Raw genomic sequence first — 243,793 nt, forward strand, 5'->3', positions numbered from 1 at the left:
ATACTCCCCTCTACCAATCAAATAACACACATCCGTCTTTGCCTCTGAACTGTTCCACACACACACACACCCCGCCGCTTCCCGCTACTATTGTTCCACTTTTTACTGTCCTCAGAACTACCCAGAGATTAGTATCCTCACTCCTGGGTCTGCATAATCCATCTTTGCCACAGAAACTAATTACTGTGTTAGCCATACAAGCAGCAAGAGGAGAGCTAATGAGGTGCTGCAGGCGGCACCTTTTGTTCGTCTTGCCTGCGAGGAAAGATGTGGCGTTAAACAGGAGGAAGAGAAAAACACGATTCCCCTTTTTTCCTTTTTCCTGCTTTGTTTCGCCAGCTGTAATACCAGCGATGTAGATGAGAATAGCTTTGCATTCCATTCCAAAGAGCTTTAAATGCCACGTGTCCATCACACCTGTTTCCTCATGCAAAGACGAGGGAAACCAGGGTTAATGGGTGGGAATGGGATGAATCTCTCCTCCAGCACCAGTTTGCAGAATGAAAGACTGTCCTTAGCTGAGCAGGGTGGTCTAAGGATGGAGGCAGGGAGGGATGGCTCTGCAGTACAAATGCAAATACAACCAATATTTATATATCACTTTAGATATCACCACAAGCTCCCAAAGCGGGTTACATAGACATAAAGAAAGAAATAAAATGGCTCTTTGTCCCCAAAGGACTCACAATCTAAAAAAGAAACATAAGACAGAGACCAGCAACAGCCACTGGAGGGATGCTGTGCTGGGGGTAGATAATGCCGGTTGTTCTCTCTCTGCTTTATAGAAAGAATCACTGCTTTTAAAAGGTGCATCTTTGCTCATTTAGCAGGAGACATTCCACTCCAAAACAAGAACATCACACCAGATGCAATTTCCTGGATCCAGGATTCCAGAAATATGCACCCGTTTATCTGATGTTATTTTTTTCCCCATTCAATGCTGCATTTCTTCTATTAAAATAGCAGCCAAAAACAGCAAACTGATTAAAACAATCTGAACAAAAACGATGAGAGCAGTAATCAAAACAAAAATAAAAATAAATAGTGCTACAGCAATAATAAAATAGCAGCCAGCAAAAAGAAGGAAATCTCCCCCAACATCCTGGAAGCAGGCAAAAAGCAGTACCAGCTCATATTCTGAATATTTATTATTTTTCTCCATTTTTGTATATGTGAGTAGTCTGCTGTGAATGTCCAATGTATGACCTCTTCCTTCTCCTCATTTCCCCTTATTTCCTGTTATATCCCTGCCCATTACCTTCACTACTTTAATTCCGTCACTCTCAACTGCCTGACGAACTGCTCCCTTACCCAATTCATAAGAACATAAGAACAGCCCTGCTGGATCAAGCCCAAGGCCCATCTAGTCCAGCATCCTGTTTCACACAGTGGCCCACCAGATGCCACTGGAAGCCACAGACAGGAGTTGAGGGCATGCCCTCTCTCCAGCTGTTACTCCCCTGCAACAGGTATTCAGAGGCATCCTGCCTCTGGGGCTCGAGGTGGCCTATACTAGCCTTCCCACTAGTAGCCCTTGATAGAACTCTCCTCTATGAAGTTATCCAAACCCCTCTTAAAGCCATCCAGGTTGTTGGCTGTCACCGCATCTATTCCACTCTCCCTATCCCTTAACTTCTTCAAATGCCATTGGAGGCATTTAAAATGGTGCCACCACTGACAGGTGTGCTCACTGTGGCTCAAGATCACCTGGTGAGCCAGGTGTCATGCTCCCTGCCCTGGTGTCATGGCTCAGACTTCGGAATCAGAAGACTCAGAGCAGGAAGACTCACCTGCTAGTGAGCCACAGCAGCAAGATTTGGCAGAGAAACCAGATTCGGAACCTGAGGATTCTCAACAGCTGCCAGACTTGAATTCTGATTCTCAACAGCTGCCAGACTTGAATTCTTCCACAAGAGCCTGGGATTCCACCTGTAGTAAGACGAAGTATCAAGAGCAGGCCTGTTCAACTTAGGCCCCCCAGATGTTTTTGGACTACAGCTCCCATAATCCCCAAACACAGTGGCCAATAGCCAGGGATTATGGGAGTTGTAGGCCAACATCTGCAGGAGGGCCAGAGTTGAGCAGCGCTGATCAAGAGGCAGGCTTAGAGGGACTCACGCAGGTGCAGGAGATAACAGGGAAGAAAGCCAAACCACTGACTCAGGGAAGCCTGATTGGTTCCTGGTTCTGTTGAGTCATATATATTCAACAGTCTCTCATGGCTGAGTTGCTGTTTGCAACTTCGCTGGCAGCAGATACTGTGCTCTTGGAATTATATCTTTTCCATGTTCCAGTTTGTCTTGTCTGTACTTCACTGTATTGTTCCCTTAATTCCTTGTTCTGTGTCCTTTGCTTGTTTCATTCCTTGTTTTGTCTTTTCTTCCACTTATTACTCAGTTATTGTTAGAGGCGGATACCTAATTTCAGTTCAGAGGACTTTATTCATTTACTGTTTTCTTTGCAAGCCTTTTATTTTCCTTCATCCAGTTTCGTTACTGCTTTCTGTTTACTCTCTCTCCGGGGGTGGTAAATCCTGTAGGGATAGCCGGGATAGCAGTTCACAACACCTGGGTAGAAGCTTTGAGTCTGATCCTGAAGGGGTGGACCAGTCCCAGTTCCTGGCACCAGGCCAGAGGCTCAAAGAACCCCAGGAGTCTTCCAAAACGGCATCACCAGAGCTTCAGCCACTAAAGAATCACCCCGCCCACACTCACCCCTTTGCGTTCTCCAGCACACCAGTGTTTGCAACAGGATAGCCAGAATCAGTTGGAGAGAAGGAGGAGTTCCAGATTCCAGAAGATTGCCCTTTTAAGACTCCCACTCTCCAGGCAGGCAGGTGCATCCCAGGAGGGGTAAACTGAGCTCAGTGCTATTGAAGGCCTCTTTCTGCCTCTGACTGGTGTTGGAGCAACTTGTCCCTCTGAGCTATCCATGGTGCTGCAACCCTATTTTGCCACACTGACAATGGCTTCTCCTGTGCAGGACAGGACAGGACAGGACACCAGGGCACTTTCCATATTAACCCTTACCACAATGTCACTCCAGATCTGCAAAGTGTGCTTCCGTATTGCATGTGTATCGACATCACAGTCCTGCGCTGTCAGCAAGGTGCCGTTCACATTTCTGATGCCTTCTTTGGGGTTTTATTGCTGCATTACAGTCCTACAATTTTGAAAAAAGAAAAAAAATAGCTGTATTTTCCCATTGTAGGGAGTTGCACGCAAACTAGAAAAGACTGCTCCCCCTGCTGGTGGCTTTGCACGACACCCTTTAATTACGTTGTCAGTTCGATCCCACCAAGCCGAAGCATTTTATGGTGGATGTAGTCTGTAATCTGGAAAACGCCCAGGGCTCAGAGGGGAAGCTTCCAAGTGAAGTGAGCAGCAGCAGAGGAGTCAGCCTGGTGGGTTGCCCAATGGGCATTGGCCCTCGCCAACCCCGGTTGCTGCCCCTATCCTGGACCTACTCTCTCTCAAGCACTGACACTATGCCACTCCTCCCTCTCTCTCTTCCTTCAAATCCCTCCTCAGCTCTCACCTTTCATGTAAATTCGATGGCTCATCCTCTCATTCCATTGAGGTGCAGTCTAAATGCAAATAATTGCATTTGTTTAAACGGCATCAGAAGAGCCCTGCTGGGTCAGAACAAAAGCCCATCTGTTCCACGCTCCTGTTCCTAGCAATGGCCCACCAGATGCCTCCAGGAAGCTCACAAGCAGGGAAGGCAGGCAAGAGCCCTCCCTGGTTTTGCCACACATTCATCTCTCATTAGCCTTGCTGCTCCCTTCCCTCCCTTTTTGCCTCCTCCTCTGTTACATTTTAGATTTGTGTACTTCTCAGGGCAGAGACCTGTTGCCTTTACTAACATTGCTCAGGAAAGCACCATACGCAGTGGTGATTGTTTCCCCCCACAAAAAGAAGCTATGTTCAGAGGCAGAGTGATTTCAAGCAGCAAGCAACCACAAGAGAAGATTTTCATACTCGCCTTGTAAACTTTGAGAGGCATCTGGACCATCGTTTCTTGGTTTGTGGCATGTGTACTCCTGAGGGTACATGAGGCGCAGGCAGGAGGGGCAGGAGGAGGACAGGAGAAAGAAGTCCAGTGAAGAGGGTGGAGGGAAGGATACCTGTTTGCCTTTGCTGCTGGTTGGTTGGTTGTTACATTTATACCACCTTTAGTTATGAAACTTTATCTATCAAAAGGCATAATGAAATAAGAGTATCTTGAGCATTCTTTTAATTGAGCATTCTTTTAAGAGTTGGGGAACCACAATAACAGGGAGTTCATTACAGCGCATCGGAGCAGCTATAGAAAAGGCCTGGGCCTGGATCACCACTGGAAGATATGGGAGCACCTGCAAGCAGACCTACTTCTCTCCCTCTCTCTCCCTCCCTCTCTCTCTTTCCCTCCTTCCCTCTCCCCTGCACCTCCCCCATCTCTCTATCTTGCCGCATTCCTCTCTGACAATGATGGCAAAAGATGTGGTGGCACTCTCCCCCTCCCTCCCTCTCTCTCCCTCTCCCTTCCTCCCTCCCTCTTCCTCTCTCTCACCCCCCTCTCTCTCTCCCCCCCTCTCTCCCTCTCCCTCTCCCCCTCTCCCTCTCCCCTGCCTCTCCCCCTATCTCTCTATCTTGCCCCATTCCTCTCTGACAATGATGGCAAAAGATGTGGTGGCACTCTCCCCCTCCCTCCCTCTCTCTCCCTCTCCCTTCCTCCCTCCCTCTTCCTCTCTCTCCCCTCCCCCTCTCCCCTCCCTCTCTCTCCCCTCCCTCTCTCTCCCCCCCTCTCTCCCCCGCTCTCTCCCCCTCTCCCTCTCCCCCTCTCCCTCTCCCCTGCCTCTCCCCCCATCTCTCTATCTTGCCCCATTCCTCTCTGACAATGATGGCAAAAGATGTGGTGGCCCTTGATATTTCCCAGCAATAATCTGGTGGGCCACTTTTGTACAGCACTGGATCAACTCTCCTAGCGCTGGCCAGGAGCACCTCACCATATACCCGAGTTGTGCACCCCCGTTGTGAGCGGTAGCAACCCTACCCTCTGGGACATCTGTCACACCCCAGCCCTATTTACACAGCCCTTCTTCCAACATATGACACTCAGGACTGTAAATATAAAATCCACTAGAAAATGGAGGCACTTTTTCAGAACTTAGGCAAGTCTGGCTACTTAAAAGGTCGAGAAACCTTGATCTGGAAGACAACTGCAGGAAACAGGGTGCTACATTAGATGTCTGATCCTGGAAGGCTGCAGCCGCGGATTGCTCTCTCATGGGGCAACATGAGTTAGTTGCCTCAGGTGGCAAATTATTCGGGCACTAGCAGGGTGGTCAGATGCCCCCCATTTCTGCCATCAGAGCAGCTCTTTGAGACCAATGTGACCTGTGAAAGCTTGCAAGAAGCACAAGGAGAGAAGAGGAGGCTGCTAGCAACCTTCCCTCCCCCCCATGCACTTTCAAAGCTTGCAGGGATCAGTTTTGAAAGGGGGCTGGCCCCCACCAAGATGTGGGGCAGAGCAACACAATACCATAAGCTGCACCTCTAAGCAGAGTTACGAGGGAGTACTCAAAACCAACCAATCAATATTTATTTTGGCCCAATGACCATCAAAATTTTACTAGGAAGGAACCCCAATGAACACGGTGGGACTTACTTACCAGTAAAAAGGCAGATGATTGCGCTGCTAATTGACGTAATGGTTTAAGAGGGAATATTGCTCCTAAACTGAACACAGGCATTTCCAACCCTGCATTCAACCAGCCATAACGTTTGAGTATAAATGCGGAGAAAACTGCGTGGAAGCAGTTACTTTGCTGCTGACCCCAGTGCACAAACTTTTGACACCACGTTCACCTCTGTGGCAGCAGATGTCCTCCAAAGGAGCAGATGTTCATAATGGCTCCTGGGGGGCGGGGGAGGAAAACATTGTGCCAAGGAATTGTGGGTCTGCCCAGAGTTTCAACAACACACTCCACACCAGCAGTGGTCCTCTGAGATAAAGAATATTGAAGTTTTCATCTTTGCCAATCAAAAGGTAAGTTTCCCTCCTTTGAGATCTTGTCCCTAAATGGAGCATTTCCATGTCCTCTCCATTCCACCCCTTTTTCTATCCCAATCTGTGCCTTGAAATTAATTTGTGTGATAATCACCATGCAGGAAAACCATGCAAGGCAGCATACATCAGAAGTGTTTTCCCCCTGATTTCTATTAAGCAGGGGGAGAATGATTGGCCCTGTTCAACCCCATCACAGTATCCAGGGGTGTAATTGAGCAGACGGGCTCAAAGAATCCGGACCCTTGAGCTCCTGAGGGCCCCCCAGCTCCACCCCTCCCTATCTTCTTCATTATCTCCTTCACTCCGAGGGGCTGCCGGAGAGAGGGATGAACATAGGACACTTCTCCCGTAGCTATGCCCTTGACAGCATCCCTCTGGGGGCTGTTGCTGGTGTCTACGTTTGTGTTTCTTTTTAGACGTGGAGGCCTTTTGAGGACAGGGAACTATTTTCTCATTATTTTCCTTTTTCTGTGTAAACTGCTTTGAGAAAGAGCCAAGATGGGTGAGTTGTAGTGCTTGGTTGCTATTTAAAACATAGATATAGTGGGCGTAAAAGAAACCTGGTAAAACAGTGAGAACCAGTGGGACACTGATATCCATGGATGCGAACTCTACAGAAAGGACAGGGAGGGGTGGATTGGTGGTGGAGTAGCACTGTATGTTAAAGAAGGTATAGAATCCAACAAGCTAGAAAACCTAGGAGGACCGGACTCCTCCACAAAACCATTCTGGGTGACAATACCAGTAGGGAAGTGTGAACAGGCTCGAATCTGAACCTGTTCGACATTGAACCGGCTTGATTCAAAAGTTCAGGGTCGAACCAAACCACCACTTGTTTGGCATTGCCAAGGAAGTCCAACACGGATGTGTTGGACTTCAGAAGAGGAAACTTCTCCAAAATGTTGGGATTGGTAAAAAGGAAGCTGAAAGGGAAAGTTGGGAGGGTCAAATCACTCCAGAAAGCATGGAACTTATTTAAAACCACAATAATAGAAATGCAGTTGGAATGGATATCAGGAAAGGTTCCACCAGTAGAGGGCAGCAAGAGGCACCTTTAAGAGTAAAGCAATCAGCTTACCTCCACTCTTGCTGCACCTGAATGCTGCTCAGAGAAGCAATGCACCACCCAGCGCCCCCTGTAGTGGCGGATCGCCTCCACCACTCACCTGGCCTCCATGGAGCTGATCCCCTGCCAGAGGCCAGGTGAGTGGTGGAGGCGATCCCCCACTGCTGCTGGGTGCTGAGTGGTGTGCTGCTGCCAAACTGGCACAACTGGTTTTGTGCACATCCCTACCAGAGAGGCAGTTGGACCCTTAGATGATGAGCATGTGAAAGGGATTATTAAGGAGGATAAGGAGATTGCAGAGAAGCCGAATGAGTTCTTTGCATCTGTCTTCATGGCGGAGGATACTGATCATATATACCCACTCTGGAAATGAGCTTCTCAGGCTTGGAAGCTGAAGAATTGGGTCAGTTTGAGGTGATGAGAGAGGATGTTCTAAACTGTCTGGAAAAATTAAAAATTAACAAATTGCCAGGGTGAATTTGGCAATTCAAGTGAAATTGCTGATCTCCACCCAAGTGAAATTGCTGATCTCCTAGCAAAAATATGTAACTTGTCCCTATAATCGGGCTCTGTACCAGTCCAGAGGACTGGAAAGTTGCTAATGTAACTCCACTTTTCAAAAAGGGATCTGGAGGGATCCAGGAAACTACAGGCCAGTTATCTTAACTTCTGTGTCGGGTAAATTGATGGAAAACATACTTAAGGACAAAACTGTTAAACACATAGAACAACAGGCCTTGCTGAAGGAGAACCAGCATGGCTTCTGCAAGGGCACGTCTTGCTTCACTAACCTGTTGGCATCCTTTGAGATTGTCAACAGGCCTGTGGATAAAGGTGATCTGGTTGACGTAGTATACTTGGACTTCCAAAAAGCTTTTGACAAAGTTCCCCACCAAAAGCTCTTGAGTAAACTTAGCAATCATGGGATAAGGGGACAGATTCATGTGTGGATTGATAACTGGTTGAAGGGCAGGAAACAGAGAGTAGGAATAAATGAACAGTTTTCACAAAGAACGGAAGTAAGAAGTGGGGTCCCCCAGGGATCTGTATTGGGACCAGTGCTCTTTAACTTGCTCATAAATCATCTAGAAGTTGGGGTAACCAGCGAAGTAGCCAAATTTGCAGATGACACCAAACTATTTAGGGTTGTGAAATCCACAACTGATTGTGAGGAGCTCCAAACGGATCTCTCCAAACTGGGGGAGTGGATGACAAAATGGCAAATGTGGTTCATTGTAAGGAAGTGTAAAGTGATGCATATTGGGGCAACCCCCCCCCCACTTCACATATACACTGATGGGGTCTGAGCTGTCGGTGACTAACCAGGAGGATGATCTTGGGGTAGTGGTGGACAACTCATTGCAAGTGTCAACTCAGTGTGCAGCAGCTGTGAAAAAGGCCAATTCCATGCTAGGGATCATTAGGAAGGGGATTGAAAATAAAAAATGCTAATATTATAATGCCCTCATACAAATCTATGGTGCGGCCACATTTGGAGTAGTGTGTACAGTTCTGGTCACCATATCTTAAGAAGTACATTGTAGAACTGGACAAGGTGCAGAAGAGGGCAACCAAGGGGATCTGGAACACCTTCCTCATGAGGCAAGGGAAAGCTACAGCATCTGGGGCGTTTTAGTTTGGAATAGAAGCGACTATGGGAACACATCATAGAGGTCTATAAAATTATGCATGGAGTAGAGAGAGCGGACAGAGAGAATTTTTTCTCCCTCTCTCACAAGCGCAACAGCAAGAGAGAGGGCATGCCCTCGCCTCTTGCCTGTGGGCTTCCCAGAGGCATCTGTTGGGTCAGTGCGTACGAAACAGCAGGCTGGTCTAGACAGGCTTTGGGCCTGATCTAGCAGGGCTGTTCTTATGTTCTTAACTTTTGTGTTGTTGAAAAGCAGTATATAAATAATAATAGTAATACAAATATTAGTAATAATAAAGTAGTAGTAATAATAAGTGGTGCATACATTTCACCACAAGTATGTGATTTGGATAGCTCATCTGCGCTGGTGATGTGCTTTGCCTGTGTGAGCTGAGTTGAGAATACTGCCACTATTTCAAGTATGTGGATACCGCTTTGCAACGGAAGTAGTCAAAGCAGTTCACACAGAAAAATAAATATGTAATAATAAATAATAACAAGACGGCCCCCTGTCCCAAAAGGGCTCACAATGTGAAAAGAAACATGACACTAGCAACAGCCACTGGAGGGATGCTTTGCTGGGGTTGGAGTGCTCTCTCCCTGCTAAACAGAAGAGAATCACCACTTTAAAAGTGTTGTCATCTTCCCAGTAAGGAAGAGGACTCCTTTAATCCTCATTTCTGCCAGGCCCGAGTGCGAAAACCCACTTCTGGGATGTCCTGTGTTACACCTACCAGTGATATAGATTTCTATTCTTTTGGCTCATTTGGAGGCCTTGCATTCTGTTTGCTTTCACTTCCATGCTTACTGGACTGAATTGCTTTTAATCTTAACTGGTCACAATTCCAAACCCAATTATTTGGATGCAGAATCATTGGCTCTGATTTAGCAAATATTGATTAGACTAAGTGCTGGGTGAAATACCTTTATGGTTTACTGAATTCTTTGCAAACTTCAAATTAATAGATTAATGAGCTTTCCGTGTCATGATGTGATTGAACACTGGCTGGCTGCATTGCTTCTATGCCTTACTGAATTTGCTACAAACATTGTATTAATTATTTTTTTTCTTAAAACGAGTGGTCATCGCCACTTTTTGTGGAAGTGAATTCCAGAGCTGGGTTCCAGGACATAAGACTTTGCTAACCTCTGTCATCCCTGTGAGCATGTGATCCCAGAGAACCAAGAAGCAAGGCACTTAGGAACATAGGAAGCTGCCATATACTGAGTCAGACCATTGGTCTATCTAGTTCAGTGTTGTCTTCACAAACTGGCAGTGGCTTCTCCAAGGTTGCAGGCAAGAATCTCTCTCAGCCCTATCTTGGAGATGCTGCCAGGGAGGGAACTTGGAACCTTCTGCTCTTCCCAGAGCAGCTCCAGCCCCTGAGGGGAATCTCTTCCAGTGCTCACACTTCTAGTCTCCCTTTCATATGCAACCAGGGCAGACCCTGCTTAGCTAAGGGGACAAGTCGTGCTTGCTACCTCAAGACCATCTCTCCTCTCCACTTATCCCATCAGCCCTCCAAAAGAAAATAAAACTAGTCTGGACCTGAAAATTAAAGTACCAGGCACTGGAGTCCCACACTTCAGCACAGAAAAACTATTGGGTAAAAGGATATCTATCCCTGAAATATGTTACAAGACTGCAGAAGGCAGGAGTTCTGTAAAGCCAATCTAGGAATCCCTACTTCGAAAATGGATCATAACTCCATTTCCATTTTTGTTGGCCAGTTAGAGTTGACTTGAGCTAGCCTTGAGAACAACATACTGAGGCTACTCGCACAAGTGAAAACTGGTTTGGGAGCTGTGCATACTCCCAATTTTCAGTTGTGTGGGTGTAAACAACTAGGTAGGAGGAGGGAGAAGTGATTGTGCGGAAGCAAGTTAGGAGGAAAAGCTGGGTAGGACAGCTTTCCCTCCTACCTTGGTCAAATGCTGGGTAAGAAAGTTGGTAGGATGCTGCTGTCCAATGCAGTTCCTATCTCCCATGCAATCACTTCTCTCCATTCCTACCTAGTTGTTTGCTCTCACACAACTGAAAATTGGGAGTGCACACTGCTCCCAAACCTGAGTAGGACACTTGTCCTACCCATTTTTTGCTTGTGTAAACAACATCACTGGCTGGTACCCAGGCTAGTGTTCTGCTAGCACAACAAGAGAAGTTGCACATGCTTAAGAAGTTTGCAAAGACGTGCAAAGTTGTGGTGCTCTGCAATGTTGTTCTCTGGGACACATGACACGTTGGTTGCACGACACATTGTACAAGCTGTGCAATGTGCTCATCATCTTCTGCTAGAGCAAGAACTAGTCTGGAACAGACATTCCTTTCTTTGCACAACATCATTGTGCTATCTCCTTGCGCTGGTACAACAACATTATGCTAACACAATATTACTCTGGATGGATGGATGGATGGATGGGTTTGTTTGTTTGATCATATTTGTACACCACTTGACATGTGTACATATCAGGTGGTATACATGTTAAAATATAACAAATATAAAAACAGGATAAAGTGATTAGAACAATTATGATATAAAACCAATTAAAATTAATTAAAAGCCTGAGAAAACAGGTGCATCTTAAAGGGCTTTTAAAAAACAGCCAGAGATGGAGAAACTCAGATTGTAACAGCGAGTGCATTCCAGAGCCCTGGGGCAGCCACAGAGAAGGCCCAGCCCCATGTAGCCCCCAAATGAACCAGTGGCAACTGTAGCTGGACTTCCCCAGATGATCTTAACAGGCTGCAGGGTTCATGACAAAGAAGGCTAAATACCCTGGTCCCAATCCATTAAGGGCTTTATAGGTAATAATCAGCACTTTGTATTTCACTTGGAAACATATTGGCAGCCAGTACAGTTCTTTTAAGCTCGATGTTATATGGACTCTTCGGGTTATCCCGGAGACCAGTCTAGATGTAGACCATTATCTCTTATCCTTTATCAGAAAATTGATAACTCCCCCAAAGGGGGTGATTCTGTTGATCTCCAGTAGCATTCTCTTTTATCCAAAACTCTCATTGTTCAAGTTTCCATCATCTCACTGAGGAATATTTCTCCCAAAGCAGAGGCCATTAAACTGGCATCGCCCTAAAGATATTGGCTAACATTCCACACAGGGTTATGCCAGCCCAGTAATGTTGCATGCATGCAAATTGTGCGAATTGTGCAAATGCAAACACTGAACAAATGTTACACAAGGGTAAGCCCATTATTCCCAATGGGCTGGGAAATATCCATCTGGACTGTGGAGAGCCACTGGCAGTCAATGGTTAACATGATGCCCAGCTGATTTCTAACTTGAAGTATTTGAAACTTTTTAAGAGTTTTTATTTTTTTAGTTAACATTTTAAAATGCTACAGTGTATTTATCTGTTCTGCCGTTTTACTACTTTTAGGAGCTGCCCAGAGCAGAATTGTCCTGGAGGGGCAGGATATAAATATTGTAAATAAATAAATGCTTAAGCGGTGCTTCATTTGCATGCAGAGTGACTCAGTCAATGTATCAACTCAGATTTATTTGATCCAATGAGAGCCCTACCCTGGTCCGATCTTCATGACAGGGGCTGTTTTGCAGAGGGAAGCCAGGCTCATCTTGTGTGGTGCAAAGCACACCCCACCACCCCTACTGGCGGGGCCTTTGCCCAGCTGCAAATGGAGAGGCTGTTATTTATTAATCTAAAGGTTAGTACTATGACCTGAGTCGCCGATGCATTTCCAAAAGTTTCACCTCTGGTCTCTGGTCTCGCTCTGCCCAAGAAGAAAAGGCTTGCGTGAGCAAATCGGAAATTAATTGCCATCACATCCTCCATCTCTGCAGGTACGAAGGGCATTCAGAAATAGACTGTTCTTCAAAGAAACAGCATGGTGATGGGATTCCAAAGAGGATCTGCATCCTTGCTCATTCTTTCTCCACATTCTGTTTGCCTTTTCCTGTGGTTTTCGTACATAGAACTCCTTCCAAGCGCCTCCTCAAAGGCCTGAAAGCTAGAGAGTTCCCCACTTTCAACAATAAATGAATTGTCTGGAGTGTACAATAAATGTGATTTATCCTCCAGGGCCCTATTGGAGAGAGTCACTTTCTTCCTAGCTCCTTGCCCTCCTCGCTTTCTCTTTCTGCCCACCCCCTTCATTTTCGTCCATGTTGCCACTCCGTCGCAATTATAGGCTCAATTTCCTGAATACCTTAACAAGCACTGCCAAAGGAACCTGGAGCCAAAACAAAGATGAATGGGGAGAGAGCGCAAAGGAAGCTTTTAAAGATTCCCGTCGGGATTACAAGCGTCGTCAGTTCTGTTAACTGGCTAAAAGGTTTGAAAATGATGGACTTGGCTTTTAAGGGGCCTCTACAGAAACTGGGCTGAGAGCACTGAGGAAATGCTAATGATACGCACACGAGGCAAATGTGGGATGAGGGAGGGAGAGAGTCTCGGAGCTGTGAAAGAAGAGCCAAGCAGGATTCCTCTGGCAGCTCATGCGCCATGCACGGCTCCCAAAGAGGACAAGCAATTGGCTCTGGAGAAGACAGTGGTTTTGTCTCTGAAATTTGTCTCCTTTCTGCAAGTATCCTAGAAGACAGGCATTTATTTTCAAGGCCTCTGTTCCGCAGAGGCAGAACAAATAGGGAATGGGGAAGAACAGTGCTCAGATTTGAATGTGTGTATGTGTGTGTGTGTGTGTGTGCGCGCGCGCTCACGCATGCGCATGCATGCATGTGCACACACAATACCGCTTTTCAACAAAAGTTTCCAAAGTGCTTTACATTGAGAAATAATAAATAAGTAAGATGGCTCTCTATCCCCAAAGGGCTCACAATCTAAAAAGAAACACAAGATAGACACCAGCAACGGTCACTGGAGATACTGTGTTGGAGGTGGATAGGGCCAGTTACTCTCCCCCTGCTAAATAAAGAGAATCACCACGTTCAAAGGTGCCTCTTTGCCAAGTTAACAATGTGCGCATGCACATACACACACACACACTTGCATTATATCGGGGTTCTCCATCTTGGATCCTCAGGTGTTGTTGGACTACACTTTATTTATATCTCTGTAAACCATTTTGGGATCTTTTTTGTTGAAAAACGGTATAGATCTTCGTATTCATCATATACTTCCCATCATCCCCAGCCATAATAGCTTTGGATGGGGCTGTCGTTCATTGGTTTGAGGCATGCAGAAGGTTCAATCCCTGGTATCTTGAGGTAGGACTGGGAGAAACTCCTGCCTGAAAGCTTGGAGAAGCCGCGGCCAATCAGTGTAAACAATCCTGAGCTAGATGGACCAATAGTTAGGGATATGCACGGAACCAGTTCGATCGGCCGGCAGAGGCTGGGGGGCATAGCTTTAAGGGCGGGGGAGGGTGCCCTTACCCCTCCTGCCGCAGTCCCCCTGCCGCCGCTCCATTTTAAAAGTCCCCATCAGGGCAGCAGCGTACCTCCCTGCGGCCCTGGTGTCCTCTTTGGCCGGAAGTTAATGGAAGTATCCGACCCGCGTGCACACACGTACCGCGCTCACTCACGCCTGACATGAACCAGGTACACCGGGTACTTCCGTTAATTTCCAGCCAAGGAGGACACCAGGGCAGCAGGGAGGTCTGCTGCTGCCCTGAAGGGGAATTTTAAAATGGAGCGCCGGTGGGGGGAATGTGGTGGGAGGGGTAGGGGGACCCTTCCCCACCCTTAAAGGTATGCCCCCCTGCCTTCAAACCACCACCACCCCCGCCGGGTTCCAATAGTTTGACTCAGGATAAGGCCACTTCCTATGTTCCTAGGAGGCTCTCCAGCTGTTCTTGGACTACAATTCCCACCATCCCCCACTGAAATCCATTGCTGCAGGAGATGATGGGAGCTGTAGTCCAACAATAGCTGGGGAGCCTCAGGTTAGCTACCCCGCTATACAGCAAGTCGTGGGCAAACAGCAGATGAGGCTCTCTAGTGATATGCAGAAGACTGGCAAGAATTTCATTCTGACCCAACCTGGTTTAAAATAGCAGCACAACAAGAGGAATTCTTCCCCCTAAGTTAGGCTGCTGGAACAAATAAAGTTGGAGGGGAGATCAGGAGCAGATTTCTGGATGAGGACTGAAAATTCCATACTAGTGGTGAAAACAAATTCCTAGTCTAAACATGTGTGTGGAGAGTAGAGTGTCCACATTCGTCAAAGAGAATTTACTGGGCACAACCATCAAAAGGGGAGGTGCACATTTTAAAACTGGACTTTTTTTTGCCTGGGATTGGAAAGAGTGCTAGACAGTGGAGCTTGGAGGCTATTTCGTGCATTTTTCCCTATAGTGTTCTACAGGGGAGCATTAGGAGGGGTTTAGTGAGTCATACTGTATAGAGAAGCCCAGCCTAACCAACTGGCAATACTGATACTAGAGAAAGGGTAAGAATACGGGGCTTTTAAACATTGACACCATGTGACTACAGTGCCTGGAGAGAAGCGCCAGAAAAATGACTAAAATTCATGAAAGCAATCTTTGAACTCACATTCCAGGAGATCCAGACTGACACTTTTCTACATCCTTGGACGTCCCGTTCCTGGACTGCCCAGACCAGTTCTGGACACATGGTGACCCTGGCTCAGAAACAGGGGCAGAGCCACCATTGAGTGAATGGGTTCAAAGAACCCAGGCCGCCACCCCTCAGGGGTTGCGCCACGCACCCAAGATACGCCCCGGGGAGTGGTTTAGCTCCCAAACAGGGCCGTGCGAAGCTAAATTGTCCAGCGCTGCACTTGCAGTTCAGCCGGAGTGGCTCTCCTTGCCTTTAAAAGGGAGGCCACTATGCGGCCCCATTTGGGAGTTAAACCACGCCCCACATCTGATGTCAGATGCAAGGGGGTGTGGCTAACCGCTCCCTGCATCTGACGTCAGACACTGGTTCAGGGGGAGGGGCTGGGGGCAGTGGTGACGGGCTGAGCCCTGGCCACTGCTGGCCTCCCTCCACACGTGCTCAGAAGCACCCTGTTCTTTCCTTCTAAGACCTCATCGTTATGCTCTTTGAGATGCCAGATGGAGACCTTTCTGTTCACCCAGGCTTTTAAAAATGTTTTAAATGTTAAGTGCTTCTGTTATATTTGTTGGTAGTTTTGCTTGCCTTTATTTTTATTTTGTTTATTTGTTTATTTAATTTATATACCACCTGACACTGGGCAGTTTATGTATTTTTATTGTACTTTTTATCTATGGTTTTATTGCGGGGTTTTGTGAGACACACAAAGAACGATTTATTATGGGGCGGCCATATAAATAATATTATTATTATTATTATTATTATTATTATTATTATTATTATTATTATTATTATTTTATTTATTTACACAGTCAGACAGGTGTTATTGACTGGTTTGTTTTATCCAGATATCGAGTCCTTCCCAAGGACCTGGGATGCCAGAATTTTATTATCAATGTTGTTGCTGTTATAGATATCGTCACAGAATATAGGCTGTTCCCAGTAAAGTTGCTTTTTGTAATTGGCTGATGGTGATTTCTGTGGCCCCTATGATGTTGAGGTGCTCTTCAAGTTGTTTTGGAACTGCACCCAGGGTGCCAATTACCACTGGGATTATTTGGGTCTTTTTCTGCCACAGCCTTTCAATTTCAATTTGTAGATCTTTGTATTTGGTGATTTTTTCTATTTCTTTTCCTCCTATTCTGCTATCCCCTGGTATTGCTATGTCGATTATTTTCACTTGTTTTTCTTTCTTCTCGACTACAGTTATATCTGGTATATTGTGTGGCAGATGTTTGTCTGTTTGTAGTTGGAAGTCCCATAATATTTTTACATCTTCATTTTCTACAACTTTTTCAATTTTAACCAATTTTTGGCTACAGGTAGCTTGTATTTTTTGCAGATGTTCCAGTGTATCATCCCTGCTACCTTGTCATGCCTTTGTTTGTAGTCAGTCTGTGCGATCTTCTTACAACAGCTGATTAGGTGGTCCACGGTTTCATCTGCTTCTTTACAAAGGCGGCACTTGCTGTTTGTTGTGGACTTTTCTACTTTTGCTCTTATTGCATTTGTTCTTAGTGCCTGTTCTTGTGCAGCCAGTATTAAACCCTCTGTTTCTTTCTTCAAGTTGCCATTCTTAAGCCATTGCCAGGTCTTGGTGATGTCTGATTTTCCACTTATATTGTGCAAATATTGACCATGCAGTGGCTTCTTTTTCCATTTTTCTGCTCGGTCCTTGACTTGTTCTTTCTTGTAGGCCTGCTTTCTTTCATTGGTGATGAATAGTTTCGCGTTATTGACTGTTTGAAGTGCATCTTCTTCACTGTCCTTGATATATTCTTCAAGGCCTCTTTTCTCCTCCTCTACTGTTTGATGGACTTGCAGCATTCCTCTTCCACCTGAGCTGCGAGGGAGGTATAGCCTATCTACATCACTGCGGGGTGCATAGCATGATTGATGGTCATGATTTTCCTGGTCTTACGATCTAGCGTCTCTAGCTCTGCCTGGGTCCAGTCTATTATCCCTGCAGTGTATCTGATAAGAGGTATAGCCCAGGTGTTTATGGCTTGTATGGTGTTCCCGCCATTGAGTCTGGACTTGAGGATTTTTCTAACTCTCCTGATGTATTCACTTCCAATTTTTCTTTTAACTTCAGTGTATGCAATGTTATCAGCCTGGAGAATGCCCAAGTATTTGTAATGTTCTTTCTCTTTCAGGTTCTTGATGTTGCTTCCATTGGGCAGTTCTGTTTTTCTTATTTTCCCTCTGTTCATTATTAATGCAGTACACTTATCTAGTCCAAACTCCATTGCTATATCACTTACTGAATATATGGACAGTGTTTAGCAGTGTTTAGAAAGACTGGGACTTTCCATACAACTTCAGATCATCCATGTACAGCAGATGGTTGATTTTACTTGATGTTTTAGATGTTTGGTATCCAAGGCCTGTTTTGTTTAGTACTTATGAAAGTGAGGTCATGGCGATTACAAACAACAGAGGGGATAGTGAATCCCCTTGCAAAATGCCTCTTCTAATGCTAACCTGTCCAAGTGTCTCACCATTGATTGTTAACTGTGTACTCCACATGCTCATTGCTTTTTTAATAAATATCTGAATGTTTTTGCTGGCACCAGTTGTTTCTAAACATTTTAGTATCCATGTGTGAGGCAATGAATCAAAGGCTTTCTTGTAGTCAATCCATGCAACACTTAGATTTGTTTTTCTTCTCTTGCAGTTTTCTAAAATCATTTTGTCAATCAGCAGCTGTTCTTTTGTTCCTCTGGTGTTTGGGCAATTTCCTTTCTGTTCAACTGGGAGCTGTTTGTTAGTTAATAAGTGTTGCATCACTTCATCTGCTATTATTCCAGTTAATAATTTGAACATGATTGGCAGGTAGGTTATGGGTCTCTAATTACTTCGAACTGCACCTTTTGCTGGGTCTTTCATGATGAGATGAGTTTCCCCAATTGTTAGCCATTGTTCAATATCACCTCCTTGAAAAATGTGATTGAACTATTTTGATAGTTGTTTATGAAGGCTTGTTAGGCTCTGCTCTCTCACTTATTAATTCTGGAGTTATTATTAGATCTTGCATTTTTTGGTTACATTTTTTGACCTCTTTCATCCATCCTGCTTTTTTATTATAATCTATTGGCTTGTCCCATAATTTCCCCCAGAATTGCACTGTTTCTTCTTTATTTGGTGTTTCTAAGTTTCTTGCAGTTTCTCCTTCTATGCTTTGGTAGAAACGTCTCTGATTCGACTGGAATTGGAGATTCTGCCCGTGTTGTGTAATTCTGGCTTCGTATCTGCTAATCTTCTTTGACACTGCTGCTATTTGCTGCTTTATTATTTCCAGGACTTCTCTAATTTTCCTTAAATCTAGGTGGTATTTTTGGATCAGATACTGTTGGGTGTTTTCATTCTTCAGCTTCTTGTCTTTCATATCTTTCAATTTACTAGCATCTGATCTAAGCCTGGAGATTTTATTTTCTAGTCTAATCTTCCATTTAGGTGATGTACTACTTTCCTTTTTTTACAGGTCCCCTGATCTTACAGTATATCCGAGCTCTTGTGTTGTTATTGTTGCTGCACTGTACATTAGTTGGTTTGTTTCTTGCAAATTATTGGTTGTTGTTTCTGCAAGTACAGCATTGACATCTTTTAATGCCTGAGCAAGTTGTTTTTCGGCAACTGTTTTTAGAGCTGGAAGTCAAACCCTGGTGGTTGTTTGGTTCATGTGCTCCATTATTTTTTGCTTTAGTTCTTGTTGCTTTTCTGTTAAATGGCATTCAGGTTTTTGAGGTGAAGACAAAGGGGAGGTTGCCTGGTTTTGATTTTGAAACAGTTCAGCAACAGTGGCATCCTCGATTTCCAACTCCTCCTCCACCTGTGCCTGAGCAAATTCTTCAGTTGGTGGTGATTCTTCTTCCATATCTTGAGCCTGTGTTGCTCTTTGCAGTTCTTCCAGCTCAACTCCTGTGAATACTTTATTTCTTATTATGAATCTTCTCTGGTCTGCTAGCCTTTGTTCTGTGATTTCTGTATCTGGATGCTTCTCTTTCCAAATTTGGTATATTCTTTTTAAATAACCTCTTCTAGTTGGACTAGACTTGGAATAGCAGATCATTATTTCCTTGTTGGCATTTTTCATATTTGGGCAGGGGGGGTTAAGTGACGTTTCTTCCAGTAACCCTGCAGTCTCTAGCTCTGGTTGCTCAACTGAAGATCCTGAGTCCTGTTGCCCACTTGCCACCAGATATCCAGGGACTCCAGCACCTGGCACAGTCCTTGTTGACCCGGGTGACGACCGATCCGGTATAGATTTATTAAAGTTATGTCTCACCATATTGTTGATGGGAGAGGCACTCTTTGTCTGGCTCCTCTGGTGAGACCTGTCCAGTATGGTTCAACCGCTGGCATAGCTCTGCTCTCACCTTCCTCAGAGCACGCAAGCCCCACAACCACGCCAAGGTAGTGCCTCACTGGGGGTTGTTGTTATTGTTGTTGTTTCCACTCCCTCTGAGCCACTGCAGGCCACCAGTCTGCCCACCTCTGGGATAATATAGGGCATTTTGTCTCCTAAAGCACAGCTGCAAAAGTCAAAAGATGCACAATCCTCTCGGTCAGGAGAGGCGAGATTTCAGTGCATAATCTGCTGGCTGTGTACATTTCATGCAAAGACAGTGAATGACACTAGGAACAAACAACTGACATCAAGCTTCTTGCTTGCAAATGTGCTAACCTCTCACCTGAATCTTCTCTCTCCATATGCCCTCCTCTGCTTGACAGAGATAAATAAGTGTGGAATTATGTTTGAAATATTAACTGCAAAGTATATATTTATAACCAGAAAGCCAGGTTTTTTTCCTAAACCTAGGAGTCATAAATTGCATGCCGTTGTCACACAACTCACTTCTCCAATGATAAAACGCTCGGGATTTTGGTCCTCATCAGCAAATTGTACGATCCAGTTCCCATTTAAGAGAGATGATGCTATGCCGTCCAAGACAGCCAATAAACTCCAGAACTGGGGCTTATCCAGGTTATGCTTTTTAAGCAGCGCAGAATGTGCATCAGTTCAGGGCACTGTTGCAGTTGCAGGTCGGAGAGGAGAGCTGGTCTTGTGGTAGCAAGCATGACCTGTCCCCTTAGCTAAGCAGGGTCCACCCTGGTTGCATATGAATGGGAGACGAGAAATATGAGCACTGTAAGATATTCCCCTCAGGGGATGGAGCCGCTCTGGGAAGAGCATCTAGGTTCCTAGTTCCCTTTCTGGATTCTCCAAGATAGGGCTGAGAGGAATTCTTGTCTGCAACCTTGTAGATGCTGCTGCCAGTCTGTGAAGACAACACTGAGTTAGATAGACCAATGGTCTGACTCAGTATATGGCAACTTCCTATGTTCCGGGTTGCTGCAGTCCCAGAGCATCACAAAATGTCCCGGCTGGGTAGGACCATGATTCCTCCTCCCTCAGGGGCGTAGCTAGGGGAGAGGGGGCCCGTGTTCATCCCTCTCTGTGGCGGCCCCCCAGAGTGAGGGAGATAATGAAAAAAATAGGGAGGGGTGGAGCTGGAGGGCCCTCAGGAGCTGGGGGCCCGTGTTCTTTGAACCCTTTCACTCAATTATAGCTATGCCCCTGTCCCCCCTCATTCCAAAGCTAGGAACAGAATCTGGACAGGGGGTCCCTGATCTAGTCAGTGGGGTCTTAGCACATGAGCAAGTTCCCTGCCTCCAACCTTGTTTTACACTCACAGGTGATCACAAAAGAGGAGCACACACAGATCCTGAACGTGGATTTTTTTTTTTTTTTTTTTTAAGCACTGGGATACGTTTGGGGACAAGCAAAGCCTGGGGCGGGCTCCAACAGGCGCGGGCTCTACTTGAACCAAGATTTCTGGCAAGATTGCACACCTTCATTCCCTCTCTCGCTGCCCGCCACCACCACTGCCACCCCTTCACAGGAGCCAGGGTCCCCCACTCCTTTACTTGTAAAGGGGAACCCTCACTGGATTCCCCTTTACAAGTAGTAACAGGCAGACTGGCAAAGGAGGGAGGACCATGTGTGCAGAGGCGCTCTTACCCCCGGACCTTGGGGCCCTGGCCTGGGCCTCCAAGGCCCCGGAGGCCTCCAAAGGCCACGGGGGGGGCTCCTACCCCCCTGGGACTTTGGACATGACATCATGGGCTTGTGACACTCTATTCTAACTGTGCAGGTGCACCAAAGCGCCTCGCAGTTCTCAGAGGCCACTAAGCCAGAGAGTCAGGCTCAGTGGCTGCTCCTGCTCTGCTCACCACTGCCACAGTGGGGAGGTCTGGTCACCTCACACACACCCCTCTGGCCGTACACATGGCATCTAGATTGTCGGCAGTTCAGCCTTGTGGAGGCGAGAGCTCATGGCGTGGGGGGGTCTCACAGCAGGGTGGTCCAGGCACCCAGAATGCCTAGGTGTGCCACTGTGTGTGCATTTTAGCAATGGGCTGTGCAGGAGGGGGGATGAACAACAACAACAACAACAAATTTTTATATACTGCTTTTCAACAAAAGTTTCCAAAGCAGTTTACATTGAGAAATAATTAATTAAACAAATAAGATGACTCGCTGTCCCCAAGGGCTCACAATCTAAAAAGAAACATAAGATAGACACCAGCAACAGTCACTGGAGGTACTGTGCTGGGGAGGGGGGGTGGAACGGGCCAGTTACTCTCCCCCCTGCTAAATAAAGAGAACCACCATGTTATAAAGCTGCCTCTTTGCCCAGTTAGCAGGGGTCTAACTGACCAGTGAATGCCGGCAAGCGGCGGTGTGGGCAGGTATAACCTGTATTTAGCCTCTATCTTTAAGACATTGTCCTAAATTCAGAGTCACCTTCTATTCGGGTAAATGCAGAAGTGCCATCAAGGGACATGGAGGCAGAGCTACATTTCTCTAGAGCAGTGCTGGGCCTCAGGTCTGGGTGGGGAACCACGCAGTATGCCCCATAAAGAGGTCCTCCTCTTTAAATCTAAGTGTGTGGGGGCAGGATGTGGAGGCATTCTACGTTTGCTCAGGGAAACGTCTCTTTATGATATAATATCGCTTCATCTCTGTTCTCATAAAGCAAGGTGTGGCCAAGGGTGGGACAAGGGGCGTGGCTAAAGGAAGAAGGGTGTGGCTATAAACCCACACAGAGTGCCCTTTTTCTTAATCTTTTATTGCTCCTCTTCCCTCACTTGCTGAGCTACGGAAAAGCTGCAGAATGCCGAAGCGGCCACGTTCCTATAGCCTGAGGCTCCAACCCACAAAATCCATCCACAGTTCTTGCTAGCCTTTGATAAATCTGATCGAGAGTAAGAGGATTGTACATGCCAGCCTAAAGCAATACCAGACATTTTTAGAAAGAGGGGGTGAGGGGTGGGGGAGAGAGGTCGCTTTTTTATTATTATTATTACCATGGCACAGCAAATATGTATGTAAACCTTTCAGATCAAACCCTGCAGCCGAGCCAGTTCCAGCAAGGGCAGAGTTAAACTAGGAGGCTAGGAAGAGTCCTCAGGAGAGAACTTCTGTCAAGGATGCTAAAAGGAATATTTAAAGGTGGGCCCCATAGGACAGGATAATTGGAGTTCTGATGTTTCTAATCTAAATTAATAATCCAGCCTGAGACAGCAAATGAAGGCTGGCAAAACTCGCTGAAGAGAAGAACCAAGATTTATCTGTTTTTAAAGCATTTCTGGTGGGGCTGAATTTAATTTTAAGTGATGTCGAGCAGCAAGCGAAGCAGACAGTGGTGAAAGGAAGACACACAGAGGGCTTTCATGGAGGGTATGAATTACAGGTGGCATCAGAGGGGGGCCACCTACCCTTCCTTTTGGGGACATCCCCTTAGCTTTTAGAGGCTTCAGCGAGCTCAGTTTAGCTAAAAAGAGGGGAACACAGAAACATAGGAAGCTGCCATGTACTGAGTTACACCATTGGTCCATCCAGCTCAGTACTGTCTACACAGACTGGCATCAGCTTATCCCAGGTTGCAGGCAGGAATCTCTCTCAGCCCTATCTTGGAGATGCTGTCAGGGAGGGAACTTGGAACCTTCTGCATGCAAGCACACTGGTGCTCTTCCCAGAGCGGCCATCCCCTAGGGTGGAAATCTTACAGTGCTCACATGTAATCTCCCATTCAAATGTGAAACCAGGGTGGTCCCTGCTTAGCAAAGGGGACATTTCATGCTTGCTACCACAAGACCAGCTCTTCCAGGGGGGAGTTATGTGGCAGGCTTGTGGAATTCCTTAAACCACCCCACCCCCTGAGTTCGTCTGGAGTCTCTAGGAATCCACATCCATCTCCAAGTGATGACTGAAAGCAATTATGGAGATTTTAATATTGTGAAAAATATTGGGGGGAAATAAATCTCCAGGAATAACTTCTGCAAGTGCTGGCAACCCTTCATAGCAACCACCAGAAATGGCTGTCTCATGTCAAGATCTACCCTGTCCTGGGGAACATTTAAGTCAACTTTCCTTGTGTTCTGATGTCCTAAAACAGTGCAAGGTAAGGTCTGGACTTATGCATATGACACAGCCACATTGCCGAAGCTGAGCAGATCGGGGTCTGGTCAGAGCCTGGACGGGAGACTCTAGGAATTCACAGCCCCTGATAAGTCATTCTTCTCCTTATCAGGCACCTGGAAGGGAAAATGCAACCATACCTGCAAGCCACATCCACACACAAATATTGCTCTGATAGCAAACTGGCTGCATATCCAGACATGCCTTTCCTTCGCCTTCATTCTTTTGTCTTTGTCTAAAGCAGGATTTCCAGCTGTGGGTCCCCAGTGTTGTTGGGACTACAATTCCCATCATCCCCAGGGGTTGTAGTCCAACATCTGGGGAAACAAGGTTAGGACTCTCCGCTCTAAAATGATATGAAAGTTCTGTCCGTGGTATCAGATCCGTGATGGCACATAACATCGCATCCAGTGATGAATATGCAGCCCTTGGGCAGCCCTTGAACTGTACATGTTTGATAGCTGAATACACAGTTGGAAATATACCTGTATGGAATAATCACACCTGGAATTGTTAATTGTCTCTTTCCACCAAAGGATCTGAACACCCTTACGCACAGAGAGAGTACTTGCAAATAGTAATGATTCTTGGAATTCTTAAATGGAGCAAATATTTATAAATCTCCCCCTCCCTTCTCCCCCACTCCAATTATTTTCTCAGTTTCACAAGCTGTTCATCTAAAACAAAAGGGCCATTGTCATTTCAACACATCCCTACAGCCAGAGAAAGAGTAATGGGCGAAAGACAATTAAAAACCTGTCAATTCAAACAGATTTTCTTCTTTAAACAAAACTTCATTTTCTATATATACATACAAACGCACACAGAGGTAGATAAAAGTTGCTGGCGGACTCATTTGGCAGCTTTGTTGATTATGCATTGTAATGAGCCCCATTACATAATTAAAAGAGGCTTCTCCTTATTGCATTTTATAACTAATTAACATTTTATGCAGTCTGCAATGGACACTTTGGACTGCAGAAATGAGCTATAATTATGCAGCTTTCTCCTCCAAGCTGTTTATGCATTATTAATTAATATTAAATCTGTTGATTAAAAGCTAATTTGTAAACTGTCCCTCCATATCTCTCACATAAGGATTCCCCCAAAGCATTCCGGACCCTTTCCATAATAATAAGGGTGAAATAAAAAGGACAGACTTGGACGGCTGGATCCTGAGGCTTTGGGATTGCGCCTCCTTATGAGCACAGCAGATGTTATTCCAGAAATTCCAGTTGTCAACACTTTAATTAGACGGATCCATCTCAGAGATTCTCTGGCAAGCCCCAGCAGGCATTCACAGCTTGGGAAGAGCAATCTCTCCCTCTCCCTCTCTCTCCCTCTCTCTCTCTCTCTTCTTCCCTCCATGACTTAAAAGAGCTAATGAAATCCACTCATTTATCACAACATAGGAAGCCCAGGTCAGAATACAGCAGGAGGGTCCAAAGTAATTTAAGCAAAGCAAAGCAGCTCCCGCCCACCCCCAGCTGACAGACAGTTGCAATTCAATGGTGATAAATGAGATGGATAGAGAAAGATGAGCCGTTTGTGTCTGGGAAGGCTTCTCTTGCTTCCAAGCATTCCATAGGGGCATCTCAGAAGCCTTTTTGTCTGAGCACTGGGAGGGAATTTATGGGGTGTGACACCCCCAGGGTTCAAAACAAACTAAACAAACATTTGCAAAGGAGGACAAAAGCTGCCCCTCCAGTTTTACTTGGGAGATTTATGGCCCAACGGAAGAGCCAGAAGAACTCCTGGTGGGGCTATCCTGGAAAGAAGCAGTGGAAGGTTCAAATTGAGTTAGAAGGAAATGGCACCAAGCCAGATTGGTGATCCTCCTATTGACCCTCGGTATTGTGTCAGGAACCCACTCAGTTCTGTTCTGGCAAAGCCCAACTGTAAATTGTATCCCATCGGCAAGCCTGGCAGACAGCACCTAGTGCTTTGAGGGCACCCCGTGGCCTACAGTGCTGGCCAGCCTGAACACTAGTCAGCTCACACACACACATGGGCCAATCCCTGTCCAACAAGCCCTATAGAGCTCTGGACTCAGAGCTTGCTCCTCAGTCTAAGCAACTTGGGTGAGATGCTGTCTAAATCCCTGCTCTCTTCAACCTTGGCACCTGCCTGCTTCCTGCACAATAACTTATATAAGATAAGTAATTTCTCTGCAACACTGGGTTCTGGGTCCAGTTGTAAAGCAATAAATTGTGAGATAAAACAGTTTGTAGGCAAGCTAGCTGGACAAGATGACTATTTTTGCATCTGTGGGGAGGCATCCCACTGTTGAATTGCTCAATGAAACAAACTACAGAAAACAGTCCTTAAGAGTGAAGATGTTGCTGAATACACTTGGACTATCTTATGTTCTGGAGGAACAAAGATCAACAGAGAATGAAGAGAAACAGCGTGAGAATGGGATTCTGCAAACAACCAAGTCATAACTCTGACTATGAGTGGACAGCTAATTTATCATATAGAAGCTAAAATACAGCAAAAGAGATGTGGGAAAGATTAAAGGGGGTCTTTCAACAAAGGACCATGAATACTCAAGTTTCTCTTATGCTGCAGTTGTGTAACAAAAGATTCAAAGAGGGAGAGAGTCTGCAGGAGCTCGTATGCTCATTTTTTGGAACACTGAGAGAGTTGGAACTGCAAGAGATAAATATGCCAGAACCAGCAAAAAATGGACTTTTGCTTTATATCTTGCCTAAAGAATATGAGAATATTATCAATTTTCTGCAAATTAAAGAAAATGTGACTTTAAGTTTTGTGCAGGAATGTTTGCAATATTGTTTAATTTGAAAAAGGAGAGGGAGAGGAGAGAGAGAGAGAGAGAGAGAGATGCTTATTCTAATAAAGAGCACAGGAATCATTCTCAACAGAGAAAGGTGAATAAGACTATATTCCAGAAAAACAGACTTTCTAACAAACAAACCTGCCTATGAAAAAGTGAAAGCAATGAAAATAATGCCGAGAAAGATGAAAAATTGTGTGCTGCAAAAAAAAAAAAAATCATATGCAGGGTTGATGAAAGTCAAAGTAGAAACAAAATATATTTGGATATTGGTTCTATTTCGCATTTCTTCATTAATTTGCAAGATTTCACTGAGATAAGCATAGAACATAAAAGTCTTATATTCCTTACTAATGGGCAGTAAATTTTTGCAAAAGGAAAAGGGACAGTTTATCTGAAGTGTAATCTTGGTGTCAATAGAAGGAATGGTATGTATTCCAAGGGTATACAATGTTCCAAGTTTGCCAAACAGTTTAATAAGTGTAAAAACATGGTTGTAGAATTCTTTTCAGAAGGGACCATTGCTTTATTTTCAAAGGAGGAAAGCTTCTGATGAAAGGCATGTTGAAAGATGGTGAACTGTATGAAATAAATTGCAAAAGAAAGCTAATGTTGCGAGTGAGTGTGCACACAAAGATTGTATTAGTCTTTGGCATTGCCAATTTGGGCATCCAAGCAAGGAATGCATTTCAAAGTTAGTAAAAGAACAAGTGGCAAGAAACCTACAGGTTAAACCTATGAGCTAAAAATCAAGAAGGTCTCAGAGCAGCTTTTTAAATGACGCCTGGGGGATTGCCGGCGGGAACAGGGTGGTATCTGCTTCGGAGGATATTAAGGAGGATAAGGAGATTGTAGAGAAATTGAATGAGTTCTTTGCATCTGTCTTCACAGCAGAGGATACTGGCTATATACCCTCTCCAGAATTGAGTTTTTCAGGTTTAGCGGCTGAAGGACTGGATGAATTTGAGGACTAATTTTAGTTTAGATGTTCTAAACTGTCTTGAAAAGCTAAAAAATAAAAAAAAATGCCAGGGCCAGATGGCATCCACACAAGAGTTCTGTAGGAACTCAAATGTGAAATTGCCGAACTCCTAGCAAAAATATATAACTTATCCCTACAATCAGGCTCTGTACTAGAGGACTGGAAAGCAGCCAATGTGACTCCAATTTTCAAGAAGGGATCCAGGAAATTACAGGCTAGTCAGCTTAACTTCGGTGCCAGTTAAATTGATGGAAAGCATACTTAAGGACAAAATTGTTAAGCATATAGAAGAACAGGCCTTGTTGAAGGAGAACCAGCATGGCTTCTGCAAGGGAAAGTCTTGCCTCACTAACCTTTTGGAGTTCTTTGAGAGTGTCAACAGGCATGTGGATAAAGGTGATCCAGTTGACATAGTATACTTGGACTTCCAAAAAGCTTTTGACAAAGTTCCCCACCAAAGGCTCTTAAGTAAACTTAGCAGTCATGGCATAAGGGGACAGATTCATGTGTGGATTGGTAACTGGTTGAAGGACAGGAAACAGAGAGTAGGAATAAATGGATAGTTTTCACAATGGAGGGAGGTAGGAAGTGGGGTCCCTCTTTAAGTTATCTAGAAGTTGGGGTGACCAGCGAAGCGGCCAAATTTACAGATGACACCAAACTATTTAGGGTAGTGAAATCCACAACAGATTGTGAGGAATTCCAAAAGGAGCTCTCCAAAATGGGTGAGTGGGCGACAAAATGTCAAATGTGGTTCAGTGTTGGCAAGTGTAAAGTGATGCACATTGGGGGGGAAACACCAGCTTCACATATACACTGATGAGATCTGAGCTGTCGACCAGGAGAGAGATCATGGAGTCATGGTGGATAGCTCATTGAAAGTGTAGACTCAGTGCACGGCAGCTGTGAAAAAAGCTAATTCTATGCTAGGAATCATTAGGAAGGGGATTGAAAATAAAAATTCTAATATTATAATGCCCTTATAAAATCTATGTTGTGGCCACATCTGGAGTACTGCGTACAGCTTTGATCACCATATCTTAAGAGGATATTGATATTTCCAAAGGCCCTTGAGTAAACTTAGCAGTCATGGCATAAGGGGACAGGTTCATGTGTGGATCGGTAACTGGAAAAGGTGCAGAAGAGGGTAACCAAAATGATCAGGGGCCTGGAGCACCTTCCTTATGAGACTAGGCTACAGCATCTTGGGCTCTTTACCATGGAAAAGAGGCAACTAAGAGGAGACATGATTAAGTTGTATAAAAGTATGCCTGGAGTAGAGAGGGCAGACAGAGAGAAAATTTTCTCCCTCTCTCACAACACTAGAACCAGGGGTCAACACATTAAACTGAGTTTGGAAAATTTAGGAGTGACTAGAGGAAGTACTTTTTCACACGGCACATAATTAACCTATGGAATTCCTTGCCATGGGATGTGGTGATGGCCACCAGCTTGGATGGCTTTAAAAGGGACTTAGACAGATTCATGGTGGACAGGTCTATCAATGGCTACTAGTCTGATGGCTGTGGGCCATCTCCAGCCTCAGAGGCACGATGCCTCTCAATACCAGTTGCAGGGGAGCATGTACATGCCTGGAGAGGGCATGTACATACCTCTTGCCTATGGGCTCCCCAGAGGCATCTGGTGGGCCACTGTGGGAAACAGGATGCTGGACTAGATGGGCCTTGGGCCTGATCCAGCAGGGCTGTTCTTATGTTCTTAAACCATGCAAATCTGCAGTCAAATGCATTGAATGTGTTAAAGAAAAAGCAACAAGGGGCACGTATTCATCAACTACAGAAATACAATCCAATGAGGTTTTGGATTTGATTAACAGTTATTAATTTGTGGGCCCTTCCCAGTAAAGCCACCAGGAAAGAATCTCTGTTTCCTGAATTTCATAGATGATTGTTCTCACATTTACCTAGTCAAAGAGAAAAATGAGGTGTTGCCAAAACGTAAAAAATATGTGGCTGGAGTATTATTATTATTATTATTATTATTATTATTATTATTTACATTTATATCCCGCTCTTCCTCCAAGGAGCCTAGAGCGGTGTACTACATACTTGAGTTTCTCTTTCACAACAACCCTGTGAAGTAGGTTAGGCTGAGAGAGAAGTGACTGGCCCAGAGTCACCCAGCTAGTTTTATGGCTGAATGGGGATTTGAACTCGGGTCTCATAGTGGGGAATATACTGGAAAAGGTTTTGAGCAATACTTAAAAGAACAAGGAATTAAACATGAGAGAACAATACCTTATACTCCAGGACAAAATATCAAGAAGTATGCTTCTTGACTCAGGTCTGGAAAACAAATACTGGAGAGAAGCTATAATGACTGCAATTTAATTGCAGAACAGACCTCAAACTAAAACTAAAGGAGTAACAGCCTTTAAACTGTGGAATGGGACAAAACGTAACTTAAAGCATGAGCATATATTTGGATGTACAGTTAACGAAACCGGAAGTGAAGAGACCTCCATTTTTGTGTTACATGCAAATGTGGCCTTAGTTTGTTTTCTTAGCCTATGTTTAATTAGTAATAAATATCAAACTGTTGTTTCTCAATTAAAGTAAGCTTCGTGTGTAATCACTTATACAAGATAAGTGATTGCTCTGCAACGAAGAGCAGATCCTGAAGCTATGTAGCAGGAAGTGGCACAGGATTGGGTGTTTTTGTGAGCATCTGATTTTCTAGACCAGGAGGATTCTGAATGGTGGTGTCAGCATCCCATCTTGAGCTGCCTGCCATTTCTCCTCTAACCAGCAGCCCTAGTGGTGCAGGAGGTAAGGAGTTAGTACCTGAACCCACAGGACTCCTGATTCAAGCTATCACCAGTATGAAGATGGCATGTGCCCACTGTGTATCACTGGATATGGAAGGATCCAGCCACAGGCTTGTGCCATTAATTGGGAAACAATGAGAGAGGGATCCTCAGAGGTTCACTGCTCTACCATGCAGCAAGGTAAAGCAAGTCTTTTCAGGGAGCAGATCTGGGGGAGTAGCAGGTTTGAAGCCATCTCCACCCCCACCCACTCACCTCTGCTCTGGCTGGCAGCATCACAGAACTGGCAGCACTGCTGTAGACAGCCCCCAACTCCATGGGCAGTACCACCCTAGCCCAACTCTATAGAGTAGTTGTAGACCAACAACATCTGGGGACCCAAGTTTGAGAACCCGCTGGACTAATTCCCTTTGAAAGCATCTAAGTGAGTGGCCATAATTGCATCTTGGGGTAGTAATTTCCATGAATTAATTCAGCACGACATTAACTAATTCTTCCTTTCATCCATTTTCAATGTACCGCCAATCAGACTCCTTGAGGACTTCTAAGTTCTAAGGATATGAAATAGGTTAAACCCCTGCATTAGTTCCTAGGAGAATTTTGTGGGGAGTTTTTGGATAAATATTTTCCCCAGTCACAGGGGTAAGTAACCTTTGGCACTTCAGCTGTTGCTGAATTACAACTCCCATCTTCTCCAGCCACAATACATTGTGCCTGGGGATAATGGGAGTTGTAGGTAAACCACAACTGGAGTGCCAACAGTTGCCTGGAGTGCCAATAACTTAACTGGGGCTGGGTGCTTTGATCATATCACGCCACTGTTTTGTCAGCTGCATCGACTCCCAGGCTGTTTCCGGGCCCAATTCAAAGGGCTGTTTTTAACCTTTAGAGTCCTAAACGGCTTGGGATCGGATTACCTGAGAGAATGCCTTGCCCCAAATGTCCCAACTCGAACCTTAAGATCTTCTTGGGAGGCCCTGCTCCAAGGTGCCCCTGCCAAATGAGGTGAGGCAGGTGACTACTAGGGAAAGGGCTTTTTTTGTTGTTGGTGGCACCCCATTTATGGAATAGCCTCCCCAGTGAGGTCCGCCTGGTGCCGTCACTTTATTCTTTTACATGACAGGTGAAGACCTTTCTATTTGCTCAGGCTTTTTAAAATCAGATTTTAAAAAAGTTTTAAAATGTTTTGTATTGTATTTTGTATATTTTTGTGGGTGTGTTGTGATTTGTTTTCCTTTTATATGCAGAGGAGCACCTAAGTAATTTTGGAGCCTGGACCTAAAGGCCTTTGGAAGCCCCCCTCCCCTGTAAATTAAGCATCATTATGCTCTGCTGGGCGACCACACTACCCAGGACAGACTAAAAAGGATTTGGGGGGGGGCAGCAGCTGTGGAGGCCCTGGATTTCGGCCCTGAAGTCCAGGGGTAAGAACGCCTCTGATTGTATGTGTTTTTATTGGACGTTCTTTAATGTTGTATTGTGGGCTGCCCAGAGAACAATTTGTTATGAGGTGAATAACAAAGTTGTTTGTTTATTATTGTTGTCATTGCTATTGCCTACCCCGAACTGGGACGGTTATTTCACTGTCTTTGCTCGTTTTGTCAAGACCTTGCATTTGAAAAGGAAGCAGGTTTGAAAAGGCTTCTTTGTGCTTTCTCATCACACAGGGCCTGTGAGATGAGAAAGCTTCCTGAAGTTTTAATAACACAACAGGCCACGACTTTCTCTCTCCCTTGACTCTATCAAACCTCCTCGCCGCTGCCTCTGTGTTGTGTCTCCGTGTGTGCATCTGGGGTCAAGACAGCTGCTTCAATGCACCGTGAAGGATGTTTCAATATAACCTCCCCTTGGGATGTAAAACAATCATCCTTTCTGATCCCTTGCCAAACAGATCCAGCCTGCACACTGCAACCAAGTGACTTTATCCCCAGCTTAACCAGGCAGTAATTTTGTCAGGGACCACTCTGCCCCTTGCTGGTCCTTTCATGCTCGTGTGGGGAACTGGCTTGCTGATCTCTTGGCTCCTGTATCATTTCCTATCATGTGTCTCAGTCTGCCTCTCTGCAATCCAGGAGGACTCTCCAGGGACACTGTATGTGTGTGTACTGAAACTAGAGATCTGTGCCCTTGCAAAGCTACAGGACAACTAAGGGCAAAGTAAAAGGGACTTGGGCAAAACAAAACACCACCACAATCTGGGGAGGAGGAGAACTGGTTTTGTGGTAGCAAGCACGAATGGTCCCCTTTGCTAAGCAGCATCCACCTTGGTTTGCATTTGAATGAGAGGCTATAAATGAGCACGCAGATTTTCCCCTTAGATGGTGGGGCTGTAGCTCAGTGGTGGAGAAGCAGCTTTGCATGGAGAAGGCCCGTTTCAATCCCTGGCCGCATCTCCAGGTAGGTCTGGGAGAGAATGCTGCCTGCCTGAAACCTTGGAGAGCCACTGCCAGTCTGTGTAGACAGTACTGAGCTAGATGGAGAAATGGTCCAATTCGGTATAGATGGAGAAATGAATCGGGAGAAATGATTCAGGAGAAATGGTCTGATTCTGTATATGGCAGCTTCCCAAGTTCCACAAGACTCAGCAACTAGCTATATCACTATTATATGCCTGGATATGCAGTGTCGCTCAGGTGCAGAGCCCATGCTGTGCATGCAGAAGGTCCTGGGTTCAGACGCCAGCACCTCCAGGAAAGATCTCCTCTCCAAGCACCTGGAGAGCTGCTGCCAGCCAGTGTAGACAATACTGAGCGAGTGGGTCCAGCTCAGTAGAAGGCAGCTTCATATGTTTGGTTCACTAAACGTTGATTCCCCACTGTGATATCCAGCTCAAAAAGCCACTGGCCAACATGAGGCACAGGCTTGTAACATCAGTGTTTCAGGGCTGCCATGTGCAAGGAAGCCAGACCTGGTGGTGTTGCGCAAGAGTGCTGTTGCGCAGGTGTGTAGCTATAATTGAGCAGATGGGCTCAATGAACTGAGCCAGCACCAACTCGAGCTCCCAGCCCTGAAGAGGCAGGACCCAGCCCCTGGCCCCAGCAATGGTCCATAGCCTGTGGGAGTCCCAGAGGTTAGCTCTGAGGAGGCAGGACCAAAACCCAGTCTGGTCTCAGGTCCTGACACCAGATTGGAACTGGTGGGAGCTCCAGAGATGGAGGCCCTGCCTTGTGAGAGGACCTGAGGAGTCCGGAAACCCTGAGATGGCTGCCTCAGAGCCTGAGCCCCCAGAATAGCAATAGCAATAGCACTTACTTTTATATACCGCTCTATAGCTGGAAGCTCTCTAAGCGGTTTACAATGATTTAGCATATTGCCCCCCAACATTCTGGGTACGCATTTTACCGACCTCGGAAGGATGGAAGACTGAGTCAACCTTGAGCCCCTTGGTCAGGATTGAACTTGCAACCTTCTGGTTACAGGGCGGCAGTTTTACCACTGCGCCACCAGGGGCAGGCCTCCTCATAGAAGAAGCAGGCTTCCTCATAGGAACAAAGGAAGCTGCCATATACTGAGTCAGACCATCGGTCTATCCAGCTCAGTATTGTCTTCACAGACTGGCAGCAGCTTCTCCAAGGTTGCAGGCAGGAATCTCTCTCAGCCCTATCTTGGAGATGCTGCCAGAGAAGGAACTTGGAACCTTCTGCTCTTCCCAGAGTGGCTCCATCCCCTGAAGGGAATCTCCTCCAGTGCTCACACATCAAGCCTCCCATCTATATGCAACCAGGGCAGATCCTGCTTAGCTAAGGGGATAAGTCATGCTTGCTACCACAAGACCAGCTCCTCCATCGCCCCTCTGATATCGGTGCATCAGCACCAGCAGCAGGCAAGGCAGGAGCAATAGGAGAGGAGGAGTGAGAGGCATCAGGGGCAGAGCCACCATTGGGCAAACGGGTTCAAAGAACCCGGGCCGCCAATGGAAAAGGCCGCCAAAGCTGCATGGCTCGGGCTCCAGAGGAGCCCAGAGCGAACTCCTCCCTCCCATGCCGGGGCTGCCAAGAGCCCAGGCAAACTATCTGCTAGTTATTTCAGGCAGCACAAACTGCTCGATAGAACGTTTTTCCCTTCCTCTACCTGGAGGGAGAGAAAGGGGAAAACGTCCTATCAGGCAGCCGACGCTGCCTGAAAGGACGAACTGACATCACATGCAAAGGGTGGCATGGCCTGGGCTGCCGAGAGCCCGAAGAGCTCTCGGCAAGTCATTTCAGGCAGCGTCGGCTACCTAATAGGATGTTTTCCCCTTTCTCTCCCTCCAGAGTGGGAGAGGAAGGGGAAAACGTTCTATTGGGCAGTCTGCGCTGCCTGATACGACTAGCAGATATTTCATCCAGGCTCTCAGCGGTCTGGGTGTTGGAAGGGGGAGTTCACTCTGGGCTCCTCCAGAGCCCGAGCCACGCGCATGGGCAAACGCGGAGGAGGCCACTCAGCGGGGCTGGACTCAGGGCGCTGCTTGGCTGGCTCCGCCCCGAGAGGCATCCAGCCCAGAAGATACCCCTTTAAGCAAGTTGCTCTCTCTCTCTCTCTCAGCAGGGAGGTGGTGCCTAGCAGGGGCAGACTGGGCTCAGGCGTATTTCAGGGCTCAGCCCACCTTGCCTACCATTGGCTCAATGTGTCCCTCCCATGGCTCTGTGGATGGTGTGCCTTGCGGCCTGAAATGGGTTGTGTGCGGCTGTGCTTGGCTGCCTCCACTGACCACCAGCCCCTGAGAGCTCTGGCAGAAGACAGGACAGGACACCATGTGGCTTGAGCTAACGACGGGGCACCTGTTGCATAGCAGGGGTTATAGGGCCTCAGGAATCGCTTTCCAGGTGTACAGGGGGCGGAGGTGTAGAGAGGACATGGATGGCCTGTGTTCTTGTGGGCAGCCCTCTGGCGGTGGTGGCGGTGGCAGACTCTCTACCTGGGAGGTGAGCATGGCACTAGGAGCCCACTCTCCAGCTGGGACACCCTCCCTCCCTCCCTCCCTCCCTCCCTCCCTCCCTCCCAGCCGCCTTAGGACTGTCAGGACCTCAGGCAGCTGGGAAGCAACAATAGCCTGCAGGAGTTAGCTGTGTGCTGCCGTGGAGAGGAGCACAGCAGTGCACAGTGTTGAGGGCAGGGGCGTAACTATAATAGGGCAAGGGGAGACAGTTGTCTGGGGGCCCACTGCCTTAGGTCTCCCCCCGCCCAAGGCAAGTCACAGGACTGACTCCCCCAGCCGCACACCCGCCTGGGCTTCCTTCTGTTGTATTTATCCTCCGAAATTGATGTGAGTGTTAAGAGATGGAGCTACCAGAACAGCACGTCTTTCTCTAGTACCATTAAATGACTTGCATCCTCCACAATTTACAAAACCTTAAAAAAAGGGGGGGGGATGATCTATTGTTTCAGCTTCATTTAAGATTTCTTTACTTCATGAGCTGAGCTTCAGTGATGGGGGCCCATTTAAAATCTTGTCTCTGGGCTCACTCCAACCTTGCTACGCCCCTGGTTGGGGGGGCGGGGCTGTCGAGCTGGCCAGTGGGGGAGACAAGCAAGGTGGTCCCTGTGGCAGGGTGGCAGGGTGAGGCAGCTCTGGAGACAGGGGGTGCGGGTTCTTTGGGCCCATCTGCCCTATGGCGGCTCCTCTGCACCAGACAGGGGCTGCTGTGGGGAGGAACGATGGGTGGAATAAAAGCTTCTGCTGCACAAGGCCTGGATCCAGCCCTGTACCTAGGAACATAGGGAGCTGCCATATACTGAGTCAGACCCTTGGTCTATCCAGCTAAGTATTGTCTTCACAGACTGGCAGTGGCTTCTCCAAGGTTGCAGGCAGGAATCTCTCTCAGCCCAATCTTGGAAATGCTGCCAGGGAGGGAACTTGAAGCCTTCTGCTCTTCCCAGAGCAGCTCCATCCCCTGAAGGGAATAATCTCTTGCAGTGCTCACACTTCTAGTCTCCCATTCAAATGCAACCAGGGTGGACCCTGCTTAGCTAAAGGGACAAGTCATGCTTGCAACCACAAGACCAGCCCTCCTCCCTTTGTTTTTGCTGTGTCTGTGCTCTGATCCTACTATGATTGTTGTCACTCTGGGTTCCCCTCAAAAGAAAAAGGTGGGTTCCAAATGTTAGGTCTAACAATCTAACCTATGAAAGCCCCTTTCTGTGCCAATAGCACAGCTCCAAGGGATGGTGTGGTTACTAATAACTGTAACATGTTAAAAATAAAAAAGAGGTCCTGCTCTTTGACCCAGTGGGTCCTCCAGGATGCTCCCAGCAATCACAAAAGAAGGCAATACTTAAAAATCAGCACAGTAAATGAAGCTGCTGCCACCACCACTGCTGCGCAATTGATGACACAGTCAGAGCCAGAATCACTCTCCAAAGGCCATTCTGAAAAATGAAGAACGATGTTGAATTTCTAAATGGCACAAGGGAGCTTGTCGGGGAAAGCTCCCAAAGGATGGTCTTCCACCATATGACAGGAGCCATGGCTGTGAAAAGTGCAGGATTTAAGGAACCCATACAACACCCACGATCCTATACTTTTGATAGCACTAGCCTATGCATGTCCACTCTGCTGCAGCAAGTCCCACTGAGCTCAATTGGACTTACTCCCAAGTAAATGTGCATAGGATTGCAGCCCATGGCTGCCTGCACCAGCAGTTCCTTATATGGCTTTTGGAGAAGAGAACAGGTGACAGTATGACAGGTGTGTTCCCCACTGTGTCTTTTGCATAGGAGAGGAACTTGCCATCTTGCTTTGACCTGCCGATTCTATACATGCCCTCTTCCTCATCAGAGGGCTCCGTTTCCCTCTCTGGTGTCTGCAATCACGGCTTCCACTCCGCCTTCTGCAAAACATTTGGAGTGTAATATCTGACGCTGCAGTTCTCTGCTGTTCCCTTTGACACCCATCTCTGACCTTTACATTCAAGATCTGGTTGGTGAGACTCACCGCCTCCTTACATTTCTCCATTTCTTTATTAGCACAAATCACTTTTGCCCTGGGAATCCTTCTCGCTGCTCCTTTTCGCCCTCTTCAATGCTTAGATTGTTAAATGTTCATTTGCATAAGCTCTAATATGGAAGATGAAGCAGATCCATGCTGCAGACTTAATTAGATTTAGACTAGCCTTTCTTTCTTTCCCAAGATGCCTGGTGATTGTCCTGTGAGAAGGTCTAGGGATTTTTAACTGAGAGCTTCCAGCACTCTTACTGAACTACAATTCCCAGAGTTCTTTGCAGGAGGTCATGACAGTTACACTCAGATAAAAGTTTGCAATGTAGATGGGTGTTTTTTTTTAAGCTTCTATTTTTCTTACCATGGAAACCAAAGCAGCTGATAACCATATCCAAAATGCAAGAATTAAAACAGAATAAAAAGCATAAGAAAATAGCAGCCAAGATCATATCTTCATAATTAACTAATTTAAGAGCATCTATAAACTGTACTGAGAGTAGCAGACCGTGGCTCCAATACCATGCAGGGAACTGGGACATCGAAGAGAGTGGGCTGCTGTGTGAAAATGCCGTTCTGATAGTACTCCCATCATGCCCAATGGAAGGTCCTTTGGAACTGTGTTTTCACCAGGCTTAGGCACAGCCTCGTTTCCAAAAGCTGCATGGGCGTGCTTTCCAGGAGCTTTCCAGGAGTGCGCATGGCTCCCTCTTAGATGCCTGAATGGGAGCCACTATCATCCTGGTCCTGGTCCAAACGCCATCCTAAACAGTCAGGGTTTCGCTTGGTACCTGAAGATGCAGAGATGGGGCCAAGTGAACCCCCCACATTTCACAACATTGGTGCCACTGCCACCACCAGAAAGGCCCTGCTCCTAGTTGATGCTTGCTCATCCTAATTCAGCAAAGGCCTTTGGAGCAAAACCACAGCTGTTGAGCGGAGAACATGAGGAGGTATATACTGGAGGAAGTGGTCCTTGAGATATTTGGGAGCCTTCTCAGGCTATATGGAAGAGGGGGCTATGCCAAGGGCAGGATTTGCCAAGGCTGGCACCTTGCCAGACTTAGAGTTCCCTATAAAAAGGATGAAGGCAATAATGGTCCCTTCTCACAGCTGTTCTCTCAAACCTGGTTCTCCCATTGCCTGAGCAGAGTCGACACTCTCTGCTTCCACACACTCACATCGTGGTATAGTGGCTAGAGTGCTGGACTAGGACTGGGGAGACCCGAGTTCAAATCCCCATTCAGCCATGAGACTAGCTGGGTGACTCCGGGCCAGTCATGTCTCTCTCAGCCTAACCTACTTCACAGGGTTGTTGTGAGGAGAAACTCAAGTATGTAGTACACCGCTCTGGGCTCCTTGGAGGAAGAGAGGGATATAAAATGTTAAATGAATGAATGAATGAATCTCATCCTGCTCCAGTAACTTTTCAGACAAGAAGATGACACGAAAGGGGTGAATGGAACAACATCATCTACCCCTCCCGTGAGGACTTGTTCTACTAGATGTGGAGATACAATCACATGGATGCTGCAAGCACACAACTCATGTGATGTAAGAAGCATCCTTCCTTTTCACTCTGAATAGTTCCAAGGGCATCACAGGACATAGGAAGCTGCCTTCTATCGAGTCAGACCCTTGCTCCGTCTAACCCAGTATTGTTTGCACAGACTGGCAGCAGCTTCTCCAAGGTTGCAGGCAGGAGTCTCTCTCAGCCCTACCCGGAGATGCTGTCAGGGAGGGAACTTGGAGCCTTCTCCATGCAAGCAGGCAGGTGCTTTGCAGCCCCATCCCCTACCTTAGAGTGCCCATTCAAATACAAACCAGGGCAGAACCTGCTTAGCAACGTGGTAATTCATGTTTGCTAGGCGCCACCTAGAAGAGCATCTAGGTTCCAAGTTCCCTCCCTGGCAGCATCTCCAAGATAGGGCTGAGAGAGATTCCTGCCTGCAACCTTGGAGAAGCAGCTGCCAGTCTGGGTAGACGATCCTGAGCTAGGTGGACCTATGGTCTGACTCAGTATATGGCAGCTTCCTATGTTCCAGGCAGAAGGAGCTATTCCTGGTCTTTGTGGTTGCTGACCACGCACATGGCCATCGCGCATGCACGGAGGCCATGTGTGTGCTGGCATCGTGCTCAGGGGCAGCTGAGAGATGCTCTCCTGGCATGCCAATATATCCTGGAGGAGCGCTGGGATTATGGAAGTGGTGGCGAGTAGAAGCAGGAGGTATGGAGCTGCTCTCCTCCTCCTTGTTAAAGGGGCTGTGGATGCCCTCATTTTGAAAGGGATTTTGCCCACGGTTGGGACACCCAATCACATTTTGGCACATCCCTATCCCACACTGTTCATTGCCAGAGTATTCAAACTGCCCTGCCCTGCCTCATCCTGACTTTCCTTTCCATATTCAGTATACATTTCTTTGTTTTGTGGCCTTTCTTTTTCTTTTTCTTTCTTTCCTACCTGTTGCTGATAAGAGTTGTAAGCCTTTGTCCTGAGAGTCAACTGAGAGAAAAAGAGGTAGTCCCTTCCAGGAGAGCTATTTTAAACTCTGTTCTAAACTTCAGTCAGCTCAGGGTGGTGGCAGTTTTTCTTGTAGGAAAACTATTTCTAGCTTTCACATCACTCCTTCTCTCCTCAGTCTTTCGGAGGAGATTGAAGACTGCCCTTTTGATCCAAACTTTTGGCCAGTGAGTTGCCTCTGGCTGTCTTTTTAGTGGCTGTAGCTGCCCCTGTTTCATTTTGAGGACACTTTTATTGAAATCGTATGATTGTTTGCCTTTAAGTTGTTGTTCACCTCCCTTCTTAGGATAAAGGGCAGTATAAAAATATAACAAACAAATAAATATTTGTAATTGTTTGGCTAAGGTAAAATAAAGGCTAGCAAGTAAAAGGGGGGCACTACAATAATTTTGTAAGTAAGCAGGTAAAACTTTATTTCGGTCGTAGACCAGCAATACAACAGCAATAATTTTGTAGTCACTTTAAGTGGCACAGTGGAGAAATGCTTGACTAACCAGCAGAAGATTGCCGGTTCAAATCCCCGCTGGTACTATATTGGGCAGCAGCGATATAGGAAGATACTGAAAGGTCATCATCTCAGACTGTGCGGAAGGAGGCAATGGTAAACCCCTCCTGTATTCTACCAAAGAAAACCACAGGGCTCTGTGGGCACCAGGAGTCGAAATCGACTTGACAGCACACGTTACCTTTACAATATTTTTGCCATTCACACAGGCACACCTAAGAACATACGAACAGACCTGCTGGATCAGGCCCAAGGCCCATCTCGTCCAGCATCCTGTTTCGCACAGTGGCCCAACAGATGCCGCTGGAAGCCACAGACAGGAGTTGAGGGCGTGCCCTCTCACCTGCCATTACTCCCCTGCAACTGGTACTCAGAGGCATCCTGCCTTGGAGGCTGGAGGTGGCCCACAGCCCTCCAACTAGTAGCCATTGATAGACCTCTCCAATACACCTGGTCAGATGTATTGTTAACCATTGCTAGGTTCTGCTCACTCCTACTTTCTTAAGCTGCTTGATATGTATGGACTGTCTTTCTGAAAACTGGAACTGTGCAAAAGATTCCCAAGAACTGATGTCTTCCTAATTGGTGACCTGCGAGAAGTCCTGTATCCTCTGAACTGACACCCAGTGGAGAGGATTGATTCAAGTACTGAGATTTCAGTCTTGCAAGAATAGCTGTATTCCTTACTGCTGATTCTGAAAATCTGAAGGAGAAAGGGCAAAGCAGGAGGGTCTATCTCCCCAGCGGCCTCTTGGAGTGAGGGAAATAATGAAGAAAATAGGGAGGGGTAAAACTGGTGGGCCCTCAGGAGCTGGGCCCCCCGGGTTCTTTGAACCAATCCACTCAATTACAGCTGCACCCCTGCTATCACCATTCCTTTCATAAACCTGAGTATGGATCATTTGTTAAAGGTTGCCACTGAATCTACTTTTCTATTCATCCCTAACTTAATCCTGGCAGAATCGGGGGCAGGGGGGAGATGGAGTAAGGTGTTAATACTTGGTTACAAAAAAAAATAAAAATAAAAATAGTTGCACAGCCAAGTTGTACAATCCAAGAACAGTTATGCTACTAGATTCTGCTAAATGTGTAAACTGGCTCTGTCTGAACGTCCCTCTGCATACCTCAGTATGTCAATTTGCCTTGTTCTTCCCTTATTACCAGCCAGGGAATCTGTACAGGGAGGATGCAAGAAAAAGAAAGACTAGTTATTTAACAGATGGCACAAAATAAAAATTAAAAACCAACAAAAACCCAATCTGGCTCAAGTTCAAATGATTGTCACCATGGGATGAGCAGCCATTTCCTTATAATTCAATAAAGCCAGTGAAATTAAAAAACAAACAAACTGGTACAGCAAGAGACTAAGCCTGTCTGTGTAATATTAGCAAAGCAAATTTTGGGCATTCTGGACAAAATGTATTTTGTTTGCTTAGGCCCATCTTAGGCCCAGGGTATTTAAGAGAACGTCTTCTTCACTATGAGCCCCACCGCCCATCGTGATCATCCGGAAAGGTCGGTCTGCATTTGCCACCGGCTCATCTGGTGGCTACACAGCACAGGGACGGGCCTTCTCTAATGCTATCCCGAGATTCTAGAATGCACTCCCTGCTGAAATAAAAGCCTCCCCATCTCGGACAGCTTTTAAAAAGTCACTCAAAACACATTGATTCACCAGGCTTTTTAACTAGACTTGTGGTTTTAAGTTATTTTAAGGTTTTAATTTCTGTTTACATTTGTTTTGGGTTGCCATAAATGGCCCAGAGATGGAATTTTAGGGCAGTGTATAGATAGATAGATAGATAGATAGATAATTTTTCTAAAGGGTGAGGGGGACAAGACATGGAGTCTATGTTGGGGCGCTTTCGAGACTAGACCCTACAATGGGGTCAGACAAATCTCGGAAGTGTGCTTCCACACTTCCTGTGTTGTGACACCGCAGTTGCTATGTGGACAGCAGGGTGTCATTCACATTTCCAATGCCTTGTTGCAAATTTAATCGCTGTGACATAGAGCAAGGACATTGTATATCCGGCGTGAAGAAGTTGCTGTTTTTTCGGGTTGTTCGTTCCTGCGAGACTGCTCCCACTGTTGTTTACGGCCCGAATGCAACTTGCCAGAATGGAGGCATTTTGCTGCTGATGAGCAGCTAGCATGGAAAGCACCAAGATGCTGCCCATTATTATAACCTTTATTTTTCATACATGTAAAAAGGGACATGTTTGTGTTTTTCACAGAGCAAGGACTGTAGTCTTAACTCCATCCTTCTCATTACCAGAAATGTAGAATTTCTGGAAATTTTAAGACATGAAAAAATCCAATTTTTCTTCTTCTTTCCAGAATAAATTTGAAATTTTTGGGGGAAATTTGAAATATATGCAGTACTTATTAACACTTCTTATCATGACATACCCAGGGTCCATGAGCACGTGTAGGGGCAGGGAGATGTATGTATTTTCCCTTGCATCAATCCTACCAGACTAATTTTATCTCCTTGGTTTGACTGGGTTGCTAGTTTAGTAGATTGTGGGAATGTCATGGCAGCAATTTATCTTGATCTGCAAGTGCCCCTTTGCTCTGGATGTCAGCCCCTGTCTTTTCCTCACTGGAAACATGTAGGCTCTATCCAAACTTTTTGGATGAACCCACAGAGGTTATGATCCTGCTCCCCCTTCCATGTATGCATTATTCACAGATTCCAAAATTCTTATTTATTTTATGATTTATGTATTCAGTTTCTATACCACCCTTCCAAAAATGGCTCAGGGAGTTCACAGAGAAATAATAAATAAATAAGATGGCTCCCTGTCCCCAAAGGGCTCACAATCTAAAAAGAAACATGAGATAGACACCAGCAACAGTCACTGGAGGTACTGTGCTGGGGGTGGAAAGGGCCAGTTACTCTCCCCCTGCTAAATAAAGAGAATCACCACGTTAAAAGGTGCCTCTTTGCCAAGTTAGCAGGGGTACACAGAGCGCTTGACAATTTAGCTCAGAAGTGAGTTCAGAAGGCTGTACTGGGAAATGTATCCTGGGCTCACTTCCTAAAGATTCCTTGTATATTCTTGAGATTTCTCTGGAATTTTCAGACATTTTGTTGTGTCAGACTTTGCTCAGGTTTGTTGTTGACATTTATCAATGGGCTTTGGTAAATGTCAACATTTACCAATAATTGACGGAAATGAGTATGAAATTTGGCCTTTATCCCTAAACACTTGGTGTCATTCTTCCTTTTCAAAATAATGGCAAAATACTCCCTGAAGCAGCAAATTAGAACAATCAGGATGTGTCTCAATGGAACACTTCCAGAAGATGATTAAACAGTTTATCTCTCCATTAGATCCCCCACCAACCCAAATTCCAAATGAGGTTGATCATGACATCCACCATCTTTAATTAGCTTTACCTCAACAGAAGGCTAATGTATTATTACCAGCCAGACAAATCTTCCCTAGACAAAGCTTTTATCTTGAGCTCTAATCTCCATCCCGGCTTCTCCAGAGGGAGATTTCGGTCCCTGCAGGTGGATCCAGCACCTGCTAATGTTCTGGTGGCATTAGCTGCTAATCTGCACATTTTCCCTAATTGTTTCCTTGAAGCTTAATTACATCACACCTGCAAGTACCCATTTGCTGCCTATCTGGTTACAGTGAAGATGAAATGAGTCCTTTCAGAAAGTATAATGATGGGCTTTTAGGGACAGCAGCTGGCCCAGGTGGAAACCCAGGTGAACATACCTGTGTGGACCACAACCGCTTGGTCATAGAAACCTGCATTCACGGCCTACAGTAATTGTCAGCCTATTGCTAATAATTACAGCAGCAATTCCACATGGAAATATTCCCAGCAGTGCTGTTAAAATAAACAGTGGAGCTTATGAGACCCCGATCGGAATATAATAGCCTTAGATCCTGCCCAGGGGATTAAGCAGGAGCATCACACTTGGGGAAGATTTGTTTGCTTGTGTGGAGGCAGGAGATTATTAATTATTATTAACTATTTATTGTTGTTGTTGTTGTTGTTTACACAGTCAGACAGGTGCTATTGACTGGTTTGTTTTATCCAGACATCGAGTCCTTCCCAAGGACCTGGGATGGCTGAATTTTATTATCAATAAAATTATTTAAATTGTTATTATTATAGATATCATCGCAGAATATAGGTTGTTCCCAATAATGTTGCTTTTTGTAATTGGCTGATGGTGATTTCTGTGGCCCCTATGGTGTTGAGGTGCTCTTCAAGATGTTTTGGAACTGCACCTAGGGCGCCAGTTACTACTGGGATTATTTTGGTCTTCTTCTGCCACAGCCTTTCAATTTCAATTTGTATATCATTGTATTTTGTTTTTTTTTTCTATTTATTTTTCTTCTATTCTGCTATCCCCTGGTATTGCTATGTCGATTATTTTGACTTGTTTTTCTTTCTTCTCGACTACAGTTATATCTGGTGTATTGTGTGACAGATGTTTGTCTGTTTGTAGTCGGAAGTCCCATAATATTTTTGCATCTTCATTTTCTACCACTTTTTCAATTTTATGGTCCCACCAATTTTTGGCTACAGGTAGCTTGTATTTTTTGCTTATTATTTCTTGTTTACACAGTCAGACAGATGTTATTGACTGGTTTGTTTTATCCAGACATTGAGTCCTTCCCAAGAACCTGGGATGGCTGAATTTTATTATTTATCAATGTTGTTGCTGTTATTATAGATATGTCGCAGAATATAGGCTGTTCCCAGTAAAGCTGCTTTTTTTAACTGGCTGATGGTGATTTCTGTGGCCCCTATGGTGTTGAGGTGCTCTTCAAGTTGTTTTGGAATTGCACCTAGGGTGCCAATTACCACTGGGATAATTTTGGTCTTTTTCTGCCACAGCCTTTCAATTTAAGTTTGTAGATCTTTGTATTTTGTGATTTTTTCTATTTCTTTTTCTTCTATTCTGCTATCCCCTGGTATTGCTATGTTGATTATTTTGACTTGTTTTTCTTTCTTCTCAACTACAGTGATATCTGGTGTATTGTGTGGCAGATGTTTGTCTGTTTGTAGTCGGAAGTCCCATAATATTTTTACACCTTCATTTTCTACAACTTTTTCAATTTTATGGTCCCACCAATTTTTGGCTACAAGTAGCTTGTATTTTTTGCAGATGTTCCAGTGTATCATCCCTGCTACCTTGTCATGCCTTTGTTCGTAGTCAGTCTGTGCACTCTTCTTACAACAGCTGATTAGGTGGTCCACAGTTTCATCTGATTCTTTACAAAGGCGGCACTTGCTGTTTGTTGTTGACTTTTCGACTTTTGCTCGTATTGCATTTGTTCTTAGTGCCTGTTCTTGTGCAGCCAGTATTAAACCCTCTGTTTCTTTCTTCAAGTTGCCATTCTTAAGCCATTGCCAGGTCTTGGTGATGTCTGATTTTCCACTTATATTATGCAAATATTAACCATGCAGTGGCTCATTTTTCTGCTCGGTTCTTGACTTGTTCTTTCTTGTAGGCCTGCTTTCTTTCATTGGTGTTGAATAGTTTCTCGTTATTGACCATTTGAAGTGCATCTTCTTCACTGTCCTTGATATATTCTTCAAGGCCTCTTTTCTCCTCCTCTACTGTTTGATGGACTTGCAGCATTCCTCTTCCACCTGAGCTGCGAGGGAGGTATAGCCTATCTACATCACTGCGGGGTGCAGAGCATGATTGATGGTCATTATTTTCCTGATCTTACGATCTAGCATCTCTAGCTCTGCCTAGGTCCAGTCTTTTAAACACCTAGGTATAGCCAGGTGTTTATGGTGTGTATGGTGTTCCTGTCATTGAGTTTGGACTTTAGGATTTTTCTAACTCTCCTGATGTAATGTGATTGAACTGTTTTGATAGTTGTTTATGAAGGCTTGTTAGGTGTTTAAGCCAAAAGCCATGCAGTTCATCGTCGCCTGGCACAGTCAAATTTTTAATTTTCTTTGCTCTTTCACTTATTAATTCTGGTGTTATTATTACATCTTGCATTTGTTGGTTACATTTTTTGACCTCTTTCATCCAGCCTGCTTTTTTATTATAATCTATTGGATTGTCCCATAATTTCCCCCAGAATTGCACTGTTTCTTCTTTATGTGGTGTTTCTAGGTTTCTTGCAGTTTCTCCTTCTATGCTTTAGTAGAAACGTCTCTGATTCAACTGGAATTGGAGATTCTGCCTGTGTTGTGTAATTCTGGCTTCATACCTGTTAATCTTTGACACTGCTGTTATTTGCTGCTTTGCTATTTCCAGGACTTCTCTAATTTTCCCTGAATCTAGGTGGTATTTTTGGATCAGATACTGTTTGGTGTTTTCATTCTTCAGCTTCTTGTCTTTCATAGCTTTCAATTTACTAGCATCTGATCTAAGCCTGGAGATTTTATTTTCTAATCTAATTTTCCATTTAGGTGATGTTCTACTTTCTTTTTTTACAGGTCCACTGATCTTATATCTGAGCTCTTGTGTTGTTATTGTTGCTGCACAGTACATTAGTTGGTCTGTTTCTTGCAAATTATTGGTTGTTATTTCTGCAAGTGCAGCATCGACATCTTTTAATGCCTGAGCAAGTTGGTTTTTGGCATATTATTATTATTATTATTATATTTACAGTCTACCAGATGTTATTGAGTGGATTTTATACTTTAATTACTGAGCCCTTTTCAAAGGTCTGGAATAATTAAAGAAGAATTAAAGATAGCATCGTAGTATTTGTGCTGTCCCTAGTAGTGTGGCCCTCATTTAGGTTCCAAGTTCCCTCCCTGGAAGCATTTCCAAGATAGAGCTGAGAGACATTCCTGCCTGCAATCTAGGAAAAGCCACTGCCAGTCTGTGAAGACAATACTGAGCTAGATAAACCAAGGGTCTGACTCAGTATATGGCAGCTTCTAATCTTTCTATGTTCCTTTTGTAGGTGATGTGTTGTAATGTTATTACAACATTGCCCAAGGTGTTGAGATGGTGTTCAAGTTATTTTGTTACTGCACCAAGGCCACGAACAACTATTGGCACCACTATTGTTTTATTGTTCCAGAGCCACTAAATTTCTATCTGAAAGTCCTTGTAGTTATTTTTTCCAATTGTTTTTCAACTTCAGCCCTCCTGCAGATGTTGGCCTACAACTCCCATAATCCCTGGCTATTAGGTGTTAGTTATAATCTATAAAGCCCTAAACAGCTTGGGTCCTGGGTATTTAAGAGAATGTCTTCTTTGTTATGAACCCCACCGCCCATTGATACCATCAGGAGAGGTCCGTCTGCATTTGCCACTGGCTTGTCTGGTGGTCACTCAGGGACGGGCCTTCTCCATTGCTGCCCTGAGGCTTTGGAATGCATTCCCTAGTGAAATAAGAGCCTCCCCATCTCTGACCATTTTTAAAAAGTCTTTAAAGATGCATCTGTTCACCCAGGCTTTTAACTGATACTGTTTTCATTTTTTAATGTTGTTTTAGAATATTGTTTTTAAAAATTTAAATTGTTGTGTTTTAAATTTTTTGTTTTTAACTGATGTTTTACTTTTGTTTTTATCTTGTTGTACACCTCCCAGAGACATAGGTTTTGGGAGGTATAAAAATATGTTAAATAAATAAATAAATATTGGCCACTGTGGCTGGGGATTATGGGAGTTGTAGTCCAAAAAGAGCTGGGGGGCCAAAGGTGAACAGTCTTGCCTTAGAGGAATAACTTACAGCAGGCACATGTAATAACCCATCCAAATGCAAACTAAGGGCAACCCTGCTTAGAAAGGGGAACAATTCATGCTCACTATTGCAAGACCTACTCTCCATCCCACCGATAAAATATCCAGTCCAGCATTTCTTATACACTGCTTGAATGGGGACCCTACCTAGCAAAGGGGACAATTGCTGCAAGATCGGGCAGCAGCAATATAGGAAGGTGCTGAAAGGCATCATCTTATACTATGTGGGAGAAAACAATGGTAAACCACTCCTGTATTCTACCAAGAAAACCACATGGCTCTGAGGTTGCCAGGAGTCGACACCGACTCCACAACACAACCTTTCCTTTCCTACTGCAAGAGCAGCCCCCCCCCCGGCTTCTGCCCCAGGCATCCATCCCTTTGGCTATTGTGACTGGGGATGTTGGGAGCTGTACTCTAACAATATCTGGGGACCCAAGATTGGAAACCCCTTGCCAAGGCATGGGAGCAGGTCAGGCCAGGTTTTTCTGATCAGATGGCAAACCTCTCTCTGTCCTGACCACCATTTCTTTTCCATCCATATTGTTAACCCATTGGCCTCTTCCTTATCAGCCATCAGCATCCCCAAGTAAACAACAAATGAGACCCCGGATTGTAAATTAACCTAATGAACCTGTGGCACCTGCTTTCTGGCCATGCCAGGGAGCTGAATGAAGACATTGATGCTGCACTGTTTTGGAAGGCAAATCTGCTTAGACTTTGTGTGTCAAGGCAATTAACACTTCCATACTAATATCAAGCCAGACCTAGTTACACACATTTTATTCATTAGATGGAGTCCCTTTCCCCCCCAACTGTGTCTTATCAGTATGTAAATTAGATGTGGACTCCCTGGAGTTGCCAGCTCCCAAAGCAAGGCCCAAATGAATTCAATTAATGTGATTTGCACTCCTTCATGATGTCTGGGGATCTGCTAGGCTTGATAAGGTAGCCCAGATGAGGACCAGACAGACTCCTAATTCAAGACATGCTCCATCTTCTTTCACTTCCAGGGATGGCCTTCACAGGCTGTTGGCTTGGGAAACAAAAGGTGCCCGGGGGGGGGGCAGACTGGGGAGGGGCCATTGCTCACACCCTTTGCATGCAAAATGTCCCAGGTTCACTCCCAGGGATCTCCAAACAAGCCTCTCAAGGGCCAAACTGCACAAGGCATGGGGTGGAAATGTCATGTTTGCAACACCTGGTATATTCTTCTTTTATTTAAAAAGGCAGCCAAGGGTGGATTTCAATCTGGATCAAGACCACAGCTCAACGGGGGATGACTGTGCCCATCAGTTTCTTCCACTTGGGGCAAATTGTGACTGACATCTAGACTAACGCCACACTGGGGCAAACATGTTGCACCCATGCAGGGATGTGGTGCTAGCTAAGGCCCGCCTAGTGTGGCGATGGTGTAGCCGGGTGCACTTGCACAACCTGTGGCACGTGCCTCCTGCTGTGAAGCTTCTTCATCAATCCATATGCATTGCTGTGACTGATGTAAAAACGAACCGCTATCTTTGTTGCACAGGCGCAATACTTGTGTGCAAGCAGACCGAAAGCACACGAGATTGAGCATCTGGTCAATTGGACAGAGAGAAACTTCTCTCTCTTTCTGACAACACTAGAACCAGGGGTCATCTCATGAAACTGAAGGCCGGGGAATTTATGACCAACAAAAGGAAGTACTTTTTCACACGGCGCATAATTAATCTATGGAATTCTCTGCCACAGGAAGTGGTGATGGCCACTAGCTTGGATGGCCCTATGAGGGGCTTAGACAAATTCACAAAGGAGATGTCTATCGATGGCTGGCTACTAGTCTGGTGGCTATAGGCCACCTCCAGCCTCAAAGGCAAGATGGCCCTAAATGCCAATTGCAGGAGAGCAGCACCAGGAGAGAGGGCATGCCCTCATCTCTTGCCTGTGGGCTTCACAGAGGCATTTGGTGGGCCACTGTGTGAAACAGGATGCTGGACCAGATAGGCTTTGGTCCTGATTCGGCAGGGTTGTTCTTAACTACATGACCTATTTGTGTGGATGCAACTTTGTTTCTTGAACTAGTGCATCATTAGTCTGGCTATCAGCCAGGATCTAGGGGAAGGTGGTGCTGTAACCTAGTGGCTGAGCATCTGCTTTGCATGCAGAAGGTCCCAGATCCCTGGTGTCACCCAGGAAGGCTGGGAACACTCCTGGTTTCTTTTCTTGGAGAAACTGCTGCCAGTCAGTGCAGACAATACTGAGGTAGATGGACCAAATGCCACGGAATGCAATGAATTTTGGAACGGCCAATGATCATTTGGAAATTCCATGCATTCCTATGGCCATTGGGGAGAAACCAGTGCATTTCAGTCAGAGGTGCAACTAGATAATTCTGGACCCTGGACCTAATGAGCTTACGTTGTGGAGGGTCTGCAAAATAAGAATCCTTTCTGTAGATATACATTTCACCACAAACCCACATGTCTGGACCAGAGTACATTGGGCGGGGTGTGGGGGATAGGAGAACTACATAACCCCCAAAGGATCCATATATCTTCTTGCTCATTCACCACAAACCCACAGATCTGGGCTAGAGTGCATTTGTCCAAAAAAGAAATCTTTAAAAAAAAAAAAAAAAACCAAAAGAAAGAAAAACAGCAGGTCCCAATGGATTCACATAGCTTCTTGACCATTCACAAGTTAAATGAGTGACAACATGTCTCCCTTCCTCCACAGTTCAAACACAAAACCAACTTGGACATATACTGCATTCGTAAGGGGGGCGGGGGCGGATTAAAGCCACAACACATGCTCCTTGCTTCACAATTCTCATGCAGACATTTTGGACCACAAACTAATTTGAACATCGTGCTTTTGTTTTAAAATGGTGTTTGTTTATTCAGATGTAACAGTTAGTTCCACTTTCACTAGAAGTAAAGTACTCTGTGGATAGAGATTACTCCTTCTGGCAGCTTTGCTACCAGCAAGGAAAAAACATTGAAAATTACAAGATTGACCAATTTCCTTTAAATAAAAATACAGAGACCTGCCATCAGGAACTACATGTGTGTCCAAATTCAGAACTCTAAGCCCAGCCATTCTGGAAATGTAAAAGATAGAGTTGGGGTGGGGAATGGGACATCTTGCACTTTTTAATGAAGTTATAGGATAAATTCCTTCACGTGGGAGTGGAATGATGGTCCAAGGGGCTGGGGGGGGGGGGACTGCAGTTCCAGAAATGTTTGTAATTTTCTGCCATGAAACAAGCCACTTATAGGACTTTGACTTATTTGAAGTTTTTTTTCAAGATTAAACAATCATTAAAAATCAACATATTGACCAATCCACTTTAAAACCAATACACAGAGTCCTGCTAAGCTGTCCTACATCTGAGCCCAATTTCAGAATGCTAGGCCAAGCCATTCCAGAAACATAAAAGGGAGTGAAAAGGGGGGGGGGGTGATGTTTACACTTTTTAATTAAGGCGATTGGCAGATTCTCCCAAATGTGGGTGGAATGATGGTCCGGGGGTTGGGGGGCTTCAGATCCAGAAGGCTTTGTGATTTTCTGCCATGAAACAAGCCACTTATAGGACATTTTTGAAATTTTGAATTTAAAAATTCAATTTTTTTTTACAAATCAACAGATTGACTAATCTGCTTCAAAATCAATGCACAGCATCCTGATAACTTGTCCTACATCTTTGCCAAATTTCAGAACTCTAGGACAAGCCATTCTAGAAACAGAAAAGGGACCATCTTTCCCCTTGGGGGAAATCATGGGGCCCTCTAAGAACCTGGGCCCCCAGGAACGTGCCTAAAGGCTCCACTGATTTAAGTGGTCATGCCTGTCATTCATTTTAGGATGGGGCCATTTGCTCAGTTTTTAGAGCATCTGTTTGCATGCAGAAGGTCCCAGGTTCAATCCCTGGCAACATCTCCAGGAAGGGCTGGCAACAGTGGTGTGGCTAGGTCAGGGCTGGGTAAACCTGGCCCTCCAGCCATTGTTGAACTACAACTCGCATCATCTTCAGCCACAGTTTATTGGAGGACCAAGTTTGCCCAGCACTGTGCTAGGTACTTAAAAGATCTGGGCTCTGGGCCCACAGAGTAGGAATCACGCACACACACACACACACACACACACTTTGGGATGGGGCCATTTGTTCAGTGGCAGAGCATCTGCTTTGCAAGCAGAAGATCCCAGGTTCAATCCCTGGAAGCATTTCCAGGTAGGCTTGGAAAGACCCTCGCCTGAAATCTTGGAGAGCTCCTGCCAGTCAGTGTAAACACAACTGAGCAAGATGCACAACATTTGGCTCAGTATAAGGCAGCTTCTGATGTTCTTAGGATTTTCAGTGGGGAAATGGCACCAGGGAAAGAGAGATCCCACCACACACACCCTGTGGCTTTGATCAGGATTCCCACCCCCACCCACCCCATGGCTGTAAAGAAAAAAGCATCTCAGGGGCTCTGAACGTAGAGCTCTCATGTCACATCTCTGGCGCTGAGGCAGCTAGGCTTACATAGGGCTCTAGCTGAGGCCTGCTAGCCAGAGAAGACAGAGGTGAGCTTGATAGATCTATGATCTACTCCACTGAGGCAGGTTTGGCTGTTCAGGGGTCAGTCACTGAGGAAGCAGCCCAGTGGAAATTGAGTTGGGGTATGCCTGAGGGATCTGTGTTCAGGTTTCACTTCAGTCTACACCAGAGGTTCTCAGACTTGGGTCTACAGATATTACTGGACTACAACTCCCATCATCTCCAGCCCCAATGGCCATGGATAATGGGAGTTGTAGACCAACATTAGAGACCCAAGGTTAAAAACGACTGCCCTAGAGGGGTGGGGTTTTTTGGGGTGTGTGTGTCTTTTTTTAGCCTACTTTCCAGTAAGCTTATGAGATCACCCAGCATTGTGAGTGTGTGTGTGTCCGTCAACTTCGCAAGTCTGAACCAATATGAACCAAATTGGGTACAATTGTAGGGACACACAGGGACACCTCAATGGCATAGTTTGTGATGATGCCATCCACACCAATTCAAGGTGGCGGACACATAAACCTTTGAGACACAAGTGGGCTAACCGCTTAACCAATTAGAACCAAATTTGCTACAGCTGTAAGGACACATAGGGATGTCCTAATGGCATGGTGTATGATGATGTCATCCACTCCAATTCAATATGGCATCCATGTGAACATCTGAACATTTGAAGTGCAAGAGATCTAACTTGTGGCCCTTGATTTGAACCAAATTTAGTCCAGTTGTAGAGACAGTGAAAGGAAAGTAGGCTAGTTAGTAGTTTACCTTTAGAACAACTTGTTTAATGTCCAACGTGTTCCACGATCCTCATGGAACAAACATATGAGCCTTGCCAGAACAAAACCTTCACATGACTTTCAGTTCAAAATCTAGAGCTCTTGCAGAATCCTGCAGAGCATCTTCCACCATGCTTTTCAAGGTGCTAACAATGCTTGAAGGCAGACCTGGACCCTGCTCGCTCATAATTGAAAACACCTCGAGCCCAAACAAAGACGTGGGATTGGACGGAATCAATACCAAAAAGGCCAACCTGTCAGCCTCAGATCGGGCTGGTTTCATTTAATTTCCTCTTTAGCAGCAGCTCACGCGCTCGCCTGTCACAGAGGGCTGATGTACGTTTTGCACGGGTCACATTTAGCAGTTCTGACACCTGAGGCCCAGGGGAGAGAAAGAATAATTAAAGAATTATTTGTGCCCATCAGAACAAGTGGCTAGGCTGCTTTCAGAGCAATGGGACAGGCAGCCGACGTGCAGCGGGCGCGGGGGTGCGGGGCTTCGTAAAGGAAGACCTTTTTTAAGGCAGTGCTTCTCAAGTGTTATGAAATGGTCACCCACTTCTGAACTTACTCCATTGTCTATGCCCCTGCTAAGGCTGCAAGTTTCAATATGGAGGTTATGCCTTGATTAAATCTGTTTTTGAACTAGGAGACAAGATAGTTGCAGGCGGCATCTCCTGCCTCTTCTCCTCGCTCATCCTGCATGGGTCCTTTCAACCTCTCCTCCCCCTATCTAGGGCAGCAAACAGGGGAAATGCCTCTCCTTTTCCTCCCCAGGAGCTCCAAATACCACAACCAGGCTCCTATTCCAGACCTCAGATGCACTGCTCAGTGTCTTGCGGCAGGTTCCATCTATAAACATACTAGTCAATAAGGGATACAAACTGCACCCTGGGAGGAGAGCTGGTCCTGTGGTAGCAAGCATGAATTCTCCCCTTTGCTAAGCAGGGTCCATGCTGGTTTGCATTTGATTGGGAGACTACATGTGTGAGCACTGGGAGTTATTCCCCTCAGGGGATGGGGCCACTCTGGGAAAAGCCTTTCCATGTTCACATGCAGAAGGTTCCAAGTTCCCTCCCTGGCGGCATCTCCAGATAGGGCTGAGAGAGACTCCTGCCTGCAGCCTTGGAGAAGCCTCTGCCAGCCTGTGTAGACAATACTGAGCTAGATGGACCAATGGACTCAGTATACGGCAGCTTCCTATGTTCACTCTGGTACAGCTCCCAATCATTTCAATGGGGCTTGTGCAGGAAATTCCCCAGGGGATTGTGCCCCACCATCAACTCTCTTGAGCTCTCTTGCATTAAATGGCACAGAAAATTGGCCCACCTGAGGTGGATGCCACGCAGTAAGGTAGACTTTGATCAATGCAAGGAAGGCCCCTCTGTTGAGGTGGCCTGAAGCATTTTGATGCTTGAGGCAGAAAATCCAAATGGCACCCCCCCACACACACACACACAATGTGGTGGCAAAAACCGACAGTCTACTGACCTTTAATGGTTTTTTAAAACCTGAGGCAAGTACCTCACCTGGCCCAGCACTAATCCCAAATGGCCTCTTTTTCTATTGGTGTCCACAGAGGTGCAGTGACAGCTCTCCAAACTGGGGTAGTTGGCAACAAAATGACAGAAGCAGTTCAATGTAAACAAGTGTACGGTGGTGCATATTGGGGCAAAAACACCCCAACTTCAAATAAGAACAGCCCTGCTGGATCAGGCACCAAAAGGCCCATCTAGTCCAGCACCCTGTTTCACACAGTGGCCCACCAGATGCCCCTGGGAGCCCACAAGCAGGAGTTGACAGCATGCCCTCTCTCCTGCTTTTACTCCCCTGCAACTGGTACTCAGAGGCGGCCTATAGCCCTCCGACTAGTAGCCACTGATAGACCTCTCCTCCATGAAGTTATCCAAACCCCTCTTCAAGCCATCCAGGTTGTTGGCTGACACCACATCCTGTGGCAGAGAGTTCCACAAATGGATCACGTGTTATGTGAAGAAGTACTTCCGTTTGTTGGTCCTAGATTTCCTGGCAATCAATTTCATGGGATGACGTCTGGTTCTAGTGTTATGTGAGAGGGAGAAGAATTTCTCTCTAACCACTTTCTCCATACTATGCATGATTTTATAGACCTCTATCATATATTCACATATATGCTGATCAGTGTTCTCTCTAATAGAGATTCCCAGATGTTGACTACAATTCCCAGCATCCCTAGCTACAATAGCCTTTGATTGGGTAGTATGGGATCTGTTGTCAACAAAATCTGGGAATCCCTGTTAAAGGGAACATTGATGCTCATTGGGTCTGAGATATTGGTGACTCACCAGGAGAGGGATCTTGGGGTTGTGGTGGACAGCTCGTTGAAAGTGTCGACTCAATGTGTGGCAGCTGTGAAAAAGGCCAATTCCATGCTAGGGATCATTAGGAAGGGGATTGAAAATATCATCAATTTTTTTATTACAGCCGTTGGCCAGCCAAGAGATAAAAATCAGAATAACAAATATAACTAATATACATAAATATAAATAGTAACTGATAATAACACACAATAAAACAGTATACAAGCATCCAGGATAGATTGCTTTAAAAACAGTAAAACAGCTCCTAAAATTGAGACCTTAATCTCATAGCAATATAAAAAAATTTGGCCACCACTTTTGTGATCTCAAAGCTTGTATCCGCAAGGCAATATTATGTATAAAAAAGCTCACACCTTCCAGGAAATCTAACTAACAGGGGGGAGATAAGTTCTTCTCTGACACCTCGATGCAGAGAACAATATAACAGAACATGGGTAACAGTTTCCAGGAGGCTAGAGCCACAGGGGCAGGAAACCATAGCTGAAGAATCCTTAGCGAACCTCCTTTCCAAAAGAGAGGAGGGCAGCACATTTAGGCGAGCCCGAGCAAACTCAACCCGAAACTTAGAAAAGTGAAGCATTGTTAGTTAATTTGCACCTCAATCTCCCGTAAGGTGGGGGGGATCCCAAAATATAGGGGAGAGCAGGTCCTGTTAGCCGAAGACATTCGTTCTTGACGTTCAGTGTCATGCAACTGTAGAAATAGTATTTGGGATTTAAAATAAAACGGCTAATATTATAATGCCCTTATACAAAACTATGGTGTGGCCACACTTGGAGTACTGCATACAATTCTGGTCATCACATCTAAAGAAGGACATTGTAGAGCTGGAAAAGCTGCAGAAGAGGGCAACCAAGATGATCAGGGGCCTGGAGCACCTTCCTTATGAGGCAGGGCTACAACACCTGGGGCTGTTTAGTATAGAAAAAAGACGACTGCGGGGAGACATGATAGAAGTCTATAAAATCATGCGTGGAGTAGAGAGAGTGGACGAAGAGAAAATTTCTAACTTCTCACACAACACTAGAACCCAGGGTCATCCCATGAAACTGCAGGCCAGGAGATTTAGAACCAACAAAAGGAAGTACTTTTTCACACAGTGCATAACTAAACTATGGAATTCTCTGCCACGGGATGTGGTGATGGCCACTAGCTTGGACAACTTTAAAAGGGGCTTAGACAAATTCATGGAGGACAGGACTATCAATGGCTACTAGTTGGTGGCTGTAGACCACCTCCAGCCTCAGAGGGAAGATGCTTGTAAATACCAGTTGCAGAAAAGAAACAGAAGGAGAGAGGGCATGCCCTCAACTCCTGCCTGTGGACTTCTCAGAGGCATCTGGTGGGCCATTGTGTGAAACAGGATGCTGGACTAGATAGGCCCTGGGCCAGATCCTGCAAGGTTGTTCTTATGACACTGGCGATGGATAGAAAATATTTTGGCAAGCTGATGCCACCACAGCCACTGTTGCCACAGCCACCGCCTCCCACTCAGCTGCTGATGCCGCTAGCCTCCACTGGCCTCTGCGGGCCTCCACTGCCAGAGCCCGCTTGCTTCCTTTTGCCAGTCACGGTGCAGTATGATGACATCACCACACCGTGGCATAATTTATACTGTGCCTTGGCTGGCAAAGGGAATGGTGAATGCGGGATTAGTGGGGCTGTGAAATATGGTAGGAGGGCACACACCAGGAGGTGTGTGGCGTGGCCCCATCACGGGCCCCCTTCCCTGAACATGTCTTCCCAGTTATGGCTGCCTCTGGATTAGGGGTGTGCAAGGACCAATTTTAGCAGTTCAGTTCGAATTCGGACTGAATTCATACCAAACCGTTAGTCCATGAACCGGTTCAGTCAAACAGACCAGCCCGTCTGGTCCGTTTAATGGAACCGGTTCAATCGCGAACCAGACCGGCCACCAGGACAGAGATGGGCTTGTCCACAATCAAACCGAACTGATGTCTAAATGTCTGAGAAAACTCATGATACACAGATATTCAAAAGATTTTGTGGAAATTAAGCTGGTGTATCACATTTAAATCCTCCACTGGTAACAAATATGTATTTATTTTCTAAGCTGTTTAATATGCATAACAATATTCATAGTTGGAGGTTACACACCATAATTTCCTTTGTATTACATTATATAATGGGGAGTGTGTGTGTGTGTGTGTGTGTGTGTGTGTGTGTGTGTGTGTGGCTTTTCGGTTTTTCTGCGGTCGACCACTTCAAACCGGTTTGGCAGTTCAAGAGTTTAGGCTTGTAAAGGGGAAACCAGTGAGGATTCCCCTTTACAAGCAAAGAGGGATCCTGGCTTTAAAAGGCTTCTAAGGGGCAGCCGGCGGGTGGTGGCAAGAGGAACTAACTTTAAAAGTAGTTGTAAGGTGCTTAATAGCCCGGCACTCCCCCAAGCAGTCCATCCGTGTGGCCACGGTACGGTTCCTGAACTGACCTACCCTCCGCAGGTGTGCGGCCATTTGCTACTTTTAAAGGTACCCTCTCGCCGCCCCCTGCCCCTGCCCTGGCCAACCCTTAGAAATCTTTAGCCAGGATTCTGCCTCTTCTGGCAGCCCGTCCAGTGTGCGACTGAGCTATTGAACCGGCCCGGTTCGTGGCAGACCGGTTCGCAGTTGGACGCTTCGTGCTCACTTCTACCCTGGATGTCCGTTTTAAGGTACACGATGCTTTTCTTTTACACATTCTTTTAATGTTCCTTCCTATTGTTTCTCTAAAACCTTTCTTCACAACAAATTGAAGCGATATATAAGATAACAGTTGAGGGCAGAATTTTAATAAGCCACTACATATGGTTTCTCAAATACTTCAGATGGCCCTTGAGGGATTTTCTTTCTGACAAGTTACTACTCTGACCAAAGCACCAGGCCTTTGGGAATAACTAAGGGTTTCTTTCATGCAAGTATGCTAGTTTGCTTGGGTGTGTGTGTGTGTGTGTGTGGTTTTTTTAAAACTATTAACACTCAGGGTCAGTTTTCTGCCTTCCTCGGGTGTTGACCACAGTAAACCAAAAGCAATATCAATTATTTATTTTATATCCCACTCTTAATTTATATCCCACTCTTCCTCTAAGGAGCCCAGAGCAGTGTACTACATACTTAAGTTTCTCTTCACAACAACCCTGTGAAGAAGGTTAGGCTAAGAGAGAAGTGACTGGCCCAGAGTCACCCAGCAAGTATCATGGCTGAATGGGGATTTGAACTCGGGTCTCCCCGGTCCTAGTCCAGCACTCTAACCACTACACCACACTGATATCAATTATGGTTGATGGGTCTTCATAAGTCTCTCAGGCTAAGGATAGGCCAAATCACACACATTCCTTGAGCTATCTCCAACTCAAGGGTCTGTTCTAGGCTCTTTGCTCAAGAGACCACAACTATTTGAATGATCTATCTAGTGTTTCAACCTTGGGTCCCCATGTGCTGATGAACTTCAGCTCCTATAATTCCCATCCACAACAGCCTGGGAGTTGCATGACTTGTCCTCTTTGATAAACAGGGCCCACCCTGGTTTACATTTGAATGGGAGGCTATCTGTGTGAACACTGTAAGATATTCTCCTTAGGGAATGGGGCCGCTCTGGGAAGAGCGTCTTCATGCTTGCATGCAGAATGTTCCAATTTTGCTCTCTGGCTGGCAGCATCTCCAAGATAGGGCTGAGAGAGACTCCTGCCTGCAGCCTTGGAGAAGCCTCTGCCAGCCTGTGTAGACAATACTGAGCTAAATGGACCAAGGCAGGGTCTGACTCAGTAGAAGGCAGCTTCCTATGTTCCTTTGTTCTATACAAATTTTAACTAGTCATATTTTGCAGCTTCAAGACTGTTTCTGACCTTGTCGTCTCTAGGACTAGCTTCAGCAGGGGTTGGGAGCTAAGGGTCATTGTGGCTGGGGATGATGGAAGTTGTAGTCCAACAACATCTGGGAATTCTACTATTAGAACCCCGACCTTCAGGATTTCTTAACAGCGTGGAAAGGTGACCACCTTCATGTCCCACTTATGAGCGTCTCAGAGGCTTCTGGGTAGCTGCTGCTGGAAAGGGACTGCAGCATCAGATGGATTTTGGTCCAGACTTCAACAATGCCCCACCAGAAGTCTTCTCTTCCAGGGTTTCCATGTGGCCCCGGACAGGAGCAGTTCATCCTACTGTGTCGGGTGGGGCACCAAAGGAGGCACAGCTGCCTCTCCTTTCCGGAGCTCCATTTGTTCCTCTCACTCCCATCTCACCCTGTCCCAGTATTAATGAGAACCGCACTGCCTGCAGGCTGACCATTCATCAGGTAGAACTGCTTGGGCCTGCACACTCTACCTGATGAATGGCCAGCCTGCAGACAACATAGCTCTAATTAATGCTGGGGTGGGGCAGGATGGAAGAGAGAGGACCAAACAGAACTCCGGGAAGGAGAGCCAGCCATGCCTCCTGGGACACCGGCCCCCTCCGCCAACTCATTCGGACAAGCCACTCTTGGGCCCTGGACTGGATGCCTGTCATAGCAGGGTCTCCATCCTACCACAGGTTCACGGTGTTGTATGCTGCCTCTTTAAGAGCAGGCCTTGAAAGTCTCTGGATGAGAAGACCATGTCAGAGAATACGGGAAGTTTTGGTCTTGTAGCAAAAGACTGTGTGGATTGCTGTGACTTTCTGTATGATCTCATCATAGGCCTGAACAAGCCCTGGGCATGGAACAACTTATTTAGTTATTTAGACAAGGAACAACTTATTTAGTTTAGTTACTAATCCAAACGTTTATGCACTAGGCTTTTCCAATGGGTTGTTAGTTTTTAATAGTTGATTCATTTGTCTGGTGTGTGGTGTTCTCACAATTGTTTGTACCACAGATGAGTGGGGCACTTTTGAGTTATCAATTCCAGGGTCTCTGACTCTCTAACACAGGGTGGTTGTTCATTTGGGGAGGGAGAAAAGAAGGGCTGCCAACTTTTCGCTTCTGGCCCTGTACCTTTAGCAGGTGCCTGTGTGGTAGGCAGAAATGTAGGCAGGTGAAGTTTTCCTGAGTACTTTATCTCTGTGCCAGCAAAACCATAATTTTGTAGGAGAGCCTGTAAAGGAACAAGTTGTTCTGTTAAGAACTAATCTGCCTACTTTCCTTTCACTATAATCTTAATTGATAACTACCATCCTCACAAGTTAGCCCACTTCAGTCTCAAACGTCCACGCGTCTGCTCACTCCTTGAACTGGGGTGGATGGCATCATCACAAACTATGCTGTTGAGCTTTCCCTTTGTGTCCCTACAACTGTACCCTATTTGGTGACAGACACACAGAGCCAGGTGATCTCATTGTTGGAGATGGAGTTCCAGTGCATCGACCTTTTGCACCAACTATCCTAATGAACACTAGAGGCATTGGGAGTAGAAGTAGGTAGTGAGGATCTCCTACCTGTCTTGCTTTCCTCTGCTTTATGACTCCTTCTTTGACTCCTCAGGTACTTCCTGTAGTGAGTCAGTCCTTTTCCTTTCCTCCTAGAGAGAAGATGGAAACATCTCCGTCCCTCCCTACCTAGTCATTATGTAGCTGATAGATAGGATAGGTCCTTCCTATCCCAAATGTATTTCACTAATAAACCTATTTAGTGTCTCCAGTAATCTCCATGCATGTTAACTTAAATAGCTGCAACTACTAAACCCTGCACTCTGTAACTGGAGTGATCACTTCCTTGGTGCTTTGCTAAATAATCACAAACCCCAACACTCATAAGCTTACTTTCCTTAAGGGAAAGTAGGCTAAAAACAGGCAACCTTCAAAAGCAGAAACACTAGATTCCAGAAAGGCTTCTTGATCCAAAATTTTCTGTTTTGATCTTATAACTGGTCCCTTGCTTGGAATACTTCTTATTAAACTCTGCTTTGATCTCGGTGTGTCTCTGTTCGGATCCGTTCTCCTTTCAAACGCAAACACTTTCCCTGCCTCTCCGTGTAGACTGAAGTGTTTCTCCGAGGCTGCCTGTGCTGAACGTGTCCAATTAAGCCAGTTGAGCTCTTACTAGACAGGGTTAAGTTCTCCCAGATGGCAGAGCGATCATTAATTCATTGCATGCTGAGATAAGACCGCTCAGCTGCTAGCTATCTCACCTGCGAGCCGTGTTAACCTTTCTGTGCAAATACTGATTTTCTAAAAAAATGTAATTACTCCCTATCATTGGTATAGGTTGTTCACTGGGTGAAAACATAAAAGGGTGTGTGCTGGAGGGGAGCGGGGAGAAGCCTCATTATAAAGCATTAGAATGGAAATGGTGCCAGGCAAGTGCCCTTGGAGCCAGATAGCCAGTGTGGTAGCTAAAGTTCTGAGTTCAAATCACTCTATGATTTGAATTGGCATGTACCAGCTGCTGAAGAAGACAGATAGTCAAAGCATGTTTAGTTGCTGAATAAATTGTCCAATGCACAGGCAGGCAACTTTGGCTTTCTAGTTGTTGCTGAACTACCATAATGTATTGTGACTGAGGATGATGGGAGTTATAGTTCAACAACAGCTGGAGAACCAAGGTCGCCTACCTGGGCATGGGTTCTCAAACTTGGGTCGCCAGATGTTGTTGTATTACAACTCCCATCTTCCCCAGCCACAATGGGGAAGCTTCAGAACCCCTAGGAACATAGGAAACGGCCTTAAATTGAGTCAGACCCTTGGTCCATCTAGTTCAGTATTGTCTGCACTGACTGGCATCAGCTCTCCAAGGTTTCAGGCAGGCTTTTCCTCCACTGTTACCTGGAGATGCTGCCAGGGATTGAAACTGGGGCCTTTCCCATGCAAAGCTGCTCCCCTGCACTGAGCTACGACCCCATCCCCATATTAAGCTGCATATCATGCTGATGTGAAAAGCACAGGTGCAGAAACCAGGTGAAAAGCTGGCAACTCTGTGCACAGGGCCGACACCCAGAAAGATGCTTGATCATTACGCTGCACCTGCCCCCGGTTTTGCATATTTATTTTATTAATAATTTTATTTATTTAACACATTTATATACCACCCACTACCAAAGTAGGTAGCAGCTGATCACAGCCAGCGCCTCCACCATTTAATCAGGGGCCTTGGCTGGAGAGCATCTGGGGCCACAGCTGGATGCAGCTGTGATTTAAACTGTATGCAATTTCCAGGAGAGAGAACTGTGCAATGTTATCACCACTGGCAGGAGGGGAAATTATGCTCCCTCGAAAAACAATTGTCATGCTGCTGCTTCAGAAAAGACAAATGGGATTGTGTTTCCCCCCATTTGTTATTTTCCCCTTCAACTAAACAGCAAAACGCTTCTCCCCCTCCCCCCGCCTTATCAGTAGAAGAGCTGGAAAACAGCACATATTTTGCCTGTGGGTTTCTCCTGTTAACCTCTTGCTGCAAGCAGCAAACAGGCGGATTTCTCTGTACAAAAAACGATACAAGCAACTCAAGAAGTTCAAAAGCATGTAATGTTTTCTTGGACAGTGGAGGTAGCGGGTGCATGACTGGAGTAGGCTGTTTACATGGTCCCAAGAGAGTGCAAGGCTGCGTTTCCAAAAGGCTGGCTGACATTTTGCCCAGAGGAATGACTTAGAAACAGTTATGGACCGTTGTGTGGTGCTACTCTCATCGTTTCTAGTGGGAGTAGAGTTGCACAACTGCCTGGACAACTGCCTCTGAGTCATTGCACAATTGCCCTGTCACACAACACCATCGATCGGCTGCCTTTTGCATTGCACAGCAACCCCAGCAGGTCCCTAATACCAGTACAGAGTCTGGTATGTGGAATGTTGACTGCACCGAGTTCTGGTCACTGCATGCAGTTCTGGTCACCGTATCTTAAGGAGGGCATTATAGAACTGGGAAAGGTGCAGAAGAGGGCAACCAAAATGACCAGGCGCCTGGAGCACCTTCCTTATGAGGCTAGGCTGCAGCATTTGGGGCTCTTTACCTTGGAAAAGAGGCGACTAATGGGAGACATGATCGAGGTGTATAAAGTTATGCATGGAGTGGGGAGGGTAAAAAGGTAAAGTTGTGCTGTCGAGTTGGTGTCGACTCCTTGCGACCACAGAGCCCTCTGGTTTTCTTTGGTAGAATACAGGAGGGGTTTACCATTGCCTCCTCCTGCGCAGTGTGAGATGATGCCTTCCAGCATCTTCCTATAGCACTGCTGCCCAATATATCTGGGAAACATACCAGCAGAGATTCAAACCGGCAACCTTCTGCTTGTTAGTCAAGCATTTCCTGGCTTCGCCACTTAAGTGAACAGGATGGACAGAGATTTTTAAAAAATTCCCTCTCTCACAACACTAGAACCAGGGGTCATCTCATGAAACTGAAGGCTGAGACATTTAGGACCAACAAAAGGAAGTGCTTTCCCACAGAGCACATAATTAATCTATGAAATAATCTATATGGGATGTCGTGATGGCCACTAGCTCGGATGGCTTTAAAAGGGGCTTAGACAAATACATGGAGGACAAGTCTATGAATGGCTGCTAGTCTGGTGGCTGTGGGTCATCTCCAGCCTCAGAGGCAGGATTCCTCTCAATGCCAGTTGCAGGGGAGTGACCCCAAGAGAGAGAGCATGCCCTCAGCTCTTGCCTGTGGGCTTCTCAGAGGCATCTGGTGAGCCACTGTATGAAACAGGATGCTGGACTATATGGGCCTTGGGCCTGACCCAGCAGGGCTGTTCTTATTCATGCAAGCAGTAATTTGCTAAGTAGGGTCCACCCTGATTTGCTTTGGAATGGGATACTACATTTGAGCACTCTAAGGCATTCCCCCTAGGGGATGGAGCTGCTCTGGGAAGAGTAGAAGGTTCAGATTCCCTCCCTGGCATCTCCAAGATAGGGCTGAGAGAGACTCCTGCCTATAACTTTGGAGAAGCCGCTGCCAGTTGAGTAGACAATACTGAGCTAGATGGACCCATGGTCTGACTCAGTAGAAGGCAGCTTCCTATGTTCCTAAGCCACCAGGAAGGCAATCGGTGGGGCAGGTGGGCAAACTGCCCTCTGCTGCTTTTGTTTCTAGCTGTTGGTAGCTAGAGGCCTATGCATCGCCCTGACTGAACCTGGCAGGAGCCATTCTCTGGGTTGCATTCTTCCAGTCCACAGTGTTGCACACCCTCTCCCACTGCACATAGAGCCCCGTCATAGGAGAATGCATCAAGCTGACTGTCCCATTGCTACATGGCCCCTTCCCTCATGCACGTCCAACCCATCCATATAGGTGACCTAGGCAGTTGCTTAGAGACCCACATTTTAAGGGGCATCCGATTTTAAATGAATAATCCTCCCTCAGCTCTGGTTCTGTGGGGCCCAAATGCAGTGCCAGTGTTTGGACGTAACTCTGGTGCTTTAGAAATGGAGTTTGCGGTGCCAAAGTCTACTCTCTGACCAAAGGTTCAGAGTGGAGTTTAGGGAGGAAAACAGCAGGTCCCTGTCTGCCACAAACTCCAAACTCCATTTCCTCCAATTCGGACATGTGGGTGAGGAAACCGGAGGCGAAGGAACCTTGGGTTTCCTGTTATGTCTGAATTCGGCCCCGGCATTTTGTGGACGCTTCCTGGCCTTTTTGTGCTTTCTACTTTGTGTAGTTAATTAGTTTAATAACAGGAAGAAGCTGTGCTATTTCTTTTTCATGGGCTTGCACAGGAGAACTTGTGAGTGGATTCTGCCTTCTTTGTCGCAGCACAGTGAAGAGACGGAGAACTGAAATCAGCCTCTCTCTTCTGCCAGCCTTAAGTCCTGCACAAGGCAAGCGGGGAGCACTCCCAGGCACTGGGGAAAGGGTCCCGGGAGGAAATCTTCACAGCTGGGTGCAAAGTCAGGCTCCTCAAGCAAAGAGAACAATTCAGCCACAAAATGCACATTAGCGCAGGAAAGTCACATCTAATTAATCCTCTTCCTGGGAAAGTGCATTCTAATTACAGCTTAGCCTTTCCAACTGCCTGTGACTCAGCACCACCAACAGTCAAAGCGGTTGTCGGTGCTATTCCCTGACAAGGCTTGTGCAGCACCTCCTCAGTGCTAGGTGCTGTACAACAGCTTGAAGTGACACTGTCCTTGCACAGAGAGTCTATTCGGCACCATAGTGCAGGGCGACTAAGGATGACAAGACTTTGGGGGCCGACAGGGGAAATGGGCCAGAGGAGTCGGTGAATCAAAGCTACTTTGGATAAGGTTTTGCTAGAGGGTAAAAGCAGAAGGAAAAACCGCCCTGAGCCCTTTTTGGAAGGGCGGTATAGAAATCGAACAAACAAACAAACAAACAAACAAACATTTTAACAGCAATCCAAAGAGTTCATGACTTTGCAGCTGGCCTAACAGACATGCAGGTCAGCAAGCTGAACATAGGTTCAGCACTCTGTCTCCACCTCTCCTCATATTTCAGACACCCTGTCTGCCTTTAAAAATGCATTTAAAAGATGCTGTTAACCCATATGTGGTGATGTTCACCCATCACCATAGTAAAAAATAATTTTGCAAAAGCAGCTGCAACATGATGTCATGGGCAGTAGCCAATAGGTGCTCACCACAGGCAGGTTGTCCTTGATTCAAGCTGAACCATGCTGAAAACTTGCAGGACTGGTTTTTTTCAGAGCTTGAATCAGCAGAGAGAGAAAAGGTATGTTTGGACTGAAGACTTAGAGGACACTTTCCAACTCATCTTAAGATGTTGCAGCTGTGTTCACCCAAATATGGGCCCATAGGGCACCAAGGTGGTGGTAGGGGCTTGAACCCAGGCTCCAGAACTTTCCCTCCTGTGCCATGTTTCTGTCACAAGCCTTGCCTTCAGGGGTGGTACTTGCTTGGCTGCAGTACTACCATTGACACCTGAGAGCAGTCAGTCAGCTGACCCCCAAGGGCCAATCCCTGCCCAGCAGGCTCTATAAAAGCCACAGCCTCACTGCTTGCCTCTCGGTCTGAACAGGTTGCTTCATGATGTGGGGACGCTGCCATATTAAGTACCTGGTCCCTTCCTCCCTGCACCCACCACTGCTTACAGAGTGTGACCTCCCTACATGTCTGCCTTGGATTACATTTCCTGCTTCTGGCCCTTCTGATCTTTGGTGGATTCTGTTGGAGATGGAGAGAGATGAAGTTCTAATGCATCGACCTTTTGCACCTACTAGCCTAATGACCACTAGGGCATTGGGAGTAGAGGTAGTGAGTGAGGGTCTCCGTACCTGTCTCTACTCTATGACCCCAGGACTGACTCTTCAGCATTTTCTGTGTTGAGTCACAATCCTTCCCTTCCTCCTGAAGAGCAGATGGAAACATCTCTCTCTCTCCTCACCTATTCATTATGTAGTCCTTTAGATTAGGTTCAGGTCTTTCCTATACACCTGTACTTAACCAATAAATACTTAGTATTTAGTTCTACAAGAATCTCCATGTGTTTTTTCTAAATAGCTGCAATAACTATACCATCTTCTGCTACCCACTCTGTAACTGGAGCGTGTGTCCATTCCTTAGTGCTCTGCGGTTTTACCCACTGGGGTAAAAATTAACAACCTCTAACAGATTCAGCACAGTGCCCTGCCAGTCCAAGAGCCGGCATGCCTGTCTTTGCCAGGGCCTGTCCTTGACAGGGCCAGCCTGTCCTTGCCAGGGCCAGCAAAGGTGGAGAGTCTCTGTGGCTACTACGGATTGTGACCTCATGGTAGCAACAATCCTCCCACCATTCCCAATGAGAGAAGCATCGCTACAGCAATGCCACAATCCTTAGTAGCCACAGAGACTCCTCACCTTTGCTAGCAGCAAGGATGGGCTGTTGGGTTGCAGGCAGGGTTGCCAACATTATGTTGCCTGAATACAGGACACAAGTGGGGGGGGAGTCTTGGGGGGGGGGCTTAGCCCCATGTGGGAAACTCCATATAGAGGAGTCCTGCCTCTGTGGAGCAAGGAGGAACATAGGAAGCTGCCATATACTGAGTCAGACCATTGGTCTATCTAGCTCAGTATGGTCTTCACAGACTGGCAGCGGCTTCTCCAAGGGTGCAGGCAGGAACCTCTCTCAGCCCTGCCTTGGAGATGCTGCCAGGGAGGGAACTTGGAACCTAGATGCTCTTCCCAGAGCGGCTCCATCCTATGAGGGGAATAATCTCTTCCAGGGCTCACACTTCTAGTCTCCCTTTCATCTGCAGCCAGGGCAGACCCTGCTTAGCTAAGGGGACAAGTCATGCTTGCGACCACAAGACCAGCTCTCCTCTCCTAGGGTTTTAGGCTGGTCTGGGGAGGGGATGGAGAACGGTGGGGCCAAAGCAGCTCAATAATCCCAGAGCTCCATGGTGGGAAGAAAGGCAGAAGGGAGCATGCGAGACAAACTTGGGGCGCTCCTCGGCCAACCTTCCCACCTCTGGGGCTGGCTGTGGCAGCTGCTGGGGGGAAGAGAGGAGCCATGGGCTAGGCTGGGGACACTCTGATCTTGCTCCACGCTCAGCACAATCTCCTCTTTACCTTGGGAAGCTCCTACTTCCCGCTGTGAACAGTTTAGTCCTGCTCCGATCCTGAATTGCAGCACAGAAAGCACGACATCCTGGGCAGCAGAACCCCTCAGTGGGGTCCTTGTAATGAATTGCGTGGGCATCGGGAGCAAACTCTTTCCCTGACACGCTGCCTGCCAGCCAGCCCCGCTTCCCATGACAATATCCCCAAGTTCGCTGCTGCTGCTACTCTCCCAGACAAACCAGAGAAGTGAGGATGCTTTTTAAAAGCACGCTGCTGACCCACAGCCTCTCCTTGCCTCCTGACCCCCCCTCGCTTTCACTCCCACGGCATGGCCCCGCCTGCTATTCCTGCCTCCCCTCAGCTCGCCTCCTTTGTACCTGGGCGAAAGGTGAGGGAGGAGAGTGTATGCACGCCCTCATCCACAGTGATTTCCAGATGTTGTTCACTACAACTCCTAGCATCCCCAGCTGCAATGGCCTTTGGCTGAGGATTATGGGAGTTGCAGTCAAACATCTAGGCATCTCTGTTTGCGGGAACACTGCCCTCATCCCTCAAAGCCCAGGCCAAGCTTCCATAGAGCCAGGCGGAAGGAGCACCTTGCAGCATGGAACTCTCTCAATGCACCATGCTCCTTGCACAATGCATTGTGGGATACCGGAGGACTTCCTCCTCCAGATCCCAGCTCTGCCAATCACTGCCACATTGGTCATCTGGGCACGCAATAGGCACAACAAACAAGAGCCTTCGATCATCTGGGAGGAGAAAGGTAGAAGCCTGCCTCTCCCCTCCCTCCGGCCCGCAGCCTACCCCAGTATGATCATGTGAATGATCTTTGGGTCTGTGAGACCTTTCTTTCTAGGTGAAGTCCACCACAGAAAAGACCAGCACCACTGTATAAGTCTGAAGCTCTAGCTGTCAATAAAATATTCACGATTAAAACAGACATGGTTATCTAACACAGTGATGGGTGTTCCAAGCAGTGCATTTTTGCCCTACAGGGAAATAATCCCAAGGAATTATTTTTCCTTGGGATCACACTATTTTCCCTTGGAAATCACTTTTCCTTGTGATCTCACTTTCCTTGGGATCACACACCAAGGAAAAAAATATTTTTCCTTGGGATCACACTCTTTGCTGGTGTGCAGGGAGAGAGTACCTCTTATTGTACTGGAGTTTAAAGAGTTGAAACATTGCCCGAAGATGACCCCAAATGTGGTTGACCTAAGGTCTGCTCAGCTCAACCGCCATTAATCTTGAAACAAGGGCTGCTATTGAGCAATTACTCCTGACTGATTGTCAGATGGAGGCCCGCTCAGATTTCCAAGGCAGGAAACCCAGAAACCGATTTAAATGTCACTTCTGTAAACAACCTCAGAATTGGTTTCCCTCCATAAGTCCAGGCTCAGATGCAAAAACAAGCCTCGTTCTCTTCAGAAGAGAAATGAGCTGTTAAATTAGAAGACTGCCTCTCAGAACCTGCAGTTTCCAGACAGCTCCTGAACAACCCCATGTCTCCAGTGAAATGCTCTTTTATTACCACTATTACTCTTCATTGGAAATCACAGCACTAACATTACATTCTGGCTACAATTTAGAGGGGAAATATCTCTGCATTTACCAAGGTACTTTACTATTAACATTAGATCGCTTTTAAGGTACTTTCCATCCCATTTTTTCTCCCTCATAGGAATCAGAATCTATTGCTGTACATCCACCCAAATGCAGTTGATTTTAACCCATGTCTGTGTGAACAGAAATGCAAGAGATATTCCACATCTTCATTGTTTGCCATGCAGAAACCAACGTGGAAGCAATGACAGAGCACCCTTCTCAGAGGAACAGCCTGCTGATTGACTGCATTGCCATATGTGGCTGCACATTTGTTTACATTTCCACTGTGGAGAGAGTAAAATATTTGTATTATGTTTTAATCCCACTCTTCCTCCAAGGTGTATCAGGACAGCCTACCTGGTCCCCTCCATTAACCCTCACAACAAACTGAGATACAGTGATTTGCTGGACCCTGTAGTCACTTGAAGAAAAGTCACTTTTCACATGCTCAGGAGTGGCTTTCTTTATCACCCTCAACTCCACTATTAATTATTAATTATTACTATTAATTTGGGGTAAAACACACTTCTGCCTGTACCTGTAAATGATAACTGAATCATAAACTAGACACTGCAGTTCTAAGCATGCGTTACTTGAAAGTGAATTCCATAAACATCAAAAGGGCTTGCGTCGGAGAAAAATGTGTTTAGGGTGGTATAAATGTGAAGCATAGTGGGTTGATTTGCGTGATACAGTTAGGAAGAGGATGCATTGAGAGCGTGGATGTTCCACCCACACCCCCACTTGTCTTTTTCTACTGTTCTCAGTCATCTTTTACATAATATACCATCAAACAACATTTACATGACTTGAATTTTTTAACTGCCATTTCATTTTTATTTTTCTTTAGAACGGCACGGTTTGTGTCTGGTTGCACATTTTAAAAAGCCCTGCTTAAAATAATCTGTTACCTACCTTTTTCACACTCAAGGCAGCCAACCGCTTTAGAGGCAAAGAGAGTTTGGCGGGGTTTGTGTGCAAAATTCCACAAAAAGTAGACATATGTTATGCAAATTTTGACACGGGTGTTTTATCCTCCAACTCTGGAATATGGAGATCAACATCAATTTTTTACTTGGTTTTTAAAAAATTTGCTTTGTACTATTTGAGGATAACTGAATTCAGCAAACTAGAATTCTGTGTCCGCTGCCTATGACAGTCAACCGCCACATATCCCCATGTTAGTGGAAACTCCTGGCGTTCTCCTCTGGAACAGGGCCAGCATAAACACAGGCAACCCTATTGCATGCACATATATACTCACCTCTGCTAACTGAGCAGAGGCACCTTTTTAGAGCGACAATTCTCTTTATTGAGCAGAGGGAGAGTATCTGGCCCTATCCACCACCAGGACAGCATCCCTCCAGTGGCTATTGCTGGTGTTGATCTTATGTTTGTTTTTTAGATTGTGAACCCTTTGGGGACAGGGAGCCATTGTCTTTATTTTTATTTTTCTATGTAAACCGCTTTGGGAAATTTTGTTGAAAAGCGATATATAAATTACTGTAACGCGCTCTACGTGGGGCTGCCCTTGAAGAATATCCGGAAACTGCAGCTACTGCAAAACACGGCAGCGAGGGTTTTATCCGGAGCTGCCTGTTTGGAACACATCACCCCCATTTTGAAAGAGCTGCACTGGCTGCCGGTTTGTTTCCGGGTCCAATTCAAGGTGCTGGTTTTGACCTTTAAAGTCCTAAACGGTTTGGGCCCGGGGTATTTGAGGGACCGCCTGCTCCCAAGGGTTGCTGCCCGCTTGACAAGGACATCTGGGGGGGCCCTGCTCCGGGTGCCGACAATGAGGGAGGCCCGGCTGTCGTGCACTCGGGACAGGGCCTTCTCTGTTGCTGCTCCTAGACTCTGGAATGCTCTCCCAGTGGCCATTCGTTCCTCGGACTCCATCACGGCTTTTAGAAAACTTTTAAAGACTTGGCTTTTTACCCAGGCTTTTACATAATCGTTTTTTACTGCTGCTTCTGTGTGTTTTTATCTGTTGTCTTGTTTTTATGCTTGTTTTTACTGCTTTTTATTGTATGTTTTAATTTTTGTAAACCGCCTTGGGGTTTTCTTTTAACGAAAGGCGGTATAGAAATGTAAGAATAAAATAAATGAATATTCGTCTTCGTCATCATATCGTATCCACATCTACTGCCCCATAACTGAGCAATGCTTTGTGTGTGTTCATTTACAGTCAGGCTTTTGCACAAAACCCTCCCAAGTGTAAAATGCTGATTTCTGTTAAATCAAGCAATAACAGTGATTAGACAAGGGCCTTCTTACAACATAAACAGCTTCCCCTGCTGGTACAGAAGCGCCAGAGAAAAGACCTCAGTGCTTCTTTCTTTCAGGGCAAGAGGAATTAACCCTCAGCCGGCTTCCTATCACAGCAGTCTTGGGGGCGATCCATTTTAATGAGAGGAGTCTACAGCGCCGCAGGGGACTGTACCCATTGTTCCTGTGACATCGCCTGGGGCAGGATGTCAGCTTCACCGTTCCTGGTGATGGATGTACGTGGACGGTGTCATTTGTGATCCTGACCTAATGGCTTTGTGCCGAACGGGGGGGGGGGGGGCGTGGGCGTGTTTCTTTGCCACAGCCTAGCGCAGACGGCAACACTGTCTTGGCTATAAACACCCATATTGGAGCACCGCTCAGGGCTTTTGTGAACCACCTGCTTTCCCATTGGACAAAGGGGTGATTTTGCCACTGAATGAAATGCCCCACTGACCCAATTGGTTGGCACGGAGCCTGCTTGTGATAATGAGTGCGGGGGCACAATCCAGCCCCCACCCACCCCCGAAAGGGCATGCAGCGGCCACAGGAATCGTAAGCGAGTTTATCGATATTGGCGCTCTCACAATGAAAATCAAATTAATGCAGAACAATGGGGTGTCTCAAAGGAAGCCAGCTGCTGCTGTCCCATTGAATTGCAATGTAATTTGTCCAAGGGAGAATTGGACACAGAGCCATTACGATGCAGACAGTCTCCTTTAGGACAAGACTGAGAATGAATTCAGGGGGAGGGGAAGAAGCTGTTACTGTGCATTGCATTTTGGGTGTGTATTCTAGCTGTGGGCGGTGGGGGGGGGGGAGGCAGACTTCCTAAGGACTCTATTACCAATGTGCAGTGCCTAGTTTCTGAATTGAGAGTTGTGGGGGCAAATGTAATTGGCCAACATGGTGTGCAGTGGTTGAACCACATCAGGAACCACAACAGCTACTAGTCAGAGGGCTGTGGGCCACCTCCAGCCTCAAAGGCAGGATGCCTCTGAATACCAGTTGCAGGGGAGTAACAGCAGGAGAGAGGGCATGCCCTCAACTCCTGCCTGTGGCATCCAATGGCATCTGGTGGGCCACTGTGCAAAACAGGATGCTGGACTAGATGGGCTTCCTTAGGCCTGATCCAGCAGGGCTGTTCTTATGTTCTTAGGGCTGCTGTGGACCCATCAGACAACCCTGACTCTGTAGAGAACATACAGTTGTGCAAGCCGTTGCTGGGTGTGGTGATGGCCACCAATCTAGATGGTTATACAAGGGGATTCAACAAATTCATGGATTTGTCTAGTTTGCTTTTAAAACCACAGACAAGATGGTGTCTTACTGTATTTCCCTGATTCAAATAACATTTAAATGACTTGAATTTTTTAACTGCCCTTTTATTTTTATTTAGAACGGTACGGTTTGTGTCTGGCTGCACATTTTAAAAAGCCCTGCTTAAAATAATCTGTTACCTGCCTTTCTCACTCTCAAGGCAGCCAACCACTTTAGAGGCAAAGGGAGTTAAGGGGGGGGGGGGGAGGGAGTGCAAAATTCCACAAAAAGTAGACATTTGTTATGCAGTTTTGGGCATAACTCTGAATTGAAGATGCACTCCTTAAAAAGCAGAGGTTAAATACAGGTTATACTTGCACTTACTCAAAAGGAAGAGGACTGAATTTAAGACAACCTCCTGATTTCTAATATCAAAAAACATGGGGCAGGGATATAGTTCCATCAGGATCAGAGATGGCATGCCCCTGAACAGCAGGTGCTAGGGAGCACCAAGGGAATGGGCGGTTTTCTTCTTTCCCCCATTTGCGGACTTCCCAAGTACACCTGATTGTCCCCTGAGTGAGGCAGGAATGCTGGACTGGAAGGACCTTGGCCTAATCCAGCAGCACCCTTCTTAAGTTCTTATGTTCATAAGCTTCTGCGGTCAGTCCCATTGTCCTAAATGGGAGTCACTGGGGCAGCGTTGATTGCGTACCCACACATTTTGTACAGCATGGGGGCTCCTTATGGATCCACAGTGGCCCCAACATGGCACAGAGTGGCACTGTACCGCTGCGCACTATGTAAGCCACTATTTATTACTGTGGAAATGCCCATCAATATGACATGGGGACTGTCACCTTCTTCCTCATATTGTACATTGCACTTAACATTGTTAGGAACATAGGCAGCTGCCATATACTGAGTCAGACCACTGGTCCATCTAACTCACTATTGTCTACACAGACTGGCAGTGGCTTCTCCAAAGTTGCAGGCAGGCAGGAGTCTCTCTCGGCCCTATCTGGAGATGCTGCCAGGGAGTGAACTTGGAACGTTCTGTATGCAAGCAGGCAGGTGCGCTTCCCAGAGTGGCCCCGTCCCCTAAGGGGAATATCTTACAGTACTCACACATGTAGTCTCCCATTCAAATACAAACTGGGACAGAGCCTGCTTAGCATAGGGGACAAGTCATGCTTGCTACCACAAGACCAGCTCACCTCAGATTTTGCATACACTGCAACATCCCCCCACCCTCAGTAGATTTCATGTTCCCCTGTAGGAGTGCATATCGCAACCATTCACTCAGTGCTAGCACCAAGTATGTGGGGCCCTGGGCCAAGAGCCTTTGTGGGCCCTTTTTGCAACACATTTAGTGCAGTCATGCCGGAAGCTGCCATCTTTTGGCTCCCATAATGCAATGCCCCCCCCCCATTGCTGTGTCCAGTGATGCAATGATAAGGGCATTGCATTATAGGTAAAGAAACATGGCAGCCACCAGTGTGGTTGCTGAAGAGTACTCTAGGCCACTGTCACCATTATTAAGGTAGCCCCCTCAAAAGGGTTTTGGGGAGGCTTACTTCGGTGTAGTGGCAGCATCTTAGAGCACTTCTTGGCAACTCGTTGGCTATGGGCCTTTGATGGCCTTGGGCCTTGGACAATGCCTGAGCTGACCAATCTCTGATGCTGGCCCTGCGTTCACTTAGATGATGTAATAGATAAATGTAATAAATAAAAAATAAAAAGGAAGGAAGGGATAGCCTCCATTGGGGTAAGACCAGGAACTTCTGATTGGCCATTTAGTGCCTGTTGGTTGATGCAATTCTTATCACGAATGCTGGAATAGGGGGGCATGGTCTGAACCAGCAAAGCACTGATTATATATTCATCCTGTAGTGTTTGGCCGTTTTTTCTTCTGCAATAAAGAAATATTGGGCTACATGATGCACTGTCGCCCATCAATGCGAAGGAGGCGCGGGGCTGCTATGCAACCTCAAAGGCAGTCCCGACGATGTTGTGATTTGCAGGGCTGCGGCAGAATGTCTTTAGGGTGTTCCTGGGCAGCAGCGGAGCACAGTTTTCCACTGGAAACAACCCGGTGGGGGGGGGTGAAGAGGAGTGACTACGCCATCTTGGAATTAATGAGATCAAGGAGAGGGAAAACTGAAGGAAATTGGACGTGTAGCGTGGATTTCACTGTAGGAGTGAAATTTTGCCTTCACTGAAGGCAAAATCGCAAACCATTCCCCTGAAAAGGAAACACGGGGGAGAAACAAGTATGTATGCACCACGCGGAGCCTGAAAGAGTAATCAAGGTTCAACAGAGAACACAATGTGAAGTCTGGAAAAGAAAAAGGGGAGCGGGACCCCAGACCACACAAAGCAATCTTTGTGGCACTTTCTGCGGCAGTCGAAAGAAGACTGAGGAAATTGGACAGGTAACACAGTCAATAACATTTAGGGGTGGGGTCACTACCAAACCTCTTAGGGCAGTTCCCTGGAAGGTTCCAAGATGAGTCCTGCGCATGTGCAAAAAACCACTAGTCTGAAATGACAGCTTGACCACATAGAAGAACCGACATGGATGCACCATGTGGAGGTTGAAAGAGTAATCAAGTTTCAACAGAGAACTTAATGTGGATTTTGGAAAGAGGAGAGGAGGAGGCCATACAAAGCCATTATAACCTACTGGTTCTCAAATTGTTAGGTCAGGATAGTCCCCAGGGTAGCCACCTATTGATGCAGTGGGGAAATGGCTTGACTACCAAGCCAGAGGTTGTCGGTTCGAATCCCCACCTACCGGTATATCAGGAAACAGCGAAATAGAAAGATGCTGAAATGAATCAGCTCATACTCCGTGGGAAAAGGCAATGGTAAACCCCTCCAGTATTCTACCAAAGACAACCACAGGGCTCTGTGGTCGCCAGGAGTCGACACCGACTCGGTGGCACACTTTACTTTAGTCCCCAGGGTAGTCCCCCAAAATAAGGGGCCTGTTTGCTGCTTCCCAATCTGATCTAGAACATAAGAACATAAGAACAGCCCTGCTGGGTCAGGCCCAAGAAGGCCCATCTAGTCCAGCATCCTGTTTCACACACTGGCCCACCAGCTGCCGCTGGAAACCTACAGGCAGGAGTTGAGGGCATGCCCTCTCTCCTGCCGTTACTCCCCTGCAACTGGTACTCAGAGGTATCCTGCCTTTGAGGCTGGAGGTGGCCTATAGCCCTCCAACCAGTAGCCATCAATAGACCTCTCCTCCATGAAGTTCTCCAAACCCCTCTTCAAGCCATCCAGGTTGTTGGCTGTCACCACATCTTGTGGCAGAGAATTTCACAAGTTGATTATGCGTTGTGTGAAAAAGTACTTCCGTTTGTTGGTCCTAAACTTCCTGGCAATCAATTTCATGGGATGACCCCTGGTTCTACTGTTATGTGAGAGGGAGAAGAATTTCTCTCTCTCCACTTTCTCCACGCCATGCATGATTTTATAGACCTCTATCGTGTCTCCCCGCAGTCGTCTTTTTTCTAAACTAAACAGCCCCAGGTGTTGTAGCCTTGCCTCGTAAGAAAGGTGCTCTAGGCCCCTGATCATCTTGGTTGCCCTCTTCTGCACCTTTTCCAGTTCTACCCAGTAGAAATCTTCGATATAATTATGCTCCTTCCAACAGTTCCTGATTTGTCCAGAAATCTATTCGGGAGCTCATTTTGTGTAATAGTTATTCCAGCCCTGACAAGTATTATTAGAAGTCACTGAAAAGCACAAAAATGAGTTCTGTTACTAAGAGAGAAAGGACAGCATGATGCACTTGAGCGAAACCATCTGTGCACTTCTAATAAACAATGAGGAAAAGTGAGGGGGGGAAACCCGTACAGATGGTTGGCGTAACAACCTGTGTGTCTGAAATGGGAACTTCATTTCCTCTGAAAATGGAGCGCTTTAAGAGGGAGTGAGGTGTTCTTTCTGCCTCCTGATGGAGAAAGCCAGAGCGCCTAACTCCTTGCATAGGCCTACAACATTCCGTGGATTTCACAGTTCACGAGGCGGCCAGAGAAATACAAAATGCCGCAATTACGACTTATGGAACGTAGTTAATGATTACGCTGCCATCGACACGTTAACAATCAGGCCTATTGAGGAAGATTACAAGGGCTTTTGAAGGCAGGTCTCTTACAGGCCTTGTGACTGAGAATGGTGCCAAGTCAGCTGCTGGGCCATCAAATGCACATTGCCATGGTGATGGGATAACACCCCTCTTCCTGCCGGGGGCCCACAAAAAAGGCCTGCTCTTTGGCTCAGTTGAGTAGTTTCGTCCAGTAAGTATATACACACACATATGTACATATTGATTACACAAATACTGTCCTCTGGAAAGAAATATCTCAGCTGAACTTATGGGGCACCACCATGAGGCTGGATTACTGCAATGTGCTCTTCTTGGGCAGACTTTGAAGATGGTTCAGAAACTGAAATGACACTGCGTCTGCAAGCATCCTGACTGGGCTTGGGTTTGGGAAGCATCATGTGATTCACTGGCTGCCGTATCCCGAGGGCCAAACTGGATGTGACATTTAAAGCATGCTTTCTAAATAGCATTTGCCCCTGGTCACGCCATGGGTGGCTACTGTGGTAAAGGGCATCAGTGTGACTCCTGGCTGACCCTGGTTTATATTCAAAATAGTCATCATAAGCTGATAATGTCCGAGCCCATTTTTGGATCCTGGAAGCCAATGAAGGCACCAACCTATCTTCTTCAAATAGATCCAGCAGTGGTTTGTGGACCAAGCGAAGGACAAAATGTCTTCCAAACAGATATGAATGGGATTTTAAAAAAAACAACAACCCCAAAAACCCCTGCTGCTAGCCCTTCATGCCCCATGAGTAGTTATTTTCTGCTGGAGCCAATCAGTGTTCCCTCTAACAGGGATTCTCAGATGGTACTAACTACAACTCCCAGAATCCCCAGCTGCAATGGCTTTTGCTTGGGGATTCTGAGAGTTGTAGCCAACGACATCTGAGTATCATTGTTAGAGGGAACACTGGAACCAATGATCTAGAACCAGGGCTGCTCAACATTGGGTCCTCAGATGTTATTGGACTTCAACTCCCATAATTCCCAGCCCCAGTGGCCTTTGGTTGGGGATTATGGGAGTTGAAGCCCAATAACATCTGGGGACCCAACGTTGAGAATCTCTGATCTAGAGTCAGGGCTGCTCAACGTTGGCCCTCCTGCAGATGTTCACCTACAACTCCCATGACCCCTGACTATTGGCCACTGTGGTTGGGGATGATGGGAGTTGTATTAGTCCAAAAGCAGTTGGAGGGCCAAAGTTGAGCAGCCCTGATCTAGACACATAACAAATGGGAAGCTCCAAACCATCTGGCATCTTATGGGCCAACACTGCCCCCACAACATAGGGTGAAGCATCACAAGACAAGACCTTTTTTTGCATCATAATGAATGAGGGTGGAAGACGTTAGCAACTTCTTGGCTTCTGAGAAGGCAGCAGCTGCCTGTGCTGGCCCCCCCCTGGAATTTCACACCCTTATGCAAAAGGACCTGCAACAGAGGTAGTCATCCCAATGTCAAATTTGGCAGGAATTTACTGTCATAATTCAGTAAGCCTAGTAATGACTTCAGTTCAGACACGGAACGTGGGGGTGGTGTCCCAGTTATGGACCTTACTTTTTCCTCAAATGGGTGAAACCCCATTGCATCAATTCTATGGCCCATGTAGATGACTTCCAGGGACTGGAAAATGCATTTGTCCCTCTTGAGGCACATCCCAGCCAACAAGGTCAGCACCTTGTCTAGGTTTTGCAAATGTTCCACCTCTGTCTCGCCTGTTACCAAAATTTTATCCAGGTATTCACAAATGTGAGACATGCCCTGAAATAAAATATCCATAGTCCTCTGGAAAATGCCTGGGGCCAAATGGCAAGCGATTGTAGCGAAACAGTCCTTTAGGAGTAGTACTGATTGTCACATAGGGTTTGGAACTGTCATCCAAAGGGATCCAGAGAGATGCACCACTTAAGTCAATCTCCGTGAAAGTTTTTCCGCCAGCTCGGGTAGCATAGAGATCTTCAGTCCTGTGAACTGGATAAGTATCACGCTTGGCCACTTGATTCACGGCCATCCAAATTCAAAACTGAAACAATGGCCACCCCCAGCTGCTGGAGCGGCACCCACGCCTCGGCCTCGGCCTCCTCCAACCCCCAACCGACGTTTTCTGGTGCTCTTTTGGCCAAAGGCTGATACTCGCACGTGATCTTGTGAGAGTTCCACCAGGCATCCCTACGCATCCTGGCTTAGAGAATTAATTATATAGATAGCAGGTTCAGCTAACAAGTGCCTCTGGATCCTTTCTTCATTAATGCCACACACAAGCCAATCTCGTAGCACAGAATTCAAAGTATCCCCAAAATTGCAGTTCTCAGAGGAGTGATGTAGTTCAGCTGCAAAGTCAGCCACAGACATCCCTGGCTGGTGCACACAGCTATTGAACTTAGAATGCTGAACCATTTCAGAAGGCCCGGGAAGAAAACGATCAGTTGAAACAGCAATCAAGTCTTCAAAAGATTTGTCTGTAGGTTTTTAAGGGGCTACCAGACTTCAGATCAGGTCATAAGACTTTGCTCCACAAACACTCAGCAGGATTGCCTATTTCTTGCTGGCCTCAATAACATCATTAGCAAGAACATGCCTCTCATTTTACTGCACCCAATCTTCTTGGAACTCTTCAAACTCTCTCATAACCCCCAAAGTGTTGGTCCCTATGTTGGCCCCTTAGGCTTCCGTACTTCCACTTTGTCGCCAGTGTATTTTATAGGCACCACGTCTGGTCCAAACAATTTTTTAAAAAAATTAACGAAGGAGTTCACAAGAGCACACACATCTTGTGGCTCACAGCTCAGAAACGGAAGCTAAGAACAGCCCTGCTAGATCAGGCCAAAGGCCTATTTTAGTCCAGCAACCTGTTTCACCAGATGCCCCACCAGATGCCTCTGAGAAGCCCACAGGCAAGAGGGGAGGGCATGACCTCTCTCCTGCTATTGCTCCCCTACAACTGGTATTAGAGGCATCAGGCATGCTCAGCCCACCAGACAGAAAGAACCCCACTGAGCATGCTCAACAACCCAAGTAAGTTAGGCTACTAATGGTCTAGAGGTAAGGCCCCTAAACTACAAAAACACTACAGTAATGGCTATTGGTGGTGGTTTGTTCCTGGGTTTAAAACACTTCCCTGTTGTTCTCAGCAACCTTGTGTCCTTCCTTTACATAACTGGAAAGGCAGGCTATGCTTTCTCTAATGAAGGGGCTCTCAGACATGGGTCCCCAGATGTTAGACTACAGCTCCCATCACCCCCAGCCACAAGGACTGATGGGAGTTGTAGTCCAACAACCTGAGGATCCAGGTTTGAGAACTCCTGGTCCAAAGAATATGTACATAAGGTTGTGCCAATCCCTGGCGAACAAGGAAAGATGGGATATATGTCATAACCCACCCATGCCTGAGTGTATTTTTGCACAACGGTGAAACTCTTATTGCCAACACCAACTTCATTATGGAGCCTGGTCCCTAATGGACCCATAAAGGACCCCTGTGCCAAAATACAACCCTGGTCCGCAAGCAGCTGTCTGTATAATAGAGAAACCCCTAAGAATACACATCAGCTGTGGTGACGCAGTGGGGAAGCAACTTTCCTAGGGAGCAAGAGGCTGTTAGTTCGAATCCCAGCCGGTGTGCTTCCCAGACTGTGCCTGGTAAATATATATTTGTAGTCACCTATATCGGGCAGTAGCGATATAGGAAGGTGCTGGAGGCGGATGCTCACTTCATGCTGGAGGCAAAGGCATCATCTCATACTGCGCGGGAGGAAGGAAATGGTAAACCACTCCTGTATTCTACCAAGAAAACCACATGACTCTGTGGTTGCCAAGAAGGGGGATTTGAACTCAGGTCTCCCCAGTCATAGGAACATAGGAAGCTGCCATATACTGAGTCAGACCATAGTTCCATCTAGCTCAGTATTGTCTGCACAGACTGGCAGCGGCTTCTCCAAGGCTGCAGGCAGGAAACTCTCTCAGCCCTCTCTTGGAGATGCTGCCAGGGAGGAAACTTGAAACCTTCTGCTCTTCCCAGAGCGGCTCCATCCCTTGAGGGGAATATCTCACAGTGCTCACCTATTTAGTCTCTCATTCATATGCAACCAGAGTGGACCCTGCTTAGCTAAGGGGACAAGGCATGCTTGCTACCCCGAGACCAGCTCTCCTCTCCCTTTATTGACCTTCAGGAGAGCCCTGTTTGGCCTGGCCTTCCAGGGTTTTTAATTAGTTTTAATTGGTTTAATGGTATAATCTGGTTTCCAGGGTTTTTAAATTGTTCTGGTTGTTTAATAGTTTTTAATGATGTTTTGTTAATTGATGTTTTATATTGTTTACATTTCTGTTTTAACTGTTATTGGTTTTAATGGGTTTGTTTTAATTGTAAACCGCCCTGAGCCACTTTGGAAGGGTGGTATAAAAATCGAATGAATGAATGAATGAATGGATAGTCCAGCCTTCTAACCACTGCATCATGCTGGCTTTTATTATATGAGAACCTAGCTAGAGTGATGTAGTGGTTAGTGTTGGACTAGGACTGGGGTGGCCTGAGTTCAAATCCCCATTCAGCCACGAAAATAACTGGGTAACTCTGGGCCAGTCACTTATCACTCAGCCTAACCTACCTCACAGGGTTGTTGTGAGGATAAAACATAACTGTGTACACTGCTCTGAGCCCCTTGAAAGAAGAGAGGGATGTAGATGTCAATGTAAATGCAAAAGGTAAATGTCTTCAGCTGGCAGCCACCTTCTCTCCAGTTAGTACCGTCTACTGACTAGCAATAACTCTCCAGAGTTTGGGAAGAGGGATTCCCACCCACCCGCAGCCCTACTTGGGGATGCGAAGGACTGAACTGGGGAACTTCACACAAAGCAGGTGCAGCGGCCATTATATTACAACCCCTTCTTGAATTTATGAAGCACAAAATTGGATGAAGGGGGGGGCAGTGGGGGACACAGCAGAACAAATGTTGCTGCTTGGATCTGTCATCACATACGCCGCTGGGTAAGACACATCAGTAGTCTTTGTGGAAACCAATCTGGCGCTTTCCAAATGTTAATGAATGGCTCTCCTAATGCCTAAGTACAGCGTTTAACGCAGGCCCAGAGCAGAAAAGTGTAGATGGCATCTCTGATTCTGCTGCAACATGCAAGGGCAGACGATATCGCTAGGCACCATCTATCAGCTGAACGAGTGTGTGCAGACAGGAGCCCTTCTCATTTCATCCAGTGGGCGTCTGCTCCGCCAGCTCCTGGCTACAGTTACTGAATTAATGAGGTTCTGCGAGAAGCAGCACAAGATGGCCAGTTCACCCAGCCTAGTTTCACAGCTAAATGGGGCTATCTTGGTACCAGGTGTCAGCCCCAGAATCTGTCACACGTGCAGGGACTCAGCTCTGATCTATGATGATAAAGGAGTATATCTGAACGTGTTCAAATTGTATTTTCAGAACTAAAGGTGAAGTGTGCCGTCAAGTTGACTTCGGCTGCTGGCATCCACAGAGCCCTGTGGTTTTCTTTGGCAGAATACAGGAAGGGTTTGCCACTGCCTCCTCCTGCGCAGTATGAGATGATGCCTTTCAGCATCTTCCTATATCACTGCTGCCCGATACAGGTGTTCCCCATAGTCTGGGAAAACATACCAGTGGGGATTCGAACCGGCAACCTTCTGCTTGTTAGTCAAGCATTTCCCTGCTACTGAGGAATTAAAAACATTTATTATTTACAGATGGGGAAACGGCATATTATGTTCCTTAATGACACACTTAATGCAGGTATTAAACAAGAAGCACCATGGTAAAAAACAGTAGCAGCAGCAGGAAAGGTGCTTTATTCTCCATGGAAAATCACCCCCCTCCCATCCAATGCATATTTGCTCCCCAAGCAGTGCTGCTTCTGGGCCATTAACCACTTCAGGAGATCATTTTCAGTTGGAAAATAAGGAGAATTTTCAACAGGAGAAATACCACCTACCCGCCTGCATGCATTGCAGCCCTATTGGGATTGCCCTTCTTGGTGTGGATGCTTTTTTCTTTTTCTTTTAAACAGCAAACAAGAGACTTTCCTGGTTTACTTCCTGCATTGAGCTCATCTATTTGGAATAGCCTTTCTTTTTTTAAACATTTCTGTCCTTCGCTTCCTCCAAAGAAGGAGCCCAGAGCTGTGCATATTTGTGTGCATCCTCCTCACAAGAAGTTGTGAGGCAAGTTAGGCTGAGAGATAAGTGAATGGCCCACGGTCACCCAGTGAGTTTCTCGGCTGAACGGGGACTTAAAACAGCCTTTATGTAACACGTCCTTTGGCCAAAAGGTGCTTGAGAACAAGGATTCTGCGGCCCCTTGAAAACTAACAGGTTTATTGGAGTGGAAGCTTTCAAGCGGGCTTCAGTCCATGGTCTGCAATAAATCTGCTGGTCTTTGAAATGTCACAAGGCGCTTTTGCTGCACCAGGGGCAGTGGCCCCTCTGGAAACGTCCCATCTGCTCTCATCCTACATAGCTGGAATCAGGGAAAAGGCCCTCGTCCAGTATTGTCTTCACAGTCTGGGCTGATGGAACTACAAATCCCATCATTAAACGTCCATTGGAGCCAAGAGGGGTGGGAGCTGTAGGCCAACAAACTCTTTGGACCCAAGTTGGAGAACCACTGATTGTATACATATAGGGGCAACTTTGAAATATAGGAGCATAAGGACAGCAGTGTTCTAATTTTTTCGTCTGTGTGCGGAATTTGTTCTGGGTGGCAGTATCAAGGCAGTGTGTGCACACATGCATTCAGAGTGAGACCTTCCTGATCCAACCAGAGTGGGATCTAAAACTGACTGAGTGGACATTAAAACACATGTGAGCATGCACATGCATGCACGCCTTAGAGGGAACACTGAAGGACAGGCCTGCTGGATCAGGCCGAAAGCCCATCTAGTCCAACAAGCGGCTTTGTGGAGTGGGCAACCAGGTGCACCTAGGAAGCCTGCAGGGGTGGGGTGGGGATAAATATTTATTGATAGATCAGTTAGGGATGGAAAGTAGCTGATCATGACTAACCTGTTTATGTTTATGTTAAGTGTATTATACTAATACTAAACTAGTTGCTTAGGTACTGGGGATTGTCAGGTAGAGTTGGCTTCCATTCACAAACTTTATGGATTGTTTGTATTTTCTTTCCAGAGCTCTTTCCATCATTAGGAGGAAAGTTAATAAAAAGTTTGTTCTCTGTGCACATGTGTGGGGGGAGGCATTGTGTCCTGCTTTTAACTTAAAACACCACCATGTTTTACCACACAGTTACACCCCTCCCATCACAATTGCAACCATGGACTTTTGTAAGCTGGACTCTCCCCTTCACTCTTGGGCCTTTTTCTTCCTCTCTCATTATCATCACACCTTTCTGTGCTATGATGTTTAAATAAATTTAGGTCACCCCCAGCGTACCTTCCCTTTTAGCAGGGGGAGGCCTAAAAGGCCCACTTTGAGTGAGGCAGGGGGTCCAAGAGGCAGGAAGTGCACCACTCTTGCATTTCCTGTCCATTGTGTAAGGGTCATTTTACAGAGGGCCAGCAGTGAATACCAGAAAACGGAGCATTGGTTTCATTTACCGTGAAGGCTTCTTCTGGTTGCTGGGGCCAGGGACATCTCATGGGTTATCCTCTCTCAAGAGCTCCAGGCAGGACAGAAAGTAAATAGTTAAAAAACTAAGCCACACCCACTAGAGCCTGAGGGGGATAACCCTGCCCCAGTTCTTTCGGGCCCGAGACATAAGAGGACAAAGGCAATACAAAACAGTAGAAAACAGCAGGTCAGAATAAACAGGTTTAAACATTCCAGAATAACAGAGTGTAGCAACCAACTGTAGAACTAAATGTCAGTCTCCACCATTTCAACAGAAGTAGACCAGAACGCAAAATCACAACTGGGTGGGCCGAGATGTCCCTGGCCCCAGCAACCAGAAGAAGCCTTCACGGTAAGTGAAACCAATGCTCCGTTCTCAGTTGCTGAGGCCAGGGACATCTCATGGGACATACCACAGCTGTCCAACTCGGGTGGGAGCACTCTGGTCTACTAGCGAGGAAGAACTTGTTGCAAGACCCATCTGCCAGAGGATGCCCAGGCAGACACGAAATCCTCGATCTTGTAATGTTTGGTGAAAGTGGAAGGCGACGCCCAGGTGGCCGCCTTGCAGATCTCTTCAACTGGTGCATTAGTGGAAAACGCCATTGACGCTGCTGCTGCTCTAGTAGAATGTGCAGAGAGATGCGTTGGTGGCCTCAACTTCTGAACCTTGTAGACCATCGATATACACGCTATAATCCACGTTGCAATAGTGGTCGAGGAACCTGGGACCCCCATGGAATGCAAACAGAGCGTCTGACAATCTGAATGAGGCTGAGCGTCTAATATAGACCTTAAGACATCGCTTAACGTCCAACTTGTGCCATTTCCGCTCCACAGGATGGACGGGTTTGGGGCAGAATGAAGGTAGAAACCCATCTTGCGATGGGTGGAAGGGGGACGCCACCTTTGGCCTCATAAAGGGTTCCGGAATGAGCCTGACGGCCTCTTTCTGAAATATACAATATGACTTGTTCTACAGACAGCGCCTGCAGCTCCGAGATGAGCCTTGCAGAAGTGACGGCCACCAAAAAAGGCCAATTTAAATGATAAGACCCTGATCAGAATAGCTGCCAAAGGTTCAAAAGAGTAAGCGTGCAGTGCCTTGAGGACAGTATGTAGTTCCCAAGAGGGTAACCTATGCACTGTTGGAGGTGACATCAGCGAGGCACCTCATAAGAACCTACGCTGGTGAGGATGTGACTGAGACATTTTGCCCTTTTCTGCCGAGAGCAACTCCACCAACGGCAACGCCTGCCGTTTCAGGGTATTCGGACATAATCCCTTCTTGAACCCTTCTTGTAAGAAGAGGAGATGACATAACTTAGCCGTGCCCTTCGGAACGGAGTAGCATGACATCCAGCAAAGGAGTGCTCGCCATGTATATTGATAAATTCTCTCTGTCAATGGACTTCGTGACGCCAGCATAGTGCTGAGAACTCCCTCCAAGCAGCCATGTTGGCTGAGGACTCGCCGCTCAGTTTCCAAATGGTGAGCCGAAACCAACATGGATCTGGGTGTAAAACTGGACCCTGATGGAGCAGGTCTGGGGTCTGAGGCAACTCCCAAGGTGGCTCCACCGCCAAATGGAGCAGCTCTGGAAACCAGGGTCTCCTGGGCCAGAATGGTGCCACTAAGAGTACTCTTGCTCGAAGAAGACACATCCATTGCAGGACTCTGGCCAACAGAGGTGTCGGAGGATACGTATAAAGGAGAGCGTCTGGCCATGGACTGGATAGGGCATCCACTGCCATCGCCTCCCTGCGTGTCTGAAAGGCTGTTTATCAGTCTTTTTATTGGTTGAAGGCATCGTGTCTTTCACTTATCAGATGACTCTACAAGAATGTCTTGTAGGGCAGACTCACCAAAAGGCTCTTGCCGTCGTAAGAGACGGTGGTGAGGTTAAGCTTAGAGGTAGAACCAACTGTCCAACTTTGAGCCACAAGTGGCGTCTGCCAACAAATGATGAAGCCGCCACTTGCGCTGAGAATCTAATTGTATCAAGATTGGCATCGGCCATAAGGGCCTGCGCTTTCTGGATCTTTAATAGTTGCTGTCACATCTTAACTGGGTCCCCTGGAGGATCACTCAGAAGATTGACCACCCATAATAAGGAGGCATGGGCTGCCCTGGATGCTGCCGCCGTTGACAGCTCGGCCTTCTTGTCAGCTATGTCTTTTAGGGAAACCTCACCCTCTCGAGATACCAGGGAATCCGACACCAATTGCAAAATCTGGGCATCCGCATCTGGTGTCCTCAACATATCTGTAGTGGTTTTCTGAAAAGAATAAAGTTTGTTAGCCACGGACGTAGCCTTGCAGTTGGAAGCTGGTGTCAACCATTCCTGTTTGACTACATCCACAAACAACTCCGGCATGGGCATCAGCCTGTCCTTGGGGCGTGCTCTAGGAAAGACCAAGTCCCCTTTGGCGCAAGAGTCAGAACTCTGCCCAGCCTCTGATTTCAGTCCAATTGTATTAATAATTCTGGACATGAGTGGGCTCAAGTCCTCTGCCACAAAGAGGCGCTGTGACATCGAGGCATCACCAGTGTCCTCCCCTCCAGACCACTCCCCATCATACTTGTCTAATGGAGTCTCTGGGTCCGGATCAAAACCTCCCCCTGCATTAATTGGGTCTTCAGAGTCAGAAGGCAGATTAGGCCTCTCTGAATTTGCAATGACTTTTTTCTTTTGGAGGTGCAAGTAAACCCCTAGGGCCCCCAGAGTCTGATCGGAAGCATCAGAGGAATGGTCCCGTGCCACCTTGCCAGCCAACTTGCCCAGCTCACTATGCTTAAGCTTGCTTTTGGCCTTCTTGGGAGAAGGACTGACAGACTCGCTAGGTGAGGAGCTGACACTGGGTGATCGATGCCTTCTCCCCTTTGTGGATCTCCTACTCCTCTTAGGGGGCCTAACCTGGTAGATGGTGCCAATGATTGCATTGCGAAACCATGCTTGCTACTCAGGTGGCAGCACAGACTTAGGTAAAACAGCAGAGTTAGAACTGGATGCTTTAGGCCCAGTCTCTGCAGCAGACTCCCACTGCTGGCCAAACACCATAGTCACAGTCTTAGGTTTTTCCTGCCCTTTTAGAGACTGTCTCCCTTTTACATTACCAGCTCCTTTAGGTAAAATGGAGGAATTCTTCGCAACCGTCGCCATCTTAGGAACAGAAGATGCCTGTGATGACCCTGCTTGCCCTGCCGGTCAAGTTGCTAGCCAGCTCGCCAATCCGCCTAATCTCTTCCGAGGTTGGTGGGGCGTTGGCAATAGGGAGCCTCCAAAAGCGCTCTTCACAGCCACTCCAAGCTGCCTGCAGCAGCATGGCGTGCCGGGCTGCGGTAGTGCGAGTCTCGCAGCCCGAGGGCGGGAGACTCAACGCGGCCCCTTCAACGATCGGGACGGGCGGCTCGAGAGTGGCTGTCACCGACGCGGGAAAATCAAGCCCTTCTAGGGGGGACTCTGTGGCCCATAGATGAGAGACAGCCTATTACGGACCATCAACTCACTGCTGGCGAATTTTTCGGGTGGTTTTCGGGAGGTCGGAAAAGCGGCCTTGCTATGCAGAGCTTGCAGCAGCCTGTGCCAATGGTGCCTACAAAAGGCCCTGAAGCCTCCCAGGCCGAAAACACTCAATCTCTTCCCCTTGTTGGAGAAATTGCTCTGTACCTCTCTGCCTGGCGCCAAGCAACGGAGAAGAAAGAGGAGATGGGGGGGGGAGAACGGAATACTGTAGTTAGGAAGTCAATTAGAGAAGTAATATCAGCAGAAAATAGAGAGAGCTAGAAAAACGCTGCCGTGGAGCTTGCTGAGGACAGAAAGAACTGGGGCGGGGTGATCCCCCTCAGGCTCTAGTGGGTGTGGCTTAGTTTTTTTTAACTATTTACTTCCTGTCCGGCCTGGAGCTCTTGAGAGAAGATAACCCATGAGATGTCCCTGGCCTCAGCAACCGAAGCATTAGATGTTCACACACCTGCAGAGAGGGGCAGGACTGTGCTGGTGAGCAACTCCCCCAGCGTACCTCTTGGGCACGGGCTTAGCTGGCCCTTTGCGTAGCATTCCTCTGCAGAGACCGGGGTAGGGGGATGAGAATTCCACTCCATGACTGCAACGTTTCATTTTCTGGTGCCGCCACTCCTGTTCTGCTTGGTCAGACACCCCGCTTCCTCTACCGTTGCCCCGTAAGCATCAAACTGAGCCAAAAGTTCAGAGCAGAGGTTGAGAGCCAACCTGTGTATCCAACCCAGGTCTTGGGGAATCTGGGTCATGGAGTTCAATGGGTGACCCTTGGGCCACTCACTCTCAGCCTAACTTACCTTATAGGGTGGTTGTGAAGATAAAGTAACCCAGGTGCACTGCCTTGGACAAGATCTCAATCTTGGGTCCCCAGATGACGTTGGACTACAGCTTCCATCATCCACAAACACGATGGCCATTGTAGCTGGAGATGATGGAAGTTTTAGTTCAACAACAGGCAGGGATACAACTCTAGAACCCATCTTAGAGGAAAGGGCAGATGTAATAATAAAAAAAGGGAAAGGTTGTGCCATCAAGTTGGTGTCAACTCCTGGCAACCACAGAGCCATGGTGTTTTCTTGGTAGAATACACCATTGCCTTCCCCCGCATAGTATGAGATGATGCCTTTCAGCACTTTCCTATATCGCTGCTGCCCGATAAAGGGGTTTCCCATATTCTGGGACACATACCAGCGGGGATTCAAACCAAGAGTCTAGGCAGGTTACTTCCCTACTGCACCATTAGGTGTTGTACCAGAGAACTTGCTCGTCTTAAAGATCAGTCGTATAGGCATGTGGAGAATGCCGGGAAATAAGAGGGCCCTCTTCGGAAAGCAGGGTCATGGAGGTCCTGATAAATGGATGCACATGGGTCAGTGGCTTTTGAGAAGTCCTGTTGGCTTATTTCACTGCTAAAATGTCAGCCTTTGATCCACAAGAATGGTGTAGCACTGCATTTGTTCTCCAACCAAAGTCAGGAATTGCACAAAGACTGTGGTTAGAGGTCACTGGTTGGATTTCAGTGCAAAGGCATGGAAAAGTTACACTGGAACTAATCACCTAGTTTTCAGGGGATGCAAACATGAGCTTGAGTTGGATATGTAGAAGCAACTATGCTTCTGAAAAATCCTGGTTTTGCTTACAACCAGGGTTTGCTACCCAATGTCTGTTTAGAATAGGAGTTCCCAACTTTTGAGTTACCAGATGTTCTCAGACTACAATCTTTCAGATACATGCAGCTCTCTCATCCTCCTCCCATCCTTCTTCACCATGTAAGCAAGGGCATTCAAGTCTCAGGTTCCCCAGAAGCTTCTGGGCTGCAACTCCTATTATTACTGATATTTGAAGTACGTGTAAAGGGGCCATTAGATGAATACCACCCCATGCGAGATACATGCCGACATCCTCTTCTGGCACCATGACAAGTGTACTGGTGGTGCACAGTCTTCCTTATCGTGAATACTAGGACGATATCATCCATACCAACCTAATGCACATGAGAAAAGACCAGTTCTGGGGGCAACGGGGTAGGGCCACCCTACCAATGAGGCCAGGTGAGAAAGCAGCCTCCTCCGGCAGTAGACATGGATGCTATCACATCCACCCTACCAGGCTTGCATTGCTCGGCTGCTCTCTCTACTCTCCTTCCCTTCTGAAAAGGCTTGGGGTGGGCTGGCAAAAAGCGAATCCTCTTCAACTGGCATGGAAGACGGGAGTTGGCGTGGCTGATGGAGGGACAGGCAAACAGCAGTGTAGCGGGACAAGATTACAGTGGCCTAAAGAGGGCTGGAAGTCCCGCCCCTGCATGTCAATCATCTCCCACCTCTCACTGCTCAGAGAAAGGGCAGCGTTTGTGTGAAGAGGGAAGCCTCCCAGCTGTGACGGCAGGCGCTTCCGTGATTGGCAGCCTGAGGCAGTCACTGCCCTTCCGTGCGCAGGGAGAGGAGGAGATGATTGACAGGCAGGGGTAGGGCTTCCAACCTTTTTCGGGCAGCTGTGATCATGTTCAGCTGTGCGGACCCCTAATCTGTCAGGGCTCTTTTCAGAATGCAGTAAACAGGGCTGCACCCCTTCTCTTCTCTTTTGATTTGAGGCTGCAGAGGGATCTTTTCTGCCACTTTCGCCTAATCCCATTAAGCGTTATTCACACGGCTACTTGGCAGACTCAGCATTATCTTCTTCTAGGAAATTCTGTATTGAGTAGACAACAGTACAGTACGGTCTGAGTAATAAGCATCCCTTTATTCGCCGACACCATTACAAAAACTGATTACATTAGCAACCAAAAAAAAAAGAAAAGGAGTGTTTACTTGAAGGTGAAGCCAGAGGTTGCTACTCCCGAAAAATGTAAGTAAAACAGTGCAGACCGCCGGTATTAAAATGCTATTGTTTGCTGCTGTCATTACCACGTCAGGTGTGTGTGTCTGAACAAGTTTCACTGAGCATAGTAAAGATAAGAGGTTGCACATTTACTGTAGCTCCAGGAATGTAAAGCTCTAATTATCCAAACTGGTTTTTTATTTATTTATTTATTATAAAACTAAACTCTGGAGGTGTCTACAGAGTCTTCTTCTTCATCTTGTTTAAATCAGTAGTCTAACAAGGAGTAGAAAAGACAAAACTCTGTTCAGTGTTTGACGAAGTAGAAAGGGTGAACACATAAATAAGGCTTTAATTTGGCAAAATATAAAATACAGTGCCTTCTGCTACCCCCAAATTAACAATCTCCCCATGATTTCATTCTGCAAGAGAGAGAAACAGAAAGAGAGAGGGGAAAAACAGGTAAGCCCAGGAGTTTGGAAACAATAACTGCTGCATAATTTTTGCATTTATATACATTAAAAGAGGAGTAATAACTTGAGGATGAACTACAATAGTGTTAAATGAGCTTAAGAATTTTTATCTTGATAGTAACAGGGATGTTAAAAAAAGACTCAATCCAGAATTTTTTTAAAAAGCAGGGTGGGGGAAGGCGACAAAGATTTCAATATTCACCATGGGTGAGTGTACTAAACCTAAAAACTAAAATTGAAATCAATTCCACCCCAATGAAAATTGATAGTAGCAGTCAATTATCAATTCTAACAGCAAAAGTTCCACTTTTTCAGAGAGGAGTGATTTGCATGTTCTAATTTTTTGGCATAGCCACATACAAAGCTGGAAATCTAGACCCCAGACTGGGAAAATGGAAATATAAAATCCAAAGTTTGCATTTCCAAATGAAAATTGCATTCGGAAATCAGCTGACAAGACTTAGGCAATTCAAGAATTGCATGTTGGTGGTTTAAAAAGGATATGTAGAATTCAGGAAATTGTGCACTTAGGGTCACCTGGGGCCCATCACTTTCCAGCCTCACACCCCTTACATTTGTGAAAGGGGGTAGGGGCAGACCCCAACCATACCATTCAGAACTCCCTGCAGGAAGGATGGGTTACAAGAAAAGTGAATAGGAATAGGTGCCTTTTCCTCAGGATTCATTTTGGGTCTGTCAAAACAGAACCTGTGTCAATAGACTCCTCACCCAGTTAGAACGGGTCAAGACCTGTGAGCCTGCTGTTCACAAGAGGGGCAGGAGTACCCCCACTCCATCATGCTCCTTGGGTTCCAAGTGGTGGTTTTAAGAAACACAACCAGGAGGGGCTCAAGCCATGAGTCAAAGTGCACACAATACAGGGCGGGGGGCGGGGACAACTCCCTTCCCAGGATTCCTTGGTTTTGAGCCAAAAAGCAGCGCAACTACTGAGCAATACTGGAAAGTGGGTTGCTTGCCCCTGTACTGTGCACCCTGACCAGGCAGTATGTTTAAAGAGACAGAATACAGAGCTGCTTAGGCTGGGCCTATGCATGCAGAAGGAGGAGGCAGTAACCTTGAGCCAGGAGAAAGGACTGTATCACTTTAGCCTGCAGGTGCAGGAATGTCCTCATATGTAAAACAAGCAAGGTGGCAGGGCGGGGCGGGGCGAGAATTAGCATAGTAGCAAATCTGAGCTCCAAACTCTCCCCACTAGACAGGAAGTAGTCAACAATGGCAGCCCCCTTCACCGGCAGCCAAAAGGGCTACCCCAGAGATTCTACCACCTCATTCTGCCACGATCAGGCCTGAGCACCTCCACAGGCCTCTTCACCACTCTGCAATAGCCCACCCTGTGAGCAACAGCGGGCAAGTGTCCCAACGCTCTGCTAACCTAGTAGCTGGTAGTGTTCTTTCCCCTTCGCAAGCATTTGGCTGACTGAGGCAAGCAGTTTCTTGAGATGGGCCACATCCTGACTGAGACTCACAGCTACATTTAGGCTTTGACTGGGTCCCACCTGAAACAGAGGTTGACAACAGAGTTAATAAAAACACATCCAATAATAAAAGCCAATATACAGGCAAAGGGCTCTCAGATATGTTCCTCCCCAGAATGAGCAGAGAGAGGGGCTCTGGCTGAACTCTTGCCTTTATTATGCACAACTGCTCACTTCAAGAAACGGGCAAAAAGCAGAAAGGCTTCCTCCTCCTTGCAATGCCAGGTATCTTCTTCATACAATCCCTACATACATGCAGACATTCTAGCCTCACTTTCTCCCCAAAATGCAAGCATTTTTAAAATTTGTACTGAGGAGCAAGATGCTGAGAGCTCCGTCCTACAGTCTGAAGTGGTACCAACCCAACACAGCAAGAGCTAGGCCAAAATGTGTATAGAGACCACTGAGGCAGAGCCACGAGACCAGATTTTCTCGACTGGTCTCCTTGCCCAGTACATTACCACACTGCCATCTGTTGGCAGGACAGAGCAATATATCAGTTCTATATAGCAGGAGGCATAAACACATAGGAGCATTAGGAAGCTGCCATATACTGAGTCAGACCATAGATCCGTCTAGCTCAGTATTGTCTTCACAGACTGGCAGCGGCTTCTCCAAGGTTGCAGGCAGGAATCTCTCTCAGCCCTGTCTTGGAGATGCTGCCAGGGAAGGAGCTTGGAACCTTCTGTTCTTCCCAGAGCGGCACCATCCCCTGAGAGGAATATCTCACAGTGCTCACACTTCTAGTCTCCCATTCATAAGCAACCAGGGTGGACCCTGCTTAGCTAAAGGGACAAGTCATGCTTGCTACCACAAGACCAGCTCTCCTCTCCAAACAGAGGGTCACAATATTGGAAGCCAGCTGCAGACTTTCAGAAGGCATGTATGTGGCCTAGCCCTGAACAGCTTCAAAGGCCTTAGGAAAAGGTTGTAGGGCCCTTCATGGTCCTATAAGTTGCTTCCCAAGAACCTTGGCTCTCTCTTCTTTTCAAAAGTAAGTTTTTAGACCTCACAGCTTTGAATGTAACACTCGGAAGTATGCAAGTCATGCCTGCTGCAATCTCAGAAGCCAGAAAGGATTCTTGCCCCACCCACACATTGCCCAGCTTCTGCTTTACCTACAGAGTCACATACCCAAGAAATACTCACCATCTGTGAGCAAGCGTCAGTATTGTCGATCATGTTGGTGTCCTCAGTAGCATTTCCTATTTCCCTTTCGAGAGTCATCAGCGATTCCTGGGCCTTGAAGGAGAAAGCAGCAGGTCAACAGAGGCTTGGGAGGCAAAACAGAACCAGCTGCTTCTTCGTGTTTCTCTGTGGGAAACGGTTTCTCGCAAGAGATGGAGGGCCACCCTGCCGAGAACTCAGAGAAGCTCTGTGCTTGTGGACTGACCAAACATTCTGCATTTCTTGCTAAACAGCCTTTGAGGCTGGAGGTGGGCTATAGCCCTCCGACTAGTAGCTGTTGATAGACCTCTCCTCCATGAAGTTATACAAACCCCTCTTCAAGCTATCCAGGTTGTTGGCTGTCACCACATCTTGTGGCAGAGAATTCTACAAGATGATTATGTGTTGTGTGAAAAAGTACGTCTGTTTGTTGGTCCTAAATTTCCTGGCAATCAATTGCATAGGATGACCCCTGGTTCTAGCGTTATGTGAAAGGGAGAAGAATTTCTCTCCACTTTCTCTACACCATGCCTGATTTTATAGACCTCTATCATGTCTCCCCACAGTCATCTTATGGAGCACATGGGGGAACCCACTAGAGTGGAAGCTAAAACTGCTTCCTGACTCTTGTGACCCCAGCAACTGTTTAAAATTAAATGGAAGTTGAAGACTCTTCCAGCAGGCGTTCCTCCCCTCACTCAAGAGTTCTCAAATTTGGGTCCCCCAATGTTGTCGGACCACAAACTCGCATCACCCCAGCCACAACTGGCCAACAAGATCTGGGGACTCGGGCTTAAGGACCTCTGCTCTAGTTTTATAGAGGCTTGTCTGTCTTGCTTTCATGACTAACCTTGCACCCTACTTTCCAATGGCTTTAGCGGTTTGTATGTTTAATTTGTGTCTCTTACCAAATTCTGTGTAAGCTGCCATGGATTCATATATGAAAAACGGTGGCATATAAATCTTGTAAGCAAATAAAAAACAAACTAACTGGGAACAAAGTCTGCTCCTATCTGCCTAGCTCAACCCTGGATTCTGTTTCCTGATGGCAACAGATTGGACCTCTCCCTTCAAACTTTAAATTGTCTGCAAAACGGGACCTGTAAATGTATTATTATGTATACCTTTCTCTTCCTGAGTAAAAAACAACAGAACACATACAAGAACAAAAAAGGAAGTCTGTGGTGGTCCCACTGGCACAACCCACATGAGAATGCAGCATGGCCCATTTGTGGATTCAGAGTCACTAGTGAAGGAGAACAGGTGTGTGTGTGTGTACATTTATTAATTTATTTTATGTATTTACACTTTATATCCTGCTCTTCCTCTAAGGAGCCAAGTCTCATGGCTGAATGGGGATTTGAACTCGGGTCTCCACAGTCTTTGTCCAGCACACTAACCACTACACCACATGTGCACTAAACTGTAGCTTTGGCATATGAATTTGAGAACATATCCACGTTCACATCGCCTCTGTCTAGCTGTTGTGTTGTCTGTTATCCCATGTAGAAAACCTTGACATAAAACATGTCCCTAAGAGAGTCCTGTATCCTTGCAGCCAGAAGAGTTTGTGCTTATCTAAAAGAGGTGCCGGCTAGAGCAGATAAGACAGAGTGACCATAAGTTAGTGAGTCTCCACATAAAAGAATAATTCAGTTAATATGAATATTGTATTTTCAGGCTCTGAAAACCCTATGCATATTTGTGAGCAATGGAAACTGGAGGATCTCCTTATTAATGGAAAAGCTAATCCTGGTTGGCGAAGGGGCCCTTTGCACATCACAATTTTAGGTGAACATCTAAGGTGTGAATGCAACAAACACATAATATACAAGAACATTCATCCTAGAATCAGCAGCCACGGCCTACTGAGTATATTTGAGTTTGCCCTGGATACTGAGTGAAATGGCTCTGAGTCCAGAGCAACAGATGGTGGACCAACTCACAGCAGGATGAAGCAAGCTTTTATCTGGCATCTTATAGGATTCCTTACCTTAGGCAGGTCAACAGCTACTTTTTGCCTCTCGCTCTGGTCAGTTCTGAGTTTGGATAATGTCTCATTCAACTGGGTTTTCAGCTGCAAGAGATAAAAAGGTAAGACCAGTTGAGTGCATCCTTCCCAGGTTACAACCATGTCTGGGATGGGAGGAATAAAAAAAAACCTCCACAAATTATCACACAGAGTGGGGATTAGTCAACATGTAGTATAAAGAGTGTCAGGTAGTTGGAAGGTCCACCTGCAGAGTAGATGAAAAGGAGTGAGCATTACAGAAGCCTGAAACAGGGGTTAAAAATAGTTTGGGAACCCTAAAACTGATCCCTTATTGCTTTTAAGCTTGCTTTGCCAACGTTAGCAGTGAATTCACACTAAACCTTGCACAAGATCTATTTCATCCATCTCAATTCAAGTTTGGCTTAAGACCTGCAGAACAAGAGGTTGACAAAAGCTCTTAGCACTCCATCTCTCTAGCATCCTCTCCCAGGGACTGGAAAAACTATCCATTGAGATTAAGATCAGCTGGAGCAGCTTTTGGTATCACCTGCAACTCTCTTACATGTATCCACCACTGCTTGTCCAAATCAACGGAAAGCATGAGGCATCACCCTTGCCCTCCATCAGCTCAGTACATAACCCTTGCCCTGGTCATTTTCGATTTTCCAAGATGTGATTAGATTTCAACTTGGGGGAAACACAGAGCTGAAAGTATCTCCACATGAGAATGCCCAGCGGGAGGAAGATATCATCTTATGCTGATATTTCCCCATTCAAAATGATCCTATAACTTAATGTTATCTTCTCCTAAGGAGATTTCATTTTTGTTCTTGGCCCTAGAAAACTCACTAGGACAGAGCTGGACAACAATGCTCAAAATCATAGGAATCCAACTTGTTGCCCAATTCTCAATAACGATACATCATAGTAGCAAAAGCCATTCCCAAATGCCTCAGTCGTTCCAACTCCAGACTGTTTATCCAAGGAAGAGATTGGCTGGACTAGTTTCTCTCTATGCCCAACCATCACCCAGTGGAAGATGGAGATGCCAGGGACTGAATCTGGAACGTTCAGAATGCAAGCCAACTGCTCTATCTCTGAGCTCTGATATTCTCCAATGTCCTTTGAGCCTCAACTTCTGTGGTCAGTTTCGAGCAGACCAGAAGGACTACCCCTCCACAACTCTACAAGGTGGCAAGCAACAAGGTGGTAAGTATGTTGTAGTCTGTGCCACTTGCATAGCCTAATATCTTTCCATGTAAGGAAATTGTTCAAAATTTGTTCTTCAGTTTTACTTTTTGACAATTGGACTTCATTCAAGGGGGTGGGGCGGAGAATCCGAAACAAGCCCTCCCATTCCCAATGAGTCTCCCAGCTCTAACTTCTAATTTAGATGAACAAGCAGGGTCTCCAAGCAGGGTCTAAAGGCACAAGATACAGCCAATCTGCTGAAGCTAAGCAGGTATTTGTGTGGTCAGTGTCTGAATGGGAGACCATGTATGACACCTTTGGGGATGGGGCTGTATCTGTGGTAGAGTATCTGTGTTTCATACAGATGATACCAGATTCAATCCCTGGCATCTCCAGGTATAGTTAGGAAAGATTCCTGCCTGAAACCTTGGAGAAGCTTCTACCAATTAGTGTAGGCTTCAGATTCAGGTATTTATAATGGTCATACTGGTCATTGACCAGTACATCAGAATTAAACCTATCAACAACCACCCACCATCAACCTGCCAGGCATGCAGCTGGACGCTTAGATAAGAGCATGAAAAGGATTATTAAGGAGAATAAGGAAATTGCAGAGAAACTGAAGGAGATCTTTGCATCTGTCTTCACGGTGGAGGATACTGACCATATACCCACTCTGGAACTGAGCTTCTCAGGCTTGGCCCAGTTCTTCAGTCTAATTGGGCCAATTTGAGGTGACAAGAGGGAATATTCTAAACTGTCTTGAAAAACTAAAAATTAACAAATTGCCAGGGCCAGATGGCATCCACCCAAGAGTTCTAAAGGAACTCAAATGTGAAATTGCTGGTCTCCTAGCACAGGCATCCCCAAACTGCGGCCCTCCAGATGTTGATGAACCACAACTCCCAGCATCCCTAGACACATTTTTTTGTGGCTGGGTATACTGGAAGCTGTAGTTCAGCAACATCTGGAGGGTCGCAGTTTGGGGATGCCTGTCCTAGCAAATATATATAACTTATCCCTACAATCAGGCTCTGTACCAGAGAACTGGAAAGTAGCTAATGTAACTCCTGATTTTCAATTTTGGGGAAACTACAGGCCAATTAGCTTAACTTCTGTGCCAGTTAAATAGATCAAAAGCATACTTAAGAACAAAATTATTAAACATATAGAAGAAGAACAGGCCTTGCTGAGTGAGAACCAGCATGGCTTCTGCAAGGGCAAGTCTTCACTAGTCCTCACTAACTTTTTGGAGATCTTTGAGAGTGTCAACAAGCATGTAGATAAAGGTGATCTGGTTTGTTTGTTTATTAAATTTATATCCTGCTCTTCCTCTAAGGAGCCCAGAGCCAAGTACTAGTATACCTGGACTTCCAAAAAGCCTTTGACAAAATTCCCTACCAAAGGCTTTTTAGTAAAACTTAGCAGTCATGGGATAAGGGGACAGGTTCAACTGTGGATTGGTAACTGGTTGAAGGACAAGAAACAGAAGACAGGAATAAATAGACCGTTTCCACATTGGAGAGAAGTAAGAAGTGGGCTTTCCCGGGGATCTGTACTGGGACCAGTGCTCTTTAATGTATTCATAAATGATCTAGGCTGGGGTAAGAAGTGAAGCAGCCAAATTTTCAGAAAATACTGAACTAGAGATGGCCCTCGTCACCCGCAGTTCCAGCAACCGCCTTTTCACATACCTACAGGCAGATCTTAGAGACGGAGTTTCTTTCTCTGTAGTGCAAAAATAGGCTAAAATTAGCCTATTCACAATTGTAGAGAGGTTGGAAATGACTTCTGGTGCTACTTCCAGCCACTATTTTAGAGAGAGGAGACATTTTGAGGCTCGCTCTTTAAAAAAAAAATCCGTCAAAAATGTGGCTGATTCGATTTCTCCCCCTTTCCCACCGTTTAGGCATGTTTAGACTAACCCCACCCCCCAATCCCCATAGAGTTAAGGGTTGATTATTTATGGTTTCCGTATTTGCGCTAATTTGTGGGAATGGAATCCCCACAAATAATGAGGGCCACCTGTATTTAGGGTAGTGAAATCTAAAACAGATTGTGAGGAGTTCCAAAAGGATTTCTTCAAACTGGGTGAGTGGGCGACAAAGTGGCAAATGCTGTTCAATGTAAGAAAGTAACAAGTGATGTAAATTGGGGCAAAAAACCCCTCAACTTCATATATACACTTATGGGGTCTGAGCTGTCAGTGACTGAACAGGAGAGAGATCTTGGGGTCGTGGTAGTCAGTTTGTTGAAAGTGTCGACTCAGTGCACGGCAGCTGTGAAAAAGGCCAATTGCATGCTAGGGATCATTAGGAAGGTGACTGAAAATAAAAATGTTAATATTATAATGACTTTATGCAGTCTGTGGTGTTGTCACATTTGGAATACAGCACACCGTTCTGGTCACCATATCTTAGGAAGGACATCGTAGAACTGGAAAAGGTGCAGAAGAGGCCAACCAAGATCATCAGGGATCTGCAACACCTTCCTTATAAAGCAAGGCTACAGCATCTGGGGGTTTTTAGTTTGAAAAAGATGTGATTACGTGGAGACATGCTAGAGGGGTATAAAATTATGCATGGAGTAAGGAGAATGGACAGAGAGAAATTTGTCTCTCTCTCGCATAACACTAGAACCAGGGGTCATCCCATGAAACTGAACACCAGGAAAGTAGGACCAACAGAAGAAAGTACTTTTTCACACAGTGCATAACTAATCTATGGAATTCTCTGCCACAGGATGTGGTAATGGCCACTAGCTTGGATGGCTTTTAAAAGGGCCTTGCACCTGTCCTACATGAATCTGACTACCAATGGTTACTAGTCTGGTGGCTATAGGCCACCTCCAGCTTCAGAGGCAAGATGCCTCTAAAAATCAGTTCCAGGGGAGCAACAGCAAAAGAGAGGGCATGCCCTCACCTCTCGCCTGTGGGCTTCTGAGAAGCATCTGGTGGGCCACTGTGTAAAACAGGACCCTGGACAAGATGAGCCCTGGGCCTGATCCAGAAAGGCTATTCTTACGTTCTTATCAATCTGAAACTATCAATCTAATAAATCAATCTGGAACGCAAGAAACCTATATAAACAAACACTTAAATATTAAGTCGTCATCATCTGCTATAAACGGGGAAAGCCATTACAATTTCTTGACGCACTTAGTGTGCACAACAGCACAAAATTTAGCAATACATCAAGTTACATTTATACCTACAAAGGGTAGGTATAAATGGAGAATTTTCACAATGGAGGGAAGTAAGAAGTGGGGTCCCCCAGGGATCTGTACTGGGACCGGTGCTTTTTAATTTATTCATCGATGATCTAGAAGCAGGGGTAAGCAGTGAGGTGGCCAAATTAGCAGATGATACCAAACTCTTTTGGGCAGTGAAATCCAAAACGGATTGTGAGGAGCTCCAAAAGGATCTCTATAGACTGGGGGAGTGGGCGAAAAAATGGCAAATGCGGTTCAATGTTAGCAAATGTAAGGTGATGCACATCGGGACAAAAAACCCCAACCAAGTATATGCTGATGGGATCTGAGCTGTCAGTGACTGACCAGGAGAGGGATCTTGGGGTCGTGGTGGACAGCTCGTTGAAAGTGTCGACTCAATGTGCGGCAGCTGTGAAAAAGGCAAATTCCATGCTAGGGATCATTAGGCATGGGACTGAAAATAAAACAGCTAATATTATAATGCCGTTATACAAAACTATGGTGTGACCACACTTGGAGTACTGCATACAATTCTGGTCACCACATCTTAAAAAGGACATTGTTGAACTGGAGAAGGTACAGAAAAGGGCAACCAAGATGATCAGGGGCCTAGAGCACCTTTCTTATGAGACAAGACTACAACATGTGGGGCTTTTTAGTTTAGAAAGAAGATGACTGCGGGGAGACATGATAGAGGTCTATAAAATCATGCATGGTGTGGAGAAAGAGAGAAATTCTTTTCCCTCTCACACAACACTAGAACCAGGGGTCACTCCATTAAATTGATTGCCAGGAGGTCTAGGACGAAGAAGTACTTTTTCACACAATGAGTGATCCATCTGTGGAACTCTCTGCCACAGAATGTGATGACAGCCAACAACCTGGATGGCTTTAAGAGGGGTTTGGATGACTTCATGGAGGAGAAGACTATCAACGGCTACCAGTCAGAGGGCTGTGAGCCACCCCCAGCCTCAAAGGCAGGATGTCTCTGACTACCAGTTGCAGGGGAGTAATGGCAGGAGAGAGGGCATGCCCTCAACTCCTGCCTGTGGCTTCCAGCAGCATCTGGTGGGCCACTGTGTGAAACAGGATGCTGGACTAGATAGGCTTCCTTGGGCCTGATCCAGCAGGGCTGTTCTTATGTTATGTCCATTTTTGTTGGAAAAGATAAATTCCTCTAACCTACCCAGGTAAGTGAGATAAAGAAGGGGACAATTAGTGTAGACAAAACTGAGCTTGATGGGCCAAGGGTCTGACTCTGTATAAGGCAGCTTCCTACACTCCTAATTCTACAACTTAGCCAATTCTGCTTCTCATGTATTCTATGCAAGCTGTTTCCCAAATTCACAAACTGTGAAGACATTAATACTTTATGGAAGGAGAATGGGAAAAGGGGGGCACTGAAACACTGCTCATATTGTTATTAAGAGGCAGAGAAAAGCTACAATAGTGGTTTAAATGGACAAGAAAAGCTGAGCTGAAGTGGTTAGCAGACAGACAGGAGGACTCGGAAAGGTTTCTCCACTTCCGGAATAAGCATATCCCGTGGAGGACAGACCTCTTACCAAATTCAACTCTTCATTCTGCCTTACTGCTTCAGAATACGAGTCATCAAGTTTTCTCTGCAATTCAGTCAACAGATCTTTGAGCTGAAATGAATTTTGCAGAGACTTTAGGGCATGTATCCTCCAGTCACCCCTTCCCCCCTACTTGTGCTCAGTTTATTAGTGTGCCCTTTGCCTCTGAAGTCGCACGCAAACCAACATCCCAGTTCCTTTGCCAAGCAAGTCCATGCCAGATGGGAGAGGAGAGTAACAACAGCAAGATCTGGACAAGTGGTTTACCTCCCGGACTTCTGAAACGTACGTCGACCGCTCTATTTCTGCCTTCTCTAGTTCATGTTCCAAATGTTCTCGCTCTTTTTTAAGCTACCAAAAAGAAAGAAAGAAAAAAGCCACATTGTACACACATTTATTTTCCTTCAGTCATTTTCATTCGTTGGCTTTAAAGATGAAAAAATTAGCTTCCTGCTGCTATTTATTTTAATATATTTACAGTATATACTTTCCCAAACTCAAGTCTCTTTGTGGTTTTAAAGGTAAATTGTGCCATCAAGTTGATTTCAACTCCTGGTGCCCACAGAGCCCTGTGGTTTTCTTTGGTAGAGTACAAGAGGGGTTTACCATTGCCTCCTCCTGCGCAGTATGAGATCATGCCTTTCAGCATCTTCCTACATCGCTGCTGCCTGATATAGTAGCAGCAGGGATTTGAACCGGCAACCTTCTGCTTGTCAGTCAAGCATTTCCCCGCTGTGCCACTTAAGGTGGGCCTTGGTGGTTTACAACACCACAAATTAAAAACAATTTAAAAATAAGCCAGAATTATCTAGTTAAAGGCTTGGGAGAATAAATGTGTCTTGAAGGTCTTTTAAAAGCACATTATTCTTATTATTCACTAAACATGAAAGCACACCGCCTTGGGACTGTTTTTAATGAAAGACGGTATGTAAATTTAACAATAAACAATAAATAAGTTATTCTCTAACTTCATCAATTCCTAAATTGCTCGTAAAATTTTATTAGGATATCTTCTGAACATACATATTTGTCTTTAAAGTTGTCTTTTGTACTTCCGTGAGTGGGTGATTCTTTTCTTTTAAGGGACACAAAACCAAAACAGCATAAAACCAGCTAAGTATTCATGCCATAGTTATGTTTAGAAGTCCAGAACAAAATGGCGATTCAATATACACTTGAAGTGATGGGAAGGATTTGAGTGAGAACTAGGCCTCACTTAGAGCAACTGCTGGGAGGATGGGCCTTTCCTAATAAGGAGGAAAGCCTGGGAAAATCAGAAAAGGACCAATCCAGCAGACTGGGTGGGAACTACACTCATAGCCACCAGCAGAAGAGGAGAAGTCTTTGTTTTGTTGTTTGGTCTGTCCCCAGAGTGCCCTGAGAAAGCAGCTGGCTCAGAAGCTGCTGGGGAAATAGGAGGCCACAGCCTTGGAGGCTGGAGACAGCAGGAATATCCCTGCCTGTAAGCAATAGGGAAGGGACCAGTTCAGTTAGACATGCAAGGGAAGCTATTTTCCTTCATTGTATTGCTTCATTCTGAGTTGTGTGGTTAATAAGAACTTTCTTACAATATGTTTTATGAAGAGATAATTGTTCTTATTGCATACTCTTGTTTTTCTTGTAAACTAATAATAAGCCCTTGTTGGTGAAGTGTGCTACTCTTCATTTTGGGTCTGTCTTAATCACATGCCTCTGGAGGCCTAGGAATGCTCAGCCCCTTCTAGGGAGGGTTTTGCCACTTTACCCCCCAGAAATCCTATATAGAGAGTGGTTTTTCCCACATCAGAATAAAACTGGATGGTGGAAGCCTACTGGGAATCCCATACAGTCAAGGATTCACCCCAGTGAACTCCCCCCTCCTCCTCTGTCTTTGGTAGGCGCTACAAGAACACCTCACAGAGATTCTGCCCCCTCTGAGTATATTTGGAATGAAAATGAGCTACGCCATAGAAATTGAACAATTAATAAACCAACATACAGAATCAACTTCTTTGAGTTCTTCCTTTAATCTTTCCACCTCGTGTTCCAAGACAGTGACGGATGAGCGCATCTGTAGTGGATGAAACATAAAAAACAAACTTTCAGGACTGGACTAAATTGCAGCTGGCCCACTGCTGAAAATGGTTTGGTCATGGTCTGGAGGGTGAACATAGCACTCTCTCTTTCTCTCTCACGAGCAGGAAACAGCCAAACACAAACACACACAAGCCAGGAAGCAAAAGTTTATGTATTCATTCCCTTTCACATAAGTTTAGTGTAGAGACTGCAGTGAAGGAGCTGTCCTCTTTTTAAACAGAGATCTCGCATAAGATTATTGGATGTAAGTGCATTATTATATGTTTCATGCAAGTTTCTGTTCAATGTTTTAACTGCATATGTGGTGGTTCTTTGAGATTTTACTAAGTGGATGTATATTTGTACATTTTAGAAGTGCCCCTGAAGAAAGCTTATAGCTGAAACACGTTGGGCACTTTATTACTACATCAATAAAGAAGCTTGTACAAAATTCCCAGCATCCTAAGACTTGGTCTTTCCTATTGCTCTCTCACAAGCAGGACACAGAGCAGATGGCCTTCCCATTTGTCCCTAGCACTGGTGTTTTGAGGTACACTCTATCTGAACATGGAGGTTTTAGCTGGCTATTATGCAGATAGCTGTTGACAGAGGTATCCTTTAAGAATTCGTACAGCCCAGTTCCGAAAAAGTCATCCATCTCCAGAATAAGTGTTCACCAACTTCAGACTTTCCACATAGTAAAGGCGCTCTAGCCTTGTTAGTTGTCCATACAAAGAAAGTGGGTGGTTTGTTTGAATATACACAAGTTGTAGTTTCTTAACCATTTTTGTAGGCAGTTCTACAAGACACATTGCAACAGGTATTCTCAGGCTTGGGTCCCCAGATGCTGTTGGATTTCAACTCTCCCCTCAACCGATGCGAGTTGTATTCCAGCAATGTCTGGGGACCCAAGCACTGTTCCCTCCAACAGAGATTCCCAGATGTTGTTGATTACAACTAAAGGCCACTGCATCTAAGGATTCTGGGAGTTGTAGTGAACAACATCTGGGAATCCCAGTTAGAGGGAACACTGGACCCAAGCCTGAGAACGCCTGTCTTACAGTAACCCAAGTGTGATGTAACTAAAGCTTGAGTGTCCGTGGCCAGGTCTGCGCCCTCCAGTTTCTTTCCCCACCTTTTTTTATTTTTAATTTTGGCCAAGATCACATCAGGTTACTTATAATGCGGCTGTCATACTATGAGCAAATGAAGTTCAAAGACTGCAAACAGCTTTCTGCTTCTCAATAAGCAGAGCAAACCTCCTTCATATCGAAACGGCAAAAATGGCTCCCATCCATGAGCTAGAAATCACTGAGCCCAGACAGTTTAACTCTGCACAAGACAATAAATGCAGCAGCAGATGGCCTGCCCTAGTTACCACTGAAGTGCTGCTGGCCTACGGTTTGAGAGGGTGATCATCCTTAAGCGCTCCCCATTTGTATCCAGTTGGCATTAGTAAGCACTCACTGGATGCATAATCCTCCCCAGCCCACACCAAAAAAAAAAAAAAAAGGGAGAGATTAATTTTGATTGATAGAAGGGAAGGGAAGCCATAGAAGTGCCATATTAGAAACACACAAGCTCAGCCCCCTCAATATTCCTCTGTGAACCTATTGCTTTTTTTTTTGGTAGGCTGTGTACAATTTACCATAATGTCCAACCAGGGTTCAACAGGCTGAGAGCTTGGAGACATCCACACGTGACTTCAGTATGCTGTTCACAAGAGACGTGACTGATCCCTGCTTTGTGACAAACCTGGATTGAATACCAAGTCAGATTACTGGTCCATCTAGCCCAGTACTGTCTCCAATTCTGCTGCAGCTGTCCAAGCAGGTCTTCCCCCCAGTCCTGCCAGCTGGAATCTAATCAGCCATCACCACAGCAAACAATGTAAGTGACACGCTGAAAGAACTCTCTATGAACATCTCACACACCTGTACGGATGCAGATATAGCTTGATCACGGCCCCCGGATTAGAATGAACATCCATGATATTTATGAGAAAGTGCTCCTGCAAGTTTCTTCCAGCTTTTAAAGACTAGGACAAGATCTCCTAACAGCTCTATCTGCTATCAGGTCACAGAGGGGTCGCTCTCAGTGAGGGCCCTCAAGTTATAGGAACAATTGCCTGCTGCGGTTTGGGACACTATCCCTTTCAAGAAGGCTTTAAAGGTTTGTTTATCACACCTGTCGGGATTTCCTACCCTCCTCCGTGAGACAGGGTTGTTTACCCAGTCAAACGGCAGCACTGCCAAGAGAACCAGGGAGCTCCAGACGCAAGGACAACCCCAGTAATTACCTTTCAGAAGTCAGGAAGGGCTCAGAGAGGTGGGCAACAGTTGCTATCAGCTGCAGACATCTGCAGAAATGCTAGTGAAGTGGGAGGAGTTGGAGAACAAGTCCCCTTTGGAGGCCAGGGACTGGGTGGTCAATCCACTTGCCTGGCCAGGGAAGAAGGAGCAAGCTGGAAGTGGGGAGGAGTGTCCTAAATGTAGGGCTTTATTTAAGGCAGGAGCTGCCGAAGATGAGAGGATCAGCAGGGATGGGGTTGGTTGGTCTGGTGGGCTCCCGGAGAGGAGCTCAGACCTTTGCTCCTACTGATAGGCGAAGGAGTGGACTTCCCTCCTCCCCCAACTCGGAGGCAATGCCCGTGCCTATAATTTAATGCGGGGGGGGGAGGTTAATTAGAGAATTCCTCCTCCCTAAACACGGACAACACCTATTTGGATTTATTAGTTACTGTATTTTCTATCCTGCTTAAGATTTCCTATAGATTTGAGATTTTAACCTGCATCTTTTTCTTTTTTGTTCTCCACATAACTGTTAAATTGAGAGGTGGGTTATATAAATTCTCAGCATCAAACAGTGCAGCAGTGTGAAGACATCTTCAGCTAAGACTAAGCTCAGGAGTAAGTGGTTCTAGTATTCTCCAAGTATTCACACTTTTGCTGGAAATCTAGCACACACAAAAGTTAGGAAAAGGGGGAAAAGAGACAGTGAAACTCAGAACTGGAACTTTTTAAATATACCTGCTGGAGTTCCTTCTGAGACTCTTCAATTTTTATTTTCCATTTGCTTTCCTCTTCTTCCACGCTCCTCTGTAGCCTCTGCAAGATTCCCTCCTAAGCAACACAGAATCTCAGTCACCTCAAAACGCAGAGAAAAACAGAACAGCAAGTGGCAATTTCACTAAACACAAGCAATGCTGAAAAGGCTCCCCCTACCGTCTCTGCAAGGACTGATTTATACTTCTCGCACTCCTGCTGCAACATGACATGCAATTCATCCGCCTCCTTCAACTTCTGCTCCATTGCCTGTTAATATGCAAGCGAGAGGTTTTTGCTTTAGTGCAGGTCAGCAAGGCAAAGCCCCAGTTTATTGTGATGGCAACATTTGCTTCTATTCTAGTGTAGCAGAACTCCCATTTATAGAACAAGGACCAAGATCCCCTCTACCTGGGGGCAGATAGATCTAAAAAGGATTGCTGTGTTTTGGGGTGGGGGGAATTCTTGTGAACTCCCCCCCCACCTCAACATGACAAATTATGACATTTGTTATCCCATCTTTCCTCCAAATAGCTCAAGATGGTACATATGGTCCTTTCCAAGACTGAGAGTGATCCAAGGTCACCCAATCAGCTTTTTGACCAAGGTGGATGTGAACCTGGGTTTCCTCACCCCAAGACCAACCACTCCCTTTTTTAAAAATATCTACTCTTTTGCCCGTCTAGGAATTTGGGTGGGTGACAGAGAGGATCACAGCATCTGAGAATGTATTTTGAGAGGATCAACTGGAACAAGGAAATGTTGACCAGTGGGATTTTTTTTTTTAACCCACTGTCTTGTCCTGAAGCAATCTATGCCCATTTCTGAGACTGCAAGTCCTTTGGAGAACAGCAATAACTTAGGAGGAATTGTATAAGCCATCCTAATTTCATGGCATAAGACAGGGCATGATAGACCTCCTCTCCATAATGTTTGGATAACTTTATGGAGGAGAGGTCTATCATCGGCTACTAGTTGGAGGGCTAAAGGTCACCTCCAGCCTCAAAGGCAGGATGCCTCTGAGTACCAGTTGCAGGGGAGTAACAGCAGGAGAGAGGGCATGCCCTCAACTGCTGCCTGTGGCAGCCAGCAGCATCTGGTGGGCCACTGTATGAAAAAGGATGCTGGACTAGATTGGCCTTGGGCCTGATCCAGCAGGGCTGTTCTTATGTTCTAATCTATGCTAATTTCTAAGACTGCGTCCTTTGGGGAACAGCAATAACTTAGGAGGAATTGTATAATCCATCCTAATTTCATGGCATAAGACAGGGCATACAAAGGGGACAATCTAGCCAAAATTAAGCATTTTGATTGCACTGATTTTAACATGAGAGACTTAAGCACAGGCTCAAAAGCATATGCTCCCACTGATACCAGAGGGTCTTGAAAGTGCTCAGCTTGGCTGGATCATGTCTGTAATAATCCAAATATAAACTATTCCAAATTGGGATTCAAGGTGTGCCTACCCACATTCAACAAATCTTACCAACCTTTAAGCACTGCTTAAAAAGACAACCAGCATGCAAGATTGTACTAACCTTAACTTCCTCTGGTTGAGAAGTCTCTTTTGTATGCTCTCTTACCGCGTTTTCAAAACCACGCATCCATTCGCTATGGCTCTGCACAAAAAAGATGCAATAAAGCTTTATCAAACCAAGCCTCACAGATAGCTAGAGAGGTTTTGCTAAGTTTAGAAGAGCACAACTAGCCAGCTATAAGCTAAAGTGTGCCGTTGAGTCGATTTTGACTCCTGGCTCCCACAGAGCCCTGTGGTTTTCTTTGGTAGAATACAGGAGGGGTTAACCATTGCCTCCTCCCACGCAATATGAGATGATGCCTTTCAGCATCTTCCTATAATTCATATTTAACAGTTCTTAGTCTTTTATATTGCACATCTATCCACCAAGGGCCAAACTACTAATATATCACAGGCAGGTGAACACTTTCTTCCACCAGGTATTTTGGAATTTGTTGGAGAAGTTTACTTATTGATTGATTGATTGATTGATTATTTCTCTATGTGAGCCGCTTTGGAAACTTTTGTTGAAAAGCAATATATAAGTGTTGTTGTATATAAATATTTTGTTGATGTTATGTGCCATTTTAAGTTGTTTTATATATTTAACTGGATTTTTAAAATATTTGTGCTTTTTGAAATATTTGTAAACAACCTTGTAAGCAGTTTTGTTGAAAGGCAAACTACAAATATTGCAAGTAAACAAATGCAGCTTAACTTGATGCTGAAGAGACAAAATAAGCGCCCCTGGAAAATCAGGAGCTCCGGATGATTGTCTGTTCTAGCACAGGAATTTAATCTATACTTGGCAGAGGCTGATGGAGCTAAGCATTCTTTGGCAACTTGTTGTGAGTTAAGCAAATGGGTTGCAGATCCAACACGGTGCCAACCTCCAATGGCTCGATGTTAGCCCTGGGAACTAAAGGGCAGTCAGTTGGGTCATAGCATGTGCTGTTATCAGCTCCTACGTCCAAGTGGTAGTTGTGGACAGGGAACACACTCTGTGAGCAACACTCATCAAGCAGGGAAGACACACCCACAGCCTTCTCAGTCAGTCAACTATTTCCATCAGCCAAATAGTAGAAGACAGAAGGAGCAATCACAATAGGAATGACCAAAAGGGTATCTATCTAGTTACTCAATTTCACATCAATTTGGATGTTTGACAGAAAGGAAACTCAAATCTTAAAACCCAATGCAAATAAGTAACAGCAAGTATCCAATTTGTAAAATGGGGGAAATAATGACCTGCTTGCTTGCTCACAGGCTCTCTCTTTCTCAGTGTATAGGTGCTTACATGCCAATGCCAGAAGCCTCCAAACCAAGATGGGTGAGCTGGAGTGCTTGGTTGCTAATGAAAACATAGAACTAGTGGGAATAATGGAAACATGGTAGAACAGTGAGAACTGGAGGGACTCTGTTATTCCTGCATACAAACTCTATAGAAAGGACAGGGAGGAGTGAACTGGTGGTGAAGTAGAATTATATTTATATTTATTTATTTGCTTTTTATACCACCCTTCCGAAATGGCTCAGGGCGGTTTACATTTAAAATCAGAAACCATTAAAACCAGTAACAATTAAAACAGAAATATAAATATGAGCACCAATAAAAAAACATCTTTAAAAACAATTAAACTATCAGAACAATTAAAACCCTGAAAACTAGGTTAGCATTAAAACAATTAAAACTAATTAAAAACCCTGAAAGGCCAGGCCAAACAGATGGGTTTTAAGGGCTCTCTTGAAAGTCAGTAACTATATGTTAGAGAAGGGAGAGAATCTAACAAGCTAGAAAACCTAGGAAGACTGGGGTCCTCCACAGAAACTCAATACAAGGCCTGAAAAGAAATGTGCAATTAAGAATGTGCTATCTACTACTACTACTACGAATATCGCCTTCCTGATCAAAATGCTGACAGTGACTGGGAGTTGCAGAAGGAAATCAGGGAGATGTCAAGAAGAGACAGAGCTGTAATAATGGGTGATTTCAATTACCCACACATAGACTGGGTAAATTCACATTCAAGTAGTGACAAAGAGACCAGAGTTCTCGATACGCTGAATGACTGTCCCCTAACAGTTGGGCATGGAACCAACCAGAGAGAAGGAAACCTTGGACTAAATGCTGAGAGGTGCTAAGGACCTGGTGCGAGACATCAGTGTTGTGGAACCTTTAGGGAACAGTGACTAGAGTATCATCGAATTCAGCATATATGTGAAGAAAGAATTGCCAACCAAGTCTAACACGGACACTTTGATTCAACTTCAAAAGATTAAACTTCTCTAAAATGAGGAGTTTGGTCAAAAGAAAACTGAAACGGAAAAATCAAGAGAGTCACTTTATTCCAGAATGCATGGAGTTGTTTTTTTTAAAACCATAACAGAAGCCCAGTTAGAAAGTATACTAAAAATGAGGAAGGGTATGACCAAGTCCCGAGGAATGCCAACATGGCTAACAAGTAAAGTCAAGGAAGTTATAAAGGGGAAGAAAATTCCTTCAGATATCAGAAGGCCTGCCCAAATGAGAAGAGAACAAACTCTTGTAAAAGAAATGCAAGGAAACAATAAGGGAAGCAAGAAGAGTTTGAGGAACATTTAGCTAAAAGCATCAAGAGGAATAACAAAAACCTCTTTAAACAGATCAGAAGCAGTAAATCTTCCAGGGAGGAAGTTGATCTGTTAGATGATGAGGGAGTGAAAGGGATTATTAAGGAGGATGTGGAGACTGCAGAGAAGTTAAACGAGTTCTTTGCATCTGTCTTCATAGCAGAGGATACTGAGCACATACCTGTGCTTGAACTGAGCTTCTCAGCAACAGACGCTAAAGAACTGAGTCAAACATAGGTGACAAGAGACGACATTTTAAACTGTCTGGAAAAATTAAAAAAATTAACAAATCGCCAGGGCCAGGCTGCATCTACTTGAGAGTCCTTAAAGAACTCAAATGTGAAATGGCCAACATCCTTACAAAAATATGTAACTTATCCCTACAATCAGGCTCTGTACCAGAGAACTGGAAAGCAGCCAATGTAACACAAATTTTCAAAAAGAGTTCCAGGAAATGACAGGCTGGTCAATTTAACATCTGTTGCATGCAAACTAATGGAAAGCATTCTCAAAGGTAAAATTGTTAAGCCTATACAAGAAAAGGCCCTGCTGAAGGAGAATCAGCATGGCTTCCGCAAAGGTAAATCTTGCCTCGCTGACCCTTTGGAGTTCTTTGAGAGTGTCAACAGATGTATGAATAAAGGTGATCCACTTGACATAGAATACTTGGACTTTGAAAAAGCTTTCAACAAAGTTCCTCATCAAAGATTCTTGAGTAAACTTAGCAGTAAAGGGATAAGGGGACAGGTTCATGTGTGGATTGGTAACTGGTTGAAGGAGAGGAAAAGAGGGTAGATATAATAATAATAATTATTATTATTATTTATTTACACAGTCAGACAGGTGTTGTTGTTGTTGTTGTTGTTGTTGTTGTTGTTATTAATTTGATTCTATTCCAAAAATGCCTTAGGGTGGTTTACACAGAGAAATAACAAACAGATAAGATGGAACCCAGTCCCCAAAGGGCTCACAATCTAAAAAGAAACATAAGATAGACACCAGCAACAGTCACTGGAGGTACTGTGCTGGGGGTGGATAGGGCCAGTTACTCTCCCCCTGCTAAATAAAGAGAATCACCACATTAAAAGGTGCCTCTTTGCCAAGTTAGCAGGGGTCATAAATGGACAGTTCTTTAAATGGAGGAAAGTAAGAAGTTGGTCCGTCAGGGATATGTACTGGGCCCAGTGCTTTTCAATTTATTCATAAATAATCTAGAGGTTGGGGTAAGCAGTGAGGTGGCCAAATTTGCAAATGACAGCAAACTATTTAGGGTAGTGAAATCCACAGCAGATTGCAAGGAGCTCCAAAAGGATATCTCCAAACAAAATGGAGTGGGCGACAAAATAGCAGATGCAGTTCTACGTTAGCAAGTGTAAAGTGATGCATATTGGGCCAAAAAACCCCAAATTCATATAAATATACTGATGGGATCTGAGCTGTCAGTGACTGACCAGGAGAGAGATCTTGGAGTCATGATGGACAGCACGTTGCAAGTGTCAACAGTGCCTGGCAGCTGTGAAAAAGGGAAATTCCATCCTTGGAATCTTTAGGAAGGTGATTGAAAATAAAACACTAATATCATAATAACCTTATACAAATCTATGGTGTGGCTACATTTGGAGTACTGTGTACAGTTCTGGTCATCATACCTCAAAAAAGACATTGCAGAACTAGAAAAGGTACAGAAGAGGGCAACTAAGATGATCAGAGGCTTAGAGCACCTTCCTTACAAGGTAAGGCTACAACACCTGGGGTTTTTTAGTTTAGAAAAAAAGATGACTGAGGGGCAACATCATAGAAGTCTATAAAATCATGCATGGTGTGGAGAAAGAAACTTTTTTCTCCCTCCCACATAACACTACAACCAGGGATTATCCCATGAAACTGATTGCCAAGAAATTTAGGACCGACAAAAAGGAAGAACTTTTTCATACAGCGCATAAACAAACTATGGAATTCTCTGCGACAAGATGTGGTGATAGCCACCAACCTGGATTACTTTAAAAAGGGCTTATATAAATGCATGAAGGACAGGTCTATCAGTGGCTACGGGTCTGGTGGCTATAGGCCACTTTCAGCCTCAGAGGCATGATGCCTCTAAATACCAATTCAGGGGAGCAACAGCAGGAGAGAGGGCATGCCCTCAGCTCTTGCCTCTGGACTTCCCAGAGGCATCTGGTGGTCCACTGTGGGAAACAGGAGGCTGGACTGGGCTTGATCCAGTAGGGCTGTTCTTACATTCTTTCTAAGTTTATACTCCACCTTACAAGTTATAAACATACAGCTTCTCCCATACAGACCTGCCCATCAGTTAAGATCAGTAGGAGAGACCCTCTTGGTGATGCCACCATTGTCAGCAGTTAAAGGGGTAGGGAAACGTGAGGGGGCCTTCTCTGTGGTGGCCCCTAGGCTGCGGAATGCCCTCCCCTCTGAGGGGCGCCAAGCTCCAACATTGTGCACATTCAGGAGAATGGTGAAGACACACCTCTTTACCCTGGCCTTTGACTAGAGATGTAATGGTTCTTCCCCTCTCAGGCACTGTATTTTTGATTTTATGATGTTGTATTTTAATTAAGTTTTATACTGGTTTTATTGTAACCCGCTCTGAGACCTTTGGATATAGGGCAGGCTAGAAATGTAAATAATAAACAAACAAACAAACAAAAGTAAAATGATACCAGCATAAACAGCACCAAATACACCTCAACTCAAACTTCAGGTTCTCTCCCCATGGTTTCATCTAACTATTAAGCAGCATGGGGAGCAGCATGGTTTCATCTAACTATTAAGCAGCATGGGGAGCAGAATCTTGAGGGAAAACCACAGCACTAAACTGCACCAGTCCCCCAGCACCGCCTTCTGGAACCAGCTTTGAAGGCAGGAGCAGAATTACTGAAGTGCAACTGGGACCATTCCCCTGTTCCCCCACCCCCAAGAGAAGCATTAATTCCCCACCCACTAGGTTTTACCAGCCCAGGATGATGATGTAAGGATGAATGCTGGTGATGGGGGGTGTGGCGAGGGCGGCCCACAGCTCATGCAAGGTAGAGCCCACGCGTGCTTCGAGAGGTGCTATCAGTCAGGGCAAGATGGTGCCAGACCACATGGACCAGTTGGTATATGGCAGCTTTGTACGACGTTTGTATAAATAAGATGAGGTAACATTACCAACTGTCTCAAGCCTTAACTATAACCCCAATATAAGACTAAACAGTCTTTGAGGGACAATGTTGCCAAGTCATAAAAGGAAGTCGTGCAAAACAGATCCATTAGCAGGGGCCTCTGGATCTCTGCACCAGCATCTCTGGGCCATGGAGCCCAATAACGGAACTCTTCGGCCGTGCCTGCAGAGCACTCTTGCTTAGAACGTAGCCAGCTGCCCAAGCACAGGAATGTGATGCAGCTTACCAGGGTGGAAGGAAGAGACACTGCGGGGAACAGCTTCTGCAGCATGGCTCTCATCTCAGTCTCAACAACCTCCACATATTGCTGTCTCTCCTGGATTGACAGAGTGAAAGGAAAAAACAAACCGATCAATGAAAACATTCCACAATGACTCCAGATGTGTGTGTCCTAAACATTCCTTTCCTAGTTCAACATGGGCAGGTTTTGTGGAGCAAAACTAATTTCTCCTGCAACCCTTGCATTCATAATGCAAAACAGCACTAAGGCCTTGTGTAATACCTTCATTTCATTTTTGCACTTTTGATGCATTTTGAGAGAAGCCTCCTTTAAGTTCATTTTTTACCCTCGCACAGAATTTCAGAATGGTTTGATGAGGCTACGACCACATGGAAACTCTTTAAGATAGTTACATCAACCACACCTTAGCAGCCCAAACTAAATATTGTTTCTCTTTGCTTTTCAAAAGCAGGAGGAGATTACCTTCAAAAAGGTGCCCAAAATACATTTCTATTCTACACCACCACATTTCCATACAATCTTCTTCAGACCCAATAATTGTTCATTTCTTTGGTGGCAACCAAGTGCTTTCAATGCAAATCTATTTTTGGCACCTCTTTGAAGGCTTTGTCTTCTTATAGCTTTTCAGTTTTGGCTCTTGTCTTTTAAAACACACTTAGACTTTCTCCCAGTGAATAAATCCTCAACAGTGCAGCCCAACACCTGGCTTTGGCCCCTAACTAAGCCAAGAAAGCAATCTGGGCTAGTTTTGCAAAAGATTTTTTCAAAATTCAAAAAGGATTTTGAAGCCAAGTAGGTAGAGATTCAGACACCCTATTTATGTGCCAATTAAACATTTGGGTGAAAATATCCTTCCCTATTGAAGCTGGGGAAAGCTGGCCTCCAAACAAGATTTGTTTTTGTGATCTCTCATCCCCCCCCCCCACCTTCTATCAACAAGTGAAGGAATTTCCATGCGATGTTGCCTAGGGGCAGTGACAGCTATCTAAAAAAACTGAGTTGTGAGAATCCACACATGTGTCATTTTCAGAAGTGACCAAGCAGAGTTTCATTGAGCTTATTAAGCAAACAAACCTGAACCGTGTGGGTCGATTCACGTATACATATTCGTCACTTGATTCTCAGCTGAATGTGTGAATTGCCTACACTGAAGAAGTATTGTGTCTGAGGGGACATCTAGCAGGTGGCATGAAAATTCTAGCTTGTGGTAGTACAAGTATGGTGAAGGCTCCTTCACATGTGCCAGTTCCCTCCTTGGCACTGCAGTAATTAAGTGATGAATGTTCACGTGTACACCTGCTGCTACTCTTTAGTCGCCTGGATGGGGATTCAAGGGAGCGAGCGGTTCTCTACCACTGAACATTTTTTCAATGCAAGTGCCCACAGCACCCACCATGTGACTTGGGCAGCCATCTCACTCAAGCAAACTCCATGGCCATGAGCTCCACCAAAGCTTGCTATATCTCACGTCTATCCCAGGGCATGCTCTTGAGATTCTTATTTTTAAGATGCCTAGGGTTCTTGAAGCCTACACTGACCAGAACACTTCCACGTGGCTGGTGTAATCCAAGGACACTTAATGTTGAGGAGTGCACACTACAGCACCCAACCACAAGCACAGGAATCCGTCACATGGAGATGCTCTCTGGACACCTCAACTGAAGTTTCACCTATTCACACTAAACCTATCACCGCAAGATATTCCCCTCAGGGGATGGAGCCGCTCTGGGAAGAGCAGAAGGTTTCAAGTTCCCTCCCTGGCTTCTCCAAGATAGGGCTGAGAGAGATTCCTGCCTGCAACCTTGGAGAAGCCGCTGCCAGTCTGTGAAGACAATACTGAGCTAGATAGACCAAGGGTCTGACTCAGTATATGGCAGCTTCCTATGTTCCTATGTTTCTAGGATGCAGAGCAGGTAAAACCTTTGACAAATAGCAATGTCCCAGATGCCTGAAGCACATGGCTTCAGCCTTAAATCTCAAAAGTTCCCCATAAAATAGGACTTTAAGCACTTTGCACATGTTTCCACTCTTTCTTAAAAAACAAACTTCACATTCCTTCACAGGCCAAATAAACCCCAACTTTATTCTACAACATTGCATAATGCATAACCAGTTGCTCAAACTGGCAACGTTATTTCACCACAGGTGGTTCAGCCAATGAATGTTCAAGGCTTCCCACAACTGGGTGATAGGCAACAGCCAATACTGTGTCCATTCTTGCACGCCCTGCCTTTCAACAGCAGGCTGATGCAACACAGCAGAACGGCCAGCGGTGCTTTCACTGCACAGCCTCCTAGTGTCAGTATTAGCAATAAATAGCAATAGCAATAGCAATAGCACTTACATTTATATACCGCTTTATAGCCGGAGCTCTCTAAGCGGTTTACAATGATTTAGCATATTGCCCCCAACATTCTGGGTACTCATTTTACCGACCTCGGAAGGATGGAAGGCTGAGTCAACCTTGAGCCCCTGGTCAGGATCGAACTTGTAACCTTCTGGTTACAGGGCGGCAGTTTTGCCACTGCGCCACCAGGGGCTCCTTAGGCGTTGACTGTACTCTGAATGGGTCAGCCCCTACCCCAAGCAAGACTCATCCTCACAGGGCTGTCCCTAAATATGTAGACTGAATAAATGATGAACCTAAATCCACCCCCATCCCCTGAGATTTGCCAGAGGTTGGAACTTTCCAAGAACCACAGCCACTTACTTTCTTTTCTTCCCTTTCTTTCAGATTAGTCTGGGCTTTGACTGGTCACAAATGCTGCACAGCCCTGAAGCATCCCATTGAGCAAAGCAGTTAGTTTAAGCCTGTTCTTACACTGGCCTCTAAAACCACCCCAAAGATTGCAACAGATGCCTGTCACGCCTTGTCCTGAAACCCTTCCAAGGGAGGAGATTCTACACTGTCCCCACTCCATAGCTTAGTCATCTGCTGATTTGTTCTCCTAGCCCACATACATCTATTTCACAGTATTCAGATCCATTCTTCATGCAATTTGAATATTTTACTTTGTTCAGTTAGTTTTATTTTTTAAGACATGCATTTTAAAAGTAAAATCTGGTAAACGGCAGTGCCCTTATCAAGGAAGAGAATAATCTGACTAGACCTAGCAACAGAAAAAGGCAGCTAACTGTAGCCAGCATATATATAATTTATAGGAGACAAAAGCGTTACTCAAATAAGTCTTCCTATAGGTTGGAAAGAAACCTACGGCTTCTTCTCTTATGGCATATTTGCCTTATTTCAGAGGAACAAAACAGGTATTTGTAAATTAATGAATAATCACAAACCCTTAGGGACACAGCAGGATGGATTTTAGACACAGAAAATAAATATGGGTCTTAAATATGGGCTGTACTATAACTACATAGTGAGAATTTTTTCAAAATTGTCTTCTGCTTGATTTCAATTATCTTATTGTAATGGCACTAGCTGTTAGGGGAGCTTTCCAGATGAAGAGGAGCATACTCTTAAAATGAATAATTTATTTGACTTTTAAAATAAGCATCAATTAAACGGGCTCACTTTAATCAGGTGACAACCTTACTTAATATAGCTGGAGAGTGCCTTGTTTATTCAGTTTCTTTGTCATGTATTGCATGCAGAAATCCATCTCTTTTTCCTTAAAAAACTATGGCCAACCCTTGGCAAGCTTTTGGGGTACAAAGCAACTGGTCAACAAGAGGCCAGCCATCATAATTTCTCCTCCGCAAAGAGAGAACACAGACCTACAGCTTTAGGAACTGTTCAAGCAAAAATAAAGCAATCAGCATGCTCACAAATCAAAGGGGAAAAGAAGCTGAGAAGTTTTAAGATGACAGGCACAAGCAGAGGTGAAAAGTACAATGAGAAAGAGAGAAAGCATTCAGAACAGAGTGTATTTAAAACTGCAGTAAAAGCTAAATGCTTCCATTTGATTCTAAGGCGGCTGCAGAATCACTTCTAGCTTAATGCATTGTTTTCTAGCAGTTAGTATTACAACCTTGGCAGTCTTGTTCACTTTGTCCTGCAGCAATTTTTCAGTTGAGGCCAATGCTTCCATTGCTTTCCAGTTTTTCTCCCGAAGGTCCTAATCGTTTTTAGAAAGAATGGTTTCAGTTCAGCCAATAATCAAACGGTTTCTGCTTTCACTTCAGAGAGCGAGTGAGCGTGCATGTGTTTGCATTTAAGTGCAGGTTACTGCAAAATGGTTTGGTGCTCAGTTAAGATGGGGCACACTAGCAAAAAACACGTGTGATGTTGTTAAATAGAGTTTGTATGGAAATTTTCAAAAGCAAAAAAGGGGGGGGCAAATTTCCCCCCACCCCACATCTACCTCTGATTCTAAGGCTACAATGGCATTGCAGCCAGGAACCCCACACTTTGACTGCACTTGTGAGGAAGAAAAAGGAGAAGTATTCAAAAGTGAGCCACAGATAAGTATGTACGTACACGTACACACACACGCACACACACACTCATACATACATAAGAACCAAGCTTTAAGCTTGTTTAGTCAGTTGGACAAATGAGAAGTTAACCAAAACAGAACAGCACCGTGAACAAGGAGACCATTTGGGGTCCGTTTGCATCAGCGGGGAAGCAACTTGCCTAGAGAGCAGGAGGCTGTTGGTTCAAATCCCCGATGGGGTGTTTCCCAGAATATGGGAAACTCCTATATCAGGCAGCAGCAATATAGGAAGGTGCTGAAAGGCATCATCTCATACTGCGCAGGAGAAGACAATGGTAAAACTCCTGTATTCTACCAAAGAAAACCACATGGCTCTGTGGTTGCCAGGAGTCGACACTGACTCAATGGCATAATCTTTCCTTTCCTTTTGCATCGGGGCTGACAAGCACCTGAGGCAGATGTTCTCAAGGTTAGGGCCACCAGCTCAGAGAGGGCACCACAGCTCAGCGGCAGAGCAGAGACTTTGTATGCAGAATGCACCCCCGGGCCACTTGTGACAAAAAGGACCTTGGAGAGGCGGACAGAAACAGACCCTTACCTGGAGGCACTGGAGAGCCCCTGCAAGACAGAGCAGACAATACTGGGCTAGCCCAGTGGTTCTCAATGCGGAGTCTGCCAGATGCTGCTGAACTCAAATTCCCAGCATCCCCAATGTGGATGCTGGGAGCTGTAGTTCAACATCTGGCAGACCCCCACTGAGAACCACTGGGCTAGGTGGTCCAATGGTCTGACTCTGTATAAGGCAACTTCATTCATTCACCTTCTTACCAAAGTACTGGTGGTTGCCAAGGAAGGTGAAAACTCATACTGATTGGACCAGAATACAGAATGGAAATAACCCTTCTATACCACCTTTCTCTCAGCCACTGTAGCGCAAGGGGTTTACGTCCCCATACTGGATTCCAACGCTGGCAATAACTGGGCCAATTCCTTTCCATGTAACCCCTTGTAGTTCTGCTCCTTTCCTTTTACCCATTTCTCCCTGGACAGAACAATCAATATTGCTAACTGGCCTTGCTTACATTAGTATTTATTGTGCAGATGTAAAGGGCCCAGATTACACCAGGCCTGCACAACGTGTGACCCACCAAGCCAAATACAGCACACCAGTCACATATGGAGCCCACCAGGTGCTCAGTGAGCCTCTGTTTTTATTGCCTGCCTGGGACTGTGAAAACAGGACCACCATCCGACACTGGGCAGGTTGCAATACATGGCTGATGGGAGACATTCAGCCTGGTGGGTTGTGCTGGCTTGAATCACAAACACCTTCATTGGCCACCTCAAGGAATCTGTGTGTGTGTGCAGTTCTCTTGCATGTTAAAAACATGTTGTACACGTTTGAAGCAGTGCAAACATTCTTTGAAATTTATTAGAGTGTGTTCTTTAGGGCTTGAATGTCATAGCTTATCTTAAGGGCAGGTGATGTAAATACAGTAAAACAAAACTGTGATTACCTTTTCACTTTATTATTCGCAACTGCACTAATTCACTAGCAAATCAACATTTACATATGTTGGTGCTGGCTTTGACCTTTAAAGAAGTTAACAATTTGGACCTTGGATATCAGAAGGACCACCTGAGCCTGAGGGTTTCTGCCCACTTGACAGTATCATCAGAGAAGGCTCTACTCTGTGTGCTGATGGTCATAGAGACTTGGTGGTCAAACACGCGGGACAGGGCCTTCTTGGTCATTGCCCCCATTTTTGGAATGCTCTCCCAGCTGGCATCTGCCCCTCAGTCTCCATCACAGTTTTTAGGAAACGAGTAAGAACGTGGCTTTTCTCCAAGGCTTTTATATGAGATACATATAACCGTTTTTTTGCTGTTGCTGCTCTGTGTTTTGTGTTTTATATTAAAATAGAGATGCATTTTTATATTTAAATTTAATATATGTACTTTTAATTGTACATTTAAAAAACTATACTGTAAACCACCATGGGATTATTTTAATGAATGAATAAATAAATAAAATACATTTACATAGAGTTGTAAAGGGCTCAAGACACTTCACATAGGTTCTCTCAGTTATCTCAGCCCACCTGTAAGGTTAGGGCCACCTTACTATCCCCGTATTAGAGATGGGAACTGAGAAGCAGAGTGGCTTGCCGAAGGGCCTCGAGTGAGTTCACAACAAGGACTCTGGACCTGGAGACACTCAGTCTCAGGGCTCAGCTATTGTGTGCTGGCAGTCTCCTTGATGGGGAATAATGCAGACAACCAGCAAGAAGCTTGTTGGCAAGGAACCACAGTAGCAGAATTTCCAAAAGGTTAGAAGGAAATGCCACAAATGCAAGACAGGCACCATGAGCCAGTCAAAAGCCAGGTGAGTTTCAGGGCAGAAATTGCCTTTGGTATATAGAGGGGGTATATAAAATCTGTTTTATTTTGAGGGTTATGTTCTGCTTCTAATTTGTAGACTAAGTTGCCATCAGTATGAAGCTTCCTAACAAAATCCCGACTACTGTCAGTTACACTTCTTACTTTCCAGCTCAAGTTGGAGGATTATAGGCATGAACAGATACACAGCTCCCTCAAAGTCCTAATGGAGGAGGGTGGGGGTGCAGAAGAAGGCAGACAAGTGCCAGTCTACTTGATTTCATGCATTTAGGTGTGCTGCTAGGAAGGTGATAACACGTGTAAGAAAAAAAGCAAGAACCAGCAAGTTCCAAAGCAGGGAAGCCAGCTGCCCTGAGAGCACCACACACAGAGCCCCTTTCAGAAAGCCATATTAGGCTGCGCTGAACATCTCAGCCTCCAAAAAGTGATAGCACAAGGGTTTAAGAAAACAAGGCAAGCCAAATGATCTCTGGAGCAGGTGAAATGAAGATGCACAAGTCATGCACAAGGTGACAAAAGCTTGCTTTCTTGGATCGGGCAAGGACTTGCTCCTGTCCAGACCTGGACATGCAGAGATTGGCTTGGGACCCCCTTCTCCTGCGCACATTCAGTAAGCCCGTTCACGAGCCACAAAAGACTTGGTTCTCCTGTTTAAAACTTTTGCCTCCAGCCAGAGCTCAGCTTGCCTCTCCTCTAAGTAAAATCAGGTGAGCTGTTCACAGGACCTCTTAACATACAGAAGCATCAGCCAGAATCTGTCTTCAACTATCAGAAACGCCAGGCTGTTTTTACTACTGGGAGAAGGAGAGACCAGAGTTTCCTTCTCAGCAGCAGCAGCAGCAACAACAACAACAACAGGAGGGCTGAACCATCGCTCTTGTGCCAAAGGGCTGGCACAAAATGCCATATACAAAGGCAGTCTCCCCCAACGTATTGTGGAAACAGTAACTTACATTGTTCTTTTGCCTCTGCTGCTCCACCGAATGTTGCAAGGAGCTCAACTCCTTTTGGAGACTGGCGATCTCGCCCTCTTTCCCAGTTACGCTGAAAATTACAAGAAAGTCACAAGCTTGCAGAAATCCCATCTGCCTCCACCACTTCTCTCCCCTTGCCACAGCTCCGTGATCTAGGGCAGGGGTTGGCAACTCTGGCTCTCCAGCTGTTGCTGAACTAAAACTCCCATCATCCCCAGCCACAATGTACTGTGGGAGTTGTAGTTCAGGAACAGCTGGAGAGCCAGAGTTGCCAACCTCTGATCAAGAGGATACTCCCTCCTTCTCCACTTCATTCCTTTCATGGAATACACACAGAATTTGTCTGTACATGTTAAGGTGTCTCTTTCAGATCAGGAGGGCTAGAAAACTTGCTCTTTAAAAAGTAAAAGAACCTAATTAAAATACTGAGGTGCCCCCTGCCTTGGCTTGACAACCCTCAGGGTGGCTTCCAACAATCAGAAAGGAACTTCTAAATAAAGAACTAACTGCAACAACAATTTATTGTTCTTTATTTAGAACAATGAAGCAAATCAAGATATAAAAGCAGCAGAGTTTTTTGAAAACCCTCAGCAAATAGTTAAATCTGGATCAAGCATGGGTAGGCAGACTGGGACCTACTGGTAGATTGCAATAAATCAGCAAGAGCTTCCAACTCTGAACTCTAACAAAACAACAACAGAAAGGCTTTTCTCTTTCATAGTTGAAGCTTCTGAAACTAAAACGTTTTGGGACAGGCGTCCCAAAATCCTATAAGTTTTGCAGCTAACTCAGGCCTCTAGAAGCTGAACAAATATTCTTTTTTTTTTTTTTAGAACAGTTATTTCAGAGAATTTCTCATTGCATCATATGATTCACAGTGTTGCTTCTATTTCTACAGGGGGCAGTATACAGAATGAGCTCTTCAGATTTTTGCATGCCTGTAAAACAATGCCAGATACACCACTGAACTGTACATACAAAGTCACCTTGAAGAGAGTCAGATCATGGTCTGTCTAGCTCAGGACCATCTACTCTGACTGGCAGCAGTTTCAAGATGGGGGCATTTCCCATTACCTGCTAAGTGAACCTTGGGATTGAACCTGGGACCTTTTGCATGCAAAATATGCATTGTACCACTGAGCTATGGCCTCTCCCTATTCTGAGATATGATCCCAGGATGCAGCTGTACTGGTTTAAGAGTAACTAGTCTGCAAGGAAGCGGGAATGTAGCTTCCTCCCTACTGGAAGATAATACCAGTACTCATGCTGAAGGTTTCTTCTTGCTGGTGAATGGCAGGAATCCAGTGTGGATTATCTCCCCTCATTTGTTCTCAGGATAGGGCTTATATTAATTCAGCAAAGCTGCAAGAACCCACTGGAGGAGACCCTATCCCATTTTCTGGGATATGCTACACTTTAGATCTTAAAACGAACCAACAATGATTTTTTAATTTGCAAAAAACCACCAATGGAGGACAGCATGGATGAGAATAACTGTACAGGAAAAGGGACTCTTGGACAAAATTATTCCTAAATGAATTCCTGGGAGCTTGAATTATTACTCTTGTGCTACTGAAGGAGCAGCATGGTATTCATGGACTGCTGAAATGGGTCTACATACCCTCCATCCCTCAATAAGAAATCTTTATGGTGAATACAGATATTCCTTACTCTGTTGGTAATGGAGGGTATCCAGTTTGGGATACGAGATAGCAGCCCTATGATTCTGGGAAGGCTACCTTGTCTTGTTGCTCCTGTTGGAGAGGGGAGGACTTTTTGAAGGACTTTCTGTTAGAAGTGAGAATTCTAAAGCATTGCTCTTAGAACTGCAGTAACCCCTTCTAGCCACTAGAGGCATGATGGGACGTCAATAGGTCTGTCTTGACATCTGACTCTAGAACTGTTCAGCTGTTGTAGTTGAAGGCTAGTGCCTGTAAAGTATGTTATTCTATGTCTCTCTCAGTATGTGATGTTTGGTTTCTTAATAAATCTTTGTTTTTTTGAACTCAGCCTAATGAAACTCTTGGGCTAAACATTTTTAGGGAGGAGAACTGGTAGTAGAGTCGGGGTAGACTACACCAAGTTAGATTGACCTAGTTAGATCTGACTCGGTATAAGGCAGCTTCCTTTTAGCCACTGCATGAGACAATGATGTGAGGAATGGATACTCCCCAGCAGAGACTATGGAGGCGTGAGAACGGCTGCTCCTGAACCTAGAACGGTAATGTTTGTGGCTCACATTTCTTGCGTGCTTGAAGCCCACACTCTTTTGCTTCCGAGAACTGAGATGGGGAGGAAAAGCCCCACTTGACGCACTATCCTTCTGCAGGTTCTCCTCCCGCCCCACAGAGATGATCCACACAGGGGAGGAGTGTGCGAGTGTGCCAGGCAACAGATGGACAATGCTTGCATGTTCCTGTGCTTTGGAAGAAGAAGAACAGAGCCACACGGAAGCCTGTTGGAGGATGCTCATGTCAGGCTGCTCCCCTCTGTGAGATGAGATGTCTGAGGAAGAGGCTTTAACACTTTTCTTTCTGAAAGTTGTTGATCCAGGTGGCTTAAGGTTAGTCTTCTTAGATTGTTAATGAGGCCTTCAATTCACTTTAAGCTTTTGTTGTTGTTGCTGTTTTGGTTTAAGTACAAAGCAGAAGGTGTTCGCTCCCTCCCCATGCTACTGATCCTGAAGGAAGGAGACCAAGTTTCAATGGCAGGTGTGAGTGACTGCCAAAACAGAGGAGAAATGCCATGCAAGTGCCCTTCTGGGGCATGGGCAGGACTGGGAATTGGGGGGTGGGATCTCCTAAAGTTGGTTCTCAAAGCTTTGCCTTGCACTGAGAGTGAGGATGGGATAATCCACACTGGATATTCTCCACCACCAGAGAAAGGCCTTTCCTGCCCCCCGCGCCCCACCGGCTATCCTGCTCACCAACACACACTCTAGGTGAAGATCCATTCTATTCTGCCATGATCAGACTTCGCTTGGATTACTGTGTCCAAGTTCTGCCTGCTGCATTTTAAGAAGGTACATACAAAGTGGAATGGGCTCAGAGGGGGGGGAACAAAAGTGGTGAGGGGTCTGGATTCCTATGAAGAATGGTAAAAAGGAGCTCAGAATGTTTAGCTTGATGGCTGAGCGGAGATAGGATAGCCATATATTTGAAGGGCTGTTTCATACAAGACGGAACAAATTCTTCTCCTTTGCTCTGGAAGGCAGGACTAGTACGGTTGGGTTGAAATGACAAGGAGGCAGATTCAGACTAGACATCAAAAGAAATTTCCCAACTCCAAGAGCTGTTCAATAGTGAGTCTGCCTCACGCAGTGATAGGCCCTCCTTCGCTAAAGGTTTTCAAACTGAAGCTGGGTGGTCATCTGTCATGCACACTGTAGCCATTTCCGGCACTGAGCAGTGCGCCAGACTAGAAGACCTCCAAGGTCCCATCCAGCTCTAAAATTCTACAATACATTGTGATTTAGTTGGACTGCCAATACTTACAGCTGTAGAAGTTGTTCATTCCTGATGGCCAGAGATTCCTGAAATAGATTAGTACACCCACTTTAACGGAAGCAGACAGAAACTCAACAAATACCTTTCTGGTTTTATCTAGATTAAATATTCCTTTGTAAAAAAAAAATTAACTCCTGCTCTTCTCACAATTGACTCAGAGAGGCTTACTGTCTGTTTTAAAACTCACCATGAAATAGAACATCTAAAAATTAGGGTCAAACTAGATGTTTTGTGGGAGTTCCATTTTTTGAATGCTTCATATCAACTCTCAAAAAGCAGGCGCCAGGGTGAGGGGTGGTGGATTTGGATCAGATCCTCCCTCCAGGCACTATGACACAGAAGGATTGTGGGCGGTTGCAAGCACAGATCCCCAGTATATCATCCAGTTTGCCTCTCAAAGACCCATTTTGACTTCTGGGACCATGACCATGCTATGGGCTCTCGCAACTCATTTCATCACTTGGACCTCTCCTTAAGAACATAACAGCAGCCCTGCTGGATCAGGCTCAAGGAAGCCCATCGAGTCCAGCATCCTGTTTCGCACAGTGGCCCTCCAAATGCCGCTGGGAAGCCCACAGGCTGGAGTTGAGGGCATGCCCTCTCTCCTGCTGTTGCTCCCCTGCAACTGCAGGAGGCATTCAGAGGCATCGTACCTTTGAGGCTGGAGGTGGCCTATAGCCCTCCGACTAGTAGCTGTTGATAGACCTCTCCTCCATGAAGTTATACAAACCCCTCTTCAAGCTATCCAGGTTGTTGGCTGTCACCACATCTTGTGGCAGAGAATTCTACAAGATGATTATGTGTTGTGTGAAAAAGTACTTCTGTTTGTTGGTCCTAAATTTCCTGGCAATCAATTGCATAGGATGACCCCTGGTTCTAGTGTTATGTGAGAGGGAGAAGAATTTATCTCCACTTTCTCTACACCATGCCTGATTTTATAGACCTCTATCATGTCTCCCTGCAGTCGTCTTTTTTCTAAACTAAATAGCCCCAGGTGTTCCTTGTTCCACCTTTCCAAAATAAAAGCTGATTGGCCAGGTCACCCCTTGACCTTTCCACCCAGCTTATATGCATGGGAAGCCTTCCATGTTTGCCAGATTTGCAGTGGAATTGGCTAAGGCAAGAAAGGGTGGAAAGAGCCCATGTCCTCAAGAGCAGAGATTGACCCAGCAACCAGTTTCTCATCCTTCAAATCCATGGTGCAAGGAGAACAAAAACTTATCACAAGTAGGCATCTGCAATGAGATCAGCAGACAGACATAGTGCTAAGCATCTGCCTGTCTAAAAACCCACCAAGCAATGATACAGGGAGATTTGAATTATTTTATTTATTTATTTTTTATTTTTACATTTATATCCCGCTCTTCCTCTGAGGAGCTCAGAGTGGTGTATATGGTTATTATATCCTTCCTTTCTCACAAGACAGAGAAAGAAGCAGTGGAGCAATTTAGACTGGGAGGTAAAATCACTAGAATGTGGGACAAATACATACACATACCATAATCCTCTCCCCCCAGCCCACCCACCCCCACACCAACGATCAGGAGAAATACCTGTTCACCATTCTCTTGCTTTAGTTCCTGAATCTGTGCTCTTAATAACCGATTCTCCTCCTGAACAATCTGTAAGAGAAAGCACTGTGTTGAGGTTGGCTGTCCAGTTCTGAATACTTGGCCCTCTCCTCCAAAGGCAACATCATACCATCACCTGCAACTCTTTTCTTTGGTGAGCAACTTCTTTTCCTCTCTCATCTAATAAGATCTCAATCTTCTGCATTTCCTCTTGTTTCCCCTTCAGTCTGTGAATACAGTCTCAAAGTTATTCACGCGTGCATTTCTTGAATATCAGTAAGATTAACAGTTTACTCCATTTACAGAGCAGATATAATATTCGTTCTATTGCATAATCCAGGGATGGGCAAACTTTAGTTTTACAAGACCTATGTTGTTATTTGTGGTTTTAAGGTCCGCCAGCAAAAGCCAGGAGCAAAACAATGACCGAGAGGGAGGACATGCACTTACAATGAAGCAACAGAGCATCATCGATCACATGCACAGCCCAAGAACTGATCCACATTCCTGTCACACAAAAATCCACTCCTGGATATCCCCCAAGCTTTGTTTCAATGAATTTAGGGTGGGGAAAGCTCTTTCATTACTGTTATTGTTAAATAATTGGGAGTTATAAACCTTTGTGGATCTACTGTAAATCTACAAAAAAGATCTCAGTCTACCTTCTGCGTATCCCGGGAGTCATTAATTTGTGGAACATAAGGATTAAGAGGGATGCAAGCACGAGAGAGACACAGACTAAGTGGTGTCAGTATGACAAACGTCTTCAGTCTGCAAGATAGGACCAAGTATACCAGGCCTGCTCAAATTTAGCCCCCCAAGCTGTTTTTGGACTACAACTCCCATAAACCCCAGCCACAGTGGCCAATAGCCAGGGATTATGGGAGCTGTAGGCCAACATCAACAGGAGGGCTGAAGTTGAGCAGTCTGGGGTATATGTTCAGATGAATGAGTTCAAGGGAAAGAGTGAAGGATCACCTCCACTATGCAATATTTACAGGACAAATGCTCAAGTGACAAGTTCCTGCCAGTTAAGCTGAACCTTGAACTGGCTTAAAGATGCTAAAAATTTAAACCTCGCTCACCAAAGGCAGAATCCTTTTACATAACAGAGCCAGCCAGTGATATCATGGCTGTACTACATGAACCGTGACTTCCTGTCACGCTTGCATTTCCTAGGAAGCGAATGCCAAGGAAGTGAAGACCAAGCCCCCATAGGGCATTTTTAGTGCTGGTCTTGGCCTTTGAAGTCCTCAACAGTCTAAGCCCAGGAACTTGAAGGAGCACCTGCCACTGATCTTTTCTTTAGAAGCCCCACTGAGCGCAGTAAGTGGCAATGTGGAGCACGGCTCTTTTTGCTGTGTCCCCTCACCTTTGGAACGTACTCATTTCAAATAGTCACCCTTGCAGTTTTTTGGCAGCATCCAAGCACCTTTTAAATCTCTCTAGCATTTAATGGAATGTGGTTTTATTGCTGCTGCTACTGTTTTATTACTTTTATTCCATTTACAATAATATCTTCTATCTATTTCTGAGGGAGCTGGAAATATTATGATCTTTATGGATGCATAACCAGAGAACCTGCAGGTGAGAGGGAGGTACCAGCAAACTCGGGTTAGCCCACAGATTTGCCTGTTACACAAAAACCTGAAGAAAAACAACCTAAGGGAGCAACCCCGCCAAAAACTGGCCCAATGTAACTCAATGGAGCAGAATGTTCGTGGGCAGTTGACAGACAACTAGAAAGGCAGAGCTAATGGAATTCAGTGGTGAGGAGTAGCGGAGTGCGGAGGGTTTGAACAAGAAGAATGGGGAATTTCTCAACTCAGAGAATACTCCCTCAAGACAGTCACAATCCCTTCTACAGGGAAAGTCCCTAAAACTTTCAACAACCTAAGGCACAGACTCAGTAACACATGCACACCAGCAACATAGTGATGTGCAGTATATGTACAGTGGTAGGTATGCTGGTATCCTCCAGACCTGACGACTGCAATGCGCTCTATGTGGGGCTGCCTTTATACATAGTCCAGAAACTGCAGTTGGTACATAATGCAGCAGCCAGGTTGGTCTCTGGATCATCTTGAAAAGGCCATATTACTCCTATACTAGAATAGCTACACTGACTACCAATAGGTTTCCAGGCAAAATATAAAGCACTGGTTATAAAGCCCTAAAGCCCTGGGTATTTAAGAGAATGTCTTCTTCATCATAAGCCCCATCACCAGTTGAGATCATCCAGAGAGATCCATCTGCAGTTGCCACCAGCTTGTCTAGTGGTTACTCAGCGATGGGCCTTCTCCATTGCTGCCCTGAGACTCTGGAATGTGTTCCCTGTTGAAATAGGAGCCTCCCCATCTCTGACAACTTTTTAAAAGTACCTAAAGGCTTATCTCTTCACCTAAGCTTTTTATAATTTGACTGTGGTTTTAAATTGTTTTAAGTTTTTTATTTTTGGTGTTTTAACTTGTTTTTTGTTGTTGTAAACTGCCCAGAGATGGAAGTTTGGGGCGGTATACAAATTTGATAAATACTGCAACATTTTGACCCAACAAGTCCAACTTTGAAGAGCTCCTTTGAGGTTGAGGAAGTTGCTCAATCACCAAATTCCTCCATACGACCCCCAACCCCTTTGTTAGGTCCACAGTGTCTAGCTCTACACAGAAATTCCAGGATCTTGGCACTAGAAATTCAGAAATTTCTGAATTGTCATATTAAAGTGTAAGAGCCTGCCTCCTAGTAGATAGAGATGGGAGCATCTCGAGGTCTATATGGCAACAGGTGGAGAGAATGTATTGAGCTGCTTTGTGAGAGTATGCTTCCTGCGACCAAAGCAGAAAGGAAATATTTTAATAAATAAAATTAAAAGCCAGGTAAAGGGGACCAAAAAGCACCCCCCCACAACCCCCCCCCCACACACACAATATAAAAAGATGGGAAAGATGAAAGAAAGGTGGCAGAAGATCCACCTGGCCTACTTACAGAGCCTCCAGGTCTTTGTTCGATGAAACAGCAGAAACCTAACAAAGAAGAGATGTTTTGCATTCATTATGGCAGCTTGGCTAACACCCAAAATGGCAAAGTGTGCAACACAGAAAGTCACAGACGTTCAAGACAAGTTTAGCTCCATGTGGTTTCAAATATGTGGAGGAAAAGAACAAAGGAGCATTCTTGATTTTTTAACCATGATTAACGGAGTGCCAGGATTGTGCTTGCACGAGCCCAGTCTCTCAACATACCTTACAGGGTTGCTGTGAGGATAAGGTACACGCCACGTACACTACCCTGAGCTCCTTGGAGGTAGGGAGGGAGAAATATAAAGTCTAACTAAACAAATGAGATCACCTGGAGGTGACTTGATGGCTAAGGAGGGATTTGAGCCAGGGACTTTCCAGTTCACATTGATAGCCCCATATTAGACTCCCCTACTCCCCCAATGTAGACTTGCATATTTTAAATCTGCCCCATATATATCAACATTTGCTTCCCAAACCCTGCCTGAGCCCTTGATGCGAGTGGGAGATTAACCATATTTTAAACAACTTATGACAGTCACATGGATAGGAAAGTAAAGCATCGGTTCCCTTACCTGCTGAGAGTTCAGTTGTTCTAGCTCCTTGACCTTGTCATTCAAGCACCGCAATGTATCCTCTTGACCCTTTGGGCATTAAGAACAAAGACGACACATCAGATCAAGTACACACACGCACCCCTTGTACACTTTCAACCCAAGGTAACTTTCCGTGCATTAGAAGGGCTTACCTGTAACCACTCCCCTTTCTTTGCCATCTCTCTTTCCTTCTCTTTCAATAAGTTCTCCATAGTTCTCACCTGTTCCTCCTTCCCCTTCAATCTGAAAGAGGAGACACAAACGAAGGCGGGAGAAATCCTAATTCGCTTAGGAAATCAAATGTGTTTCCAGCTTGTCAAATGAAACTCAAGACATAACAAAAACTTCAGCAGCACTCTCAATTCAGGGAATCCTCTGGAAAATGGGAAACCAGCAGCGTCAAGCCTTGGGTGAGGCAGGCTCCCTTTCTTCCACACATGAGGAGGGGGAAGAAATTAGAAGCTTCTGCTTCCAACCTGCAGAAAGCTCTCACTTTCTGCTTTGCCGACATGTGCGCAAAACTATGGTTTGTCCTCAAACTAGGATCAGAGCATAGTGGACTATAGATTACGTTTGCTTACGTTTTATACCTTCACCCTATCTAGCCTAGCACTGCATACTCTGACTGGCATGGACCACCCACCACCCCAGATTTTAGGTAGAGGTCTTTCCCAGCGTTGCCACTCTTAACTGGAGATGCCCAGAACTGAACCTGGGGGTTGTCAGTATTCGAAGCATCAAGTCTATGCTTTGCATCAGAGGACAAATACAAGACCTTTTCTTCAACTGTATTTTGAGAGACCAGTTTCATCTCCATAAGTAGTGCGGCTGTGTCTTTAACTAGAATTCACAGGCAATTTTGTTCGCTTGTTTTATTTATTGGCCGTATTTCTATACCGCTCCATATAAAATCTCTCGGCAGTAGTTTACAGTTAAAACCCAACAATTAAAACCTTAAATAGTATAGAAGAAAAACAAATTAAAATAATCTTCAATAAAACTTGAAAACCTTATAAACTAAAAGCCTGACAAAATAGGTGTGTTTTCAAGAGTTGCTTAAAAACAGCCAGAGATGGAGAGGTTCCGATTTCATTTGGGGGCACGTTCCAGAGCCCTGGGGCAACCCTAGAGAAGGACCGGTTTGGGGTCACGACCGAGCAAGCTGGTGATAACTGCAACCAGACCTTCCCCAAGGATCTTAAGAGGTGGCGGGGTTCATGAAGAAAAAGGCACCCTTGCTTCCAAAAGCTACTGCTAGATTCCACTCTCTCATCTGAATGCCACATGCCCAGCCCTTTCACACTCAGGTCCTGGTGTCCTTTACTATAAGAACTTATCTAGTGAGAATGAGGAGCCCTAAATTATTCAAGAGTAATTTTTTGTTGTTGCTAAAACCATTAGCTGTGACTGCGTAATCTGGTTAAAGGGAATGAAGACAGGCAAAGGAGTTCTTAGACTAGACGATGTAAGATGGACCATCCCCAAAAGCCACCTGTAAAAACAGTTTCAATTATTTGGAAGATATGAAAGAGATAAAGCCAGCCTGGTGCAAGAACAAAGCTTTATCCTATAAGCAAGGATGGCTGTTCATTGGCAACCATTTCCATTACCAGCATACTTACAGATTCTGAAGATCTTTGACTTCTTGGGCAACTGATATCTACAAAAAGAGCATGAAATACATAGTTATTCTGGAAAGAAGGATAATAGCAATTCCAAAGCATGAAGACGGCAAATCAAGGAAGCATTTACTGTAAACAACAAAAAAAGGCACCATTAGAAAAATGGGGATTCTAGGAGTCGTTGAAGGGGGTTTGACCCATGGTCAAATCCAGTATTCTATGTATTTCATACTCAGTTTTTTATTCAACGTTTTGCTTATACAATAGGCAAAGCTCTTATTTTAGTTGCTGTGAGTCGCTCCGGATGAAAAAGGTGCGGGGGGGGGCTTCTTTATGAGAAGCAAAGCCCTGTACTGCCTCAGAAATGGATGGGGCAGCGTGTGGGGCACAGTAAGAGGTGTGGGTGGGAAACGCTGGGACGGGCACTCCTTCCAAGTGCTTTCCCCATAGAGCTCTACAAGATGGCACACCTCAAGCAGCTGCCTGTAACGTGGGACCCCCAAATTAAGATCACAAGGTTTGGTTATAAATCAAGCAGTCGCCAAGAAAAATGACAACTACCGATCTAAAAATCCAATTAAAAATAAAGTGTATTGGTTACAATAAGGAGTTGTGGCATTTAATTCAACACGCAAGACACACGTGCGCTTTTATCTGCTTTACAGTCACTCGAACGGAAAACCTCTGTGGCCCTGGCTTGCATGCAAGCATAGAGCCTTGTTCAGACTATTGCACTGGGTCTGATTTGCCAGTCCCTAGCAGGATCTATCCCTTTTGAGATCCGGAGCATCTTAGCCCACCAAGTGACTAACCAAGAATGGTCCTTACAACACACCTGGGGTAATGGTGCTAATTCTGAAGCACAGCCCTACCTGGAATGAGGCAGCAAATTTCAATTCAGCCCTGTGTGGGACTATAGCATATTCTACAGCTATTCCCTCAGCTGTCCGAAGATGGAACCACTGCTTTCCTTAGCCAGACTCCCCCTTGAAGCCAGGGGAAGAAAGGTTCTTCAGGGAGGGAAAGGAGCTTCTTCAGGCAGCTTCTGGAAAGGGGTGCAGTACCAACTTTGGCAGCTGCAGCTGATGTACTTTGCAGTTAATTGAATTCAGAGCACAAAGGAGGAAAAAGTTAAACTAAAACTGCATTACTGAGCATGTAAAGCACTGGATGCTTAAAAATGAGGGTCAGCACAGGCATGACATAGGAACAAAGGATGAATTCAAACGTCAGGCCTATCCCATGCCTTTGATGAGGTCAACAGACTCAAGCTATGTCAAGATTCCATCACATGTAAGTTCTCCAACACTTCAAAAATGCAGTGAATTTGAATGACAACGCTAAGTGCCAATCTAGAGAAAAATAACATTTACCCCAGTCCTATGCATGCTTACCCAGAAGCAATTCCTGCCCAGTTCAGTGGGACCTATCCACTGCTGTGCCTGCAAAAGACTGCAACCCAAATCTAAGCAATACAAAAATCAGAAATCTCTGGTTGTTTTTAAAAAGATGCTTAAGACACACCTGTTTTCTCAGGTTTTTAATTGGTATTTCTTTAAGACCTTCAAATTTATTGCGTAAAAACAGACAAAACCTTGTGAAAATGTCATTAAAACTGTTGTTAAAAGAATAATAAAAACAGACGTTTTGGCATCAAACGCCAGCCTCAGTGTTGTTTCAACTTCTTCTTCCACAAAAGTTTGAAGCTGAAATGTCTGTTTTTATTATGCTTTTAACAACATTTTAAACATTTTACAAGGTTTTATCATCTCTTTTTATGCAATAAATTTGAAGGTCTTAAAGAAATACTTGGGAGTCCTTTTAAATATGCGTATTACATCGCCAGCTTACCAATTTAATTTTAATTGGTTTTATATTATAAAATTGGTTTAATGATTTTATCCAGTTTTTATATTTGTTGTATTTTAACTTATGTACACCGCCTAGCGATGCACATGTCAGGAGGTATAGAATTATAATAGATAAATAAATAAAAACTCTCCATCTACCAGGTATCGCATCACCAGGCTCATACAGGAACTGACCAGTTTTTTATTTCAAACTGGAAGGCTAAAATAGCAGATTGCAGATCAAGTGACAATCAAGATGGTAAGGCAGGCCTTTGCTCTGCATGCCGACGTAGAGAGAGGCTAGATTGTTGTGCACAATCTAGCACGGGACAGGGCCTTCTCTGTTGTTGCCCCCAGACTCTAGAATGCTCTCCCAGTAAACAAACATTCGCTCTGTGACAACTGTGGCTGCTTTTAAAAAACTGAAGACTTTTTTTTAATTTACTCAAGCTTTTACTTCCTAGACGCTCCAGGTTTCTCAGCTTTCTTGCGTTTGCTTCTTTTTAATTGTTTCTTGGCATTTTATGGTTTTAATGTTTGATTGATTTTAAGATTTTAAATGTAACATCTACATAATTTTATTGCATTTTAGCTTTTGTAAACCACCTTGAGATGCATTATGAAAGGCAGTATAAAAACCGAACAATAAATAAGTGATGCCCCAAGTATGCATTCTGGCATTAGTAACCTCAAGTTGCAACAGGTTTTTTAAAAAATTCAGAATGTGGCTTGTCTTATTACTGAGCTGTCATAAACAAGGCAAACCAAAAATCTCTTTCTATCATTGATGGAAGATGACTTGGTTTGAGGGCCAACGCTTAAAGAAATCTTAGTCAATTCATCAACTAAGCTGAAATCGATTAGTTGATTAAACTGCATGACATAAAATTTCTAAAGAAAACACTCAGATCTTAGATTATTCTCTCTCTGGATGGAATGCAACTTGAAATATTTCAAATACTTGTATTAATAATAATTAAATCTGCTGACCAATTAAGAGAGGAGGGAAACTTTTTTAGTCAAGCAAAACATTGCTAAACCCAACTGGCCAAACATCAGAGGTCTACTTGGTTCCGTATTTTTGAACCGCTTGGCTCAATGTCAAGGCTCACAGAGATGCCTCCACTCTCCTGCCAAGTACTCGCCAGGGGTGTGGTGCCACAGGGCAAGAAGCAGCTACAAAGCCAAGTGGAAACTGCAAGACGCCCTCCAGCTACTGGCTCCATGTTTTACCTGTGTGTCCTTCTCAAGCTGGGCCTTTTTCCCTACGTCTTCTTTCAGAGCCTCTATTTCCTGTGTCAAAGCCTTTTCAATGACAAAACAGACAAAATTGGACAATGGAGACAACACTTTTGACAAATGAAAAAAAAAATGGATGCTAGAACTTTACTACTAGAAGAAATGTAATGCAAGGGTGGGCACAGACACACACCGTCACAGAGAGCAGAAAATAGCCCAGGGCACCTACCTGCACTGTTTTTTCCTTGGTTGCAACTTTAAGGACTTCTGCCTGCAGCAACTCCTCCACCGACTTGATCTTCCCATCCTTTTCACTGATTCTTAGGGGGACAAAAAATTAGGGCAAGAGTTAATAGACCACCCACCCTGGTACAGACATGCTTTTTAGTGCATGCTTTGCACTCACTTCAGGAGTACAGATGTGGGTGTGTAGAAGAACTGCTTCCGGAGCTTAGCTATGAACTGGTTTAGAAATGCAAGAAATCATTAACACTGTCTGAAGGTATTTCGGGCATCATGCCTACAGCATCCACTGGTTCTGCCTATGAATAAGTAAACCAGTTCACAATGGAATAGCAACTGTGAACTCACTTGAGCATGGAATAGTGGAGCCTCTTTTGCTGGTAGAGAAAACGTTGCTTCAAGAACAGTCTTTACTGCAAGACCGATATTCCTCACATAGTACAGTACTATTTTGTAAGATTCATTCATGTTTCACACAAACATCAAGCACTTGCTTTAGCACTGCTACCTTCCCTCTTTCATACAATCCCAGTACAGCCCTATGCATCAGATCTGAAATTTGTCTCTGGGACTGAAAGGACAAAAGCTAGAGAGGCCTAAATCCTCTGCAAACAGAGCTTCGTTCGGCATGTGCCAGAGCTCTCTGAACACAATTCTTTACAGGGTGAAAATCTCTTCAATACATATTGCAGACGATGCCCAAAGACTACAATCCACTTTGGAGGCCCTTCTTTGTGCCTCCTTCAGTGGACATATGCTGCAAGATCATGGGCACAAGAATGGCTGACCTGCAATTTCTCCAAAAAAGAAAGTGTACACCAAGTGCAGCAGCCTCCAGGTCAAACTAGACCAAATCAACTTTTTGTTTTAGTTATTTCGATAGGGGAAAAAAAGATTGCAGGAGGAATAGAATCCAGCTCAGGATCATAGCCCTGGGTATGAGGGCTAGTTAAGCCTTTCCCCCTGCACCATGGTCCCAATCTGGATAGGGCCCTGAAGGTGCTATTTGCCCGAGAAGTGAAGCTGCTATTCATGGCCCCAGCAGCTTCCATATGCCAAAGAGCAGTTTCAGAAGTCCAGCCTGGATTGTGACTATGGTGCAGTGGAGGAGAGTTAACCTGCCTCCCACTCATGCTTCCAAGCCAGACTATATGAATGTGCCCAACTTTTTTAAAAAAGTAAACTCGTGATGAAACATTAACATCACGTTTAGTTTTATGTCCAGCCACTCTGATGGGAAACGACCAAAGCTCACTGGAAGAGCATCTGCTTTGCATGCAGAATGTTCCAGGTTTGGTCTCTGGTACCTCTAGCTGGAGTAAGGAAAGATTCATCTGAAATCCTGGAGAGTCGCTGCCAGTCAGTGTAGACAATACTGCACTAGATGGTCCAAGAGTCTGACTTGGTATAAGGAAACTTCCTATGTAACTTAAGCGTCTGATACCATTCCAGCTCCTTGCCATATATTTCAAATTGGGAATTTCTGTAAGTAGAATGGTCTAACATAAAATCCTCTCCCATATAGGCTTCAAGAATCAAACACAAAAAGCTTTTGTTAAGGTAAGTAAGGTGGAAAAGAGATTAACGCTGAAAAAGGGACCGTGATGCTACTCACACTTTTTGTAGTTCTTCTACTAAAGATGCAAAGGAAACCTTGAAAAAACATGAACCAAAAAAATGAATATAAATTTTGTAGATCAGATTTAACAGCAACACTGGCATCATGTGCAACTAGAAATTTTTATTCATTCATTCATTCATTCGATTTCTATACCGCCCTTCCAAAAATGGCTCAGGGTGGTTTACACAGAGAAATAATAAATAAATAAGATGGATCCCTGTCCCCAAAGGGCTCACAATCTAAAAAGAAGCTTAAGATAGACACCAGCAACATACTGTGCTTGGGGTGGATAGGGCCAGTTACTCTCCCCCTGCTGAATAAAGACAATCACCACGTTAAAAGGTGTCTCTTTGCCAAGTTAGCAGGGATTGGTTAGTGCAGAAGTCAAGCTGGAACAGACGTTACTACGGTCTGCTAACCGCCTTAAATAACTCCTTGTGCACCATCTTCCGAGTGACAAGAGTAACCAAGGCCATCTTCTGCATGACCTCACACATTTCACTAGTCACATGAGTAGACTCTTTGCATAAGCAATTATTTACAGGGGATAGCTGACCAGGTTGTGATGTCCGTCACCAGGTTGTGATGTCCGTGCACCATCCTCTGAATGAGGGGTTCCCAACCTTGGTCACTGGTTGGGGATGATGGAAGAAGGACCACTGATTACAAGTAAATAGTTACCCCTGCTAACTGAGCAAAGAGGCACTTTTTAAAAAGTAGAGATTCTCTTTATTTAGCAGGGGGGAGAGCAACTGGCCCTATCCAACCCCAGCTCAGCAAAGTGGCTGTTGCTGGTGTCTCCCTTTATGTTTCTTTTTAGATTGTGAGCCCTTTGGGGACAGGGCACCATATTCATTCATCCATCCATCCATCCATCCATATCTATCTATCTAATCTATGTAAACCACTTTGAGAACTTTGGTTGAAGAGTGGTATATAAATATTCGTAGTAGTAGTAGTAGTAGTAGTAGTAAGATTAGTTATGGTCACCAAATGTAAAAGTAACATAAGCTTACAATTAGCAGGGGCCAATCTGAAGACAATCCTTTTTATTTTTTTATTCACATGTATTTATAGAGACACACCCCCATACCTGTTCCGTTTGCACCCTCTGCAGATTTCCAATTTCACTTTTCAAGGATGTGTTCTCCATTCTCAGTGTCTTTGAAAAAGAAAATATTTTCACTTATTGAAAAGTGGATCCTTACTGCCACCAAAGGACAATCATGTTTCATGCTTTGAATAGATTTTGTCCCACACATTTTACTACCACTGCTGATCAATTCAACAGTACCTTTAACATGGAAAAGTACTCTATAATAACTCCCTAGGCTGTTTATGAAACATTTTGTACACAGACACACTGCATAGGTTCTGAAGAACACCTATTGTTTATAAGTTGTTACTTTTCCTGCTAAAATACATAAGGCCAGTGTCTAGGAGTCACTTTTCTCCCAGTGGAGCTTATTTCCAGGGCTGGAGCACGAGAAGAGCAGCTGGTGAGGAAGAAGCAGTTTGGGGGAGGAACCGGGGGGGTGGGGTCAGAGAAGGCTCCGTACTCCCTGCTTTATTGCCCTTCTCCACCACCTGAAGACTGTTTGCTTACTTATGCCAAGCCAGCAGCCGCTCACAATCTAAAACATAAGTATGCCACCACCACATCTGGTTAGACTAATTCAGAACCAACTTTGCCTCCTCAGATTCAAGATGTTAACTAGCTGTCTATCTCAGCAAGCACAAGGTTAGGCCAGAGAGTTCCTCCCTGCCAGTTCATCATCCCTCCTCTGTCTAAGCAGAATTGTTAGGCAGCTCTCCCTAGAGAAATGCTCCCCTGACAACAGCCCTATTCAGACATTATGTTGTCCAAGTGAACATAAAATAAAAAATAAATAAATAAATAAATAAATAAAAATTAAAAATAGATATAAAATATAAATAAATAAATAAATAAATAAAATAAAATAAAATAAAATAAAATAAAATAAAATAAAATAAAATAAAATAAGCCAAACATCCATTATTTGATAATGCAAATATCCAAATGTGATGAACCAAGCCAGCAGAGCTACAGGAGTGGGGAAAGGGATGTCCACACAATAGTTACTGTTGGTGTAATCCTTGAATGTGACTGTCCAAGGTTCAAAAGTGTCACCACACATTACCCAACATCATCTACCAATGAGGCATGTGCTGTTACTCTTCTGGAGGTTTTACCTTCAGTTCGTCCTCCTTATTTGCCATTTCTATGAGTCCAGCTTCAAGGAGTTCTTCAACAGTCTTTATTTTGTCATCCTTTTCTGTAATACTGAGGAGGGGGGGGAATATGATCATAACTTGATCTCAGATTCAGCTGGCCCTACGACCAAGACTACAGTCCTACATACATGCACTTGAGAGTCTATCCTACTGAGCTCAGTGGTGCTTACTGTTGAGTCAATTAGCATCTAGCACAAGAAGCTGTAAGATTCCAAGCCAGACCATCCAGGCATCTAGCTCAGTGCAGCCCTCTCCAAGGTCTCAGGGAGACCGAGGTCTTTCCCAGCCATATTACCCAAGATGCTTTAACTAGAAATCTGGGACCTTCTGCATATAAAACATGGGTTCTACTACAGAGCTATGGTCCCGCCCTCCATCAGGCTGTATGTCAAGCAAACCAATCCAATCAATTCTATTTTAAAAAATCAGTGGCCTTTTTAATTTGGAAAGGAATTGAAGCCATCCACTCTCCAACCCTTACCTTCTTTCCATGTGCTCCAACAAGTCCTTATTAGTCTGAAAAGTAGGATATAGAAAGAGTCAATGTTGGTTCACAACTTTGGCAGGCGAGGGGACAGTTTAGAAACCAGCCCCTTGCCCTTGTGCTGCTCTTCTGAAGCCCAGAGGCAGGAGCCACCAGGACTAGCCCCAAACATTATCATGCCTGGAGCAGAAAACCAAAAGGGTCCTCGATAACAATATAGTCAATAACCAACAAAGTCATGTTTTTCAAATGAGACCCAAAAAACTGCCATCTGTGGCAGCTGCCAGTCAGTCACTCTGTCCAGTGGTAGGGTTGTCCCAGTTACCACCAATTCGATGCTTTAAAATGGCCAGGTTTGTTTATGTAATGTATAAACCCCTGCTAACTTGGCAAAGAGGCACCTTTTAGCATGGTGATTCTCTTTTATTTAGCAGGGGGAGAGTAACTGGCCCTATCCACCCCCAGCACAGTACCTCCAGTGACTGTTGCTGGTGTCTATCTTATGTTTCTTTTTAGACTGTGAGCCCTTTGGGGACAGGGAGCCATCTTATTTATTTATTATTTCTCTGTGTAAACTGCCCTGAGCCATTTTTGGAAGGGCAGTATAGAAATCAAATAAATAAATAATAATAATTAATAAATATATCCAACGTTCACCTCTGCAGACATTTGAAAGCTAAGAGGCAGAATATGCCAAAGGCTCTTCAATGAAGGAAGGGTATCAGGAAGGAAGGGGCTTTGGGAGTCTTTTCCCCTGTTGTGCCTCATAGATTTATTCCAGACTCTTTGCCCTTACCACCAAAATCCATTAAGACACCTTTTCCCTTCCCACTGTGACTAATTTGCCCCTGTGACAGAATGTCCAATTGAGCAACATGGGCAACTTCAAATGGTACCCCTTTATCAGAGACCAGTTCCATTCATGAAGCAAAGTGTGATGAGTAGCACGCAACATTTGGTCTCTAGAAAGAGGCAATAACCAACTGACTTCTAACACAGAAAACAGGATGGGATTTTAATGCAGCCCGTGCTATTTAGAATTTGTCTTGTGCACATGCCATATCAACATTGCCTGGCGTCATACAATAATGGGTGGTTAAAAAAAAAATGCAACAGGCACACAGACACTCCTTCTATGGAGTCAGACTGTTGGTCCACCGGGCTCAGTGCTGCCTTCTCAGCCTGGCAGTGGGTTTTCAAGATCTGAGACCAAAGCCCTACCGAGTTCTACAACCCAAGATCTTTCCTGGGCCATCTCAGGGACTGAACCTGGGACCCTCTGTCTACAAAGCAGTTGCTCTACCACTGAATCATGTGCCCACTCCATCCCCGGAAAACTGGCCTTTTTTCCAGGCAGGGCTACATGTGTTCTGCACCAAGAGAAGCTGATTAATCAACTCACACTCCTGCTAGTCACATAGAGCAGCAAGGAGGGAAGCAACTGAGCTTCTAATAGTCTCTTCAACTTTCTTAAAGAAAAAGCTTCCCCAAATTGATACCAAGAAGCTTAGACAGCTTCCATTTCCCTGCACTGTCCTTCCAATGACTACCAGGCCAGCTGAACTGTTGCCCATCAGTTCATGGTCTTCAGAGACCCGAGTGACCTTGTCAACACACACTTCATTTCCTCCTTCTGCCAGATGTGGTGATCTGTCGTAGACTCCCCCATTCTGTTTCACAGGAAGTCAGATTCAATTCTTGCCATGATCTGTCAAAGCATCCCAGACCAGTAGACTCGGAATGACCTTTGTGTATGACTGACTGGCTCCAAGATTACAGCTAAATGGAGCCCTGGCTTGCTGCGTTGTAAGGCAGGTCCTTGCATCCCAACAATACAATGTCTGCCCCTTGGGTAACTTCACCATTACAAATCCCAAGAGCCTTGTGGTTCCTTGAAGACTAACAAGTGTATTGAGGCATGAGCTCCTATTCGCATTTGAGCAGAAAGCTCCCATCAGCAAGCAGTGTTCCCTCTAACAGGGATTCCTAGATGTTGTTGACTACAACTCCCAGAATCCCCAGCTGCAATGGCTTTTGCGTGGGGATTCTGGGAATTGTAGTCAACAACAGCTGGGAATTCCCATAAGAGGGAACACTGTCAGCAAGCACCTTTATCAGATGCAGACTCTTAACACCCAAAAGTTGACAGCCGCAAAAAACCCTACCTACACTAGAGAACCAAACAGATTAAGAAATACTCATTTAATACTTCAATAAAGAATACTCATCATAAAATATAACCTAATGAAAATCTAAAATAGCATGTAACAATTGTTCCACATATAAATACTCTGAATGAAACCTTGGAAGTCCCAAATAGTGAAAGTCTTTCACAATTCTTAGAAGTCCAATGATCCAGAGCAATTTGTTTAAAGTACATGATGACCGTATGATATAGACCTCATGTAGAGAAGAAGATTCAGTGTATGACTCCGATTTTCAGATCCCAATTCTTTTGTGGTTCCTATCAGCCATATGTGTTTCAACCCTCCTGGGTCTTCCTCAGTGGCACACTATGAACACTTCAACTTTATTGTAGACTACCTACAATAGTACAACTTGTATCTTGAACAAATTGCTTTGAATCTTTGGACCTCTATAAGAATAGTGAAAGATTTTACTATTTTGGTTCTACAAGAACTGTGAAAGATTTCCACTGTCTGGGACTTCTAAGGTTTCATTTTAAATTTTGCATAAGGGAGTATGTATATAGGGAACAATTGTTACATGCTATTTTAGAATTTCACTAGGTTATATTTTACGATAATGATTATTTATTAAGTATCAAATGAGTATCTCTTAACCTATTTAGTTCTCTAGGGTAGGTAAGGTTTTTGTTTGGGGACAGTTGTGATTTGACAAACCCTTCTAGTTTTGGCTTCCTGGTTTTTGCCACTTTCAGTGGCCAGCATGATTAGCAGAAGCAATGGCAGATCCCTCAGCAACAACTTCGAGTGAGCGGATTGCGGAAACCACCCTGGTCCAAAGCTGCTTCCCCCAGTAGCTGCACCAAACTAACCGTTTCTGGGTCAGCAGCTAATACCCTGCCATCTGGAGCAGACAGGCACATTGTCAGCCCACAGATCTGCCCCCTTTCTTAGCTCACGAGGCTCACAAATGAGCCAAATCCTTTGCCCATTCGCCAGGCACAGATAAAGACTAGAATCTACCTGTAAGAAATGGAGGGCCAGGTGGTGTTTTGTTTGTTTTGCACCAAAGGCCTCATCAGACTTTTTGGACCTCTCTAGCCAGCCTTGGTAGCAAAGGCAAACTGCTAGTGCTCACCACTGTGGCAGGAAAGCAGCTCTTCCCATTATTATTGTTCATCCCTGGACTACCACACTTGCAACACTACCAGGGGCCCCATCTGCCACCAAAGCCTTCAGCTGCTAAAACAGGTCACCAACATTCCCGCTGTCATTTGAGCAGAACAAAAAGCCTGCAAGGTTATTAACAGGATTGTCCTGGCTGTGAGTTCTCAATCTGCACACTTTGTTGTAGATTTCAGATTTATTTATTTTTTTAATTTTACTCTCGCCTCCCTTGCTACCCAAAATCAAACCCAAAAAAAGCAGTCAGTGATAAAAACAGGGTGAATTAGGGAGTCTAGTTGTTTTCCTACCCCTCCCATTTTATGGTACAAAGGCAGAGATCGAAAGAGAGCATAAACCTTTTTAAACCAGGAAGGCTAGAGCAGAGAAGCCACCTTTTAGAATCCCTAAACCCTAGTTGTAACTTTTCTAGTCCCCAAAAAGAAATCCAAGGAAAGGCTTCCAAACTCTGGATGTTCCAAGCTTAATTAACTTAAGATGACTGTACATCCCTATAAGAAGGTCCATCCCAATCCCAACTATTTTCCACTATCAAAGAGAATTCCACAATTCTAATTAATGATAGCAGATTCTGGAGCTCTACATGCACATATGCACCTTATTTCTGCAATCCTCCCCCAAGTTGGAGGATCCAAGTTCTGCAATCCTTCCGCAAGCTCACCCCTACACTACAAGCTATTGGCCTGAAGAAAGAAAGGGGGCATCTAAGCCCAGGCATGTGTAACAAATCACCATAATCTTCCTCTATTTACCTCTGCCTTCCTTCTCTCCTCCTCCTTCTATATTTAGATTGCAAAGCCCAGGGCACAGGGGTCTGCCTGCTCCTGCCCCATGTGCCATGTAGACGGAAGACAGCAACAAGTAGAAAGAACTTCCTTGCAACCCCACCCCTCCCACTTGCTCCCACATCTTAGTCTCAAGTCAGCTGCACCCACATGAACAGAGATCTCTGAACAAAATTCACGATTAGTAGCAAAGGTCTGCCATACCTGCTCAGACAAGATAGCCTGCAGTTTCTGAATTTCCAACTGCAAGGTTTTGTTTTGCTCCATTAGAACCTAGAATGAAATTACAAGACAATATTGCCAATTCAGGACTCTAAACCCAGATGTTTATATTGCTGAGCTGTACACACGTTTCTAATGTAAGAGAAGAAATAGCATTTCTGAAAAGTAACTGACAGCAATGTGAAGCAGTTTCTGCTAGGGCTAAAATTAGGAGTTCGCTATTTATCTATTGCACGGACGAACGGACGGGCACCTCCCCTTAGAGAAGGGCTGCACAACTTGAGCCCTCCAGCTGTTGGACCACAACTCCCATAATTCCCAGACGCAGTAGCCAGTAATGAGGGATGATGGGAGTTTTAGTCCAACAACCACTGGAGGGCCAAAGTTGTGCCGCTCTGCTTTAGGGCTTTGTTCACCTGCTTCAGTGATCCAGGAAGATTTAACTGAAATGATCTCCAAAACCCTCTAGCTCATGGCCCCCAAGAGTCACTTTGCTGAAAGAATGCACACTTTGAACACATGAAAGAGCACTTTGAGAAGAAGCCTTGGAACAAAAGGAACAAGGAGGAATATGATGGCGGGGACAGGGGCAGAAGAACACTTTTGTACACCAAGCACAGAGTGCAGGAGCAAAAAAAAGGAAAAGGAAATAAAATGCTGGCTAATTACAGAGAAAAACTGGGCTCAAAGATCCAAGAAGAGAGAGCAAATGCAAAAGCCTCTCTTACTGGGGGAAAAGCCAACATCTTCATTAATAATATTTAGCATTTGTGCTAGGACGTTCCAATTGCTTCATATGTGTTCTCTCAATAATCCTTAACAGGTCCCTTCCCCATAAAACAAGTCAATATTGTCCCCATATAGCAAATATGTGGTCAAAAGGGGGAGGGCAGGAGAGAGGGTGAGACTGTGTGTGTGTGTGTGTGTGTATGTGTGTGTGTTGTGTGTGTGTGTGCGCGCGCGCAACTGACTAACTAAAGGCAAAATAATGAATTCTCTTTTTTAAAAAATGTTTGTCAACAAACTGTGCTAGCTTTTTTAAAAAAAGCAATTAATGTAATCAGAGTGTGCAGTATATTCTAAAACTGATGCACACAGCACTCTGAAATAAATCAGTTGAGGTACGATGCAGCCAGAATTAAGCTCTTTTAAATTCCAGCAGTAAAAATAAATAGAACTTAAAGGCAACGTATTGGATTTCATGAACAGGGCGAAAGTTAATAAGATACATGATTAACACTGAACAGATAAGCAGGATCTCCTCACTCAATTACTTTTTCTCAACATAATATTTGGTCATGAAAACCATTTTTTAAAAAACATGATTGAAAATTAGCACGTAAAAACCACAAACATAGTATCTGCTTACAAGTAATTGTCCTGTTATAATCAAACCCTGATTAAGATGGAACTCTGGTTAGAGTTAAGCATGGCTAACATCAAGCTGATGCAACACTTAACCTAGATGAAGGCTGGCTCAGAAAGGGAATACACAACCTGTCAGCCTGCTCCTGATCACTGTAGTGGAGACTAGGCTTGTGCCCGAAACGTTTCGGCAGCCATTGAAAAGGCCGCCGAAACGTTTCGGGTGTCGGGGCAGATTCGGTGATTCGGCGCCGGCGGGGGTAGGGCTTTAAGGGCGGGGGAGAGTGTACTCACCCCCCCCCCGCCGCGTTTCCCCCGCCGGCGCTCTCCGAATTTGAAGCCCCTCGGGGCGGCAGCGTTCCTCCTTGCCGCCCCGTTTGCCCCCTCGGCCGGAAGTGGCCGGAAGTTCCGAGCGCGCGCGTGCGCGCGCACGACGGACGCACGCGCGCTTGGAACTTCCGGCCACTTCCGGCCGAGGGGGCAAACGGGGCGGCAAGGAGGAACGCTGCCGCCCCGAGGGGCTTCAAATTCGGAGAGCGCCGGCGGGGGAAACGCGGCGGGGGGGGTGAGTACACTCTCCCCCGCCCTTAAAGCCCTACCCCCGCCGGCGCCGATAAATATCGTGCACATCCCTAGTGGAGACTGAGAATCAGTGGTGGGGTGAAGAGATCAAGCACTCATGGCGGGGTATACAGTAAGCACTGCAGGAGTCACAGCATGTCTGTGCACATAATGCTTGGCCAGGTTGTTGATCTGCACAAGCACAACTCTACACCACCCTGCTAGCTCACTGTAGGGCCTGCTAGAATTTCTTGATGGCTCTTATCCTTCTAGTATTTCTACATCTTCCATACCAGTCTTTTCAACCAACTCTGGAGCTGGGACTGCCAGACAGCTGCCAACCTGCATTTCTTGATATGATCCACAGCACCTTTCCTGCTCTTAATGGGTCAGTTGTCCTGTGTTGGAAAGCCTGCTCTGGGCTGCAAAGTGCTGGTTATAACCTATAAAGCCCTAAACACCTTAGGCCCGAGATATTTAAGAAAACGTCATCTTCGTTATGAGCCCCGCCGATCTCGTCCGGAGAGGGCTGTCTGCAGTTGCCACCGGCCTATCTGGTGGCTACTCAGGAATGGACCTTCTCTGTTGCTGCCCCGAGGCTTTGAGATGCACTCCCTGCCAAAATAAGAGCTTCCCCAACTCTGACAGCTTTTAAAAAGACTTAAGATGCATTTATTCACCCAAGCTTTTTAGCCAGAATCGAGGTTTTGAATCTCTTTTATGTTTGTTGTAAACTGCCAGAAACGCAGGTTTAGGGCAGTGTACAAATATACTAAATAAATCAATAAACATATAAACAAACATCCACGTGGTACCTGAAGTTCCTCCTTTGCATTTGAAGCCTCAGCATGGCATCCCTGCAGCTGCTCCTCCAGCACTCGGATTCTGTCATCTTTGACCTGACTACTGAGGAAAAAGTTAAAGAGGAGGGGGTTAAAGCCCTTTTCCCCCTTGCACGTGGCACCAGCAGCTCCGGCCCTCCCCCAAATGCACAATGCTCACACAACACGGCCGTTTCTCAAAGGCCACACTCGGTTTACCTTTTCTGCATCCTTTCCAGCTCATGCACCGCAGCAGCCTAGATGTAAAGAGGATTAGCAGCAGTGAGTCTGTTGCATCACAGCAAGGCTGACCAAACCCCCAACACCCACCCATATCAGAAACCTAAGATCAAGCCCATGAAATTTAGAGCACCATTTGTGCCCCATGATCCCCCCCCCCAAATAGAGCCACCTCATCTTCAGTCTGCTCAACAGTCTGCACTCAGCTCAGATGTTTTCAAGCATTCAGATAAAGGAAGGAAAGCACTTTATTTTAGATAAAGAACTATGGAGTGGAATGCTCAGGGCAATGCAGCCACGTGGATAATGAGAGATATGACTATATGGAGGTTTTCAAGCAAATGCAACTGAATTGAAATCAGTTGTAAAATATTTCTGTACATTAACAGCATAAAGCCAGTTTAAGCCATTTACATTACCCTAACATGGTAAAAATAACTTAAAGTGGTGATGGGGGGGGGGTTCAGTACTTCCAGCCTGCTCTTTTCAATCCACAAGGACCCACCCCAGCTCCAGGAGCCTTACAAAGTTAACGAGGAAACAATAAAAGCATAAGCCAGAGAGGCATTCAGAGGTGGCAGAACTCTGCCTTCAGCTTTCTGAAAACTGCTGCCTCCAAGTTAATCCATCAACGTGTACATGGAGTCTCCTAAGCTTCTGGGGAATGACGTTTTATGCAGCAACTGGGCTAGCGGCATCAGCACTGACATTACACCAGTGTTGCCTGAAATGAACAAATGAACACACACGTACCCTCAAGTACTGTGTACCCGGGAACCCTGACTGGGCTGCAGTTCTGCTGATGAGTATATGCCCACAGGTAGATTAAGGGAGCATGGTGGTTACTCCCATTTCAGCTGCTTGCCAAGGGAACAGCAGTGAAACCACTGCGATGGGAAATAGGGAGCTGCTCCAAAGCCTGATGTAGGCTAGGCTAGGCTGAGACACCGTGACTGGCTCAAGGCTGCACACGGAGCACAGTCAGGGTGGATGACGGATTTGAACTTGGGTGCCTCCAATCTAACGGTGTACATTGCCTAGAGACACACATATCAGGCGATATATGATAAATAGAATAAATCCATAACACCATGCTTTACCATTAACCATACAGTTCAAGGCACCAAGGCTAAATAAGCAGGCATCTCTTTGACTGCAATACTTTACCGAATGTAAGAACTGGCCTTTCCTTAATATTTTTCCTCAGAAGTCCTGCGCCTCAAAGTACATATCTTTTTAGAAGGGAAAGTCATGATTTCTTCTCACGTCAATAAAAGTGGATGTAAAAAATCATCATCATCCAGCTTTGGCATTAAGAGTAGTAGCCACTGATAGAGCTGTCCTCCAGAAATTTGTCCAGGCCCCTTTGAAAGCCATCCAAGCTGGTGGCCATCACCACACCCCGGGGCAGGGCATTCCATAATCTAGGCCAGTTGCAGGGGAGCAAGAGCAGAGAAGAGGGCATGCCCTCATCTCTTGCCTGTGGGCTTCGAAGAGGCATCTGGTGGTCCACTGTGTGAAACAGGGTGCTGAACTAAATAAGCCTGGGGCCAAGGGACAACCCCCTGCTCCCCTCTCTCCAGCTCTAAGCTTGGAGCTGGGGAGGGGGATTGATTCTGGGGGAGCAGGCAGCCTTGGATGCTCAGAAAATGGCAGGGATGGTCCTCATGCTCCTTCCTGTCTCCAAGATGGAGCTTGGTTTGGATCTCTGCTTCTGAGCCACTCCAAGCGCCTCAGAGATGCAGCACAAAAAAGAAAAGGGCCTGCCCACCTCGACAGCTCTGAGGTCGGGAGAAAGGCTCAAGCTTCCCACACTTGCTGGGTGGCAGTGAAGCACTCGCCCTGGCCAGCAGAGTTGTGGGCCCTCTATACAGGTGTCTGGACTAACTGCCAGTAGCATGGAACAACCCCCATTTTTAGCATCTGAGCCAGTTTTGGCTTAGTCCGTTGAGCAGGATTTGCAGAATAGCCGTCGCTGACTAGGCACGAGTAATACTCGGCACAGCCAATGGCCCTGGTACTTGTCAAGTCGTGCGAGTGATTTATCTACCTGTTCGTTTGTGAGAGTCTGCAGCTTTTGCACTTCCGCTTGCAGGTTCATGTTCCTATTCTTCACCGCCTGGAGAGAGGAAAACAGATGCAACCAGACTGCTCTAACCCTGAAGATCAAGTGGGGAGCCTAAACATTTCTGACCAGCTGTCTGGGGCTTCTCGTCCCCTGCCCTCAGGAGGACACTGGAGTCCATCACACCCTCTCAGCACGTTTTTCAAACACACCAGTGCAACTTTGAAAGAAACCAGACCAAAAAATTCTTCAGAAAAGTATTTACTTGATGCCAGTTTCTCCCTGATCCCTGCAAGACGGTGCCTTGTTGCGTGCACCTTCCCCTCTCCGCAATGAGACGGACAGGGACATGAAATGACCATCCTTCTACTGAATGCCAATCCAAGTGGGTCTGCTAAGGAACACCCTTATTCTTCGCCCACCGACAGATTAAAAGCTCTCTACTTTCACCACATTTCCCCAGCATTTGCCCAACTGCTATATGGTTGTTGCCATGTATTTTATACAAGGTTTTAACCTTCTGCTTGCATCAGGCACATCCCCACCCTTGAGGGAAGGGGAGTAGGAACTCCTCTTCAGGGAAGAGCGCCGGTCTGGTGGTAGCGAGCAAGACTTGCCCCCTTTGCTAAGAAGGGTCTGCCCTGGTTTGCACTTGAATGGGAGACTACATGTGAACATGGGCCGTTCTGGGAAGAGCTCCTGCATACATGTATGAAGAAGGTTCCTTCCAAGTTCCCTCCCTGGCAGCATCACCCAGATAGGGCTGAGAGAGACTCCTGCCTCAAACCTTGGAGAAGCCGCTGCCAGTCTGTGTAGACAATACTGAGCTAGATGGTTGGACTTGGTACAGTTTATGGCAGCTTGCAATGTTCCTGTGCTATAGGCTTGGAGCTGAAGCAGAGCCTGGGGGTGGGGCCAGGAGCGGGAGGAGGAAAGAAAAGACAACTGCCTCCGGCCCTTCACCCTGAGGACTGCAACACAGTTGGGGGTGGGGAGGAGAATAGTCACTCCCCACTCCACCCTACCACTGGTGCTTGACAAGCGACAGAAAGGGAATGGGCTGCTGCTGTGTAGCACACACGGACACAAATATACATGATCCATGCATCCATTTGCTTAATCTTCTGTATCAGGGTTGATGGCATCAGCCACCAGGATCAGAGCTTTGATGATTAAGTCACTCCACTTTTTTCATAGACATTTAAGTTTTACTATACCATCAAATCCTCTTCCTTGTTTGTCAGTCTGATGCGTTCATTGGCTAGAGAGTCCTCAGCTTGACTTATCTGTTTATCTTTTTCTGCAATTCTGTAACAAACAACCCCGTGATTAGTGTTCTCTCTCTCTCTCTCTCTCTCTCTCTCTCTCTCTCAAAAGGAGTTGAGATAGGTTTACAGAACCTGCTCTATTACAGGTAAAGCATTTATGTTGGCCCAACGAAAAACACGCAACAACTACAATTAAGGACCAGCAGTTATGGATGCTAGAATTGACAACACGCCCCATGATTTCTGTTTTAAGAAGGGAACACACAGCTTGGATGGAGACAAACCTCCACCCCATCATGCCTTGCCCAAACTTCTGCACATCAGCTGCAGCAGCCAAGGAGATACCAAAGCAATGAGTCCACGCATGCATGGGCAGAAACTGCATGGATTGCCCAGTTCTGTCGCACTCTTAAAAGGGCCAGCTCTTAGAATGTCCCGTCAACTCAGCTAAAAGGATACAGTAGGAGACATTTTCTGGAGGGTCCTGGAGGGTGTTGATATAACCTGCCCTCAAAACAGACCTTCACAAGGCAGCCAGTACAGTTCCTAGAAGAAGAGGGAGCTCCCTCTCCAAACACCACACTTTGACTGGGCTAGAAAGTAAACCCACTGCAAAATTCCCAGTCAGTGCACATCCCATCTCTTGTGCCGATGGTCCTGATCCTCAACACAGACCATATTAAAAAGGGAAATGACGCCCTACAGCAGGGACCTTGGTGCATATTGTGAAGGCCCATGTGGCACTCCTCTCTCTCTCCCCTCACCTTTTGAACAGGGAACCAAAAAAGCAAGCAACACTCCCACATGGCTTGCGCTTCCCTTCCACCTGCCTGCACCAGGCCAGGGCCAAACCTGAGCCATTTTGATGCACATATGAAGTCCGCTCAGTTTTATATGAACATTTTCTACCATGGAAGATTGTTGGGCAACACTAATCTGTTAGGAGAGAAGGATCTCCAGCAAAAGATTAGAAGAGACAAAAACCAAAAACAAAGGCACCGCAGAACTAGAGAATCTGTGGGCAAGATGTAGGCTCAGAGGCAGAGTGCCTGCTTTGCATGCAGATGGCAGTCCCAGGTTCAACCCCCAGCCACTCTGGCAGCAGGGCCAAGGAAGACCTCTTTCTGCCCAAGGCTTGCTGCCAATCAGAGCAGACAGTCCTGGGCTAGAGGAGCAGCTTCCTACATGGGATTTTTAAAAAGCCATCTGCAGAGCAAAGGCTTCCTTCCAGGTGTAGACCAATAGCTTTGTCATAAGCACCTCGCCCACGTCCGGCATCTCCACACATGCACCAGTTTAGCCACTGAAGCCTCAAGGGTACACCTGGTATGCTACAAAATGGCATTTCAGTAAATTGAAAAAATGGGGCCAGAGTTACTTTCTCCTGTTCAGCAACGCACAACACAATGTGGTGAAAATTTCAAGCAAACAGGGGAAATCCTTAGGAAGCAGTTTATGACTTCTAAAGGGAATATGCAACAATGGAGGGTAAAAATACTGGAGTTGACGACATTTCCTTCAAGGAGACCTTTCATATTCTGAAGTGCCTACACACGACAGCAAGTAATAGAGCGAGTAGTAATTTGGGGGGGGGGATACTACTTACACTTTCTGCAGTTCTTCTGCGATGGCTGAAGCTGTGCTCTGCAAGACCGAAAGCACAACTGAAATATGCTATTCTGCACAATAACCATTTGACCAGGCACTGCCACATTTAAAAGCTGTGCAAGCAATCTCTCATAAGCCAAAGAGCAGAGTTTAGATGTCCCCCCCCCAAAAAAAGTCACAGCCCCTCATAAATGGCTCTCCTTACATCAAAGACAATAGCGCTGTTCTAAGGAAGCCTAACTAGGTCTTGCTTGCGTGATTGTGATGTGGTTGGTTCAGGTCTCCAGCTGTGAAGGATGCCTTCCACTGCAAATTGTTCCTCAAACCCCATATTTCAGCACTCCCAATCATAACCAAGTTATAGGCTTTGCTGCATTGGCTCTAGGGCTAAGCCAAAATGAACCCGCTCTACTTTTGCTCCCCCTTCACTAGCAATGACACCAGCAATGGGGGACCCTCCTCTCAAATTTTCAAGCTGATTTGTAATTCTGCTCACTCCCATCCCTCGTCTCTCCCTCTGTCATCTTTCCCACAGCCAAAGATCAGATTCAAACTTCTTGTGGAAGGAACCTGTCTGTTTTTACCTATGAGACTCTGCAAGGCACCCTCTACGCTAATGGTACTGTTTAAACAACCGTTATGCCAAGTGATTGATCCCTGCTTACAAGGAATTCCAAAGGGCATCTGAGAGTTGCTCCCCACAGCAATTATGTTTGCTGCCGGGACACCATCAGGATTTCTCACAGCAGAGACCATGCATATGTGCCCAGGAGCCCCAATTAGGCTAAAGGTTCACACACACACTGGTGTTTATGCGCCTGCTGTGGGAAGCACCCTAACACAGCCCATGGAAAGACTTGTGGTGAAACTGCTCTTGCCGACAACCACTGCTCATTATTTTGGGCAACTATATGGCTCTAGCACATTATATGGCTCTAGCAAAGAGGTCCCCAACCTGTGGGCCTCCAGATGTTGCTGAACTACAACTCCCACCATTCTCAGCTACAGTTTATATGGGAACATCTGGAGAACAGCAGATTGGAAAGCTCTGCTCTAGCATTGGTACAGCCACAACACAGGAGGGGAGAGGGAGAAATACAAGTCCCCAAGGCAGACTTCCCATCTGCAAACTGTGGTTTCAAGGAGTCCCTGCTATGTCTGCACTTGGATCACAGCGAAGTTGCCCAGTACTTGCCCCTTTCCAACACAATTCATCCTTCAACTGGCCACCTGAAAGCATAAACACGACAGAGGCTGCATGGCTCTGCAGTGTGGTGGTCCATCAAAGCTTCGACATGGGAACACTCCTAGCAATCCTCTCCTTAAGTTCTAGTTCCAAATTTACTGCCTCTATATAATCAGGCAGCTTTCGAACAAAAAAGCAGCAAAGACGGTCAACCCCTACTCTGGCCACTCCATACCTGGACTGCCATCTGTGAATGGAATTTCTGGAGCTGAGTTTTCAAAGCTTCATTCTGGTCCATCACCTCCTTTCAGGAAAAAAATATGCAAGAAGTTAAACATGTACACGTGTTCAGAAATATTATGCTCTGAAATTACACATTTAAAAAGCTTAACAAAGCACTCACTTATTTCATTTTAGAATTATCCTGCTGGAGTTATTGAACTCTGACACATAATGAAATTGTCCCACACTCCCTTGGGATTACAAGAGAAGGGGCTACTGAATACAAAATCCAAGTCCCTGAAGTATCTTTCTAGCAACCACCACACCTTTCCTAAAATGACTCACTTCTACCAGGACTAGGTAGCTTCTACATCAGAGTCCTTGAGGTCAAAGGAGAACCTCAGCAGGGTGAGAATAAGGTAGTGAGTCCTTGAGGAACAGCACATTATTTCATATTTAAAAATAAATTGAAAGAAACCATTCCCGCCGCCCACGTCTGTAGGTAGAAGGAAACACAAACAGACAGGCAGGGGAGCAATTCATCACTAATTCCCCCATCTGCAATGAAAAGGAAGCAATAAAATGGGACAAACATTCAACAGGAAGCTTTTAATTAACAGGCACAGTTGCCCACAAAAGCCTCTTGCTTGATTATATTAATGGTTTGTTGCATGTTTTTGAATGGGTCTCCATGAGAATAACTTTCTAAAGTTAAGCAATGCTACAATTTCATTTTTCTGATATGTTGTGTTTGCTTTTATATGTATTTCTGTTTCATAATAGAACATGACAAGCTTCTTTTGTTACATCCTATTTTAGTTTCTCTGATTTTTCACTCTATTTTTCTTCTTCAAAGTTTTTTGTAATTGTACATACTTTAAAAAGAAAAAAACAAAGAAAAGCACAGAACTCTACAAAACACTGCAATGATTTAACAATGGCGTCATCTGGATTCTCTGTAACAGGGTTTCTCAACTTGGGTCCCCAGATATTGAACTACAAGTCCAATCATCCCCAGCTACAACGGCCAAAGCTGGGAACCCTTGCACTTTAAGAACTCAGTTATGGATAAAAGGTCCAGATAAAAAGGGAAGGTGTGGAAGCAACTGCACTGCCAGAAGAGGGCACAGGATTCATTCAGTCCAATGGTCATGAGAAGGTAGGGAGAGACCTGGAATGGGATCCATAAGATGACATCCACACACAGTAAGAATGATAGTCTACCACCAGATCAAGCCTGCTTGAGTTCCAATTATCAAGATGGAGAGAGAGAAGAATTGCAGAGTTTCTACGAGAGCTAGATGTGGCCCAAGTATTACAACCATACCTGCCGCTGTCTCTGAATTGAATCTTCGGCTGTGGCCCTCTTTTGTTCCGCTTCCATCAGCTGCATCATCCTTTGTTCTAGCTGTTGTTTTGAGACCATTGTATCAGTAAGCTTGCTGTGCAGGCTCTGGATTTCATTGTCCTTGGCCACAAGCTTATTCTGCACATCTGCCATTAGAAACCACAAAAGGGGGACAAAAGAGGGGAGGGGGGCTTTCAGGGAGGCAACTTGCACACAAAAGCAGAACCTTCAAAGTTCCTTTTGGACCGAGGCCAATTCACACATTCCATGACAGTAAATCCAGAGTGCACGCTCAGCAAAGGCCACACAGAAGAGGAGCCCTGCTGAATCAGACCCTGGCTGCATCTAGACCACCATCCCAATTCCAACAGTGGCCAGCCAGATGTTTTGGTAAAGCTCACAGCAACGTACAAAGGCAACAACCCTCCTCCATCCCCAGCAACTGGCATTTAGGGGACCACTGCAGGTTCAAAACCTGCAGCCAGCCATGCCCTCTTGGCAAGTGTGCCTGGAATTACACACTTTTCATCATTTCTGCACTTAGTTCACTTTAAAATGAAGTACAAGATACAAGCAGGCCATCTGAGTAGCTGGCCCTAAGTTACTGTATATATCTTAAGTTAGCTTTAATTGCTGTTGGAAAACTCCTTTTACGGGTTACAGCCAGCATACAGGAAAACCTCGTTACTCATGGGGGTTCCATTCCTCACCTACTGCTGCAAATAACGAAGCATTAGGGCCATGGGGAAAGGGGGGGGTAGGTTCTAGGCTGGAGGGGGGGGGATTTAAGTGCCAAAACAGCTCCAAAATGACCCGAAAGGCAAAATGCCCCCCCCAACTGTGAAAAATAGTGGAAAACAAATAAAAGTCCGTGTTTATTTATAATGAGCCACAAGATGGCTCCTCCTGTCTCTTTGGGACAAAATGGTGGCTGGAAGTGACCTCTGCAGTCCACTTCTGTGGATAAGTGGGTTTTAACCCCTTCGTATGCACAGATACAGGAAAGGGGTGTCTATAATGAGACACCCCGCAGATAAGCAGAACCACGAATAGCAGTTTTGCAAATATTGAGGTTCTCCTGTACACGGCTTAACAATAAAGTGGAATTATAAGATAATACTGTATGTCTTCTTAAGACAAACCTCACATGTACTTATTTCTCCCACATAACACGTAAAATGCCGCGTGCCTTTTTCACACGTGTTCACTGCAGATAACATGCTATATGTGGTGAGAGAACATGCTCTCATGTTCACTGCAGAGAACATGCTCCCTCTAGTGTAGTTTCTGTGGTGTATTCATGACCACCACTAGCACCATATTGCTATTAAAGCACCTAGAGAGTGTTTGTTCACAGTACTTCACGTACTGTCATTCTCACGACAACCAATATGATCCCTCTACTGCAGTTTAGGAATCTAAGACATCGCAGCTTACCCAAAGGCTTCCTAGCAAGTTCAGAGCTCAGTCGCTGCTAGTGACTGGAGGCAAGGCCCTTCCCAGTTGTTTAACTCTCTCCCAGGAGAGATCCTGTCTAGTTTACTCAGACTTTGGAAAAGTAACTTGAGTTAAGCAGTGTAATTTTTCATTTTCCATATGGGTGGCCGCTCTTAATATTGTCTAGTCTTCTTGTTGGGTTTTTTTTTTTTTTTTTGCATGTTTTCATTTGTATCTGGACAATGATTTGATATTTGCTAACTACCACAGATGCCAACAATAGTGGCAAGGCACACACAAACTTCAAATAATTGAGACTGGGGTGATATTTGAACTAGAGACCTCTTGGCTCACAATCACACACTTGGCCACTACACTAAAACCACCTCTCTGGCCAATGGTGCAGAAGGGGTGGGTGTGCATGCGTGCGGATAAATGCTTCACACAACCTCTCTAACAGGCACTAGAGGTACCGGCTTCTATTTATCATGTGACATGGTCCTCAGAGAGCCTACTGACAAGAAGGGTAATGTAGCAGGGAAGAGTCCTCTGTATGCACCTTGTTGGGCAGCCTCGTGCTCTGCTGTCCGTTTCCTCAGATAGCTCTGCATTTCCTCCCATCTCCGCTCAGCTTCCTGCTGCTGTGCCTTGATGTTGAAGAAACAGAACAATGCTCATCACTGACCACATCACTGCATCATCTCTCAAATGCTAAGCAGCAAGGAGGAGCCCCACACATCTGTGTCACTGTTGTGCAGCAGAATCTGGATCCCACGCTTAACAAGGCAGAACACTGAAATCCTCCATTTGAACTTCTTCCCGATACTTGAGAAAGTTGCTCTGACCACATGAAACTGTTAACAAATTCCCCACCATTGGTGCAGGCAAAAGCAAGACAATAAAATGGCACCAAGAAACAAATCCATGCAGGGTGTGCTTTTTTGTTTCAGATTATAGTATCTGGATTTCTACAGAATTCAGCATCTAAGGGTCTCTTAGATCTCTTCCAGTTATATGACAGACATACTAGAGAGTATGTCTGTCATATAACTGGAATCTGTGTACTTGATTTTCAGAAATAGCAAAGGCACAGGGTGGGGCAGGGGATGCTTTAGTACTTTGCCTGCCCATGCTCACAGTTTGGTTGTTTCCCCACCATCCTATTTATTTATTATTTTTATATTTATTTAGTACATTTAGTACACCTCATCCAAATGGCTCTGGGCGGTGCACAACAACAAAAATAAAACCCACAAATCAGTCTTTTAAAAAACAAAACAAATAAAAAACAGCACAAAACCATTATCAACTAAAACATTAAAAACAGTTTAAAAACTCTGGAAGGACAGGCCAAACAGATCTTAAGAGCTCTCCTGAAGGCCAAAAATCACTCGAACTACGGATTTCTGCCGGGAGAGTATTCCACAGCCCAGGAGCAGCTACAGAGAAGACCTGCTCCGACCGCCGCCATGGGGTTGGGGGGAGGCCTCCCCACCGCTACCTGCGCACATGGCAACTAAAATTATGGAAAGATTGGAGGTTCGGCACAGCAGGGGCAGGCTTCTGGAGAGGCCCCCCCCCATTCAGCTTTCTTTTTTAAAGACAGTGGGGTGGGGCTCACGGGGGGGGCAGTCTGGGGGCCAAAATTACCTAGGTATGGCCCTGAGTGGCAGGCCATCCAGAAGTCTCCCTAGCTGACCAGGCAGGGACTCTGGAATTTGTTAAATTCAAAGAATGGCATGACACTATGAGACCCAGTTCCCCTCATCGTCTATGAAATCCTTATATTAAGCATGGCGCCTACATCATGCCATTATTAACTTAGTAATTTGACTACACTCAGTCAGAAAACAGAAGCAGAATACTTGCTGAATAAATAATTTGATGTGAGAGGAGCCCATAAAGTGCTATCTCTGCTTCTATCTATGTCCTTGACTCCCACATAAGCAATGGAAGGGTTTTACAGTATACTGGCCTCTATAAAGTGTGCAGGTCATGATGCTTCTGTAGCTGGCAACACATTCAAAGAAGAGTACACACCTTTCATATGTTCTGCCTATTTGTCCTGATAGAACAAATAGCCTGATGTTGGCCACAGATCCTTTTTGGGTCAAAATGCCCTTTTTGGAGCTTTAGCTGACCTCCAAACATGGAGGTTTCATAGACAAGAGAGATAAATACTGGGAGAAAATACAGTTGGGGGTGGGCGGGGGGAGAAGGTAAGTAACATACCCTAATGGAACAGCTGTACCTCCAATACCACTGAAGAGTCACTCCAGGAAGTTGCCTAACCTTGGAAAAGATGTTCCTGGGGTGGCCATAGGAAGGGGGAATAGAAAAACTGCCCTGGCAGCAGCCTCAAACTATTGTGGATCCAAGCTGCTGGCCAAGACAGTAGAGATTATGGAATTTCAAATGCATTTCCTCTTCCCACTAGAAACCTCGTCTGAAGTCCCAATTGATCTCCTAGCCTTCTGCAAATGCTACTTGAATATTTCCACTCCCTGCACCCCGCACATAAAAGAGGCTGTAAGAAACTATAGTAGAAGCATGGTACTCTGTTGCTAACTACTCCCTGGAGGGTTTTCAAAACCACAATTCCTTTGGCAGCTTCTAATGCCTCCAATGTGTATTTACGCAGCAGATGGCAATTCTGCAGCCACAGAAGCCGAGATACCTTCAGTTGATTGATGGTTTGTTCAGCATTCTTCTTCATGAGTTCCTCCTGCTGCAGTTTGTTGCTCTTTTCCCCCAGCTCATTCACAAGCCTAGCACAATCCTGGCGCAGCTTGTTGAGCTCTGAAGACTGCCTAGATGAGAAGAAGGAACACGGTTGTTCACACTGTAAGCAAAGGAAGTACCTGGCAGTCTGAAGGAAGCACATTTGCATCCTTCAAATGTGGCCAGGCTGTTGCCATTGGGAATTGAAGGTAAGACTATTTTAAGCATAAGGAAGCACTAAGCATTCCATATTATCAAAAACTATTAAAATTTGCAACTTTAAAAATACAGATCCAATGAAACAATCTTCTTCTGGAATGAGTTTTGTTATGTATGTAGACCCTGGCCTATAATATAATGGAAGCATAAACTGAAAAATCTCTATGTTCTACACACACTAAACTTCATTATCCCATGTGGATACAACAGTACAGTGGTCATAGAAATTATATATTTGATTTAAAAAAAATACTGAAACATGTAGGGTTTTTCTATGCACACACAAACAATGCAAGCCATTGCAGCTGGTGATGGGAGTTGTAGTCCAAGAGCTGGAGAGCCAGTCAGGATGACCACCCCTGCTATATGCCAAGGTCCCATCCCCCCGGCAAACTTTAAATAAGAGAGAGAGAGGGAGACCATCAGCGATGAACACCCCAAACGAAATTTTGAGTCTTTGAAATAAGGAAATAGAATGGCACATGTTGAGCTACACCGTGGTAAAACGTGAAGCTTAATTCAGAGGCTGAGGACTCGTGAAGGCAGTACTACAGTGCTGGTAATCCATTAGGAGGAGAATGCTATCAGCCACCGACAACAATTCCAGGTTCCCTTCTGTCTCACAGCTTCCAACTATGCCCGCCTAAGCTAACATATTATCAGTGCAGCAAGGGCCATCTCTGCTTTCAGAGTAGAGCTGCACTCTATCATCTTACCTAGTCTGGATCAGAGGGGAAAGCAAAGAGACTGTAGCCCCACATCAGTCTGTAGCCGATGAGACTGTAAAGCCGATGAGACTGTGTAGCTGATAAGACTATAGCAAAGAGACTGTAGCCCAAGACTGCCAAGTTCTGGCTGCCACTGTGATCAGTACTATGACACAATACCCATTTGGTACTGGAAAGAGTTCTCCCAAATTTCCTGATTAGCACTAAACTACCAAAACAAAACTGGAGAAGGTTCTTGTGAAGATGTGCCTTAAGAACCAAAGGACTTGGTCAACCGAGAATTAGAGAGCCTCTTCTGAAGACAGAATCTGCAGACCCACCAGATTGATTCTCTCTACAGTCTAGACATGCAAATATAAAGGAGAAACTACAGTAAGTAGTGAAATCAAAACACCACCCATTTCATTGGGTGATAACTTTATGGCCCATAGTACACAGAATATACAACTAAAATTCACAAACTTCAAGAACACATTGTCTTCTATCACTTGTTCATTGCACTAGTCTACAGCAAACAGCTTCCAGGATCATCATAACTGCAGGTTAAAAGGCAAAAATGAATGTTCCAGTGGAATCACCAATAGCGTACTTGCTTTCCATTTGGTTGGTGGATGAGCTGACAGCGTCTCTCAGAATACCATTCTCCTGCTTCAGCCGATTGATCTCCGCCTCCATCTGCTCACGAAGCTGCTGGAACTGGAGAGGGGAAGAAATCAGTGGAGCCAGATCACTGTGCCATCCAGCCCAGGATTGTTTACATTGATTGCTGGTGCTTTTCAAAAAACCTTACGCAGAAGCGGTCACCAAAGACTCAGACTGAAATGCCCAGTGAGCCCGAGACCTTGGACTAGGCACAGAACTATACCCCTGGCCTTATTTCCTGTTACGGGAACTGGAAAGAAGTACACCCCCCACCTCCACACACACCCCCAAAAAAACCCTAGAGGACTCCTGTTGAAAGGCTTAAGACTTGCAATCAAGCAGTTACCAAAATCCTGGAATACGACAAATATTTGTATACCACTTTTCAACAAGAAGTTCCCAAAGCAGTTTACACAGATATAAAATAAACAAAATGGCTCCCTGTCCTCAAGAGCTCACAATCTAAAAAAGAAACATAAGACAGACACCAGCAACAGCCACTGAAGGGATGCTGTGCTGGGGATGGATAGGGTCAGTTGCTCTCCCCCTGCTAAATAAAGGGAATCGCCACTTTTTAAAGGTGTCTCTTTGCTCAGTTGGCAGGGGAATAGACTGACAAAAGCGTCTCAGCAATCCTAAGCCATACTTTGGATTACCTGAGAGCCTTAAACAAGAGCACAAGCACATTTGTCTTCTCCCACCCCTCACTATTTTGCAAGAGCCCAAAGCAAAGTGACAGGTCAGAGAATGGAAACAACCAAGCCCTATGCTGCCATGGCCCTGCATGGAGACTACTCCTGCTGTCCTGGCTCCAAACAGCTGCACCTGCAGGCCAATGAGAACTGCGCCACTGCCACAGCTCTGACCGTTAGAAGAAGCCGTCAGCATAAAGCCACTCATCTGCAGCTCACAATGGTAGATGACAATGCCAAGCACTCGCCGTAGGCAACAGCATCCTTCCTAAAAGGCTGGGACCAGAGACCCCCAACCTTGGCTCCCCAGATGTTTTTGGATTACATTTTCCGTCGTCTCCACCCACCAAAATGAACAACACAGCTGCTATGCTTCCTAACCCAGTTAAATTCTAGGTTTCATACTGGGTATTACTAATGCTTTGGTAACCGTCATGTACCTCTGTTTGGTCTGGCAGTCAAGAAAAAAAGGAAAAGCGAACTGGATAGAACTACTGTAAACTGTGACAGAGATCAGGAAAAGTAGAGACTGGGACGTTTACTGATTGCGGAGTTCGATATGTGTCACTGATCGTAAGGCTTACCATCTACATAATGATGCTCTTCTCTCATGGCCTAAGAGGTATAGTACAATAAAGTTTTATCTGATCTGCTTTCCAATGCCATCTCCTAGGTGAAAAGGCTAATTCGAGTTTTGGAAAAACCAGTGCCTTGATCAATGCAAATGGCAAGAAGTCCAACAGCCCTAGACCTTTTCCTCCTCTCATGGGTAAAATAAAGGAAATTTCCCTCATTTCCCCAACAATCTTAATGGTGGCAAAAGAATCCAAGATAGGCTCATCATCCAATTCACTTTTGTTTCTGGAAAAGCTTTGTGTTGAGATGAAGCATTCAAGCCCATGTAGGTTCTGCATAAACATGTGGTGACAGCCAACGGGGAAGGCTTTAAGAGGAGTTTGGATAACTTCCTGGAGGAGAGGTCTATCAACAGCTACTAGCCGGAGGGCTATAGGCCACCTCCAGCCTCAAAGGCAGGATTGCCCCTGAGTACCAGTTGCAGGGGAGTAACAACAGGAGAGAGGGCATGACCTCAACTCCTGCCTGTAGGCTTCCAGTGGCATCTGGTAGGACACTGTGTGAAACAGGATGCTGGACTAGATGGGCCGCCTTGTGCCTGATCCAGCAGGGCTGTTCTTATGTTCTTATTATAAATCCCACTGAAACAACAACAGCTTTAAGCATCGTGCATGGAAATGCTCCTCAGAAGCAGCAGCTATCCCACATTAAGCTGAATATGCCATCACCTGGCCAAGTCAAATGCAATGTTCTTTGCTGAGGCAATTACTCATTTCCACCTAAAGCATCCGCATATCTCAGCAGAAATGCACTTTGCATGCCAACCTCAGTTATGCTTTTACCTTCATCTTCATCTGTTGAGTTTCTTGGTAGCCTACATGGATTTTGTTCTGGAAAACCCCATTATCCTTTTCCAGCGTGCCGATTCTCTCCTTCATCTTTGCCGTAACCAAATTGCTTCTTTCTTTCTCTGAAACCAGCTCCTAGGACAACACCAAAATGATGTCACATTTCCACAAGCAAACTTTTTTTAAAAAATCAAACATGGAGGATTGAATGCCAACAAATGAAGGGGACAAGAACTATGCCCAAATAGACTTGATTGTGACTGGGGAGGATAAAGGCTAAGCCCAGGCTGCACAATTTTGCTGCCCCAACTGTTTTTGGACTGCAACTCCCATAATCCCTAGCCACCATGGCCAATAGTCAGGGATTATGGGCACTGCAGGCCAACACCTGTAGGAGGGCTGAAGTTGTGCAGCCCTTGATTAAGCCAAAGGCTTCATGGAAGACCTGCGTTTTGCAGAGGGGACTTCAAGGGAGGAAGCGGGAGTGAGAGAGGGGGGAGCAGCACATGTTATAAGGGCTAGGCATATAACATAGAATTCCATGAGTGTGTGAGGAGGGGCCACAACTCGTGGTCAAGCATATGCTGTGTAGGCAATAAGGTCTCAACTTCAGTTCCCAGCATCTCCAAAAAGGGCTAGGGGGAAAACCTTGCCTGGAGAGGCTCTGTCAGTCAACGTAGACAATACAGATCTAGATGAACCAATGGTCTGATGTGTAATAAGAAAGTTCCATTTACAAGTCAGGGGCAGCAGGGGAGGAGTTCCTTTAAAGAGCACAAGACTTTTGGACAACTCAGGGTTGTACGTGTGCATGAGGGAAAATTTAAGAACAGAAAGAAAGTGGGGGAAATGCTTAAGAATCCCCCCCCCCACTTTTAATAGCAGGGACAAGGAGTTATTTTCTGGATGGATAAAGGAGCTGTGCAGGAAGCAGAGAAAGTGATGCATGCTTCTCTGATCACTGCTCCCTCACCCTCCCATCCTGACACACAGCAGTTCTGGACTTAGGCTCGCTTTTTCACTTCTTCAAGAGGAGAAACCCTAGAGAGCACAACCTGGTTTCACAAACAAGTACAAAAGTCAAGCTGTAAAATAATGTGGCTGTGTTTCCATGCGCGATCCCTGCTCTTCATTGGTTCTGGACAGGGAGGCCACACGTGCCATTCAGGCATGTGTGATTTGCCCTGGGAGTCACCACACCTGTGAGAGCTGCTTGCACTGCTCCTTTGCAACCGCTGCTTCTTCCTTCATCGCCAGAAGCTGTTTGTCCTTTTCTTGCAGCTGGTGCAGAGCTGTGGCTGAGTCCACCTTACTAGCCTGCAACACATTAATGAGGTTAAGAAGAAACCAGGGCCTGCAGACCACGGCGACTAATTGACTGAAAATGTACTGGGATCCAGATAAAGGTGGTGGTGGGTTTTTGTGTGTGTGTTTCTTGTTTTAACCATTTTTAATGTTTTAACGTGATTTTTATGGAGTTTTATTGCCTTTTAATTTTTGTAGACCGCCTTGGGATCCATTTTATGAAAGGCAGTCTAGAAATTGAATGAACAAACCAACAAACTAACCAAAACAGACTCTACTCTGAGGAGAGGTTATGACTGGATAGACCAAGATGACAACACACAAAAACCCAGGTTCAGAAGCGGGGTGGGGAAGTGAAGGGTGCTGTGAAACGGAGCATGGTTTCACTTTCCGTGAAGGCTCCTTCTTGATGCTGGAGCCGAGGACATCTCTCATTGGGTTATCGTGTCCACGTGCTCCCAGGCAGGACTAATCAAAATTAGTTACTAGGTTTAAGAGCCCCGGACAGATAACCCCGCCCAGTTCTTTTAGGCCAGATGTGCAAATAGCACGGAAGTAAGTAGTATACAACCAGCGTTCACACACACACACACACACACACACACACACACAACAAAGAAGATAGAGGAACCCCAGAAACCTCTGGAACTATTAGCTGTGCTCTTGTAATATGCTCAAGTTTCCCGTGGAGTAGGCCAGGACACCGCCTGGGAGGGCCGAGATGTCCTCGTCTCCAGCATCAAGAAGGAGCCTTCACGGTAAGTGAAACCAATGCTACGTTCTCTGATGCCTGGAGCCGAGGACATCTCTCATTGGGACATACCAAAGCCCTGGCCAAAACTCTCTGGGAGTGTCCGTGCCTACTCCGGGGGAAGAACCTGTTGAAGCACTCTGCGTCCAAATGCAGCTTGAGAAGACGCATATAGATCAATTTTATAATGCTTTGTAAATGTTGACGGAGCCTTCCAAGTCACGGCCCTGCATATTTCATGCACTGGCGCGTTGGTTGAGAAGGCCGCAGATGTGGACACTGCCCTAGTAGAGTGAGCCAGAATGTGTTCTGGTGCTGGAAGGTGTAGAGACTCATAGGCTAGTGAAATACAAGCCTGTATCCATCTAGCAATAATCTGCGAAGACACTTGACTTCCCATGGAAGCTGGTAAAAAACTAACAAATAGACTCACCGTCTGCCTGAAGCTCTCCGTGCGTCTCAGGTATCTCTTCAAACATCTGCGTACGTCTAGTTTATGCCATTTTCGTTCTGTTGAATGAGTTGGCTTAGGACAGAACGATGGAAGTATGACATCTTGTGAGTGGTGGAATGCTGAGGACACCTTCGGCCTGATGGACGGGCTAGGAATGAGACGCATGGAGTCAGCAAAGAAAATGCATAAATTTTTATGAGCCGACAGAGGATGCAATTCAGAGATTCTTCTTGCAGATGTAACAGCATTTAAGAATGCCGTCTTGTATGATAAAAGCCTTAAGGGAATGGTTCCGATCGGCTCGAACGGATGATTCTGAAGTGCCTTAAGACAGTGTGGAGACTCCAAGATGGAAAAAGGTAAACCACCATAGGTGACAGCAGGGTGGCCCCCCTCAGGAATCTTTTTAAATGAGGGTGGTTAACAACCTTGGATTTGGATAGACCTGCTATCACACCTGTTAGGGAAGCAGCTTGTCTTTTTAAGGTATTAGCCTTGAGTCCTTTGTCTCAGCCATCTTGTAAAAATGCCAGGAGATCTTTAATGGACGCTGTCCCCTGAGGTATGGAATGCCTTGCTGACCATCAAAGAAATGCTCTCCATGTATACTGATATATACGCTTGGTGGACTCCCTTGTGGAAGATAACATGGTGGTTAGAACACTTCTCGAATAGCCAAACTTACTTAAAATTCCCCACTCAGTCTCCAGGCGGCTAGCTGAAACCAGCCTGGATCGTGATGTTCTATGGGACCTTGAAGTAGAAGGTCTGTTGACACCGGGAGGAACCACAGTTCCTGTATGGCCAAGTGATGTAACTCCGCAAACCATGGTTTCCTGGGCCAGTAAGGAGCTACTAGGATGACCTGAGCCTTGTGCAAGCGCACTCTGCGAAGAAAGCGGGCCAAGAGCGGAGTTGGTGGGAAGGCATACAGCAGTTCCCAAGGCCATCTCGCTGCTAGGGCATCTGCCCCTTCTGCTTGTGGGGAGGGGAAGCAGGTGAAGAACCTGGTGAGCTGTGCGTTCAGTGCTGAGGCAAACAGGTCGACTCTTAGGGTGCCGAAGCGTCGCGTGATAATCCGAAAGACTCTCCTGTTGAGTGCCCACTCCCCAGGAAGGAGCTGCTCTAGACTCAGCCAGTCCGCTATCGAGTTGAGATCCCCTTGTACATGGTGGGCTATGAGTGGGGCCAGGTGAACCTCCGCCCAATCCAGTATCAGTGATGCTTCCACTTGAAGAGATCGAAACCTGGTCCCCCCCTGTCTATGTGGGCCTTCGCCGTCGTGTTGTCTGTTCTTATCAACATGTGCGAACTGGTGATCAGGTCCTGGAATGCCAACAAGGCAAGACGGATGGCCCTCAGCTCCAACCAATTGATGCTGTGTACACTCTCGGCTTGTGACCACCAGCCTTGGGCTGTTCTGTGGTGACAATGTGCCCCCCCCAGCCAGTCTTGCTGGCATCGGTCGTGATCAGAATCCGGGCCGGGTCGAGGAACTCCTTGCCTCTTTGAGTGTTGGAATCCAGGAGCCACCACGGCAGGGACATTAGTATGTCCTGGGGAACGAGGATGGTTATGCTGACTTTCTTCGAAATGGGTTCCCTGAATGTTAGAAGGAACCATTGTAGCGGTCGCAGATGAAATCTGGCCCACGGTACTGCGCCCAACGTGGCCACCATTAGGCCGAGGAGACGTGCCAACGACAGGAGCTTGGCTTGACAAGCATTCAGCACCTCCCATATCTCTTCCCTGAGGCTCTTGATCCGGTCTTCTGGTAGGAAGAGACAGTCCCTTCGTGTGTCTATTAGGACGCCCAGATATTGCATCCTGGTGGAAGGTTGCAGGTGACTTTTTTCTACATTTACTAGGAATCCGTGTTGTTCTAATGTGTGAAGAGTTAGATGAAGGTCTCTTGTGGCAGGCAGTTCCAAGGGAAACCTTAAAAGCAGGTCGTTGAGATAACAAAAAACACGAACTCCCTGTAGTCTTAGATGTGCAATCACAGGTGCCAGCACCTTGGTGAAAATTCTTGGGGTTGAGGAGAGACCAAACGGCAGTGCTTTGTATTGATAATGTACTCCGCTGTATTTGAAGCGCAGGAGATGACGACTTTCCGGATCTATGGGAATGTGTAAATAAGCTTCCTTTAGATCTATGGAAGCTAAGAGGTCCAGATGTTGTAACGCCTCTGTTATGGTGCGAAGGGATTCCATGCGAAATCTGCATTTGGGAACCCACTGATTCAAAAACTTCAGATCCAGAACAGCTCTGAGGGATTTGTCCTTTTTGGGAACCGTGAAGATTATGGAATAGATTCCCTGTCCCTGATAGGCACCTATTCTATAGCCCCTATATCTTTTAAGTGGTGAATAGCGCCCAGAAGGCCAATATGCCTGATAGGCCAACGTGACCTTGGGGTTGCTAGAAATCTACTGGGTGGTAAGGATGTGAGTTCTATCTTGTAGCCCCACTGCACTGTCGACAGAACCCACAAGTCCGTAGTTGTTTCCTGCCATTTTTGAAAGAAGGCTGACAGGCGCCCCCCCCAGAGACCCTGCTGGGGAGTCATTGCTGTTTTTGAGACTTGGGTTGATTGGCAAAGGCCTGTCTGCCCTGGTTGAAGGGCCTAGCGCCTCGCTGTCTGCCCCATTGGGGTCGCTGGAATCTCGAATCCCTGTCTCTCCCTCGAAAGGAGGGTCGGAAGGATCGAAAGGGCTGGTACTGGAACTGAAAAGTCCTTCTTGGAGGAGGACGTTCCTGTTTATGTGTGGTGGATGGAAGAGGCATGGTCTTACGTTTGTCCTTAGACTCTACTAACACCTCTTTAAGGGCCTCCTCCCCAAAGAGTTTAACCCCATCAAAGGGAACAGAGGCCAAATTGGCCCTAGAATTTGCATCCACAGGCCAATGTTTTAGCCACAAGTTACGGCGTCCCACGACTGTGGCTGTGGAAGCCCTGGATGAAAATCTTATAGCATCTAGGGTCGCATCAGAGACAAAGGCTTGCGCCTTTTGAATCTTTATGAGTTGGTGCCTTAAATTAAACACATCTGTAGGGGGGGTCCTGAATAAGGTCATCTAACCAAACTATAGATGCCCGCAACAACACTGAGGCCACCGCCGAGGCCCTAATGGCCAGAGAAGAGGCCTCATTAGCCCTTTTGAAAGAAGCTTCCAGTTTTTTATCATTTTGATCTTTCAGGGCTGATTCCCCATCCTTCAGTAGTAAAATCCCATTTAGAAGGGCAACCACCGGGGCATCTGTTAAGGGTACTTTAAACATGTCCATAGCCTCTTGTTGGAATGAGTAGTACTTATTGGCCACTGCCAATGATCTACGACTAGAGGAGGGGAGTAGCCACTCCTCCTTAACCGTATCAGCCAGGAGTTCTGGGAGAGGTAACAGCAACTCCTTACTCTTCAGTTTAGGAAACACCAGCGAGCCCTTAGTAGGTGGAACCGCCTCAGTGGCCACAAGTGTTTGAAGGTCTAATGTATTCATGGCCCTAGACATGAGGGGATTCAAATCCACTTGAAAAAATAATCTTTGAGATATTGTGGATGCAGGATTGTCCTGGTCATCCGACCATTCTCCCTCTTCTTTGTCAAATGGGTCTAAAGGTAATTCCGGCCGTGGGTTAGGAATAGAGATCAGTGATGGAACCACAGGATTAGGAATTGGAGCAACAGGATTTGGTATAACAACAGGTACCCCCGGATCTGGAATATCTAACGGTACCGCATCTGCTCTTGAAGGAGTCGGGGATATCAGCCTGCCAGGGCGAACGGGCTCACTTGGGGGAGCTGGAGGTAGGGGGTTACTGGGTGTAATATCCGGTGACTCCCCGCCAGACCCCTCCAAAGAGCGAAACCCCCCCCCCCCGCCTAAAACCACCATGTCATGAGGTGGAATCAGGTCGCGCCTCTCAGCGTTAGTGTGCCTTCTCTTGCGTGTTGCTTTTCTGGGGGCCTGAGAAGTGGACTCCTCAGAAGAGGACGTATAAACACGTTCCCTGGACCTTTTCTTAGACTTCTTCCCTTTTTTAACCATCTCCCTAAGAGACACAGAAAAGGTCTCTTTAATCCAGTCCTGCCATGTAGTCAGCATATCCAAATGGAGACTAATGGCCTGAGGAGGTACATTCTGAATAGGCTGAGGGACATTTTTACTGGGGGGTCATTTACTGGAGGTCCCTGGCTAGCCGCGACAAGGAGGGATCTCACCGGTCTTTCTTCTGTTGAGCCAGCTCCCTGACGGTCCGTGGAAGAAACGCGGCTTGGAACAGCAGCGGCTCCCAGGATTCCCGCCAAAACTGTCGAGCCGCCATTTGCAGGAGCTGCTGCAGAGCCACTAGAGGGCGCGGCGGCAGAAGCGGTACGGCTCGGCTCTCTGAGCTCTGGAATGGGCGGGAACGAGACCGAGTTCTGGCCAACACCATCCAGGCTTGCATCTCCCCTTGCTCTCACCGCAGTTCGCGTTGTGCGGATGAGCAGGGATGGGCCCAATCCAGCACCCATGCCCATAGCACTTGAGGGACCCGATATGGCATCCCTCAGCAAATCCTCCTCTTCCTGTGCAGCCATTAATGGCGGCGATACGGGGGGCGAGCCCAGCGCTCGAGAGGTGAACGGGAAGCCCTCCATTTGTCCTCCCCTGGGCACTAAAATGCGTCTAATAGCCTGGCGACACTCCATTGTGCAGGGAAACAGAGAAATGACAGTTGAGGAGGATAGCAAAAAGAGCGGGAAAGAAAGTGGGGGTTTTTTGTTTTAAAGTTATTTGTTTTAAAGTTATTTGTTTGTTTTAAAACTAAGTAAAAACTAAGTAAGAAATAGAGTAAAAGTCCAAGTACAATGAGAAATACCACAAAGAAGGAAGAAAGAGACAAACAAGATTTGCAAGAGCAATACGAATGATCTCTGCCTAGGAGCGACTGCAGGACTAAAAGAACTGGGCGGGGTTATCCGTCCGGGGCTTTTAAGCCTAGTAACTAATTTTGATTAGTCCTGACTGGGAGCACGTGGACACGATAACCCAATGAGAGATGTCCTCGGCTCCAGGCATCAGAGAATAGTGTTTTATTGACAATACATTATGCAGTAGCCCAACACATTCTGAGTACCAAAACATCTCCTCAGAAGCGACTGCACAAGGTGTGTTACCCTGAGCTGTTCTAATCAAACGATCCCACAGCACTTTCTTAAGGCCTGCCCTCTAACTGCATGTGTTCCAGCTCCAGAAGAAGGGGACCTCAAGCTAGAAACCATTATTTCCCATACCAGTATCAGAAAAACAGCACAGGGTGCAGACATGACAATGTTCACCTCTTTTCTAATAGATTTCAGAATCAGCCCTTACCCCAAAGGCTCAGCCTAAACATCAGATTTGCTAGACAAGACTCCTTTCTGGCCAGGTCACAAAGCAGTGCTTACCTTCTGCAGAACATCCTGAATCACATTTGATTTCTCCTTCAAGAGCTCCACCACAGACAAGGCCTCCTCTTCTGTGAAGATCATGTTCTTCATGGCCAAGAGAAAGTCCTTAAATTTCACCTCTGCATTTTCTAGAATAAGGCAGTAGCAAAGTGTGTGTGTATTTTATTTTACATTATCATGATAGAAAAGGCTTATGCAAAAGCAGATAAGGGAAAGTTAAGTGCGAATATTAACCAGCAGTTCCAAGTAACAAATATGAAGACTGGAGACACCGGTCTGCCAATGACACTGCTCTGGATTCTACATTTGCACAGCAATAGCAGGTTACCTGCTGAATGTGCATTGGACCAGGGATGAACAACTGGCAGTCCACAGGTTGAATCTGACACTTTGCCTGTCCTCAGTCCCCAACAGCCCTGCCAGATTTTAAGTGCATTAAAATACTTTGCTCATAGTTTCCCCTTTAAAGGCAAAAGACCCATGAGAGCCTCCATAAGTACAGCATTCAGACATTATGGCACTGCCATCTCAACAAACAAAAAAGGATAGCCAGTAGTCAATTTCTAGAGGAGACATTTGTTCCTCAACTCCCCGATTTGAAAATGATGGTTTTACTCCATCAGAGCACACATTCCATGCCCGTGAAGCCCTTAGAGCTGGGCAATGCCGGTTGAGTACAAAACCTTGTCAGCTGCAAGGGTTTGTTCCAGCCCTCAGATTATTGTCTGGATAAAACAATGCCCCTAGACAAGGCTGAAGTCATTCAATTTGGGAATAGGCCAGCCACAAGCAGCAGCCCTAATCCAAGGCATCCATATCAAACCTTAAGCAAACAGGCTTGGTCAATGCAAACATCATAAGGAGGCACCAACAGACTCTGGCCAGGGAGGCAAAAAGCTTAGCTCAAAGTAGCGTCCCCGGAGGTTAAAAGAAGTACAAGAAAACCTTTTGCTGATACCCCGAAAGAGCTTACTGCTCAAGCGAGGGGAGTGTTTCTAATTCTGGTGCACAAATCCCAGACAACACAGGAAAAGAATTAGCTACATGTGAATAAGGTTACAGATTATGGAATCAACAAGATAGGATGAGCATCAACAAGCAAGGAGGGTTTCCATTCACCCTAATGGAACTGGATAGCTAGATTAAAGGAACATTTTAGGCAGGGGAAGGAGCAGAGGCAAAGATTTCCTCCATACATTATTGTTTCCTCCATACATTAGCAATGAGCGCACTGCCCAGATCTAGATTTAAGCTACATGCTTTGTAGTAACACTACACATTGCTGTTGCCACAGGACACACTGGTGTTACACTGCATATAAATGTACATGCATGTTTTACTTCTGTATCATCTGCTCTTCCCCACTGTTGTAAAATAGGGGTGTCCTGTGGATAATCAGAATATCAGTGCTGCTCTCAGTCTCTTCCTTCCCGCCCACCAACCAACACACGCTGTATTTGTGAATCCAGAAATATTCTCAAAAAATTTTCAGCAGCAATTGCTTTGTCTCTTGTAGCCACAGAGTTTGAACTAACAGAATGCAAAGGTGATGTTCAGCAACACTTTACAGAGGCACACTTGGTGCATAGTGCGTGGCACGGAAGCCAGGCCTGGGGGGCACCAATCAAGTTGCAACACGTACGACCCCAAGTACTAGCAGCTCCATCAAGATGCCCTAAACACACTTCCAGTCTTCATGCTTCTCTGCACATGAAGGGCCAACTTTTTTTTTCAGATGGGAAACCACAGGTTCTCACAATCTCATTGCACTGACTGCATTTTCCTGCTCCCCAGCACGACCTACCAGTCCACTTGGTCAGGCCACCTCCTTGACGCCAGTTACCTTTGTCCGTTTCATTCTTCAGCTTCTTTGCGTTGCTTTTCTGCAGTCCTTCAACCCCATCTTGTTTGGACAAGTCAGCTGCTTCTCTCTTTTCTACTGCTGGGTTCTGGTCGGCATTATCCATCAAAGGAATGTAAGTTGTGGCATGAATCAAAGGCTCATCCACCAGCGTCATAACTAGAATTTTAGGGAACAAGATGAACATCGTCAAGTATTACTGTTACAAGCTGAATGTTCTTCCAACTCACTCTAAACACATTTGGTGACAGGCTAAGTGTATTCCTGTCTAAACTGATTGGCCGGAGATTCAGGACAGGATGGGTCAGAAGCCCATCACAATAAGCATAATTTAGGGAATTTGCTCCACAAGGTGTGGTGATGGCCACTAAAGCTGCCAACTATTTAGGACTGGCCTGAAGTTTCCAGGAACTGGCATAAATCTTCAGATGACTATTGAAAGCAATATAGGAGATTTTAATGGCTGGATATTGTGAAAAATACTGGGGTATGGGGTAGGGGGAACCTTTAGGAATAGCTTCAAACTGGCAACTCTAATAGTCACTAAAGACTATTAGAGTTGCCACTAAAGTTTAGAATAGGACTGTGCAGATTCATGGAAGAGCGGTCTATCACTGGCTACTGGGGGTCATACTAAATGTATGAATTAGGATTAGCATGCTTGTTCTTTATTCAACAATTTGCAGCCAGATGAAGCACCCCTGTGAATCAGGACTACAACGGATGCGGGGCAGGGGTTAATCCTCTGCTTCAACCATGGTCCTGATACGGGTGGTCGACTACAGCTGCTACTTGCCCAGAATCAGCAAGCTGCTTGACCTTGTGGCAAACCTCCCAAAAATGTATGGCCGTCAATACTGCAGAAGCCTCATCTAAGCGGCAGTTCCAGCAGGTGGTGCTACAACCACCTTGAATAAGAATCTATGACGCTGCCTTATACCAAATCATACCCTTGGTCCATCCAGGTCAGTATTGCCTACGCTGATGGGTAGTGCCTTCTCCAGGTCTCCTTCCTAGCCCTATTTGGAGATGCCAGAATTGAACTTGGGACCTGCTGCGTGCAAAATGTGCGCTCTACCAATGCATGATGGCAGCTCCCCAAATATTCACCTAACTTTCACTCGTCCCCATAAGGAAGTCCAAGAATCCACATGACAATCACCACTTATGTGGCAACATGAGCTTCCTCTATTTTCCCTTCAGGCTGGGGGTGGGGCTGCATGCCTGAGTAATCCCTTCACCAGTAAAGGTCCCTGCACAGAAACAACCTGCAGTGGCCCAGTGCAGATCCGTGCTTCCGACTGCATAAAACTGGCTGGCCCCAATCCAGGAACTACCATTCTGGGAACATCTTTGCACTGGCCTTCCTTCTCAGTTGCATAACTCGAAATGGCAAGCTGAGACACGAAAAGCAGCCGCTCTCTCTCCAACGCTACTCCTGTCTTTCCTAATCATGGTCCAGGACATGTCCAACATTTTGACAGGACTATGTTGAGACAGCTTGGTTTTCAGCTAAAAAACTGACAGAGAGAGAAAAATTCTTTCTTCACATGGAATATGTTCCAGTTAGGCTGGGCTGGGAAGTGGAAAAGCTCTACAGTTATATTTCTTCAAAAGTAGGATGTATTATGTTTATGGTTGGGAAGGTGTTCTTAAATCACAGCATTCCTTTATCCCAAGAGAGTGCCTCCTCTAAAATAACCTTATACGAGCTTCTAACTGCCCCTCAGCCAACGACTCAGAGTGGCCTCGTACAGGTCATTTAACCTTTATAAGTTGCAATAGAAGTAACTATTACTAGCTGGCCCGGGCACAGACCACCTGCGCCTCTAGTTTGCCCCTCATTCTCAGCCCCCTCCCTCATTCACAGCCCTTCCCCCTCCTCTCCCCTACCTCTCGGCCCATTATGGGCAGCCTGCCTGCCCGCCGCTTTCTCCCCCCTCCCGCCACCACCGCTTTCTCTCCCCACCACTTCCCACTGCGGCTTTCCCTGCCACCTCTTTCTCTCGCCCGTTTGTCCACATTCAGCCCCATTGCGAGCCATCCTTACATTTGGCCGGTGGGCGGGCCGGAGAATGAGGCTGTGCCTCCCTCTCTGCTACTTGCCCGGCCGTTCTGCACATTCGGCGGCAGTGCAGTGGGCCGGAGAGGGAGGCTGCACCACCCTCTCCACCGCCTTCTCGGCCGCTCTCCTGGGCAGCAGTTTCTCCCCCCACCCCCACTGCCCATCCCAGCCATGGTCTGCTCTCCGGCAGCTGCTTGCAAACTCTTGAGAGAGCTACCATACGTGGGATTAGTGGTGGGTACGCCTTAGAGGAATAGATATATAGAATGAGAATAATCTCCTTCTTGAAATCTAGAGAAGATCCTCCATTCTCTTTGGCCCAGTTTCTGAAATCATCAACAATTGTGTGCCCCCTCCTCCTCTTTCTGGTTTACTCAAATAGACTGTCGCAATGTAAAAGTGGAGCTAAATACGGTTACCATAAACCATGAACAATATCATGCTTCAATCCCACTATAGAACAGATTTCCACTCCATGGTTTGGAGACAATTGCTGGTTAGCAATTTCCATAGTTTGCCCAATGCGGATGTCGCAGAACACTGTGCTTAAGCAAAGCAGGAATGGGAGGAGGGAATTCATGCAGGAGAGGGGGAGCTGGCAGTGCACAAGCCCAGAAGGGGTTGCCCATTACCAAACCATGACATGATCTAGCCATGACATATAGCCACCTTGTCGCCCTTTCCCCAGCCTCAATACACACAGAATCTTTATTATGGATTTCATTCATTCAATTTATATACTGCCCATTCTAAAGTGGCTCAGGGTGGTTTACATTAGAATCAAGAACACATAACAAAATAAAAACTTAGACCAGATTAAAATTAAAACTAGATATTATTAAAAGCCAGGCTAAAGATATGGGCTTTTAAAGGCTCTCCTGAAGGCCTCTAAGGAAGATAATCCTTTTTTATCCATGGGGAATGAATTCCACAACCCAAGGGTGACAACTGAGGAGGCCCAATCCCAGGTTACTACCAGATGAATCAGTGGCGCCTGAAGATGAACCCCTTGATGATCCTAACGAGCAGTGGGGATCTTGTAGGGAAAGATGCTCTCTCAGGTAACCTGGACCTAAGCCATTCAGGGCTTTAAAAGTAACAACCAGCACTTTGTATTTTGCCCAGAAACATATTAGCAGTGAGTGCAGCTGTTTAAGAACAGGCATAATGTGGTCCCTCCGGGATACCCCAGAGACCAATCTGTCTGCCGCATTTTGAACTAACTGAAGTTTTCAAACTACATATCAAGGCAGGCCTAAATAGAGCACAGTGCAGTAGTCCAACCTGGATGTTACCTGCTGGTGTATCACTGTTTTGGTCAGAATGACTGACCTCACAGAGATGTTACATTTGGAGACCTTTTAACCTTACCACTCAAGCACCAACCATGCCACTCTCATGGCAAAGAGCACATCATCATCATCAGAGTGGCCTGTACCACATCTGCTATTAAGTTAGTCACTGATCTGTAAAGTTGCTGCCTGGATTCTCAGCATACCATTGCTTGACCCACAAGTCAAACTTTGCTGCCTTGAGCAATTTACAGGAAAACACCACAGAGATTTCACAAATAAGATTAAATATCGGTGGACATAACAACAAGGTTTTGATGTGGATTCTTTTCTCAGAAGGTACATTCCCATGAGTGAAAATGGCAAATAATAGATTAATATTTATCCGGAGCATTAAAGATAGGCTATAAAGCAGATGAAGAAGAATCCTGCTGCATCTTAAAAGCTCAGGTGTGTACTTGATCTAGAAAAAGACTATACATATTGAGGAAGATCAAGGGTACAAACATATTTATTCCGTTATATTAATATTATAATCTACACATCTTAATCAACAAAAATATTAATTGTCCAAAATACAGTATTTAATAGTAGAATTCACAATACATAACAGCTGGCTTAGGTAAGTCTCTTCATAGATTCAACAAATGGCCGCACTCTCCAGTTAACTGTCAATCCTTTCTTTTAAAAGGCTTGTAAGATATGCCGAAAGAATTTTGATGTTTGCCAGCCGCGTTTTGACTCAGAAGTCTCCATCAGTGATTTTCTTTAAGTGTAGCTTCTCAGGCTACACGGAGGACCATAATGGAACATCTTGGGAAACTGAAAATACTCCCTGTGCTTTTGAATTAAGATTCAGTTTGCTCCCAGCTGAGCTCATGCATGTACTTATATTTAAGTAACAGGGACTAATTCTAAATGCCTGCCCAATAGGAGGCAAATGCAGACCCCTACACATTGGCCCAGGCTCGCACAGCCTCGTACTGGAAATTCCACCCTCACCATCCATCACCCAGCCTTCCCGACCTGCCCTACCATCACCTTCCCTTAACTTAGTCGGCAAGGTCTTGCTCTCCTCCTCCGTCAGGATAGCCAGAAGACTGCAGGCACTCACAGAGGGACCTTGCAGCTCCTACTGTTCCAGTGCCAGGTAAGTGTGGAAGAACAGAAGGACACACTCCCAATCAAGAGCATTATGGGGCTTCAGAATCTGTTTCAATAGAATCTGCCTCAAGAAAAGGAAAAGAGCAATTTTCTGAGTTCTGTGGCTTTATCTGCAGAGCCCAATTCTGAAACTGAGCTCAGTGAACCTCACCTGTCACTACCTATGATAAAAGGAGTCTTTACACACATTCTCAACTGTGTATTACCATTATCTGTCTTTTGCTTCTTTGATGAAACTTTCTTCTTTCCTGCTCCGCTTTCTTGTTTTATCTCATGATGCAACAGGAGAGGGTCGTGCTTTTTGCTTGAGGATAGAAATGAATCACTCTTGGCATCCTGGTCATCTGCAAAACAAGATGTCAGCACATCAATCTAAGTTTACCTAAAATTACAGAGCGATGCTGGTGCCCAATACTGTCGCATTCCAGTGTGACCACACAACACCGCTTAGGCTATGCAGATAGGAGAAGGCCTTGCAAGATACTAGTTCTCCCTTGGTATACCCCACATGCCATGACAACAGGACTTTGCTTAATATTTGATGTGTACTCAGCACAACTGTCATTATCCATATTGCCTGGCAGAAAGAGTTTAAATATAGATCGGCAGAAGAGTCAATACGAGAGTGCAACCATGAATGTGCAACTATTAGTCATACAACTATTTCTGTTTTACTCTGAAACACCTGGATCTTGGGATGAGTTCTGCTGAAACCAACATCTAGCCTGATTCAGCAGAAGATTTCTCATTTTTCAAAGCAGAAAGAGGCAAACCTCCGTTCTATCAGAACGGGGGTGCCAAAGAAAAATGGGCTAGCCTTCTGCTGTATAAAATTGGTGCTCAGCAGGTGAAGTTTTATAGGTAGCTGCTACATAACATTTTAAGTATTGAAGCACTAAAAAGCTTTATTCTCATTGAAGCCAGAAGAGAGTAATTAACACACACAGCACCCTTAAGTCATCTTTCCAAAGAGTTTCCGGCGCACAGGCAGAGTGGGGACCTTTAGCCCACTTGCAGAACAGTGTACACGTTGAGAGACTGGGGGAATTGTGCACAGGCCCCAGTCATGCCTCCCGAGTCCCTCTTTACATGCGTGCTGTGTCAGGATGCCAGCCACTGGCGGCAGATTCTGCTCAAGTTAATCACTTTTAAGACCCACTGACTGCAAACCGTGATGCTCAGATCTCTCCTTGTTGAAAGTCAGTCAGGCTTTAAGCATTTAACTTTGGCTGAACCATGTGCAAGTGTCCTGTCACTTTATTTTAGCGCTGAATAACTTGCACCTTAACACTAGTTTGGTATAACTCAGAAGATCACACTTCCAGCATTCTATACATTTGTTGGACAAATAAAGATTAGCATTATTTTTTTCTTCTATGGTATTTAAGATGGGCAGCAAGATGCAAATTAAGGTTTTTAAGCAGTCATGCAGACACATCTTCAGGGAGTTTCTCCCCACACCCGCCCCACTGCTGCTGTGCAGCCTCAGCACTGTATGTCTCCTGCTGGGAGGCCTTCAGGCCAAGTCGCACATTACCTGAACATATGCCATTCATTAAGAGCCATGCTTACATCTGACTGGCAGCTTCTCTTTTGATGAAGCAAAACACAACCACAGGGGTGGAAGGAATTCTGTGTGGGACGACAGCATGTGGGGGAGGGAGCGTTAACGATGTCCCCCTACAATATTTTCCCCACTTAAAAACAAACAAATCACCACACACACAACCCCTCCACCAAAGCTATTTGCCCCACAAAGCGACTATCTGCTGAAAATAGCCACTTTGGGTGGAGGGAGGTGGTTTTGTTGGGTCTCAGATTTTGTTGGAGGTGGTCTTCTACATCCCATTCTGTCACCATCATAGCTCTGTGCTGTATTGCTGCTGGCCCCACTTTTTCTACACTCTCTTCTGCACTTAAAAAGGGGGGAGATGGGAGACACTTCCTTTACTCAGTTCTGAACCTTCAGAGAGATAGGAGTTTTCCATTTCAATAAAAATGAACTTTAAAAAAAAAAAGCTTTTACAAAGCATGATTTTAAGAAGTAATAATCCATTCTCTCTAAGCAACTCATGCCCTACACATTGAGCCTGAAGTGTTTAAAGGCCGGCTGACTCTCCTAATGGCAACTGCTACTCCCTCCGCCCAAAGTAGCAAATTATACAGCTGTCAAAGTAGTAAATTTGGTATTTCACAGACGTTCAATGAATACTGCAATCTAAAAGAGCCCACATGTCATGGAGGATAATTTCCCTAGATTTGTACTAGGGAAACAAGGGCTCAAATTCCCCTTCGGGCACACCAGGTGACTATCAACGGTTTGAAGGGAATGGGGAAACCCTATGTATGTAGCCCTCAGATCCAGTGTTCCCTCTAACAGGGATTCACAGATGTTGTTGACTACAACTCCCAGCATCCCCAGCTACAACAGCCTTTGCTTAGGGATTATGGGAGTTTTAGTCAACAACATCTGAGAATCCCTGTTAGAGGGAACACTGCTCAGATCCTTAAAAGAAGGTCAAGATACAGATGCAGAACATCTGTTTGTCCTCACAATCAGCCTCTCTGTAGGAAGTTATAAGTTATTCCCATTTTACAAATGGGGACCTAAGTCCAACATACTTTGGACTCTCCCAAAGTCACAGAAAGCATCTACTGTTGAATTCACATTTGCAACCAGGCTGAATTCCAGTTATCTACAGACAAGCACATTGCAAGGAAAGGGACATTCAATAGGGAGGATCCAGAAAGCCTGTGGGGCAGGGTGAACAGGGAAGACAAGACAGGAAATGTTGAAGCTGGGTGGCTCTCACAAACCTGGCAGGAAGGCAGAAGATCCTGACTATAGAAATGCAATATGCCTGGCTTGCCGTCTGGAGACAGAAAAGCAAAACTTGCAAGGGGGTTTATTATCTTAAGGAGAAGGACACCTGGCACAAATGTGGCTTGGGAACCAGCATTTTCATAATATGCATCAGTATCAGAAGCTTTTAAAACTACAAACCAAGAACAGCTGCTGCAGCCTTCAGAAAGGCAATAAAGAGCCACAGTTTAGAAACTTGCTCACCAAGTGCCATAATTCTATAGTCTTAAGATCCTCAGGGGGGTGGGGGGAGGCTGTCTGTACCTAGTTCCTTGTGCCGGCCTCCTAAACATTTCCTCACAGCCACTTTCTGTGTTACATGAAAGCAAAGAACACATGTAATCACTGCCATTCACTCCAGCAGGATGTGGCAGAAGAGCGAGCCTACAGAACCTTCACAAGCTTCTTAACTTGCCCTCTCCCATCAGATGAGTAACGTCATGACATCTACACCAACTCCTGTTGCCATATCGTAGATTCAATTGACTAAAATACGATTATGGTTTATACTCGTATATATTATGGTTTATACCTGGCTGTATGCATTTGTACAAAAGCTGCACAACTCATTTTTATAGAACCCTACAATTATGCTGGCTGGCTGCAAGCAGTTGCCAGGCATAGAAACAGGCCTGTATAGTTTTATGGTGGTGGGTTCTAAGAATACTTCAGAGCAGGAAGAATGGGCGAGAGCAGGCAGCAAGTGAAGTTGATGCAGACTGAAAAATGAAGGCCAAGTTCCCCAGTGCTTGTCGATTACCCAAGTACTTTTGCAGTGACTGGCCAGAAGACTGGAAATAGAGTGTAGATTTATTTCTGAGTCATAGCACAGAATACGCCTGCACCTTCCCCCCTTTATACCTCTAATTATTAGGGCTAGGACCTTTAAAAAGAGAGGGAGGGGGAGAGAACACGAACCAATGCTCTACATATAGGGAAAAGAACTGGAATATCCCCAAGTGTGCAAAGTTTTGATTCTTGCACACGGAAGCACCATGTCTTCAAAAAAGTGTAACCAATTATAATGTTTGGAAGAAGCACGATATATAAAACATTTTTTTGCGCGGGGGGAGGTGTAAACACAGCAGGGGGTGGGGAAGTAGTGAAACACTAAACTGTGATCACGGCCAACACATTATATACCAACAATTAATGTATACTGTATATAAGTATTTGTAGCAGTGGTAGTAGGCGGCGGCATCATCCAGACCAATGCTGTCTTCACTTAACATTCCACTTGCACAATGGGGGAGTGACAGGTTTTGCCAATCTCCTCCTTTCCCTCTGCTGTCCCTGAGGCTTCTTGAAATATGTCCAAGGGCTTGAAGACCCTCATGGACATATTTTCAGGAAGCACTGGGGGTAGGAGGGAAGAATCAGAAAAATGGTCCCTCTTCTGCTGAGTGAGTGAAACCTTCGCTTACCAAAACTGGACACAAGAAATGTGTATTTATTGGACAAGAAGCAGAGAGACCTCAACTTTGGAGGTTCCGACTTTACAGGAGGCACCAACAATGAGTAAGTCTAGAAGCACTACCTCTGGAGATTCTCCAAAGGCCTTGCTCTTTGGCAAATGTTGCAAGAGTTTCCTATCTTTGGACTAGCTTAATATTTTAAAACAAGAATGAAACTTGAGAATATTACTTGAGGAGATGTTTTTGGAGGGGGAGGGAAATAATAAAGGTATTGTACTATTTTAGACTGTAACTTCTCCATCTGGAGAGCTTCATCTACAGTTGCCACAGGCTACTTAGGGACAGGCCTTCTCCATTGCTGCCCCGAAGATTTGGAATGTGCTCCCTGTTGAAATAAGAGCCTCCCCATCTCTGAAAATTTTTTAAAGGTCAGTCAAGATATAAGATTTGATTTTTTATTCAATTTACAGTTTTAATAGTTAAAACCTAAAATAGGTTTTAAATTTTAAATTGTTTCAATATTTTAATTGTATTTGTTATTGTAAACCACCCAGAGACATGAGTTTTGGCTGGCAGATAAATTTGTTAAATAAATAATAAAACTTGGCTCTATTTTAACTCAGAAGGCTGAAGCCTGAAGCAAGAAAGGAAACCCCTGAACAAGTTGTAAGAGGACAATACCTATTCCATTTTTCTGTTTCTTCTGTCCAGCTTTCTTTTTAGATCCAGCTACATCTGAAGGAGGGGTGGGCTGTTTGGTTACAGGCACTGGTTCCACTTTCTTTCCTCCAGACTTGGATCCATCCGACTCTTTCAACATGTGCTCTTCTGGACTGGCCTTGTGTTTCTTCTCCTTCTTCTTGCGCTCTCTGAGGCTGCTGGGAGCCTCTGTCACTCCCAAAGAGGCGGGAAGGATGTGCTCTTCTTCTGTGCCCAAAGCGTCGGACAGTTTGAAGTCTCGAGGAGTGCTCTCCGAGTCAGATTCATGGAGGTTCCCATTCTGGGCCTCTTTCTTCTTGCTCTTTTTCTTCTCTGCCTTCTTTTTATCAGTCTTAACAGGCAGAAACTTTTGCTCTCTCTTTTGCTTTGCAAGAGCTTCATCGTACTGCGTTTCCTTCATGAAAAGCCAGAAGAAGAGGAAGATAACGGCAATCACGACAGAGGGGACAAGGACGATGAAATAGGTAGACTCGTAGAATTCCATTGTGCTTTTCTTAACTATTGCCTAGAAGAATGAATCTGAAAAAGAGAAAGACCAACAAAGTAATAAAGCGGACTGCTAAGGGAACTTCCTTAATTTTCAATGTGCGATACAAGAGATCATCAGGTTCCCCAGAAGTTTATCTGGAGTTCCTCAACAAGAAGATGAATAAAATGGCAGAAAACAGTAGTTGATCCAACACTACTGCTCATCCCTACAATATACAGCCCCAGGAACATGCTAAGTTTAGGTCACACTCTCAATTCACATGGGGCAGTGGGGTAATGCAGCAACCCCAGCCAGTGCCCTACATGAACTGAGTGCACACCCTACAACACTGTAGGGCCATAGCTCAGTGGCAGAGCACATATTTTGCCCGCACAAGGTCCCAAGTTCAATCCCAAAACATCTCCAGGTAGCAAAACAGAGAGGGACCTTTGTACCCAACCCCTTACTTGCCTAATCCCCTTCTTGAATTAAATGAAACCATACAGGCTACATCAGGATCACTTGCTGGAGTGTACAGGTCAACAATAAAGATAGTATCTCTTTGATGAGCAGTGGAGAAACAAAAAAAAAATTTTAAGTCATTTTTTATATCCCGCTCTTCCTGTAAGGAGCCCAGAGTGGTGTACTACATACTTAAGTTTCTCCTCACAACAACCCTGTGAAGTAGGTTAGGCTAAGAGAGAAGTGACTGGCCCAGAGACACCCAGCAAGTATCATGGCTGAATGGGGATTTGAACTCGGGTTCAAAATGGGGATTTGAACTCCCCTAGTTCTGCACTCTAACCACTATACCATGGTGGCTCTAAAGTCTGGGAGACACAGCAGCGGGGATTCAAACCGGTAACCTCTGGCTTGCTAGTCAAGTCATTTCCCCGCTGCACCATTAACCTGCAGACAGCTAAGATTTTAAAACTACTAATCCAGATCCATCCCAAAAAGCAATATCTTCACTTTTTATTAAGGAATGTTTCAAAATACGGGTGTTTTTTAAAAAAAAAAGCATGGAAAGTATTAAGCATGCAAATGGCAACGCCACATGCAGTACAAAAGCTTACATCTACACAGCATCAACTGGGGAAAAAACAAAAAACAAGGCACCTGACATTGTCGGGAGTGGTACAAAAGTCAGAGTTCAGTAGTACAGTATCCATGGACTGAGCGTGTGAGTAAAGCACATCCTCCAAGCTCCTTACTCCCCAGAAACACAATTTCTCCAAACTACTACACTAGAAAGTACAATAGCAGAAGCATCACACAGTTCCTTTGCCTTCAGAGGCAATGATGCTCAAGCCTAATTTCTCCTCCAAGCCTCTGCATTTTAATAAGGAACTGTGCAACTCAATGGCAAGTTACCCTCAGCACAGGCCACGGGGTGAAGGGGAAGGCAAAAAGTTGTATTTATTTACAAATCACACCATTTATTATTACACCAAACACATCTTGAATACAGCAACTTTTAGTGGGGCAATTCCAAAAGTTCAGAAATCATAAAATTCAACCATATTGTGCCATTTAAATCCATTTGGAACCCAGGGTCTTAAAAAACAAAGAGGTATATAAAAATGAACAAATGCTTGAATATAATCTAAGGCCATACTGTATATTCTGTGTGATACATTGTTTGAATTACAGTATATCTTCTGAACTCCTGCCTCCAATGAAGAATTGTCATACTCAAAATGCATCAAGAAAAATAATAATTTTTTTAATCGAGTATGAACAATTACTATTATTTTCTTCAGTTTCTTTTGAGGTTTGCCCATTTGAGGTTTTTGTTTGCTTCCAGCCTCCTATCCCCATCTCTGTATACTCAGTACAGGCTGTGAAACTGTTCACTTTAGACACACAGCCTAGTTCAGAATGCAACGGCTTCGCACTCCACCATTCAGATTTCCAAGTTCACAATTCAGGGCCATTTAACTCTACACCCAGGGACAACTGGATGTACCAGTACAAGGGCACAGCTCCACAAAAAATGATTAATAAGTGTATTGCTCAATATGAGGAAAAATGGAATGTACAAGAGGCCTGCAGTCAGCAACTTGGAGTTGGGGGATTATAGCAAATAGGAAAGTCCCAGGTGAAGCCTCATTCATTACACCAGAAAAGCAAATCTTTACACTTTCACTGCATGCCAGCCACAGGTCAGCTCTAATGTTTGGAAAGCAGGTGTGCCCAAGGACACAGTAAACATGCCTCAGGACCTGCAACCAACGAAGGCTTCCGAAAGTATAGACTTTTCTCTCTCTCTCCTGCTTTCACACAGATAGACGGCATTCAGATGATACCAGAATGCATATACACAATACTTGCTATAAAGTGTAGCACAGTTTCGTTTCTTCCTTGTGTAAACTATCAGCCAAGTGTCTTTCAGTTTGTCCTTGTACCCTTCTCCTGTTGGTTGCCCTCAAGCCATTATACTTCCTAACATTACTCTGATTAGTTTCCCTGTGTTTGTACCACCTGCAAGACACATTGTCTTTAGGGTCAAACCACTGTTTCTAAAAGTGGGAGGTAAGTCCCCCTTACAGGGGGCAGGGGTGAGATCGGAGGGAAGCACTGAAGGATCATCAACTTGGCCACTCGGGGAGAGGTCACAGTCCAGGGGCCCAAGCACATGCATTTGCATGCAGAAGGTCTCGGGATCAAAAAGGTTCAGGTAGCAGGTAACAGAAAGGATCCTCACACAAAAGCTGCTGCCACTCAGAGTAAACAATACTGGGACAGATGAACGACAGAATGACTCAGTAGAAGGCAGCTACAGATTCATGGCTGGGCAGTTGCAGCGTTCAGATGAACAGCTAGCCAGCAATACTCCAGTCTCTTTCAGCATGGCAGCAACAAAGAGAGGACAAAATGCTCCTGACAATTCCAGGCTTCCTCTTGCTCCACTGTTGTGTGGCTGCCTTTTCTCTGACTCCAACACACTGTACCAGAGAGAGTGTAGCAGCAGCCCAGTGTGGTCCTGTTCAGAGTCTACAACTTTCTGAAGCAGTTTTTTTGAAGTCTCATTTCCTGCGAAGTCCGTGAAAACCATAGTGTGCTCATCTGGGCCAAAATCCCTATTTGACCCTTGTCCAATTCACCACCTCAAGAGGAACAGTAGGCCTGAAAGAACAGGGCATCTGAGACAATGCTCAATCATAGCATCAGGCTTTGGGGCCAAAATGATTGTTTCTGCTACAGATGTGTAAAAAGTAGGTTGATTTAATGCACCTACACATATTTTTTACCTTAAACACAGGGGAAAGATGCTGCTATGCAAAAAGGACTATGTATAGATTGTCCTCCTGAAGCATGCTGAAGCCATGGATAGTGTTTGACATTTTCACTAAGTGGCACTTTTCTATTGGTAAAGGTAAAGTGTGCCGTCAAGTCGATTTCGACTCCTGGCGCCCAAAGAGCCCTGTGGTTTTCTTTGGTAGAGTACAGGAGGAGTTTACCATTGCCAGCTTCTGTGTAGTATGAGATGATGCCTTTCAGCATCTTCCTAGACCGCTGCTGCCCAATATAGGTGTTTCTCATAGTCTGGGAAGCTTACCAGTGGGGATTCAAACTGGCAACCTTCTGCTTGTTAGTCAAGCATTTCCCTGCTGCGCCACTTAAGGTGGACCAGGGGTCAAAAGGTGGTCCACTAACTTGAAATTTATTTGTTCTTTCCTTCTTTTCGAGAAGGCCAATGTCTTTTCTTCTATAGGCATGATTGTCAATAATCCTCTATAAACAATTTCTGGTTTTTTGCTCCTCAGTATTGTTTCCTTTCTTGCTGGAAAGAAAGGGTTATTCTCTTCCAGCCAGCATTTACTCATCACTGTAGCATCTCCACTGATTTTTAAGGTAATCAGGGCATTCCTCAGAATTTTAGCAGGAGGTTGCAGAGACAGACAAGCAAGGATAACAACAGCCTAGCAACAGAAAAGCTACTATAAAAATATTTAGTTATCAGCATTTGTTATTACTTGTTCTCACATAGTGCTTGGCACTGTCATGTATTCAGATATATGAGTTCATTTCAACCAAACCCATGTACTAGTGGTCCACAACATTATGTACATTATTTTTCTGATCAAGCATCTAGCCACATGTTTTCATGCACTGAGGCCATTAAAGGACCAAATTTTCAGGTATATGTGTGGGTCCTTGGATCCTGCCCTACACTGGGACCACGGCAAGTAAGTTCAGAAGGAGAAGGGGCCAAATTCCAAGAAGTGTGACACACACTGGCTTAGGCAACTCTTGCAAGCTGCAGACTTGTTCATGTCAGTTGTTGAACATCATCTTTGGTACAAGCACCTGTCTAAACAGATGCCATAGTTATGGAACACAGGCATCACACCTAATCCTGACTACAGTGCAGATTGCACAAGCAAAACAAAACATTCATTTGGGGCAACACTAGTCTCAGAAGGCACCAAAAGGCCAGTGAGAGGGATGCCCAAGAACCTCTTGTAACAGTACAGAAGATAATTGAATCAATTCAATGAATTCAGAACAACAGGGTGTTTGGTCATCCCCAGCACCCTGTAGGGTACCATAAGAGATCCTGCGACGCTGTTCTCAGGCTGTAAAGGGGGCAAAATAACCTTTAGACTAGCCCTGCTATGAAGCACAAGCCAGTGAAAATTCACATGCCCAGAAATAGATCTTAACAATATGACATTGGAAAGAAAGGCCAAAATATTAGGGACCTTTTAGTTAATGAGGGTCAACAAGGAGAGAGAACCAAGAGGGGATGTCATGTGACAGAAGTTTATATAATTGTGGACTTTGGGGGAAAGAGTGGAGAGAGAAACTTTTCTCCATCTCTTATAAGGTTAGAACCTGGGATCACTCAAAGCTGATGGAAACAACTGACCAGACAGCAGGCTGTACTTTTCCCAGACAATGTGTAACTACACACCAAGCTAGCTATCCAAGTTGAAAAGTACACGACCTTCCCATATTCCACAACTACACCACAAGATGCAGCAACTGATGCTTGCTTCAATGGCGTTTTGGAAGGATCATTTACACTCCTGAAGGATTGGTCTATCAATGCCTGCGAGCCATGAAAGCAAGAAGGAACCTCCAGGTTGAGGCAGTGTGCCTCTGAATGTGGGTGAAGAGGGTTATCCCCTCTATGCCCTGGTTGTGCGCTTCACAGAAGCAGCCAACTGGCCACTATGAAAAATAAGGATACTGGACTGCAAAGGGCTGCTGTTTTTCTGTATTCAAGAAGTTGATGAGGAACACTTTGATAAGGGCGTTATCAAAGTGTTGTCATTAAGTTCTTGAAAACCAAGAGATTTCAGTTGGCTGGCCTCCCTAGGCAGGGGGTGCTACAATGGAGGTCCTGAGCCACTGAATGTGAAAGATGCAAGGCTTTTGAAGTAGGAGTAGTTGCTCTAGGGAGCAGGGCATACAGGGAGATTCACATGTGAATAGGCATTCACATTAAAACACGCTTATTCTCATGCACACACAAGAGAAAAATCTAACTAAAACAGGCAAATAGCTTACTAGAGTGAGAAAGCATTTCCCACTCCCTCCATCTCAGGAACTTTGCAGCAACACTGGAGACCCTCTTCTCCAGTTGTGCCTATGTCAGGCCTTGACCAACTTCCTTTGGATCCAGGAGCCAGCCCAAAAATTTAGAAGCCAGACAATGGGCACCTGACAGAGTTACTGGACTTAGTGCTGGACACTGGGGAACATTGGAAGTTGCCTTCTACCAAGTCAAACCCTTGGTCCATCTAGTTCTGTACTGTCTACACTGACTGGCAGCAGCTTTCAACTTTTCAAGCAGGAGTTTCCCCCAGCCCTATCTGGAGCTGCTGGGGATTTAATCTGGCACTTTCTATATGCAAAAGCAGATGCTCTACCACTGAGCTATGATAGCCACATCCACCCTGTGGACGGAGTGGGGTAAATGGGCTTCTCTTTTTTTTGGTCCCTTTTACAAGATAAACAGGATGCCCGAGACAAGGATTTTATTAAATAACTATCTCTGAATATCCTAATCAAAGCACCACAATTCTAGGTGACATGGCTCTCTGGTGCCTGGGATTTGTTAAGCCCTTGGGTATGCCACAGATCCAATTTATACAAACAATCTGGATTAGTCTGCCACTAGCTATCCAAGTTGAAAAGTACACGACCTTCCCATATTCCACAACGACACAACTAAGAGTTCAACTTTAACTTTGCACTCCATAAACATAAGGATCCCTTCAGTGAAATAAGTGCAAGGCAAGAATCCAAACCCATACATGCAAGCTTCCACTTGAAAAATGAACTCAGCAGATAATATTAACAAGAATCAGCTAACAATTGCTTCCTAAAAAGACCATTACACTGTACTAGGCAGAACTCAGATTTCTTAAAGCAACAGAAATCAACATACATTTCATTCATTAATTCATTCATTCAATTTCTATACCGCCCTTCCAAAAATGGCTCAGGGTGGTGCACACAGAGAAATAATAAGATGGCTCCCTGTCCCCAAAGGGCTCACAATCTAAAAAGAAACACGATAGACACCAGCAACAGTCACAGGAGAGGAGAGGTGGTCTTGTGGTAGCAAGCATGATGTCCTCTTAGCTAAGCAGTGTCTGCCCTGGTTGCATATGAATGGGAGACTAGAAATGTAAGCACTGTAGGATATTCCCCTCAGGGGATGAAGCTGCTCTGGGAAGAGCAGAAGGTTTCAAGTTCCCTCCCCAGCTCCTCCAAGATAGGACAAGTTCATTTGTTTTTAGGTCAGGTTTTTTTTATTGAACCAACAAACTACCAAAGCATACAGTATGTTGCCAAAGCACAATTATATACAAAGTGGTTGTTTGTACATCATATATCTACAAAGATTTACACACAAGGATTTGGAAACCAACAGGGTTATAAAGTATATGCAGGCAGTATTGTAACTTGGAGATGGGGGATTACAAGGCACGTCAGGTAATCGGGGGCGGGGGGGGTGAAGCGGGTTACATCCAACGTCCATTTCCATAATTTGTCCCATTGCTGTTTAGAAGAGATACACTTGTCTTTTTGCACATAACCATACAAACTTTTCCAGAAGAGATTTACTGTCTCGTCCACGTGAACCTCTTCGTCGCGTCTTCCCTCCCTATTCCTATGCAGGAGCATTGCATAAATGACATACAGGTTTACTAACCTGATTACGAGAAGGGGAACATTCCAATTCCCTAGTATGAGGGCACCCGTTCCATCCTGTTTCCTTGAAGGTTTCTTTCTGGGTCCTCAAAAAGAGTTTATATCGCTCAAACCCGAGGTTAGATCTACCCAAGTCTGTTTTTTCCAAATCAGGCCACTCTAACAACTTGCTTACTCCCTGCCACATTCTTTTGGCTAACACACACTCTTTTAAGAAATGTGAATGGGTTTCCCTGAATGTTTTGCCTAGCTCACTAGCTTTCTGTTTACAGGTGGTTTTAGAACACTCTTGCTGGTCCTCTGGGAGCCATGGCTTAGCCGCATTAAGCGGTAGTACTTGGTGGTATAAACGCCACCTCGTTTCCCATAAATGGAAAGGGACCTTTTTCTCCTTAAAAAGAGCGATAGGGTGATCGGGTTGCAACAAGTACTGTGAAGTGCGGTGTTTGTAGCGTTTATATTCTAAATCAGGTTTTTAAAAACCCACTTCTAGAATCTCTCCATAAATTCTTTTCCTTAGCTGCTTAACTGAGGAGGATCCTTTAAATAGATCCGGTTCAACCTTCCATTTTTTAAGGGTGAATAGCAAATCTCTCAAGTAGTCCGGGTGTTCTCTTTTTAATACTTGTGTGATATTACCGTTGAAAGATCCTTTCCCCCACCATGCTATGCCCCATGCTGACTTTCGCCAACGCAGAGGGAAAAGCGAGACCCAGGTTTTTTGCAGGAGGTTGGACATATTATGGACATTCACGAAGATCCAGTTTCCAAAATTGTAGGACATGAATTCAGTTACAAAATAGGGTTGCAGGGCAGGTAGGGCTAGGCCTCCTCGCTCAACCTCCTTAAATGCTACCGCACGGGCCAAAGGGAAGGATGCTGTATGCCATACTAGACAGGAGATGTGGCTTTCAGCTCTCCAAAGGAGATCGAGCAGGGTAGGATAGACTACCGCCAGGTTATGCACCAGGGGTATCAGGTAAGTCCAGATGTAAACCGCTTTCTGGTACATGCCAAGACTCCATTTTTTCCACATGGTGATTTTAAGCATTACTTTTTCTTCCCAATCTGTCCAATTTTCCCCCCAGACTTTTTCCTTAATCCCATATTCAATCCCCAAAATGTTTACTGTATCTACCCACTTCAGCTTGGACTCTGGAGCCCCTTCGCTTTTACATTCAGAGATGGGTAGGCACAAGAGCTGCTAGCATCCGGAGTCCATTTTAACAAATACACTTTTGTCAGCATTTAATTCTGAGCCCAAGATCTTGCCATATTCCCAAAAGAGGTCTAGTATTACAGAGATTTCGCTGAGAGAGATTCCTGCCTGCAATCTTGGAGAAGCCGCTGCCAGTCTGTGAAGACAATACTGAGCTAGATAGACCAATGGTCTGACTCAGTATATAGCAGCTTCCTATGTTCCTATGTACTGTGCTGGGGGTGGATAGGGCCAGTTACTCTCCCCCTACTAAATAAAGAGAATCAACACGTTAAAAGGTGCCTCTTTGCCAAGTTAGCAGGGGTTTCAAACTTTTTCAATTTCATTTTTCAATTTCATTTTCCAGGTTTCAAACTTTGCTATCTTGCCCTAAAACAAGACTGCACAACTTTGGCCCTCCTGCAGATGTTGTATTACCACTCTCACCATCCCTAACTCTTGTCCACTGTTGTAATGGATGATGGAAGCTGTAGTCTAAAAACAGCTGGAGGACCATAGTTGTGCAACCCTGCCCTAAAGGGGAGGGGGAAAAACAATGAACAAGAGGTATAGCTGCATCTAACCACAGCTGCTAGAGTCAGGTGCCTGTGTGCACATATATGTTTTTTAAAAATATGCAGATAAATATATCCACTGCGAACATAATAGCAGCCATAATACCTCAACAAAAGGATTTTATACATCTTTATGTACTGGGCAATTCCCTGAACTTCTAAAACGATTTCAGCCAGCTAAGCCATATTTTATAGGAGGGGAGGAGGGCGAGCGCGCGAGAGAGGAAGAGCGCGTGAGAGAGGGAGTGCCTGTCCTGTCCCAAGATCCAATCCAATAACTTGCACATTTGTGCAAAGCCATGGGATTTCTGCATATAGAAGTAGGATAAAACTTCCATACAGTAGCAAACATATGAGCAACAGACAAGCTGCTCCACAATCCAAGGGAATTATATATAAATAAATTACACCCAATAATTTTATATCCATATAAATTATATAGTTTAGCACTACCCAGTGGTAACTGCTCTGGTGTCAGCAACATCTGGAATTACAAACAGACTTCCCACACTCTGGTGGAGTTGAGCACTTTGTGTGTGCATACCACCCACGATGCTCAATCTCCACCAGGGGCATGGCATTGCAGGTGGGCATTGTATGGTAGCTGTTCTTATCCCAGGGTTTTTTGCTCCGGGGCATGCACAGAAAGTGCACTTAAAAGGGCAGAATTTCAGCCCTCAGCCAGTGATGGTCTGTCTTCTGAGGACATTTAAAGTGGCTCCAACCTCTCTCAACAGTGTTGCGGCTATTAGCAAAAGCACTAGCACTTACATTTATATACCGCTCTATAGCTGGCAGCTCTCTAAGCGGTTTACAATGATTGAGCATATTGCCCCCCAACATTCTGGGTACTCATTTTACCGACCTCGGAAGGATGGAAGGCTGAGTCAACCTTGAGCCCCTTGGTCAGGATCGAACTTGCAACCTTCTGGTTACAGGGCGGCAGTTTTACCACTGCGCCACCAGGGGCTTAACCATTAACCATTTTGTGAAATTGTTTCCTGTTGAACTGTTTGTTTCCTTATTGCCATAATGTACATGTTCTCTTTCCAAAATTTAAATCTTCATCACACCGTTATAAAAAGAAACTACTATAGGAAAGCAGGTGCAGCTCTATCCCTGAGCGGCCACCTACCATGAACACAGGCCATCGAGGGAGGGAAATGCTAGGGAGAGCAGTTGCGGGCCCTGCTGCTCTCTCCGCCCAACTGGCCATTCGCTGCCTCAGACCCCCTGCCCTGCCATTCGCTGCCAGCCTCCCCAGATGGGATATGAGGACGTCACCGCCTGGAGCCCGTTACCCTGGAATAGGCTTGTGCCAGGGCAGCAACGGCTATGGCAGCAGGAAGGAATCAGCTGCAGTGGCAAGTCAAGGGCACTGGGAGCCAGTGCGGGGTGGATGGACTGCAGTAGCAGCTGGCCGAAAGATTTGGGGACATCCACTGCCAACACTGTTACGCCACTCTGGGAGAGTGTTATACTGCAGTGCTATTAAAAAAAAAAAAAAAACCACTGCTAAAATGGTGTTTTAGCAGTGATACTAACTGGAAAGGTAAGGGTGAAGAAAGGAGGCACAATGATAGGGCTCAGCCTCCTCCCAAAGCATCATTGCACAAGACAAAACCATGTCTCTTAATAATTTTTAACAGAGACAGCAGATTAGCACTGAGGCATTCTATACCTGAGGAGTTGCGCTGCTGTTTCTTTCTTTCCCCAAAAAGTCAGACTTTTCAAGCTCCACAAAGTAACCAACAGCATGGAGAGGAAATCACAACAGGGCAATACATTGCTGCCACTGTCATGTACTGCAAAGTCATTAGCTTTCTGCCATCTCATCTGGTTGTGTTCCGAGTTATAGGATACTGGTGAAGCACTACCATACAGGTACCTACAGACCCGCTGGCAGTGAGAAACACAGAACGTGAGCTGTAGCTCAGTGGCAGAGCTTCAGCAGAAGGTCTGAAGTTCAATACCTGACATCTCCAGGTAGGACTGGGAAAGACCCCTCCCAAAACCTTGGAGAGCCAATGCCAGTCAGTGAGCTTGATGGACCAATAATCTGATTCAGTGTGAGGCAGCTTCCTATGTTCCAGACTCTGATTGGACTGAGTTCAACTTGCTACCTGGTCAACATTTAGCGCTCGCGATGTATGATCATTGGACTGGTGCTTGCTGGAATGACAGTGTGGTGTCGTCAACGGAGTGTTCAACTTCAAACTGAAGGGACCCAGGTTCAAATCCCCACTAAGCCATGAAATTAACTGGGTGGCCTTAGGTCAACCACTATCTTGACTCTCTCATCACAAATATGAGAGATTAATCCCACCCACTTCCATGTACTGTGCTCTGACCTTGGAGAAAAGGCATGATAAAAATGCAATAGTTGCATCTAGAAAGGTTTGGTGAAACAGGTTTGAGAATCCTTGTTTAGACCACATCAACTCTGGGGAACAGTTAATGGGACCTGCACTGATCCTGTGTGTTCCCCTCATTCCACAGAGGGATCTAGAACAGCAGCCTTAAATTAAAGGCTACATTTGAGAAGCCACAAACACAATTTTTGTCAAAAGTTGTAATAATAAAGAAATCTGACAAAGGTTGCTAAAGAGAATCATCGTGCAGAGATAAATGTTACAGCTAAGATTTGCCACTTGCTGTGATTCTTCCATTATAGGAAAGAGAAACATGCACATTCCCTTCTAACTACAAATCCCCAAAGAAACCAAAGCCATTTTATACTGGCAAAGACACTGGCAAAAATGCACCATTACATTTCTACTGTTATCCATTTAGCCCATAGCACCAGAGAGAGAAGCTTTAGTAGCAATCAGTTTTAAGTGTTCCTCTTAACATCATTATTACTCAGGGCTGCTCAACTTTGGCCCTCCTGCAGATGTTGGCCTACAGCTCCCATAATCCCTGGCTATTGGCCACTGTGACCTGGGATTATGAGAGTTGTAGTCAAAAACAGCTGGTGGGGGGCCTAAATTGATCAGGCCTGCTTTACTGGATCCTGTTATCCATTTAGCCCATACCACCAGAGAGAGAAGCTTTAGTAGCATTCAGTTTTAAGTGTTCCTTATCATCATTATTGCTCAGGGCTGCTCAACTTTGGCCCTACAGCTCCCATAATCCCTGGCTATTGGCCACTGTGGTTGAGGATTATGGGAGTTGTAGTCCAAAAACAGATGGGGGGGCTAGGTTGAGCAGGCCTGCTTGCATTTAAAAGCTAACCAAAACAGAAGAGACAGCGACTCTCTCAAATCTTCTTGTTCTTCTCTCAGTTAAACTGATCCAATTAAGTCATTTGCTGAACAAAATAATCTCAGCTCTCTAAATACCCTTGAGGTAAATGTTTTCCATTCCAACCATACCAGGGAGTCATCTGTACCATCTGGTGGGCTAGCAGGCGCCCTCCAGCTATTGCTGAACTGACCTAACTGCTCCGTTTTGGACACTGTACAAAATAGCTGAAGTTTAGGCCCTGCAGCATAACCTGCAAGTCTTGCTAGCTGGAAAAGGGGCGAGTAACACAGGCAGCAGTGTTCCAGAGGAACTGAACTGTCCAAGTATTTCTGGCTTCCAAAATGGTCACCAAAGGGTGTGTGTGTGTGTGTGTGTGTGTGTGTGTGTGTGTGTGTGTGTGTGTGTGTGTAAAGAGAGGGGGGGTATGGATGTGCTAGGTTTTGCTCATCTCTTTATTTCCACATGCTAGTCTTGACCCTTTGCTTCTATGGCCAAGCGTAGAGATTGGTGCACACCAATACTGCATTTATATACCACTTTCAACCAAAAAGGTCCACAAAGCGGTTTACATAGCAAAAGGAATGAGTAGTTGGTTCTCTATCCCAAAGGGGTTCATAATCTAAGAAGCAACACAAGGGAGACACCGAGGAGCAGGGCTCTTGTATTCTACCAAAGACAGCCACAGGGCTCTGTGGTCGCCAGGAGTTGACACCGACTCAACAGCACACTTTATTTTTTGCTGGGGTAAATAAGGACAGTTCTCTCCCTGTTAAGCAGGAGAGAGTCACCGCTTTTAAAAAGCACATGCCAAATCAGATGACAATCTGTTTAAGGCGTCAGGAAAATCTGTATCTATCTATCTATCTATCTACTTACCTATATTAGGAAACTAATGTAAATTTGCATGGGGGATATTTTTGCAACATTTTCCAGAAATTTTTCCAATCCAAGTTCTTCTGGAAAACCGAAATCTCAGCCTTCAAGACAAGGACTTGTTGCCAGCACTGCCGTTCTCCGAGCTTCCAGAAGCCTCTCTGCTTATGTTTGCGACTACAAGCTTGTAGCCCCCACTCTTAACATGCTCAGGAGCCTCATGGGACTGTGGGCTCCCCATTTGTTGGCATATGGGGACAAGTCAATTAGCGGATAGTGGGACAACCACCTCCAGATTCAACAGCTTCCAAGAGAATTGAAAGGGAATTAGTTTCATGCCTTTCCCTATATTAGGGAATGTAAGTGGACCCAAGTTAGCTTGAAATGTCACTTTCAAGGTCTCTCTGTCCGAAGATTGACCCTTTTCTTCCGCTCCTCTACAGTTGCCTCCAACAAGCTAATGCTAATCACCTCAGCAGGAAAGCCAGATAAGGCACTGTGAACCTAACTCCCTTCCCCATCACAAAAGAGCTAACTGGGCAACAGGAACTCTTAAAGCCTTCTTTTCTCTAGCCAGCCTGGAAGTCATTTAATTCGGACACCAAGCTAAATTGCCTCTTTGCAAGTATCTGGTTAATATTTGTAACGCATTTTTAGTATTAAATATTACTTTAATCAACTTTCTTATTCTACTGTATCCCTAAACCCCAAATAAAACCTTACTTTATTTTGAGCTTCAAACTCTGTCAGTTTTTCCCAGGACCAGAACTTTGTACAAAATTATTCTAATGTGGGACTTGCTCCACCCCAGCTCGCTAATTCCCCACACAAAGACCCAACATGTTTAGGGGTGTTTGCTAATCGCCATGGAGCAGTTCCATTAACAGACTCACTCTTTGGAAAGCACCATGCATGCAGAGGACATATTATTATTAAGACTGTTCTGATGGAAGGGGCATGGTGATAGGTCAGAGTTAACCACATACCAATTATTACCCTGCCCTCTAGTTTACCAGCAATACCTCTCCCACCCACATTGACAACATGATTTAGAAGAAAAAGCAGACAAGCTTGCAAACAATATGGGATGTTATTACACAATATGCTTAAGTGCAAGAAGCAGGATTTGGGGTATGTATTTCTTTAATCCCCCCGCCCCCTGTCCCCATGCAGGATAGAAGAGACACATTCTTGGGCACCAGAATGACGTTTGAAAATGCCTGGGATATTTACTGGCCTAGAGAGGCGTGAATGTATGTAGCTCTTTTCAAAGGCAACAATGCATTCTCCACTGAGGTCAGTGCTCAGGCTATACAGGTTTGTAGTCTAATATATGTAATTTATTCCAGCAACAGTTTTTAGAATGTATTGGCAAAGACTGGATTAGATGGACCCTCGGTTCATCTTAAGCATTTCTTGGTTCAAACTTCGCTTTCTTCCTCCCGTTCTGAAAAACCAGACGCTTGTTCAGCAAGAACTAACCACAGATTATATACATCCCTGACCAGCATGGTACATATTCATTTTCATTTTTCCCTGCAGTAATGTATGAGAATCTGTATTTTGTGCCAGACACTATAGTTCAAGCCACTGGTCTTGCTACTAACATATGCCACCATTTTCTTTAAAGAGAAGACAGACAGATGGTTCTTTAACAGAAGTACCAGAGCCTTATCCTTGTTTGCACAGAGTCCTCTGTCCACCTTCTCTTTAAAGAGAATGGTGGTGTTCATCTGGTGGGAAAGGGGATTTCACAATGCACATAACAGAGCACACCCACCAAAACGTGCTCTTTAACTAGTGGAGCCCAGCCCTTCTTTGCTTTGAGTTGCACTAAAAAGAAAAGGGAAAGAGAGGAGAAAGCCAACCTGCACATCTGAAGTTAAAAGATGAGTGAATCAGAACAAAGTAAGTGGCAATACCCAGACACAGGTAGCCTGTATCCTCAACAGGTAAGACACAAGGTGCAGGAAGGCCTTCCCCGTACCGCCACTATTGCGTTACAGCAGTGGAGGGTGTCCTCTCCCAGAGTTCCTTCATCACACATTAAACAGGTGTGATCACTTGAATGTACAACAAAGATGTATAATCCGCTGGCATTTCCACACTACATGCCTAGGTTCAAGAATCAAAATACAGCTGAAACATAGCCAACAAACCTTGCTATTCTGAACTGAAGTATGATTTAAAATGCAAGGAAAGGGAAGAGTTTGACCAAGTAGCTGGTCATACAGTGTTGACCTGCCAGCTTATATTTAGACATCTCTTCAGGCAGATTTTACCAAAATGTGCAAGCCAATTTGGAAGATGAGTGTTGCAGAAGTAATGCCCTTGTCCATCCAATTCCATCATAAATCCACAGACGCACAGAGCCAGGCCATTCTCTCCACCAGCTGCATTATTTCTGCAGGACAGAAAGCTAGGATGATGATGATGTTATTGTTGTTGTTGTTCAAGTCAGCAGATATAGTAGAGTGCACACGGAGGCAGACCTGCTGAGCAAGAAGCAGGGTGGACTGATTGAAAATTCACCCATACTCCAAGAAGGCCAGTTTAAGTCACATTGCACATGTTACCTGAAGAAGGGAGCATACTAATAAGTAGCAACAACACAAATTTGGTTTGCAGCGAAACATAACCTTTTTATACTCTAGGAAGATGATAATTGCTGAGAAAGAGAAGCAATTGTGGATTTACCATGTTTACCCCAATTCCAAAATGAGGTCCCCCCCCGCAATTCTTTTCTGTTAAATATAGGGGGTGGGGTGTCATCTGGACTTCAGAGTCCTCTTTTCTTTGGGTAAATATAGGTATAACCTGTACTAAATCTCCATCCTTTAAAGCATTGTCTTAAATACAGAGTTGCCTTTTATTTGGGTAAATACAGTAAAGCATTCTTGTTTGGTACTCTTTATACCTGTGAGGACACGGAGCAAAATCACTTACTTGACGATTAAGGCTTACCTAGGAGAAAGCCTTATTGAACACAATGAGACTTACTTCAAAGGAAACATGCATAGGATTGTGCTATAAGTGTCCAGAACACTCCAGAAGCAAGAGCTAGGAGTTAATGGGCACAAAAGTAATTCTCCACGACGTGGGAAGTAAATTTCCATGCTTCTTGGCTGATAAATAATCATAATGTCAAGTAACACACTACTTGGCTATTCTATCGTATCTATAATGCTGGCATTCATAAGTCAGACTTCTTTCTTCAGTTTGTTCTTTCAAACAGACTGATTCAGTGTGTTTGATAGTGGATCATGGATTCAATTCTAAGAGGTCATGAGTGTAAATGAACAGTAACTTGTTTGTATCAAGTTCAGGTTTCAAAAATCAGACTGACACTTAAAGTGAGTTTATTTTTTAACACACACCTCGTTCTAATTATTGGGGGGGGGGTGTTTAACCTATTTTAATTCTTTCTGGTAAAATGTTCCCAGTTTCACAGAGCCCATTTTTACAGCAAAACCACACTCCAAAACCAGCAGTTTAAAAAGCAATGGAGGAGACACCACCACTGTGCTCTTAACTGCAGTAATGTCCGCTCCAGTTTATTAATCCATGGCTTTGGAAATTTGCTTAAGATTTCTTCCTTCCACTTGTTATAACTTGTCACAGCACTGATACACAAGAACCAATCATCTCTGATATTACCATTTCTCTCCCTCTCTCTCCAGCCCTCCTACAGAATACAGCAGCTTTTGCACAAACATGCCAGGCGCCCTGACTGAATTTGAAATCATTCTTTCCCCCTGATATACACAACCTCACAGCCCGTGTCACACATACTAATTTAGATCAGGCACTTGGTCCAGATTCAGATTTCTCTATGCTTAGGCTCCCTGCCCCACTTCTCAAGATCATACAAACCACACTTACATTAATGAAAAAAGGGCCCATCTTCTCATCAGCGTTTTCTTACTTCCTGGAATAAGCAACAGGCTCACGTCCGCAACGTTGATGCAACAAGCCAACAAAATGCAGGTTCAATTCCTGTGCAAACAGCCATAATACAAACCTAAAGCCACTACTGACACATGAGACTGCAAGGCCATTGTAGCCTTGCCGAGTAAAACACACACGCACACAGAAAACATAATCCTTTCATGACAGGCTCATGGCAGGCCAAATCTGCTACCTGACCTGTTGCCCTGGAGCTGTTGCCTTTCCCTTCTTAGCTGCTCGCAGTGGCGGTGGGCATCCCACTCCTAGCTAGCTATAGCCTCACTAGCTGGCTTAGGCAAACCATTCAGCCTCACCCATAACCCAGTCGAACTATAGGATTAATGATATTGGCCTACTATTGTTGTGAGGATTACAGAGACAACATGAAGTGCTTTGAACACTCTCAAGCAGTCCCCTTCAACCTTTCCAGACCATGAATCCACCTTTACCCCCAACCTGCTATATGGGGCTCAGAGGGCTTTTTTTTTTTTTTTTTTTGCGCTGTGCATTCCATCTTTGAGTCTCTCATTTTCCCAACCTCCCTACATGCTGGTGGGGTGGGGTGGGAAATCTCCCACTGCGATATTTTTTCCCAGAGAGTTTTCTATTTCTCAAGATACATTGTTTAATCTAAATAATTAGCTACATAATGACTGCATCAAATTGGGCAGTTCCGAAGTCTTAATTAACTTTTCAGGTGACAATCTTTGGAAACTTAACTTTGATTATGCCAGAATGAACGTGTTAGCTTCCAGCGCCTTCTTTAAGACTAAAGAACATAAGGAAGTGCTACCAAATTGTCATGTCCTGCAAGTTTTTACAAGTTTTCCATAAAAATAGTTCCAAAGGAAAGCTTTGAAATGTGCTTAAATATGCATGTTTAAACCAAATAAAGTGCTTTACTGAATTTTTCCTTAATCAAATGCTTTGGTTAATACACATTTAGATATCAGATGAACTTTTGCAATATTTACACAGAACATGGCATACCTTTCTTTTTCTAGTTTTGGTGACTAAATATAAATCAATCAAACATACTAAATCAGATCCCAGCCCATTTAGGGCAACATTAAATTTTCCTTTTTTCTTTTTTACAATCCAACTACATTCATTTATTTGATTAAGTAAATATTGACTTCCCGCTTACCTGTCTGCGTGGTTCATGTTAACTATACATATAAACCATTGCTATAATAATCCAAAACATGCATACTCCACATTGCTACTCAAGGGCAACATGAAGTTTTCCAATCTGAAAATTTCCAGAAAACTTACATCAATGCTTTCCCTTTTTGCTTTATCCCTTTCACCCCATTTTATTTGAAAACAAAGAGGAAACGGTGGCTGTATCCCTGGTGTGATCCACCTTCGTTGGCCCGTGACCCTGTTGGAGTAAACATTCATTCACTCAAGACCAATGCTCTAAAATAATACCACCATAAGGGAACACAGTGCCAGTCTTGGAACTCCACAGGTTAGGCTGGTTGGCGGTCTCACAGAGTCAACAGCAGAAGTGAAGGACGTAGCAGGATGGTGTGCCCAAGAAGGTTATTGGATCCAATAGGATTCCAAGAAGCCTTGGCAGGTTTTAAGGTTAGTTCTGCCAGCGCTTCTGCCAATGCCCTAGTTCAGACTTGCAATAATGAACTTACTAGGGGGTGGCAGATATGATTGCTCCTAAGCACCCTTTCCAACCTGCTTCTAAAACAGTCTCATGGTATACAGAAGAACTAGGGGGCTAGAACAGCAAGCTAGACTGCTGGAGCGCAAGTGGAGAAAGACTCGGCTTGAGTCCGACAGATTATAACACAGAGCACATCTGAAGACCTATGCTCTGGCAATGCATGCAGCAAAGAAGCAGTTCTTTTCTGCCCACATTGCTTCTGCAAGCTCATGTCCAGCCAAGTTGTCTAGGGTCATGAGAGGACTAGCTTATGCCCCTCTCCTCCATTGAATCAGAATTTGGAACCATCTGTTACCCGCTGTGATTCTGCAGATAAAATCTCTTGGATTTGAGCCAAACTGGATTCGGTTAGAGTGTTGGAATAGGACCGGGGAGACCCGAGTTCAAATCCCCAGTCAGCCATGATACTTTCTGGGTGACTCTGGGCCAGTCACTTCTCTCTCAGCCTAACCTACTTCACAGGGTTGTTGTGAAGAGTAACTTAAGCATGTAGTACACTGCTCTGGGCTCCTTGGAGGAAGAGCGGGATATAAAATGTAAATATTATTTAATAATAATAATAATACGGAGATGTCTAGCAGCTTCCCTTGTATGGTTAAACTGGATCAGTTTCAGTAAGCAAAACCATCAACAGCTAAGTTCAATAATACTGGTCTAAGAGGGCTCCAATTTTATGGTTTTCTTTTCCCACTAGCAGCATGGCAAGTAGATGTTCAGCAGCAGCTACCTCCTCCACCGCAGGGCCATCATTTTCCAATGATGGGAAAGCTGCACCTTCCACTTCACTATTAAAAGGAACCAATACATTGTTCAAAGCCTAACACTGATAAACCAAGCCACTAGCATTTCTAATTCTTAGTTCAGAAAGGAGGGAAGGTGGGAATTTACTACAGTCAACAGCAGCCCTTAGACCAGCTTTCTTCACTGCAAGGTAAAGGAGAGGCGCCCCTCAGCCCCACGTGCAGCAATCTCACTAACTGTTTCTTAGGGCTGTGTGAAGATTCAGTCAAAGCCAAATGCTTCTCACAGTTCCCTTAGCACTCTTCCGACAGCACAGATCTGAGGATCTCAATGGCTATTCAGCAACACTGTGTGATGGTAGATGTGTGTAAATGCATAAGCAAATCTACACACACACACACACCCCAAAGTGGTTCAATTTTATAAGTATCAATTTTATAAGTACTTAAGAACAGCCCTGCTGGATCGGGCCCAAGGCCCATCGAGTCCAGCGTTCTGTTTCACAAAGTGGCCCACCAGATGCCGCTGGGAAGCCCACAGGCAGGAGCTGAGGGCGTGCCCTCTCTCCTGCTGTTACTGCCCTGCAACTGGTACTCAGAGGCATCCTGCCTCCAAGGCTAGAAGTGGCCTATAGCTCTCTGACTATTAGCCATTGATAAGACTTCTCCTCCATGAAGTTATCCAAATCCCTCTTCAAGCCATCCATGTTGGCTGTCACCACATCTTGTAGCAGAGAATTCCACAAGTTGATTATGCATTGTGTGAAAAAGTACTTCCATTTGTTGGTCCCAAATTTCTTGGCAATCAATTTCAAGGAATGACCCTTTGTTCTAGTGTTGTGTGAGAGGAAGAAGAATTTCTCTTTCTCAACTTTCTCCACATTACATGATTTTACAGACCACCATCACGTAGACCCTTCAGCCATCTTTTTTCTAAACTAAAAAGCCCCAGGTGTTGTAGCCTTGCCTCATAAGAAAGGTGCTCTAGGCCCCTGATCATCTTGGTTGCCCTCTTCTGCACCTTTTCCAGTTTCTACAATGTCCTTTTTGAGATGTGGTAACCAGAATTGTACGCAGTACTCCAAGTGTAGTCGCACCATCGTTTTGTATAAAGGCATTATAATATTAGCCGTTTTATTTTCAATTCCCTTCCTAATAATCCCAAGTATGGAATTGGCCTTTTTCACAGCTGCCGCACATTGAGTCAACACTTTCAATGAGCTGTCCACCACGACCCCAAGATCCCTCTCCTGATCAGTCACTGATAGCTCAGATCCCATCAGCATATACTTGAAGATGGGGTTCTTCATCCCAATGTACATCACTTTACACTTGCCAACACTGAACCGCATTTGCCACTTGTCGCCCACTCCCCCAGTTTGGAGATATCCTTTTGAAGCTCCTCACAATCTGTTTTGGATTTCACTACCCAAAAGAATTGGTATCATCTGCAAATTTGGCCACCTCGCTGCTTGCCCCTGCTTCTAGATCATTTATGAATAAATTAAAAAGCACCGGTCCCAGTACAGATCCCTGGGGGACCCCACTTCTTACTTCCCTCCATTGTGCAAACTCTCCATTGATTCCTACCCTTTGTTTTCTGTTCTTCAACCAGTTACCAATCCAAGCATGAACCTGTCCCCTTATTCTATGATGGCTAAATTTACTCAAGAACTTATGGTGGGGAACTCTGATAAAAGCTTTTTGAAGTCCAAGTATATTATGTCAACCAGATCACCTTTGTCCACATGTGTGCTGACACTCTCAAACAACACCAAAAGGTTAGAGGGGCAAGACTTGTGCTTGCAGAAGCCATGCTGGTTCTCCCTCAGCAAGGCCTGTTCTTCTATATGTGTTTATCAATTTTGTCCTTAAGTATACATTCCATCAGTTTACCTGGCACCGAAGTTAAGCTAGCTGGTCTCTAATTTCCCAGATCCCCCCTTTTTGAAAATCTGAGTTATATTAGCTACTTCCCAGTCCTCTGGTATGGAGCCTAATTGTAGGAACAAGTTATATATTCAGGGCATCATTACCAGCAGGGGACCCGCATCACCAGATGCCTATTCAAACCAGTTCCTTTTCTCTCCCCACTGGAATCTTCACTTCCTATAGGTTCCTAACCACACCAATACTACTTCTGCTACCCAATGATAACAGTTTTAAAAAACCACACAATGAGGCTGTTCTCATGAGCACCCAAGCCCAGGCTTAGACAGCCAAAGCCTGGGCTTGGCAGCCCATGAGAACCGCTGGGAACCATTCGGATCTTGGTGGTGCCTTGGCACCAAACCATGTGCTGAAGCCCAGATCTCAGCAGAGGTTAAGGGTGCAAATTACCTGGGATCGTGCGCCTAGAGTGCCCATCCCCTGGGGGAATCTCCCAGTACACTGTACTCACCATGCAGTGCACTGTAGGATACCTAGGGGACGGGACATTGAATCCCGATCTCTGAGAAATCCACCATGTTCTGCACTGCACGGAGCACCAGGGATCATGTGGAGCACGCTCCCACCAAGCAAACAATTATTGTCTGGGGGAAGGCAAGGTTTGTGAAGTCCCCCACCCCCATCCACCCAGTAGGTCGTGTGAATGGCCCCAATCAAGGCTTTAGATCTTCACTAAGCTTATCTGAATGTTGGAACTGTGCAACAGGACAAACACTGCAATACTTTCTACCTCCTAGCCTGTAACCGATGCAAAATGATCGTGCTTCCTAATGAACGACCACCATAATTGTGGGGAGGTGGGCAGGAGAAGAAATACTTCAAGAGTTTTTTGTTTTGATTTTCCTGGAAACTGTAATTTGACTGGTCAACAATGACCCTAGATTCCATCACTATAAAAAATGGAGCACGATATGAAGTGCTTTGGGTTCTAGAAACACAACCCCCAGGGAGACAGATCTGCAAGCCCAAGTAGGGCTTCAGCTCGATGCAGCACATCTTGGTGACCTGGGTCATTTTGTCTGTTATTTCTATTCAGCCTGCTGTTCACACATACAAAAGGGACTGGGCAGCTGACAAAAGAATAACGCTTGGTTAACCTTCCACAGACTCAATAGCCCTATTGTTGAGTAGCAAGGGATGAAAGGAGTGACTGATACCATGGAACCACAGAGGAAGAGAAGACTTATTCCAGCCTCACAACATTAATCTGAAGAGGGTGTTTCTCTGCACCCCAAATACACTTCCTCAAATGACTGCAGACCTAAATGACCAGGTTTTAGGATGCTGAAACCATGTGTGCATTATCATTTGTACACACTGAAGTTAGGTATAGAAATTAAATGGTTGCATAATCAAACAATTAAGATGCAAGCCCCCTGATTACACTGGACTATTATATTCAATGGGTGTCTTTCAGCATGCCAACTTCTGAAAAATGGATTCTTCAGGCATCTGCTGAGTGCCTTTCCAAGAGAAGACAAGCTTGTTCTTAAGCCTAAAATATTCTTTCCCATTCCTTTGGGGATTAGCCATTTGGTTCTCCATCTTTTCAGTATATATTTTTGCTACAATCCTTCTCCCTACCCAGTTTGGTAAACCAACATTTTAGCAGCTACTCTAATGAAACCAGACAAGCCATCTTCACTGCATTTACAGCATGAGTAGGAACTAGACATACCTGACCATTAGGAGTTGCAAGCAATAGCTGGGCAGTTAAAAGAGACATGCAGGGAAGTCAGTGCATCTCTTTTAACCAGCCCACCCTGCTCACAATTGGGAGATCACTAAAAATCAGGTCAATTTCAATTGTATTGTAACCATGATTCATTGTAAGCATATAGAATCTAATTTATTAATTAAATGTTCTGCCTTTCTTACCAAGTAACAAGAATTGGTTTACACCACCCCACATGCACACACAGCAATAGAGAAAATAAAACACTATCCTGCAAAACAACAGAGAAATGAGCAGTCGAAGGACACAGCACCACAAGGAGTCACAGAATGTTAGCATTGAAAGGAACCTTTGAGGTCTTCTAGTTAATCCAACCCTCCACTCAGTGCAGAAAACTGCTACAGCGTCTGACAGATGGGCATTCAGTCTCTGTTTGAAAACATCTAGCCAAGTGAAACCATCACTGAACACAGAAGATTACTCCACTGCTGAACAGCTTACAGTTAGGAAATTCTTCCTAATGTCTAGTCTAGTCACATCAAATCAAATGTGAAAGCCTCTTCAAAAAGCCAGATTTGGCTAAGCATCTGAAGGTGTACAAGGAGGTGGTCGCGTGCGCCTCCCCTAGGGAGGATATTCCACCAAGTTGGCATCTTGTTTTTTATCAGGAGTGAGGTCTATTCTAGGGGTAGGCAACCTTGGAACTCCAGTTGTTGAACTGCAACTTCCATCATCCTCAGCAACAATTTATTGTAGTTGAGGATGCTGCGAGTTGTAACTTCACAACAGCTGGAATGCCAAGGTTGCCTGCCCTTAGAATTGACTCCACTCCCAATAAAAAAAATGTGCCAAACTTCAGTCAGGTGGTGAAGTAAGGATCAGGGCCTCAGATGTTGAATGCCACAGATGAAGGATACATACAAAAATGGCAATCTTTCATTTGTAAGGTAAAACTGCCCCATCCTGAGGACAGCTTTACACATTATGTGTTTCCTCTATGTAAGAAGTGTTTTCTGTGGCAGAAATATCATCAAATCTACATACAAGTTACCAGTTCCACATACACCAAAGATGACCATCTACAGGCAGGTTTCACAGAAGTTCCCTCTATAAAATAAATGTGTAACGCATGAACCAGTCTCAGGCTTCAGATTTGACAAGGATTACATGTGGTTCTCAGGTTGTCTTCTGTCCATGCAGTGCTCAGGAAAGTGGGGCCCATGCTCCCAATCAAGACACACAGGGATGAAAGAAGCCCTTATAAGAGCAGGGTTTTCATGCACCAAAGTAGTCTTAACAGCTAGCACAGTTTTCCACTTAATGACTCACAGGTGGAATCTGGCAAATAGACCTTTAAAGTAGAGATTATCCAATTCGGGAAGTCAAGATTTGTATTTAAGCAGCAAAAAAAAGATGCAAACTGTAGAATGCTTTTTCATGCCACACTGTCTAAACAACGGTCTCCAGTGTTATGCAACTGAGCTGGATCTGGCCCACTGGCCAGCAGCTTGACACCCCTGTTCTACAGTATGAAGATAGACTCTTAACTCACTGAAGGGATATGGGCAGTGACTTATACTGTATACTTGTGATTCCAAAAGCAGTCAACTACCATATTTTATGGACTATAAGACTCACTTTTTTCCTCGAAAAATATCCGCCAAAATTCAGGTGCGTCTTATATGTTTTAACAGTTTAATATGTTAAAACTCTGAAAAACTGGATTAAAATTAAGGTGCGTCTTATAGTCCGTAGCGTCTTATAGTCCGTAAAATACGGTATATATCTATTTTTAATTTTTTAAAACTATTTTAACATTTCTATCCTGTTCTTTCTTCAAGAAGCCCAGAGCAATAGTTATGTTTATCCTCACAGCAGGCTTGTGAGGTTATATTTAGCATGCAACCTAACCCCAATATTATATCACAGGATATTAAACTTTGAAAATGACCTAGTCCCATGAGAATTTAGAACTACATATATCTCTCTATTCAGCTACCAGAACAATGGAATGTGAGGAAACCCTTTTGAGTATATTTATATAAGCTCTTCATTTTCCAAACGAGACTGACTTCATTCACAGATTACATAAAACAAGATTGAGGAAAATCTGCTCCCCACTACCAAAGATGCAGCAGAAATGCAAGGCTGAACTAGAGAACCAAAAGCTAACTTGCACCTTATATCATCAACATAGTTTTACAATAAGAGTTAGAAGTCCATTCCACCCCATAAAAAAATAGTGAGGGTCTTGTCACAAACACTGGTTTCACAAGAACATAGTAGGACTTGTTTGGCTTTACACCAGTAATTGCTTAATTTTTTAACTTTAGGCAGAACAGGGTTCAGACCACAATTATCTGCCTTTTAATCTAATCCATACAGAAAAAGGGATTATTAATAAGATAATTCTGGTTTAAAGTCAACATCCAAAGCCCAGCTCTAGTTTTACATCCAGTGTGTGAGAGTGAGAGAGAGTGTGGTTGTATGTTTAAATGCTTCCCCCAAAAACCTCTATAGATGGAAAGGTAGTGGGTCACAGAGAAGGGTCTTGGCCTAGCCTTTTCCTTCACATGCTAGCTTTCCACTTGGGAAAAGCTTTTCACACAAGGTTAGCAGAAGTTCGCTTACCAAGAGAGCACTACCTCATAACACTACCAAAGGAACTGGATCAAGCCACAGGGGCTCTGACACAAAGGTAGCGTTTGAATCGGGCCACCCCATACAAAAGGAGGCAACCAAAAGTATACACTATATTTTACACATGGCCATTCTACAATTACTTTTGTGTTATCATCCATTCCTTTCCGGATCATCCTCAATATGGAATGCACCTTTTTCGCTGTTGTATGTCAGAGGCTGTGGCTCAATGGTAAAGCACATGCACTGCACGCAGAAGGTCCACATTCAAAATCCGGAATCTCCAAACAGGGCTGGGAAATACCCCTGCCTGAAACCCTGGGGATCTGCTGCCCATCAGTAGGAATGTGCAAACTGATTTGGGTACAAATCGATTTGTACCTGAATCTAGCTGATACGGGAGATTTCATTCATTCATTCATTCAATCTCTATACCACCCTTCCAAAAATGGCTCAGGGCAGTTTACACAGAGAAATAACAAATAAATAAGATGGTTCCCTGTCCCCAAAGGGCTCACAATCTAAACAGAAACATCAGATAGACACCAGCAACCAGTCACTGGAGGGGTACTGTGCTGGGGGTGGAGAGGGCCAGTTACTCTCCCCCTCTAAATAAAGAGAATCACCACATTAAAAGGTGCCTCTTTGCCCAGTTAGCAGGGGAGATAAAACAAATCACCTCTGCGATCCATTGGCTAGATTTGGGTACAAATCTAATAGCACCTGATTCTATTCAAATCGATTTGAGATTTGGATTCCTCCTATTAATTCCCCCAGATTCCCAGCTTTCATTAAAAAAAAAAAAAAAAAAGCTACGCTCTAGCCCTTGTAGAAGTGGAGTTATGGAGCAAAATGTGTGGTCACTATTTTTCAAGTGTTTGAATTCTTTGGTGTATAATAACTTTCCCTCAATGAATCCCCATGAGGATTCATTACACACCTTCATTTCTTCTATTCATTTTGACTGTCTTTTCGACAGTGCCAACTGTCAACTGCTATGTGCCAACTACACCCCACTCCCACCCACAAGGCAGTGGAGTACTACTCAGTTTATGTTCTAGGATTTTTTTCAAGTGTTTAGGTTCTTTGGTGTCTAATAACCTTTCCTCATAATGAATGCCTGTGAGGATTCATTACACATCAAAGAGTCTAAACACCTCAAAAATTCCTAAAATATAAACTGAGTACCCAGTGGTTTATGGGTTGCGGGGTAGTTGGAACATGGGATGCCACTAATTCCCCACTCCCACCTGCAAAGTAGTGGGGTCAGAATGAACAGAAGAAATTAAGTTGTGTAATGAAGACACCAAAGAATCTAAACACTTCAAAAATACCTAAACAAAAATAAACTGAGTACCCTAGTGTGTGGGGAGGAGGTGGGGGGGGGGAGTTGACACATGGTAGTTGACAGTTGGCACTGTCCAATGATAGTCAATATGAACAGAAGAAACAAAGGCGTATAATGAATCCTCATAGGGATTCCTTATGAGGAAAAGTTATTGTACACCAAAGAATCCAAACACTTGAAAAGGAACATTGGTCTTACCGTGAAGGGTTCTTTTTCCTTGCAGTAGGAGAGCCTCAGGATGGGTGATGCACTGCGCATGCCCAAGACAGAACTGGAGTCACATGTTTTGATTGTAGGCGTGGTTGCCTCCTCACTCTATACCCAGTTCCAGTGATGACGAGCGAGTATTAGGCATGTGATTGAAGAGAGCTCGAAACTATACGGAAGACAACAGCTCAGGAACAGAGAAATGGAACAGGATTATTCCAGACAGGACAGTAAAGCTATAACCCTGAAAGCAGCCCCCATTTGCGAAAGTATACCCCGCATAGGAGGCACCACCCCTCCCTTAGAGACAGGCTAAATTGACAGGTAGTCCGTTGTGCTGATGATTCATCCGGGTGGGGCTGAGGCTCTCCTACTGCAAGGAAAAAGAACCCTTCACGGTAAGACCAATGTTCCTTTTTCCCTTGCGTAGGAGAGCCTCAGGATGGGACTTGCCCAAGCAAAAAGAAGGACCCGGGATGGGCAGGATGAGTCTAGACTACCTGTTGGAGAACCGTGCGACCAAATGCCGCCTGTTCTTGCGAGAAATCAGAAATTTTATAATGTTTAATAAATGGGGTAGCAGATGACCAGGTCGCGGCTCTGCATATCTCTGTAAGTGGAACGTGTGCAGCAAAGGCCGAAGAAGCCGCCGCGCTCCTAGTGGAGTGGGCCGTCAGCCCCCCGGGAGGAGGAAGGTGTAAGGTCTCATAGGCCAGACGTATGCACGATTTAATCCAATTTGCTAATGTGGATTTTGACACCCTTTTGCCCCGGCTGGATGGGTGGAAGGAGACAAAAAGGGCATCTGAATGGCGGATATCCTTAGTGCGGCGAATATAAATGCGTAAGGCCCTGCGCACGTCCAGCTTGTGCCACAGTTTTTCCCTATGGTGAACCGGGGAAGGACAGAAGGACGGGAGAACTATAACCTGGGTTCTATGAAACGTGGAATTCACCTTAGGAAGAAAAGTAGGGTCTAGGCGTAGGACTGCAGAATCAGCATGGAAGGTGCAGAATTCCTTACGAGCCGACAGGGCCGCTAGCTCCGACACCCTGCGTGCCGAAGTGATGGCTATCAGGAAGCAGAGCTTGAAGGATAAGATGCGTAGTGGGATCGTATTAAGTGGTTCAAAGGGTTCCTTGGTCAGAGCATTGAGGACCTTATTCATGTTCCAGGAGGGGAAGCGACTGATCGGAGGGGGAGCTATATTCTTAGCGCCCCTCAAGAACCTGGAGAGGTGAGGATGTAAAGAAGCTTGACCTGTCATCCCAGAGGATATCTGAATAACTGAGGAGAGCGCCGATGCCTGTCGTTTGAGAGTATTGTGGCTGAGACCCATTTCCAGGCCAGCTTGGAGAAAGTCCAAAACTTCCGGTACGCCTGACGCCAATGGGTCCATCTCCTGAGACCGAGCCCATTTTACGAAGGCGGACCAGGTGGATTGATATATGCGGACGGTGGAGGGTCGCCGGGATGCGAGGATGGTATCTTGTACACTGGTGGAGTACCCACTGTTTGCTAGGATCGAGCGTTCAGCCTCCAAGCGGCTAACTGCAACCATTGAGGGTCTGGATAAGCCAGTGGGCCTTGATGTAGGAGATCTGCCCGTATCGGCAGGCGCCACGGGGAAGTTGCTGCTAGGCTGACCAGGTCTGGAAACCATGGTCGGCGGGGCCAAAACGGGGCTACCAAGATAATTTCTGCCCTTTCTAGGCGCAGCTTCTGGATGACCTTCATCAGTATGGGTACTGGAGGGAAGGCGTACAATAGACCCCTGGGCCATGGAGAATGTAGAGCATCCGTGGCTTCCGCCAGGGGATCGTGGAACCTTGTGAAGAACCTTGTTAACTGACTGTTGTTTCGGGTCGCAAAGAGGTCCACTTGGGGAGAGCCCAGAACTCTTGAGATCTGCAGAAAGACTTCTCTGTGTAGGGACCATTCTCCGGGGTCTATTGCTTCCCTGCTTAGCCAGTCTGCAATTTGATTGTTGTCCCCCTTGAGGTGTTCTGCCACAATGGACTGAAGGTTGTGTTCCGCCCACTGGAAGAGGATGTCGGTCTCTTGCATTAATGTTGCTGACCTGGTCCCTCCCTGGCGATTGATTTGTGCCTTGACTGTGACGTTGTCCGTTCGAAGAAGGACGTGATGACCCCGAAGGACCTGTTGGAAGTGTAGGAGGGCCAAGCGTGCCGCACGTAACTCCAGAAGGTTTATCGGTGCGGACGCCTCTGTTGCTGACCAGACCCCCTGGATTACCTGGCCTTGGCAATGAGCTCCCCAGCCTGTGAGACTTGCGTCCGTGGTCAGAAGGATCCTCTGAGGTTCTGTTAGCTGGAGTCCTTTCGAAAGCGCCGGAGATAGCCACCACTGCATTGAATCCCTGACCGACTGAGTCACCGGGATTTGAAGAGTCTGGGCCGCCATAATGTGATCCTGCCATGGCAGGAGGAGCCATTGCAGGGGTCGGGAGTGCCACCGTGCCCACGGGGTGCAATCTATGCAGGATATCATTGAGCCCAGAGCCTGGGCGAGCTTCATGACGTCCTCCTGCTGCTTGTATATAAGTGGTCGCAGTTGCTTGGATATCTTCTCCCTGCGTTCCGGAGAGAGTGAGACCGTGTTTCGCTTGGTGTTGAAGAGTACACCCAGGTGTAGCAGCCGCTGTGAGGGGACCAGGTGACTCTTTGTCTCGTTTACCACAAATCCGTGGTCTCGTAGTGCAGAGAGGGTAAGGTTCACATTCTTGACAGCTTGGTGCTTTGAGTGTGCTCTCAGAAGAATGTCGTCCAGTAAGGGTGGAGCCCCACCCCTTGGAGGCGGAGAGAAGCAACTATGGTCACCATCAGCTTTGTGAACACCCGTGGGGCTGATGCTAGACCAAACGGTAGGGCTTGGTATTGAAAGTGCTGGCCATCGTATGCGAAGCGTAGGAATCTCCTGTCCTCGGTACGGATGGGAACGTGTAGGTATGCTTCCGACAGATCCACTGAGGCCAGAAAATCTCCCCTTCGCACCGCTTCCTTGATCGTGCGTAAGGATTCCATGCGGAACTTCTTCTTCCTGACAAATTGGTTGAATGCTTTGAGATCCAGGACAGCCCTCCAGGAGCCATCCTTTTTTGGTACCAGGAAGAGTATGGAGTAGGTTCCCTGGAATCTCTGGGATGGTGGAACGAACTCTATAGCTCTGATTTGAAGCAGATGTTTCAGGGCCTGACGCATCCGAAGATGTTTCATCGGGGCGGAAGACCTTGGTGTGGGGATGAAGCGAGGCGGGGGAATCGAAATAAGGTCTATGGCGTACCCCTCGGAAATGGTTTGCAAAACCCAGTTGTCTGTAGTGGTAGAGAACCATGTGAGGGCGAAGAGGGATAGCCGGCCTCCCACCGGAGTGGCGTCATTGTTTCCTTTGTTTGTAATACGGATTGAAGGAGCGGGAAGGTCTAGTCTGTCCTCTTGAACGTTGTCGCCACTGGGTTCTACCGGAACCCCTGAAGGAAGGCGAGCGGAAGTCTCTGTTTTGATAGGGCTGGTAGTTACCGGATTGCTGACGAAAGGGACGAAAGGAACTGTGTCCCCCCCTATGAGAGGGTCTGAAATCCCTCTTGCCGGATGGCATGACCTTCTTTTTATCTTTAGTATCGATGAGAATGGGTTCCAAGGCGGGACCGAAGAGGGAAGTCCCAACAAAGGGGGCGGATGTTAAAGCCGACTTTGATTTGGAATCTGCGTTCCAGGGTTTCAGCCAGAGAGTCCTGCGTGCCGCAACTCCTGCCACTAGGGCCCTTGAAGAGTGTTGGATGATGTCCAAGCTTGAGTCAGCGGTCAGAGCTGCTGCCTTTGCCATCTTGTTTATACCCTGCCGTAACTTAGGAAGTTCTGGAGGGACAAGCTTAATTAACTCCTTCGCCCAGAGCACCGAGGCCCTAGCAAAAATGGAGTTTGTCGTGGCCATCTTGATTGAGGAGGCGGATGCTTCGTGTGCCTTCTTCAGTAGGACATCGCAGCGCCTATCTTCCTGATCACGTAACTGTTCTTGGTGTTCGGAATGGACCAAGGCTCCAGACACCATCTGTACCACCGGAGGATCTACTCTAGGAGTAGTCAGGAGCTTTGAAACCTCGTTGGGGAGATTGTAGTGCTTCTTTGGGATACTGCCTATAGGTCTGGATGACGTAGGCCGCTGCCATTCAGCACTCATCACGCGGTGGAATAGCGGAGGGAAAGGAACCACCGGGTTAGTAGGTTCGGAAGGAGGGAATACCTGTTGATCCAAGGTGTTCTCTGTCTCGGCGGCTGTTGCGGGGGAAACGTCATTAATCGTACGTCTAGCCTTAGTCAATAACACATCAAATTCTGAGGTAGAAAAAAGTCTGGTGGAGTTTGAAATCGGGGGGGCAATTTCTTCTTCAGATAATTCCCCTTCCTCCCTGTTGGAGTCCCTGGGCTCCGTAGGGAGCGCTGGTGTGTAACTCGAAGAACCCCCTTCTGATGAGGACGAAGGGCGGGTAGGCGGGGGGGGATTGTGTGGGGCTGGAGGAGGGGGATGAGCAGGGATGGGAGCTGGCGCGGGAATAGTGGGAATAATGGTAGTGGGGGGGTTATGTGGTCTGACTGGGGAGTCAGAGGACGAGGATGAGCGGCTTCTATGCCTGGTCCGCTTCCTAAAGGCGGGAGGTCTGGGCAGAAACCTACCACGCTCCCCTGGAGGAATAGCCCTACGGCGGGGGCTAGAATCAGGGGATGAAGAGGAGAGCCGACCATCCCCCCGAATTCTGCTACGTTTTCTCCCCCTGGATACCATCGGTGGTAGGGAAGAAGACCCCTCCTGGACTCGAGGGATACACCCGTGGTTCGTCGGGAGAGTCCCCCCTTGCATAGAAGTGTGACCCCCAGCAATGTTAGGTGGGGCCGCGGCAGGCTCAAGGTGCATACCCCGGGAAAAGAAGGCTTTGAGCCATTCTGTGGCTTGAGGGGGAAAGTAATCAGTACTCACCGGCTGCGTGGGTTGTGCAGGCGGTGAAAGAAGACCTGTGCCGTTCGCGGTCACCAGCAGCGGGGGGGGACAGCGCGGACCAGCCGGTTCCCCCTCTACCGCCGCGCTCCCCCCTGGAGAAATGGCTGCAGCCGGCAGGTTGCCCACCGGGCTCCGGACTGCAGTCTCCTTAGCGAGCTTTTTGTCTTTTTTGCTGCTTTCCTTCTGGCGCGGCTTCACTTTCGCGCCATTTTTACCCGACTTGTTTTTTGAACGGCGGCAAACCGCTTGTATGAGCAGCCGCTCACTGAGCCTTTTTCGCCCATCGGCAAGTAGGGTGAAGTCCTTCACCTTCTTCTTGCGTTTGGGGGGAGAAGTGGGATCAGCCAAGTGGCGAGTCTTTTTGGGCGCCTTGGCTGGGAGGCGTTCCGTGGAGACCCGCTCGGAACTCTCGGGGAGAGTAGCGGGAACCGCCGATAATGGCGGCGACTGGCCACGGTCTGATTGCTGTAGAGAGCGGTCCGCCTCTCTAAAAACAGTTCCCGCACGGGCAGTAGCCGGTGCAGGGAGAGTTTCACTGCCCAGGTGCTGCGGCAGTTGTCCGGATTCTGACAACGAAGCCAGCATCAACTCTTCGGCGTGAGCCGATTCCATTTTAAAACGCAGAACTAAACCAAAACAATTTTGGCGGCCAATTGTAATTAGAACAGAAAAAATAATTTTGTAATAGTATAAATTTTACTCGAAAAGAGGTCTGCTTTCCTCCCACCCTTGCACAAATGAGGAGGTAGATAGGAGGAGAGAAAATAGTTAAAGAAAAGCGCTAAAAGGCAAGACCAACCGGAGCTCTCTTTCAACAATCCTATCTTGGGCGAAGACAGAACTGGAACTGGGTATAGAGTGAGGAGGCAACCACGCCTACAATCAAAACATGTGACTCCAGTTCTGTCTTGGGCATGCGCAGTGCATCACCCATCCTGAGGCTCTCCTACGCAAGGGAAAAAATAATGACTGCACATTTTGCTCCATAACTCCACTTCTACAAGGGATAGAGCTTAGCTTTTTTTTTTTTTTTTTTTTTTTTTTTTTTTTTTTAAATGAAAGCTGGGGATCTGTGTTAGGGTTAGGATATGGCAACTTCGAATCCACATTGTTTCCTATGGTGGCGGCGGGGCCCAGCGAGGCGGCGGCGGGGGGCCTGGCCGCGAGGCAGGGCGAGGCGGCGGGCCCAGCGCGACGGCGGCAGCAGTGGGGCGAGGCGGCAGCGGGGCGAGGCGGCGGGCAGCGGCAGCAGGGGGCCCAGCCCCGAGGGCAGGGGCCTGACCCAGGACGACGGTGGCGAAGGTGAGCTGGGCCCAACTACAGGCACAGATGCTCTGTGCCCGGGCCCACTAGTTTTATTTAAAACTACAACTATTTAAAACTACAACTACTTCATTGTTTTGCTGTGTGGAGGAGTGGTCTTAATATTAGGATTAAGATTAAGAACAAGAACAGCAATACGCCACCAAGTTTGTTGGGGATGGATCAGAGGATGGCGTTGGCAAACAGGAAAAATCATTCTGGCTTGATGTGGTGGGGTGTAACAAGGGGGTTCATTGGGGAGAAGTTTTCTGGGTATCCTAAAGGTTTGGAGAGAATAGGGCTAGAATAAGTAGGATCATGAGGATAATTATAGCTCCTAGTAAGTCTTTAAATGAGAAGTATGGGTGGAATGGGATTTTATCTGGGTTTGAGTTAAGGCCAGTTGGGCTATTTGAGCCAGTTTCATGGAGGAAAGGGAGCTGTAGGACAGCTATGGCTAGGACTGCAAATGGGAGAAGAAAGTGGAAGACAAAAAAATCAGGTTAAAGTTGCTTTGTCAACTGAAAATCCACCTCAAATTCATTCTACTATGTTTGTTCCAATATAGGGGACTGCTGGGCATAACATTTAAGTATGTACTGTAGATAGAATATATTCTTTAGTCAGGCTAAAGTTGTAGGGCATACTGTGAAATGCAGTTTGTCCACATCTTCACGAGTCACAAACTGAAAGTAATCCAATCTAATACTGCAAGAAGAATTGCTGGACACCTCCACAGTAGACTCTGAGGTAACTAGGGAATCCGGTTCTGCCTGAATATGAGAAATTTTATCCACAAAAAAGTTATTGAAGACGCAGTGAATGACTGATAGTTCCAAGTTCAAATTCAAGGGGGAGGGGGCACATACTAGCCCCTTCACAACCCTAGACAACTTCACCAGACGTGTATTTGCGGAACCAATGTGGGCAGAAAACAACCACGCCTGCACAATAGATCTTCAAATGTGCTCTGTATTGTCATCACTATAAATGTATATGTATGTATTTATTGTTAAATTTATACCCCACCTTTTATTAAGAAAATCCCAAGGCGACTCAAGCATCCCAAGAATGCTTTCCTTATTCATTCAGTTTTTAGTCTGATTAAAACTCTGAAGTTTTCCACTTGCCTTTTCCATTTTTTTCCAATTTTAAAACTTGGATGCAAAGGGGTTTGGAGGAAAAGAGACAATGACTTCCTTTAGGATCAAAGATGAAACCAATGATTATAGTTTATCATCTGCTAATGACTTTTGCCATCCCTTACCAGCCACCAAGCCCAAATTCATCAGCTATGCCAGAAGGATTATATGTTAATGCACAACTTCTCAAGTTCAAAACCATTAGAAATAAGCTAAAACTACACTCAAACCATCCTGAAAACAACTAAATGGACCAATAAAATTGCCAGGCATCTGGTACAATGATCGAGACAAACAGAAAAAAAAAACCTTTCACATTTTAAAGACGACATTCTTCTCTCTAAATGATGCATGGCTAGAGATACAGTCAAGTTGCAATAGCTTCCTTCCTATAGTCTGAGGTTAGAAGCAGGCCTGCTCAATTTAGCCACCCCCCAGCAGCTGCTTTTGGACTACAACCCCAAAGTCCCCAGCCACAGTGGCCAATAGCCAGGGATTATGGGAATTGTAGGCCAACATCTTGGGAGGATGTTGGACCGGGGAGAGCCGAGTTCAAATCCCCATTCAGCCATGATACTTGCTGGGTGACTCTGGGCCAGTCACTTCTCTCTCAGCCTAACCTACTTCTCAGGGTTACTGTGAGGAGAAACTTAAGTATGTAGAACACCGCTTTGGGCTCCTTGGAGGAAGAGCGAGATATAAAATGTTTTTTTAAAAAAACATCTACAGGACGGCTGAAGTTGAACAGCCCTGGTAGAGTATGGTATCATCACACAACACATAATCCACTTGTGGAATTCTCTGCCACAAGATGTGGTGACAGCCAACAACCTGGATGGTTTTAAGAAGGGTTTGGATAACTTCATGGAGGAGAGGTCTATCAACAGCTACTAGTCGCAAGTCTGTGGGCCACCTCCAGCCTCAAAGGCAGGATGCCTCTGAGTACCAGTTGCAGGGGAGTAACGGCAGGAGAGAGGGCATGCCCTCAACTCCAGCCTGTGGCTCCCAGCGGCATCTGGTGGGCCACCGCGCGAAACAGGATGCTGGACTAGATGGGCCTTGGGACTGATCCAGCAGGGCTGTTTTTATGTTCTTATCAGTAAGTGGACAGAGGAATCATCACAACTCAGTGCACACTGGAGACTGACGTATACAAAAGAATAGCTCACCTCTTTGCAAGGAAGCAATTTTTACTTTCCACAGGTAGGAAAGTTTTGATCACCTGAAAGCAGTGATCTTCTCTCCATTCCAACTAGTGCACCTAAATGATCTGCTTTATAGACAGACTGGCTAGTAAAATCATTTCTGGACTAGTGGCTTTTGTGCGTCTGCAAAGATGAACCGAGGCCAACAGCTTGTGAATCCCTTTCCATCACAAATGACAAATCCTTCTCCAGCCCCACCCTACTACTTGCCTAGATTTCTTAGCTGCACATTTTCACAGGCTCCCTCCTTCTGCCCCACCTCAACGTGGCCAGCACACTCCCAATTCTGTAACAATGACTGCAGCTGGAATTCAGCAGCTACACTTGTTGTCTTGAAATTGGACCCCCCCCCCTTCTTGTAGATACAATGTAAAATTTTGGGTGGCCAATTTACAAATGTCAGCTTGGACCAACACCCCTGCTTATTACAAATCAAACACGCTCTAGTAGACATAGAAGCATATTAAAAAATAGAAGAGTTTAATCCTGTGTGCACTTATTTGGGAGTGAGCTGCTCTGAAAAGATCAAGGGCTCATTTCTAAGTAACTATGAACAGGAATGGACTTCAAGAGTGAACTGGATCTGAACAAAAATTATCCTGCTAGAAATCCTCAGTATTTAGTGCTGACACAGTTAATCTGCATCTCATTAAGTTTAAGACAACTTTTTGGGACACGGTTATGTCCCCCCGCCCCGGCTAATTATTTTAGATCATGTAACCAAAACATGTACACAAAACTGTATCATGCGTGACCAATTAACCTGTTATATTGATTAAAAGAAAACACAACTGATAAGAACTTTATTCAGCAATCAGATATCCAAAAACCTTCATTGACTTTAAGGTTTAAGTGGAGGAATTGAGATACAAAAAGTGTCATCATGGAATTCAGTATGCTATAATACAACATGGATTGCAGCCTGTGAACCGGTAGCTTTTTCTTTTCTTTGGCACTAGATAGATCATCTCCAAAAACTAATCTGAGCTTATGGGAGTCTGCTCACTTAACCTCACAGGTCAATTAGTTAGCTCTTCAGAGTTCACCCTCAGTAGTTAATCTGAAAGCAACTGACCAACAGAGGCCAACGCTGAACAAATTTGCTGGGACAGCTGCTCATTGCTAAGATCAAGAGATGGTGATGCTTTTGCAAACAATGTTAAGAACTGCACCTGGATGTACTACCTTTTCAACCAGAATGAGAAGGCCATCATGATCAGAAAGTATATTAGAACTGAAATGGTTGTGTTCTTGCTCTACAGTTCAACAACACCGTTTACCTGGAGACTGGAAGTTGTTCTTAGTGTGTCACTTGTGGGAATACAAAAACATATTGTAGGACAAGACTCAGTTTTGAGGCAGATATAAGACTGCAATAAAAAATGGCCTCACCTTGCATTCCCTGCCTCCACCATGCTATGCATTCTGACTCACCATGTAACAATGCTATGTTAGGGATGCATTTGAAGCAGGGAAGGGCCAAAGTTCACTTAGCCCATTCCACTGCCCAAAGGCAAAGCCCGCCCCACCCAGTACAGCCTCAACAAGCCAGAGCATAGCATGCCACAAGCAGAAAGCAGGTACCTGCAGAGCAAACAAATGTAGGGTTTACAGACTAGACAAGAGTACTAAACTGCACTGTGGGCCTGTAGCTGCTGTTGGACTACAACTCCCATAATCTCCAGCCACAATGGCCAATAGTTAAGATGATTGGAATTGTAGTCCAACAACAGCTGCAGCGCCAAAGTTGTGCAGCCCTGATGTACAGGGAGGAAAGATGGGGAATACAAACACACAGACCCAAGTTGCCATCCAAGCACCCGCCAGTTAATTACTGCCAACTGATTCATCTGACCAAATATTCCATGAAGCCATGACGCTTGGAGAATGGCCTGCTGTCTATTTACTACGACCACCTTTAATAATAAAAAAGCAATGGTTACTAAGCTTTACTTTTATTATTGGTAACTCGCTTCAGCCTTGTTCTAGACCTTGAAGTAGGGTGTGGGTAGGGTATCTTGCTTAGGGACATAAGAAGCTGCCATAGACCGAGTAGAACCATTGGTCCATCTAGCTCAGTATGGTCTACGTAGACTGGCAGCAGCTTCTCCAAGATTTCAGGCAGGAGTTTCTCTCAGTCCTATCTTGGAGAAGCCAGGAAAGGAACTTGGAACCTTCTGCATGTGAGCACACAGATGCTCTTCCCAGAGCAGCCCCATCCCCTCAGGGGGATATTTTGCAGTGCTCACATCTAGTCTCCAAATGCAAACTAGGGTGGTCCCTGCTTAGCAAAGAGGACAATTCATACTTGCTACCACAAGGCCAGCTCTCCTCCCTGCAGTTGCTCTGCAATCCAATTGCTCCAAGCATCCCAGAGATGCACGTGACTAGCAAAAACGCAAAGCCTTCTGTTGAGTGTGGAGCTGGAAAGGACAGCAAGGGATTGTTCTCAGAGTGATTGTTCTCAGAGAGCAGCCCCTTCCTAACCCTTACACGTTCTTTCTCAGTTCCACATTTGAGAGGAGGAATGGGGCTTGTCATTTTTACGCTTAGCTTCCGAGGTGCTTGAAATGCCTCAAAAGTGCAATGCACTTTCCATTCTCCCTCCCTTCATTCCCTCTCCAAGCTGGGGAGAAAAACAGGGGTTTGTGATCCCATGCAGAGTTTTGAACAGGGTGGATTTGATTTAAATCAAACTGATTTAAACCACGATTTAAATCACTAGCAGGGTGGATAAAAATAAAAAAAATCCAATTTAAATCAAAAAAATCCGATTTTTTTGATTTAAATTGGATTTTTTTAATTTAAATCGGATTTTTTTGATTTTTATCCACCCTGCTAGTGATTTAAATCGTGATTTAAATCAGTTTGATTTAAATCAAATCCACCCTGGTTTTGAAGGGGTGTGCAAGGTTAAGGACAAGCGCCACCCCTTGCCAGACAGTTTTTAATTTAGGCACAAGGCCAGCCAAAATGTGTGGACTGTCAATAACCAGTAAACCAATTTGTTTTTTTAATTAGTATAATAATCAAATCTGTTGATTATTAAGGTAGAGAACTGAACCATTAAAAATTGGGTTATGTTCCTGTTCATCAGTATTTCAGTTCAGATACCAACTTTAAAAAGTGATTCAGTAACCAATTCAGATACTTTGATACCATTCCATATAAAAGGATATCAAATCCTTTTGCCTGCAATGTAACTCTATAAAGTTAATGTAATGACTATTTAACTTGAGAAAAAGAACTTCCAAATTGTTGATTTTTTAGTGTTTTAAGCTTTTCCTCATAAAAACTGGATAAAACACAGGAAACTATATTTAATTATACAACTGAAAGCAGAGTGTTCGATATTGAACCAATTATGTTACCAGAAAGAGAGCACGCGCACACGCATGCAGGTGTTTGGTTCAGATTCTCAGTAAGGAAAAGATTTAAGGTTCAGAATTATTTCTGGTTCAATTTAAAGAAAGAAAAAAGAATTCTGAATCCATTTCCAGGTTTGGGTTCACATTCAGTTTCAATTCTATGGATTAAAGTATCTCTTTTTGTTATAATAAAGTTAAAGCCTTTAAAATATTTGACAAGATTTAACTAGTCAGTTGGCCAACTCTACTGCCAGGAAAGCTTTACATGCCAGATAACATTCTTTAAAACTATGGTTGGATTAGATTGGCCAGGAATCCCTTTCAAATTCAGATTTTCAGCAACCCAGTGGATGATATCCTAACACAAGTGAGGGAAGTCCAACTGAAATTAAGTAGTCCTTCAGAGTAACTCTGGAGTAACACTACTGAACAACAAATCTGGATGTCAGCCAGTGTCTCTATATCTAGAAAAACATGGCCCTCTAAATAGTTTAGAACGTAAGCCATAACACTACTGAGATACACCATCAACAGTTAAAATACAAGACATAACTATACTTTAAGTATATTCAAGTGGAACGTATAGATATGCACACCACAAGTGGGATATAATGTTCTCTGAAAGATATTGCTTTCAATAGTGGAGATTAAGACAATACAGGTTTATATCAATGCCATACTCTTTAAAAAATTAAATAAAACGCATCACCTAGAGCCTGAGGGCTCCCTCCTCAAAGTTGTCCAGACATGCCAAAAGTAACTTGAAGGAACTGTGGCCACACACTGCCCTTCTATACTCTCCCTTTATTTCACACACACACTCTCTCTCATTCCTCTCATGGCATATCACAAAATAAATCACAGAGAAACACAAGCTATAGAATAAGCTCCTAAGTCTCATACTAGGTAGACGAGTTCAGAGACTGATGACATGTTATCCTCAGGCAACAAACATACAGTAATTATTGTCTTAATGCATTAAGTACTACTGCTCAAGTTTAGGGAGGGGGGAAATCTACCTTCAAAGAGTCTCCACGAGACACATTATAAAACCTCAAGGAAGTGTTAGATGCTACTTGGGGAGGATTGCTTTTTTACTCTCCTATCTCCTTCTCTGAGGACATGTCTGAACTCAAAGCTGGGGCACTTCCAGCAGTACACTCTGCAGATTAGTTGACCACATCTGAACAGCCACCCACACCTCTTTACAAGTGCACTCACAAGACTTGAAAGAGCAGATGGAAGCTGTAGTAAGTAGCTTCCCCTCCCTCTAAAGAGTTAACAGGAAATGAACCCTTGTCCTGACTGACAGGCTGGTGAACTCCAAGGTTCACCCAATCAGTCCAACAGGTGGGTGGGACTAGAGAGCTCTGCTGGAAATTCTGGGAACAAGAAAGGAAGTCTGTGTGGAGAGTGTGGATTAGCCTGAGGTTGGATGTCTCATGCTGGAGCTGCAGGATCATCTCTCAGGGTGAGAGATTGGCTTGAGTCTCATCAGGAGCTTGGTGAGTTCAAGAGAACAGGAAGCCAAGGCTAGGGGCTTCGGAAGTTTAGAGCAGGAGAAAATGTTTTAGTAAGTATTTGCATTAGAATTTTTGTTTCTTTGGTGTGTGCTTTGCATTTTCCTAAATATCTCTGCTTTGCAACTGAGTAACTAAAATTTTAAAGTATGCTATCCCAGCATCATTCAGGGTACTTTTGAAGCTGGTCTTGTGGTAGCAAGCATGACTTGTACCCTTAGCTAAGCAGGGTCTGCCCTGGTTGCATATGAATGGGAGACAATGTGTGAGCACTGTAAGATATCCCCCTTAGGGGATGGAGCCACTCTGGCAAGAACTGAAGGTTCCAAGATCCCTCCCTTGCATCTCCAAGATAGAGCTGGGAGAGACTCCTGCCTGCAACCCTGGTGAATCTACTGCCACTCTGTGTAGACAATACAGAGACAGATGGACCTATGGTCTGACTTAGTATATGGCAGCCTCCTATGTTCCTATGAAGTATTCCTGTAACCAATTAAGAATTTTTAAGTGTTTCAAAAAAAAGCTAAAAACCTCAGATGGAACCAGTCATAAGAACAGCCCTATTTGATCAGGCCCATCTAGTCCAGCATCCTGTTTCACACAGTGGCCCACCAGGTGCTGCTGAGAGCCTACAGCATGAGTTGAGGGCAGGCCCTCTCTCCTGCTGTTACTCCCCTGCAACTGATATTCATAGGCATCCTGCCTCTGAGGTTGGAGGTGGCCTATAGCCTTCCGACTAGTAGCCATTGATTGACCTCTCCTGCATAAAGTTATCCACACCCCTCTTAAAGCCATCCAGGTTGTTAGCTGTCACCTCATCTTGTGGCAGAGAATTCCACAAGTTGATTATGCACTATGTGAAACATTACTTCCTTTTCTTGGCAATCAATTTCATGGAATGACGCCTGATTCTAGTGTTATGTGAGAGGGAGAAGAATTTCTCTCTATCCACTTTCTCTACACCATGCATGATTTTATAGATCTCTATCATGTCTCCCTGCAGTCATCTTTTTTCCTAAACGAAAACATCCCAAGTGTTGTAGCCTTGCCTCATAAGGAAGGTGCTCTAGGCCCTTGATCATCTTGGTTGCCCTCTTCTGTAGTAATTGTATACCAGTTTGTAGTAACTGAATACAAGTTTTATCTCTGTTCTTTTTACAAGCCTCAGAGGGTTGATTATTGACCCAGGAGGAGGGGGGGATTTTCTCTGATGGAGAACACATCTCAAAGATAGCTTGGCCAAATTAACAATTAATAACTAGCTCCACGTGCAGGCAAAATGCACCAGAGGGCAAGGTTTTTTCTTTAGTCTTGCCTGTTAGCAAAGAGGGGGAGCAGATTTTTGCATTTGCCCAGTACCCAGCTATAGAGGGACCTTGGACTAAAGGACTCAATCCAATGGTCCGGTTCTAGGCGAGTCTTAAGATTGCTTGGTGGCAGCAGGAACCTACCAGAACTTCTGAGTTTTCCCAGAACCTTTTTCTTAACTTCCAGGTCTTGAAAATTACAGATTTAAGCCAGCCAGTCTGCTTCTGAAGCGGGGGAAAGGGATGACTCGGTGCTAGAGTCTACCCTCACGCTGCAGAGCTGACTCAGACTGGTCAGGGAGATTATCCAGTAACCTGGCCCAAGTCAGGAAACAAATTTTCCACTACCCACAATTTGCTACAGAAGCCTTTCAAAATAACACAAACAACTACAACTAAGTTTGCGACTCAGATACAAAAACCCCTGTAACACCACCTTCAAGTACACTGAAAATGAAGAAGAAAATCTCAAAATCCACCCTGAATCAGGTGGTGCCTATCTTCCAAACTATTTAACCAACTGACAAAAAGACACACTCACCAGTCACAATACTATACCTTCTGATATTTTACATTTATGAAAAAAGAAATTAAAAAGTTATCATCCAGCAGCATACCCAAGTTATCTGAACTAAATCAAAGCAAAATAAACTTGTAACTGAGAAACCTCCTTTTTGTTGTCTGCCTAGGACTGCAGAAACAGAGGGTCAACTGTTTCTGGCTAGATGGGTCATAATGTGCACATGCCTGAGCTAACCTAGGAAGAATAAAAGATTCCTGATTTCCATAAAGTTCATACAATTTAATCAAATCATGTGTGATTCTTCTCCACCATCAAAATCTACCAGATCTGACATGATTAATAACCTACCTTTGGAAGGCAATCCACAGCAAGGATTCAAGAGGGAGAAGCATATTCAACATGTGGGACCAAGCTTCACACGGGTGTAGGAATCTGGGGTTCCCAAATCCAACACTCCAGTTCCAAACCAACTATTTCTGATACCTCATCCCTGAGTCAAACACAGCCCACCAGCCACATACTGGGGAATATATTAGGTACGTGATCCTTTGTTTCTGCAGACAAAACAAGAAGTTGATTCAGCCCATAGCTAGTGGCCTTAATAAAGGATGCTGGGCAGGCCCGCTCTAACTACCACACCAGTGCTTCTCACTTTAGGAGGTCTCCACTTATGCAAACCCAAGATCTCTCCCCACATCTCTATCCAAGATAGTAACATCCCTGCAAGCTCATTCTGAAGAGTTTACTTATTCATTCAAATATAATTTAATTACGCCACAGAACTCATTAGGTCCAACCAGTTCCAGCAGAGCAATTAAGTATTGTTTTGCCAGTGGTAGTTACTTCTAGATGCCTTCCAAAACAAACTCATAATAGAGTTGAGAAGGGCACCAAGTGGTACACAAGCTTTCTTCACGTGGACTGTGGCACATCCTTCACATCTGAAACGTGGGGGAATCGCCATGCACAATGGAGAATGCAAAACCTTAAAACGGAAAAGTTTTCCAGTGCTGATAATACTCCCAACTTCATTAAAACATTCAGCAACTCCCTGTCAAAACAAGAGCTTCTCCATCTGATTTCTTTTTTTAAAAGACCCTTAAGACACACCTGTTTTCTCAGGCTTTTGTGTGTGTGTGTGTGTGTGTGTGTGTGTGTAAACCGCATAGATGTATATATCAGGTGGTATATAAATATGATTAACTATGTGAATTGTGCATTTTTCAAAAAAGGAGAAAAAAGAAAAGGGGAGAAGGGGGGGCATTTATGTTTATTCTCACTAGGGAACCAAAGATTCTGGCTAGATTTGAAGAATTTCAGATTTGAAGAATTTCAGTTTATCTGTGGTTCCAATAGAAGAATAAACTGCAACCATACTTCATATGGGAAAAGCCACATTAGATCAACTCCTAAATTCCAATAAAACCTGGACAGGCAAGAGCAAGTCCTAAAAACTGGATCCATTTGTAAGAATAAAAGACACCTCTGGAGGAAAAAAATCAAATCCTTCATGAAGTCTTTGGCTCATCCCCCAAGCCCCAAGTGAAATGAACCCGAACTACATTTCCTTATATTAAACCTTTATTACTCTCACCTCTCCTTCTTGTTACCCCTTGCACCAAGTTAAAACTGTTTGGGGCAGGGGTCTGCTTTTTGCTCATGTGACTAAACACCATGTATACTAATTGCAGTATATACATTTTGTCAACTTTCCAGTACTACAAATAGTACATATAATAATTTCAAACAAAAGAGCAAATGTACATTACTCATGAGTAAGTTATGTTCCTTGCAAGCAAGTGATGAGATTAGTTACAATTAACCCTCAAACTATGAGAAGAGTGAATGTGCACCATGAGTTAGTTATTCAAGATAGGAAAAATTCCTGGTGTCTGCTTTCCTAAGCTCCTAAAAGTTTATCTTGGCATTTAAAATCTATTTTTCCCCTCTCTTCTGTACTGTACAGGCTGGGTTCTGAATGTTTATTTTTCACCATTTGGAATCTGAACTATGTTTCCAGTTCTGAGCATAAGTGAATGCAAAAAATGAATATTTTCACTTTATTAAATAGTAGCGAGTATGGTAGTAGGACTTCAATCAGTTCACTACATAGTTTTCTTTGACCAAAACTAAAACTGCAATTTCATTATCTTTAGCTGAAGTATTTTATGATTTCCAGTGGAAATATGCTTAAGCAACTCCTTATCTCACATCTCTTACTACTCTAGCCACAGAAAATGATCCCCCTGCCCAGTCATTGCAATTAAGACCAGGGGGAAAGGCTTTTTTGCAAGGGAGAGGAAGGAATGAAGCACCGTTTCCTGTTAATTACTGAAATTAATCTTTAAACACTCTGCTGAGCCATTTACTGTACTGTAACCTAGATCAAGCAGCAACCAAAAGTACCTTGACCTATGGTCATCTAATCTCCAAAGCAGAAATAGGTGGAGTACAGAATGATTTGGGGGTGGGGGGAGAGCTGTTTTACAGCTGGCTGCATGATCATACCACCCTGTGCAAGTGTGAGCAGGCCTAGTTCTCCCTTTTAAAATGGTATGCAATGTAGCACAGCTCCCTGTGGCACAGCTTTCTGAAAAAGAATGAATGAATGAATAAATGAATGAATGCCTGCCTGGTGGCCTCTTAAGAGAATAAACTTTGTAGTTTTTAAAGCATAAACTATCAAAGGCTGTAGCCTTTTTCAGACGCATGGAGTGGAATTGTTAACAGACAAACATGTTTAGGCAACTTTGCTATGTCCTTCCATCCCAGGCATTGAAGTGTTATTTAAGGTATTCTGTGTTAATAGTGCAATCCTATAGAAGTAAATCCCACTGATTTCAGGGAAGCCAAGACTCCAGTAACTATGCAGCCTAGAGAGTACAGAGAGTTCACTAAAGAACAGAGATATTGCTTACACTTTTACATGATACAGATTTAAAAGCAAGGAGGTTTCTTTTAATTATGAAAACTCAACAATCTGAAAAGAACTTCAGCAAAGCAGGCACCTTGTTCTAAGAGCAGTCTTTATTTAGCACCAAGAGCTAAAGACCTGTAGGTATTAAGCCTGCCTAAATGGGAATGGGGTTCTATTTGAGAACCCTCAGATACAAGCTTGATTTCCCCCTCCCTTCAAAGAGTTGACCAGTTTCCCAACTTTCTTCAAGGGAACTGTACAAGATCATAAGGAAAAATGTCCTCCTCCTCAAGAAAAAACAATTTAATCTGCGTAATCTTTTTGTACGCAGACTTGAATAGCAACAGTACAGAGTACTATTACAAGGGGCAGAGTACAAGGTTTTGATTCTAACCTATAAAGCCCTAAAGAGCTTGGGCCCTGGGTTTTTAAGAGAGCGTCTTCTTTGCTATGAACCCCACTGCCCATTGAGATCCTCTGGAGAGGTTAGTCTGCAGTTGCCACTGGCTCGACAGGGACAAGCCTTCTCCATTGCTGCCCCGAGGCTTTGGAACACACTTCCTGCTGAAATAAGAGCCTCCCCATCTCTTATAACTTTTAAAAGGGCAGTCAAGACACATTTGTTCACCCAGGCTTTTAATTAGATACTGTTTTAATTGTGCTTTGTGTTTTAATAGTTTTAATTTTTTAATTTTAATTGTTGAAATGTTTTAATCTTTTATTGGCTGTTTTAATTGTTTTGTAAACCACCCAGAGAACTTGCATTTTGGGCAGTATAGAAATGTGTTAAATAAATAAATAATCCATGACCAAAGGCATGCTCCAGTACTTGCTTCACCAGTAACAGAGGGAATAGCCCTGGTGTTCAAGTACTTACAGAACTAACAAGCTGAGTTTCTGCTGTCTTTCTTCACAGGTTATTTAGATTCCACCCTCTCCTTAAGGCTTGCAGCTGCCAACAATCTTTCCCACTCACTCATCTTGATGACAGTGCTGGGAATTAATTTACTATTATTCCCATGTTTGAGAACAGACTTGCACTACTTCTGATCTACAAAGTCAAGCACTGCCTACTAGCAACATACTGCAGCTTGCTGGGTGCTTGACAGTGACAGCCCTTGACTTTGGTTTGATGCATCCCAGGTCAAGCCTGTAACAGGAAAAACTGTCACGGACAGAACTATTATCAACAGACCTACTGGAAATCTGGGGCAGTCTAGAAGATATGGCTGGGTTTGGATAAGGGAAACCAAGTCTGCGCTTAGCCACTGACTCACTGATTAGGGAAAACTGTTCTCACAGCTTAGCTGGAGCAAGTGCTCTATTATGGCTTCCAACAGCAAAAACAAAAACAAATACAATTTGCAATACATGCAAAAGGAATGACAGTATTACAAACCAACACTGAATGAAGACGATGTGTTGGTCTAACTTTAAACATCCACTGCTTTAGGTGGGAGGCACAACAATTTTCTTCTCATAACACATCTAAAGACAGAGGTCCAAGAAACATTCTTAACCAAAATAGAACAGCATTTTCTTGACCAATTCCCCACAATCTGAAGTGCAAGTGTGTAAAGGAATGTCCATCTGGTACATTGGAACCCTTCAGATTGATTGCTGATGCAGTCCTCTCAAAAGCCAACTTTCTATTTTCTGATCTTATCAATTCATACTAATAATCTGATTTAGCACACATTCATTAGCTAATCAAGTTACCAGAAGTACCAGTCATAGGATAAGGGGGCAGGTTCAAGTGTGCATTAGTAACTGGTTGAAGGAGAGGAAACAGAGAGGGCAGGGATAAATAAACAGTTCTCACAATGGAGGAAAGAAAGAATTGGGGTCCCCCAGGGATCTGTACTGGGACCAGTGCTATTTAACTTGTTCACAAATGATCTAGAAGTTAGGGTAAGCAATGGGGAGGCTGAATTTGCAGATGACACCAAACTATTTAGGGTAGTGAAATCTAAAAGAGATTGCGAGGAACTCCAAAAGGATCTCTCCAAACTGGGCGAGTGGGCGGACAGAATGGCAAATGAAGTTCAATGTTAACAAGTGCAAAGTGATGCATATTGGGGCAAAAAAACCCCAACTTCACATATACATTGATGGGGTCTGAGCTGTCAGTGACTGACCAAGAGAGGGATCTTGGGTTCGTGGTGGACAGCTCGTTGAAAGTGTCGACTCAATGTGCTGCAGCTGTGAAAAAGACTAATTCCATGCTAAGAATAATTAGGAAGGGGACTAAAAATAAAAATGCTAATATTATAATGCCCTTATACAAATCTATGGTGCGACCACACTTGGAGTACTGCATGCAGTTCTGGTCACCGTATCTTAAGGACCCTGTAGAACCGGAAAAGGTGCAGAAGAGGGCAACCATGATGAACAGGGGCCTAGAGCACCTTCCTTACAAGGCAAGGCTACAACACTTGGGGCTCTTTAGTTCAGAAACAAGACAACTGAGGAAAGACTTGTTAGAGGTCTATAAAAATCATGAATGGTGTGAAGCAAGTTGATAGAGAGAAATCCCCCCCCCCTTGCATAACACTAGAACCAGGGGTTATCCCATAAAACTGATTGCCGATAAATTTGGGACTAACAAGAGGAAATACTTTCCCACACAATGCATAATCAACCAATGGAACTCTCTGCTGCAAGATGTGGTGACAGCCAACAGCCTGGATGGCTTTAAGAGGGGTTTAGATCAATGCATGAAGGGCAGGTCTATCAATAGCTACTAGTCTGAGGGCTACAGGCCACCTCCAGCCTCAGAGGCAAGATGCCTCTCAGTACCAATTGCAGAGGAGTAGCAGTAGCTATTGTCTGCGGGCTGCCCAGAGGCATTTGGTGGGCCGCTCTGTGAAGCAGGATACATTTGTTCAGATTGCTTAAGTTGCTGTAAGTTTCAACAAGCAGACACACTCCTAACTGTGCATAAAACAGAGCATTAGCATTTTTTAAGTGTCCTCAGACTATGCTTAATAAATTTGTCTTCTCCTAGTAAGACTTTTTGCTCCTCCCACCCCCTTTTAAGTTAAAAGAATCCTGTGTATAGAAAAATATTCAGCTAATGAGATTAAAGGTTATCATGCCATAGCACAGTCACTATAGTTCTAGTATGTGGTACATTATGATTCCGCTAGAGTTCCAATATACATTTAAGCCACATTTATTAATATTTAAATTAGCACGTCTCCATATGCCACTAAGTAAATTACATTTTAAAACACAACCACACAAGTTTTAGGAGAGAGAATCCCAGCCCTCACGTTCAAAATCTCTACCACCTGTTAGCCCACTACCAGAGCTAAACTTACAGCATAGCTCCAGAATATAATTCAGGCTCTGCCTCTAGACTAGAAGAGATCCATTATTTTTTATTATTTTTTATTATTATTATTTTACACAGTCAGACAGGTGTTATTGACTGGTTTGTTTTATCCAGACATCGAGTCCTTCCCAAGGACCTGGGATGCCAGAATTTTATTGTCAATTGTTATAGATATTGTCGCAGAATATAGGCTGTTCCCAGTAAAGCTGCTTTTTGTAATTGGCTGATGGTGATTTCTGTGGCCCCTATGGTGTTGAGGTGCTCTTCAAGGTCTTTTGGAACTGCACCCAGGGCGCCAATGACCACTGGGATTATTTTGGTCTTCTTCTGCCACAGCCTTTCAATTTCAATTGGTAGATCTTTGTATTTGGTGATTTTTTCTATTTCTTTTTCTTCTATTCTGCTATCCCCTGGTATTGCTATGACAATTATTTTAACTTGTTTTTCTTTCTTCTCAACTACAGTTATATCTGGTGTATTGTGTGGCAGATGTTTGAAGATGTAAAAATATTATGGGACTTCCAACTACAAACAGACATTTTCTTCAACTTTTTCAATTTTATGGTCCCACCCATTTTTTGGCTACAGGTAGCTTGTATTTTTTGCAGATGTTCCAGTGTATCATCCCTGCTACCTTGTCATGCCTTTGTTTGTAGTCAGTCTGTGCAATCTTTTTACAACAACTGATTAGGTGGTCCACTGTTTCATCTGCTTCTTTACAAAGGCGGCACTTGCTGTTTGTTGTGGATTTTTCTACTTTTGCTCTTATTGCACTTGTTCTTAGTGCCTGTTCTTGTGCAGCCAGTATTAAACCCTCTGTTTCTTTCTTCAAGTTGCCATTCTTAAGCCATTGCCAGGTCTTGCTGATGTCTGATTTTCCACTTATATTGTGCAAATATTGACCATGCAGGGGCTTATTTCTCCATTTTTCTGCTCGGTTCTTGACTTGTTCTTTCTTGTAGGCCTGCTTTCTTTCATTGGTGTTGAATAGTTTCGCGTTATTGACCATTTGAAGTGCATCTTCTTCACTGTCCTTGATATATTCTTCAAGGCCTCTTTTCTCCTCCTCTACTGTTTGATGGACTTGCAGCATTCCTCTTCCACCTGAGCTGTGAGGGAGGTATAGCCTATCGACATCACTGCGGGGCTGCAGAGCATGATTGATGGTTATTATTTTCCTGGTCTTATGATCTAGCATCTCTAGCTCTGCCTGGGTCCAGTCTATTATTCCTGCAGTGTATCTGATAACAGGTATAGCCCAGGTGTTTATGGCTTGTATGGTGTTCCCGCCATATTATTATTATTATTATTATTATTATTACATTTTATATTCTGCTCTTCCTCCAAGGAGCCCAGAGCGCTGTACTACATTCTTAGGTTTCTCCTCACAACAACCCTGTGAAGTAGGTTAGGCTGAGAGAGTACTGTCTGGCCCAGAGTCACCCAGCAAGTATAATGGCTGAATGGGGATTTGAACTCACGTCTCCCCAGTCCTAGTCCAGCACTAATCCAGCACTCTAACCACTACACCACGCTGGCTTCCATTATGGGCATGCCTCCACGAACGTCTCTCTCCACCTAAAGCAACCAACCAGTGCACACTACTCACTCTTGAAAATGACAGGATATAGAAAACAAGATAGTTTATAAAGATCCATAGCATGGATTATAATTAAACCACAAGCAGGCACCAAATATGCAGGAGGGGCCACAGCCCATCAGAGGAAAACGTGTTTGTGTTCAGAAGGTTCCAGTCACAATCCCCAGCATTATCAGTTAAAAGGACCTCCTTTGGAGAGCAATTGCCAGTCAGAGTAGACAGTACTGGACTAGATGAACCAGGGGTCTGATTCAATATGGGGCAATATCATACAAACTAAAAATTAGGTGAGAAGGAATGACAGCCGATGGAACATCATTCCAAATTGCTTCACAATCCTGGCCATAGGTCTCAAATACATTTAAGAGATCTGGATGGGTCAAAACAAGCTCCAACTTAATCCCTCCAAGACTGAGTTGCTTTTGCTTACTCCTCGATCTGGCCAATTGCAGTCTGAGTCTCTCCCTGGACGGAGTTGCGCTGCCCCTGAAGGAGGTGGTCTGTGTCTTGGGGGTCCTTTTGGACGCGGTTCCTGCCCGAGCAGCAGGTGGAGGCCGTGGCCAGAGGTGACTTTGCCCAGCTTCGGCTGGTTCGCCAGTTGTGGCCCTATCTCGACCGGCAGGTCCTGGCAATGGTAACTCATGCCCTGGTCATCTCTCGTCTGGATTACTGTAATGCGCTCTATCTGGGGTTGCCTTTGAAGATGAACCAGAAGCTTCAGTTGGTCCAGAATGCAGCGGCCTGCCTGCTTATGGGTGCTAGAAGATATGATAGTGCAGGGATTCTCAAACTTGGGTCCTCAGGTGTTAGTGGACTTCAACTCCCATAATCCCCAGCCTCAGTGGCCTTTGGTTGGGGATTATGGGAGTTGAAGTCCAATAACACCTGAGGACCCAAGTTTGAGAATCACTGCAATAGTGTAACACACCACCTGCAGTTGCTGTTCTGGTTACCTATTTGCTCCCAGGTCCAATTAAGAGTGCTGGTTCTTGCCTTTAAAACCCTTCAGGGCACAGCGCCTGTTTACCTTCAGGACCACCTATCCTGGCCAGTCCTGTCCCATCCTGTGAGAAATTCTCAAGTTGCCTTTCTTTAGGTCTCTGGCAGTCTCTCTAATTTTTTTTTCATCTGTGTGCAGAATAGATTTTGTTCTGGGCGGCAGTATCAAGGCAGTGTGTGCACATGCATTCAGAATGGGGCCTTCCTGATTCAACCTGAGTGGGATCTAAAATTAACTGAGCGGACATCAAAAAATGTGTGAGTGTGCACACATGCACACGCCTTAGAGGGAACACTGGTCCCTGGTCTCAGAGAGGTCCATAGTACTAGGGCCCGTGGAAGGGCTCTCTCTGTTTCCGCCCCTTCACTTTGGAATTTTCCCTGCCCCCCTGATTCAGGCTGCCTCCTCCCTTTCAGCCTTTAAAACCTTATTGAAGGCATTTCTTTGCACCAGTCATTTGCCCTTTAAATTTTTATTTTTATTTTTAATCTCAGGTGCTGTTCTTACTTTGTACACCGCCCTGTGTCTGTAGATTGGGCAGTATATTAAATATTTTAATAAATAAGTAAGAGGGGAGGGGTCAGAATGGTTTCCTACAAGACCTACAGGAAAAATTATAAACGAGCACTTCCCACCAGGAATGGTCAGAACCACAAGTCCATCCCACTCTTACTCAACAACAGGCCTCAGGAAATCTACTAGTCAACTGTGACGAGTGAAAAAAGTCCTGATGAATAATGTACCATCATAGCTTGAGGAGCCATCTGATGAGTAAAATATGTTGTCTGGCTGGTGAACTGAGTCAACTTTTCTTGAACTGTGCTCAACATCATAAAATGTCACCAACAGAAACAAAAAGGTAGTCAACAAAAACCATAAGCAGTCTCAATATCATACCCAGGTCAATAGCCAGACCAATAGAGATACTGGTAGTTATCCAGTAACTTTCCAAGTGCACGAGAGAACTCAGTAGCCAGCCATCTCACAATCTTGTTCCTCAAAAAAAGTTTCGAGTTGGGGTAGTAACTGATTAGGTAGGACATTGCAACAGTCTGAAGAGCTTCCAATTTCCACATGGGCACTGGCAAAGGTCAATTCATACTCACCTTTGCCAATATTCTTTTGGAGATAAAGAGCACTATTGTAAACTGCTTTTTTGGTAAGCAAAACTGCATAATCTATTGGTTTAGCTGTCAGACACTTACTTGGAAGTTGTACTGAAATTAATGAGACATGCTCCAAGCAAAGTATATTTAGGACTGTAGGTTAGGCTTCATTTGCTGCTCTATTAACAGCCACTGCTTTCCTAAAGTCAGTGACATTTGAGGCAGAGTACACTACTTCTTCTGAAGAAATACAAGATGCCAAGTCCCTACAACATTCATAGCAAACAGCTAAAGATCTCAGAGAACCCATTATTGAAGCAGTTTTATCAAGGTAAATCTGATTATTTAACCATAATGAATTCTCTATATAGCACACTCATCATACAGCTGTTACACAAGAGTCAAGAAGTGTACCATTATAGAAACAGCTCTGCTCAAAATATATCTGCGCTGTATTCTATTCACACACACCCATCCCCATCAGCTTAAATACATTTCCAAAACTTTGAGAAAGAAAATGAAGTTCTCTTAAATTCACAGGAAGGACAGGCCTGACATTTATGCATTGCTGTCATTTATACAATAACTGAACTAAAAACTTTTGGAAACAGAAAATGTATTAAAATAGGCTTTATTATACAGATTATTTTTGTGTCACTTGTTTAACACATCAGAAGTGAGCTTCAGGATTGAGCAAGGATTTGAATCTAGATCTCTCCAGTATTAGCCCAACATTCAAACCTATACTCCCCAACCACCCTGGTCCAGCAAGCATAAAATGTTTTAGTATCTGGTGTCATTGATCATCAGTTCAGTTTGGAGAAACAAGAGTGTGTTTGTAGAGTGCTTTGATTAGAGTTAAGAGGTTCATGTTTTAAATACTTGCAAAAGGAATATATTTTCAAAGTAAAAGACGACTCTAGAGTCCTCAACATTATCCTTCTCAAGACAATTATTTTTAAAGAAGGAAAGTCAGTAGCCATAATTATTACACATGCATCCTATCCCATCCCTAGGGCCAAAACATTATCCAGAATGGCTGACAGCGGTCAGTTTAGATTCCCAAGACAAATTAATAATAACATCAAATTATCTTACCTAGGGATAAAAAAATATTCTCAGAGGCAAAGCCTCTTGCACACCCTCTGGAGAGCCAGAGCATGCAAGAATCTACTGAGTCATCATGGGTCTAGTCTGCACTGTGGAAAAGCCTTTCAAAGTCCATTCACACATTAGGATTTGGGCCCAAGAAGCACAGAAACAGCTCAGCCCTAATGCTCCACATCCACCACTGAAGCTGCTGGAGAGTATTTCCTTACTAACATCATCCAGGTACCATATCCTTAAAAATATGGGCAGAAAGAGCTGCATTCTCATAGCAGGCTCAGCAACATGCTATTACCTGTGCCTTGAAGTATAAAGCCTAGATCTCAGTACTTTCTAAAGGCAAAAGGCTTTCATTTGGTTGCTGGGGGTTAAGTCAATAGCATGATTTTTTTTCCCCCATTCACTACATGTCTACTAGTGTCCTCTGATTCTTTTTTCTTATGTGCATTCCCCCCACCCTGTAATGTATTACCCACCCTGGGAACTCAGTTCAAATATAAACAGCTTAAAGGTAGATGGAGGACTCGGTCGAGTAGGATGTCTCTACTCTCAAGATTCTTCAACTGCACCATGACAATTTCACAAGGGGGACTGAAATGAGCAAAGTCTTCAATGGTCTCCAGGAAAAGTTCCAACTCTCTCATGCACGCCCGTTGCAGTCAAAGTAGGGCAAAACTTTTTAATAAGGCCAACTAATATATCAAAGCAGTGGGAAAACTTTCAATTTCTCCAGAATTCTTCAGGTTGGATGCTGCTTAACATCTAGCTTGAAGAGCAGCCCTGGAGAACTCAGAAGTTTGCCACTACTTGTTGACATTTTAGTAATAAAAAAGGTATTGCCCTACTTTGGATTTCCCCCACTTTAGGACTAACACAGCTATTTATGCTTTTTTGACCAAGGAAGAAACTATGCTGAAGCACATTGTCCCAATAGAGTGCTAGATCTTCTTATACAATTCCCACTCAACTTCCCTCCCTCAAGCAACCTTGTGAGAAGCCCCAAATCCTTCAAAAGGCAAGCATCCACATCCAGTTTCCTCATGTCCTTAAATATCACTTATATCCACCAGAGAACTCAAGCATATTTCATTCCAATCAGGGCCTCTTCAATAAATAACACCCACATCCCTTGTGAGCTCAAACACCCTGTATCTCCAGGGGCTTCCCTCCAAAAGATTCTTCCTCCTTTCAAGGCCAAATAATCAGTGTAGAACAGATACCTACTCCAGTTTAGCTCTTTTAGCTGAGCTCAGGTGGTCAGAAAAGAGGTAAAGTGGGTGGGAGAGAAGTCCTCTCAATCTTACTCTCAGTATCTGCTATCAGGAGATCCCTCCACTGTCAGCTAATGGGGCTCTTCAAAGAACATCATCTTTTCTCCTTTCTAAGACAAAAGGAATCCCCTTCCCAAACCTACCTCTATTAGACCTGAAGAGGTCCTATAAGAGGTCTGTTAGAAGTCCTCTATTGACCTGAACTGTAACCCCCTAATTTTTTAACTCCCTCTGCAGACCCATCTCAAAGGACAGTGCACAGACTTGCCAAAAAATGACCTCACTTTATGCAGAAGAAGCCCAAGACTCTCAACACACACCCCCAAGCACCCCAAATTTAAGATGGAGAGGGGGGTCAGGAAGGCAAGAGTGGAAAGAGGACACACTCCCTTCAATACATTCACACACCAACTGCTTAAAAATCATAGATAGCTATGTTGGTAAACCCAAATGTTTATTAAAGTAAAAGTGTGCCATCAAGTTGATTTCGATTCCTGGTGAGCACAGAGCCCTGTGGTTGTCTTTGGTAGAATACAGGAGAAGTTTACCATTGCCTCCTCCCGCACAGTATGAGATGATGCCTTTCAGCACTGTCCTATATCGCTGCTTCCCGATATAGTACCAGCCGGGATTCGAACGGGCAACCTTCTGCTTCTTAGTCAAGCATTTCCCTGCTGCGCCACTTAAGGTAACCAACTAAAACACAGCAAAGCAGTCGGCTTTTAAGTTTGCCAGAACTCCTCTTCAGACCGGATATTAAGCAAAATGGGGGCACAGAGAGAACAGGGGAAATGGGACATGGCAGAAAAGGCCCAATAACCCACAATTTCCCTCCCTTTGACCCTACCCACATTGCATACATACACACCCTTATACTGCTGAGCCAGAGTGGCGGACCTGAGGCTCTCCAGCTGTTGTTGGACTACAACTCCCATAATCCTCAACCATCATAAACCGTAGGTGGGATTCGTGGCCACCCCATGGAATAGCCACCCCACCTTGCCTTGTTGACACGCGGATACGGATTGAAATCTCGAAGGCAGTCAACTGGAGAAGGAGGCATGGAGGAGGGAAGAGAAACCCGCTCATTCCTCCAGCTCCGTTTTAGCCACCCAGGAGGAGAATACAGCCGCCTCCTGCCCCACCTCTGCCTGCACCCTCGCAGGAGCCCCACCACCACCACCACGCACGGAGCGGGGTCCGTTTCTCCTCCTCGCTCTCCCTCCTCGGAAGCGGAGCGGAGCAAGAGGGCGCCGCAGCATCGCCCGCCTCGCGAGGAGGAACTCGGCCTAGACTGGGGGGGGGGGCTGGAGGAACCCCTTGGGGGGCAACGAAGCTTGCCCCCCCGACCCACCCCCGAGTCCATTTCCCAGTGGTGGCAGCAGGGGGAAATGGCGGGGGGGAGGCACGGCGCACGGGCAAAAAAGTGCATGCATGAGGGGCGCGAGCGGCTGCGCCCCATAGATTTAGACTCCTGAACCAGAAGGGGGGCAGGCCACTCATTGGGGGGCTTGTTTGCTTGCACCCCCGGCTCTGGGGCCACCCGTGCACCGCCCCCGCCCCCCCGAGTAGGGGCCATGGGGGGATATGGAGGAGCAGCCGGTGGGGCGGGCGTGGGCCTCCTCCTCCGGCCACCCAGCGGGGAGAAAGGCCCGCCGAGGACCTCCGGGGCCCGCTCCACCACGAGGCGACCCTGGGAGCGAGACCCCGCCGCCGAGCCGTGAGGAGGAGCCGGGCCGGGCTCGTCGGCCTAGCCGGCCGAGGCGGCGCCCCAGGATGAGGGGGAGGAATGAAGGGAGGGAAGAAGGAAGGAACTCGGGAGGGCGGCCGCAGCCAACGCCGGCGCCACGTTCCCCAGCCGGGCTCGGCTCCTGCCTGGCTGGCAACCCGGCGGGCGGGCGGGCGAGCTCGCCGCCCTCCAGTCCCGAGCCGCGGCGGGGAGAGAGCGCCGGGCAGCCGGGCCGAAGCCGCGAGCGACGTACCTGGAGGCAGGCGGGCGGGCGGGCAGGCGGCAGGAGCCCGGCCGGCAGTTTGTCAGGAAAGGGGAAGGCGAGCCACGGGAGGGGCAGCCAGCCGGACGAGGAGGAGGCGGCGGTGGTGGCGGCGGCGACGGCTCCTCCTCACACGACGGGCCTTCTTCGGGGCGGAGACGGGAGGAGGAGGAGGAGGAAGGCGGGCGGGAGGGAGGCGGCCCCGGCACCACGTCGGCGGCCCGACGCGGCCCTTCCTCAGCCGCCCGCCCTCCTCCGCCGCTCCCCGCTGCCTGTTAGAAGCCCCACCAGCCTGCCTTGGCCGCTGCTCCGCCATGCAGCCTTCAGCCCCAAATGGTTAGAAGGGGCCGCAGAAGAAAGAGGAGGAGTGGGAGGTATCTGGAGAGATCGGGGCGGGGGGGGCGCTTTGCACATGCTCAGGGCCACTCTCTTCTTCGTGGCCACCTCGCGCCGTCCTGGGCAGAGTGCCTCTGAGGACGTGCAGAGCGCTCCTTCCGTCTACGCCTCAGTCTGGCGGCCAGCTGTCCCACCCCCGCCACGTGCCTCTGAGCCAGATCTATTCGAGGGGGAAGGCGGGCAGAATCGAGGCCTGCTCTGGAGCCGAGGGGCTCCCGTGGTTGAGTCCCGGACTGTCTCAAATCAGGCCGCCGTGTTTCAACTCCTTCCCGGCCACCTCTTTTCTTTGCTGGTGATTTTCTGGTGCAGCAGCTCCACAAGGAGTAAGGACATCAAGCCGAACTGGGCCAGTTCAGGCATTCAATGCACATTACTTGGTTTCTCTTAACACTTCTTGGTTCCTGTGCATTCACACGTGCGTGCCCGATTGCAGTATCAGCAATGGCGTGGCGTGTGCAAGTGGGTCGTCAGAAAAAATGATAACACCACCGAGAGCAATGGCACCATTCAGCTGCCAGTGATGATCACGGGAGCAGTTAATCATTAAGTGTGGAGAGCATGTGTGCTTGTGTGAGTGAGCCAAGCCTTGATGACCGGCAAGGCAACCAGTCTGAGAAAGAGAAGTATTGTTTGGCTTTTGCTATGCAAACCATTGGATGAACTTTCTTGCTGAAAAGCAGTATATAAATATTCTGAATTATAATAATATGAGAGACATAAGAGTTAGGCCTGCAAGGTTAAGATCGCTGGTGACGACCTGTATCTGAAGTGAGTAAATGGTTGGTGACTTGCATCTGAGTGTGTGACTCATTGAAACTCAGTGACTTGCTGAAAAGGCATCATCATCTTTGAGGTGCTGGAAAAGTTCTGTCTCTGGCTCATTCGTACATGCCTGACATCACTTGGTGATGCAACATCAACAGGCAGACTATTCATCCCTCCCCCTCTCACAGTGTGTGTGGGGGGTGGGAGGGAATCCCTGCTCAGATTTCCCATGACAGTTTTTTGAGTGAGCACAAGATAATGAAGGGAACTGATAAATAGGCATACACTTACCATACCTCATTTCTAACATTAGAAGTGTTTCTGAAATAATCATTAAAATTAAAAGCTTTCTGCAGTCTACCCTGAAAGCACTGATCCCATTTGTGTAGTGGCTGATGTCAGTTTCTGAGTAAGGGAATATGTTCTACACATGTTCAGAAGTAATTGCACAAGGGTGGATTCTCCTTCAATTGAGGTTTTCAAACACAGGTGGACAGCCATCCGTCAAGGATGCTGCAGACGTTTCCTGCACCGAGAAGAGGGTTGGGCTAGAAGACTTCCCAGGTCCCTTCCTTATATGCTATGATTCTGTTATTCCACTCTGCTTCAGGCTGATTTTGCAAGAAAGCTCTGCAATAGATTCTGTGAAATCTGCTAGTAGCAAGATAAGACCAGACTTGCTGTGTAGTTGCTGGAGAGGAACAGAGTGTACCTTAATGACTGGTTAATATATTTTAAATTTTAGTTTTTACCTAAGTTGAGTACAATTTAGTAAGATGTAAGAGAGAAATCCATGAGCAAAACAAATATCTTGGACTTTGAAAAGTCCAAAATGTACATGCTTTGAGCTACACTTTTCTTCTGGGATATATACTTGCAGAAATAAAACAAAATAGTTGAACCTAGCTTTTTGATAAAAACTGAATACATAATTGACTTTTCTGTCACTTCTTCCACAAAAATAGTTTCTGTTAGCCACAATTACAGCCACCCAATGGCGCAGTGGAGAAGTGGAGAAGATTAGCAAGCCAGAGTTTACCGGCAATGGTAAACCCTCCTATATTCTACCAAAGATAACCACAGAGCTCTGTGGTCGCCAGGAGTTGACACTGACTCAACAACACACTTTACCTTACCTATTAACAACAATTAATAAAGATAGCTTCTCCATTGTTTACTGGAAACTTTGTCGAACAAACTCCTCATGTGTCTTAAGGCTACCAGCAACCCAACTGGGACGTTGTCTTTACTCATTGCCAGTAATGCATACCGCCTACTTTTCAAGCTGTATCTTGTTTGACACAGTACTGTGCCACCCCCAGCACAGTACTTCCAGTGACTGTTCCTGGTGTCTATCTTATGTTTCTTTTTAGATTGTGAGCTTTTTGGGGACAGGAAGCCATCTTATTTATTTGTTATTTCTCTGTGTAAACCGCCCTGAGCCATTTTTGGAAGGGCGGTATAGAAATCGAATAAATATAATAAAATAATAACAACAACAACCAACAAATGTAACCAACAAATGCAAGATCTAAAAAACTGAAAGCTAACAAATCACCAGGGCCGGATGGCATCCATCCAAGAGTCCTCAAAGAACTCAAATGTGAAATTGCCGACCTTCTTGCTAAAATATTTAACTTATCCCTGAAATCGGGCTCTGTACCAGAGGACTGGAGAGTGGCAAATGTAACACCGATTTTCAAAAAGGGATCCAGGGGAGATCTGGGAAATTACAGGCCAGTTAGCCTAACATCCGTTCCAGGCAAATTGATGGAAAGCATCCTCAAGGATAAAATTGTAAAGCACCTAGAAGAACAGGCCCTTCTGGGAGTGAGCCAGCATGGCTTTCGCAAAGGTAAATCTTGCCTCACCAACCTTTTGGACTTCTTTGAGAGTGTCAACAAGTGTGTGTATCAAGGTGATCCAGTTGACATAGTCTACCTGGACTTCCAAAAAGCTTTTGACAAAGTTCCTCATCAAAGGCTCCTGAGGAAACTTAGCTGTCATGGGATAAAGGGACAAGTACATGTGTGGATTGCTAACTGGTTGAAAGACAGGAAACAGAGGGTAGGTATCAATGGAGAGTTTTCACAATGGAGGGAAGTAAGAAGTGGGGTCCCCCAGGGATCTGTACTGGGACCGGTGCTTTTTAATATATTCATAAATGATCTAGAAGCAGGGGTAAGCAGCGACGTGGCCAAATTTGCAGATGATACCAAACT

The 243,793-nt window shown here is 45.3% G+C and overlaps 2 protein-coding genes across 16 annotated transcripts; both read right to left on the reverse strand.

Moving 5' to 3' along the window:
• Nucleotides 1–91,135: 91,135 nt before the first annotated feature.
• KTN1 (kinectin 1) lies at nucleotides 91,136–240,539 on the reverse strand. Of its 15 annotated transcripts, none has more exons than XM_053255997.1 (44): nucleotides 240,402–240,539; nucleotides 182,933–183,490; nucleotides 178,180–178,317; nucleotides 173,435–173,611; nucleotides 171,589–171,719; nucleotides 164,846–164,962; nucleotides 163,640–163,780; nucleotides 161,477–161,583; nucleotides 159,897–160,029; nucleotides 157,779–157,866; nucleotides 155,762–155,928; nucleotides 154,448–154,516; nucleotides 153,025–153,062; nucleotides 151,368–151,458; nucleotides 150,136–150,204; nucleotides 148,065–148,102; nucleotides 147,840–147,930; nucleotides 145,081–145,149; nucleotides 140,757–140,791; nucleotides 140,234–140,324; nucleotides 139,113–139,181; nucleotides 138,014–138,051; nucleotides 136,385–136,475; nucleotides 136,150–136,221; nucleotides 133,067–133,104; nucleotides 131,597–131,687; nucleotides 131,424–131,492; nucleotides 130,817–130,854; nucleotides 127,971–128,061; nucleotides 127,817–127,885; nucleotides 126,252–126,289; nucleotides 122,737–122,827; nucleotides 118,976–119,062; nucleotides 114,975–115,064; nucleotides 108,979–109,059; nucleotides 107,621–107,710; nucleotides 107,426–107,518; nucleotides 104,320–104,391; nucleotides 102,609–102,692; nucleotides 102,330–102,413; nucleotides 96,364–96,447; nucleotides 94,353–94,445; nucleotides 93,101–93,224; nucleotides 91,136–91,510 (listed from the first exon to the last, which is right to left on the reverse strand). In XM_053255997.1, exons 2-44 carry the CDS (start codon nucleotides 183,453–183,455, stop codon nucleotides 91,503–91,505), a joined length of 4,098 nt encoding a protein of 1,365 aa, XP_053111972.1. In that variant the 5' UTR covers nucleotides 183,456–183,490; nucleotides 240,402–240,539; the 3' UTR covers nucleotides 91,136–91,502. The 15 variants fall into 15 exon arrangements, with proteins under 15 accessions (XP_053111972.1, XP_053111963.1, XP_053111952.1 ...); XM_053255988.1 differs by having other exon boundaries at nucleotides 147,840–147,927; nucleotides 173,396–173,611; XM_053255977.1 differs by having other exon boundaries at nucleotides 173,396–173,611.
• LOC128327346 (uncharacterized) lies at nucleotides 165,756–170,830 on the reverse strand. The gene is made up of 2 exons (XM_053256101.1): nucleotides 170,380–170,830; nucleotides 165,756–168,274 (listed from the first exon to the last, which is right to left on the reverse strand). Exons 1-2 carry the CDS (start codon nucleotides 170,604–170,606, stop codon nucleotides 167,371–167,373), a joined length of 1,131 nt encoding a protein of 376 aa, XP_053112076.1. The 5' UTR covers nucleotides 170,607–170,830; the 3' UTR covers nucleotides 165,756–167,370.
• Nucleotides 240,540–243,793: the final 3,254 nt, after the last annotated feature.

Source organism: Hemicordylus capensis, chromosome 1, assembly GCF_027244095.1.
Source record: "Hemicordylus capensis ecotype Gifberg chromosome 1, rHemCap1.1.pri, whole genome shotgun sequence".
Classification (NCBI taxonomy): domain Eukaryota; kingdom Metazoa; phylum Chordata; class Lepidosauria; order Squamata; family Cordylidae; genus Hemicordylus; species Hemicordylus capensis.

What these genes read in the sequence shown, in the direction of transcription:
- LOC128327346 (XM_053256101.1), bottom strand. Translation starts at nt 170,606, where the DNA reads ATGCAAGCCTGGATGGTGTTGGCCAGAACTCGGTCTCGTTCCCGCCCA. An exon ending in GCTCAACAGAAGAAAGACCG is followed by an intron (nt 168,275 to 170,379) that starts GTGAGATCCCTC and finishes ACATTCCCATAG; the next exon opens with ATCCGGAAAGTCGTCATCTC.
- KTN1 (XM_053255977.1), bottom strand. Translation starts at nt 183,455, where the DNA reads ATGGAATTCTACGAGTCTACCTATTTCATCGTCCTTGTCCCCTCTGTC. An exon ending in CTGGAAAGGATGCAGAAAAG is followed by an intron (nt 147,931 to 148,064) that starts GTAAACCGAGTG and finishes CTTTTTCCTCAG; the next exon opens with TAGTCAGGTCAAAGATGACA. An exon ending in ACGTTTCAGAAGTCCGGGAG is followed by an intron (nt 102,414 to 102,608) that starts GTAAACCACTTG and finishes AATTCATTTCAG; the next exon opens with CTCAAAGATCTGTTGACTGA.